At 42.9% G+C, this 285877-nt stretch overlaps 10 protein-coding genes and 1 non-coding gene across 22 annotated transcripts; 8 read left to right on the top strand and 3 right to left on the bottom strand.

The window, feature by feature from the left end:
• The first annotated feature begins 9732 nt into the window (after positions 1-9732).
• On the top strand, positions 9733-31513 carry LOC127537883 (Golgi-associated RAB2 interactor protein 1B-like). 2 transcript variants are annotated; one of them, XM_051961214.1, is made up of 8 exons: positions 9733-9800; positions 10271-10528; positions 11422-11606; positions 13526-13784; positions 14423-14547; positions 16752-16807; positions 27517-27686; positions 30538-31513. In XM_051961214.1, exons 2-7 carry the CDS (start codon positions 10277-10279, stop codon positions 27684-27686), a joined length of 1047 nt encoding a protein of 348 aa, XP_051817174.1. In that variant the 5' UTR covers positions 9733-9800; positions 10271-10276; the 3' UTR covers positions 30538-31513. The 2 variants fall into 2 exon arrangements, with proteins under 2 accessions (XP_051817174.1, XP_051817173.1); XM_051961213.1 differs by having other exon boundaries at positions 9744-9800; positions 9998-10528.
• A 6131-nt stretch (positions 31514-37644) lies between these two features.
• Positions 37645-68971, top strand: CALU (calumenin). Of its 3 annotated transcripts, none has more exons than XM_052000173.1 (7): positions 37645-37782; positions 49944-50177; positions 55702-55895; positions 59383-59549; positions 60665-60725; positions 65204-65403; positions 66508-68971. In XM_052000173.1, the coding sequence occupies exons 2-7, from the start codon at positions 49957-49959 to the stop codon at positions 66610-66612; spliced, it is 948 nt and encodes a 315-aa protein (XP_051856133.1). In that variant the 5' UTR covers positions 37645-37782; positions 49944-49956; the 3' UTR covers positions 66613-68971. The 3 variants fall into 3 exon arrangements, with proteins under 3 accessions (XP_051856133.1, XP_051856132.1, XP_051856134.1); XM_052000172.1 differs by lacking the exon at positions 55702-55895 and adding an exon at positions 55441-55634 and having other exon boundaries at positions 37647-37782; XM_052000174.1 differs by lacking the exons at positions 37645-37782; positions 55702-55895 and adding exons at positions 45527-45545; positions 55441-55634.
• A 1584-nt stretch (positions 68972-70555) lies between these two features.
• Positions 70556-75056, bottom strand: OPN1SW (opsin 1, short wave sensitive). Its single transcript, XM_051961488.1, has 5 exons — positions 74711-75056; positions 73972-74140; positions 73250-73415; positions 72632-72871; positions 70556-70675 (listed from the first exon to the last, which is right to left on the bottom strand). The coding sequence occupies exons 1-5, from the start codon at positions 75054-75056 to the stop codon at positions 70556-70558; spliced, it is 1041 nt and encodes a 346-aa protein (XP_051817448.1).
• A 13468-nt stretch (positions 75057-88524) lies between these two features.
• On the top strand, positions 88525-88596 carry TRNAP-AGG (transfer RNA proline (anticodon AGG)). Its single transcript has one exon. It is a non-coding gene; the product is annotated as a tRNA-Pro (tRNA).
• Positions 88597-93341: 4745 nt separating this feature from the next.
• CCDC136 (coiled-coil domain containing 136) lies at positions 93342-122413 on the top strand. Of its 8 annotated transcripts, none has more exons than XM_051961920.1 (21): positions 93342-93411; positions 95345-95449; positions 96553-96822; positions 97010-97084; positions 103322-103645; positions 105692-105836; positions 106448-106640; positions 106946-107095; positions 107434-107616; positions 108148-108318; positions 108592-108762; positions 109044-109214; positions 109570-109743; positions 111516-111710; positions 112517-112726; positions 114669-114950; positions 115134-115364; positions 116456-116728; positions 117538-118017; positions 119233-119293; positions 122078-122413. In XM_051961920.1, the coding sequence occupies exons 1-21, from the start codon at positions 93357-93359 to the stop codon at positions 122182-122184; spliced, it is 4026 nt and encodes a 1341-aa protein (XP_051817880.1). In that variant the 5' UTR covers positions 93342-93356; the 3' UTR covers positions 122185-122413. The 8 variants fall into 8 exon arrangements, with proteins under 8 accessions (XP_051817880.1, XP_051817879.1, XP_051817878.1 ...); XM_051961919.1 differs by lacking the exon at positions 93342-93411 and adding an exon at positions 93634-93750 and having other exon boundaries at positions 114669-114947; XM_051961918.1 differs by lacking the exon at positions 93342-93411 and adding an exon at positions 93634-93750.
• A 4696-nt stretch (positions 122414-127109) lies between these two features.
• Positions 127110-168889, top strand: FLNC (filamin C). Of its 2 annotated transcripts, XM_051961915.1 has the most exons (48): positions 127110-127873; positions 133745-133993; positions 136264-136361; positions 136548-136698; positions 136898-137016; positions 137185-137262; positions 139249-139411; positions 139853-140053; positions 141767-141904; positions 142278-142404; positions 142980-143116; positions 143254-143447; positions 143543-143656; positions 144296-144439; positions 144718-144841; positions 145262-145422; positions 145893-145983; positions 146108-146277; positions 146532-146649; positions 146836-147098; positions 148546-149143; positions 149859-150032; positions 150151-150313; positions 150844-151004; positions 151938-152105; positions 152226-152349; positions 152724-152880; positions 152993-153182; positions 153398-153421; positions 153776-154023; positions 154811-154909; positions 155352-155451; positions 155868-156008; positions 156447-156575; positions 156672-156845; positions 159157-159318; positions 159494-159697; positions 160281-160433; positions 160567-160689; positions 160832-161074; positions 161900-162169; positions 162426-162563; positions 163581-163696; positions 165213-165345; positions 165586-165762; positions 165893-166111; positions 167498-167707; positions 167869-168889. In XM_051961915.1, exons 1-48 carry the CDS (start codon positions 127534-127536, stop codon positions 168054-168056), a joined length of 8166 nt encoding a protein of 2721 aa, XP_051817875.1. In that variant the 5' UTR covers positions 127110-127533; the 3' UTR covers positions 168057-168889. The 2 variants fall into 2 exon arrangements, with proteins under 2 accessions (XP_051817875.1, XP_051817876.1); XM_051961916.1 differs by lacking the exon at positions 154811-154909.
• A 1780-nt stretch (positions 168890-170669) lies between these two features.
• ATP6V1F (ATPase H+ transporting V1 subunit F) lies at positions 170670-172981 on the top strand. The gene is made up of 2 exons (XM_051961926.1): positions 170670-170892; positions 172542-172981. The coding sequence occupies exons 1-2, from the start codon at positions 170735-170737 to the stop codon at positions 172741-172743; spliced, it is 360 nt and encodes a 119-aa protein (XP_051817886.1). The 5' UTR covers positions 170670-170734; the 3' UTR covers positions 172744-172981.
• A 727-nt stretch (positions 172982-173708) lies between these two features.
• Positions 173709-174979, top strand: ATP6V1FNB (ATP6V1F neighbor). The gene is made up of 2 exons (XM_051961091.1): positions 173709-174409; positions 174870-174979. Exons 1-2 carry the CDS (start codon positions 173992-173994, stop codon positions 174977-174979), a joined length of 528 nt encoding a protein of 175 aa, XP_051817051.1. The 5' UTR covers positions 173709-173991.
• A 48-nt stretch (positions 174980-175027) lies between these two features.
• LOC127537816 (uncharacterized) lies at positions 175028-177749 on the bottom strand. The gene is made up of 4 exons (XM_051961089.1): positions 176076-177749; positions 175825-175971; positions 175396-175721; positions 175028-175301 (listed from the first exon to the last, which is right to left on the bottom strand). Exons 1-4 carry the CDS (start codon positions 177210-177212, stop codon positions 175028-175030), a joined length of 1884 nt encoding a protein of 627 aa, XP_051817049.1. The 5' UTR covers positions 177213-177749.
• Positions 177750-184585: 6836 nt separating this feature from the next.
• Positions 184586-212934, bottom strand: KCP (kielin cysteine rich BMP regulator). Its single transcript, XM_051962407.1, has 29 exons — positions 212898-212934; positions 212208-212311; positions 211633-211812; positions 208824-208875; positions 207948-208100; positions 207684-207790; positions 206997-207090; positions 205716-205889; positions 205388-205470; positions 205044-205137; positions 204093-204278; positions 203822-203992; positions 202690-202866; positions 201128-201213; positions 198857-198947; positions 198653-198735; positions 198028-198121; positions 197487-197660; positions 196946-197028; positions 196718-196838; positions 196489-196568; positions 196132-196231; positions 192164-192306; positions 191373-191545; positions 191171-191282; positions 190923-191024; positions 190056-190220; positions 187227-187533; positions 184586-186647 (listed from the first exon to the last, which is right to left on the bottom strand). Exons 1-29 carry the CDS (start codon positions 212932-212934, stop codon positions 186391-186393), a joined length of 3783 nt encoding a protein of 1260 aa, XP_051818367.1. The 3' UTR covers positions 184586-186390.
• Positions 212935-263645: 50711 nt separating this feature from the next.
• Positions 263646-283360, top strand: IRF5 (interferon regulatory factor 5). Its single transcript, XM_051962970.1, is given in 11 exon segments — positions 263646-263773; positions 272844-272928; positions 276315-276518; positions 278882-279071; positions 279948-279985; positions 280887-280920; positions 281092-281364; positions 281870-282259; positions 282415-282533; positions 283028-283232; positions 283235-283360. Coding segments are annotated over 9 exon segments (1479 nt in total). The 5' UTR covers positions 263646-263773; positions 272844-272928; positions 276315-276329; the 3' UTR covers positions 283276-283360.
• The last annotated feature ends 2517 nt before the right edge of the window (positions 283361-285877 follow it).

Genomic DNA, 285877 nt, shown 5'->3' with positions numbered 1-285877 from the left:
TGTGACAGACCAAGCTCATATTGATCTGATCAGCCACAGTTGGACACACTGTACCTTGACCTCAATGTAGTGATGTCATTTTAGTACTCTTTGAGAATGAAGGACAATGACCAGCAGCAGTATTGGAGGAAGAGAACTGTTCCAGCAGGGAGCATCACCAAGTTTTCTCATCCATGTATATTCCCCAACCTTGTATGTTGCATATGTGTGCCTGTCCCTTTTCCAAGACTGTATTCCACCAGTGGTCAATATATATGGGATGATATCTCATCCTTGATTTTGCCATGCTATTGAATTAAATATCTTTTGTTTTGAACTAATATGTCCCTTGGCTAGCTATTTTTTTCAATAGTACTTGATTTTTCTAAATACACACAAAGTTTTCAACATTCACCTGAGCAAAACCTTGCGTTCCAAAATTTTCTCCCTTCTTTCTCCCTACCCCCTCCCTACTTCCATATCCCCCTCTCTATCAGACACCAAGCAATCTAATATAGGTTAAACATGTGCAATTCTTCTAAACATATTTCCACATTTGTCATACTGCTTAAGAAAAATTACATGAAAAGGGAAAGAAAAAAAAAAGAAAACAAACTACAAAAGAAAAGATGAAAATACCATATTTTGATCCATATTCAGTCTCCATAATTCCCTTTCTGGATGCGGATGGCACTTTCCATCCCAAGTGTATTAAAATTCTGGCTAGCAAGTTTTTTTTTTTTTTTTTATTGGCACTTTTTATTTTTGTTTTTTTATTTTTTTTAAATTTAAATTTTATTTTATTTAATAATAACTTTGTATTGACAGAATCCATGCCAGGGTAATTTTTTACAACATTATCCCTTGCACTCGCTTATGTTTCGTTTTTTCCCCTCCCTCCCTTCACTCCCCCCAAAATGGCAAGCAGTCCTATATATGTTAAATATGTTGCAGTATATCCTAGATACAATACATATTTTCAGAACTGAACAGTTCTCCTGTTGCACAGGGAGAATTGGATTCAGAAGGTATAAATAACTCGGGAAAAAAATCAAAAATGCAAATAGTTCACATTCGTTTCCCAGTGTTCCTTCTTTGGGTGTAGCTGTTTCTGTCCATCATTTATCCATTGAAACTCAGGTCTCTTTGTCATAGAAATCCACTTCCATCAGAATACATCCTCATACAATATCGTTGTCGAAGTGTATAATGATCTCCTGGTTCTGCTCATCTCACTTAGCATCAGTCCATGTAGGTCTCTCCAAGCCTCTCTGTATTCATCCTGCTGGTCATTCCTTACAGAGCAATAATATTCCATAACATTCATATACCACAATTTACCCAGCCATTCTCCAATTGATGGGCATCCATTCATTTTCCAGTTTCTAGCCACTACAAACAGGGCTCTAGCAAGTTTTTAAAAATCTGTTGAAGCTTGTGAGCTATGGTTTGAAATGGATGCTGAATGGCAATATGCTTCTATGAGGTTAGAAGCTTTCAAGGGGTCATGATGTGGGCTAGGTCCTGAATGTGAAAGGAGATACACCAGTCTGATGTAGCCCTTTTTAAAGTCTTAGTCTAGAGGAAATGTGTATGGAAGGACTTATTCCCAAGTCAATAATAGACAGTCAAGAAAACTTTCCCCTCTTGTGGGCTTTACCCTCTGTAAGCACTTATATGGACATTCTGACTAAGACTGCCATCAGAGAATGAGGCTCTTTTATGTCTATTACCAAAATTCCGGATTCCAAATTATATCTTGAAATCTTTTCAATGGTTTTTACTTATTTTAGCTCATGCTCAGAATTTCCTCTAAAAACATCAAAACTTTGATCATTCTTCTCTTTGGTCAAGTTATCCTCTTTTGTACATTTGGCTCAGCCCATGGAATTATGGGAAACAAGTTCCTTTGTTGTGATAGCATGCATTCTTGAGCCAAGCTGAATTATTCCATGTTTTTTGGTTGAATTTTTTTCTTTTGTCAACAGTATTTAGTTTTCCAAATACATATAAAAACTCAAAAAAAATTTTTTTGAGTTTAGCCCTGTCAAATCTGCTATGTGATATGGGTTCTTAACCTAGAGTCTGTAAAAAAATTTTTTTTAGTATTTTATTTTTCCAATTATATGTAAAGAAAATTTTAAATATTCATTCAAATTTTTCTACCTCATCTCTTCCCCTTCCCCTCTTTTCAAGATGGCAAGCAATCTGACATAGGTGATACATGTGCAATCATGTAAAACATTTCCATGTTGTGAAAGAAGAAACCAAAAAAAAAAAAAAAAAAGAATAAAAAGAAAAAACAGTGAAAATAGCATGCTATTCAGACTCCATCAGTTCTTTCTGTGAACTTTTTAAAAAAATGTATTCACTTATTTAAAACAAATACAAAGTAGAGGGGAAAAAAACAAAACATTATCATGTAACAATAAATTTTCATTTCAAAAAAGCATTTATAATAAAAGACACTGTATTCACAGCTGCCCATCTTTTCTTTGCTTCCTTGTAAGTTTTCTTTTATTCTCTGCTGTGCACTTCTGATTTTATTCTTTTTTCCCCTTTCTTCTCTCCCCCACCTCCCCTCCAAGTACAGATATATTTATGTATATATACATACACACACACATACACTCACACACATAAATATACACCTCCATACATTCATACATCAGTGTAGTGCATCATTTTCCTGATGGCATGCTTGGCTATATCCTGGACAATGAACAATGCTCTCAAGCTTTCCCAGTCACCAATGGAGTGAAATAAGGCTGTGTGCTTGCTCCCATGTTTATTAGCATGATGTTTTCTTCTTTTTTTTTCTTTTTCGAATGTTGAAAACTATCTTTAATTATAATTGGAAAAAATAAAATATGTTAAGTAAAAAAAAAGGAAATGTAGTGAAGCAAAGAATCAACATATTGGCCACATTAAAAAAAAAAAAAAGAAATAACAAATGGGTCTGTTTATTTTCTTTTTTTTTCCAAATTTTTTTTTAATTAAAGATTTTTAATTTTCAAAAGATATACATGGATAATTTTTCAACATTAAGCCTTGCAAAACCTTGTGTTCCAATTATTCCTACATTCTCCCTCACCCTATCCCCTAAGTAGCAAGTAGTCCAATATATGTTAAACATGATAAAAATATATATTGAATCCAATATATACATACATGTTTATACAATTAACTTACTGCACAAGAAAATTCAAATCAAAAAAGGAAAAAAATGACAAAGAAAATAAAATAGTATGATGTTTTCAGCCATGTTGTCAAATGCCTTTAATGAGGATAAACATGGCATCAAAGTCAGCTACCTCACTGATAGTAAATTATTCAACTTGAAAAGGCTACAAGTCAAAACTAAAATGGAGGAAGTGTTGATACATGATATACATTTTCTCTCTCTCTCTCTCTCTCTCTCTCTATATATATGTGTGTGTGTGTGTGTGTGTGTGTGTGTGTGTGTATGTGTGTGTGTGTGTGTGTGTTTGTCTGTTTTTGCAGATGTTTGTGCACTCAATGTAGGCTCCAAAATTGAGATGTAACAAAAATGGATTGATTCTCTGCTATCTGTACTAATTTTGGCCTAAGGATTCATACCAAGAAAACACAGGTATTTTATCAGCCAGCATCAGGCCATCCATATAGGGAATCGTCAGTTAAAGCAAACAGAGAAGTTTTGAATGCTGTGGGATAAGTGACCTTGGCAGTGTACTTTCCTGGGATGTACACATTGATAATGAGGTTGACACATGCATTGCCAGAACTAGCTCAGTATTTGGAAGGATCTGAAGGAAAGTGTGGAAGAGAAGACCACAAAACTGAAGGTCTACAGAGCCACTGTGCTGCCCCCATCATTGTATGTCTGTGAAACCTGGACAATATACCAGCACCATGCCAGGAAACTGGATTGCTTCCATTTGACTTCTCTTAGGAAGATTCTGAAGATCACCCGGCAGGGGAAGGCATCAGACACTGAGGTCCTTTCTCAAACTCAACTGCCAAGTATTCCAACTCTACTGCAGAGTGTAACTCCATTGGGCTGGCCACATTGTTTCAATGCCAAATGTACTCTGGCCAAAAAAATTTTATGGAGAACTCACTCAAGTGCTCACAAGTTGGTCAGCAAAAGTGATATAAGGACACTCTCAAGGTCTCTCTTTAGGACTTTAGAATCAATTGTATGACAAAGGAGACACTGGCACAGGACCATCCAGCCCAGTGTGCCCTCACCAGAGAAGGTGCTCTGCTCTGTGAACAAAGCAGAATGGAATAAACTCAAAAGAAACACGAGATGTGAAAAATTAGAGAAACCTCCCCAAAGTTCACAAGGCCAACCTGTGGCAGAGCAATCTGAGCTCTTACTGGTCTGATCAGTCACAATTAGACACACTAATTTGACTCTAACAATGATGTCATTTTGGTATTCTTTGAGAACAAAGAACAACTAATATCCATACACACATACGCATACACACAATATCTATATATACAAATACATCTAATACAGTATTAATATGGCTGACATAATGTAGATCTCTCTTGATTGAATCTTTTTAAACTTTGAGTTTGAGATCAATAATTATTACTCCTACTTTTTTTCCTAATAAATTCTATTCCTGATAATTGCTATTATATTTGTGCATATCTTTTGTTTCCTATCCTTACTAACTCTTCTATTTTACTTCTACCAGTTAACTTGGCCTTCCCATCTTGATTAAGGATCACTCTTCTCTACTTCCCTCCCCTCTTTATTTTACTCCTATTAATTTACACACACTTCTGTACCCCATCTTATCCTACCCTACCCTTTCCCTCATTCTTTATCCCTTTCCTCTTAATCTATACACCTTTCCCCTTCCATTAATCTGCACACCTTATCCTACTCCCATTAATCTATATATTCTTCTATAAGCTGCTTTTCTATGAATTTTACTATTTTAAAAAATCTATTTATTTATTTAAAGCTTAAATACAAAATAGAAAAAAGAAAGAAAAAGAAAAAAATCATCATGTGCCCAGCAGAACATCAGAAAGGACTCAAAATATGTAACAATAAATTTCTATTTCAAAAAGCATGTAATAATAGAAGACATGTTCGTAATTGTCCATCTTTTCTTGGCTTCCTTGTAGGTTTTCTTTTGTTCTTTGCTGTGTACTTTTTATTTTATTCTTTTTTTCTGTGAACTTATTTAAAGAAATATTTTGCTAGCTATTTCAACACAATTGATTTTTTTGTAATCCTAGGAATTTTACTTTATGAATTTAAAATATTATTCTGAAAAGGAGTCCATAAACTTCATTAGAATATAAAATGCATCCATGACATAAGAGAAGGTTATTAGCCCCTGACCTATTCTCAGTAACTAGCACAATGTCTTATAGATAATATGAAGTAGTTAGATGGTACAGTGCATAGAGTGCTAGAGTTGGAATCAAGAAGACCTGAGTATGAATCCTGTCTTAGACATTTAGAAGCTGGGTAAGTCACTTAACTTTTGTATGAATTTCCTCATCTTTAAAATGAGAATAATATAAAACCTATCCCCCTGTGCTGTTTTAAGGATCAGATGAGATAGTACATGTATATTTTGACTTTTTTGCAAACCATAAAATTCTATATATAAGCTAAGTACCTATTATTAATAATACTTATAAATGATTAAATACATATAAACAATGATAATATTTATAAATATTTAATAGATTATTAATAGAGTCAGTGAAGGCTTGCCAAAGAACCAGTCCTTGATAACCCTTAGAACTCTAGAGCTTTAGGCTGTTGAGGTCCTTCCTGAGGAACACAGACTTTGAAGCAAAGTCATGAGAACATACTATTTATGAGAGATGGGGATCAAGAAAGGGATTCTTTGAAGCTTCACTTCAGGCTAGAATTTTTTATTGAAATCTACTTGTTTCCTTAGAAACAACTCACTAGAATAGCGCACAAGACAAGCAGAAGTGTTTAAGAAGTTAGGAGCCCTGTCTAGCTTCTTGGATATTTTTAAGACCTCTTGGGGACAAAGGGAAAGGCAAACCTTAGGCTTGGAAATTATTGGGACTATATTGGGGAATGAGATGAAAGCACTTTTATCTCTGGCTGATGCTTTTTAAATGTGTCTTTTTAATGGGGTAGCTAGGTGGGGCTCAGTGTATCAAGCACCAGCCCTGGAGTCAGGATGATCAACTCAAATACATCCTCAGACATTTATTAATTGTTTGATCCTGGGTAAGCCATTTAATTCTGATTTCCTTTTTTTTTTTTAGGTGTTTTTTCTTTTCCTTTCTCACTGGGATAGAGCAGTTATGTCACAAAAAATAAGTACCTGAACATTCAATCTGGAAAAATCTAATGCCGTGATTAATATAGATAAAATGAAAAACAGAATGGATGTTTATGTCTATGGATAATTAAAAGTGATTGGAATTGCTTACTGTCTTGAAGGAATTAAGTGCCATAAAGCAAGGCTTAAACTTTTTTCACTCATGGTCCCTTTTTGCCCAAGAAATTTTTACGTGACACCAAGTATAGAGGATGTAGAATAGATATACAAATCAAATATTTGCTAATAATAAACTGCAACCCACATTTAAGAAACTGGGCCATAGGGAATGTCTTTCTTTCTGGGCTCTCTATCAGTGAGAAGGTTAAATTTAATATTTCTCTTCCATCAGATTGGAATCTTCTACAGACTGAGTCCATTCTGATAGCCTTCTATGTTCTCAAATGGTTAAAAAAAAAAATACTCAAACCCAGTTTTTTCTTCACAGAACTGAAAAGCCAGAAAGAACTTCAGTGGGCCTCTTGTCTAAACCATACATCAAAGAAATCTCCACTCCAACACACCCAAGAAGCAATTGTTCAGTCTCTGCTTAAAGGCCTTCACAGAAAAGGGAACCCTCCACCCCTTGAGGCAAACCATTCTACTTTTGCACATCTCTATTTGTTAGGCAATTTTCCCTAACATCTATTCTAAATTTGCTTCTTTGTAGTTTCCACACCTGGCTCTTAATTCTGCTTTCCAGGACTAAATAGAATAAATCTATTTTATCTTCAATATGGTAGCCCTTTAGAAATTTAAAGACAATTATCAGATGCTCCCTGAGTCTTCTCTTCTCCAAGCTAAAAATAACTCAATTCTTCCAATGGATAATTTATTATGGACTCAAGAATTGTCACCATCCTTATTGTCCTCCTCTGGGCAATCTCCAGTTTATCAATGTCCCTCTTAAACTGTGGTGCCTGGGAATGAACACAATATTCCAGCTAACATTTGGTGAGGGCAAAATCCAGTAGAATTACTCTCTCTCTCCTCCTGGAAGATATGGCCACTCATAAAGTAGTCCAAAAATTGCATTAGCCTTTTTGGCTGCCATATTGATAATATGATTTTGTGGTCCCCTGATTTTGGCTGGGAGGGTGGGGGGGGCTTCTGTTCTGGCAATAAGTCAGTGATTCTAGATTTTCTGCCTCAGGAAACTCCCACGCCCAATATGTCTGATTCTCACCACTCCTTAGTCAAATAGCTTCTGGACTCAGGAAACTTCCACAAATCAAACTCCTGAGACAATAGTGAATAAAACCACTTCTCAATTCATTGCTGACTGATAATCTGGTCAGTAATAATCTGGTCTATGAGAACCAAATTCCTTCCTACCTATGAGTCATAGAATTAGCATATCAATAATAAAAACTAGATAACAGTCTCTTCTTGCTTCTGTTTCTCTGCTAATTCAAGCCCACTTTGTAATGACATTACAACTACTATTGCAATAAAACTTTGCCCCTTGACTAGGAGATGGGTTCAAGCCTACAAATTCTTTTGAGATACCTCATGAAACCAGTCTTTCCCAACCTCAACAATGTCTCATTACTGATTCATATGCTAATTTACATTGAAATTCCACAGATTCTTTTCAAAACAACTGTGGTTCTCTCCATCCCTTGTTGTTCTTATATTGTTATCCCAAGGTCTATTTCTCTCATTTACTACAACATTAATAATCTTGTCAAAAAAATGGAAATGAGCTTGGTTTACCATGACCAGTTTGCCACATTGGCTCTTTGTAAAAGAGCCTCCTTTTCTAGGTATTTATCAATTTAATCCAATTTAATAAGCATTTATTAAGATTCTATACTGTCTCAGCAGTGCTACTGTGCTAAGCTCTAGGGATACAAGTAAGAAAAAAAAAAAAAGGCAGTTTCTGCCTTCTGCACACTAAGGGTGGAAGTCAATACACACAAAAAATGTGGAAAAAAAGGAGAAAAGAGTAGACTGCCAATGGATAGCTGGCATGGGGTTGTTGTGCCACAGTTCTCTTTAATTGTCCTGACGCAATTTCCCTAATTGGTTCTGCCTCAGTTTCCCTAAATTGTTCTGCCTCGGTTTCTTTAACTGTTCTGCCTCAACCCCCTTAGTTGCAAACACTACCGCCCTTCCTCCCCCTCATCTCCCTCCCCCCCCCCCCTCCTACTCCAGTTCATTAAGATTGAGGACGACTTGCTCTAAGGTTATAAATTGTCAATGTGAGACTCAAGATAAGGGGAAGTTCAAACTTCCTGGCTCCTAACTCCTTCTGTCCTCAAGAATTTATGGTCCTACCCCTTATCCTGTCATTGTTCTTCTTTATCCCAATTTATCAGAATGTCTGATGTCTCCCACCACCCTGTCAGAACCAGATTGATAGTCTGTTCCCATTCTCAATGTTCTGACTCTGCCTCTGCCTTGGTTTACCCTTGTAGCTGAGCCATATATGCCACTGAGAACTCACATTCACTACTGGATACTTTGAGACAAGAATCCTGTCCAGTCAATCAATTAAACTCTCCAATAAATAAAATATTAAAAACTCTCTAATCTCTATCTTGCCTCAGTTTCTTGGAGTTCCTTGGAGGAAAAAAAAAACTTTTTTTGTTGTTCTTCTCTGCTTCATCAGAATCCTGATCTGGAATACAAATGACTATATGTGTTTTCTTCAAGGGGCTTTTGTGGGATATGCACACCAACTCTCCTGCTTGCCAAAGGAGCCCAATTAGCTGTCCTTTAGGCAACAAATGGCAACAATGCATTGTTTTTATGTGATTTTACTTAGAGAAAAGCAAATTACAGTTTTTCTCTGGGATTACATAGATTAACATAGATTGATCTGGTCTACCAACAAATTGGTATGGCATAACCTCTCTGATTATTTGCTACCCTGTATTTTCTAATGACATTAGACTTTCATAGTTGGACTTTATCCTCTTGCTGGAATTCCTGATAGTGAACCCAAGCATCATACTGCTCCCACTATCATTCTGTGCTCTTGAATGTTAAAGCTTTTCTTTCTGTTGTGTTCCTAATTTAGGTGACATGCTGGTCATAGATTTCAAAATCTTACCTTCCTTCTGATGTGCCAGTATATGGGTCAATGTTGCCCAAACATCAATATGTATGGTGTTTTCAGGCATGAAGATCTGAGGAATGGGAGAATTTGGATAAAATTATGCCTGTGTGCATATATCATAGAGAGGGGCAAAGACTGGAGGAAAATTATCGGCTTTGTTTCTGTTTTTGTTTTGGTGGATGTTACCTATGATGGCTTGATGGATGTTAATCTAAAATAGTGCTGCTTCTGTAGGCTAGCTGGCATATTGAGGGCCACTTTTCCTGGCTATTGTCAGAGTAGAGATGACCAATAAATTGTGAACTCACTATTCCAGTATAATGATCTATCCCTGCCTCAGTGACTGGTGGATTTTGTCTTGCAGTGTTGCACAGTGGCTCACTACATTGTCCACAATATCCTGTGTAGGAAGATCAATTCTGCTCACATTTAAAGTAAGTCTAAAGTATTTAAAATTCAGATAAGATAAATTAGAAAATAGTATGAAGGGAAGAAAGACCCTCCTTCTTTATCTCTCCTATGAAAGCAACAAGGTTTTTAATTATCACAATAGCTCATAATTATATAGAATGTTAAGATTCACAAAGTATTTTATTCATGACTCTCAGATTGTTATTGTAAATATTTTAAGTCCCATTTTACAGATGATGAAACTGAGGTTCAGAGAGGTTAAATGAATTGACCATGGTCACACTGTCCATCAGCTTCCAGATTTTGACTTGAATACAGGTTTTTTGACTACCAAGTCCATCAATACTCTTTCCCCCTACACTATACTCACTATCTCCGTGATGTCATCCATTGTGAGCTGACAGAATTTCCTGGGCCTTGATGAGCAAACTCTAGACAAGTGGAAGAGGGAGTGTCAGATCAGGAACTTACAATTGGCCCCTTGACTCTACAGAGAAACATGTTACCATCAACTCCTTTAAGTGAAAGACCCCAGTGGATGTCAAAGAAGACACTGGATATCCCAAGATACTATCAAGCTTACCATTCCCCTGATGCAACAATGGTCATTAGGGGCCTCCCACCTGCAGTTAAAGAACCAGATCCTGGAGTGGGACTTGGGGTAGAAGAGGGGCTACTTTGCAAACTGCTTCATTCTCCAGAGTTTAACTTGTTTCCCAACTCAGCTGTCTTTGAAAGCAACTTCATCCAGGTATCCTTATCTAACAATTCAAACAAATTCTTTTCCCCTCTCTCAAATATTATACCTAGGAGCTACCTAAAACACTTATGTGAGGCTTGGAATCCCTGGGAAAAAAGGGACTGAGAACCCCCCAAAACTCAAGGGGTTAGATCCCAAGTTCCCCTTTGTTGGTATATGCAGGATAAGGGTGTCAGCTGCAAGAGTTCCACTATATAAGGCACTGAGTATGAACTTTCAGGTAGAGGTCAGTAGTCACAGCACACTGGGGATTAATTAGACCGGAACTTAACCTCCAGTCCTAGAGCATTAGCACAAAATATGACTGGTATGATAAGACCAAACTAAAGTCATTACCAAAATCACAATCTTGATTTTACAATACTTCATATTGAATATGAAATTTCATAAAAATGATGAGTCCTGCAGTTAAAAGAACCATGCACCTAGCTTTGAATAATCTAAACCAGGTTTCCAAGACTCTTAATCTGGGGTCCATGGCATCCCATTTGGATGGGGGGGGGGAAATATATCTTTATTTTCACACGAGTTTGGTTTCCTTTGTGTAATCCTCTGTATTTCATTTTAAGTATTTAAAAATATGATTCAGAGAAAAAATTCTTAGGCTTCACCAGACTGTTAAAGGGATCCATGACACAAAACCGATGAAGAACTCTTTTTCTTATAGACAAATTAAACAATTATTATAAGAAAGTCAGAAGTAGGTTATATGTTTGAGGAAACACTTTGGGACTGAAATTTTCTTGAGGAGTTAACAATACGAACTATCTACAAGTCAGCTGAAAAATTACTCTCAATTAATTGACTCAACCAACATGATAGAAAGTACCTTCTACCCCTTCTTATTACATGCCTAGATCCATGTCTTTGGGGCTGCTTTTCAGGTCTCAAAGTTCAAGAATTGGAGAAATATCTATGATGCATCTACTACTATGGCTCTTGGTGTGACCTCATCAGTGGCTTGCTTGCCTCTTCCCAACATCCTTCTGATGGCCAAAGTTAAGTGGCCCAAAGGGCAATCTCCAAAATGGATCCGTCCAACAGAAGCACCAACTATCACCCTCAAAAGGTAAGAAAATTAATGAGTGTGAAAGAATGAAAGGGGATACTATTGAGTGCCTAAGAGGAAGTATGCCTTAAAATTGAATTGCAGTCATAGAATGTTATATCTGGGAAAGATATTGAAAATCAAAATTTTCAGTTTATACTTGGGAAAACTCAGGTCTCTGGGAGCGTAAGTGATCCCCTAAGATGTTAATCAGGACTTGGCCACACTAGAATTTGAACCTAAGTCTTATAGCTCTAAGCCTAATGCTTTTTCCACCATGTCAGAAACACAGATAAAGAAAAAATATAGAGGATCCTCAGAAGCTGTACTGATTTCTGGTCCAATAAGTTAGACTTACAATGTCAGAATTTTAAGACAATTTAGAAATCATATAGTCAAATTCCCTCATTTTACAAGGTAAGGGGGTGGGGGGAAAGACTTGGTGAATGATGAAAAGGACCAGGGGTGTGAAGACAGACCACCTGAAGAGAAAGAGAAAATAATATAGGAATTAGAGACTGATTCCAATTATAAGAAAATTTTCCTTCCTTATCATGAGATATAATGAAAATGAAATGGACTTTGAGTAAGTGTCTCTGAGTTTATTTACTCATTGATAAGATGAAGGGGCTAACTTAGACAAATTCTAATCTTTCTTTCCAGTCCTAAAATTTATCTTAAAAAAAATAAAAATAAAATTGTTCATTGTTTTAAATGCTAGGACTATAAAGAAAGGTCAAAGACGGTATCTGTTTTCAAGGAAATCACAGTCTAATGAGGAAGACAGTATACAGTTATGAACAAACAAGTTATATATAGGTTAAATTGGAGTAATTGCAGAAGGAAGATATAATCATTAAGCTAAACCAGGAAAGTCTTCTAGCAGAAAATAAAGGTTTAATGGAGATGTGAAGGAAGCAGGAAATTAGAGGAAAGTGGGTTTAAGTATGGATTGAATGAATTGAATTACTCCCATATTCTACTCCCACATTCATTAGCCCATGCCTCTGCAACTCGTTAGTGAGGAGGAACAATTTGGGATTGAGAGGCAGGAGGAATAACCTTTACTGGATCCCAACTATTTTGTTTGGTAAGAGGGATGTGGAGGAGATAATAATAGTGAAAAAGTCTAATATTACTTTTTCTTCTATTTTTCTCCTTTGTTTTCCTTCCTATAAGATAATCCTAGCATGACTGTCCCTGCTTTTCTGAAGGCCTGGATTCTCCCTCTTCCCCCAGGAAATCTGTAACATTCTGGCTACAATTAAGTTTGTGGCATTGGAGCTCCCAGAAAGCTACATAAAATGTGATAGAAAGTGGAGAGCCTCTAATCTAGCATCAAACTTCACCAACCCTGTGGGCCAGTGTTATCCATATTGACCCTTAAGTTCTAGACTCTGGACCCTGTGGATCTAGCTAAATCTATATAGTTACCCAGATTTGTCTGCCCAAAACTGTATTATCTACAGACTTTCCTGCTTATCTAAATTTGTGGTCCTGAGCCTTCCTAGCCAACCTTGACCCGATACTGCTTATGCCCCAGAATCCTCGTTTTCCTGATTCCTCTCTTTCTCTATTATCTTATCTACCTGTGTCTGTGTATTCATCTATTTCTCCCTCAGATCTTTTTGTTTTTCACTTTTCTTTCCCCTTTTTCTCTTCTCATATGTTCTTCCCTCCCTTTTACCTCCCACATTTTCTTTTTCCCTTTCCCTTCTTCCTTCATTCTCCCCTTTAAAACTATATTTCTCTTCCTTCCCCTTACCCATTTTCGGCCTTTTGTTACCTACAGTTGTCTTTTACAGGATCACTTTATGGGATTTCATGGAGAAATTCCCTATTGTGCTACTGATTCTGCTGACTGGGAGTATGGTCCAAACAAAAAGGATAAGTTCTACTGTGGAACAATTTTCATTTTGCCTCTTTTCTTGTATCCCCAGAATTCTCCCACTGAAGTTTGTGGAACTCCAAGTTTATGACTGGTCCCAGAGAATCCTCAGGGTCCGGACAGTTGCTGAAAAAATTTACTACCTAAAACTCCACTTGGACCACCCTGAGGTTGTGTTCCAGTTCTGGGTCCGCCTGCTGTATATTCTGGAAAGGGGACTGTCCATTACTACTAAAGACCCGAGAATTCATGTGACCCACTGCCTGGTGCCTAAGGCTCCAGGCAAACTTGCTGGGAATGCCCCAGAAACAGTAAGTGGGATCTCTAGGGTCCTAATCTTCAAACTAGCAAGAATCAAATCATAGAATCAAGGAAATAGAGGCTGCAAGGAGTTCAGAGGTCATTCATTCTAACCCTCTAGAGAGAGACCATTGCAGAGGAGAACTGTTTAGATTGCTCAGTCTGCACATAGCCTTTCCCAGTTTTTGTTGTGGTTTGTTTTTGATGGTTACAAATGTGAAGATCTAATGTAGGTCGTCTATCAAGAGTCACTATACAACTGAAGAAATCTCTTTGTACAACTGAGATTCATCTAAATATGGAGTTGGTTTTTTTACCCTTAGAGAAATAGAAATCATTCTACTCACATGAACAGAAAGGATAGAATTTTATCTAATACAATAAAAAGAATTGAGTGGAAACAATACATTTAATGGATAGGAATCCAGACCTGAAATGTGAGAAATAAATAGGGTCTCCAAATTCCAAGTGAACCACTAGCACAACCACTTCATGGAGCATATTTTGGGTTCCATAGTAATTAACTAGGGAAATAGTATTTCCTCATGACTGGGAGCTCCATAATATGGCAAAGAGGCAACAGAGGTCCCTTTCAAACCAAAGAGAGTATAAGCCTAGCAAATTTACTATATAATCTCTTTCTTTCCAGGTTGAAATTAACAGACCACTACCTGCTGGACCAAGTGAGAGCCTGGTTCTCCTTATGGCCCAGGGAGTATCTGAAGCCTCTTCAAAGCATACAGCAAACTTAAGGAAGCACAAGAAAGCAGCAAAGTAAGTGCATCACACCTGCCATTCTTTTCTGACATTAAGGCAGACAGTAGCACTACAGGACTACTAAGGTCAATTCCAACTCCTCCCCATGACCTTGTTTTCTGTGAATCACCTTTTTCTGGTCTTGCAATGGGTAATTCAACTTAAAACTCCAGATACTTGGGTCAGTTTAATAGTGGGGAGGAAGGAGAGAATTTGGAACTCAAAAGTTTTCAAAATAAATGTTAAACATTATTTTACATGTAACTGGGAAAAATATTAAACTAAATTAAAATTTGTTTTTTAAATTGTTTCCTCAAGGACTCTTTCAAAAAATTTTATCATACAGTTTTTTTTTTTTAAATTTTGAGCTTCAAATTCTCTTCTTCCCTTCTCTCCCCTCTGAGAAGGTAATCATTGACCTTGATTAAACTTGTGTAATCTTGTAAAATATATCTGTACATTAGTCATGTGAAAGAAATTTAAAAGACCTCTGTTTTTTCTTTATCTGTTATTCTGGAATAGTGGAAAAAGCATTAAGCTTAGAACTAAAAGACTTAGGTTTGATCTGTTACGATGTACAATGTTCTCCTAGTTCTGTTGATTTTACTTTGCACATCAGTTCATGTAAGTCTTTCCAGGTCTTTCTGAAATCATCCTGCTCATCATTTCTTATAGCACAATAACAGCATCATAATCATATACCACAACTTGTTTAGCCATTCCCTAACTGATGAGCATTCCCTTAATTTCCAATTCTTTTGATACCACTAAAAGAACTAGTATAATATTTTGGTATAAATAGGCTAGTAGAGCTTTTTTCTTTAACTTAAAATTTTATTTAAATTCTTAATTGACATTTTTTGGTAGTTATGTCACAATGGTTTTTAAATCCTAACTCTATCCCTTCTATTACCCAATTTAGTCATCCCTTATAAAAAGAAATTTTAAAAAGAAAAGAGGAGAAAGCATTCTAACCAAAAAAAAAAAAAAAAGATCCAAAGCATATATAACATTCCATGTCCATGGTCTCCCATCTTTGAAATTTTAATTGGTTTTTAAAAAATAAATAGATAACTCTGAATTTTAATAAACGTATTTATTTAAAACTAAATATGAAATAAGAAAAAAACAAAATAGAAAAACCGAAAGAAGAGAAAAAAATTGTCACATGTCCAGCAGAACATCAGGGAGGATTCAAAATATATAACAATAAATTTCCATTTCAAGAAAGCATATATAATGATAGAATAGATTATATTCATGTGTCCATCTTTGCTTCTTTTTATTTTGTTCTCTGCTGTATACTTTTTACTTTATTCTTTTTTTTTCCTCTTTCATTCTTCCCCTCACCCCCCACCATCCCCACACCTTCCCCAAGCAGGCTACAGTTAAGCACAGGTACATTTATATATATACATACATACATACCCACCCACACAAACTCACACTACATATATCTATATACACACATATACCTACAGTTACACATATGTAGATATGCATCTAAAACAATATTAATGTGGCTACATAATATCGCTTAAGTAGTCTTAAAAATTAATATAATGAATGATTTCAGTCCCAGAGAAAAAACAAGGAAATGAATTTTCTTCTTTTTCCTGGAAAGGTGAGAACTCTGGGTGCAGAACCTTGCATACTCTATATTGCTATATTGATTAGTTTTGCTTCACTATTCACTTTCTCTTAAAGACAGACTTATGAAATGAGTAAGAAGGGAAGTAAATATTTCTAGAAATGATGTGATTCAAGAAGCATCAACAAAATATGAATAAAAATTTGTATTTAAAAAATTTAACTTCACTGAAATCCTGTGTTGTTGTTTTCTTTCCATGGAGAGGTAGGTACTAACTTGATGGCAATCAAGACTCTTTTTATATTTGGGATATATGCAATTTACAACAGATAAAATGAATACATTCTTCCACTTCCATGGAATGTGAACAGATGGAGAAGTACCCACTCCCTTCTCAGCAAAGACAGAACCTAGCTTTTTTCTGTCCCTCTCCCCTAGCTTTCTCACTTTTCTTGTCATTTTTAAAGTAGGTCATATTCACCAATATAGCTATTTCCATTTATATCTGTGTCTAAGACATTTGCACTTGGAAGAACACTATTGGAAGCCAGGCTTGAAATAAGATTTCAATGCTTTTTCCTTTTCCTTTTGTCTTTTTTCTTGATCCTGCCAATATTTTCTGGATCATCAGAACCAATGACATCAGCATCACAGAAGTCATCAGAAATGTTCAGACAAGCAACTCAGGTAAAGCAGAATGCATGACACACCCCTCTCTCTGTGTCTCTTGATTCTCTGTCTCTCTCCTTTTCTCTCTTCTTCTCTTCCTCTCCCTTTCTTCCTCTCTCTCTCTGTCTTTCCCTTCCTTTCTCCCTTTCCCTTTTCCTCTCTCTGTCCCTCTCCCTTCCCCCCCCCCCCACCCGCCTCCCTTCCCTCTTACTGTTTTGAGAATCTACCAACTAGTTTCCCTTCCTGACTTTTAAGATTTTTGTCAAGGATTCAATGATTCTCCTTTTAATCTTTCAGGTTTAAGGATTTGGACTATTCTTTAACCCCTAACTCTCCTTTGTATTCCCCTGATTTCAATAAGTCATTAAAGATAAAGAATAAAGCCCTGTAATCATCAGCTAGAAACCAAAAAGATAATTTAATTCTCTGACAACCTTGATTTATGGGTTGGCTTTACTTAAGTCCCAAATATGGTATTTTAGGGATTGAGGTCCACCTAATAATTGCCAACAATTTAGATCTTGCCCTTCTGTTGTGTCTGGAATGCCTCTAGACCTTGTCCCCACCTAGATTTAATCACTGGAGACAAGCCTAGAATAAGCATATGATAGTACAAAGATAAAAAAAAAAATGCCAACATAGTATCTTCTCAACTCACTATGCATCCACCCATCTCTGCCCCCCAGATCAGTTTTTTCTTAGCTTATAAAAGAGAAAACTGAGGCTCCAAAACATTAAGTGAATTGTCCAAGATCATACATCAAATAAGAGATAAGCCTAAGATTTGAACATCAGTCCTCTGATTCTATATCCAAGATTTTGGGCTCTATCAAGTCAAAAGACCTTAGCACAAAGATTACTTTATTTGCTATGTGTAGAGGAAATCCTTTGTATATAGATGACATTCATGGACACAGTGAACAAGTATTCAGTATTTATAACGTACACTGTGCTAAATATTGGAAATAGAAAGAAAGGAAAAAAGTTCTCTAAGGAACTCATATTCTGATAGGAAGACAGCATATAAAGTGAAATGAGCAGAACCAGGAGATCATTATATACTTCAACAATGAGACTGTTTGAGGATGTATTCTGATGGAAGTGGATCTCTTTGATAAAGAGAACTAATTCAGTTTCAATTGATCAAGGATGGACAGCCGCAGCTACACCCAAAGAAAGAACACTGGGAAATGAATATAAACTGCTTGCATTTTTGTTTTTCTTCTCAGGTTATTTATACCTTCTGAATCCAATTCTCCCTGTGCAACAAGAAAACTGTTTGGTTCTGCACATATATTTTGTATCTAGGATAATACTGTAACCTTATTAACATGTAAAGGACTGCTTGCCATCTGGGGCAGGGGATAAAAGGGAGGGAGGGGAAAAATCGGAACAGAAGTGAGTGCAAGGGAAAATGCTGTAAAAAATTACCCTGGCATGGGTTCTATCAATAAAAAGTTGTTAAAAAAAAAAAGACAGCATATAGACATCTAAGTATATACTAGATATGTACACTGAAAGGTGTAATCTCATGAGAAGAGGCACTATTATTTAGGAATACAAGAAAGGGAAGAAAAAAATAAATTGAGAAGGGGGGTGAGACAGAAAGTAGGAGAAGTAATAAGGTCTCCTTTGAAATACTGAGTTTGAGATCCTTATAGTACATCCAACTCAAAATCCAAAAGAGGGCGTTGTTAATGCAGGACTATAGAATGGAGATTTAGTCTGGATTTATAGAGCTGGAAATCATCTGTATAGAGATGATAATTTAACCTATAGGAGAGGACTAGAACAATATAGAAGAGGGTCCATGATTGAAGCTTGAAGGAGAAACAAAGACACATCAAATAGGGAATTATAATTCTCCACTGGGATATGGCACTAGAGGAGCAGCTAGTTACTTCCAGGGATATTGGGGTGTCATTGGAATAATGAACACTACCAGTTCCATGCAAACTGCAAGTGCTCAGAATGTACCTCCTTCTTTTATATATTTACATATTTACATATATATACTCTTTTTATATATTTACTAGTTACCATTTAAAATCTAGGGGAATGGATTAGCTCCACATAAGATTTTTTAAAATTGCCTTTAAAAGTAATCCTGTCTTACCCACCGAGAAGGCAAGAAAAATTAAAAAAAAAAGAAAAAATGACAAATATGTATAGTATTATTCAAAACAAATTCCTGCATTAGCCATATCCATAAAAAAGAAATGAAAGAAAAAACAGTATGCTTCTATCTTAGTCTAAGTCTGTCACTTTTCTATCTAAATGTAGGTAGCATGCTTCATTATGAGTCCTTTAGAATTATGATCTGTCGTTGTATTGAAAATTCCACAGTTTTTCAGATATGATTATTTTTACAATATTGTTGTTATTATATAAATTGCTCTTTTGGTTCTGTTCATTTCAGTTCATATAAGTCTTTCCAAGATTTTCTGAAACTATGCCACTCATAATTTCTTAGAGCACAAAATTATTCCATCATATTTATATTTATTTATTTATATTATATATATTATATACTTATATTATCAGAACTCAATTAAAGTATAAGTACTTTTTAAATATATTAATCCTTTCCCTCTTAAAATCTGTTTGGGATATAGTAAAACTTTTATTTTTATTCTGAGCTTAAGCACTAAATAAAATTAATATTTACATATACACATAGAACATAAAAATATAATTATACATGAACCTACAGATCTCTATTATGTACAATTTATTTTACTTTTCTTTTTTTTTAAAGTTCAACCTTGGGCTTTCAAAGGTATCCTGCAGGTCTCTTCTTTTTTTGCCTTCCTTATATTTTCTTCTCTTCATTTTATTTTATTTTTTTGGTAGTGTTTGCTGATTTTCTTTCTTTTTTTTTAATTTTATTTTATATAATTCTTCTCTTCATTAAAAAAAAATCCTAAATGATTGCTTTCTTTTCTCCTCTTTTCTTTCTTCCTCTTCTTCCTCCTTCCTTTTCCCCCCTTCTTCCCCAGCACTATCCTCTCATTGGCCAAGGGGAAGAAACAGAAAGAAGAAAAGAAAAACAATAGCATGCCAAATAATTAATCAAAACAAATTTCCACATTAACTATATTCAAAAATGTGTATCTTTTCCCCTCCCTTCCCCTTTCCTTCCCTCCTACATCTCTAGGTAACGTGCTTCATCATCAGTGCTCTGGAATAATGTAGTTAGACATTGCATTGATTAGAGTTCTCAAATCTCTCAAAGTTATTTTTTCTTCATAATGTTATATCAGTTGTTATCTTGGTATTCTGCTTGCTTTACTTTATTACTTTACTAGTTCATACAGATCTTAGTTTTCTCGGAAGTATCCATGTCATCATTTCTCACAGTGTAATTATATTACATTACATTCCTATATCATCACTTGTTTAGCCATTTCTCAATAGATATGTATCACTTAGTTTTCAGTTCTTTGATACCTCAAAAAGAGATACTAAAAATACATATTTTATATGTGGAGGTCGTCTTCCTCCTTTTAAAATAACTTATCACAATGACTCTAGTACTTACTCAGTTGGATACTGAAATTATGATTCCTTTCCACCTCAAAGAATTGACTAATCTAAACCAGTGATTCTCAAGTATGGTCCATAGAATCCTGGGGGTTTCTGAAACCCTTTGAGTTTTTATTTCTAATATGATAAATATTTATAACCTACATAAACACGACCTCTTTGGAAAGATCCTTAAAGATTAGATATATAGAGAATATATATATAATATATAATATAGAGAACAAAAATTTGAGAACCATTAATCTAGATTAAGAAATTTATTCAAGTGAAACTAAAAGTAAACTATAACCTCATTAACATCTGAAGTTGCTAAGAAAAAGCCATAACCATTTCTGGTAAAATAAATCTTTTCAATCTTTTCCCCTCTCTCTGGTCCCTCATACAGGGACAGATATACTCAAATGCCTTTTGCAGCTGAGCGCAATCAAATGTACCTAGTCTTCAAAACAGAGTGGCAAGGTGGGAATGGAGGTAGAGAAAAAGGAAGTCACAATTTACCACAATCTACCTGTACTTTCACAAAACTCACTCAAAGCTGCAATTCAAATACTTGGCTGCCTGTCAGGCAAATCTGATGGTTCATCTCAGTACTTCATCGAGTCCTGGCCTCTTTATTGTCCTGGGGGATGTTAGAAACCTAGCAAGGAGGGAGGAGATGGAAGCTTGGGGAGGGGCAGGAGATACTTGTCTGTATGATGCCAGACAACCCCATACTAGTTCTAGGTATAATGAAAGATCACAATTCCACTATGAATTGGTATATTGTCTTGGAAACTTGGTGTGGCTCTCCTACCCACACCCACACCCACACTCCCAAAAATCCATTTTTCCAAGGGCAACCTAGTATGGAATATCTCCAAACATAGTTAGCCCAAATGCCAGAAGAGAACAGGGATGTTAGAAAGTGAGGACAAGTAAAGCAGTACAGTTTTAAAAGGAAACTGCACAATAATTTTTAAACAAAAAGTGACATGAAATATCACTTTCATGGACAATCCTCTTTTTGTATTCCCCTATGTGTATGGAAATGCTTTTTCTTTTTTTGATATTTAAGTTTAGAATTGAAAAAAAAATACAAATTTAACTAGGTACATGATCTGTTTTCTGGCCCCTAATCAAACTTTTCAAGTTGATAAAGCTTTGTATTCTTTTGGCATACCTTTCAGAGGCCAACATTACTTCCATTCCAAAAATATATAGATTTCTGTGTATATATTTAACTGTGTCTACTTAGTCCTCAGCCCTTTGCAATCTGGCTTTCATCCCACATTCCTCTCACATGACACTTTTCTAAAGCTAAGAGTAATTTCTGAATCATCAAACCCAATGGCCTTTGCTCGTTTCCATCTTTCTTCTCTGACTTTTCCACAGCATATGATATCATTTGATCAGTTCTTTTCTAGACTTTTGTGACATTGGTTTTCAGACTCCCTTCCCACCTTTTTGGCTTCTTCCTCTTTTGTTTCCCTTCTCCCACCACTTATATGTAGGCATCCCCAAGTTTCTGAGTCACTTATCTCACCTTCTTAATATACATTCTCTCCCTCATTCTTTCTCCTCATTCTTTCAACTCAGCTTTATGATTTCCAATTCTCTAAATTCAGTGAAGACATCAGCTCTGGGCCTGAAAGGCTAGAATATATTCCAAGTTTCCCAATATCTCAAGTCCAAGTTTAAAACAGAGTCCACCATTTGTATCTTGAAACTTGTTTCTTTCCCTAACTTCTCTAGTTTCCTGTTTTCACTGACTGGAAACTATATAGTCAATATCATCTCTTCCTTTTTTGTTGTCTTCTCCAATCAGTTGTCAAGCCCTGCCCATTCTACCTTTGCAGGTTCACTCACATTGATCACAGAATCACAGGTGTAGAGCTACAAGAGACCTGAGAGGCCATCTCGACCAACACTCTCATTTTTTTTTTTTTTAACCGAGGCAATTGGGATTAAGTGACTTGCCACACAGCTAGTAAGTGTTGTTTCTGAAGTTGAATTTGAACTCATCTTCCTAATTCCAGGCCTGACTCCATTGCACCATCTAGCTGCCCCTCAAGTCTCATTTTACAGATGAAGAAACTAAGTTCTCAATTTCTATAGCCCACTGCCAGTGATGCCATTTCCCAAGTTTGATTCCTTATTATTCCCTGCTAAGAATGCTACATAAGTTTCTTACTCACAGAGAGCTATCTTATATAGCACTGCCAGGGGAATAATACTTAATGTGCACCTCTGATTATGATTGCCCTGCTCAAAATTCTTTTTAAAATAAAATTTATTTAATATTTTCCCCAGTTATATTCAAAACAATTTTTTTTTACATTTGCTTTTAAGATTTTTGAATTCTAGGTTTTTTCCCTATCCCTACCCACAACTAAGAAACCACATGTGATGTTATGCAAAACATTTCCATAAAAGTCAAATTGTAAAAGAAAACATGGGTCTTTTACTCTCATGAAAATAAAAACCCTCAAGAAAAAAATAAGTTAAAAGGTGTGAGAGAGAAATAGAGAATGCTCCCATCTCTATTCAGATAACAATCAGTTCTTTCTCTGTGTATGTATAGGATTTTTCATCATATGTCCTTCAGAGTAGTCGTGGATGAATGCCCTAAGAATAGTAAAGACATTTATAGTTAATCATCTTAGAACATTGCTTTTACTTTGTATGTGGTATATTTCACTTTTTTTGAGTTCATGGAGGATTTTCCAGGGTTTTTTTTTTTTTTTAAAGAGCATCCTGCTCATTATTTCCCATAGAACAATAATATTCTATTACAAACACATACCACAATTTATTGAGCCATTCCTCAATTGATGAGCATCCCCTCAATTTCTGATTTTTTTTTGTGCTAAGAACTGTTATGACTTTTTTTGGGGGGTATGCATAGTTCATTTTCCTTTTTTTTAAGTTGCTGTTTTTTGTTTGTTTGTTTTCCAAATCTCTTTTGGCATTCATGCCTGATAGTAGTATTGTTAGGTCAAAGGATATGCATATGGATGAATTTGCAGCCCTTTGGGCATAAATCATATCTTTTGATTATTTATCAATTGGGGCATGGCTCTTATTTTTTATAAATTTGATTTCTCTCTATGTTTGAGAAATGAGGTCTTATCAGGGAAACTTGCTTTGAAATTCTTTTTCCAATTACTATTGCTAATTGTATTTCCCCTCATTTATTCTCTCTTCTTTCACTCTGTCCCTCCTCAAAAGTATTTTGCTAATAATGAGGTATTCCTTCCCCCAATATGCCCTCTCTTTTATTACTCCCTCTCCATATCCCATTCTTCTATGTTCCTGCAGGATAAATTACTAAGTATTTGTTATTTCCTATTTGAGCCAATTCTTATGAGAGTAAGGTTCCCCCTCTTCCCCTTCACTGTAAAAGCTTTTTCTTACTTTTTTTTTTTAATGGCAGATAATTTGCACCATTCTATTTCTTCCTTTTCCTTTCTCCCAGCACATTCCCATCAGTCCTTATTTTTATAATTTTTAAAAAAGATATTATCCCTTCATATTCAACTTATATCCTTGCTATCTATATATATTCCTTCTAACTGCCATAATAATGAGAAAGTTTTAATGTTATAAGTATCCTCCCATGTAGGAATATAAATAGATAAATCTTATTAAGTCTCTTATGATATTACTTTCCTGATTACCTCCTTATGCTTCTCTTGAGTCCTATATTTGAAAATCAAAATTTCTAGTCAGCTCTGGGCTTTTCATCATGAGTGCTTGAAAATCCTTTGTTTTGTTGAAAGGCTACCTTTTCCTCTGAAGGATTATATTCAGTTTTGCTGATCAGGTGATTCTTGGTTGCAATCCTTGCTCCATTACTCTCTGGAATATCATATTCCAAACCCCTCCAGTGTTTTAATATAAAAGCTGCTAAATCTTATGTTATCTTGACTGTGACTCAATTATACTTGGATTGTTTTTTTTTTTTCCCTGAATGCTTGCAATATTTTCCCCTTAACCTGGGAGTTATGAAATTTGACTATATTCCTGGAAGTTTTTTCATTTTGGAGTCTCTTTCAGGAGATAATCGGTAGATTCTTTTAATTTCTATTTTCCCCACTAGTTCTAGAATATCAGGACAATTTTCTTTGATAATTTCTTGAAAGATAATATCCAGGCTCTTTTTTGATCATGACTTGATTACAATTTTTAAATGATCTCTCCTGGATCTATTTTCCAGGTTAGTTGTTTTTTTTTTCCAATGAGATATTTCATGTTTTTTTCTATTTTTTTTGGTTTTGCTTTATTGAATCTTGATTTCTCATGAAATCATGAGCTTCCATTTGCTCAATTCTATTTTTTAAGGAATTATTTTCCTCAGTAAGCTTTTGTAACTTACTTCTCAATTTGTCAATTTTGCTTTTTAAGGCATTTTTCTCATCGCTTTTTACATTTCTTGTGCACCTCTTTCAGTTCTTTCCCTAATTTTTCCTTTATATCTCTTATATGATTATCAGAGTCCCTTTTGAGCTCTTCCATGGCCTGAGCCCAATCTTAATTTTTCTTTATTTTTCTTTTTCTTTTTTTAATTATAGCTTTTTATTGACAGAACATATGTGCAAGGGTAATTTTTACAACATTGTCCCTTGCACTCACTTCTGTTCCAACTTTTCCCTTCCCTCCCTCCACCCTCTCCCCTAGGTGGCAAGCAGTCTCACACATGTTAAACATGTTAAAGTATATTTTAGATACAATATATGTGTGCAGATCTGTACAGTTCTTTTGTTGAACAAGAAAACCAATTTTTATTTTTCTTGGAGGCTTTGCATATAGAAATTTTGACTTTGTTATCATAAATTTCAATTGTCAAAAACTTTTTTTTTTGTTGTCTGCTCATTTTCCTACCCTATTCCTCTGCTTATAACTCTGTTAAAGTAGGGTTCTGTTTCCAGGGTAGAGAATGCACTGTACCAAACTTCAGGGCTTTTGTGCAGCTGTTTTCAGAGATCCTTCTAGGAATCTTACCACAAGTACTTTTTTCTTCTTTGGAATGGTTAGGTGTGACCCCATCCCATTGTGCTGTAAGGTCTAGCTTTCTGGGGCTCCACTCCCAGGGCTGAACTATGACCACATACCAGACTCCCACCCTTTTACCACAATCCCTCTCCACTGACCTTCTGAATCCTCCCTGGTATCCCCAGGCTGAGAGGTCCAGAAGCCTGCTGCTGATTCAGAGGTCTCACCTTGCTGATGCTGGGGTCCCAACAGGAGCTGGGGCCAGAGCTGGGCCTGCACACTGGAGTCTTACTCTGGTTGCCCAGACCTTTTCTGCTGACCTTCCTTTATTTAAAGGAATTTGGAGTTCAGGGGAGAGGTTGGGCAAGTTCCTGCCTTTACTCTGCCATCTTAGCTCTCCTCAAAATTCTTAAAGAATATTTAAAGAACTTCATAATCTGGTTCTATCCTACTTTTCCAGCCTTATCTCATCATACTGCCCTCTAGACTTGGCTATTTCTGTTCTTTCCTATGGTTGGAATTCAATCACAGGATATATTCCTACTTGAAATCATCCTTGTCCTTAAAAACAAAATGTAGGGGTCACTTTTCTCATAAAATATTCCTAAAAATTGCATTAGCCAGAAGTAATCTCTCATCCTTTGCATCTCTAGTAGTACTTTGTATTATAGCTACTTGTATAGATATGTTATCTCTCCTATTGCTAGATTATAAATTCCCTCAACTTGAGGTTTATACATTTTTGCATTCCTCTAACTCCTAGAACAGTTGCTAATCTATATTGGTTGAACTATATACAAACATCCTCTCTACATCAACAAGCATACAGGCCCTTTTCCAGATTTTGTTCTGAATATATTGAGAATGTCATATTATGGCAAATTTAAATATTTAGAGGTAACTACAGAGTAAGAGGTCTGGAAATGTTTCTTTAACATCCATTTATTTACAAGCTATATAGAGCTGAGATTGTCAGATTTTTATTTTTTTTATCTTCATAAAGGACTTCTCTATGTAAAGGCATCATGTCATAGGTAGTGATAACTGAGGAGTTGGACTTGAGTTCAGGTTCTGCCTCTGATATATACTAGTTGTATGACCATGGGCAAGTCATTTAAACTCCAGTCCCTCAAACAACTCTCTATGTCATATAAAGTGTCAATCTGCATTGGGGAAGGGAGTTTTCATAGGGAAATTTCTCTATATGAATGGAATTAATCACAAATCTGTATGAAAAAAATCATCATGATATTTTGAGAAGTTTATATGGCTTTTAGGATCATCAGATAAGCCAGGATCACTGGAATCATAACCATCAGTTATGGTTGACTGATGTCCATCAAACCATCTTAAAATATCATTGGCTCTTCTGTTTTCCAACTGACCTCTTTATTTTTCATTCTTATTCAGTGTCCCACACATACAGCTCCATATGTAATAGGAATAAGGTGGCTGGATGTGATTTTTCAGGTGTCCCTCAGGTCCTATGATCCTACTATTTATTTGGGTCATAGACTTTGCTCTTGGAAAACCAAACTGCAAGAGTCACAAACTTGAGTGCTCAGCTAGCTCTTTGTGTTTTGTTTTGTTTTTTAATAACTTTTTATTGACAGAACCCATGCCAGGGTAATTGAAACTGAGTTAGATCTCTTTGTCAAAGAAATACACTTCCAATATCGTTGTTGAGGTATATAATGATCTCCTGGTTCTGCTCATTTCACTTAGCATCAGTTCATGTAAGTCTCGCCAAACTTCTCTGTATTCATCCTGTTGATCATTTCTTACAGAACAATAATATTCTATAATATTCATATACTACAATTTACTCAACCATTCTCCAATTGATGGGCATCCATTCATTTTCCATCAGCTAGCTTTTTGTAACGAGGAATAAGAATCTCCATAGAAAATAGCAAAGAGTTTCAAAGTAAATTTAGTTAATTAAATTAATAATTATAGAATTATTATAGAGAATATATATATAACAGCACTTTAACCTGTCTTTCAGGCTTGACTTCTTCATTTTTTAAAATAATTTTTATATAGAATAAATAATTTTTTAAAAAGGAAATGGGAGAGTTTTGCCAGCCAATGAGAGTTAGACATAACTGTATACCTAGACATAAGTATACAGATTTAGACATAACCTGTATAATTGAATGATCTAACCAAAAAATAAAATTCATTGAATTTTGTTTTTTAATATCTAGAACAAGAATTTTCCTCCCAAGAAAGCAATAGAAGAAATGAAGGAGATGTATGCTTGAGAGACTCCTTCTCTCACAGTATGTGGGAAAGAGAAAATCCCTCTGGGCCACAGCCATTGTCTCTCCTTAGCACCCTAGCAGCCTCTACTTGTTGCTTTGGCCCAAAGCCTTAGGTAAGATATCTAAACTAAAATTGTTCTGCTATAGTGAAAACTGGGGGGGGGGGCGCTTAGCTTTAAATATTTTTTTCCTAATTATATGTAAAAACAATTGTTAACTTTTTTTAAAATTTTGAGTTCCAAATTTTCTACCTTCCCTCCTCCACTTCTCTTTCATCGAAAAGGCAAGCAATTTGATATAAGTGAAACATATACAGTCGTGCAAAACATACTTCTATATTAGTTGTGTTGTCAAAGAAAATGCAGACCGCAAAAAACACATACAAAAGCAAAATATGGTAAGCTTCAATCTGCATTTAAATGCTTATCAGTTCTTTCTCTGGAGGTGGATAGTATTCTTCATCACAAGTTCTTGGGAATTGTCTTGAATCCTTGTATTGCTGAGAAAATAGGTAAGTCATTCACAACCCATCATCATACTATATGTTGTTACTGTGTACAATGTTTTCTGGTTCTGCTCATTTTACTTTGTGTCAGTTCATATAAGAATTCTTAGGTTTTTCTGAAAACATCCTGCTTCTCATTTCTTCTAGGAGAATAGTATTCCATCACAATTGTGTACCATAACTTGTTCAGACAGTCCTCAATTATGGACATCTCTTCAATTTCCAATTGTTGGCTATCACAAAAAGAGCTGCTATAAATATTTTTGTACATATAAGTTCCTTTTTAAAAAATCTCTTTGGGATACAAAGTTAATAGTGGTATTGCTGGGTCAAAGGGTTTTTATTGCTCTTTGGGCATTTATAGTGAGATTTGGATTTGTGGTTTGTTTTTTTTTCCTATAGTGAAATTTTTAAAGGCCTATATGATACCTTGGGTTTCTCCTCTAATATCTGGTCATAGGAAGCAAGTGCTGAGGTCTTAGAACCCATAACAAGTATTCCTAATCTTCCTTGCTAAATATTTCACTTGGTGTGTCATTGCTGAGAACCTGGAGTCCTCTGGGATTCCTAGAGAGATACCTTGAGTTTTTTTTTTTAATTTAAATTTTATTTTATTTAATAATAACTTTGTATTGACAGAATCCATGCCGATACCTTGAGTTTTCACAGAAGTAGTTTCCCAGGTGTTCCACAGGAGGGATGGGGTCAGAATCTATTGTCTCATTTCCTTCATTGGGTACTCTTAATTTCCCTATGGGAAACATGTTTAGGCATTGACAGACACAGATGAGTTGTTGATCAGCACAAGTAGAGGGAGTTTCCCCACATCAGTGGAATCACAGAGGTGGATGAAAAAACAATAATGATAGTGATACATGGAGAGTCATATCAAGGTTTGAGGTTAGGTTGGATGGGAATTGGAGAAAAGAATAGCTTATTTGAGCTGATTGGGGGGGAGGAGAGAGAGGCAGGATGCTTATGGCTTCAGCCCCTCTTCTGTCTCCTCTTCTTACTAAATAATATCTTCTTCTTTATTTCATTTATTGGACAAGGATTTATTGAGTAGTTATATAATAAATGTTTGTTGAATTATCTGTTGTTTGAGTCTGAGAAGTATAGAGAGTTCCTGGGTAAAACATAGGGTCTTCTTGGTTCAGACTAGCTCTCAATGATCCTTTTTGAAACCTAGTCATTTCCATTTAAGGCCATGGCTCTTAATGATTCAAAATAAGAAGAGACTATGATTCAATAGAAAGAATGCTGGTTTTGGAGTCAGAGGGTCTGGATCAGATCTTTCTGGAGTTTACTATCTCTCTGACTCTAGACAAGTCACTTATCCTTTCTGGGTGTCTTGGTTTCTCCATCTGTAAAATGGAAGATTGAACCCAATATAGCTTTGAGGCCTTTTTCAGATCTACATCTGGGATCCTTTGACCCTAATTTGAATTCTGATTCTGCTCTTATCTAAGTTACTTTGGCCAAATCACTTGAGCCCTGTGAGCTTTAGTTTCATTATTTGACAAATGGGAGGAGGATGGACTTCATGATCTCTAAGTACCTCCTTCTGGCTCTATATCTATGCTTCTGTGAGAATGTGCTACCAATGGTAGAGCCAGATACTTAGCATAAATGGATGGCTTTTTTAAAAAAGTAATTCAATATCCTATAAAAAAAGAAAGTATTCTCATGTCTCAGACTTCCGAATCACATTTTTTTTTACTGATGTATCAATATTATATCTTGGGCTGCCCTTAAAATGTGGTAAATGATGCAGCACTAGGAGAATGCTTATTTCCTACTACAAATCACAGTCATCTAGAACAGAGGTGGTGGAGAACTTTTTTTTTTCTGCCAAGGGTCATTTGGACATTTATAACATCATTTGCTGGCCGTAAAAAGTTATTCACTTCTAGAACTTGAGTTGTTGTAACTAGTTTTTTTTTTCTCATTACCTGTGGTTTTTGACTCATTATCACCTGTGGTTGCCTGAGCAACTGATTTCAAGGGCCTTATATGTTCCTCATCTCTGATCTAGAACATTAAGGTTTATAAAGCACTTTCCTCACAGTAAACTTATAAAGTATAGGTTTATATTATAATTTATAATATAATAAAGTATATTATCCTTTAAAAAAAAAAAACCATGAAGACATCAAACCTGAAAGACAGGTTAAAGTGCTATTAGTAAAATCAAAGTCAAGACTCAAACCCAGAACTCTTTTCCTTACATCACTCTATAATAATAAAATGTTCATGGTAAGAAAGACTAAACATAGGGTTTTTTAGTTGTAACAAGAACAGATCATCATACTTGGGTCCTATTTTATATCCATTCAAAGGATTATCTCCTTTCTTATTTATATACTGCAGTTTCCAGAACAAGAATTCAATTGCTAAAGTTACTATATTTATTTGCATATTATGCACACTTTATTCTATGTTTTTTGGTCCTAAATTAGGGGGTGCAGCCATGATCATACAATGGATTTTGCAGCAGAAGGTATTCAACAGTAACAGAAAAAGAGATGGTTGGCAGAACAATCAGATGGCTGACAAGAGGAAAGGCAGTCTGAAACTGTCCAAAAAGGTGGCTGATGGCCATGGAGGGATTCAGGGTTACCCAACAGGGATGTCTAAGAACCGCAGAAGCTAATAATAACAGAAAACTGCAATTGTCAGTCAGCAACGACAGCAACTGGTAACCAGAAGGCAGAAAAGACAGGTGACAGCAGAAGCAATAACTAAACATGGACTCTAGATGCTCAAAAGAAAATGACAACAATGGAAATGAACTCAACAGCAATGAAAAAGATGAATTTCAAAGCTGCCCCAAAGGAGTACAAAACTAAGAATATCAACGTAGACTCTTAAAAATTATCATGGAAATCGAACGAGTGATACTAAAATGGCCAAGCTACACAACTACTCTGATGCTTTGTCTTTAATGAGAAAACTAAGGAAAAGCAATCTGGGCAATTAAGAAGTCATAAAGGCCTTCTTAATATGGGTGTTGTGATAGGAAAACAAACAAAGCAGATATAGCTTGTCATATTTGGAATGCAGTCCCTCTCACTTTCAACTTCTAGAATCCTTAATTTCCTGCAAACCACACTTCAGGTGCTACATATAAGCCTATCTCTATTCGGTCCCCATTAGTGCAGTTCATGCACTTTCTCTCTGTCTGTCTGTCTCTCCTCACTCTCACTCTTTCTCAATTATTATACATATGATATTTATCTGTGTACATGTTATGTACCTTTGGTAGAATGTGAGCTCGCATAGGGCAGGGGCTTTTTTATTTTTGTCTTGGATGTATCCCAGTGCCTAACATAGTGTCTTGCATATAATAGGCACTTAATAAATATTTGTTGAATTGAATTGAACCCAGAAAAGTTAAACATGTGGAAAGGAATAATAAATGGTTTATAAAATCCCCATACTGGGAGAGATCTAACCTCTGCTCTAACCTCCCACCTAATGCAGGGATCCTGCCTCCTGATAGCAGCATATTCCAGTCAATACAGACCATCTAATTTCTGCCAGCTATCTTGGGGGAAAAAAAAAAAAAAGGAAGATAGGTAAATTTTTGTTTTACATATATTGTTATGTGAGCACTACAACATACCCATGAAGCAGGTACAGCAAATGTCTTTATGGCCCTTTTCTTTAAGATGATGAAATGGACTGAAAAAGCTCAAGTATGTCGATCTGCATTAGGGCTGCCTGACTCCAAGTCAATAATCTTTCTATTACATCTCTTTGCCTCTTGAATTAGCTAATAAACTGCAGGACTTAACTGCAATTGTCTCAGGAAAAGCACAGGAAATGGGGGAGGAGAGAGGGAATTGTTCCAAAGCCTAAAAAGGGACCAAGCTGTCCAACTCAGAGTTGCACAGTTCAAAATTTAAATGAAAAGTTAAAAGTTATATTAAAATCACCTAAGGTATATCTATGGAAACACCAAACATAAAACAATTTTGACACTAAAAAAACAGTAAATTTGGGAAAATCAGGAAACTTAGGGCTTGATTCACTTCTCTTTGACCTTAGACTATTCATTTTTAAGTGAATATGAATTAAACACAAAACGGAATAATTCATTCAAGTTCTCCCCCTCATTCTACCTATCACTTCAAATATACAATTCTTAGTATTTTGTTCTCTACATGAAATTGCATTATGGATAGTGAGGGGAAATGACAAAGAATTAGAACTTTCTACCAGTACAATCAACTTCCAGGTCCTAGCTGTAAGACTGAAAGATGAAAATCAGAATTAGGTGGTTATCCTGTAATTGGAGTCTGTTCTGGGCCCCTAGTAATTTTCTCTTGTTTTCATCCTTTCCCTAGTTAGAATTCATAGGAAGATAGAGGTCTGAAGATCAAGGGAAAAAAAGAGATAGAAGAAAGGGTAGGAGAAAGGGGAAGGAAAAAGACAAATTTATTTTGTAAATAATTACATTTTAAATGGTTTTAATTTTAATCATCATAGCAATTACTGAATAATTTTCTTTAAATCTCTACCATGATTCTTCATCCATTTTTGGGTAGATTCTATTTTTATTCTCAAGTTAACATAAAATAAGATGAGCATTTCTGTACACATAATAGAACAGAAAAAAAGGCCATACACAAAACTACAGATATCTATTATGAACAACTTACTTTTCCTTTTAAATATATAATAAATTTAAACAATAGATTTCAAAGCTGTCATGTCTTTCTGTGGTTGCTTCTGATGATCTTCCTTTTTTTTCCATTTCTTTTTTTTAAAAAATGCTTTGATGACTTTCTTTTCTTTCTTTCTTTCTTTTTTTTTTTTTTTTTTTGTTATTTTATGCTTTTATCTTCCCAGGTATTATCTCCTCCACTATTGCAAAAAAGAAAAACCCTAGAAAACCCCTAAAAACAAATATTCTTAGTTTTGTTTAAAACAAATGAGGATTCAAAACAAGAGGCAGGAAATTGAGAAGTATAGACAGAGAATAGGAGAATTTAAGAGGGCAATAGCTGAGAAAGAGGTAAAGAGGGAGGGAGGATACAGAAATAAAAGTGAAAGGCAAATTGCCAAAATTCTTTTGTGAAGGGAACTACCACCATGTTTTTAATTTCCCAGGTTTGTAACACTGACATTATCTTGATTTCACTCACTCTCACTTCACATATCCAGTCACAGTTGCCAGATCTTTTCTACCTCTACACCTGTTCTCTAATCCAATTTTTTTTTCACTTTAGTTCAGACTTTTATTGCCTCTCACTTAGATTATTTGAATGGCTTCCTCTTTGGTCACTCTGCCTCAAGTCTCTACCCACTTTAGTCTGCCTTCTATAATGCTGCCAAAGTAATTTTTCTTAAGCACAGATACCATCACATCATCCAACTCCAGCTGCTTCCTATCATGTATCAAATAGAAATTCCTATGTTTAGCTTTGCAAGCACTTTACAATTTGGCTCCAAATCTTATTGTATTGTTCCCCCTCCCAAACTGGCCTTTTCTTCATTCCCATAGAGGACAAACCAAATTCTGTCTCTGAGTCTTTGTACTCAAACCTGGGATGCACAGCTACTGATATCCATCTTACAGAATCCCTCTCTTCCACTAAAAGGCAGCACAAGCACAACCTTATTAGAAAAATCTATTATGTTCTCCTCCACTGTTAGAGCCTTCCCTCTTCACATAACTGCTTTGTAATTTTTCTCTTTATATTTACATTGCATATATTTCTTTTTCCTTATTTTCTCCTTCAGCAGGTTGGGAGTTGTCCTAGTAAGATGGAATTGTTTTATTTATCCCTAGCCTAAAACCTAACAATATAGTAGGTGCTTAATAAATACTTGTTGATTTACTAAAATCACTTTGCTAGAAAAACTGTAGTCATAATCATAGACTTAGAGCTGAAAAAGTCTTTAGAGAATTTCCTTATTTTAAAAGATGAGGCTCTAGAAAGATGACACAGCTGAGATTTGAACCAGCTTCTGATTTTTAAACCAGTACTCATTTTAAGACACTGCATTCCATCAATACAAACAAATATAGTATCACTGAACTCTTTCCCAACCCTTAGCCCAGCTGTTCTGGATCAGTAATGATGAGCACAATTGTGAGATGATTGTCATCAAGATGTGATAAAGGACAAGAAAAGGGCCATCATGTTTGGGGTTCAAACTTAGCTCCCCAGAGGGCACTCAATTTTTGAGGTAATGGTAAAAGTTGAAGCATATTATAACAGGCTATCACTGAATCTACATGAGGTCTAAGAAGGTAATTAATCCTATAGAAGACCTCCAATCCAGAGTTATGAAAGAGCACCTTAATGATTTTGCCCACTTGCATCAAGATAAAAATCTGGAGTTGGTGTAAACAGGTTCTACTGGTCCAAGGTGGATGTAAGAAGTACTGCATACTGAGTAAAATTCTGATTTATTTGGCGATCATTTAATGTCCTCCACATTCTTGTACCAACTTCCCTTTTCAGCTTTTATTTCATGCTATTCCCTTCTACATATTCTGTGCTCCAATATACCTGGACTATTTGTCCATCCCTTGTAAACATCCTATACTTTATTTAAAAAAAAAAAAACAGATTTTTATCTTTTTTTTTACATCCCTAAAGTTTTTCCTAGTGTTCTTTCTTTCCCTTAGAGAGTCATTCCATCTAACAATTAACATAATTATTTTATATAATGTTTTTAAAGGAAAAAAAAATAAAGCAAGCATTCTAACTTTTGAAATTTCATGTTGTTCTTCATGCTTTTCCTTATTCTTGAAATGGTGTCTTATCCCCAAACTCAATTCAAATGCCAACTTCCTCAGGAAGCCTACCCTGATTCTTCCAGTTGAAAATTCCTACCATGGATTTTGCATACTAATTTGCTTACACATCTCTTCTATACAAATAGTATCATATAATTTGTGTATGTATCATACACATACAAACTTACCTGATTGTTAGCTCCTTTAGGGAAGCAACTCCCATCCTTTACCTAAATGAAGTATCTTTCCTAGAATCAGCATTCTTATCACAGTGGATATTCGATAGATATTTGTGGAAATAAATTGTTCTTAAATTTCTTCAAGGTCCTATTCAAGAACTCCCTTCTTTGATGACAAAAAATCATTGTAATTTTCTTTTTATGAATTCCTGGATTTGCTGCATGTCTCTCTCACCTTTGTGTTGGAGTCGGGCGCTTTAGAGGAATAGAGGATTGTCTTGTCAAGGTTGAACATCTGGAAATACTTTAAAAATACGGTGTGGATTCCCAATTTTTAAAAGAAGATATATTCAAGTCCTGGGGCACAGAGCCTGTCTGTTTTCTCTTAGTTTTTACTTGTTCCTTCTTTCTCCATCCAAAGTTCATCTTAATTAGGTCTCATTTGGAAGGGCAAGAAGCTGCCTAATCTTAAATTTTCTATGGTATTTATTGCTATCACAGGCAAAAAGAGATAACAAGTAGAGATAAACAAAAAGGAAAAGTTACATCAAATTTCCAACTTTGATCCCACCTTGGAATCTGGGGAAAGGGGATGCCAGAGAGGGGAAGGAAGTGGTTTTTGTTTTGTTTTGTTTTGTGGTTTGTTTTACTTTAATTTTTATTACTGCTAACTCCAGGGATAAACTAACAACAAAGGAAAGTTACAAAGATTTAACAATCAGAGTACATACTCCTTATATTCAGTAAGGAGGCAACAGGAGCTAAACAATGATCCAGCTATTTCTTTTGTTTCTGTCCCACTTCTATAGAGTCAAAACTGTGAATATGGTATTCATAAGTTTCCCCCTTGACTGACATGAGTTCATAGGGCCAAAAACAAAACAAAACAAAAAATCAAACCAAACCATAACATTGCATTGATGAACTCTGAACTTAGCTAGCCTAGTCTTTTGTTCCCAGGCCTGAGCAAAACTTCCTAAACTTGCATTCTGCTGACTTAGCCTTTGAGATCCCAGTCAGCTTCATTCCCATAGCCTCAAATGATGGGTCAGAAAGCTTAATGCACTAAGGAACCTTTTTCACTTTGTCTAAAATAAATTTTAAGTTCCTATGGGGTAGGAACCTGAATGTACATCAAATAGTCGACAGGCTTTTATTTCCTAGAATTTTAAAATCTCAAAATTATAATTATTCCAATCTACACTTGAACAGGAATGTCCTTCATAATATTGGGGTGGGATGCTCATCCAGCCCGCAAAAAAACCCTCCAGTAATAAAAAGGGTTGAGTTCAAGCTTCTACTAATTCTTAGTTTCCCTCCTTCTTCCCCTCCTCTCCCCCATTTTTTCTTGCTGGACCAATTATTCAATAAACTTTCCTAAACTTAGCAGAACCAAATTAAAATGAATTTGTTTCATGAACTTTTCAGGTCATGGATTTGCAAGGAGGTGATTTTGTGCTGAGCCAAATATTCTTTTTTTTTTTTAATTTTTATTTAATAATTACTTTATATTGACAGAATCCATGCCAGGGTAATTTTTTTTACAACATTATCTCTTGCACTCGTTTCTGTTCCGATTTTTCCCCTCCCTCCCTCCACCCCCTCCCCTAGATGGCAAGCAGTCCTATATATGTTAGATATGTTTGAGCCAAATATTCAATAAACATTTGAGCTGAATTATTTGAATACTTTAAAAAAAAAGTATTCAACAAACATTTCTTGAACTTAATGGTATCAAATTAAAATGAACATGTTTCATGTACCTTTCAGGTCATGGATTTGCAACGAAATGATTTTGTGAATCAATAAACACTTGTTGAACTGAATACTTTTTGAAAGTATGCAATAAATTCTTCCTGAACTTAATGGAATAAATTAAAAGGTCTTGGATGTGCAATGAGGTGAAAATTCGAAGCAAAGCAAGGGTGCTAGATTTGGGGTGGAAGGTTCGAATTGCAGTCTCACTAAGCCTCAGTTTTTTCATCTGTAAAATGAGAGGGTATGAAGCAGCTGGGTGGGAGAGTAAATATAGAGAGCTGGCTCTCGAGCCCGGAGGTCCTGAGTTCAAATGCAAACTCCGACACTTAGGAGAGGTATGATCCTAAGCCCCTCACTAGAACTCCTTTGCCTCAGTTTCCTCATTTGTAAAATGAGTTGGAGAAGGAAATAGCTAACAACTCTGGTGTCTTTGCCAAGAAAATCCTAAATGGGATCACTGCAAACGACTGAACAATAATTAATTGGGAGAGCGGGCTGCATCGGATTGGCAAAGAACTATCAACAGCTACTTGTTGCTGCGATTTATCATCTCTTAAAGCGCATCCAGGGTGGGAGAGGGGGAGAATGAGGATGTCTACGCAAAGATCCCAGTGTCCTGCCTCGTGAAGGGAGCGAACGGAGGGGCAACGGGTGGCCTGTGGCGAAGACCGGGTTCCAGAGAAGGCGGTTGGGCGGGAATCCAGTCCACGCCACTCCGCGGGCTCGTGGGGACGTGGCGCTTTTCAGCCAATAGGAGCTACGTGCCCATCGGGCCAATGGCCGCCCGAGGAGGCCGGGCGTCGGAGGCGGGCTCTCCGAGGATTGGTCCTGAGGGAGCCGGCAGCGCGGACGAGGGCGGTGCGTGTGGCCACTTCCGGTTGGGTGGTGCGTGCGCGCGTGAGGCGAACCGGTCCGAGTGAGGCGGCGGCTGCGGTGGCTTTGGCTGTCCCGGTAACGGACAGTCTCTCTGAGACTCTTCTCTTCCCGCAGCCTTGTTCGCCCTTGTCGGCGTGGTAAGTGTGCCCCGATCCCCCTCCAACCCTGGAGCGCTCGCCGAGCCTCGGGGCCCTGGGCCCAGGAGTTCCGAAGCCGCCTTGGCTTCCTGGGACCCCCTCAGCTCGGTGGGCCGCCTCCTTCCCGAGGCCGGCTCGGAGAGGACGGCTAGTGCCAGGAAGCATTAGCTTGGGTCATTTATGGCGGAGTTGGGGGAAAAGAAGGGACCAGGGCACTTCTGCTGGTTGGCAAAGCTGTCCGGCACCCGGTTAGCCGGAGACCCGATTCCCCGCCACCGTCCGAGTGGGGACGGGAGGCACAAGTCAGTGACCGTAAAGCCGGCCCAGGAACGGAGTATTCCTTGGTTGTTGGGGATGTCCTGGTCTGACTCGGCTCTCGGGCTCAGCCATGCACCGCAAGGACCCGGCGAGCCTTGCAAGGAGCGGCCGGCCACTGATGCTGGCCTGTAGCTGTGCCTTATTTCCATGGATCCTGAATCGTCAGTCCACAGGTGGGAGAGACCTTGGAGAGCAGGCCAGGCCATCCCGGCTCCTTTTTAAAACAAAAAGTTCAGCAGGAGAACTGGAACACTATTTTAAAAATTAAAAGATTTAAAGTTTAAGGCGTGCGTGGTATTTTGGAAAACTCTCTGGAGTTGGGAGTCAGGAAAGACCTGACCTTGAAACTAGCTTCTGATGATTATTGCAAACTGCGGGACTGAGTTAGGATCCCAAGATCATAGAACTGTAGGGCTGAAAGAACCGAAGGGATTCCCTCCCCCTTCCCTTTCTCAGAAAAGTAAATGGAATTCCCTTAAGGAGGGGCGACTTGTCCAAGGTAACTACGTAATCCTAAGTATAATTTCGTCATTTGTAAAATTGGAATGTATAAGTATACATAAGTGTGTATATGTATCTGTGTAAGTATATAAATCTCAATTGGGATATGTAAATATGTAACGTGATAAATTGGCATATATAAATATATGTGCTAAAATAAATTCATTTGTTTACCTAAGTATATGAGAGTGACATATAAGTATATAAAACATAAGTAAAATAAATTGAGATATATAAGTAATACATGGATTACTATCTGTATAACCTACTCCACCGGGTTGGTTTGGGACTCAAATAAGATGAGGTATGTAAAAGGATCCCTCCCTCCCCCAATTTTATTGACTTAAGAAAACTTTGCCCCACCCCAGGAATCTTTCCCTCTTATGTACTGTAACTGCTTTTCAGTCTATATCCATAGAGAATTACCTAGAATTGAGTAATTTGCTGAGTAAGGGAATCAGTATCTAAAGCTGGACTTGAACCCATTTTTTATAGTTTGTTTCTTTCTCTGGAGTCCCCCCCCCCAAAAAAAAAAAAAAAAAGTTAAAACAGTGAAATCAACATTCTGCCCAAAATCTTTTGTTGAATACCAGTGACCTTCATTAGGATTTTTCTAAGGCTCTTAAATAGTGATAATGATACAGTAAAGAAACTAAAAACACATTTGCATCAAATTTCTCAAGTGTTTTTGCATGTTATTTGAGAATGCGTACATATTCTACTAAAACAGATTTCTTAAGCAATTTTGAATAATAATCCTGATGGTTCTTTATTCATCCATTAATAATTGTTTATTGAGAGCGTAATATACAGAATGTTGTAAATGATAACTTGCTGCTGACCAGTTTGCAGTGAATTTTCCGTACAACAATCCAATGAAGTAGGTAGTCCAAATATTACTCCTGTTTGGTGGGGACACTCCATGAATGGAGGTATACACCTTTTAAGTTTTTTTTAGCCTGAGAAAGTTGCCTGGGGTCACAGAAAATCTAGTCCCTAAACATAATCTTTTTACTGTTTCACCACCTCTTGTGGTAAGAATTGGTAGAGATAGAGCCAGGGGGAAAGGGAGGGGAATAGGAGTCAATGAAAATGTTTTCCAGGCTTTTAACTTCGGAGATTATTCTTGCACCTAGCTTAGTGCTGTATGTTCATGTGAACACATAAAAATAAAAAGTAGTAATGGCTGGGAAACATATGTTCTTCACTGCACAGCTGAAATAACATATTGACCTGTTTGTTATTGGACCCTAGCCAAGTCAAAGGAAGGTACTGTAAGGATATACAGGAGTAAATGACATGTAGTTCTTGGTCATTGTATGCAATCTATTATAGGAGATAAGATATGTATATATAAACATAACCACACTCCTCATTAGTAGGTAATTTTAAAAAGTGGTATCTACAGTTATAGATTCTATAAGAGTTTAGAGACTAGTTTTAGTTTTGAATTAAAATGATCACAGCGAGCTTCATAATCAGCTTACCAGTCAGGTTCTTAAAATTTTGTTGACAAATATTTGTCATTTGGAATTATAGAATGGAGAATTAAATGTCAGTTTCCAGGGTCACAAGAATTTTTTGAACCCAAGTTATTATTTCTACCTCTTGCTAATTAATATTTTTGTTTAGCTATTCCTATAATGTAAAGTTACACGTATTTAGCTGATGGAGAAAAAATTTTTTTCTAGAATTTTTTTTGATGTAAATTTTTATATTGTCACTTATTTCAAAGCATAATACTAATGATTTCAGAGTCATGGATTCAGTCACTGTCTGGTCTGTTTTATTAACTTTTTACTATTTTGTTAATATGTTTTATACTCTTAAATCCACTTTGCTATTTACGGATGTCCTTGATCAGAAAGAGTGAAAGTGGCTAATGGGTTATTAACTTTTTTTGTGTTACATGGAACGTTTTGACAGTGATAAAGCCTATGATTCACTTCTTAGAATGTTTAAAAATGCATATATAGATTATAAAGGAAGCTGATTATATTGAAATAGTCAACAAAATATTTAAACAAACTTAAGGATCCTAGATTTTAGAATCCCTGAAGTAGATGAGTAATACTACTGTTGGATCAGAGGCATCTCTCTCTCTTTTTTTTTTTTTTTTTGTCCATGAAAAAGTATTTATTAAGCACTTAGTATGTGTAGAACACAGTGTTAAAAACTGGGAATGCAAATAGAAAAACAGTCTCTACTCTCAAGGGATTAATTCTAATAGAAGATAACACATAGAGGAAGTTTCAGCTGTAGGGCAGATGAAAAGTCATAGTGTTCCTTAGAGTGCAATGGCAAGGCAGATGGCAATGTGTCTTCTTTAGTGTCATTTCCATTAATTATATCAAATCTGTATCTGCTGTATTCAGGACCCTTGGGTTTACAGATGGTGACAGAAATAGGAGGTTTCTTCACCTGGATAAGGGTTGCTTGGTTAGGCTGGGAGTATGGCCACTATTGGCTCTTAACATCAACACTGAGGTGATAAGATGAAATGAGACCCTTGGAAGTCATTAAATGTAGAACACAAATTTGTTTTGACACACACACAGCAAAGATATGCAACAAAAGTATTCTTGTACTTCCCCACTCTATGTTGACTGGAGGAAGGTTAGGAAGAAAAGAAAAGAAATTTTAAGTATCAATTAAGTGCCTACCTTGTTTCAGACTCTATGATAAGCACGTTACAAATATCACATCATTTAATCCTCAACACCCTTGCAAAGTAAGTGCTATTTATCCCCATATTAAAGTTGAGGAAACTGAGACAAACAGGTTAAATGATTTGCCAAGGGTCACACAGCAAGTGTGTGAGGCTGGATTTGAACCTAGGACTTAGTGACTCCAGTCCCAGTGCTCTCTATCTGTTGCCCCACAAAAGCTGCTTCTGAAATGAAGGGGAAAGGAAGCTGTAGTTCCAGAAGGAATAAATCACATGGGCCAATTGAGATCTGGAGGCATTTATATCCTTTAAGTAAAATATCCTCATGTTTTGGGTGAAAAGAAAAAAATCTGTCAGGGAAATGCTGGACCTTACAAAGTGCCGTCATTGCTACCTAGATATGAGAAGTAGTTGTTATTAAGTTGGTTAGCAGTGGTTTGACTTAAAATTAGCATCTTGTTGCTTTGGCTAAGATAACTTACCTGCTCTGGCAGAAAGTATTTGATTGTTGGTTGGTGGTTGCTCCCTTAGATGATGACTGAAAGGGCTAACCTTGTTAAGGGGGGGGATGATGGATTATCATAAAAGTGCCTTTTAAATGAAGGTCTTGTATTTTAGATAATGGGATGAATTTGACTTATATCATTTATCTTGGGCTTATTTTAGTTTGGAAAAATTACTGGAATCCACTTATTCATTTATTTGGCTTGAAGAGACTACTTTTATGCAAAAAGGCCCTTTTACTAATTATGGAAATCTTTCCCTTCCCAATCTAGCTCAGGAAGGAGGTGCTTTGTCACTACATCCACTTCCATGATTTATCGCTGAACATTAGAATCAGAATAATTGTTTGCTCATCAAAGTGTTTTCTAAGGAAGAACTCATATATACATAAAAATATAGCAGCTCTTTTTGAGGTGAAAAAGAATTGGAAACAAGAGGAGGTACCCATCAATTAGGGCAGTAGCCAAACAAGCTGTGGTATGTGAGTGTGAGAGAATCCCATTATGCTAAGAGAAATGATGGGTTTCCAAGAATCAAGGAAGACTTTTATGAATAGTTGCAAAGTAAAGTGAGCAGAACATTTAATACAGTAACAATGATATTGTAAAAAACAAACATCCTTGAAAGATACAATGACTAATCGTAATTCCAGAGGATGCATGATGAAACATATTGCCCACTTCAGATAGAGAAGTATCAGTCTCAGGGTGCAGAAGGCTTTTTTTGGAAGGGGGAAGAGGGAGAGAAATTGGATGTTGAAAATAAAATTGAATTTAAAAATAAAATTTTAGTAGTAATTAGAATGTATTATTGAGGTTTGGTTTTTTTTTGGTAGGTTGATTGTATTTGACTTGTTACCCCATGAACCATAGCACTCCAAGTCCTTCAGTTCTCCACTATCTCTTGAAGTTTGTCCAAGTTCATGTTGTTTCCATGACACTGTATCTTTACAGCATTATACTCCTTTTGTCACCACAGTTGAACTTCCTTTAGCCTTTGGCCCAGATGCTTCATTAGTACTGGAGCTACTTGTAGTTGTCCTTCATTCTTCCTCTGTTGAGTATTGGACATCTTCTGAGGGGGAGGGAGGGGTTTCTGATTCAGTTCATCCTTCTGTGTCATCTCTTGTTTCATATTAATATTGTTCATGGGGTTTTCTTGGCAAATAACTAGAGTGGTTTACTATTTTTCTCTTCACTTACTGGGGTTTGGTCAAATTATCTTCTGACTGACTATGCTTCTAAACAGTTGGTCTCATTCTGTCAACAAATAACCTTTTGACCAAAATGACCAGATTAAGTGGGAGTGAAGAGGATAATTTAATTTTTTTTTAAAGGAAAGTGAATTCCTAGAATTTGTTATAAATAGAACTTCATGTCACAATTCATTAATCTTCTCCACTTAACAGCTTTGAATCAGTTTGTAGAAATCAAAAAATTAGGCTATTATTAATATATACTAAAGGAGGCATAGCCTGGGATTGGGAAGAGTTATTTTCCTGAGTTCAAAATCTGGTCTCAGACACTTCAGTGGTATGACCCAGGGCAAATCATTTAAGCCTGTTAGTCTCAGTTTCCTCATCTGTAAAATGATCTTGAAAAGGAAATGACAAAGCATTCCCAGTATCTTTGCCAAGAAAATCCCAGATGGTGCCACGACGAATTGTACAGGACTGAAAAACTACTGCATAACAACTGAATATGATAGAGAAGTATGGCTTTTAGAGAGAGCGGTTTAATGAAAATGACTATACATTATCAGCAGAAATCTTGTGTTCACAATCTAGCTTTAAAACTTTATTAGCTTGGACAAGAATGAAGATAATCCTCTATTTACCTTATATGTGGTATTGTGAGGTAAGTGTTTGATAAATATCGCTTACTATATAAATATGAATTATTATTGTTTGAATTTTCCCACATTTTCTATGTCCTCTTTTATATTTAATATGTTCCTCAGAGCAGGGATACTTTATAGTCTAAGAACTACTGATTCATGGGGTTTTCCTAGTTTCTGGTTTGTGGATTGGTATTATTTTTCAAGTGTGACAAATTTGCCATACTTTTTAGTATACTTCTTAGCATACTTTAAGAAAAGAATTACTTTTTGATATTGTTTTCATTGATAGAGTTTCAGGATAATGAGAGGTGATGGGTTAGGGTATGTTTTTTTTACCCTGGTGAAGTGATCCATGAATAGGAGAGTTTAAAAGAATTTAGATGGGAGTAAAATACTCACATCAGTAAATTTGTAGGAAAATGTCATAATGTGTTAGATACATAAAGGAGATAGGGAGAGTCTTTTTAAGTAAGAATCATAAGTCTTTTGAACAGAGCTGAAAGGAATCTTAAAGGTCATCTAGACTACTCACTCTATATCACTTATTTTACAGATGAAGAAACCAACCAAAGCCAATAAATGTCAGGTGATTTGCCTCAGCTTACATGACAAATTATTGTAAAGACTTGAATTTGAAACCACATTCTCTGACCCCAAGATTTAGTGCTTTTACCACTATACCATGTTTCAAGACAGGGTTCAACAAGTTCTGAGTTCTAAAACTCCATGTTCTATTCTAGAGATGTCAGGCAGTCAGTGATCTGAATCAGATTAAAATGTAATTGGAAAATATTTAACAAAATAATAAAAATACAGCTGAGAACAATGGTTTTCTAAGTCATATGATCCACTCCAGTGATTCAAACTCAAGTTTACAGTGAAGCACTAGTTCTAAATTGCAATGAAATGGCATGACTAAAAAGGATTAAAAGGCTACAATTCCTAAAATCAGAAGGTTATTAATTCCCTTGGTTCAATGGGTATTCTGCTAAAACCTCAGACCTCAACTCCTTATAGATCAGACCTTTTATGTCTCTGAGCAAGCAAGCCAAACCTGGGTAACACTTCTTAGTGCTCCTCCCCACTCTCTTAAAGGCAAACTAACTCAGCCTACATAAAACTGAGACCACTTCCAGTTCTTAATCTTAACCTAAGGATCAGATTCCCAAAGGTTCTGTGGATAGAATGAGGGTTGGGGTCTAAAACTGGATGGGGGGGGGGGGATAACATCTTTATTTTTACTAACCTCTAACTGAAAATTAATATTTCATTTACTTTAAAACATTCCAAGAAGGGATCCATAGGCTTCAGACTACCACAAAGTGGGTACTCTTGATCTTAAGTTCAGCTCTCTGATTTTACAGATGAATAAACCTCAAAAAGTTAAGTATTTTGCTCTTGATTACATGGGTGATTGTAGAGTAAGGATTTTTTTTTTCCTTTAAATTATGGAGAACTCCAGCTATGGGAGTAAAGAAAGGTTTTGCAACCTAGCAATATGTGACACTTTACTTTGAAAACAAATGTCTTCTACATAAACGTCCAGAACCAATCACAGCAGTTGCTCAAATCAAGAAACATTTATTAGAGAAACTGCAATCTGTGATACTTCTAGGAGCAGATACACAATAATATCCTTCTAATTAGACTTCATAAAGAAAGCTGTGGGAAGTCAAGAGGAGCAAATGTGACCACCTTAGAGGATCCATGAGTATTGTGGAATGAAGAGCAGGGTCTCAGTCAGGCACTTTTTATTATTATGTCATAAGCAGGAAGCTTGGGTGTTGGCCAGGGAGATAATACTTTCTCTCTTCCAGGTTTAGAGCATAAAGGTTTCCATTCTAACAAAGAAAATTAGGGAAGAGAGCAAGATTTGAGGAAGAGGTGTTCTTAGAACAGAGGCATTCTGTCACAAGTAAATCCCATTTGGGCTGTTAGTATCTAACAATTTCATATTGTTGCCTAGTCTGTGGATGGTAATCTTTTTTTTTTTTTTTTTTTCCTGAGGGAGTGGGGATTAAGTGATTTACCCAGGGTCACGCAGCTAGGAAGTGTTAAGTGTCTGAGACCAGATTTGAACTCCTCACTTCAAGGCTAGTGTTCTATCCACTGCGCCACCTAGCTGCCCGGATAGCAATCTTAATTAAAACTACAAAAGAGCATTTCTTTTTTCCTGTTCCTATGATTTTGTGTTTTAACTATTATTATAACTTCAAAAGAAATCTTTAATACTAGATCTTCTTAGTGTCTGTTTTAACATGCTTCCTGCATCCAATGTATGGGTGGTGATGATGATGTAAAGGTGGTGAAGAAGGTGTAAAGGTGACGCTTACAAATGCTTCATACTCCCTACTAAATTTTGGCCAAGAACTATCCTAGCCTAATATGTTTAGCTCCTTTTCCTTCTGGCCTTAAAGAATTCTTTAGATTCTCATTGAGTCACCCCTTTACTACTTCCTATTTAACACTTCAAGGGTGGGAGGGACAAGCCACTTAACCTCTCTTTGTTTTAGTTTCCTCAATTGTAAAATGGTTACAGTTTATAAAGTGCTTAGCAAGGGTGTCTGGCATTATATATGTATATATTCTTATCTCCCCTTCCTAATCCCTCCAAACTAGGATTATAAGGAAAAAACACTTTCTAAACTTTAAAGTGAAATACAAAATATAACAATTATGACTTACCTTGGGCAGCTATGATGTATATAAAAAATAAAGAGGTCCCAAACTTTGCATATGACTAGAACTGCTTTTAAATGTGGCAGGAGGGGGCATAAATAGTGGAATCTCTTCCTAAATCATTGATCTCTAGACTATTAGCATACATAAAGAAAATTCAGAATGACAGAAAGCTATTATGAACTGAGCAACTTAAAAATCCATATTTTCATAATCAAAACAATTTATACATTTTAGAATTCTGGGGACTTGAAGTTATTATTCCCCATTTTATCCATTAGGAAACTGGGACATAGGGATTAATAAACTTGCCAGAAATCAAGTGAGAATTAAGACTGGGATTTGAACTCCTATCCTTTGGTTTAAAGCTTATGCTTGTCCACTGTACTTCACCTCTTAGGCCAGTTTTATTTGGTGGTTTCAGTAAATTAGTTTACTAGATAAGATACTGATGTATAGAAATGTAGAAAACTGGCTTTATCCATATTTCTGTCTTAGCTAAGAAACATTTTAACAGAGGAACTGCTGGGTTACCTAAATAAAATTACAGTAACTTAGCCACATGTTCACATATGAACTCAAAGCAGTTAGAAGCCAGTTTTATAAATACATTTTATGTGTCTTGATGTAGAAAACTGGCTTTATCCATATTTCTGTCTTAGCTAAGAAACATTTTAACAGAGGAACTGCTGGGTTACCTAAATAAAATTACAGTAACTTAGCCACATGTTCACATGTGAACTCAAAGCAGTTAGAAGCCAGTTTTATAAATACATTTTATGTGTCTTGAACAATCAAGTATAAACTACTTATTTGGGGGAGCTTTAGATTATTTTCATTCCACAGTTCCCAAAATATAAAATCTTTAGAATTCATAGCATCAGTTTATATCTTCCTTGTCAGTTTCTCATTTTTAAAAATAGAATAGTAATATTCAGGTACCACAATTTATCCACAGTCTATGGACACCTACTTTGTTACCAGTTCTTTGTACCACAAAAAGCATTTCTGACTCAATACTATTTTAAGAGCTAGAAGAGGTCTTTTATATGATGGAGGGAGGAATCATCTAATCCAAACCTCCTTCACTTTATCAGTAAAGAAATAGGCCTGAAGAGATTGTGACTTGTTTAGGGTCACATAATTAGTGACAGAGTTGAGGGACATCTTTCTTGCTTTCCTGTTTGGTATGCTTTTCTGTAAATTCACGCCTTTCCTCGTTGCATTTAGTTTCCATAGAACTTAACATTTTTATAATGTGCATGTGAACTTTTTGACTCCCAGATATTGTAAATTTACTAAAAGTCACATTTTACAGCAATTTTAAGGTTGACAGAGCTTTATATAACCATATTCTTAAGTATATAATGGAAATTAGTATCCTCAGTTTATAGATGAAACAAGTACAGAAAAGGTTATTTTCAATCTAATTATACTGCTAGTAATTGTCAGAACTAGGACTTGAACTCAAGTCTTTTGACTCCTAGTACAGGTTTTACCACATCAGGCTGCTATTCTAGAAAGTAAGATAATAATTTATAAATGGGAAAGCTGAAGCAAATATTTATGATCATCTTAGAAAAACATAGTCAGTGGCAGAGTTAGAGCACTGAAACCTTAAGTTAACTGACTCTTAAATCCGTTTCTTATTCTGATATATTATGCTATCTCTGAGTCAAAATGACAAACCTCAAATAATGTGTTTTCTCCTCTAAAGATAATACAATATGTGAAATGTATTTTGACTAAATGTTAATTCTTAAAAGCTTCCTGCTAGGCTATGTCTAATTATTAAATGTGCCTTAAACATTTATTCCTTTTATAGTAAGAGTTACTAGTATACAATGTTCAATTTCTCATGGACATGTAGTTTAAACATTTAAAAGCTTTGATGAAATTGAAATCCTTTGCATAAGTAGAATGAGCCCCAACTCTGATCCTAACCCTTAAACCTGCACTTCTGTTGACTTCTGGTTTTCTTTCCTTGTATCATCCACCTTGGGATAGAACCTTGTTCTCTGGCTATCAGTGGATTTTTATTTTATTTTTGTATGATCTTGACACTTTCCCTGGGAATTTTCTTTAGTGCTTAATGTAACATTATCCTTCATTCTCAGTCTATTCTAAACATATGATTTGGACAAAAGATAAAAGCATAGATGTGTTGATTGTCAAGGGACTTTAATTTTCTCTTAATTATTTGCATCTTCATGTGATTTCTTGTGTAACTAGTTATGTTATTTTAAAAGTGCCAGTCCTGTCAGCTAATTCAGGGTGAATCTCTTCCATCTTTGTCTTGAGCATCCATTCTCCAAAGTTTTTTCACATTGTGTTCTCTTTTGATAGTCTAGATATCTTTAATGAATTAGAGTTGGTTATATCTTAGTTCATTCCAACTTCTTAGATTATCTTAACCTGTAAGTTTTACTTCTAGTTTTTCTTCTCCCTTCCTATGATTTTAAATAACATACTTGCCATTTATCCTTTGAACTACTTTAGAGAAATAGTTTTTTTTTTTTTCTGGTTAAAAAAATACTTTGAGAAAAGGTAGTGCAGTAGAAGTTTATATATTTAATTTAGAAAACTGAAAGTATTCTCAATGTATTCCTACGGCAATTCTTAATTTTCTATAAAAGAAATCAAAGAATAGATGCTTTATTTTGCTGAGGTAATAATGAACAATATTTAAGGGGTAGAAGATGATGCAGTAATTACTGGAATATAAACTTTTTGAGTGAATGAACTGTCCTCTTTAAAATCTTTAAGGTTTATATCTAGCAAGTATTGTATGGGTATAGTAGGTACTTAAATTTTAGTTGAATGGATAATTCTAGTAGTTGCAATAGAAGTTGATCTGTCCCTTCAAATGAAGCTGTATTTTGGCCCATATACTTTGTGTTTTTTTTTTTTTTTTTTTTGAGTTTTAGAAATTTTTTTTTTATTGTACTTTACTGACTCACTTTTTTTGGTAATAACAATAAACACAGCAGGATCATGTATTCCCCATACCTTTCAATCAATTATGTGACTGCAAAGATGTGGTCTGTTGTAGAAAATTGTCTACAAGAGCCCATGTCTTCCCTTCTTATATTTTCATCAAGGACACTCTACATATGTACATAAGTTAATCTCAACAATTTTACAGAGATGAACACATAACTATATAGGTCAGTTGTTGCTAATGTCCTCTCAGTCACCATTTTTTGGGTAATGATATTCTTAACACATTATCAATGAAGAATTCCACAGGAGAAGTAGCATGAAGACTGTTATCAGAGAGGTATATTAACAGAAAAAGATGGCCCATATACTTTGATGGTTCTTTTTTGTTTTTTGCAGTTCCAAATTCTCTCTCTTCCACCATCCCTTTCCATAAAGCCATGTGCCTAAAAGGGAAGATGAATAGAACAAAACATAAATTATTTTCAATCAGCAGACAGATAAAGGTTAGGGTTAACAGATAAAGGAAACTGTGACAACAGATCCCTGTAGTACATAGTATGTTAAGTGCTCCTATCCAAATTTTAAAAAATTAGGATATAAAATGGCAAGACTAAAGCAATTTACTCAAGTTCATATGATAAAAACAAATTAGCACTATAGTTAGGAAACCATATGCCATATGAATTCTCTGTTTCCTTCTTTCTTTAAGATCTGATCAAATCATGGACCTGCGACAGTTTCTCATGTGCCTATCCCTATGTACAGTCTGTGCCTTGAGCAAGCCCACAGAGAAGAAGGAAAGAGTACACCATGAACCTCAGCTCAGTGACAAACCTCATGATGATGCCCAGAATTTTGACTATGACCATGATGCATTCCTGGGTGCAGAAGAGGCAAAGACCTTTGATCAACTAACGCCAGAGGAGAGCAAGGAGCGGCTTGGGTAAGGGGTTAGCCTTGAGAGGGATATATAAATCATTCTTTTTTTCTTTTTTCCTTTAGCTTTCTTCTCCTTTGGATCTGTCTTAACTATAACCTTTGAAACCTGACCATAGAATCAGTGCTATTATAGGTTGAGAGCTGCTTCCTTAAATATTCTTATGAAATAATTCACATCAGAACATATTGGTAAAACTGAGTCATCTTTACATAAAAATGAAGAACAACTAAAGGCTTCTTTTACTATACTATTTTGGTACGGTGCTTTTTCTTTAGATTAGTTTTAATCTCAGCATGTCGTCACACAACCTGTGGCAGAGGTCACATTTTTGTGAGTTGTAAACTACCCTTTGGATTCTTTGCCTTCTGTTAACTCCTGACCTCTAGATATTCCAGTTGTTGCTAAACAGCTCTCAACAGTTATAGATTTGTGCCAGTTATAGCTTTTAGTACCAGAACATAAAGATTAACACAATAAGAGCAGGACCAGGATAATTTTGGAAGCCCTTCCATTTGTCATTGTGGCTTTTTAGGACTTGAACTTTTTCAGTTCTTTATCCCTTTAGTTTAGGAGCTATTGAAAGTTCAGATTCCATAACCCTTGGGAGCATATCCTCTCCTGTGAAACATCAAGTTTCAAACTTTTGAATGATCCATGCTTTCACTAGCAAATGGGTATTTCTTACTGATAAATTTCATGTGTTTTCCAGAGTTGCAAACTTTGTCTCCTATTACTTTTGAGTAAAAAACTTTTCATCTTAGTTGAACTGGTCTTAGATAAGAGTTTATTGCTGATTTTTTCTGCCAGGTAAGATGTATCAGAGTTAGTACTTTAGTAGAGAGGAAATTACTTTAAAAATCTTGCTTCCTTTTATGCCTGAAAAGGGTTCTCCTGACTAAATGTTCAGTGTACAAAATCATCCTGTTTCTATTTAAGTGTGATAATTGTTTCATTTTAATTAAACCACATTTATTTCAAATATCTTTTCCCCTATTCTAAGATTTTTTTGGAGGGCGGTGCGTGAGGGAGGGAGGGAGAAGGAGGTTGTCCCTGAAGGAGGGAACAGTTATTCTCTTCATCTCAAAATATATATCCTCTAGGTGTAGGTCAGTGAGGTAGGAAAAATTTTCTTTGCATTGAATATAAAGAATACATATTTTAAACTGAACCATGACTTCTCATATAAATTGCTTTTTCTAAGATTTAAACTCCTGGGGCAGCTAGATGGTGCAATGGGTAGAGCACCAGCCCTGAAGTCAGGGGGACCTGAGTTCAAATCTGGTCTCAGACACTTAACACTTCCTGATTGTGTAATCCTGGGCAAGTGACTTAACCCCAATTGCCTCAGCAAAAAAAAAAAAAACAAAACAAAAAAGATTTGAACTCCTGTTTTCCTGGTAACCTTCAAAACAATACTGATTCCAGTGGTTTGTTGTAGGATTTCTTATGAGAACTGTGTCAAGATTAATTTCTATCAGGTATTGAAGCCTTCCTCATAAACTTATTCACAAAAAGAGAGAAATATATTTCTACATGATGAGAAAAAACAATCAAATGTTTTTATTTTATAATGCAAGGGTTCTTAATTCTATGAACTTGGATAAGAGGAAAAAAACCTACATATTTTTACTGACCTTACATAGCTTTTCAAAATTTAGCATTTCAATTATTATAAAACCTTATTCTGAGAAGGGATCCATAAATTTCACCAGACTGCCAACAGAGTCCATGGCACAAAATAAGCTTTAGTTTGAACAAGTGCTATACACACAAAAAAGCTGTTAAATAGAATGCTTATTATTCAAAGAAAAAGTTTCGTGTTCAATTGCATGCTTACTTTGTATCATTAACTTGGAAAGATGGTGAGTGTTCTTTTGGTACTTGAAGCATCTGTCTACCTACCTGTCCATAGTTTTCCATTTTCTTTTTGTACCCTGTTCAGTTCACTTTTTCTTAATATATAACTCACTTACCAGAATTACTCTTTGAAAACTGTTGAATGCCATGAGATTTGGGTTCTGTTCCCTTGAGAATAACTCTGCCTGCAGCTTTGATTACAAAACTCATATGTTGATTTGAAGATCACCAAATTGGGAGAACCCTGTTGAGAATATAGTAGCCTAGAATTCTGGCTCAGAAGTTAGAAGGAACTAAAGAGGCTATGTAGTCCAGCCTCCTCACTTTTCAGGTGTGGAAACTGAAGTCCAAAGAAGACATGTGATAATAATGGAAAACAAAGTACTGTGAGGCTAGTGTTTAAATGTAGTCAGTTTAAGCATAAATGTAATACCTCAAGTAGCCACTAGGTGATGGTGTTACTCTATAGAAAGTCCCCTCTTTTTTTGGGAGGAGGGGTGTTCTCTAACAATAGCTATTAAAGAGGATTTTGGTTTTTGTGTTTTGTTTTGTTTTTCAAACCACTTTCCTGATTTCAACCCTGTAAGTATTGTCTTCTTTCCTTGACCTTTCTCCGTTTTCTCTTCTTTCCATTTTCCAGTTTTTTCTTAAGTGATCCATAATGGATAATCTAAGTATATATAGTCTTAAATGTGAATACAATAATTATTTTTTTTTCTCTTGTTCTCGTTAAGTTTTTAAAATTTTTGGCAGAGAGAAAGTTTACTTTTTTGTTTCTTTGTGGGTCATTATTTTTTAATAGAAAAAGGTCTCTACCCCCATAGAACTTATAAAGAGTAACACTTTGGATTTGCTTGTTGCAATGCAAAGCTACCAGTAACTTAAGAAGAATAGTGTAATCTTAATTGTATCTAAATATTTGTATGAGAGCTTATAACTACATAAGTAATTTTTCCGTGTCTTGAAGGTACTCTGTTATTTTAACATTATTATTAACTTTATGAATTTGTAAAAAATAATAAGTTAAAATCAGAGTTAAAAGCCTTTTCTTTAAATAGAACTTCCCCATCTTCTATTCCAAATTTTGAAAAATTTTAAGTTTTAATTTTGTCTTGTTTCTACATATGTTATGGGAGCAATCTGCCAGTGGCTGCTAGAGATCTAATTCTGAGCAGCAGCATAGATTCCTTCATGTGAGAGGATGATAATGATACAAGGAGACTGAGAGGCAATTGCATTTTCTGTCCTCTCTTCTCTTCCCTCTCGCCTCCAGTTTATTTTATTTACCAATTCACAAGCAACATCTGCATTAGTAAAGGCTGCTTTTCAATTCCTTCAAGTGTGTTATAATTCACAGCTGTGGGGACTTTTGGAGAATTGACCTGCCTCTTCACACTTAGGTATGGTCCTTAACATGCACATATCACACATCCACTCTTGTAACAAAGAAAACTAGTCCTCTTTAATGAAGAAGCCAGTTAGTGTGCTCCCGTTAGTAATATAAATAAAGTTAAGTCACAAGAAACAAATACCAGCTCTGAAATTCTGGTTCCCTTATTTCAAGGGAATCTTCTTCTGTTATTGTACATAACCTTTTTATTTAGTTTGGCAGTACTTGTTCTAGATTTATGAAAATCTGATTTTTTATTAATTGTACTCTGATTTATGTTGCTAGCTAATATCAGTCTAAGTTTCAGCACTCAGTCCTCAAAGCTTAATTATAGGAAGGATAGAGCTGTAGTTAAGGTTTTGCTAATATTTTCATAATACTTTGTCTTAATCAAAATAACAAGTTACTGTTGTAAAAGTATTTGCCGAAAGTGAGGAGATTATGCTGAAAGAACTGACCTCCCATTCAGAAAGAGCAGTTTCAAGTCCTGCCCCTTTATGTGTGGGGAGACCCTGAGTTTTTTAACTGCTTAGCACCTACATTGCTAGAAAGAATTTCCTCAACCAGAAGTACCATGTACCATTTAAATCACAAATCCAGTCCTATTTTACTCACTTCTGTTCCAATTTGCATAGAATGATATAGTTAATTTGATTGCTTCCACTGCTTAGATTGTGTGGATATCCCTATTTTACAGGAAGAGATTGCCTTTGAAGTTTTGAATTTCTCAATTTCACAGCTTAATGAGTGGTAGACGTCAGGCTAGACCCTTTGACTCCCCACAAATAGCTCCTCAGAATTTCTTTAGGAAGAAGCAGAGCAGTAAGTACACTTTGCTGAAGACTGATTTATGTTTGTTGACCCTCTTGGAGAAAGGCTCAGCCAGCATGGGAAGAAGCATTACCTCTTGCGTGTCACTGTTCTTCCCCAGTGTTTTTGTAAGATGAATCCTAGATAAATAGGAAAGGTAGCTAATGTCACCAAGGAGAATGTCTCTCAAAACTGCCAGTCACTAAGCTATGCTACATGGCATAACCTGCTGATGGCCGTGTATAATTGTTAAAGTGATGGAGATTATATAGATTATCTCCTGGAAATTAGAGATAAATTGATATACACAGGTATCTCCATATGACTAGTTTAACTTGGAAGGAAAGAAAGACTAATGAAAAGGGGAACGCTGTTTCACAGGCCACTTTAGCTTCCATACCTTGTTTAGCATCTTGGTCACTCAGTATGCTCACAGGGTGGGTGTCCTTCCTAAGTAGACTATATACCTTTAGGGCACATTTTTATTGGAAATTATCTTTAGCTATAGCTACACATAAAAGTCAAATTTAACTTTTTATTCTGAGTCAACCTCACTTTATATAGTAAGTACCTAACTATAGCAATAATGAATTTTTTCTTAGTTTTGTGTATGTGTGTGTGTGTGTTTGTGTGTATGTGTGTACTTGAACTTTGTGGGTGTATACATTATCCCAGAACAGTCTTTTTGGGGATAGGGAGGTACTAGTTTTTGGTCTATTTCTCCTCCTCTTCCTCCCCCTCCCCCCCAACTGTGAAATCTACTTTAAATCTAAGAAATATGTCAGTGGTTGTACTTTATCAAGGACTGGGAATTTTTTTCTCGAATAAGTAAATAAGTACTATATAATATTATATACAAAGTCTGTAGAACTTGGAAGAAACTATATTTTTACTCTTGTAAAGAGCTATTTTTATTCATAGTCTGATCATAGCCTATAGTCTATCACTTAACTAGACCTTCCATGTGGATGCAGCTAGAAGAAGCTGACCATAACTTTTCTTGATGAATCCCTATAAAAGCAATAAAGGGCTATTTAACTTCCCACAGCATTGGGCTGTTTTGCCCATGTTGTTCTGCTTTGGAGACAATTCTTTTACTTCTCTTGCTGTAGTGTAGGACAGCCCATTTGGTCACATCATGCAGCACTGCCAAATGTAGAACTTTGTAACCTTTTAACCTCTTGCTGGATTTTTCTACATTTTCTACAGAAAGATTGTAAGTAAAATAGATGGCGACAAGGACGGGTTTGTCACTGTGGATGAGCTCAAAGACTGGATTAAATTTGCACAAAAGCGCTGGATTTACGAGGATGTAGAGCGGCAGTGGAAGGGGCATGACCTCAATGAGGACGGCCTCGTTTCTTGGGAGGAATATAAAAATGCCACCTACGGCTACATATTAGGTAGGTCTTGTCTGGCTGAAAGTTTTGTGGAGCCGGCACCTTGAAACGTAACTGTTTTGTCTTGTAGAGTGATTGTAGATAAAATAGACGTGGATAAAGATGGGTTTGTGACCGAGGGGGAGCTGAAATCCTGGCTTAAGCACACCCAGAAGAAATACATGTCTGACAATGTTGAACGCCAATGGCAGGAGTTTGACATGAACCAAGACGGCTTAATCTCCTGGGATGAGTACAGAAACGTGACCTATGGCACTTACCTGGGTAAGGGGCAAGATGTCAGCCTAACAAGACGCTGTGACATGGGCTTGAATCAAAGAAATAAAAGGGCCACAAAATAAGGGAAAGGGTACAAAATTGTGCTGTGCCTTTAACAACTTCAGTTAAAAAATTGAGCTGGTTTTTACCTATCTCTTAATCATTTGAAGCATGTGTGATTTTTGTTTTGCTATTGCTCCAGGTTCAACATTTCTTTTACAAGTAATATTTTTCCCTGCCTTTTTTCTTTTATGTCCTTCACGTAGGTCTGTTTGTAGTAAACCTTACATAAACAGCTGTGCAAAATAAAATGTACAACTCTTAATGCAGTTTAATTGATGATATTGCACTCCAAATTTGCATCACTATCTTTCTGCTAATTAGTGAGAATAAAAGAAAAAAGTATTTTCATAATTGCCTTTTTATATACAAAGTACTGTGCTAGGACCAAAGGAAATAATGATTAATAAATTCAGAATGAGTGGGATAGGGTCATTTTATTTCCCTGATAAAATTTATTTACTGTAGAATGTTTTTTCCCCCAAATCATTCTGAAAGTTGATTCTTCCTCCTGCATTCTCAGGCTCATGAATTTACTTGATTGGTTTGCGAGTGAACTCACAAAATTATGGTACTTTTGATTTTTTTTTTTTAGCTTGAGTAGATAACTTTAACATTGTTATATGATTAACCACCTATTAGCAATTTACAATTTTTCGATTGCTTACTGATAAACACTAGGTGGCTGTCTTAAGAATTTTATTCATAAAGGGTTATGACTGATGAGAATGTCCCCTTGCTTTGGTCACATTAACTGCAGATGTGATACAAATAGTCATTCTTTCCTATATCTTTAGCCTATAAGTTAGGCAAGCTTCTTTCTTTAAAGTGGTCTGATATATAAACACATACATATAACAGCTGATGTGTAATGCTCTTTTGCTGCTAGAGAACCAACTGTTTGTGTTAATTGTAGGATTGGATGAATTTCTTATAAGGAGGCTTTCATCTCTGTGACTAGCTTGTTCTCATTCCTAAGTCTAAAGTGGAAATCTCTCAAATGCTTGGCATATAGCCAAGAACTGTAGAGATTCCCTTCACCTAATTTAAGAACATGTGTATTCAAAAGTCAGGGCAGATGGTGAGAAATCAAGTATGGCTTGCCTGGCTAGATAACTAGCATGCAGACGTCATCCTCATTTATCTGGTATTATGAACAAATAATAACCAATGACTAGGCTTTTGGTGATCTAAGCAAAATGGCATGATAATAAATTATGGTTCAGTCTAAGGGGCGCATTCACCTTTTTCACGGAATATATGTGTTATGTACCCTTTGAGAGCTCTATTGCCTCACAGAGATGATGATTCAACATAGAGGGTATTTGTATTTCTGTGGACAGACTACACAGTTCTGAAGCACTGGCTGGGAATAGCAATGTCTTTATAAGGCATCCCTCCCTGGAATGTGGAAGGTATGGCTCTCAAGGGATGAGGATTTTTTTTTTTTTTTTGGCCTTGTATAAATTTAATTGTCATTCTTAAAGTTATTAGTTTGGTTCAGAAATACACAAGAATGTCTTTTAATTGAAGTTTGTCTTGATGAAACAAACTTCATCAAAGAAAAGAAAGAGAGCTTTGTCTCTTTTTACAAGCAAAATAAATCATTAGCATTGAAATCTACCCTAAGTAGAGCAAGAGATTTAGATCCTGCCTGAGGTGTTGTATAGATCAGCTAGGCAAATCTCAGCTAGGTAAGATAAGGAGTAATAATGGACATCTAAATTTATGCTTCCTCCTTTCTATCTTTTTGCAAATCAAAGTTCAGCAATAATTTAGATTTTGTTTCAGTCTTTTTACTTCATAGAAAAAATAGAAGATTATTTACTAAGAATTCAGTATTCTGTATCTTCCATATATTTTTCATAGTTACTACTATATTTTTTTTTTAGGAGTGAAATAATGACTTGCTATCTGAACAAGTAGTTAGTAAAATGGTCTTCATTGAAAGTGTAGATTATTGTGACAATATGGTATAGAGTTTTAAAGTGCTGTACTTGGGAAGAATTTGGTTCATATACCACTTAATACCTATTAACTTTGTCACTATAAACAAATCACTTAATTTTTCTGTGCCTCATATATCAGATAAGATTCCTTCCAGCTCTAAATCAGAAATCTTATGATCTTAATGGAATTTTTTGACACTAAAGAGTGAAGCTTTAAGTTCTATTCTTAAAATAGAGCAGTAATATTTTTACAGCTGAATTCCAAGTGTATAGAAAAGCTTGTCTTAGAATTTCTTTAGTAGGTCGCCAGTGCAATGTTACTGCTGAAGACACCCTACAGTTCTTTTTATAAAGCTTATGTGTCATCTGATTGAATTTGTTTGTTTTAATATCTTAGACTTTTGTTCTGTCTTTTATTTTTAAACAATTTTCTGATAATACAGGATTATTGAAAAGACTTTAAAACCCATCTTTAAAATCCTTCATTTTACAGACCTTATTAGGTAGTAGAGAGGTAATATTTGAATTTGTTTTCCTCTTCCTGATTCCAATTCCAGTGTTCTATCTGCCATCTTATTTTATCCTCACAATAATTCTGTGAGGTAGATGCATAATAAACTTTTATTCTTTTTAAAATTGGTTCCTTCATAGTTTCTCAGGTTAGAGAGATCCACTATTATCTATAGAGAATAAATTGTTGTTTAATTCAGCTGTGGTTTTTTTTTTTTTTTTTTTAAGTTGAGTAGGGCCAAATATCAGGGTAGGTTAAAGTCATCATGAATTTATTTCAAAGGTAGTTCCATAAGTACTTGAACATTCTGTTTGGGAATAAGACCAAAGATACTAAGTATAGTATTTTCAAATGTAGAGGAGCCAATCTTAAATCTCTTTACCTTTTCAATACAAGGGATTCTATTACATGGACTCACGAAAGAGTTAAAGACTTAACTGGGTTAGGATTAAAGCCAAAGGACCTTTGGAATCTAGCCTTTTAACTAGGATAGAATATAGAGCTGGAAGGAATTGGAACCTTAGAAGCCATCCATTCCGAGCTCCATGTTTTACAGATGAGAAAGCTGAGGTCCAGATCATTTAAATGATTTGCTTTAAGTCATGCAAATAATAATAAAGCAATGATCTAGGTCCCCTGACTCCAAAGTCAAAAATGTTTTTGCTCCTTCCTTCTGCTTCACGCACATACATGCATTTACATATGGCCTCTATAAAGCCAGTTCTTCGATGGTCAGAATGTTTATATTAGATTGAAGCCTTTAGTGTTAGACTAGAAACTAGGCCTCCAGTTGGCCAACAGTTACTAACCCAAAGCTAGGGCTGGTATCCTTTTTATCCTATTGCTTCATTCTAAAATATGTCTTGGTGTTTCTATTTAGACTGGTGAGGTTTGTATTTACCTTTATGTGTTCCCAGTTTCAGCACTTTTTGTACTGGGATTTTAATGGATATGGCATAATGTTATTGTCTAGATGATCCAGACCCTGATGATGGATTTAACTATAAACAGATGATGATGAGAGATGAGCGGAGGTTCAAAATGGCTGACAAAGATGGAGATCTCATTGCCACAAAGGAAGAGTTCACAGCTTTTCTTCACCCCGAGGAGTATGACTACATGAAAGATATAGTTGTTCAGGTGGGTGTCAGGCCAGATGATACCAAGATTATAAACTACACTTCTTTCCATGTGCTGGTGCTATGAGTTTTTTTTCTCTGTCCTTTTTCTGTTGGATTTGGCTGAATAGTTTTCTGTGTAGAATAGCTATTGGTCTTTCCTTTCAGTGCTTTGATATTTCCCTCTGACCCCAAGGAAGTAATTTCTTTTTAGTGTATGTCAGTTTCACCATAGATGATACTTTTTACCAGGTTATTGGTACCAGGTTATCTGCTATATACCAGACCTATGTAAAAGGACAAGGTCTAATTTTTCATCAACCTTTGTTGATGTGTGAATCTATGACTATCAGACAGATACCGTAAAAATAAGAACTCACTAATGGTTGGATAGGCTTCTAATTTCCAAGAAATTAGGAGCTCCATGTTTTTGTTTAAAATTAAAAGAGAATTGACTTTACCTATATTGAGATAAGGAGTAGCACATCAAATAAAGTCAATAAGACTTCCTGAGGTCAAATCTGGTCTTAGACACTTAATAGGTATGTGATCTTGGACAAGTTACTTAACCCTGTTGGCCTCAGTTTCCTCATCTGTAAAATAAGCTGGAGAAAGAGATGACAAACCACTGCCCTATCTTTGCCAAGAAAATCCCAAAAGGGCCACAGAGTCAGACATGACTGAAAAAACAACTCAGTTGATCATACTGAGCTATAAACATGTCTGGTGGTCTTAGAAGCTACTTAACACTCTCTGATGTGAGAAACACAGATTAAGAGAAAGGGGATAAAGATGACTTTGGAGATGTAGAATCCTTTCAAGTTTCATTTTTTTTTTTTTAATTTTAATATCTCTATAGTGGAAGAAACTCTGTCCTTGAAATCTAGAGACCTGGATTTATACCCCAGCTTCCATACTTACTGGATGTATGACCATAGGCAAAATGTTTAACTCTGTGCTCAATTTTCATCCATAAAATGGGATAATAATACTTGTACTATATAACTCAAAAGGGTTGTTATAAGGAAAGTACTGTGTGTGGGGGGAGGGTAGTTTGCTGTGTTATAAGTCAAAATCAGATTATGCTCCCTGTCTCACAAGTTTCCCAAGTACAAACTAATATCCTTTTTTCATTAGGAAACTATGGAGGACATAGATAAGAATGCTGATGGTTTCATTGATCTAGAAGAATACATTGGTGAGTTTGTCTTTTGAGAATTTTTTCCTTAAAGAAACTAAGAAACTTTGGAAGTTCTATATACCTAGAAAAATAGTTTTAGTCTTTAGGCTAGTCTTAGTTATGGTCTTTTTTTTTTTTTTTTCCCTGAGACTATTGGGGTCAAGTGACTTGCCCAGGGTCACACAGCTAGGAAGGAATACTTCCTAGCTTCACAACACTTCACTGTGTGTGAAGTCAGATTTGAACTCAGGTCCTCCTGACTTCAGGATTAGTGCTCTATCCACTGCTCCACCTTGCTGCCCTGTCCATGGTTAATTTTTTTAAAAAGATCGGTAAAGAGCTGGTGTGAGCAGTAACAGATGTGCATTGATATTTAATACTTGTTATCCCATTATCTTAAAGAACAGGGGGAAAAATACAAAAAAAACCCAGTTTGCACTTTTAGAGACCCAAGAATGAGATAAGGAATAGAGGAGAGCAACAAGAATCATGTGTCAGTGGCATCAGTTAAACCAGGGGTCCTCAAACTTTTTAAATAGGGGGCCAGTTCACTGTCAGACTGTTGGAGGGCTGGACTATAGTAAAAACAAAAAACTTTGTTTTGTGGGCCTTTAAATATAGAAACTTCATAGCCCTGGGTGAGGGGGATAATTGTCCTCAGCTGCCGCATCTGTGGGCCGTAGTTTGAGGACCCTTGCGTTAAACAGTTTTAACCATAGAACTGACTCGGGTTCTTTGTATAGGTTGTTTAAGAGACAGCATCTATTTGTTCCACACTTTGTAGAATTTTGTTTTCCTTTGTTAACAATTAGCACTCCCTTATTCTCTTGCTTGTTAGGTTATGTCCAGCCTCATATATTAATGAAGCAGTTTCACAGGCCACTCTTGGAATCCTGATGTTTTGCCTGGAATTCTTCCCTTTAAACTAAAATTCATTTCTGAAAGGGAGACTTTAACTTGACTAAACATACCAATAGTTTTCTCAAATTGCGCTGGGCAAACTTATCTTGAACTTTAGATAATTTCTTTAGATTTTTCCAGTGGAATGGGTGATCCAATTCCTTTAGGTGTATAATTCTGACATTTTGTCATTTTCTTCCTCCTCCATAAAAGACTTTGAACCACTTAGGAATAGGAAAGAGAGAGAAAGCAGCTTTTTAGGGTAGTTACATGAGACACAATGAAAGTAAGTGCCATATTTATGAAGAAAAGTGAAAGGGAAATTGTGGATTTTCTTTTTATATATTAGTGCCTTGTTTTTTTAGGTACTGAGCTTTTACTGTTTGCTAAACCCTGATAGAGACTGATCTTCCTTGTTGTAGGACCTGACCCTATAGGGAATTGCATAATTGAATGTGGGGGTCAGGGAATTATTTTATTATTAGTAAGTATTTGATTCTACATATCTGTATACCTGGGGTCATGTAAAAAATTTTCAGGTGGAAGGAGTTTGCTAATAAAAAAAGTTTTAAGAAGCCTATCAATATATGTTGGCAACTTTTCTGCAACTTAAGAGTCTCAGAGAGTTGCTCCAGAGTACTGAGAGGTTAGATAATTAGTCTGTGTTCACATAGTCAATATGTGTGTGGCTAGCAGGATTTGAACCCAGATTATCCTGATTCCAAGACCAGTTCTGTACTAATTGACCCTAAACCTGAATAACAATGGTTTTCTGCTTCTTTTTTTTTTTTTTTTTAAAGTGGGGGGGTCTTCTAAATCAAAAAATTTCAGGACTTTACGCCCTTGATTCCGTGTATTCCTAGTTTCCAGAAGAAAAACTTAAGGTTTAGGATTTCAACTGATTAGTAGGCAGACGGGTTGCTTTTGGAACTGATGGAGGGGATCTGATGAATTAATTTCCACTTGAGATAAATAGATTAGGGATTTATGCATCAAGATCATCAGTTTAAACACTGTTAAAGAGACTTGGACTACATTTTTGCACATGGAAAGTCTTCAATAAAGCAGCTATTAGTTTCTGTCCTATTTAAAAGAGATCTTGGAAGAAGGCTTTTGCCACTTGTAATGAAGCTAGGAAAGTTGATCACCTTTGTTTTTAACCCCTTGAATTGAAACAACACAAAAGTGATACTGAATATTCTACTTCAGTTAAATTTTTTTTCCGAATTAGGTCCTTCAAGTCCTGCTAATTGCTATTTAACTGTTCTTCAGAGAAGCAAGAGTTCTGTTGGAAAATTACCATTGCTTGACCTCCTACTTACTGGGTCCTGGGAAGTTAGATGATGCAACGGATAGAGGTCTGGGTCTGGAGTCAGGAAAACTCCTTTTAATTAGTTTGATGGCCTCAGACATGTACTAGCTGTGTGACCCTGGGCAAGTCACTTAGTCTTATTTTTCTTTATTTCCTGATCTGTAAAATGAGCTGGAGAAGGAAATGACCAACCACTCTGTATCTTTGCCAAGCTGAACAATAGCAACATTTTGTATTTGTTAGAGAGAGTTTGGAGAAGTTATTAGCCCTATTTATCTTACCTTCATAGTGAAATTTAAAATACAAGTTCCTCCTGCATATATTTTGTGTTTTTTACCAAAAAGCATTTGATTAAGTAGAAGAAAGTGTACACTTTAAAAATGAGGAGTCTTTGTTGCATGTGTTAAAATTACATGAGATTTCTTGAAAAATTAACCACAGTGTGTATCGTTTATTCCAGTAATCATTATTAAGATCAAGACATAAGACAGATGTATGTACTTTAGTGTTTACCATTGTTGTGACAGTGTTTTGTACAATGTCTCAAATGGAAGAGGGATTCCACAGAGCTTTCTAGGCCTTTCTTTTGATAGATGATAATTATTTTTAACCATAATAGAAAATAGTATTAAAATAATGTTTAAAATCTTTTAATGAAAATCATGAATAGTTAAGAAAAATTGGTTTAATGTATTGGTCTACCTGCCATCTGGGACAGGGGGTGGGGGGAAGGAGGGGAAAAATTGGAACAATTTTGCAATTGTTAATGCTGAAAAATTACCCATGCATATATCTTGTAAATAAAAAGCTATAATAAAAAAAAAGAGAGAAATTTATTTAGCATACTATACAGGAAAAACTAAATGGATGAAGAAATACTGTTCTACAGACCATGACATGCTGTTGTTGGATGTCTGGCTCATTGAGCTACTGAGCCATACATAGCTTTTTGTGGGGTGTGCGCATGCATGCATATATGTGTATACATATATGTGTGAATGTTAGGTACTGCAAAAGTGAGGTAGACCCAAATTTAAATTAAGAGCAAGAGGATTGATTAGTCTGCATTTGGGAGGTTGTGCAGAGGTTTTTAAAAATCTCCAACTAATTTCTCCTTTTAAGATATTTTTCTGATGGTGCTTCAAGATTATAAATCTTAAAATATCAAAGATTCCAAGGAATCAAAATTGCATGTGACTCAAGCAATAGAAAGACTCCTATTGGGCTTAATTAGGCATAATTTATTTATGGAACGACATGCAGATGATAAAAGGGAATTTTGTTTGTTCTGACTTGAAATTTCATTGTCATTAACTTGGTGATTAATGCAGAAGAGTAGTTTGTTTCTAACTTAATTTATCTGGGCCACTAGAAGGTTAAGGGTCTTGTATCCATTAGACAGCTTTACTCATTTCACGCCTGGCCCATCATTTATTTTAAGCACATGTATGCTGAAGTGAGTTGTATGGTGAAAGATAGCAAAAGGATTTATGGTTCCCACAAAAAAGTAACAGACCAAAAATAAAAGCCTCCCAGGAAAAAATATGACTTGAGTTGCAGCCTGTACTAATGGAAGGAGTATTGATGAGATCACACATGTTATCTTTATATTGTCACAACTGGAATTGGAAGTTTCACGGTGCTTAAGAGCTGTCCATAGTAATTAATTGGATATAATAGAATGCTCACATAGAGTTATCAGAAAAGGTGTGCAAAAGACCCATAATTTGCCTGATTAAATGCAGATTTCCAAATGCAGATTTTACAAATCTTTTCGATTTAAAAGAAATGTTCCACAGTGGTGTTGTGATACTCTTTTGTATTTTGGGAATCCTTTATAAGCCCCTTCTTTTTAGTTTTTTTGAGCGTTCTCCCATTATTTTTAAGCTATAAGGTTATTCTACTTATCCCTCACAAATTCTTATTATTTTTTAATAGTAACTTTTTATTTTCAAAATACATGTAAAAGTAGTTTTCAACATTCACCTTTGCAAAACCTTGTGTTCCATATTTTTCTTCCTCCCTTCCTTAGACAGGAAGTAATCTAATATAGGTTAAACACGTGCAATTATTCTATACAAATTTCACAATAAATTCTTCTTTAGTAGCAAAATCAGTATTGAAATTTGAAGGCTGTCTGCAGCTTCCCTGGCCAGGAAAGCTAGTTTTTGTTGCTTATGTGCCAGGATATAGCTTAGTGGGGAGGAGAAGGAGCGGAATCTGATTGGAACTGAGACAGCCTTTATTGTAAATACAGTTTAACATGTATCTGTGGGGCACACAGGTGACATGTATAGTCATGATGGAAATGCTGATGAGCCAGAATGGGTGAAGACTGAGCGTGAACAATTTGTGGAATTCCGAGATAAAAACCGTGATGGGAAGATGGATAAAGAGGAAACCAAAGACTGGATCCTGCCTTCTGACTATGATCATGCAGAAGCTGAGGCCAGGCATCTGGTTTATGAGTCAGACCAGAACAAGGTAAGTATAACCAGGCAACTTGGAAGTTATCCAAGTCTATTTATGATCCATTTCCTGAATAATTTCCATAAATTCACAAAGAATAACTGAAGCCTTAGCTGAGTTTGTTAAGAATTTTAATTTAAAAACACTTGAGGGCAGTACCTACCTTCTTGCTCATACCTGATAAGACTCCACTTAACCCAGTGCTAGTGAACATTTGCTTTGTTGCCATAGGCTACTCATTCTTAAAAATGACTTTCTTGGCATCTTCAGAATATAAGTGATTACTATCTTATCTGTGGTCATCCATATTTTTAGGGAAAAGGGTAGAATATTTTTGTTTATATTTTATGTATTGGTCAATGAAAATTTGTCCTTTTCCATTCCTAGTCGGATATGCTTTTTATTGACAATGGAAAAGAGTCAAGATCCTGTGTGTGTTGGAGTGTTAATTGGAATTTCTCCACTTTCTTTTATTGTCCCTGGACACTTAGGATATCTTAGGTTAGCATATAGAACAGTGAAGAAATTTCCCAACCATGATAAAAATCAAACTTTTCAGTATTTTTCATTTAGACTAGGCTGACTTGAGATCTTCACAGAAATCCAAAAATTTGCATCCTGTTATCGGCCAAACCAGAGCCTCATGGACAGAATTTTCTAGCTTGGAATCTTTCTTAGAGAAGGCGGGCCTTCAGTCCTTGACTCTGCCATTTGGAGATTCTGGTGTTTGAAATCTGTCATTTGGCTCTTGTTTACTTCTGAGATAAGGAATAGTAGTTCTTTGCAGAGGTTTTAATAAGTAAATTTCCTTTGACAGTAGTCAAACAGTACAATGAGTTGAATCACTTTTGAAGTATTTGCCTCTAATCTCTTGGAGAGATCTCTCCTAGGAGCAGCAAATTATCACTAAGTTAAATAAATCATCTCTAACTGACCTACATACTTCCTTCTGTCACAGTTTTATTTTCCATATGTATAGTATATGTGTATTACTGATTACTTCCTTTCTGGTGATGGGGATGACAAGTTATAGTGGGAAGAAAATTGGCATGGGCTCTGTACTATGGTAATGCTTCTGAAAAAAAGTCTACCTTACTCACATGTAATCTTTTATTTCAGGACGGCAAACTTACTAAGGAGGAGATCGTTGACAAGTATGATTTGTTTGTGGGCAGCCAAGCCACAGATTTCGGCGAGGCCTTAGTGCGACATGATGAATTCTAAATTGTTGACAGACAAAATCCATTTTTCTTCAAAAGTAATTTATTTTTTACAGCTTCTGGTTTCACATGAAAATCGTTTTCGCTACTGAGACTGTTATTACAAACTTTAAAGCAGTGAAAAAAACACAACAGCAAAACATATCCCGTCCCCTTTCCTCCTCCCAAAGGGACTGGAGGGACATTCTGTGCTTCTGATGAAAAACTGTAATTATGACACTTGTGTTTTTTAGATTTACACTTTGTTTAATGTATAACAAGTTGTGTTTATTTTTGTATTTGTTTTCTGGTTGGGAGTATGACATGAAGGATACCCATCCTCACCTCACACTAGTTCATTACCATCCCCAACCCTTTCTATAATTTTTTTGTACTTTTTACTTAGTTAACTAATTTTGTAAAGCCTAAGATCAACAAGGAAAAGTCTAGGGGAGGAAAAATGTAAAACATGCCCTGTATTTCATATCAAAGAGATAACATCCTGGCACTGTCTGCCTAAAAGTATGACATTTCCCAATTGTTTATTGTGACCAGTTAGCTCTCCAGCTCCTCATCCTACTCATCATGTCCCAGGCAAGGAAGGATTCTTATTTATAAACCTGGGCCAGGCTTTCCCTGATGCAGTTTTTCTGCTAAGGAAAAAAAAAAAATAACATTTACTCAATCTGACAAACACAGCTGGCCGAAAAAGGGTTAGGACTAGTGACTTGAAAATCAATCATGTAGTGGGTGTGAGCTATCCTTTCACAAAGCTATCTCCAGGGACAGCTGGAGAAATAAAGGAAAAGTAGACTAGTTTCTTTATTCTGTCTCAGGTCTATGTGAATTTGCTCGTTGAAATACCCAAGGCAGGCTTGTATAACAGCTGTTGAAATCATCTTTACTATTGCTGAGTTGCTTGCCAGCAGGCAGGCTGATGGCCCCCTTGCCCTATGCTCTCTAGGCCAGCCTGATGACACTGGGCAAATGGCTCCCACTTCAAAGAGTTACGATTTACTCCTTTTCGATCATGTCGGTGAAGTGCCTTTACCAGCCAAGAGAAATGATCAGTGAAGGCATTTCCTTTTATGGAACCCCAAGGTGGAAAATGTGCTGAAATGGAAACTGGTTTGGAGCAGAGAAACTCCAGTAAACTTGCCATATGAAAGCTGCTGAGCTTGGAAACGCCCCGAGGGTAGGATAGGTTATTCTTATTTCCCTCTTACAGTATTAGTAAAAATCTCAAATGCAGTGTTCTTTATATCCTTGTGGGCTGGTTTCCTAAAACCACATGCTGCCGAATTTACCAGGGATCCTCATACCTCAAAACGCAAACCACTTATTCCCACTTTCTCCTAGATAAAAATTGCCTAGGCCTCAGTCAGTGTCAGCTATGGAACTCCATGATTTGGGTCTAGAGAAGATGGGAATACCCCAATAGATGACTTTACTGGCAGGGACCCTATGGTTTTGAGTGCCATTGCCCATACCCACCCACCCCCACCCCAAAATAAAACTACATGGCTAAGCAGGCTGCCAACCTTTCTTAAAGAAAGGGGGAATTTGGAAAAGGCTTTGTTTTCCAGTTAAATATAGTCAAGGAAATGGCTTTTTCCAATTCCATAGACTCCCTCCCTGCTTCAATACAACACTAACTATATTTTTTGAGGGACCTTAATTGTAAGTAGACCTCTCCTGAAAAAACATTTTGTATTCCAAGTGAGCAATTTTGAGGTCACTAAGATGTGTATATATATCCTTTATTACTTCATGTATCTCTTTTTATAGATAACACGTCTTTGATATAACTTGATAGCGTCGGGTGGAACTGGGTGAATACACTAAACAAGATCTTCTAATGGCCATGTTGAGAAAGACCTGGTTATTGTGGGTGACTCTTATCCGTTAGGTTCAGCCCCTGATTTGAGGTTCTATGCTCTACTAGACCCCCAGTTTCTGTGCCAAATTGGCTGAAGATGCTAGTGGTCCATACCCTGGCCTCCACTTAATGCAGTTCAGTCATGAGTTACATGGGGAGGGTTCATACAGCAGAAACCTGCATATAGCCCAGCTCTAGTTTTTAAATCACCCACCCAAAGAGTGAATCTTAGTATATTACAGCAGCAGCAATTTCTGCATGCTGGGTGCTCAGCAGCGTGCATTTTACTTCAATCCCTCATGGAGTCCCTGGGTTATTTTTGGTTTCTAGAAAGCATGAAGCTGATGAGCAAACAGGCCACACACTCCCAGCGTGTGTCCTGTGAATGCTGATTCTCTTCTTGATTTGGGTGTTTTGGTTTTTTGGAGTGTAAACCAAGTTTTATATTCTGTAATGCAAACAGGTTACTATCTGTTTCTCAATAAAACTGTTTACATTCATTGTATCTGTGTGTGTGTACATATTCTCTTAAGGCTATGGGTCTTGGTACAAAAATCACCCAAAAGAAGGGGTAAAGGAGATGGGATTGATAGGAAATAATCCAAATTAATGTCTGTTCAGATGCTGTCATCTACCAGTTTGACAGTATCCTTCCTAAAATTTCTTAAGCAGGTTTCTCTCCCATTGCAGCTGTAACTAATCTTGCTGATTTTCTGTTTCCCCTGCTAGAATGAAGTTCAGCTGCATACTGTTGTAATGAGATTTTTTTTTAAACTGTTTACTGATGCCAAAAACCAAGCCAGTCCTGGAGGCACATAATACATTTATACACTTGGATAATTTCATAATGGTGCCTAGATTTTTTTTTTGGAGCTATAGAGACATTCCTGTTGGTCAGATTTAGTAAAATCTATAACTAGACTGCCATTTTTATTCAAGGAGTGGTAGTTTCTTGAATAAAATGCAAAGTGTATATATAAAACATTGAAGTCTCAGCAAAAGAACGGAGGTGATATTTGAAGCAGCTCTTGTTGGCTCAGGGGCTTATGGTAATCAAAAGTTAAGTACAGGCCAGCTTGGAGGCTGTATGGAAGAGTAAATGATTGCAGGGTACTGACGTGTTTGATATGTTATTTCTGATCTGATTTATTTAAATAGCTTTTTATTTTCAAAATATATACAAAGATAGTTTTCAACATCCATCCCTGCAAAAAACCTTGTGTTCTAAATTTCTCCACAAACTTTTCTCTTCCAAAGTTTCTTTGCAAAATTTTCTTCCAAACTTCCCCCTTAGCAAGCAATCCAATATATGTTAACTATGTGAATTTCTTCTCTATATAGTAACACATTTAACATGCTGAAAGAAAAAACGCAAGCAAACAACAAAAAAGGTGAAAATACTATACTGTGATCCACACAGTCCCCTTTTTAGATACAGATCATTTTCTTCATCACAAGTCTTAGAATTGGCCTGAAATCACCTCATTGTTGAAAAGCGCCTTGTCCATCAGTATTAATCATTGTATAATCTTGTTGCTGTGTACGATGTTCTCTTTGTTCTACTCACTTCACTGGGCATCAGTTCATCTAAGTCTAGGCTTTTCTGAAATCATCTTGCAGATCATTTCTTATAGAAAATACTATTCCATAACATTCATAAAACCATAACTTATTCAGCCATTCCCCAACTGATGGGTATTCACTCAGTTTTTGTCATTACAAAAAGGGCTGCCACAAACATTTTTTGCACATGTGGATCTGACCTAATTTTTCAAGGTAGAGGAGGAAAAATTATTTCAGGATACAATGAATAACCTACATGAAAATAATTCTTTCAGAGTCCATGTGAAAATTGTTTCAGAACAGAAGCTACATCAATACAGTCTGAGATAACCACTAGTTTAGGGAGGCAACAAGTCAGAAGAGCTATTAACATTTCATTAAGATGAGGGCAGAAAGGATTTGGAGAAAAATGATACTGAATACCTACTGCAGACTTGCCCACATATGGCCATCATCTTCTAAGAGTTGAACAGAAGACAGACCCAGGCAGGTTGCTCTGGTTGGCGAAGGGGCTCTATGAGGTCCCTTAACTAGGCCCAACTTGGCTGGAGGAAACAGTGGAGACTTCGGTTTTCTGAGAGCTGGTTGTTTCAGAATCATCTGTCATTGGCTTTTTACATATCATCTCCATGATGCAGGCATGGAACTACAAGGATAAGACAGTGGGAAATCACTCTACTGAGTAGGAAATGAGAATTCCAAATTCCAGTTAGTGCCCTAATGTGGAAAAAGAAACTTGCATCTCTCCAAGTTCCTGGCTTCATTTCATTTGGGGTTAATTTAGACTTTAAAGGTCCTTAACCTTTTATATGTATCATAGATCCCTTCTCAGAATGTGGTTTTTAAAAATTTTTTATCTTTTTCCCAGTTGTATATTAAGACAATTGAATGTGAAAATTTTTCTCTCCCTCCCTGAAACACTAAGCAATTTGTTATAGGTTGATACATAAATGGTCAGTCATGCAAAAACATTACCCTATTAATCATGTAAAAGAAGAGAGATCCCCTCCAAAAAGCAGAAATTAAAATTATGCGTCAAATAGAACAAGCATAAAATACATAGGGTTATAAGGGAAACTGATGTATTAAAATGTTATCAAAATATTAAACTAGTATATCAAACTGTGCATACCCTTTGATCCAGCAGTGTTACTTCTGGGCTTATACCCCAAAGAAATACTAAAGAAGGGAAAAGGACCTGTAATGTGCCAAAATGTTTGTGGCAGTCCTGTTTGTAGTGGCTAGAAGCTGGAAAATGAATGGACCCCCATCAATTGGAGAATGGCTGGGTAAATTGTGGTATATGAATGTTATGGAATATTATTGTTCTGTAAGGAATGACCAGCAGGATGAATACAGAGAGGCTTGGAGAGACTTACATGAACTGATGCTAAGTGAAATGAGCAGAACCAGGAGATCATTATATACTTTGACAACGATATTGTATGAGGATGTATTCTGATGGAAGAGGATGTATTCTGATGGAAGCGGATCTCTTCGATAAAGAGAAGATCTAACTCAGTTTCAATTGATAAATGATGGACAGAAGCAGCTACACCCAAAGAAAGAACACTGGGAAATGAATGTGAACTATTTGCATTTTTATTTTTCTTCCCGGGTTATTTTTACCTTCTGATTCTAATTCTCCTTGTGCAACAAGAGAACTATTGGGTTCTGCAAACATATATTGTATTTAGGATATACTGCAACATACCTAACATATATAGGACTGCTTGCCATCTAGGGGAGGGGATGGAGAGAGGGAGGGGAAAACTCGGAACAGAAGTGAGTGCAAGGAATAATGTAAAAAAATTACCCTGGCATGGATTCTGTCACTATAAAGTTATTGTTAAAATATATATATATTAAACTAGTAGACCTCAAAGTAAGAAACTTTGGCCTAGTCTCATTCTAGAGTGAGATTCCAGAGCCAAATCAGAAGTCCAAAAGAATAGGCAAACTAGTCCTAAATGGTAGCGGCTCCCAGGGCATGCTCTGGAAATGGCTTTTAGTTGGGTAAAACTTCTACTTCTTAGTACAATGTAGATCCCCATTCAACCTTCTCTAGTAATGAAATTGAATCATCTTTTGGAAGAAAGAGCAAAATGGTATCCAGCAAAGCGTTTGGCCTGGCGAGAGTTTTCCTCCCACCACTCTAGCACAGGGCTGTTCAGACTCTAGTCTAAGCAAATAAGTAATTTGGGGCCAAGCAGGACTGAAGGCTTTATTAGTACTTAGAGATTTTTAGATAGCCTCAGAGAGAACTGGCATTACACACTGTGGGGTGGCGGGTTGGGAGGATTGGAAGGATTGGGGAAGAGACAGTATGGAGCACAGTTTGGCAGAACACCCAGTTTTTTAGAGCCTTTTAAACACTTCGTTGGCAAAAAAAACTTGGATCTTTCCTTTTAAGGTCTTGGAGAACGTGTCCATTTTCTCGTGAGTAATCTTGTATTATCCCTTGGACATCCTCTCCAAGTTCAGCTGTACTGATCTCTACCCTTTAGCTAGTAATTGTTTCCTAAACCACTAGGAGTTTCTGTGGCTGAGTTTTTCAGGCACACGGTGTATCAGAGCTCCATTGTTGCTAAGGAAGCCTCACCTGCTTGTTCATGAAGCAGTAGATGATGGGGTTGTAGACGCAAGCACTCTTAGAGAAGAAGGCAGGGATGGTGACAAGCCGTAGGTCCAGCCCGTGGTTCCTATTGTTGACCATGTACATGGCCAGGGCGGCGTAGGGCACGTAGCAGAGGCAGAAGGAGCCCACCATCACCACTACCATGCGACTCACCTCCCGCTCTGCCTTCTGCGTGGTGGCTGACTCTTGTTGCTGGGCTGCAACCTGGGGGAAGAGGGCAGAGCTGAACCCTGGCCTTGGGAACTTGGGACCTGGTCACACAGACTTTCACCCCAGATTCCAGCTCGACTTCCCTGTGCCCATGCCCTTTGGCCTTGGTTCCAAGAAGGAGTTTCCGCTGGTGATCTCTGCCATCTTCCCCATCAGGGTATCAACTGGGAACTTCAGATCATCCTCACATCTGCCCTATAATCTTCCCTGGGCTAATAGCTCCTGCCTTGATACACATACTTCATGTGAAGCACTCTGGGACTCCTCTCTGCTGCAAGATGCCCAGCACAGTTGTGTCCCTCTGGCCAACCCCTCCTCCCAGCATCCCAGACACCCCTACCCTCCTTGATCTTCAGGTAAGCGAGTACTCACGGCTCGGAGGGCTCCCAGCAGCTGGGAGTAGGAGAAGCAGATGAGGGAGAGAGGCACAATGAAACAGAAAATGAAGAGGAACCAAGTATAGTATTCGCTGCGGTATTTTGTGCCCACTGTGTACCAGTCAGGGCCACAGGAGCACTGCAGGCCTTCGGGAATATACCTGCAGTGGACAAGGAGAAGCCGTCATAGGGGTGGGGAGGCAGTTCCAGAAAGGCTCATCATGGCTAACACCAGGATTTGTTTCACGTATTTGCTATACATACTTGTAGTGGCTTTTATTTTTCTTAGCTGTCTCAATGGGTGGGAAAGGAGAAGGAGGAAGAGAATTTGGAACCAAAAATAAAATAGAATTTTAAAAAGTTAAGCCCAAAATTTTGGGGTGTTTTTTTTGGGGGGAATCCAGATATCTGGATCTTGTTGGATCTATGACCTGACTGCAGAAACTTGAGGCAAAGAGTTTTCATTATCTGATAGCAGTATCAGTCATAATATAGACTAGTTTTACAAAGAGAGATACTCAGTACTCATTTCTCTTATCCAGACCTCCTCATCCTCTATCTAGGGCCTTCACTCTTGAACTTTTTGCTGAATACAACTTTAAGTTTTTAGGGATGAAAATCCTGGTGGTAACAGATCATATTTTAGTTCTTTTCTTGGGCCCCTTTCCCCCAGCATTAGGCTCCCAGGCTCAATTCTACCCCCCACTTTATTCTCACCGGCTCCAGCCAAAGAAGGGTGGGATGGAAACCCCAATGCCGATGACCCAGGTAGCCAGGACCACCATTGTTGCGTGCTTGGAATTGAAGCGGAAGTTGCCAAAAGGTTTACAGATGACAATGAAGCGCTCAAAGGCAAGGAAGGCCAATGACCAGCCCGTCACCAAACCTGAGGTTGGACAGGAGGGCAAACTGAGTAAAGAACTTTACTGGGAGAGCCAATGGGAAAACAGTAGCAGCTAAGCCTTTCCTTGGCGTATTGCAGGTTCCTTTAGCAGTCTGATGAAGCCTATGGGGACCTCAGAACAATGTTTTTAAATGCACAAAATAAAAAATACGATTACAAAAGAAACCTGTTGTATTGAAATAAAAATGTGACTCTCCCATACAGGTTCATGGATCCCCTTGAAGAGTACATGGGCTTCAGGTAAAGAAGAATTGGTCTAGGGAAAGTTAAATATAGGGACATTTAAGTTCAGAACATGGAGGAGCGTATTCCGGGAAAAGCACAGGTGGAATGAGAAAAGAATAGGTCTAAGGGGTAGGACCGACGGTCCACTGGGTAAGAACCAGCCTAGACTCCTGCCCTCCTTCCCTGCCCTGTGTTTCATTAGCTCCCAAACTTAAACTATCCCCAGCACTCTCCTTCCCAAGAAGCTGCTTTGGTTGCGCCCCAAGTCCGACAGCCTGGTCTGGGAGGGCCCAACACTGGGGTCCCGCTTTCTGCCTTCCTTTGTACCTGCCACAGAGCCCAGGAAGCCCTCCATCGCACAGACATGGCGGCCGAAGACGAAGTAGCCTTGGGAGCTAGACACGAAGACTGTGAAGACGGAGAAGACGCAGAAGATGAAACCGGCCAAAGAGATGTTGACCAGGATGTAGTTGAGCGGCTGGCGCAGCTTCTTGTAGCGAAGTGTGGCGATGAGCACCACGCCGTTGAGGGGCGTCCCTACGAAGAAGACAAAGCCCATGAAAGCTGTCTGCAAGCGGAAGGCCCAGGCCGGAGCAATGTGGTACTGGGGACCATCCCACGGGCCCACTGGCGAGATGTTCTTAAACAGGTAGAACTCCTCATCCCCTGACATCTTGCTCTTGGATTGTCTATCAATATGCCCACTTGCTTCCTCTTATAGATTATGTTTCCCCACCCCTACCACAAACCACCTTGAAAAGTCCCTCAAAGCCACTTATGGGTCCCCTGGAAGATCAGGGAGGAAATTAAATCCTAAATACAAAGTTTGGGATTAGGGATTCTTGAGCTCCCTAATCCCCCTGTTATTTTGTTCCCTGACCCGGGAGCTGTTGGTATACTGTCAGGGAGTTTGAGGCTGGGCTTAGGGCATGAGGAGAGAGGCCTGGGAAGACCAGGACACAGGAAATGGGCACACAAACTGGACTCTTTTCACCACCTCCTTTGTCAGCCTGTAAGAGCTCCAGAGGCCACCTCCTGTTACTCCACACTGGTGCCCCGGGGGTCCTGCTCCACAGCAAGGCTCCCTACTCTCAGCCGTTCCCCACCTTAGCTGGGGGAGGGAATCTACTGTCCTGCCGCTGCCCTCTCCCCGGACCTCCCTCCCCTCAGCCCCCAAATTATCTCCTCCTTCCAGGACGAGAAGCCAGAACGGATTGGGGGGTGGGACAGGACCATAGCATCAGTGCCGTCCGGCTGTGAGCCAGCTCGGGAGAGGATGTCCAGAGTCAGTCAGGTCAGCCCCAAGAACACGGCGGCAGTGACATGTTAATGCCCAGGGCTCTAAAGCAAACTGTTTTCCTCATAACTTGAACAGGGCCAGAGGCAAGAGGGGTCATGTCCCCGTATTATATGGACAGAGCAGGCAGCAAGGAGCCAGGACAGAGTCAGAATCGATATTTGGGAGAAATAGAAGTAGGACGGGTCACAGGGAGACTCCACTATCATAAGAACTGATAGAAAGGGACATACAGATCTTTCTTGGCTCTGACTCCTAAGCAAAGCAAGGGCAGGAGAAGGTCTCTGATTCACCCCTGCATTTTTATGTTTAGTAAATGATGCTGACCACCAGCTGAGGGCAGGAACCAGCCTCAAGAATAAATGTAAATCCTCAGTCACAACCCCTCAATCCCAGCTTCCTCAACTTCTCTCTGTTCCCCAGAGAGCAATCAGAGTGCCGTCTTTCTTTTCTCCATCTCTCAGTATTTTTCATGGCTCTCATTAGCACTATAAATCACAGCTTCTTAGGAAAGGCAAGAAATGTCCTCTTTCAAAGACAAAACCTTCCGAGTACTCTTCCTTTCTCTAAGGACCAATGTTCCCTTCTTGGACTTTTTTTTTGGTTCCTTTTCAATATTTTGATTATTCTGCACTCTTTCTTCCTGAGTGGGACCGGTTACATCTGCCCCTTACAGTTCCAGGGTACATTTGGGGGACTAGGGATGTATCTAACACTGCTAGCTCCATCTCCCATTGCAGTGTTTTTATACTGTTAACTGCCAGCAATTAGTGCCCTGGTTCTATTTAACTAAGCAACATCAATAAACTTTTTCAAAAGGATATTTACTGGGAAGGCATAACAAAAAAATTATAAATTCTTTTCCCCCCAACACCTGAGGGACATCCCATTCTTTGTATTGCATTAGTCCCTGGGGAGAGTGGGCTCAGGCTTAACAAGATTTTGACATAGCATTCACACCACCAGATTCACTTCCCAAATGAGATATGGCTGATGGGTAGATGACTCTGTGTCTCTGTTATTGCTGGGATGGCTCAAGCCAATCACTGGACGTTCTTCACCATCTAGTCCAGCTGGACTCCTAGTGGTCCTCTCTTCTGATCTCGTGAAGCTCCCAGCTTCGTAGCCCTCTCCAACATCCTTCACTTAAAACAGGAAAGAGTAGATACGGTGAGGCACACAGCCCTGGTAAGGAGATGGAAGCCTGAAGGCATCTTCACTGTGTTTTCCTCTCCTTACTCCAGGTAGGAATGAGCACTTCCTGGCTGTTGATGTTTTTTGAATGCACCTTAGGCCATCCAGTCGACAGTCTATCTGTCTCATGTGGTTAGCAGAACAGAATTAATTAAGGAACATCCGCATATGCTCCAAATTAGGAATGGGAGAAAGGCATATTGTATTAAACTCTGTAAATATCTCACTGGAGCTTCACAGCAACCCTGGAAGGATGATTATATTATAATTATATTATGAATCAGTTCAGGAAACTGAGGCAAATATTCAGATGACTTGCTCAGGCTCATAGATCATAAGTATCCAAGGCTGGATTTGAACCCCAGTCCAGCCTCTATCCATTGTACCATCTAGCTGCTTCAAAGGAACTTCTTTTATACATCAGGTTCATCCAGAACAGACCTTCCCAAAACAAAGACTCATATATACAGAAATACATATAACAGATGTTTTTGTAGTGGCAAAGAACCATAAACTGCAAATCTATTGGGGAATTACTGAACGATTATGGTATGTGAATAAATACAAGGAAAGAGATGAGTTCAGACTTAAAGGAAATGATTTCGAATATGAAGAACCAGCATAAAATATTTTACAATAACAACAGTGTAAAGACAAACATCTTTGAAAGACTTAATGATTCCGATCATTGTAATGACCAAGATTCCAGAGGATCAGTGATAATGTGTATCACCCACCTCCTGACAGAAAGGTGGACTCGAACTGCAAAATGAGGTGCACATTATAGGAAATTGTTTTGCTTGAGTTTACGTATTTATTATAAAAGGTTTTTTTTTCCCCCTTTCTTTTCAATAGAGAACTGGTGTAGGTAGGGAGATAAAAAGAGAGGTGGGTAGAAGTGGAGTTCCCCTCCTTCTAAAATTAAGAAAGAACAAAAAGAAAGCCAGAAGAGATTCCAGACAAACAGAATAGTCTTGAAAGTTACATGTTGAATTTATTACATGCTTAAAAGCAAGTTGTTTATGTTAGAAATTTGCAATTCAATGTATAATTTCCTTTTCTACATTATATATGGAAACGCTCATTTTGTTTGTTTTGTTATGTTCAGAATAAAAAATGAGTAAAATTTAAAAATAAAAGACCTCCAGTGAAGATCCATCCATGACTTCCCCAGTCAATATGTGTATGGCATCAAGGAAAGTTGGTGGAATCTTTGGGGTAGCCAGTTGGCCATCTTGGAATTAAGAAGACCTGAGTTCAAATCCACCCTCAGACATTTACTAATCATGTGATTCTAGACAAGCCACCCAACCACTCTGTGCCTCAGTTTCCTCATCTGCAAAATGAGGATAATAATAGCACCCACCTCCTAGGATAATAATGAGAATCAACTGAGATCATATTTATAAAGCTCTTTGCAAACCTTAAAGCACCATACAAATGTTAGCTCTTATCAGAGTACATTAAAAGAAGTGTCCAGGGCTAGGAGATAAGGGGTCCCATTGTATTTATCTCCAGGTACTACATTTTAAAAAAGATTTTGATAATCCAGGATTTCCATAGGGGGCAAGCAGGATGGTGAAAGGGTTAGAGTCATTGTAGTGGGACAATGACTGAAGGCACTGAGAATGTTATGTCTGGAGGAGGGATGCCTTGGAAGGTGGGAAAGGGCACTACAGCTGTCCCATGGAGGAGTAATGAGATCTGTTCTGCTTGAGAATTAGAAGCAATTGTTAGAATTGAACATAGAGATGAATTTACCCTTGAAGGAAGGAAGGCCTTCTTAACAATTAGAACTAACCAGGAGTGAGATGCTGCAGAGCTGAGTGAATTTACTGTCTTTGCTTGTCAGCATTAATTTGCATCTACTTCCTATATGCTTATGTAAGGGGACCGATGTGGGGGGGGGGAGAGAGATGTGTCCAGATCTCCCAACATGGACCCCCTCCCCCGCATCCTGGCTGCTCTTACCACATGGGTAGGAATGGCCTCCTTTGATTGGCTGTGTGGCCAAACCAGGCCAGACTGAGCTAGTCCCTCAGCTCTCTTGCTGCATCCAGAGGACGAAGATCGCAGCTCAGCCACAGTGTGGATGCTACGAGCTGGACCGGGAGAAGTGGACCTGATGGTGTCTGTTTCTGTTCTGTTATTTGTCCCCAACTTTAGCATTCCCCCTGGACCGGGGAATTCCAGCCACGCCAACCTTGGAGTCAGGGTTGCGGACAGGTTGCTAGACTGGCAGGGTGCTGGCACTTGAGACCAAAGGCACTGTGGACTTGGAACTTGGGACTGTGCTATATAGGAACTGAATCCCCTCTCCAGAAACTGAGGTGGTGGAAGGGGAAAGGGAGATTAAGTATCACATGTTGGGCAGTAAGTTTGTATATTTATCATTATACCTTTTGATGTAAATATTCTTTTATAAATGCTATTCCAATGGCTCCTGTGCTAGAAGAAACTGGAGGGTGGGACTGGAGCCCTTTGTGAAGAGCCAACCTCCAGACCCCCTTAAGAGCAATGGAGAAGCCTGGGCATGGGTGAAATGTAACACATCTGGCCTTCCTGGCAGGATGGGCCCAGGGAAGCCAGTGTTACCTTGACACATATACATGTTGTTTCCCCAGATAGAATGAAATCACCTCACAGGGGACGTTGCTACCCAATCACCTGGGAGGTGCTGAATGATGCTTGTTGATTGATAGATTCTTGTTCAGGTTTGGGTTGGGCTTCTGAGGCCCCATCCAGCTCTCAGATTCTATAGTCCGTGATTTTCCTCATCACTCAAATGGCAGAGGGAGCGAAAAAGAGAAGGGAAGAGTCTAGTTCTACTACACCAAGGGATCAGCAAGGGTCACAAAGAGAAGTCCAAAGAATTTTTTTTGTTCCAAGTTCTCTCTTACCCTCCCTCTAGCTTCTTCCTTACCCAATGAGAAGGCAAGCAAGATGATATCAATTATACATGTGAAGTTATGCAAAACCTATTTCCATATTGCCAAAAAAGCAAGAAAAATGAAATGAAAAAACATGCTTCAATTTGCAATCAGTTCTCTTTCTTTCTCTGGAAGGGAACAGCATTCATTTTTCATCATGAGTCCTTTGGAACTGTCTTGGACAGTTTTATCCAAGTAGATGTCTTTCCCAGTTGTTCATTTTTACAATATTACTATTACTATTACCGTGTCTTCTCACTTTGCTTTGTATCACTTCATATAGGTCTTCTCAGGTTTTTGTGAACCTCGCTCCCTTCTCATTTGTCATAGCACAATAATACTCCATTATACAACTTGTTCAATGATTCTACAATGGATGAACATCTCGCCAATTACCAGTTCTTGCCACCACAAAGCAGTTATAAATATAGATGCTTTCCCTTTTACTTTGATCTTTCTGAAATATAGACCTGGTAATGATATTCCTGGGTCAGAGGGAATACATAGATTTATAGCCCTTTGGACATAGTTCCCAATAGTTCTCCAACATGGTTGGACCAGTTCAAATGCTAGTTTTAATAGAAAAAAGAAGCTAAGATTTCAGCTAAGAGAAGAATCAGAGTTGGTTATTCAATCTGCCTCACCTATTGGTCTAGGCATAAAGGCAAATTAAAGCAGAGAATAGAACTATGCAAACCAGAAAACCAGTAGAGTCAGATGGAGCCCAGAGAGAATATGAGATAGGATTTCAGAATGGGTAAGGTTGTGCTTCCTTCAGACACTGCCAGTCAATATAATTCTAAATATAACCCATGGCATATCGCTTGAAGTTCTTTCTGGGCTCTGAGGACAAGGTTTAACCTTGAAGGGCTCTTGATAATAACTCTAGAAGTTTATTTTCCTTTCCACCCAGCAGTCTCCTTGGGAGTATCAGAATTTGTGTCTATTAAGGACCTAGACTATTGAAAGCTACTAAGGATGGCAAAACATTGACATAATATATAGGTTTATTCAAAGGCATATAAAGAACAAAGAAGGGGAAGGGGCATTTATACAGTGTTTACTAAATGCCAAGCACTTTACAAACATGATCTCTTTTGCTTCTAGCAACAACCCTACAAGGTTGTTACTGTTAATAGCCCCATTTTACAGCTGAGCAAAGGGGCAAAAAGATGACTTGTAAAGTATCACACAACTGGTACATGTCAGAGGTCAGATTTGAACTCAGATCTTCCTGACTCCAGACGCAGTGCTGTATTCATTGCCTACCCTGCAATGCCCCTAAGCAGTGACCTGTTTCCAGGTTAAGTAGTGTTCCTACTTCCAGAGTCAATCACAGTTCTTCAAAATAAATTCACAAAACCAGTAGATGAAGTCCCAACTGTGTGACTGGAGGGGATAATTTCCCTGGGGACCTCCCCATTACCTCTTTTCCTCTGGACTCTCAGCTTACCTCCCAATTCAGACATCCTTACATAAGAGTTTGCATTGTGTTTCTCAGTTCTTAGCTCTGCCCAGGTCAATGAAACTACCATTGGTCCCACTGTGGCTCACCATTCCATGCTCACCTAGGAAGGAGCCACTCCCTTTGTAATGGCACCATATTTTCCTCTTGCCCATAATGCAAAAATTCTATTTTTCTTTATAGAACATTCTCTCAGATTTTAAAAAATTAGATGTTTCATTAAAAATAATATTAAACATCAAGAATGTTTGATTAGAAACTTTATACTTAAATTTCAACACATAAAGTATCACAATATGTTTTCATTTTTTCTCTTCAAATTTTCGTTATGATTCTTGGTCCATTCATTTCCATGTCCTTTTTCTCATATTCATAAGCATGAGTCTGGCATGTTTCATTCATTCTGCACATAGGAGGTACAAAACTACTCATGTTCTATCAAATAAAATCCTTTCTGTAGTCTGTTACATATATTTTTGTGTTATTGCATTTAAAAAATATTTAAAAAATACTTTCTACTTAGTTGCTTTTTGAAAAATCTCAACTTTGTCACAGTTGGACAAAGGGGAAGAAGGGTTTTGTTCATGCTAAAACTAAGAGATTATAAGGAAACTGAGTATTTCAGAGGCCAAGCAAAGAATTATGGCAGTAGGAGAGCATGGGGCTCCCCTTCCTCAATCCAAACCTGGGGGATGGATTGATTAAAGAAAAAAAAGTTTTAGATCTCAGAGAACCACAGGAGGTCAAAGAAGGATGGAATGTCAGACATTGTGTTGTCCAGCTTGAGCCTGATCAAAAATCCCCAGCACGACTTTTCCAGTTATTAAGCATCCATCTAGTCTTGGACTGAAAACTTCTACCGAGAGAGGAACTGACAAGGCCATCCATTTCATTTTGGGATAATTCTCACTGTTTAGGATATTTTTCCTTACATCAAGTTAAATTCTGTTCTGTTGTCCCCACAGTGTCATTCCACATTCTCCCTGAGTTATTTTCCCACAGATGCCTCTAGTTTCAAGCCACTAAGAAGTTGTTTGGGGTGATTAATATCACCCAGTGTTCTCTATGGGGCTAAATTAGGACACATCCAAGGAACAGGCTAAAGAAGCATGAAAGAGATTGGATGGAGTGACACTCTCTGCAACAAAAGCAAGGGCTTTCTAGAATTTCAGTCAGGATCCTTTTTCTTGAACCTAAACAAAATCTAAAACTCTTGAACTTATCTCCTTGGGGGATGGATGCATGAAATAAATCAGCTCCTTATAAGATTATAATTTCATTTTTGTGCTTATATCCCCAGCACTCAGCACAGTATCTTGCATGTAGTAGGTACTTACAAAATGCTTGATTTCTTGTCCACTGTTCCTTTTAGTCCTGTCAGATTCTTCATGATGCCATGTAGAGTTTTTGTGGCAAAGATACTGAAGTGGTTTGCCATTTCCTCTTCCAGCTCATTTTTCCCTCAATATTATTCTATTTTTCCAAATACATGTAAAGATAGTTTTTAATATTCATTTTTGTAAGATTTTAAGTTCCAAATTTTTTCTCCCTTCCTCCCTTCCCTTCCCCTTCCCCAAGATAGCAAGCAATCTGAAATAGTTTGTACATGTACAATCATTTTAAACATACTTTTATATTTTTCAGGTTGTGCAAGAAAAATCAGACCAAAAGGGAATGAGAAAGAAAAAGCAAAAAGAAAAATAGAAGTGAAAATACTATGCTTTGATCTACATCCAGTCTCCATACTTCTTTCTCTGGATGCAGATAGTATTTTCCATCCTAAATCTATTCTCCAGCTCATATTACAGATGAGGAAACTGAGGCAAAGTGAGTTAAGTGACTTGCCCAAGGTCACACAGCCAGTAAAATGTGTGAAGCTAGATTTGAATTCAAGACCAAGGAATCTTCTTAACTCCAGCCCAGTGCTTTATTCACTGTACTACATGGCTACCCCATTGACCAATAGATGCATGCAAGGACATCCTGACAAGCATTTATTCACCTAGGATTTAGTATCTGAGGAGTAACAAATGGCTGCTTCTTAACTTTATAACTGTATTCATGGGATTTCCTAGAGTGTATCTATGGAATGGTTTCTAGAGCAGTTGACACTTTCATACATCTAGAAAATAATGGCAAAATGTAATCTTTAAAAAGAAGTCTAATCTTTCAGTTTTTATGTTACACTCACTTTTTCCTTTTCTTTTTCAGGTTATACATGGGTATTCATTTTTTATATCTTTTCATACAAGTCATGTTGGGAGAGAAATAATTAGAACACGAGAGGAAAAAAACAAAAGAAAAAAAAGGTGAAAATAGTATGCATTGATACACATTCAATCTCCATAATTCTCTCTCTGGATGAGAATGGTGTTTTCTACCCAAAGTTTATTGGGATTGCTTTGGATCACTGAATTGTTGAGAAGATCCAAGTCTATCATAGTTGATCATCACTGCTTACTGTTACTATGTGCAATGTTTTCTTGGTTCTGCTTGCTTCACTCAGCATCAGTTCATATAAATCTTTCTAGGCTTTTCGTTCTTTCTTTATTTATTTTATTTATTTATTTATTTATTTTTTTTTTTTTTGTGAAACAATAATGTTCCTTGCCTTTGTGTACCTTTTCAGTCATTCTCCAATTGATGATATCCACTCATTTTCCAATTCTTTGCCACCACAAAAAGAGTTTTACAAACATTTTTGCACATGTGCTTTCCCCTATCTTATGATTATTTTGGGTGCAAACCCAATACACACTCACTTTTAATTATATTTCTATACAACCCCCTGCCTGGTGAATTATTTTTTGTAATAAAAAACAAAAATGAGAGTTGTTCAGTCAACCAAGACTGATGGCATATTCAATGCATTATGGGGACATAGTCCCTTAACTCCTCAAGGAAAGGAGAGAAGGAGATGGATTTTTTCATTTCTTCTCTAAGGTCAAACTCGATCATTATAATTATATAGGCAGTGTTCCACTCCAGACCACACACAAGTATATATGTGGGCGTGTTCATTTCATGGGTTGCTGTGGCCAGAAAATCAAATCTTTTGATGATGAGGTGAACCTATCCACACTTAACCAGGCTGGTTTTGAACAACAGACTATTGCAAGTTCCTACTCAAAACCTTTCCAAAGTAATTTTATTAGTTTAAGGACACAGCAATGTATTATATAAATATATATTATATATAATATTATAAAATATATTTTAAAAAGCATAATGTTGATTATATTTTGAAATAGAAAGTTTTAGAAAATTTCAGAGAAGAAAACAACAAAAGGTTTTTCAGGGAATAAAAGGCAGAAAGAAGTCTTTGGGGAAGAAAAACAAAGGCCTCCAGGCCTTTATATTTCTCCTTCAAATTGAGCAGAGTCTGAGCTAGTCTACGCTAGCTGTGGCTGTTATTGCTCTGTGGAAGACCTTCTCAGAGATTGCCTTGGTCTTCAGAGGTGGGCCTCTGGCCAGACTCCAGGCCCCATGCTGCTTCCTCATACACCAGGGAGGTCCATGAATTGGACCACAGCCACACTTGTGGCTTGGGAAATACAGCCTTCAGGACGCTCAGATTTCCCAGAACTTAGGCACTCTCCCAGGCCTGCCTTTTCCCACCTTATTAACACTGGTCTCCCCTCACTCTGGCTCTTGCTCTCCTTATTCAAACAGCAAAAGACAAAAGTCTCCAAACTGATTCAGGGTAGCACAATGTTTGGGTAACAGGGATGGCAGGAAGACAAGAGAGGGCTGTAAAGGGGTGTGAAGGTAAAATGTGTCACAGAGGCTGCGGGTTCCAAAATCAAATAAATGTTTTTGGAGGTGGAGGCTTGTGGCAATATTTCATGATGAACTTTAACCTCAAAAGAAGATTGTGGGAAGGACTTATGCTGATAATGGATCCATGCTCCAGATGGTAAGTAGTCCCTGCACGTGGAGCAGCAATCTGGAATGTCTACAAGATGCAGCTGGTTAAAGTCCTCCATGATGGCTCCAGCCTACCTGTGCAGGATCATTAGCCATCACTGCCCTGCACACATGCCATGATTCTGCCAATTGTTTTTCTTCCTGTTCTGTACACCAAGAAATTGCAGCATACCTCCCATCTCTGTGTTCTTGCAGAGGCCACTCCACTCCTAGAGCGCCCTCCTTGCTACTTTTGCCTTGAAGAATCCCTAATTGCCTTCAAAACTCAGCAGAAGCACCATCTACTACTTGAGGTCTGTTTAACCTCTCCAGGTGCTATCCCCCCAAACTATACTATTTTAAATGTTTTATTCTAAATTTAACAAACACCAAATAAAATGGGCAACCTTGGAGAGGAGAGAGACAGAGAGACAGAAAGAGAGAGAGAGACAAAGACAGAGACAGAGAGGGGGAAAGAGACAGAGAGACAGAAAAAGAGAGACAGAGAAGGAAAGAGGGAAGACAGAGACAGACAGAAAGAAAGATACAGAGACAGGGAAAGAGAGAGAGAGAGGATATATATATAGATATAGATATAGATATAGATATAGATATAGATATAGATATAGATAGATATATACAAAGAGAGAGAAGAAACAGCAGAGAAAGAGAGAGAGAGACAGAGACAGAAAAACAGAGAGAGGCAGAGACAGAGACAGAGAGACAGAGAAGAGAGAGAGAGAGAGAGAGACAGAGAGAAAGAGAGAGAGAAATAGCAGGAGCAGGACTTCAGACTGGGTATATTCTCTGGACCTGGCTAAAATATGTGTGTGACCCAGAAACCCCTGATTTGTTTCTTGGTCTCCAGATGACTTGAAGACGACTGTCCACTGAGTCATAGGAAGTCCCCACTCAGCAAACTGTAAGAAAAGACAATTGAGGCTGTGCCCTCTTTTGTGCACTGCACGTTGGAGCCCTTCCTGCTCCTACCCCGAGTACTCGCAGCAAGGGGAAGAGGGGGCTCCCTTTTCCCTCACCATTCTCAGCGGCAATAGCGGCAGGAGCACAGGACAAAGAGACAGGAGGCAGCCAGGGGCCTCTTCCCTAAGCACAGACCTACAGGATCTGGAGGAATGTTCTCAGCTTGGTGGCCACTTCATGCATTCCCGAGCCAGTGCTGGCTGCCAGCAAGAGCTGCTTCCTGTGACGACTCTTCTGAGAGGAAAAGGACAACCACAGGATCATTCTGAATCTGAAAGAAATCAGAAACCGTCCTTGCTGTTCTTGGAGTCACTTGGTGCAAGCCTAAGATGAAATCAAGATGTTTGTTCAGCAGCCCCACAAAACGGAGAGCTCGATGGAGGACCGTGGGGGAAGCCATTATTTTTAATAATTGGCTCTTAGGAGATTTCAGTATTTCTTTTGTGATGGAGGAAATGCATAGCTGACCTACAGCTTCTATCCATTTTGTACACTGAACATTTTCAAGAGTTTGGGAATTTGTGTGTGTGTGTATTTAAGCTATAAATCTGTTCTAAGCTTTTTTTTTTTTCCCCCTGAGGCAACTGGGATTAAGTGACTTGCCCAGGGTCACATAGCTAGGAAGTGTTAAGTGTCTGAGACCACATTTGAACTCGGGTCCTCCTGACTTCAGAGCTGGTGCTCTAACCACTGCCCCCTAGACTTTATCTTAAAGAGATTCCCTCCCTCACCCCAAGGGACATTCCAAGATCGGAAGCATAAAGAGCCACAGAGGTTATTTTCCCTCCAGGATCACACTCTGTTTGGCTTCTGAAGCTCCTTCTACTCTGAGAACTCCTTCCCTCACTCCTCTCCACCCCCATGCTCTCTGCAATCTAATGTCATGGACCTCCTTCCTGTTCCTCACATACAAGACTTTATCTCCAGATTCTATGCATTTTCTTCTGGCTATGCCCATTTCTGGAGTGCCCTTTCATGTCATCTCCATCTCTTGGCTTACTTTTAAGTCTCTGCTAAAATGCCACAGTCTATAAGTATTTCAGAGCCCTTCTTCGTCAAAGTGCCCTCCCTCAGATATTACCTCCAATTTATCCTGTGTAATAATTTGCATGCCGTCCAAGTCCAATAGACTGCGAGGGCCTTAAGAGCAGGGACAACTTTGCCTTTCTTACTACTATACCTGGCACATAACACGTACTTAATAAATGCTATGTGACTGAACACAAAGAAGCCAGCCCCTAATGGATGCTCCTATTTGGGATCAGGTTTACCTTACGACTCCAGAGCAGGAGTCTCAACTTCTGCTTTTTGAAGTTTTCCCTGATCTTAGTGATTTCCCTCTGAGACCACTCCCAAATTATCCTATATGCTTTGTTTCCGCATATTTTTTTTGCCTGTTCTCTCTCCCGTGAGATGGTAAGCTCTTTGGGACTGGAGACTAATTTTTGCCCTTTTTGGTATTCCCAAACACTGAGCACAGTGCTCAGAACACATCAGATGCTTAATAAACTGTAGTAAACTGATTGCTTGTTGGTTGACTTGTTGGTTAGCTGATGTCCAGGGTTAGGGAGAGTCAAAAATAGCAGGAAGCAAACTACAGATCTAAGTAGAAATCTTCCAGGATTGCCTTATGGTTTACAAGAACATTTTCATACACATTATTTTGTTTTGATCCTCACCACAATTCACTGTAATGCAGAAAGAATAGGTATTGCCAATGAGATATGGGAAGCTTAAGGCAGATGAAATGATCTAGAATCCAGAGCATCTACCCAGTCCTGCAGTCAGCATTCATTCCAATAGACCGAATTCTTCCTTCTCCTTGTACTTTCATATTTCTTAATCCTGCTTCTCACTTATAAACACTATTGCCTACTTCCCTTTTTCATATCTTGGGTTAAAGGACTTCACTTAGTGGGCTTGGGATTTGTTTGTTTTGTGGACATAGTGGGAGGTGGAGATTTAAGTATAGAAGATTGCAATGAAGCTCATTTCCTAGAGTTTTGAAGAAAAAAGAATAGTAGGAATAGTTGCTGGATGTTACGAATTCATTCTGTCCCTATCCATGTTTTAGAAGTGAATGCATTTGCTGTCTGGTCCTTCCTCCTCCCCCTCAAGCTCCACCCCCATCCCAAAGCCACAACTCAGTATATACACAAAGACCAGCATCCAGAGCAAAGACTCTCCCGACTATAGCACTGAAGCTGGGAAGGGGAGGAGAGAAAGTTCAAAGAGTGAGGCGGAGTGCAGCCAAGGCCTGGGCTGAGAGCCAGGTAGGCTGGAAGGGGAGAGAACAACCGCCAGTTACCAGAAGACTTGGATGCTGACGATGTGGCAAAACCACATCTGGACAGCTGTTTCTGACACGGGCTCGTTGGTCTAGGGGTATGATTCTCGCTTAGGGTGCGAGAGGTCCCGGGTTCAAATCCCGGACGAGCCCCATTTTATTTATTTACTTTTTTTTTTTTTATTATTTCACATTTTGGGTGAAGAGGCAGCTTAGTTCCTCCATCTTTAAAATGTGAAGGTTGGTCTACATGGCCCCTGAGGTCCTTTCCAGCACTTGTTCTAGGTTAATGACCATTTTAGAGCCCAAAACTGCCACTGAATTTCCCCGTATGCATCTTGTGCTTTCACCATACTAAACGTTTCAGGCTTTCACAAAAGCCAGATAGGCACAGGATAGTTAAGATGCAACTGGGGAACTTTGGGCAAAACAGTTTTCCTTATGAGTCAGTGTCCTTAATTGTAAAAGGGCGTTAGCCTAGATGGTCCTTGAGATCCCTTCTAGCTCTGACATTCTTTGAGGATGAGAAGGCTCAGAGTTGATGGTCAGACCTCTAGCTTTCCTGGCTTAGTCTCCCTCCTAGTGATTCACAATAATCTTTTTTTCTAAGAGACTCTGACAGAAGTTCAGTGAACCGAAAGAAGATTCCAAGAGGACAAACCGTAGGCAGAAGCTAAGGACTGGAGTAAAAAAGTCCAGTTGCTGGAGTAAAACCCAGAAGGCTGCAGGAAGCAAATGAGGGGCAGGAGTGAGAAACCAAGACAGTCAAGCGAATGATTTTCATAAATCTATAGGAAGGATGAGCTGCTCAGATGGGATTAGGAAGGATGAGCCCCTGAATACAAGGAAGGGGTTTATTAGAACCAACTCTTCTCTGAGCTGATTACTAAGATGACAGGTTTAGGTCATCCACTACCGGTGTCCCACAGGGAAGCAGTGTGTTTTGGTGGTTAGGGCATTACAGTAGGTAGCAGAAGAGTTGGGTTCTAATACCAGCTTTACCTCCAAAATAGCCGTGGGATTGAACAATTTGCCCAAACGTCCCTGCCTTAGTTTTCTGCCTTGTAAAAGAAGGGGATAGAGGAAGGCTAGACTAGATGACCCAGATCTAAAATTGTCTGTCTTTAATAGAACTGGATTTGAGTTCCAGCCATAGTAATGAACCCAGTCCCTCAAAGACGGATCAAATGCAGGAAACTACAAAGGAGTTGTTCCTGAATCTTGCTTCATTTCTGAATCAGACCCCCTTGAGGCTAATCTGATTGGCCTTGACATTCTGTAACAGACCAAGTTGAAACCCCATCACTAAGGATGGTTCTGGGGGTCCTGAGGAATTCAAAAAGCTCAAGGGGAAAGAGGTAGCCTCAACCCTAGACAGAGGATACAGAATAAATTCAAGATAAAACTGGAATCAAACTAAGACTAGTCTGGGTTAAGACATAACCTGGGTTATGGATACACTCCAGTCTCAAGACTAAAGTAAAGAGAATATAGACGAGTTAGAAAACTGGGAGTTAGGACTATTGGGTATAATATATGTCTCTCTCTATGGGAAAAATTTCTGAGAAATGTGGTATTTATATGTTTGAAATTAACCCAGTAAAGGTTTAGGGATTGGAATTAGGGATGTGGGGGGAGTGGGGGAGGAGAGGACTGAACTTGCCCAAATGTCCTGCCTTAGTTTTTTGACTTGTAAAAGAAGGGGACAGATGAAGGCCGGACTAGATGACCCAGATCTAAAAGTGTCTGTCTTTAATAGAACTGGAAAAATTTATTTTTTAAGGTAGGCCTAGTTTTTCCTAGTCCAATAAGCTGTGTAGATCCTAGCCATAGAAGCAATTAGGTGATAATGATTAGAATCCTGGGCCCAATGTCAGGAAGAGCTGATCAAATATGGCCTCAGACATATACTAGCTGTGTGACCCTGGGCAAATCATTTAATTTCTGCCTTAGTTTTCTAAATTGTAAAATGGAGATAATTGCATTTACCTCCTAGGGTTGTTATAAGGATCAAATAGGATATCTGTAAAGTGCTTAGCACAATGCTTTTTTTTCCCTTTTCTTTTCTTTCTCCCATACCACCTCCCTATATCTTCCTCCTTCTTCCAGCCCTTTTTCTGTAGTCCCAGTTGATTGGTACCTTCCTGCTTATGACCTCAGGGTGGAAAACTAATTAGACTCAGTTTAAATAGGACCCTCTCCTATAAAATACCTGCACTATCCTGACCAGGGAGTTCCCTGAGCAACATGAAGATGGAATGCTGGATCAAATTCTAAGAACAGCTTCTTACAAACCATCCTAGATTCCCTTCGTGGCCATAGCTAAGATTCCCTTGCAATACTTTGGTTGATCATTTCTTTGCCCTCCCCAATCCTACTTTTGGGGGAGTGGATCTTCCCCAGCTGATGTTAGGATTGGTGGGCTTCCCTAGTTTGGAGGTGTCAATCCTGGCACTGGTGAGGGGGAGAGGCTGTAAACTGCTCCAGTGTCCTTGCTTTGTTGCCTGTGGCCTCCCCACCTTGGGCTTCCTTGAGCATCAAAAATTGAGTCCCATAGCCCTCTCTTAAGCAGATCAAATAAAAAGGCCTGTGGCTTTCAAGCACTGACCGGGCCATTTAATTTTTTTATAAAGTCTCTTTAACCGTAGCAACAACTGATAACCGTGTGTACTTGGCAGACTGTGTCAAAGTGTATGGCATACAAACCTGAAGGATTAGGCAAAGAGCACATCAGAGTCATACTGAGGTATTTCTGAACCTGGACAGAAGTGGGTTGGGGCTGGCTAGCAGTAGAGATAGCAGGAGAGAGAAGGTCCTGTGGCCCCAGGGGGTGCCCCCAAGTTTCTAAGCTTCTGAAAAAGGACCAAGAGAGCCTTACACACAAGCAATCTGGAAGAGCTCAGGAGAAATCACTTAGCCTATGGGCCTCTGTGAGTAGATACAAAAGATTTTGTGTATATCAATGTGCTTGTGAGTCCATTTGTGTATTGCTATCACTTTCTGGTTGTGTTACCAATTCCTTCCTATAGGAAGGCAATGGAGTCCTGAAGGCAGCAGCACTCAGAACATAACTGAAACTTAGTAAACTGGAAGGTTTGGCTTTCAACTGGAGCCTGCCATTTAACCAGCTGGGTGAGCTGGGGTCTCATTACCTGTCAAATGAGTAACAGAGCACCCGCCTTACCTACTTAACAGGGCTATTGGAGAATGAAATAGGATATGTGAAAACATCCTGTAGCACAAGCATGGCACACGTGTGCATGTGTGTGGCTGGTGCAGTGAAAAAGCAGTATTGGAGAGAGGACTGGCCACAAAGACAGGACCATATGCACCCACGTCCAGCCTCGGACACATCCTGATTGGGGGATCCTGAGCAAATCACGTAACCTCTGGGCCCCAGGCACCTCTCCAAGTCTACCAGGCAGACCGGTTGGCATTGACGGACAGGGATCCCTACTAATAAAACCACAGATCCAAGCCAAAACAAAAGACAACCCAATGCTGTGTGTGTACAATTCTCTGGATATATAATGGCAATTGCATATCTACAGTATCTACAGAGTTGACCTGGCTGAAGGCCAAGTACCTCAAACGTGCTTCCCCTGATTCTATAACCAGCTTGGACTCCACCAATCTCTGCCTTGGCTATCAGAAAAGATTAAGACTTGGCCATCTGCCCAGCTGCTGAGTGCATCGCCACCAACTCTCTCAGCTTGCAACCACTTCCTCTGGAGTTGATAATCAAATCAACTCTTATCTTTATTACACTGGCACTTCTATACCCGTGACTCTGACTTGTAGCCTGCTGAGGCTATAGGGCCACTCCTTGTATCTCATACAAATGAAGTCCCTGCGCAGTCCCTAAGCCCCTCTTCCTCCTTTTCCACCATGCTCTCTGAACCCCTTTTCTACTGCTCGCAGAGTAGGGACGTATGGCTTTATCTCCAGAAGTTTACTTTGAATATATTTCCTATTTGTTGTTCAGCATGTCCAATTTGCAATGAACCCATTTGGGGTTTTCTTGGCAAAGATACTGGAGTGGCTTTGCCATTTTCTCCACCAGCTAATTTTACAGTTGCCCAAACTGAGGCAAACAGGGTTAGGCGACTTGTACAGGATCTCATAGCTATTGTCTGAGGCACTCATCCATTATGCCGTCTAGTTGCCCCATATTTCATGTTTACTTCCAAATATACAATGTTTTCTTCTCATAGACCATAAAATCCTTGGGGACTGCTTGCTTTGGTCTATATTCCCAGCACTTAAAGTTACTGTTATGAGGAAAGACACTTAATAATGGCTTGTGGAATTCTATTGTATTAGGGAAAGAAGAATGTAGAAGTTCAGCATTTATAAATAAGGAAATCAAATCCCACTTAACAAAGGGCCGTGTGGGACCAGTGAATATATAATAAAGCCTAAGGACTTGACTCTAAAGGCGGAGGAGAGGGGCATCTGAACCCACCGGCATTTCCTCCGGCCCCCATGTCACTCGGGAGCACCACTGAGATCTGGGTTGGAAATATCCTCCCTGTCTGGCCGGGGATGCTTCTCGGAAACAAGACAAAGCCCAGGGCTGGCAGTTAGCTGGCCGAGGTTCTTTGGACTTGGAGTGTGCTGTGCTTGCGGATGATCATTCATTCCATCGTGGGAAACGCCATATTAGAAGGGTGCTCCAGCTTTCCCCAACAGTCTAGAGGCGCCGGAGTTCTGCCTCTCAGTCTCCGATGCTCCTCTGGGCAGACCCTCTACCTTGCTTCTCACTGACTCCCGGTGTGTATGTGAGGGGACAGTGCTGAACCCTCTCCTACCGCAATTCTAGCATAGAAGCAGTTACTGAACTCAGAAGTCCAGACCAGCTCCCAGACTGCTGACCAGTGAACCTGTACTGGCCTTCTTTCTGGGGTCCAAGGATGTGGCGCGCAAGGAGCCCCGAATTTATGCATCCCTTTCCTAGGAGCAAGGCAGGTTGGCAGCACCGAATAGATTGGGGGTGGGGAGGGGCTGGGCTCTTTCGGACCCTGGGCAAAGAGAGAGGCTATTCCCTCCCTCCCCCATCCCCGCCAGTGGTTGCGTCAGGTAGGCTGGGGAGGGGGGAAATGATGGAGAGAAGAGGGGAGCTGGTGGGGTTGGGCTAGGTCCCCGCCTTCTGCACGCCCTCCCAAGCAGCTCCTCCTCTTCTCCTCCCGCCCTTGCTCCCCAAGGCTCTGCGGCTTCATCCCTCAGCAGAGCGGGCCGCGGCTGCGGCCATGGACACGGAAGCTGGGGATGGACCGGGAGCCATGAGCTGGAACAGCCAGTGCTCAGGTCAGGGCTGCAGTTCACCTGGCTTCTCCCATCCTCGGCTCCCCTCATCCTTCTCCATTTCTCCTCCTCCCCCGCTGCCCTTCCTCTCCTCGTCTGTCCCCTCCCTTCAGCGCTTCTTCTAGGTCCGCAGTTCTGCCTTCCTCTCCCTCCCGAGGCCGAGATCTCCATCTTCCCCTCCCTTTCCCCCTCCCCGCATGGCCAGACCCTCGGCTGCAGCCCCCCCCCCCCCAGGGGCTCTTCTGTCATCCCGGTCCTAGCTGCCGTTCTAGAAAGCCGCTTCACCTCCCTTACCTCCCGGGCTGCCCGGGGTTCCTGGGGGTGCACACAATATTCACAGCCCCCTCTTCCCCTAAGCATAGTGAAGAGTGAATAACTGGAGGGGGAGCGCGAGAGGTGGGGAGCGGGGAGAATTAGGTAGCAAAGTGATGGGATTTTACTCACAGTTCAAATAACAGAAGCCCCCTTCCCATTGCCCCTTCCCTAATCCCCAAGCTTTTTTCTCTTCACCTCTTCTCCCCCTTCCATTTTCTCTACCTTCCTCCTGCTCCCTTTCTCATCTTCTCTCGTAAATATTCACCCTCTGGGCTTAAGGGGAGGGTGACAGACGAACAGATACAGAGACAGACACACGGAGAGAGCTGGGTTTTGATCAATCTTGACTCTTCAATCAGTCAACAGTAGAACTGGAAATATGGGGGACAAAAAGCAGCCGATGTGGGAATCGAAGCTAAAATTGGCAAGAGAAGGGGAGGAGGATGATTTATAGGGTCAGGGGTAGCAGCAAAGGTGGATGTGGAGGGGAACTGTGGTAGGCTAGAGATTCACAGAGGCAGAGTTAATTGCAGAGCTGGGGGTGGGGCTGATAGGTGGGAACCTGTATTAGGTGTGTGTGTGTGTTGGGGGACGGGGAGGGAGGTGTTCAGTCAGAAGCAGAGCTCGGGGTGGGGAGTGAGGCAGAGAGAGGCAGAGGTCTGTTGTGGAGGGGATTCACATTCAGGGTACACGGCAGAGCTGGGAATGGAGCAGGACAGGCAGAAGCAGTGGCTCTAGGGACCCGTGTTAAAATGGAGAGTTGCCACAGATTCCAAGCCAGCAGCAGAGCTGGATGTGGAGGGTAGGGGAGAAAGCAGCAGCAGAAGTGGCCAGGACAGTAAGATGAGGGGGGTCACAGTCAGGATCAGAAGTAGACCTAGGGTGGGGGTTAGAGCAGATGGAAGCAGTTGAGGTTGGGGGAAGTCAGTCAGGATTAGCAGCAGAGCGCCCGCAGTAGCAGAGATGAACATTTGTTTTTTGGGGGGAGGATCAGTGACAGAGGCAGGTGCAGGGATGGTAATGGGGGTGGGGTTAGGGCCGAAAGCAGCAGCAGAGGTAGGGAGCTGGGAAGGATGGGCAGGGTGGTAGGGCCAGGGTCAGCAGCAGAGCTGGGGGTGGGTGACAGGCTAGAGCAGCTGGAACCAGCAGAAGTAGCATAGTTGGAACATCAGAGCAAGGAATGGGAGGTGCTTGGATTTATATCAGACATCCTTGATTAAGAAGCCTAAGGTGGGTACGCTCCCCAGTCTTTCCGATGCCTGTCCCACTTCTCCTTCCACAGGATTTCCAGTACCCCCTGCAGGGTCCTGTGAGGGATCTGAGAGCTGTGAGAGGAAAAAAGGCCAATGTTGGGGGTCCCTGGAGCGCTGGGGTCAGACCATGGATGGTATGTTTTCTTGCCCTAAATGGCTTTCTTTTCTTTCTCCCTTCCTACTTTTTAATTCCTTTCCTCTCTCCCTCCCTTGACCCCTCATTTCCCCTAATTTTTCCCAGAATCCTTCTCACCTCAAACTAAGGCCCAATTGTCACTTTAAGGATTCGGGCAAAAGCCTATCCTCACTGTTTCCTGAACAGGCCTAACCTAACTAGGGTCTATCTTGTGGGATAGGAGGAAGTCACATCACAGCAAAAGATTTCCCGATGAGTTCTTTCATCTGAACCACTGGTCTTCACTCCATCCCCACAAAGTTACCTATTCCCACCCCCAAGGTTGTAGTTTGCCTTTCAAGCCAGACTCCCTTCTCCCCACAGTTAGACCTCCCAGGTTGGAAGGAAGACATCATGGTAGAAAAGTCCCAGTCTTAGTCACAGGGCTGCAATCTGCTGGTGCTACCATTCAACCAACATTCTATTGCTCTGCTAATCATGCACTCCTCCCTGCACATTGTTTAAAGAACATATTATCATGTGGGTCACAATCCCACATTTGCCTTTCTGGAACTTGAGAGCTGCCTCTTTTGTCCCAGATAGCTTCAAAGGCTCCTACACAGTCTGATTTTCCTAGACTAGTGGTCAAGCCCTGGAAATTGATTTTAGAATTGGATGAGAGCTTGGAATCAATAACTTCTAAATTTCTTTCCAACTCTCTGATTCCCTATTCACTTGCCCCCAGACTCCAGGAGTCAGAAGTGGAAGCCAGGTGTCCATAGGAGAGCTTTCCTTCATAGTTCTGTCTCATGCCTTGAAGCCCCACCAAAAAACCCTGTCATTGTGAGAGTTCCCATCCAAATGAAACTTGGTCAGCAAACTCTAGGAAGATTCAGGGAGATGAAAATATCCTGAACCCAAATTCTACAGGTATTGATTTAGGAGGGGATGACCTACATCTTAGCTGAACGTAACCAGTCACAAATTTGAGAAATCTCAGCTAAAAAACGGTGATCTTGATGCTGATGTGCGTGTGTGTGTGTGTGTGTGTGTGTGTGTGTGTGTGTCTGTGTCTGTGTCTGTGTTTGTATCTATCTGCCTGCCTGGTTGTCTGTCTCACAGGAGAAGTATTGCTCCCGGCTCTGTATGAGGAGGAAGAGGAAGATGAAGAAGAAGAGGAAGAGAAAGAGGAGGACAAAGAGGAGGAGAAAGAGAAAAAGGAGCCACAGGACAGTGATGTGAAGTCTCTACAGGGAGGCAAGCCCCGAGGGCTGAGCCTCACTGAGACAGAGCTGGAAGAGCTGAGAGCCCAGGTGCTGCAACTAGTGGCTGAGCTGGAAGAGACAAGGGAGCTGGCTGGACAGCACGAGGATGATTCACTTGAGCTCCAAGGTGAGTGGAATCTAGGGTCACAAGCTCTTCACTTCTCAATGTCCTCAAGCGTGGTCTTCTCCACATCTGGCAAAGCTCTTGAAAACTAAGAAGGGGGAAGCTGGCAGGAAGAGGTGGAAGCCTTACCAAAACCAGGATCTTCTCAGGACTTGGGACTTCTCCTCAGCCTACTCCTGCTTTGTTTCAGGACTCCTGGAGGATGAGCGGTTGGCCAGTGCCCAGCAGGCAGAGACCTTCACCAAGGAGATCCAGAAACTCCAGGGTAATGCTAGTATTTGATGTAGAAAGCAAGGGATAGGGGGAGGGGGAGGTGGGCTTCATTTTACCATTTTTCAAGAGACTAATCCCATTTCTCTTAGCACTTTTTTAGTCATCCAAGATGATCTTTTCAAAATTAGAGAAGCTAGCCCAAATGTTCATGGGGACTATTTGTGCCCGACCTGGAGTAGAGCATCCCGAGCTCATGTGGGTCTGATCAGCCACAGTCAGACACACTAACTTGACTAATGTCAAATACGAAGGACAGCAACCAACCAACCTTTTCTTTACTGTCCTGTCATTTCCTCTGGATTTCACCTTCCACTTTTCAAACCATCTTCAAGTTCCCATCCCATTCTTAGCTCTTTTCCCCTGGCCCTTCTCTCTTTATTCACTCATTTTCTATTGAAATTCCTCTCTCACTCTTCTGCTTCTTTTCTTCCTGTCTTTTTCGCCTCTAATCTTCTCCTTTTAACTTACACATCCATTTTCCTTTGATGTCCAGGTCAGTGCCAGGGGTAGGTAAACCAGCTGGATGTTGGGATAGGTGGATTAGGAGTAGGGGCAGGGTCACTCCAGTTCTGAAAAAACTTCAGCATGGGGAGTACTGCATTCATCTTGGCTTGGCCACATTCCTTGTCCCCATTCTCTTGCTTTCAGAAGGAATCAGGATTAGGGCAATTGAGTCAACCAGAATCAATAATACTCACAAGCTGCAAAGTTGTGTAATAAGGGCTTGTATTCAAGGAAGGGCTCTCTTTAGCTACCAGGAACCCAACAGATGACCTAGAAATCTCTTCCCTTGTGCAGCTATCTCTGAGGAGCAGCTGGGTAGGTGTTCCAGATCCCACAGCAACATCAAGGCAGCTTTAGTCGACTCCTTCCAGCTTCCAGTTTCTGGGAGATGTCCTAGAAAACAGCTTCAGAGCAGGCCCTCCCCAGGGAGGCAGTCCAGTGTGGGACAAAAGGAGGAGGAAATGGGGAAAACAAAGAACAGAAAGAACAAAGAGATGAGCAGGAATAGAAGCAGCCAGCTGGGGCAAAGGGAGGAACAAAGAAAAGAGAAAAGGAAATGACAGAAGGCAGAGAGGGAGGAAAAAGGTAACAGTGAGGTAATCATGGTATAGAATGGCCAGAGTCCTGGATTTCAACTCAGTGGCCCTGGGTTCAAATTCTGACTGGGCTTCTTCCCAGTACCAGTTCAGAGAAGCTGATTCATGTCCCTTGGCTTCTATTCCTTATCTCTAGGGACTGCACTTCTTGTGACATTAATAACTGTGCATACAGTGTCCCACACATGCTAGGACCCTCAAAGATGCTCATTGAGCGGTTGCTCAGTTGTCCCTTGCAACTTTAAGTCGGCAGGAGCCCCATCCATCGTTTCCATAAGATCCATGCAGTTGATTCTCTTGCTCCCAGGCGCTGAAGCCCAGGGCCAGATCCCTGAGTATATTTATAGCTGCTGACTATGGGTGGTGACCCCATAGCCTTGCCGGCTTCAGGCGGGGATCCAGTGCCCCTACGGCCCCGGGCACCCGCCACAGCAGTATGTCCACTGGACCCAGGGGTCTAAGTATAAAAATATCTCTGGATTTCACACACACACGTGCAAACACATAGAGTCTGAAGCTGAGGAAGTCGCAGAGGAAAAAAAATTGTGCAGTCAAAAGAACAGGATTTCTTTCTCAGCTCTGACACCAGTTCTATGACCTTGAGCGAGCTGCTCAGCTCTCTCCGAGGCTCTTACTTTCCTTATTTGTAAATAAGAACAAAACCAGCTCCGCCAGCCGCCGAGGGCTGTGGGAAGGGACGAGGGAGAGGGCCGGAGGCAGCGCCGAGCCTTGCCCCGGAGAGCCCTGTCCTGCCGGTGCCCGCGGCCCGAGGCTTGGGGACCCCGCCGCTACTTAGAGAGAGCGAGCTCTGGGCTAGTGCCGGTCAGCGGGCGGAACCGGGACGCTGCTCTCGGGACCCGCGCGGTCACTGCCGCTCACGCCCTTGTGCGCTTTCGGGCTAAGTCATTTCCCTGGACCTCACTTTCCCTGTCTGTTTAAAAAGGGGGGGAGGGGATGAAGAGTAGAGAGGGGATGGGACTAGGGTACTTTGCGATCCCTTCCAGCGCTCGCCTCATGATTCCATGGTTCTTCCCAGCTTATAAAGCTTTATGCCCAGGGCACACGCGCTGACACCTCCCCATGCGCACACATGCACGCTCACACACGTGCGGCCCAAGGCAGCCGGGTCAGACACCAGCACCACCTTCCCGCAGGGGGCGGCAGAGCGTTTTTCTCTCTTCTCTCTCTCTCCCTCCTCCCCCTTCCAGTCTTTGCAGCTCTGCGCCCGTGCACTGCCCGTTTCCGCCAGCAGGGGGCGCGCGCCCCCGGGGGGGGTAGGCCGGGCCCCTGGCCGGCAGGAAGCGGCTACTATAGCCCCACGGGGCCGGGAGGGCCACGCGCAGAGGGGGTTCACCCAGAGAAACTACTAAGCGAGCCGGCGCAATGGAGTCCCTGACCAGTGAGTGAGAACCGACTCTCCGACCCGGACCCAGACCCCAAAACCCAAACTCGGCGCAGAAACCCCGCCCTACCGCCAATCAGCACAGACCACCTCGGAGACCCGCCTCGTCCCCTCCTGCCCCTTTTAAGGCCCGCCCTATTCCTGCCAACTCCCGGAGAAGCCCCGCCCCCTTCAACTCCCAAACAAGCTCCACCCCCGGCGCCCAAGCCCCGCCCCAAGCCCCGCCCACGCCCGCCAATTCTCCGCCTCAGCCCGGCTCCCGTGCCCCGGCCCCTTCCCGCCTCACCCCGGACGCTGCCTCCAGCTCCGAGGTGGGGAACGCCCCGGCCGAAGTTAGAAGGCCGTAGGATTTAGAGATGGAGGGACCACCGCCTTAGACTCTACCTAGGACCTTAGCCACTCCCTAGGCCCTCTCTCTCCTTTTACACTATCATCCATCCGTCAGTCAGTCAATCAACAAGCATTACACCTGCCACGCGCTCCGACGGCTGATGTAGTGGCTGGGCTTCTTACAAAGACCAAAAAAAGGGGAGAGAGAGAGAGGGGGAGAGAATCAGGCCCTTCTCTCCAGGAGAGAGGGAGAGGGCTCACAACGCGTACATGTATCAGTAGCTATCAGATTTGTGCAAGTAAGTAAGGGGAGCGCAGCGCTGTCCGTCCTTCCGCTGTCGGCGGGGAGCGGGCAGGCCGCAGCCCAGAGGAAGTTGGCTAGTGTTGGTGATGTGGCCCTGCCGTGGGGTAGGGCAGAGGGCACCTGACATGGACGCCAGCCCGAAGCTCCCGGGGTGCTGGAGTGCGCAACCTCTGTCCACGAAGTCAGACGGAATGAGAGCCGGTCTTGGAGTCAGGAAGCCCTGAATTCAAGTCCTGCCTCGCCTAGCAAGTCTGTGTGCCTCCATTTCTAAAGTGAAGAAAGACTCCGGGCCCTTGAAGGTCCCTTTTGGATCTCAACGTAGGTGGTGTGTGAGAAATGGCCTCTATTGTCCCTTCTAGCTCTAAGGATTCCAAGGAAATTGTGGGTGTAGAAGAAAGGGACAGAGGGAGTTGCTACCCACATCAAAGCTGCATAACAGAGCCTCCAGCGGGGTAGGAACAAGTAAATGGAGTCATTTTGGAAGAGTAAGGACAGAGAAAGGGTAAAAGTCTGAGGCTGCCTTGCCGAACCCCAAGGAAGAGGAGTGAAAAAGAATTGTCCCAAATACTGTTATCCATTCTAGATACCGCTGTTTAAGGACATTGATGAGCTGAAGAGCAGACAATGCCCAGAGCAGAGCAGCCAGGATGTCAAAAGGCCTTGAGTCTGAGTCATGAGGATAGGCCCTCTGGGGGGGGGGGGAGGGAAGGGGGAAAATCGTCCTTATGAAAGAGGAAACTCAATGATTAGACTTGGCCCCCAAACGAGACACAAGGAACAATGGAAACCCGCTGCTCGGAAGCAAATTTGGGCTGGATATCAGGAAGAATGTGAGATGTCTAAAAGTGGAGGTGGTTGTTTGGGGAGGTGGTGGGCTCCCCCTCTTTGGAGGACTCTGAATGATCCCTTGTCCGTGGTGTCACCACGAGGGGGGGATCATGTATGGGCTGGAGTTCACAGTCACAGGTCTTTTTCAGCTCTGAAATTCCGGTGATTCTGTGAAATGGCTTTTTGCCGGCAGAAGTACTTTTCAGGCCCTCTTTTTCAGCCATTCATTGGAGAAACTCCATCAAGTCTCTCAAGTGACGCTACCACCTTTCCAAGCTCATCTCATTCAGCCTGGCTCCACACCAATCTCGTGGCTCCCTGCGTGTATCATGCCATTTTCTACCTTAAGATTTAGAGCTGGAAGGGACCTTCAAGGTCATTCAGCCCAAGCCCTTCATTTTACAGCGAAGGGGACTGAGGCCCAGTCTTTTTTTCCTTACTCTCTTCCAGACTCACTTCTTAACCTCCTTTCTCTTAGGAGCCTTCTCTGGATGACCCCCTTCTGCAGTGATCGCTCCCCTCTGACCCATCCCTTCAGGAATGATCTGTGCAGACTAACTGACCTCTTATGTGTATGCATTTTGCTGCTTTGTGACTGTGCTCCAGTTATCTCACTTGTCTGTGTTTTGTATTCCAAACTAGACAATAAGCTCCTCAGAACCAATACTATCCATTCTAGCACTGAGTTCTAGAACTGAGGCAAGCATCGAAAACATGCCTGGGTCAAGCACCAGGAAAGGTCCCTCCAATTCACTTTTACAGAAAATGTTTGGGGGGAGGGGGCGTGGAAGGGGACTTTGGACCCAGGGACCCTATTTGGTGGTGGGAAGACAGAGGTCAGGCTTCTTCCACCAAAGCCTGTCCCTGGGAGGCTGGTACTGGTGGTGAGAGCAGGGAGCGGGGGGATCAGGCTGGGAGGAGCTCTCCTGCTTGGGGCAGGGGGAGAGGGCAGCTGGGGAGGACTTTCAATCAATTATTCTGGGTAATAGTCAGTAGAGGATTGGCCTTGTAGTCTGGGACCCTGGGTAATCTCTCCATGCCCTTGTAGAAAAGCTGTAGAGAAGGTGCTGGCTTGCATTAAGAGAGGATAGTTCCTCTACTGAGAGTTTCCTATACTATTGAAATCCCAAGTCCAATCTCTATCCCTAGACTTACCACAAATATTGTTGGTACCTTCCAAATTTGGGTACACTGGCAAAGCCCCGGTTGCCCAGTCCTAGTTATAGCTCTGAAGTTTCCTGCTGTTAAGGATTGTCTTTTACTACTTTTGTTCTCTTTCAGGAGCTCATTCTGTGCCCAGAGTAGTTAAGTAAATATTTGTCAAAGGAATGACTCCCAGCCACCCAGCTTTACCTACATTGCTCCTATAGTGTCCTCACTTCTGAGTTTTGTCCCTGCTAGTGCCCCTTACTTTCCTTATTTTCCCAATATTAGATTTCTTTTAAGATAGGTATGACAATATAGAAGTCCTTAGAACAGAGGTATCCAAATTTTTCAGTAGTGTACCATATATTCAAAAATCTATGATGTGTGTGCAGCTCGCATTAACTTAAATGTATAATTGCATTCAACCATTCCAAGCCTGCCAGCATGACCCCTGATGTCATTCACAAAGGCAGCTGGTATTGGCTATCTAGCTTATATGTGCTAACTAATTAGGTTTAATAAAACTGGGAGATTAAAAAGATCTCATGTACAATCCATCTTGGGCTCGGACTGGTTGCATCTAGCCTATGAGCCACAAAGACACACCAGTCTTTAGCTACTGCACAAATACAGATCCTTTTGAATCACTATGTTTCTTTGGGTAGGTTTAGCATATTAAATTCCCATTGTCCCCTAGAGCCACCACAACATGTAAATAGAGGCAAGTAACCAGTTATGAACACCCAAACTAACTCCAGGGGAGCATACATCATTGGTTTACTTGGACGCCTGGAAAGAACATAGGGAGAGTAGGAAAAAAGATGAGGTGTTTGTAAAAAATGAAAGACTTGGTTATGTTCTTTAATCATCCTCCACTCCTGGTCCAAGCTCCCATGGCCTGACTAATGAAGCAGGGCTCCCTTCTATTCTTCACTCTTAGTTTCTCGGCTGGTAACCACTAAATACCTTTCTCCTACTGTGGGCAGAGCTACTCCTCTCCAACAGGGCAGAGCTTGGGGCCCCTAGAGTACCCATAAGGGAAAAGAGTTAGTTGTTCTTTGGGGATCCGATACATCTGTGCGCTGATGGTCTGACAGCCCCAATTTCCATCTCTCCTAGGTGAACTAAGGTCCCTGAGAGAAGAGATCTCCATTCTTGAGCAAGAGAAAGAGACTGAACTGAAGGACATAGAACAGGAGCTGCAGATGGCCCAAGACGAGATCCATACGCTGCGACAGGCAGCAGAGGATGCTGCAGTGGAGCATGAGGGTGACATAGCCTCTCTGCAGGAGGACCTGTGCCGCATGCGCTCCCAGCTTTCAGGCATGGAGCGCATGCAGGAGGAGTACGAGTTGGAGATCAATTCTTTGCGGTCTGAGATCCAGTTGAAGGATTCCGATCACTCTGAGAGCATGGTCCTCTCAGATGTTAGCTTGCTGCAAGGTACCAGGGCAATTTTTTGGTTCCCTAAGCCAGGGAGGTAGGGGACAAGCTAAGCAGAGCAAGGCAGTGGGGGCCTCCATTGATGGCTGGGTACAGTACCTTGGGGAAAGTCTTTTGAATTTGGAGCATTGGACTTTGGCTTCTCGGGATAGTTGTTATTTTTGGATAAAATATGAATGATAATGGCAGAATGGAGTAGAAAGATGGGAGATCCAAGGTTTTCTCTGGTCAAGAAATGTTGACAAGATCTACCAGAATAAGACCATGAAGAACAGTAGTTTCTGTCTGGTCATCAGTTGAATCTGACTCTAGATGACCCCATAGACTTTGTCCATGATGTTTTCTTGGCAAAGATATTGGAGAAGTTTGCCATTTCCTTCTCCAGTCTAGTCCCATTTTACAGATGAGAAATTGAGAAAAATAGGAGTAAAGTGGCTTGGCTAGGGTTACACACTAAATGTCTAAGGCCAGATTTAAAGTCAATTCTTCCTGACTCTAGACCCAGCACTCTATCCATTGTATCACCTAGCTGCACCTAAAAACAGTGGTAGAAAGGACAAAAGACTGTGCAATGTGAGCACCATGACACAACTTTGGGAAATTGAAAAATAGAGAAATCTTGCCTGATAGCCAGTCAGCAGTGATGCTAGGCGTGCAGGGCAAAAATCCCAGCCAGGATTACAAACAAGGGCTTGCCTTGCTGAGAAATCATTCCCTGGAGTTATTGTGGCCTTTTGCCTGGCAATTTCTAAACCAAATCCTGGCTTTCGGTCTAGTGCTCCATCTCGTTAGCCTCAACAACTCTTACTACAGAAGAGAGAGGCTTCAAGTACATCTGAAATTAGATGGGAGGACAAAGAGCTTGACCTAGTAGCTTCAGAGATGTCCCCAAATTCAGGGATTCCCTTCCTCCCCAATTCAATAAGTCTCAGTTCTTGTACTGTCTCCAACTGCCTACTGGGACGAAGAGCTTAAGAGACCTTACTTTGTCCTGGGCACAGATTTATTATTGGGACTTTAGGAAGCCACTGTACTATACCCTGTATGCAATGTGGGCTAAAAGACAGGTGGGCAAGCCTTCCTAAGCAGGGAAAAGTCATTACCATCTCTAGACTGGGGAATTATTTTGGGAGAATTTGGACCCAAGGTAAAGGAGAAGTAAACACTGGTGCATTATCATGATTGAATAATCAAGAATGAGGTCAAGTCAAGGTATAAGCAAAGAGTAATATTACAATATTACAAGTAATACTATACTGTCAAAATTGTTAATTGACTAGAAACACAATGAGCATAGTTGTGTATCTATGGTTATAGTCAACAAGAATAACAATAAGACATCTTCAGAAGCTACTATATTGGCTAGTTCCTGAGATTCTATGACCTTGTAGAGGGTTAATCAAAAGTTAGCAGATTCTTTCAAAGGTTTCTGAGAGTCTTATTTCACTTGGGGGACCCTTTTTAATACTTAAGAGTTTCCAAGGGAGCCAACAAATAAACCACAGAGGGGAATCCCATGATCCACACACATCGGGCTAATGGCTGTTGTCTTGATCAGTCTGTTCATGTACAGGTAGATATAAGGTGACAGAGAGATCAAGGGACGGCAGCTCAGCTTCCGTTCAATCTTTGTCACTTTTACAATTTCCCTCTAGCCTTTTCCCATTTGTTATCCCAGAGAACTGTCAAAAGGAAGAGAAGATCTGTTTTCAACATAGACTTATAATAGTAAGATGTTAGAAGAAAGCTTTGAGAGAATCCGCTAACATTGGATTAATCCTCTTGAAGCCATAGAATCTCCAGAACTAGTCAGTATGATGGTTTCTGAAGACGTGTTAGAAGGATGACCAGGGAACAATGGCAGCACTGCCTTCCTTGGGGCTTGTCTTCCAAGGAACTCTGAGCTCTGACTTTGAACCTTCCTTATGGCCCTGGGCATGAGTGAAGCTGGTGAGCTTCTACTAGTCTTTTTTAGAGGAAGGAAAACAGAAGCCAGAGCTCAGTGCTGCTTTTCTTAGAATTCTTTATTATGTTTGCTCTCCACAGAGGAACTGCAACAGTTGCGGGACCGTTGCAACCTCTTGACTGAGGAATACAATGCCCTGCAAATGAGTAACAGCAGCCTGTGTGAACAGCTTGAGGAGATGGAGTCCCAGAGGTATTGCAGTGAGGATCCATTGGAGAAATGCAGGTAGCCTGGCCTCTCTGTAACTCTCTGTGCAGCTGCCCCAGTCTTGTCTTCTAGGGAATGCTAGAAAAAGATGGTAGGTGGTATTATAACTGAGGAAAGTGGGGAATATCTCCCCTCCTTCTAGAGGGTGGGCCAGTTCAGCAGTTCCCTGACAGAATCAGGGAGACAGACATAGGTAGGCCTGAGTCCCTAGCCCCATCCAGGTCGGATCATCCAACGTCCAAAGAGTTCCTACCACCAGGACTGATCTGCAGGATCCAAAGCCCATTCAGGCTCTCCCCAAAGTCTGATTGGATCTGGCTCTGAGGTGTATCCAAAAGTAGCTCAGATGCAGTCTCCATTTTTGTAGGTAGTATAGCGGTGACTTATTCTGTCACCTGAGGTCTTCCAGATATGGCTATAAACCGGTCCCGAGCTAAGCCCCAGGCTTGTCTTAGATCCATCCCAGAACCCACTAGCCTTGGAAGACTGTGGTAGGTGCAGCTCTCTAGGAATCTAGCTTAGTGCTTAGTTGAGGATTTCATCCAAGTAGAGTCTCTTGTTGTCCGGCCTTGGATGGTATTGGCAGACATAACACTGTCCCATTGTGGCTTTGGGGATGTGGGTTACAGAGAAATGAGGATGGCAGAAAGATGGTCAAAGAAGATGATGTCAACGGCTGCATGTCAGACTTCAGGAATGGATATGTTTGTGGATATCCTATACCCCTGTGAGGAGGAAGAAGAAGAGGAGGAGGAAGAATCTGAAAACCTTCGGCAACAGCTTCACGGTGCTGAGGGGCACGTGCAGGAGATGCAAAAAAAGGTGGGCACCATCAAGGAAGCATACTTTCTGCCTCTTCACTTTTCCCCTGTGGTGGCCTAGGGATAAACAGCTCTATTCTGTTCTGTGAACTTTTTCAAAAGCACCCACTCTGTGAAAGGCCAGGGACACAAGGATGAGAAACCACTCAGTCCCTGCTGGGAAAGCACTTAGGGTCTAATTGAATGGGTATGCTATCTACACAGACAACATGGGGGTGTTTGTAACTGAAATCCTTCTCTGCCGCCTTACCTTCCCCAAGCTCTGCTCCCTGTGTTCATAAGCTTTCCCTGCCATCCTCCTTCCAGTGTAAGGACCTGCACATTGAACTACAAGAGTTACAGAAGGTGCATCGGGCCAGTGAGGAAGAGCAGAAGCGCCTGCAGAGGGAGCTGATGAATTGCAAGGATGACATTCATCGGCTGAGAAGTTCCCAGGATGCCCTTATCAAAAGCCAGGTAACTCCTTCTCAGGGGAAGGAAGGAGAGAAGGGTAAAGGAGGTACCTGCTAGAAGTTGCCTCGCCAGGTGAGGGAAGGAGACCTGATGCCAGGCTAGACTTAACTAATCTTTGATCTTAATTCAGAGGTTTAGCCTATGGGGACCAATTTTGGGATCCATGCAATGCTGCATTCTGGAAGCACTAATGATTTCTGAATGCATCAGAGGAGAGAATAAATTGAGACATAAAGGAAGTTCCTCAAGGTATCTGTATCTAAGGAGGAACCAAACAACAGTATGGAAGGCCTTGCCATATCTGGTGGTAACCATACTTGCTCACGTCTTCTTCATCACAGACGGATGAGCTGATGAAAAAACTGGCTGAGCTGCAGAGGAAGTACCAAGAGAGCCAGTCAGAGCAGGCAAGTCTCATAAAGGCACGGAACCAACTTCAGGGAGAGCTTCTTGCAAGTAAAGAAGAGCAACGTAAGCTCATGGTTAAGAGGGGATCCCTTGCAGAAAGCAACAAAAATGAGAAGGTAATGGCAGCAGTGAGAAATGAAGGAAGAGGTTGATATATGCTGTGTTGAGGCTTTGGGGGAGACAGAAAATAGAAGAAGAGTTAGGATCAGTGAGAGGGCTTTTGCATGACCTGTGGGTAAAGGACAGGTAGGACATTTCCCCAGAAGGAGGGCAGGATCTATGTAGTACTGCCTGGATCACTGAAGACCTACAGCTTCATCTAGGTAGCTGCATCAGAGAAGATGTGGAGCCAATTAAGTAAAGGGGAAAGAAAGGAAAGAAAGAAAAGAAAAGGAGAGGAAAGGGTAAGAAAAAAAAAGGACAAGAAGAGAGGAGAAAGGAGGATGAGGAAAAGAGGAAAGGGGAGAGGAGAGGACTTCAGAGGGGAGGAAAGGACAGAGGAAAGAGGAAAAGAAGAGGAGAAGAGAGAGGAGGTGAGGAGAGGAAAGGTCTCCAGGCTGTCAGTATCTGAATGAGCTAGGCAAAGAGGTGAACAGATAAGGCTCTCCAAAGCTAACTGCACTGCCCAAAGTTCTTTTCCACCATAGGAGCTGAAGGCCAAGCTTGAAGATTTGCAGAATCGGTACTGCAAAAGCCAGGAGGAAAACTGCCGGCTTTTGGATGCCCAGGAAAAGTTACAGGAGGACCTGGAATTTTGTGGAATGGAGGTAGAACGCCTCAAAAGTGTGGATGCCGCCAACCAGGAGGCTTTTAAGAAGGTAAAAGCAATCTGAGGTGAGGGAGAGCATGGCAAGAGAGAGTCTTCTCTTTGGGGGTTTGTGGGAGATGGGAGGAGCAAGAGCCCCTTGCAGTAATGAGCAAAAGGAGGAGAGATTGGGAGAGATTGGTGATTTAGGGCTGTTTGCAACCTCATGCTTCCCTCAACTTTGCATCTGAGCAACTTTTCAGTGCCCAAGTGAGCTAGGCAGAGAGGTAAACAGGTAAGGTTCTCTAAGGCTAGCTGCATTGCCCAAAGTCCTTCTCCACTACAGGAACTGAAGTGTAAAGCTGAAGAATTTCAGAATCGATACTGCAAAAGCCAGGAGGAAAACTGTCGACTCTTGGATGCACAAGAGAAATTACAGGAGGATCTGGAATTTTGTGGAATGGAGGTAGAACGCCTCAAAGCTGCAGAGGCCGCCAACCAGGAGGCTTTTAAGAAGGTAAAAGCAATCTGAGGTGAGGGAGAGCATGGCAAGAGAGAGTCTTCTCTTTGGGGTTCTGTGGGAGATGGGGGGAGCAAGAGCCCCTTGGAATAATGAGCAAAAGGAGAAGAAATTAGGAGAGATTGGAGATTCAGGGCTGTTTGCAGCCCCAGACTTCCCTCAACTTTGCATCTAAGCAACTTGCACACTTTTTAGTGTCCAAATGAACTAGGCAGAGAGGTAAACAGGTAAGGCTCTCCAAGGCTAACTGCACTGCCCAAAGTCCTCCTCCACTATAGGAGCTGAAATGTAAGGTTGACGAATTGCAGAATCGGTACTGCAAAAGCCAGGAGGAAAACTGTCGACTCTTGGATGCACAAGAGAAATTACAGGAGGATCTGGAGTTTTGTGGAATGGAGGTAGAACGCCTCAAAGCTGCAGAGGCCGCCAATCGGGAGGTTCTTAAAAAGGTAAAGGCAATCTTAGGTGAGAGAGAGCATGGCAAGAGAGAATCTTTGGAGTTCTGTGGGAGATGAGGGGAGCAAGAGCCCCTTGGAATAATGAACAAAAGGAGAAGAGATTGGGAGAGATTGGAGATTCAGGGCTGTTTGAAGCCCCATGCTTCCTTCAACTTTGCATCTAAGCAGCTTGCAGACTTTTCATGCATTAGGGCATGTTGGGAATTGATCTACTCTTGGTAGCCCCATAGAACAAAAGATGAGGCTGAACAGGTCCGGGAATCTCCTTTTGATCATAGAGGAAAAAGGCTGAGAATATGGTGAAAGGATGCTAGGATGATTTCAGTGATTGCCTCCTATATCATAGAACAAAGACTTGGAGGCCAGGATTCAAGACCTGGAGATTCTGTATCAGGACAGTAAGGAGAAGCAGGCCCACCATCTCCAAGTGCAGCAGGAGCTGCAGGAAGCTCTTGACTTCTGCCATCAGGATTTGGAGATGCTCCGGAATGCGCAGAACCAGGATAACAAGCCAAACAAGGTAAATGTCCACAAAAGAAGTAGGGAGGTTCTCTCAGGGGATGCAAAGCTCAGGGCATCCCCTCCTGTGGAATGAGAAGCTGCCCAGAGATACACAGCTAGGAAGAGAAGCCTGAGAGCCTGCTGAAACTGCCCTGCCTGGCGGGGGACTAGCCTAGGTCCCCCAGTCTAAAATCTGGAAAATGTGGACAACCATAAGGAAAATAATATGCTCTTTATCTAGCACCTTTTACATAGGTCATTTCATTTATCCTCACAACAACCAAAGAGAGGTGCTCTTAGCCTTCTTTAAAGATAAGGAAAATCAGGCAGGCAAACATTAGGGGACTTGACCAGGATCACACAGCTAGTAAGTATCAGAGGCTTCTGAACTCGTCTTCCTATCTCCAAGTTATCCCTCAGTCCACTAGCTGCTGAAGCAGAAATTTAGAAAGGCCTTGATGGTAGTTAGCCTATCTGGTGCTTTATGGGTTGCAAGGCACAACCCTGGAAGGTAGTTGCTATCATTATTCTCACTTTTCAGATGTGAAAACTGAGGCAGAGGTGAAAGGACTTGCCCGGGGTCATGGCTAGTAGGTGTCTGAGGCAGGATTAGAATTCAGATCTTCCTGACTCTATTTGCTGTGCTCTCTTGTTGCTGGGGTTCTCACAAAACAATAGATGGTGGAATTATTGCCACCATCTTTTAATCCAAGGAGAAGCACAGACACAGATCTTCTGTGCACACCTCATTATCACAGTAGACAGGTGCATACTGTGGAGAGAAAAGGAGGTAGGTTCCTTCCAAGGCCCTGTATCTGGTGACTAAAGCACTAGCAGGGGAGCGGAACATCTGGGTTCTATTCCTGGGCCTTGCAGAAACTTTGGATACCTCTGGGCTTGCTCGCCTCCTTCTCTGCCCTTCTCTTTGGCCCCCTTCAGACTGAGCCTCTCACCTCACCTCTTTGCAGGGATGGAAGCAGAATCAATGGCTTTTGCTTTTTCCTCCTCATTATTAAGGTACCCAGACATTGGTAATTATCTTAATGGGGGCTGATATAGATGGAGAGATCTGAAAGCCTGGGGGAGAAAGAGGTAAGATGCTCATGAAGGAGGGCTGCTGGCTGCTCCCATGTGAGGGCACACTGGTGCCCCTGGCTGTTCTCTGGGTGTCTGTTCTCTCCCGATGTCTGCCTGAGGGAGCCCCTGTCTGCAGCCCCAGCCCCACCTCAGCCCTCTCCCTGCTCTAGGATCAGGGTTACTCAGGTATTTAGAGGATGGCCAGGCCAGAAGTCCTCCGGAATCAGAGGGTTCGTGTACCAGGGGAAAGGGACAAAAAAAGAAGGATCACTTTACCTCTCCTCCTCCTCCAGCCACATAGAAAATAGACCTTGTTCAGAGCAGCTTGTTGGTGGGACGGGTGGAGCGCTTTGGGGGCCAAGTACAAATATAACCTTCAGATACCTACTATTTGTGTGACCCTGGCCAGGTCTGTCTGCCTCAGTTTCCTCGTCTGTAAAAGTGGGATTGTAGCTTCACTGACCCTCACATGGTGTGGGGATTATAGGAGTTGATATGTAGAAAGCACTATGTGTTAGCTGCTATTACTATGACCTGATCATGAAAACAATTTTTAGAAGATGCTGTATCCCAAAATCTAATGGCTGAGTGGAGGTCAGATTCAAAAGGAAGAAGGGGCACAAGAGGGAGGGTGTGCTGAGCTCAGGGCAGGGAGAAGAGTAGTGGGCTTTCCCAAGATGACCAGATACAGATTCCACCTTCCCTCCTCCACAGTGCGAGGACCTGGTGGCTAAGCTGAAAGAATTGCAGGAACTGTACAACTCCAGCCAGAAAGAACTGGCCCAACTGCAGTTTGAGCAAGCCGAGCTCCTGGAGAATCAGAGGAGGCTGCAGGAGGAGCAGGGCCAGCTGCAGGAGGAGCTACACAGGCTCACCTTCCCTGTGCCCAAGCCCAACCTCCTCCAGAAGGTAATGGTATTAGAGGGAGGAGGGAGAAAAGAGCAGAGGGGCTTATGGGGAGGAGGAGAGCAGAGGGGGCTCATAGAGGGAAGACTAGAGGGAGGTTCATGGGGGAGGAAAGGGGGAGGAGAGCAGAGAGGGGCTCATAGAGAGGGGAAAAGCAGAGGGGGCTAATGGGGAGAGGAGAGCAGAGGGGGATCATGCTTTCATCAAGTTCCTTCCAAGGCCCTGTTTCTGGTGACTAAAGCACTGGCAGGGGATCGGAACATTGGGTTCTATTCCTGGGCCTTGCTTCTACCTCTGGGCTTGCTCTTTCCCTCTGCTTTTCCCTCTTGGGAAAGCAGAAGGGGTATGGAGGGAAACAGGTGGTTCACAGGGAGGAGAGCAGAAAGGGCTTATAGAGGGAAGGATAGAGGGGGGATTCATGGGAGGAGTAGAAGGGGCTTATGGGGAGGGGGAGAATAGAGGGGGCTCATGACTTTAGATACGCTCTGACTTTTCTTGTACCTGAAAGGAGAAATTGAAAGGGTGGCAGCTGGATTTCTTTCTTGTCCACCCTTCCCTCAAGTGGTTATTAAGAACAAGATTTGAGCTACTTAATGGACAAAATGCTAACTACAGCCTTTTTTAATGTGGCCCCTGACTGGTGTAGTTCAATCTCTTTGTCATCTATCTTGAGTAGCAGATCACCAAATAGATCACCCTTCCATTAGGCCAGGCCAGTCAGGGAAGGCCCTTGGGAGGGAGGGATCAGGCAAAGGAGTGGGCAAGGCACAACACTCCTTGGTAACCACCCTTCCACCTCATCCCCATAGAGTCAAGAGTTGTTGGACAAGTTGGGTGAATTGGAAGAACTACAGACCAGCTATCAAACCCGGCAAGAAGAGCAAAAAAAACTGGTGGAGAGTCAGGAACAGCTGTTAAAGGAGCAAGTCGAGGTGCAGGAAGAGCTTCGACATTTAAGGGAGAGCCAGACAGGGTTTCCCATCCAAGAAAAGTCATCATCTGGAGATAAAAGTAGCAAAGTAAGTGCAGCCAGGGCTGCTTGGGGACAGGACCACTGGGGCCTTCCTAAAGGGAAGCAGAGACCACTACTGCTGGAGGCAGAAGGATGGCATCACCCCAAGTCTGCCATCCAGCTGTAGGTGCTGCTCTGGAGGCTTGGATGAAGAAGGGCCTAGAAGCCCAGCCCAGGGCCAGTGCAAGCAACAAATGGGCACCCAGCACAGTGCCACACTGCCAGCCTCTCTCCTTCCAACCACTTTTTTACCCCTATTTCCTCATTTGTAAAACAAGGTTTTGTGGTTATTTGGTTCTTTGGGGTATGTTCAATTCTGTGGGATCCCACTTGGGGTTTTCTGGTACAGATACTGGAGAGGTTTGATAGATGAGAAAACCAAGGCAGACAGGGTTAAGTTACTGTTGACTCTACAACTCCATGATTTTAGCATTTAAAATGTGGCATTTAGTTGCCATTTGAGTTCCTTTTCACCAAAGTTAATAGAGCCACTTATTTTTAGTTGACAGTCCAATTTTCTATAGATCCCATTTAAAAAAAAATCCACAACATTTCAATGACCACAACAAACTGTTCATTAACAAATTACATTTAGGGAACACATCCCAGTGTGTCAAGTTCTTAGAACTCATACTGTTGGTGCTGGGATTTGGATGGGCTAGGAACCATTCCGGATGGACCCGGGAGAGCTAACACTGGGTGTCCAGAAAGAGCAAAGGGTTAGTGGGTCTTGAGTTCAGCAACAGGTGAGGACCAGGAGGTCAGCCATTAGAGAAGAAGCATGGGAATCCTGGAGGTTTCTCTGGGAAACCCAAATTTGGGGTCTTAGCAGAGTTGGGGAGGATTTTATAGAGACAGGACATTTCTTTTTTTTTTAATTTTATTTTATTTAATAATAACTTTGTATTGACAGAATCCATGCCACGATAATTTTTTTTTACAACTTTATCCCTTGTACTCGCTTATGTTTCGTTTTTTCCCCTCCCTCCCTCCACCCCCCCCAAGATGGCAAGCAGTCCTATATATGTTAAATATGTTGCAGTATATCCTAGATACAATACATATTTGCAGAACCGAACAGTTCTCCCGCTGCACAGGGAGAATTGGATTCAGAAGGTAAAAATAACTCGGGAAGAAAATAAAAAATGCAAATAGTTCACATTTATTTCCCAGTGTTCCTTCTTTGGCTGTAGCTGTTTCTATCCATCATTTATCCATTGAAACTCAGTTAGGTCTCTTTGTCATAGAAATCCACTTCCATCAGAATACATCCTCATACGATATCGTTGTCGAAGTGTATAATGATCTCCTGGTTCTGTTCATCTCACTTAGCATCAGTCCATGTAGGTCTCTCCAAGCCTCTCTGTATTCATCCTGCTGGTCATTCCTTACAGAGCAATAATATTCCATAACGTTCATATACCACAATTTACCCAGCCATTCTCCAATTGATGGGCATCCATTCATTTTCCAGTTTCTAGCCACTACAAACAGGGCTGCCACAAACATTTTGGCACATACAGGTCCCTTTGAGACAGGACATTTCTAAGAAAAGAGGCAGAGTATGAAAAGCTCAGAGGCTGGCGCAGTTAAGTAGAAGCATTGGTCTCGGTAGACAGGATGGAGCAGAATCAAGGAGATCCTACAGAAACTACTGGAAATGCAGGCCAGGAGCTAGAGAATGGGAGTGCAGGGCCCCATGCACCCCGGAACCCTGTTCGGGGAACAGATCTCACACTTAGCAAAGCTGAGTGACTCCAAGCCCTGTCTGAGGAACAGTCCCTAAATCCATTAGGTGAGCAGGAAAGAGCTAAAGCCAGGCCTAGAGCCCTGGTGACCCTCCTGCCACTGCCGATGCATGACCCTGCACCCCTGCAGAGCGGCCTATGAGACCAATGGGGGGGCTGCATTTCCTAAGGCCATGGCACCCTCTGCCTCTCCCTCTGCAGCCAAGTGAACTATCCATCAAGATCCAGGAGCTGCACGTGCTGTACCAGACCAGCAACGTGGAACAGGAGCAGCTGCAGCAGGAGCAAGGCAGGCTGCTGGAGGAGCGCAAGAGGCTGCAGCACGACCTGCAGCTCTGCCAGGAGGAGATGCAGCTGCTGCAATCTCTGACTCCACGGCTGAGCTTCGACAACAGGACCGGTTTTGGAAGGAGTTATATCAGCAGCAGCAGCAGCAGCTATAGCAGCGAGGACTACTGCAATGACAGCGAGGACTCGGAGGTAGTGGTTGGGGAGCCGGGGTGCTTGGGGTCCCTGGGAGGGTACATAACTGTGTCTGAGAAGTTCTCCTCCCACCCAGCCCACCAGCCTGGGTGCCGGGGCCCCCGCCCAACCCCGCTGCCCCCGCCAGCAGGTATCTGCCCCTGGCAGTGCCCAGAAGTTCATGACAATTCTGTCCCTCAACAGGTCCAGGAGGTAGTTGCTTGTGTGATGAACAGGCTGCAGGCAGTAAAGTCCATGTACTTGATCAGCCAAGGTGAGCACAGCCAATTGCAGCTAGATATGATGCAGTTACTGAGGAGGCTAAGCTGTCTCCAGGAGGAGCTCGAACTCTGCCAGGAGGAGCTCAGGGAGTGCGAAGAGAGCAAGAAAATGGAAGAGCCCCCTCCCGTCGTCCTGCCCCAGAACAGTCCGGAGGTAAGTGCAGTGGGGCCTTGTGAGGGTCGCTGCCTCCGGAGGAGGCTCTTGGGGACGCTGCCCGGGGGCCGCAGGGGCCCAGCTGGCCTGCTCCTGGTCCTCGCTCTCCCTTTAGAGCCATTGGTCACAATCTGATCAGGCACTCACAAGACAAGGAGAGTGCAGACTGATCGACATGAGTCCCTGCAAAAGGAGGGAGGAATCCTGGGGAAGACAAGGCAGAGGCTGAAGTGCAGAACAGAAGCTCTCTGCTATCTTCCTCTACCTGTCTCCCCATACTGTGTCCTGTGGGATCTTCCTTCAGGTCTCAGGAGCCAGAAGTGGACAATACAATTGTTCCTCAGGAGATTTTCAATTAACAAAAAATGTGATTAGCCTGCAATGGTTAGAGGGTTAGACTGGGAGTCAGGAAGAAGACCTGAGTTCCAATCCTGACTCAGACATTTAACCTCTCTTGGCCTTTATTTCCTCACCTGACAAATAGGGATGATAATAATAGAACCAATTTCACAGGGATTTTGTGAGGCCCAGAGGAGATGCCATGTAAAGTGCTTTTCAAATAAAAGTGCTATATAAGAGCTAGCTAGTGTTTTGTTGTTGTTTAGTCCCATCTGATTCTAAATAATTCCATTTGGGGTTTTCTTGGCCAAGGTCCTAGAGTGCTTTGCCATTTCCTTCTTCAGCTCATTTTACAGGTGAGGAAACTGAGGCAAATTGAGGCAAGCAGGGTTAAGGAACTTACCCACACCATATGGTTAGTGAGACCAGATTTGAATTCAGCTTTTCCTGACCCAGGCCCAATGCTGTATCTACTGCACCACCACCCAGCTCTCCCTAGCTACTACTATATAATTAAAAACAATAATTTTTAAAAATGGCTCACTGAATCTATATCATTGAGTCAATAGCTATTTTAAGGCCAAGCAAGAGACATCTTTTCTGTTCCTTCTACCATTTTCTCTCTCATGTGTCCTTCTTTGAGACACACATATTGCAGTGTGGTCTCTCCTGTGGTGGTGTCAGGCTGGGGGCAGTGCCCAGAGGCCAGGTTCCTTTTTGTCTGACTGACCCCACTTCCCCTAAATCTACAGTACAAAGAGCTCCAGGCCAAGCTCCGAGAGCTGCAGCTGCAGTACCAAGCTAGCATTGATGAGCAGAGCCGGCTTCTGGCCGTGCAAGAACAACTGGAATGTCAGCTGCAATACTGCCAGGAGGAGCTTTGGCAGCTCAAGGCTGAGAAGGTGTGCCCCCCGGCGCCGAAGGAGACCGTGGACTGGTGTGACAGCAGCGCCAGTGATATCAGCAAAGTGATGGAGAGGACGGGCCTCAAAAGCGGCAAGGCGTTCTGCGTGACTGGCAGCCAGGTGAGCACCAAAGGAGCAGCCAGGTAAGTGGCTCCTGCCAGGGAGCTCCCGAGGCTTGGGGGGCTTAGGGCAGCGCCTTCGGTCTAACTTCATGGTTGGGCTTCTTCACCTTGGGGCACTCATGGACCTTTCTCAGAATTTCAGCATTTTAAAAATAAAGCATGAAATAAAATGCACAGAATTTTAAACTTAATCAAATAGATTCAAGTCTAGTTATCAAAATATCATTCTTAAAAAGAAGTTCACAGACCTCAGATAAAGAATCCCTGCTTCCTGGCCAACGATGGACAGATTGGCAGGAGAGAGCTGTGTAAAAGCCCTTCCAGCTTCTGTCTGGAGGGGCTACGGATGCTACACTCTATGGTTTGGTCTCCAAGGGCCCAGCCACACGTTCTGGAACCTGGGGTATCTACTCTTGAGGAAACAAATATAGCGATATGAAGAGTCAGGGAAGCTTTTCTTTCAAATGATTGAACCAACTGAGGAGAGAGGGTTGGCTGAAATGGAAATTCAATTGGAAGAAATGGGGTTTTGTTAGGGGAAGTGTTAAAAGGGAGACTGGGGTGCCTCGTGGCTGGTAGCTGCTGGGGAAGAAGGGCGGGAGGGCAGACGATGTCAATCCTAACTAGCTGTGTTTAGAAGCTTTTGACTTTTTTCAATAAGTAGACTCCACGAAGGCTGACCATGAACGTTATCCTGCAGTGCTTTGTCAGTGGACACGTGGTCCAGTACTCTCACAAAACATGGTTTTCTTGAGAAGCCCTCCCAGCAACCCTGTGCTCACTCACCTTCCTCCTCTCTCTCCACAGAGTCAGGAGCTAGAGGTGGTTCTGTACTATAAGGCCAGCTCGTGTGAACTGGGAAAGGAGGAGGAGCCTGAGGAGCTGTGTGAGACCCTGGAGGATGAAGAGCTGCTCTTCCAGGAGATGACGGAGGAAGATGAGCCAGAGGAAGGGCCAGAGGAAGAGCCAGATCCTGAGCCTGAGCCCGAGCCCGAGCCCGAGCCCGAGCCTGAGCCCGAGCCCGAGCCCGAGTCCGAGTCTGAGTCTGAGTCCGAGTCCGAGTCTGAGACAGAACCCGTGGCCAACTGTATAATAGTGCCCGTGGTAAAGCACGTAGAATTCCAAGACCGACTGGACGATGGGCCAGATGACCTGTGGGGACAGGTAGGCTGCTTTGAGGATGAATCACTAGAGCAGATGAATGTGCAGGACGCCAGACAGGAGGAAGAAGTCACCAAGTCAGAGCCCAAGGACCCCACCACCATCAAGATCCCTGAGAGCAAAAAGGTAACTGCAGCCTGGGCTGGGGGCAGAGGACCCGGGGCAGGGCACCTCAGCACACAGTGGGGAACCCGGCACAGGGGTGTGGGCAAGAAGAAATGGCGCAAGGAGCTGTCCGTAAGCCTGAGAGAAGGCTGGGCAGGCACGTGGGAGAGAAGCGGACTTGCCCTCCAGCCGGGCAGAGCCTTAGTAAACTTCCTAAGGAGCAATCCCCAAAGCGCCACTGACCCTGGGAAACCAAAGCCAGGGCCTGTGGCGCCATCCCGCCTTCCCTCGGGGCCCACAGGTGAGCAGTGACACCGCCTCCTCCTGAGCAGTAAGGAGACAGGGAGGCCCGCAGCTTCCTGGCCTCCCCCGTCGGGGCCAAGCCAGACCTCAGCCAGCCTCTCGGGAGGACCCAGAACTAACCCCTCGTGGCCCCTCTGGGGTGACTGCGGGCCTTCTAGACTAGAATTATTCTTGACCCAATCCAGGGCCTCAGGAACTCTTGGTTTTTCCCTCTCCTCCCTCCTGCTTCTTTTCTCCTCTAGCAGTATCTGTTTTTAAACTGGGGCTAGGGGAGGGGAGGACTGGTAGAAGAAAACTCTTATCCTGTAAAGCCTTCTGGAAAAAAAAATGTGGGCATCCCTTAGAGGGATGAGCCATTGTCCTTGAGCTAGGCCGGAGAGCTGGAGTGGCGCAGGCGTGTGGCTCCGGGGTCTGGCAAGGGCAGGGTTCCGGCTCTGCAGCCAGAGGGAAGGGAAGAAGGGGAGCCTTGGAGAGAGGCCGGGCAGGGGGCGGTGGGCAGGTGGGGGGGCGCCCTGGCAGGCGAGGCCTCTCCAGGCCCCTTCCCCTCCAAGGGGTGCCAAGAGCTCAGCCGGGCCGTTGGCCTGGAAAACAAAGCAGGGCCACGTGCCGAGCCCCGACGGCGCCTCCTCTCCTGGCTGGGGGCTGGGGCCTCGGCTCAGCCTCTGTAGCTTCGCTCCTGCTTCCAGCCACAGGCGGGGAGAGCCAAGGGCCCCCCGACAGAAGTGCTGCTCACCTGCTCTTTAACCTAGTGATTTCTTTCCCTCCTCTCTCCCCTCTGTTCTGCCATCTTCACTCTCTGTTGGCTTCATGTGTTTGCGTGTCTCTTGCCTTCCTCTCACCCCCTTCATATGTCCCCTGTGCTTCTGTTGTCACCTGACATGTTGCAGCCACCCCCTGACCCCGACCCCCCCCTCTTTTCCCTGCCTCGCGTAGGCCTGGTGGTCATATCGGCTCTGCTCTGGTGCTGGTGGGCTGAGACCTCATCCTAACACAGGTACTCGTATTGCTTCCTCAGCATCTGGGTGCCAGAGGGGAGGTGCAGGCGGTCCTGATGGCTCCCTCCTCCTCCTCCTCCTCCTGCTCCCTCCTCCTCCTCCTCCTGCTCCTGCTCCTGCTCCTCCTCCCTCCCTCTCAGCTTTTTCTGCCTGCTCCACATTACCCCTTCCTTCCGCGTGGTGCCTAAGACAGAGCGTTAACACCGGGGCTCTAGTCCTGGCTGCTCCTTGAACTGCCGGCAAAGATTCTGTCCGTCTTCGAGCCTCCTTCTCTAAAACCCCAAGAGGAATGGATGCGTACTCTCAACAGAGAGCTTGTGGTCCTCCCGTGGAAAAGCTTCTGCTAAGCCCAATACGGTTGCTGCTTTTGTTTAACCATCTTTTCCTAGCACCATTGAACCCAGAGCTGCCCACTGAGTTCTCTCTGAAGCTGCGCCTGGGTCTGCAAGAATAACCTGGACCCTGGTCAGTCCTGTAGCAGACTCCCCACCACTGCCACTGCCGCCACAGAGACTAAGTATGCACAGGCCTCTCAGCTCCTCCACAGGGGGCTCACAAGCTGGCGCCCCGGTCGCCCCGCCCCCCGCCCCACTCACCGGCCAGAGCCGACGTCTCCCTAGGGATCCAGGCCAGGCAGAAATGTGCTGGGCTCCTCCCACCTGGACCTGGCCCTCGTAACAGGGACTCTCAGCAGGATGCACACCTGGGGGAAGGTGGCCACGGAGAGAAGCCAGTGTCTCCCGAGACAACTGGTCCTCAGGACCTCGAATCCATCTTTCTCCTGGCCACTTTTCACCTCTGTAAAATAATGAGGAAAGCCTCTCTTTCTATTTTTACATCTCACAAAATCAAGGTCAGGCAAGGGACCGAGCAGAACCTAAAGCAACTGGCAACATTCTTCACCATATGTGAACGTTTTCTTCTCCATCCTTATTCTGACTCTCTTCCTTTCCTCTTGTCTCCCACCCTCACCCTACCTTTTTTGCTTCCTCCCCGTCTTTGCTTTAGGTCTGCCAGTGACAACTAAAGGCATTGCTTACCTCCATTAGTGCCATTCAGAACTTGAGTTTGCTGACTCTGTTCTAAAGTTTCCTCTTTTTCCCGGTCTTCTCCTGGATCCTGACCTAGATTTTTAAAGCCCCAAGAAGGGAACCCAAGATTTTTAGCTCCCATCCATTTAAACTATTTAGCAGCCTCAGACTCATTTGATCTAGAATTTGAGAAGGAATCGGTGACTGCTGGGCTAGCTGAGGCTGAATAGAAGCAGGGGAAGGGGGAGAAGTATTAGACTACTGAAGAGAAAATCTGAATTCTAATCCTGGTGAGGCCATTTATTAGTGTGTGACCTTGGGCAGATCATTTAGCACTTAGAGTCATCATCTATAAGGGAAGGATAATAATATGCCTTATCTACTTCAGGATCAAATAAGGTAATGTATGTGAGTGCCTTGTCAACTGGAAAGCACCATGCAATGTTCTCTAGTATTAGGAAAGGATAAAATTCAGCTCCTATCTCCCATGGCTACCTTGGATCACCTTTGGAGAGCAGCTCTTTGGCTGCTCCTCAAATTTTCAGGGGATCACTACAGTCATCATAATATTAATGACTTTGATAGGTCCAGGATCTCATCAATCTGGGGACTCGATTCAGCAATTCAGATCGAACTCATCCATCTCATCTCCGAGATCCTTACCCATGATCTCCCATTAATCTTGCACGGGGTGTCCAATTAGCTCATTGGGGGCCCTCCTGCAGATCACAGGCTCTAGTGGGGCTCATGGGCCATCCAGCTAACCCTTGGGCAGGCTCTTTGGTGAGCATGCCTTCCTCCTGGATCAGATGCCCCTGAGGGCATCCGCTGTGCTACTGATGCAGAAGCCATCCATGGTTTTGATTTTTAAGAGAGACTGGCATTCCACAGCTCCAAGCCACACCTGATCCCCAAAGAGAACTGATCTTAATGATGATCAGACTGAAGAGTCTGGAAGAACTGGGGTCAGGGGTGGCCTGCCTCTCATACATGCCATCTGAGTGATCCTGGACCAACCACTCAGGCCCCCTCGGCTTCAGACATGTAACACTTCCTAGCTGTGTGATCCTGGGCAAGTCACTTCCAATTGCCTCAGAAAAAAAAATTGATACTTAGTAATCTACTTTATGGGGTTTCCAAAATGATTTACATACATTATCTCATTTGATTCTCATGAAGAACCAAGGAAGTAGATACCCTGGAGGGTGGTATTCAAATTTTACAGATGAGACAGTCGAGGCTTAGCCAGGTCATAACATGTCTGTGGTCATGCAGCTAGCAAACAGATGGGATTCAAAGCTGAGCTGTCATTGCACCAGCCTACTGCTTTGGGGACGCACAGGAAAGATGTAGCTTCTTCTAGGTGTCCTCTTTTGTCCTGCTCCCCCCCATCCATCGCCATGACAACTGAGAGTCACGTGCGGACTTGCCCGTCCAAACCTTCACGGTGACTTTACATTATCTTCTTCATTGGACTGAGGGGAAAAGTGAAAAAAGGGAAGTGAATAAAGAGAAATGGGTCGGAGGCAGATGTGGACATGGAGCCTGTTGGTGTCCAGGCTAGGTGACCACTTATTCAGTGAGGAGCTAGAAGGCAGGAACAGCTGATCCCCAGTTATGGCGAGGTCCCTCTCTAGCTCTAGTAGGGTCTGTCTGCAGCAAGGGTGGCAAGCTATTAAGAAAGGATTTGTCTGGCCTGGCAAGGAAAGGGTCCTGGAGGCTAGTGCTCATTGTTGTTTTTGGTCCCAACAGAACTTGTTTGGAATGTGGAAACCGTTGGTGTTCCTAGCCATTGCAGCGGTGGCTCTCTACGTGTTACCAAACATGCGCCAGCAAGAAACAGAGTTCTGCCTCACTGAGTAAGAGGTCAAAGCCATCTGGTATGGCGGACCTATAGTTCCCATCATCCCCCAGCAGGACAGACCGGCCAGAACGACATTCCCATCCATCGACCCCATCTCCTGTTGGTCCCATACTTGCAGTCTTAGTCTCCCCAGCTCAGAAAGGCCTATGGGGAGTTCCTGTCACCATTCTTCTGCTTCCCACAAGAACCTGGGCTCCTTGTAACTAAATATCAGCTCAATGACATGAGTTTGTGATTCTTTATTTGTTTACTCTACCTCACAGACAGCCAAGCCAGTTCACCTTTGATTTCCTATCTCACGGAAGTCTGGGACCCCAGCTTGCATTATTTCTTCAGGCCCATCTTCTATTTCTCCTCTGACCACTTCATTTTTTCTAGCTATATTGGGAACAAATAACAGCAGAAAAGCATTTCTGTTCATTCAGCAGATACCAGTCTCTAGTATCACTTTATTTTATTTTTCCCCATGGAAGGAGAGAAAATAAAGGGACTTAGCAAGAACATTTGGAGATAGATTTTTCTAGTATATTATGTAGCTTAGAATAGTACTAAGACTAGATGATGGCCACATTACAATAATCATAAGGGCAGTGCGGAGATTATCAATTTGGAAACTTCCACTACTGTTAAAGCTGTACAGAGTAGAGCAGGTGCTCCATCTCCTGATCTGCCTTCCCTTTGAGACAGTTTTGGGGGTAACAGTAAACTGGCTTCCATTTGCAATGGAATTGCCCACAGCCTACCTGATGCCAATTTCTTCCATTTCAGTGGAGGAGAATCCCCCTTATTAATTTACCTAACTCTAGCTGCCAATTGACTAGAGAACCTCATACATAATGAAAATCCCAGGAAGGTACATGTACCCTGGGTAATACCGGAACCTGCAGCAAAACTGATGTAAATGCTGAACTAGAACCCAAGGTTAAGGCTATTCCTAGGTGAAGGATGTGACTAGCAATCACATGGTTTGGGCACCAATGGATTTTCAGCTTCCCTGCAATGGACTGGCCTTTTCTTGAACCAGAGGCTGTTTCCTCAGATCATACCCATCTTGGGAATCTAAGGTTCTTTGAGAGCATCTTCCCTAGACAATATAAAATCCTCTCCTGTACCTTAGAATCCAACTTCCTCTCTTGGGGATTGTAGAGCAAACCCAGTGTTCGTGAAGCTTTTAAAATTCTTTGTAATTGATGGACTTCTAAGTTACCCAGTTTACTATGGCACACCTCTAGGGAAAGGGTAATGAAGGGAAAAGGAATACTTCAGTGACTTGGTTTGACTGCTTGGCAAGGGATGACAAGTAGTATGAAGGTAAAATTGAGAAAAGCCACAAATTACATCTAAGGAAAACCCCTTGGTTTCAGATTTAGGTAAGTGGAGGTTGGACCACAGATTGTCAGGAAAGTAAAGAGATGGCCAGCAGACAGATTATGTCGGCCCCTTAAGGAGAGAATTGGAGCCCAAGCTTGGGTGTGAGGAAAATACGCTTGCCACCATAATCTGGTTGGGTCTAAGACTTTTTGAGTTAAGATGAATAGGGCCAGAGCCTCACCCTGCCCTAAGAACCATTAATGGTTCCAGACATGTGCCTAATTTGCCTAAAATGATTGTAGTTCTTAGAAAATAGGGTCCTTGGTATATGGGACTCCAATTCTGCTCAACTGGAAAAGTGTGATTAATGAAGGTGACTGACAGGCTACTCTGTAGGAGAAGTGGGATCAGGAGCTAGATTAGGCAGCTTGGGTCTATAGGGACAGGTCAGCAGGTGGTGAGTCAGGGGGTTATAAGCAGCCTGTAGCCCCAAATACTCGGCTGATGAAACCCCCTTGCAAACCTCCTGGGGGACCCCACATGGCCCAGGGGAAGAGGATAGACTAAGCCCTCTGCCAGGAGACAGGGAGGTGGGAGGGGGGAGGGAGGGAGTTTTGGCAAGACAAGATGAGCATTGTGCACGGTCTGTTCCAGCCCCATGTTGCTGCCCATCCCAGGGCCACAGCTCATGGACTATATTGAGGGCTGAGTCACCGTCCCTGCTGGGTCAAACTGACTAGTGGGCCCTGAGTCAGGACCCAATTTATCCTGGAGAGCAGCAGGCTCAGATTGCAATGGGGGAGGGGCCGGGCAGTGGAGGGGTGACGGGAAACATCTACTGGCAACGTTCCCTCCTCTGCCCCATTCACTCCCCTGTATACTAAGCGGTTGGGGCTGAGGGAAGGCTATCTCTTTGTGGACCCTATGCCCTTCTCTAGGCACTGTTTTTGTATTCACAGGAATTTCCCTTCATTACCCTTGATTGATTGGTATTTTCCCCCAAGGGGAGCCAGGAATCACCATACTGTCCTATTGGTGCTAAAGGATCAACATAGGGATGGCTTAATTTCTCTAGTCCTAATGGCACAAAATCCCTCACTGTAAACTTCAATTAACTCATCAGATTCAAAAATCATAAAGTCATCAACTTATAGCTGGAAAAGACCCAAGAAGCTTATAGTTCAGCCTTCTCACTTTATATTATAGATGAAGGAAGTGACACTCATGTTGATCAAGTGACTTGTCCAGGCTCATAGAGTCAGAATCAGAAATGGGATCTGAGTGTTCAAACTCAGATTCTCTCACTCGAAGCTGCATTCTTTCCACCCTACCAAGCTATTCTAGTGGCTTGGGAATCTATAAGCAGGATTGTTCTTTCCTAGGACCCCACTCCAATTTCAGTTTTATGGGATGGGGCCTCATGGATGCAATGGAGTCAAAGATCATGTTTTCCTTTTTTTTTTTTTTAAGGTTTTAAGAATACTACTTCAGCTTCTTTCCTTCCTGACCCTTTTGGCCCAAGGATACAAATCCATATGTGCCCAGGACCTGGGGAACTCTTTCCTCAAGCTCAAATAATGGACAGTAGTGATTGCCATGATTTCATGACTTTGTTGGTGGAATGTTAATAGCTTGGTGGAAAGGGAGATTGAGGGAGTGGGGGGCAGGGTGAGGGAGGTGAGCTGCAACCAGGACAGTGGAATTCCTTAGTATCGCGTCATAGCCAGCAGACAGAACATGAGCCTTGGAGCAGAGGGCTATTTATATTCCAGCTTGTCACTATCAGGGCCCCCAGAGCTCTCCCCCCCCCCCCCCACCATGGTCACTAGCCAAGACTACCACTACCTGCTCTATTCCTGATGCTTTGTGATCCTTTTCCTACTCAAATTCTCAGAACAGTCTCTTGGGGAGTAGGGGAAGCATATATTACTGCTATAAGTCCTCCCCAAAAAATAACAGCACTTCCCTATAAATGACTCTAATGAGGACAGCCTGGGGAAAGAGTCTGCTAAGTTCCCCACAGACCCACTCCTCACAAAATTCAGTGAGTCACTCACTCACTACAAGGGCCCCAAGAACATTCCAAAAGTCTCAGCTCCACCATTCTGGAAAATGGCAACTCTGGCTGAGTCAGGTTGCTGCCTGGTCTGAGGCCTTCCCACCTTTCTCTCAGGGAGACCTTGGAGGACAGCTAATTCCTTCCAGACCCCCTACTCTCACTTCTGAAACTGCTTGCAGAACTGTTAAAGATGGGCTAGCAAGGATACAACTGAGCCTAGACTGAGTCCTGTGTTTCTGGGACCCAAGGCAGATCTGTTCCTCAGTTTCCCTAAAATTTATCAATCTTTTGGGCCACCGTCCGTTCCTGGAAGAGCCAGGGATTTCCTTAGTATTAGTCCCCTCCCTCTCTTCACAGTTCCACTGGGGAGGTTCAGTCCCACTGCTCTCCTCTCTCCAGGGTTCCCTCTGATTACTTCCATCCTATCTCTACCAGACTTCCCACAACCTCAGCTCACATTCCCCCCTTGGCTGATGCCAAGAGGGATCTCCCTGGCTGGCTGGCCAGACGGTCCTCCTTTCTGGCCAAGGATGGACACAATGAATGGGGGGTGGGGGTTCCCTGTCACCGAGGAGGAGGTCTATCCTCACTGTTGTCCCTGGAAATATTGTCTGAGTCAATTTCTGGGGTCTGAGAGGATGGGGAGTGGAGAGAAGTGACTCATAGTCCAGAATCTGAACGTTCTCCTCACCCAGTTCTGAGAGGGTGAGCTTAAGTGGGTTGATGACACTAAATAGAGAGTGGGGTGGGGTGCAGGGCAACTACTGTATCTCCAGTCACCAAGGGGAAACCCATTCTAGCCCATAGGGAGACTTCAATCCCAGAGTAAGAGAAAGGGAGTCCTTAAGAAAGCCTTTTCTTCAGTCCCATTGCCTTTATTTCCATGTTATTACCTGTTTCCCTCTCCCTGCCCAAATGCACTTCTCCTACCCCAAAGAGCTCTGACTCTGACATGGATGATTAATAATTGGACTTTCAAGCTCAGTCATTGCCATATTAGATCTCTGCTGTCAGTTCTAACTTCTCCACTATTCCTCAGTTTCCCAAATCTATGTCTTCTCTAAGTCTTAGTCATCTCTGTTTCTCTTCCTCTCATCTTCAAAGACTTCATCCCCACCTGTGACTCAGCTCAGATACGGGGAGGGAGGGGAGAAGAAGGAGGGGACCAGAAGGGGGAGGAGAAGGCCGTTATGATCCTCCCCATTTTCCTTATTCATCCCCATCTCTGAACTTGGCAGAGAGGCAGATTTGGGGAGCAACGTCCTAATAATAGACCTTTGTTCCTCTGGCTGAGGAGGGGGTCAAATTAGTATAAGAGTACGAGGAGGGACTTGGAGAAGACCCCCTGTCGGGTTCCCCTTACTTTCAGATTCTCTAGGCTATTGAAGGGTAGGCGGGGCCTTCCCTGATCCCCCTCCCCGCCCCCGCCCCCACCCCCCGCAGGCCAGCCCCGCCGGCCGGCATTCCTGGGAGGCCGGCGCTCTGACGTGAGCCTGAGGAGGGGGAGGCCCCCCCGCGACCCAGGGGCTTCTTAAACCCCCCGCCCCCGGTCCGGCCCTGCATTTCCCCAGAACCGCTCCGCCCCCCCAGAGGGAGAGACAGAGACCCAGGTTCAGCAAGAGGCAGGCGTGGAGAAGGAGGAGAGAAGATCCCGAGTCCGATCCCCGAGCCTGAAGACTAGAGACCGACCGAGTAAGCTCCCGAGAGAGCCCAAAGTTTGAGAAGTGAAGAGGAGGCAGGAGCTCCCAGGACCGCTATCCAGAGCCAGCAGCGGACACTGCCCCTCTAGGCCAGCCCCAGGCTCCGGCCACCCCACCCCACCGCTCCACCGAGTCGGCTCCGGACCCCCTCCACGGGCATCTTCAGGCGCTGCACGCCGCTCCCCCCCGCCCCCTCCCATCTAGTCCTCGGGACTCCCGCCAGCTTGGCTTAGCCCCTTCCCCGGACTTAACCCGACCCCCTGAAGCGATCACGATGAACAACAGCAACTACCCAGAGGGCCTGGGAGAGGAGATGGACGAGATGCCGTCCACTGAGAAGGACCTGGCCGAGGACGCGCCATGGAAGAAGATCCAGCAGAACACCTTCACCCGCTGGTGTAACGAGCATTTAAAATGCGTGGGCAAGCGCCTGGGGGACCTCCAGAGGGACCTGAGCGACGGCCTGCGTCTCATCGCCCTGCTTGAGGTGCTGAGCCAGAAGCGCATGTACCGCAAGTTCCACCCGCGGCCCAACTTTCGCCAAATGAAACTCGAAAACGTGTCCGTGGCGCTCGAATTCTTGGAGCGCGAGCACATCAAGCTCGTGTCTATCGGTCAGTGCCTGGGGAGGGACGGGATGGGGCGGGGTGGGGTGAGGTAGGGAGAGAAAGGGCCCGGGCAACCCGTACCCACGCGGGGGCGGGACGGCTCCCCCCACTTCTCCGGGGCCGTGCCGCTGGAGTGGTGTCCACGCGCGGAAAGCCAGAAAGGATACTTTGGGGCTTTTTCCATTGGCCAGTAGAAGGAACTTGGGGGAGGAGCCTTCTATGGTAGAACCTACTGGGCTTGAACCCACTAGCTATTGGGAGAGCCCCTGGAGGTTTGGGTAGGGCGGAATAGTCGGGGAACCCTCCTGGGGAGTGGAGAGGAAGGAGGGTTCAGTTACTGGGACAGAAAAGTTCACTGGCACCGATGTCTCACACACCCAAACACACTGCTACCCACGCCAACCCCAAAGCAGAGCACTTTCTCCTGCAGTCACTGACATACACACACACCCCTTAGCTAGACAAGGAAGGGATACATGTATCATCATGGGACTCACCTCTTTCTCTGCCTTTCTCCCTTCCATTCCTCACCCACCCCAGCTTGGCACCTGCACCACCTTCTCTCTTCAAAGCCCTTTGCCTTCCATACCAGACCCTTGCCAACAAGTGCAAGTCCTGGGATCCCCTCAGTTTCTTCTTCTGGAAACTAACAGATAACCTTAAAAGCACCCGTCCTTCTCTTCAGTTTTTTTGTGGTCACTAGAACAGCAAGTTTAAATATGGGTTTAGGGGAGACCAGGAGGCGGGATATTAGCCACTAACCAAGTTGGCCTGCCATTGTGAGAAGTGGCTCTGTGACAGAATGGTGAGGTTCCTCCAAAGAGTTCCTTCTAAATGAGGTGAAAGTGTTGGGGGCTGGGGTAGCTGAGTGGTACTGAAGGCAGCAGTGACATCTTCTCCCTCCTCTTGTCCCTCAGGCTAGGCATGTGCCTGGCAGCTGGGCCCAGCCCCTGGGGGCCTTTCCAGGGAGGGGGGGAAAGGGAGTAGGACCCAGCCTTTGAAACCTAAAAAGGCACTGAGTGAGCATAGGAAACATTAACCCCTGCCTGTCCTTACCCATTTCCATCTACCTATGAAGGGTCTTCATATACAATCCATTCCTCTTCCCACCTCCAGGCCAAGGGCAGGGAACAAGGGAGGGGTCCCCCTAGATAGAGAAGGGGGAGTGGAAATGTTGAGTGTAACCAAAGCCTGAAGTCGTGTGTGAGGAGGGTTGAGGCAAAAGAATCACAGCTGGAAGTGTGTGGGGGGGGGGGTAGCAGGGAGAGGGGAAGAACCAGTAACATCTGTCTGGAACTTAGAAGAGCTCTGAGAAAGTAGAATTCCCTTCTCCTGGTTTCTATCAGGAGAGAACTATGTGGGGGCAGGGAAAGGGGAGGGAGAGAGGAAGGAAAGGGCAGTGGCAGCGCCAGGGAGTTGTGGATGTGATTTGAGCAAGAATAGGGTTATGGAGAACTTAGGATCAGTTATTTAAAAGGAATACAAGTCTCCGTCAGCCAAAAAAAGAAGCCCTCTCATAAGGGTGCCCTCCACAGTTCCTTGGAGCTCAGAAAGTGAAGGTACATGGAGAGCCATAATGTGGGTTGGGATTCCCACACCGAAATAGGGGGTAGCTGGCATATTGCATACACATGATGTGGGGGCAGGGGAGGATCCTTCCCAGTGGGAGGTAAGGAGAGACATTCCCTGTTAATTCTGCTATCTGTTGGGCCCCGTATCCTCCCCTGAGCCACTACTAGCTGTGGGCCTGCCTGAATTAGCAGCTGAGGTCAGCATGGGGCCCCTTCTCCTGTCCAGTCCCCTCCCTCAACTTCACAAGCTCCTTCCCCAATGACAGACGTCCCCCTACCCCACCCCCACCGCCTGCCCTAGACTGGAAATAGCATGGCCTGGTTGTGACACAGCAGATGTCTCTGAGCTTTCCAGAAGGACAGACCATGTTGGAGCAGGGATGAGAGTGGGGGTGGAGGTGGAAGAGGGGATGCCCACTGAGGCAGGGGGATCTGGGGAACTGGCAGTTTATAGATGGTTGGGAAAGGCTGAGAAGATCAGCAGAGTCTGGAACAAGTTACAGAGGAAATAAGGAACAAGTTAGGGGGTTACAGAGGATAAAAGGGATCCCCTCAGAAATACCTGACCTTGCTGAATCTGAGGAGTGGGATCAGTTGAAGAGAAAAGGATGACATCTCAGTGACTAGGCTGAAAGCAGATGATGGGGTCAGAAACTAGTACAATTGCTGAGCAGAGTTTATTAGCAAAAGGGGTCCTGTTCTTCAGGAACTGCTCTTGCATCTGCTTGGAGAGAGAAATCACTGGTGAAACTGTCAGCCTCATACACCACTTCCAACTCCCATTCGGGGGCCTCATCCTCCCTGGCCCTTATTCATCTCTCCACTTCTTCACAAAAAGTTTTCAGCCCAACCACCCTCACACCCAACACTGCTGGAGGGAGCTCATGGGAGACCGGGAAAGGGCTGAGGTGCTGTTAGAGGGAAAAGGAGGGGTGGATTTGGGCAGTGGGGAGGAAAGAAGGATCAAGACAGAACTCTTGCTTCCTGTGGGGAAGAAGGAGAGCCGTTCACTGTCTGGGCCAAGTGGCTCTCACACATCTATGAGATAAGCTGTCAGCAATGCAGCTCCAGGGGTTAGGAAGGAGGGAGGGGAGAGAACTATTGACAATGGAGGGGTCTGCCCAGCTGTGAACAGATGTGAAGAGTTGACTTTTCTGCTCTCTGGTGATATTCTGCCAACTGTAGCCAACTCTTTTTCCCTGCCCATTTGAGTGTGAGGGGGGAGACCCTAACACCGGGGGAGAAGCCTGACTCAGCTCTTTCCTGCTGGTACTGTTGACCCAAGATATCTCTGCCTGGGTATCTGAAAATAAGAATTTTCTGGGTTTTCCCTTATCCCACATCTTTGAGGGAGCTACGGCTCCCAAAGTTTCTCTCTTTCCCCCTTAGATCTCTTATCCAGGCACTGACTTATTTGTGAAGAAGGGAGATTTGGAACCAGACCTAGGATAGGAATAGAGAAGAAAAAAGGCTCCCTTGGGAGAGAGGGGAGGAAGGGTAGATTCTAGATTGCTCGAGATATCCCTCTCCACCTAGCTCCTGCCCTTAGATCTCCAGTAAATACCTCCACTCCTCTTAAAGTCAGAAAACCACCATCAACAAGTGGCCCCCTTCTTTTCCTGCCTCAGTCTTCTTTGAGACTCAGCAAGGGGGGGCGGGATTTCAAGCTAGGTTAAAGGTGAGATTGCCCCTTCCTGACTTCACCTCCCCTCCCCATCCCATCCCCCAGGACCTGTGAACAAAGAGCCCAATGAGCCAACCTTGTCTCTCAGCTGTTCCCCAGTTGCTATTCCTTCTCTCAGAGCCAACAGCTGGGGGGTGGGGGTGGGAAGAGGGAGCAGAGAGGGGGAACATGAGGGAGTGGCAGCTGTCCCACTACCTCCCTCAGCTCATCCTTTTCCCTGTTCTCTTGCTGAGTCTCAAAGGAGACTGAGACAGGAAAAGAAGGGGGCCACTTGTTGATGGTGGTTTTCTGACTTTAAGGGGAGTGGAGGTATTTGCTGGAGGTCTGTGGTCAGGAGCCAGGTAGAGAGGGGGATCTCGAGCAATCTAGAAGTCTCTTGCCTCATAGTTAACGGTCTGCCTGTTCCCTGCCCCCACCCCTCTTCCTGGCCCATGGCTAACTTCAATGCTTGGACTGGTGCCGGTTGCTGGGGGAGACAAGTTTTCCTTCCCAGCAACCAGGATCCATCTCTGCCCCTACCCACAACTCTAACATCTCCTTCCCCCTGGGGACTTCCCCCTCCCCTTCTCATTCCATCTTCATGTGGGCAAACACTGGTGCTGGAAGGGAAGTGTGGGCTTGTTTGTATGAGGTTCTAAGTGGTCCCCCCCCCAATTAGGGTGTCAGAAGTGTGAGTTTCTGCCACACTCGTACGTGTGTTTGTGTCTGTTGTATGAGAGAGAGGAGAGAGTGAGAACAGGCTGGGGGAGTGAGTGTGTCATGGAATCCAAGAGCTGCCAAACTATTGTGCTGCGGAGTCCAGGGGCCAGGGGAAAAGGGTGGGGGGAGGAGAACTGATGGGGAAGGAAGGATGAATCAGTGAAAGGAGTATGTGAAGGGGTGGGGGAAGGTGAGGAGATGAGATCAGAGACATTCAGCCAAAGATAGTTAGAACTTTCTCTGGGCCTCTCTTTCAGAGCATCAGGGGGCATCCCCAGGTCTCCTATGATGTTTTTTTTCCCAAAGCCAGGGAAGGAAGGGGCGGTGTCTGACCAGCTCATTTGCACCCCAGTCTTCCTTATTCCACACAATTGATTCCTATTCAGGAAAAGAAAGGAGTTAGAAAGTTGGGGATTATTTAGAAGAAAGCCTCAGTGTTATTTCCTATCATGGCTCCTCTGCCCTGAATAATTACTGTAAACATCTTAGCTACCCCTTCCCCACCCAAGCACAATTTCTCCTCCCAAATATTCTCCAAAAAGCTGACAGGTTTCTGGCCTGTGCCTACCTTTATCAACAAGGGAATGGTGTCCAGTTGCTGCTGGTGCTGGGATATCCTTGGATAGGATTGGGAGTGGGGGAAGAGAAGTCAGTATTTGCTTTTTAGAACAAGCTTTGGCTTCTCTAATCCATGAAAGGAAGTCATAATTATTATTATCTAGAAAACTAGGTGGAGTTGCTTTTGGGTGAAGGGGACGTTCTGAAGCTAAGATGCCTCCAAATCATAAGTTTATATACTCTTCTTGGCAAGTGCATAAGAAATTCAACCATCTTAAATACTGGCCCCCACTTCAAACCTTAGACATGAGAAAATTCAGTTCTTTCTTATTCATTTCTAGTTCCAAAGACTTTTTTTTTTATTTGTTCAGGGTATGTTTTGGTCACAGCTCAACTAAGTTTCAACCTTTCTCCTCTCACAAACTTTGGGAAACAAGGCAAGGACCAGCCCAGTCCAACCAGCTCTTTCAGACCTTCTGCCTCAATGACACCACTGCTCACAAATTTGGGCTCTGGCTCAAGTATTTGTCCCTCTCCTTGAAGCATCTCTAGGAACAGCTGGTACTGTCCCTGGGCCCCTTTTTTGGGGCCGGGGGAACAAGGGGAATTAAAGACAGTGACAGAGCCAACAATTCGACCAAACTGACATTTTAGTTCCTCATATAGTCCATTTTCCATCTTTGTGCTTTTGCATGGGCCACCGCCGAAGTCTAGAATTTACTTCCTCCTCACTTCCACAATCTCTCAGTCAATTCAAGCATCATCTTCTACACAAAGCTCTCTTAATATTCATAATGTTCCCAACTGCCAGAGCCCTCCTTCCCCAACTACTTTGTATTTATTTTGTATCACTCCTCTGTGTATGCACATATACAAATATATATGTGTGTGTATAAACATACACACATACATGTGTAGATAGTATCCTAGGGGATAGAGAGCTGGCTTTGAAGCCAAAAAGGGCTCAGGTCCTATCATTGATACAATTGTCTGGGTGACCCCAAGCTATGCTCTTAGCCAACACTAAAATTATAAGTTTTAGAGAAACTGTTGATTTACATGAGTAATCTCTATCTACAATCATATGTGTTCATATTTGTGTATAGACATAATCGGTGTATATGTGTATACATATGCACACGTATGAACACATATGTATAGTTACATTTATGTTCATGTTATCTCCTCTAATGTTATGTAAGCTCTTTGAAAACAGGGAGTGTTCCATGTTTTACCTTTGAATCTCTAGTGCCTACCATATTGCCTGGCTCATAGTAGGTGTCTAATAAATATGGGTTGATTTATTGATTGATGAAATGAAAGCTGCAGAAGGAGTGACTTCTTTCATGACACTTCTGCCCACAGATAGCAAGGCCATTGTGGATGGGAACTTGAAGTTGATCCTGGGTCTTATCTGGACCCTGATCCTGCATTACTCCATCTCCATGCCCATGTGGGAGGATGAGGATGATGAAGATGCTCGCAAACAGACCCCCAAGCAGCGGTTACTTGGCTGGATCCAGAATAAAGTGCCCCAGCTGCCCATCACCAACTTCAACAAAGACTGGCAGGATGGCAAGGCCCTGGGAGCCCTTGTGGACAACTGTGCCCCTGGTAAGAGATTTATATGATTCTGAGGAAGGATTGAGAAAGCCATAATTCTATGATAACATAGAACCTGGATGTCTTGGGGGGGAAGGGTTGGGAAGTATAAGAATCCTTGATCATTGAATGAGAACTGATCGATTGGTCTCCAAAATCAGAAGTCACATAGTTCTCTGTATATAGCACTTTATTTTCCTTACTACTCTGTAAAATGGCTGTGATTATTCCCATTTTACAGAAGAAAAACTGAGCTTTGAAGATGTTGTCATTTTCCTCTTTCCCATTTCCCATGAAACCCATGGCTCATAAATGGCAGAGTTGAGAGACTTGGTTTAAACTCCATGTCTATCTAATCCAAGATCAGTGTTCTTTCTACTTTCCATCTACATTAGGCAGAAGGCAGAAGGAAGCAGGACAGGGACCATAGCAAGAGGGCTGCAAGTTAAACCCAAGGAAATGTTTTCTTTCTAAGAGCCAGGTTGATGAAACATTGACGCTATTAAGGAAAGGAGGTTTGGGGATCTCTAGCCCAGAAGGCTTCCCACAGTGGGGTGGCTAATCTTAGATCACTGATATAGAACCAGAAGGGACCTTAAAGTCCAAATCTTTCATTGTGCAAATGAGGAAACTGTAGACAAAGGAAGAGTGAGTTTAAGTGATGTGGCCAAGTTATTACAAAAAAAAAATCTAGAGCTATACTTTCATCAGTATAGGGAATTCTCAGTGTGGAGCCTTTTTCACCAGTGTAGATTTTCAGCTTATCTGTACTTGAGTCTTAGGGAGTGGTCCAGGAGAGGGAAAAGTAGTGGAAGCTGAGTTTCAATGACCTGTCCCCTCGCGGATGGCAGAGGCAGGACTTGAATCTAAGTCTCCCCGACTCCATGACTTAATTTTGTCCACTTTGCCGTGTTGCCTTTTGCTCACAAACACACAAAAAAAGTAAATATTAGACTCGGGTTCAAACTCAAGCAGCCTGTCAGGGTATAAGTTTATTCTCTCCACTGGGGGAAAACATGACAGGGAAAACAGCGCTGGAGTGGAACCCCTCTGCCCCCTTCCTGTCCCTGCCTACCACCGTACTCCCAGGAGGCCTTTGAGCAGAGTACTGGAGTTAGGGAAAATCAGAGCCACGCAGGAGCTAGGGAAATGCCCGGTACTGCTGGCAAGCTAAGGATTTATTTTCCAGTTCTCCCCAGTTTCCAGTCGGAAAGGTTTATCTCCCACCCAGCCAATCAACCAAGGAAGGTTATTTATCTGCTGACCCCCAGTGGTCAGTCTGGGTGCTGCAGCCCCCAAAGGCTCTTGTGAGCCTTTGTAAAATCCTAGGACCTGGAGTGTGTGTGTGTGTGAGTGTGTGTGAGTGTGAGAGTGTGTGTGTGAGTATGAGTGTGTATGACTGTGAGTGTGTGTGTGAGTGTGAGAGTGTGTGTGTGTGAGTGTATGTGTATGAGTGTGAGTGTGTGTGCAGGGGAATGAGTGGACGGCAGTCCCGCAGCCTCGGGAAGCATTCCCAGCTGTTGATCCGCTGCCTGAGGCTGCTCCTGCCAACAGTGAGCTCAGCCCTTGTGCTTGTCATGGACTGCATGTTTTTGGCCGGCCCCCTCCCCTGTCCACTCTCAACAAACCATTTCTCTTCCTTTTCTTTGCCGGCCAGCCTGGGCCGAAGGCCTTCCTTCACGTCCCCCCTTCCTTTCTGCTCCCCGTCTTGTAGGACCGACTTTGGGAAATGCCTCAGGGTCCCGCAGAGGGAGATTCCTAAGACTTCCTAGTGACTTTCATAGAGGATCCCTCACCTCCCCCCCACCCTGTTATCCCTTTGAATATCCTGGGTTCCTGGAATATTTGGGAGGAGATGGGGAAATGTTCTTGCCAAGGACTTAGAGATCCCAGGCGACAAGCTGAGGTGGTGGGAAGCTCCGGCTGCCTTCACTCGCCTTCCCTGAGGGCAGCTTGAGAGTGTGTAGGTTCCTAAGGATGGAGGTTTCCTTTCTCAGAGGCTGTCATGGGGCCTGGACAGGCAGGAGGCTGGCCCAAGAGGAGCACTGGTACCAGGCAGAGCCAGCCTCGGGCAGAAAGACTCATTGTTGGCCTAGTCAGAGCTGTCCGTAGTGGCCCCGACCTTGGCTCTATCTTGGGGGGCACCTCAGAGTCTCTGTAGGAGTCTGTTTGGGTGGAAGTGTCTTGGGGAAGGGTGAGCGGCGGTGCAGCTGGCTTTATGGCAGAGCCAGATTGTCTCAAGCACCCGCCAATCCTAATTCACCATTCCTTCTCCTCCTCAGGCCTGTGTCCCAACTGGGAGGCGTGGGATCCCAACCAGCCAGTGGAGAATGCCCGAGAGGCAATGCAACAGGCTGATGACTGGCTGGGTGTGCCACAGGTACGGGCGTAGGGGAGCAGAAACAGGGCATGGGGGAGAGGCGGTCAGGAGGTGAGCATAAGTGGGGAGTGGACTGACCCTCGGGAAAGAGGGGCAGGGTCAGAAGGAAAGTTCTCTCTTGGGAGAGAGTGACCAGGAGCAGAGGAGGAGGAGTTGGGGGCTGACTTCTGGCCTTCCCCATTGCAGGTGATTGCCCCTGAGGAGATCGTGGACCCCAATGTGGATGAGCACTCCGTCATGACCTACCTGTCCCAGTTCCCAAAGGCCAAGCTCAAACCTGGAGCCCCCGTCCGATCCAAACAGTTGAATCCCAAGAAGGCCACAGCCTATGGGCCTGGTATGTAGCCCTAATCCTGGAAGGTAACCCTGCCCCAGCCCATCCCAGGCCTGTATGGAGGAGCATATCCCCAGTCCTGAGAGACATCCAGGGGGGCTGTCTTCTTTTTGCACAAGCTAGGGGCGGCAGGAAAGCCGCTTCACTGTTCCTGTCTATGTTTTCTCCTCTTATTGGTCCCTTCCAATTCCCTTTTCCACAGGCATTGAGCCTCATGGGAACACAGTGCTTCAGCCAGCTCATTTTACTGTACAGACAGTAGATGCAGGACTGGGGGAGGTGCTCGTGTACATCGAGGACCCCGAGGGCCACACCGAGGAGGTACGGCAAAGGAAGACTTTGGGATGGGTCGGGGACTGCTGAGCTTAGCCCCCATCTTTGGTAAACTATAGGAAACTGTTTCCATGTAATCCTATGTGGGCTATAGAAGAGTTAGGAAAGAGTGATAGTTAGTATCTGAATCATTAACAATTCCCATTCCCTCAACAGGCCAAAGTGGTTCCCAATAACGACAAGGACCGGACCTACGCTGTTTCCTATGTACCCAAGGTGGCAGGGCTACACAAGGTATCGTCATTAAAAAAAAACAAACCCTCCCACTCTTCTAGACTTCCTCAGTTCTATAAATGATCATGTTTTAATGCTCATCTGTCAAACTCCACATTCATCCAGTGCAGAAGTGGGAGATGATCAGATTCAAAGTCTGACTAATTAATGAGTCTGTGATGACTTACAGGGAAGTCCCTCATATTCCAAGAACCTCTTCTCAGCCCTGTGCTGTTTAACTTTTTCAATAAGTTATATGAAGGAATAGATTACATACTCGTCAGATTTGCAGATGATATTAAATTGGGAATACTTCTTAGTAATGATCACAAATATTACTAACAGGCCATACAGTTAATAAGTTATAACCAGGATTCAGAAGTGATCCTGAAAGGCTAGAACAATGGGCTAAGCCCAATTAGATTACATTTAATAGAGATAAATGTAAAATCCTAGACTTGAGTTCAAATAATTAACTTCCTCTACTATAGGTTGGGGGAATTGTAGCTAGTATAGATAAATGTAGAGAAAGTATAGAAAAGAGTATAGCTATAAGTATAGAAATAGAATAGATAAGTACAAAAAAGATCTGAGGTTATTAGTGAAATGCAAGCTTAAGATTGCATCAACAGGATGAAATAATAATAATAATGCTATTTTAAGCTATACTAAAGGATATAGCAGCCAAGATTAGGAAGGTGATAGTGCTTCTGGATGTACCTTGCCCTAACTGGATAATATCTTGGCATATTATATTTAGATCTGGACACCATATTTATTTATTTATTTTCAGGATTTTAAAAAAGTAATAATATCATTTTATTTTTCAAAATACATGCAAAGATAGTTTTCACCATTCACCCTTGCAAACCCTTGTGCTCCAAATTTTTCTTCCTTTCTCCCTCCTTCCTCCTTCCCAGGATAGCAAATAATTAAATATAGGTTAAACATGTGCAATTCTTGTAAACATATTTCCACATTTATCATGTTGCACAAGAAAAATCAGATCAAAAGGGAAAAAGTGAGAAAGAAAAAACCAAGCAAGCAAACAGCAACAAAAAGCTGAAAATACAATGTTGTGATCCATATTCAGTCCTCTCTCCATCACAAGTCTATTGGAATTGCCTTGAATCATCTCATTGTTGAAAAGAGCCAAATCCATCACAGTTGATCATCACATAATCTTGTTGTTGGGGACACCATATTTTAAGGGTACCAAGAAAGTGGGAAATATGCAGAGGAAGATAAAGTTGGTGATGGGACTAAAGATGAGGTCCTCGGGGATTAACTGAAGGAATTAAGAATGTTTAGCCTTGAGAAGAGAGGACTTAGAAGACTGTCTTCCAATATTTAAAGTGCTTTAGCCTATAGAAGATGAACTAGCCGTGTTCTGTTTGATTCCAAGAGAAAGAACTCAGAACAGTGTGAGTGAGAGATATAAAATAGGCAGGTTAAGACTAGATGTAAGGAAAAACTTCCTAAAGGTTTGTTGTTGTTTAGTCATGTCTAACTCTTTGTGTCTCCATTTGGGGTTTTCTTGTCAAAGATACTGGAATAGTTTGCCATTTCCTTCTCTATCTCATTTTATAAATCTCATAGTTATAAATAAATAATTAAAATTTATAAATTTTATAAGGGAGGCAAATAGGATTAAATGACAGTTAATAAATGTCTGAACTCAGGTCTTCCTAACTCCCGGGCTGTGCTCTATCCACGGCACCATGTCACTATTCTTCCCAAGGGTCAGACCTATCCACAGGAATGGGCTGCCTCTGGAAGAGTAGTGGAGTTCCCCTGTCTAGAGGTCTTCATATGGAGGCTAGATACTCCCTAAGAGTTAGACACAGTTTCTTTATCAGGTTTAGGTTGAGATTGGACTAGCTGCTTCCAGAGGTCCTTTTGTTTTGTACCTCCCCCTCATTTGTTGAAGTGTCCCCTGGGATGTCTCTGACATGCTCTCCTGCTCCTTACTACCCAACCTTGAGTCTTTGACCTCTGACTTTCCAGGTGACAGTGCTCTTTGCTGGCCAAAATATCGAGCGTAGCCCCTTTGAGGTGAACGTGGGCATGGCCCTGGGTGATGCTAACAAGGTATCAGCTCGAGGACCTGGCCTGGAGCCAGTGGGCAACGTGGCCAACAAACCCACCTACTTTGACATCTACACTGCAGGTAGGAGATAGTGGAGGGTTGAGGTGGGAGTACCACTGGCTGGTAGGGATTCTACATTGCTGTGAGGAAAAGGAGAAGGGGAAGAAAAAGGGGGAGAAGGAGGGAGGGGGGAGGAAAGGAAGAGGGATGTAAAGATGCTTGAAGGATCCCTTGCAAGAGAGTTGAGGAAAGATGTAGAAAGGTGCCCAGTTGCATGTCCTGTCAGACTTAGTTTTACCAGGAACAATCAGAGAAGGGGTGAATGAGGGGAGGGAAGGAGCGGAGCTGGGGGGAGAAGAAGAGACAGAGGAGAGATAGAGGGAGAGAGCAGAAGGAAGGGAGAGAAAGGGAAAAAGAGAGAGGAGAAAGAGGGGTGAGAGGGAGAGAGGATTTGTAGGTATTAGGAAGAGGCAGGGTAGACCATCTAAAACCAGAAATTGATACTTATGTCTTCACCAACAGGGGCAGGAAATGGCGATGTTTCCGTGGTGATTGTTGACCCTCAGGGTCGGCGGGACACAGTAGAAGTGGCCCTGGAGGATAAAGGGGACAGCACCTTCCGCTGTACCTACCGGCCCGTGCTTGAGGGGCCCCACACAGTACACGTGGCCTTTGCCGGGTCCCCCATCAGTCGAAGTCCTTTCCCTGTTCATGTGGCTGAAGGTGAGGACTGTCCCCTTCCCCCCTCTCCTGACCATCCCTGTTGGACCAGGGCACAATCTGTAGTCGCCTATAAGCAACAAGGCTGGATAGATGCTGTGTGTGAGAAGAGTTTTTAAACTTAAGGATGCTTGTTGAACACCTGAAATGAGTAGAAGAAAATCCCAGGTAGGGGGACCTATGTCAGAGACTCTGTCCTGCCCAGACCCAAAAGACTTGGGTTAGTGGAGAGCCACATTTCAGAGCTGCTGAGCTGTGGCGCAAAGGGTAGCAATGAAGGACCGATGAGTGGCCCCTACCTTAGAGGTATTAAAAGAAGAAGTAGATGCAGGGATTGGGGCAAATCAGGGTTGCCTAACATCCAAGGACACCCCCCCCCGACTGGTGACAACTCCCCACCCCCGACTGGTGACATCCTATACTCATTCTTTCCCTGTCCTCAGACCTCCTGATGCCAGTTACCCCCTTCATACCCATCACCCACCAGCCAAGAAAGTACCACCACGTTAATACTATCCAGCTAGCTCAGAGGTGGGACTTACCTGGTCACCCCATGGCATGCCATGGCTGTCTGGCACTGCCTCTATTCCTTGGCATGGCCCAAACCCTGACATTCTCTTCTTACCTGGTATCCCATAGCAAGATCTGAATTCTGTGGCATTGCCTGGTTTCTATGCCATCCTGTATATTCTCTGGGAAGACCAGGTTCCTTGCCAGTGCCTGTGATCTATGGCAAGACCAGGTTCCTTGCCAGTGCCTGTGATCTGTGGCAGTACCAGGTTCCTTGCCAGTGCCTGTGATCTGTGGCAGTACCAGGTTCCTTGCCAGTACCTGTGATCTGTGGCAAGACCAGGTTCCTTGCCAGTGCCTGTGATCTGTGGCAGTACCAGGTTCCTTGCCAGTGCCTGTGATCTGTGGCAAGACCAGGTTCCTTGCCAGTGCCTGTGATCTGTGGCTGTACCAGGTTCCTTGCCAGTGCCTGTGATCTGTGGCAGTACCAGGTTCCTTGCCAGTACCTGTGATCTGTGGCAAAACCAGGTTCCTTGCCAGTGTCTGTTTCGTGGCAGGACCAGGCTCTTGCCAGTGCCTGTGATCTGTGGCAAGACCAGGTTCCTTGCCAGTGTCTGTTCCGTGGCAGGACCAGGTTCCTTGCCAGTGTCTGTTCCGTGGCAGGACCAGGTTCCTTGCCAAAGCCTGTTCTGTGATGTCTTTGTTTCATGGCACAGTTAGCTTTTTAGGGCCTAGGGCTGGTCCTGAGGGGTGCAAAAGTCTCTGAGGAGGAATTCTTTGAAAGGGAAAAGTTCTCTGCCCTGTGGTTCTCTTTGTCTCACTGATCCCACTGGTTCTAAGTCTTGGTACCATTGAAGAATGTCCCTCAGGGCCCAGCAGAGCCTCTGCTGCTTGTTACAGGGACGCTGCCTTCTGCTTGGGGCTCCAGCCACTGTGTGGGCAAACATGCTGGCCCAGGGGGCTGGCAGGTGGAGGTGGGTCCTGAGGGACAAGGAGGACTGCATGTCAGGATAAAAGGTGCATGAATGGACAGCAAGGATCCTAATGATCTGCTTGAGGATAGGAAGTCCTGCTGCCACAGAAAGGAAGGAAGGCCCGACCAGATTGCATGCCCACTAGGGCTGAGAAGCAGGGATCATGTTGCCCAAGTGAGAAGTCTCCTGACATGTCCCTCCTAAACTGCCACTCTGCCCCCTCCCTCTACAGCTTGCAACCCGAACGCTTGCCGGGCAGCGGGCCGTGGCCTCCAGCCCAAGGGTGTCCGCGTGAAGGAGGTCGCAGATTTCAAGGTGTTCACCAAGGGAGCGGGCAGTGGAGAGCTCAAAGTCACCGTGAAAGGGCCAAGTAAGTGGGCCAAGTTGGGGAGGACAAGGAAACAGAGAAGTCTAGCCAGCAGCCCTTCTGAGGGAGCAGATTGGGCAGTGCTGCCCCTTCTCTTGGAGTCTGCCAGTAAAACTCAACCACCTCTACCAGTTCTCAGAGTTCTTGTGAAGACACAATGAGCAGATATGTGTGAAATAGTAATAATAGTGCTCAAAAATATAAATCAGCATCATTGTCACTAATTAACTTTCTATAAGAACATGTCCTTTGATATGTCCTGGCGAGACCCATGGGTTTTCGCTTTCTGTGAAAAGTCCCTAGAATCCTATTCCTCCATGGGGAAATGTGGGGACGAGGGAGGTCGACCCTCACAGCGCTGTCTGCCTCCCCACAGAGGGTACAGAGGAACCAGTGAAGATTCGGGAGGCAGGTGACGGCGTGTTTGAATGTGAATACTATCCTGTGGTACCTGGAAAATATGTGGTCACCATCACATGGGGCGGTTATGCCATCCCACGCAGGTGAGTCTCCAGGCTCTTTCCTTTCCCAAGCCAGGCCCCAGCAGCACTGGATAGTGGTAGGGCAGGGATCTCCTTGTCTGTGCAGTGTTAGGATCACAAGATCCCAGGCTGGAAGCTGAGACTGCTGGGTCCTAAACACAGGGTTGGCTTTTTTGACACTTTCTAAACTTGGTCTGTTCTGTGCCTTAACAGAGGGAAGGAGAGGGAATCCCTTACCTTTTGACATCGGAATTCCCTCTATTTGTGAGAATGAGGCAATCCCAGATTGGGGCTTTGAAATTGATCTTTTCCCTTTCTAGGATCTGCCCATAAAATAGATTAACTTTCTTATCCTGTTTATTAGGGAATATAAGAAAGTCAGGTGTGTCTGGGGCGAAAGAAAAGGGGAAACTGGGAGAGCAATTCTTTCCTATCTTGACTGAATCTCCTTCCCTCCCTCCCTCCTTTTCATCCTTCCTCTCTACCTTCATTCTTTCCTTCCCCTCTTCATTCTTTCCTTTCCCCCTTCCTTCATTCCCCTCTTCCTTTACTCTCTACTTCTTTCCTTCCTTCTTCTCTTTGTCTCTTTCTCCCAGCCCCTTTGAGGTACAGGTGAGTCCTGAGGCTGGAGTCCAGAAAGTGCGGGCCTGGGGCCCTGGCCTGGAGACGGGCCAAGTGGGCAAGTCAGCTGACTTTGTGGTGGAGGCCATCGGCACAGAGGTGGGAACACTGGGTAAGTGACCAGGAGAAAGAGGCTGAGGCTGTCCAGTGAGTGACAGGGAAGCGAGGAGATGGGAATGTTGGCTGTCATCCGGCCAGCGCCAGGAATGTCACACCTTTTGTCTGTCTCTCTCCCTCTCTGCTATTCAGGCTTCTCCATCGAGGGACCATCCCAGGCTAAGATCGAATGTGATGACAAGGGAGATGGCTCGTGTGATGTGCGTTATTGGCCTACAGAGCCAGGGGAGTATGCTGTCCATGTCATCTGTGATGATGAAGATATCCGTGACTCTCCCTTCATCGCCCACATTCAGCCAGCCCCTCCAGACTGCTTCCCAGACAAGGTACTGCTTCTGCAGATCTCTGCTCAGTCCTCTGTGAATGAGGCTAGAGCCTTCCAAGCCAACACCCTAACTCTCGTCCCCCCCCTTCCCTGTAGGTGAAGGCCTTTGGACCAGGGTTGGAGCCTACAGGGTGCATCGTGGACAAACCAGCAGAGTTCACCATCGATGCTCGTGCAGCTGGCAAGGGTGACCTCAAGCTCTATGCCCAGGTAAAGACATTGTCCTGGATCCCTTGGCTTGTAGAAAGGCTTGAAAGGAGAAAAAAAAACCTCTAGCTCAAAAGCAAACAGTTCCCCAGTCCCTAAATTATTAGATAGTCAGAAGACACAGATTGAAATCCTCCACCAGACAACTTGCTAGTTTGGCAAGTCAGTTCACTTCAGTTAACTGTCTCAGTTTCTTATCTGGAAAATGACAATAATAATAATAATGTGTGTGTGGGGGGGTGATAATAGTGACGAACCTAGCCCACAAGACTGTTTTGAGGAAGAAATGAGGTAACATGGGCTTTGCAAATCTTACGATGCTCTCTGAATGCTCACTGTTATTATGAATGTTAAAATAGTAGAACTGGCAGGGATAGTTAAGGTGAAATTACTTACCCAGAGTCCTACAGCCAGTTAGTGTCAAAGCTAGGAGTAAAATCCATGGCTCTTCCCTCTGCCCCTGCTGTTCTTTACCTATGACCACATGTGGTACTAAGAACTGGTGGCTCTGCTGTGACTGAGATAAAGTGGGGCATGACGGCAGAAGATATTTCAGGGGCTCGTTTGATGCTGGCAAGAGATCAGTGGCTGAAGTCAGAGGTTCTTCCTGAATTTAGCCTGTGTATCTGCTTATTTTCACAGGATGCTGAAGGCTGCCCTATTGATATCAAGGTGGTTCCTAACGGAGATGGAACTTTCCGATGCTCCTATGTGCCCACCAAACCCATCAAACACACCATCATTGTCACTTGGGGAGGAGTTAATGTTCCCAAGAGCCCCTTCCGGGTATGTCTTCCTCATTCCCACCCAGAATTCATGTGACGATGACTTCTTCCAATAGTGACCTATACCCTACACACATAATCTCTAAATGCTGGTGAAAGAGCAGATCCTAGGAACTTCCTAGACATGCTGCTTCTCCCCTATCCTCAGGACTTTTGAGGAAAGATTTGACTTTATCTGAGAGTCAAGGGAGGGGAGATGGGGACTTGCAGGGGCTCCCGAGTTCTTTGGGAAAGGAATGGCTGTCTTAGCGCTTCATGCTGGGCATTGGCATTTTGCAGGTAAATGTGGGAGAGGGAAGTCATCCTGAGAAGGTGAGGGTGTATGGTCCAGGAGTAGAGAAGACTGGCCTGAAGGCTAATGAACCAACCTACTTTACCGTGGACTGCAGTGAAGCTGGGCAAGGTATGCAGGTGGAAATTGGGCTGAGAAGTGGTGGGGCCAAGGATGGGTAGGGGGGTAAGATGTAGGAAAGAAAATATAGACACAGAGACAATTAGAAGTAGAAGAGACATTAGAATTTTTGGTTTGCTCTCTCTCTATTTTATAGAAGAGGAGAATGAGATCCTGCTAAAGGCCACATAGCATAAACATGGCTGAAAAGCAAGCTGTACCTAATAGAGATCCACAGTTTCATGCACAATACTTTTTTTTATCTTCTTCTATGTATATGGAAATGAAAAAAAACCTGTTCTTAAAAATCCCTGGCTGTGACTACCTGCATGGAGTGTGGGAGAAGGGTGGTCAGGAGGAGGCAGTTAGAGTGGGTGGGCTTTGCTGGTTTCCCCTTCATCCATGGGAGTAACCAGGCTCTTCATCCCTCAGGGGATGTGAGCATTGGCATTAAGTGTGCCCCAGGCGTGGTGGGTCCTGCTGAAGCCGACATTGATTTTGATATCATCAAGAATGACAATGATACCTTCACTGTCAAGTATACGCCCCCTGGGGCTGGCCACTACACTATCATGGTGCTGTTTGCTAACCAGGTACCCCCCCCCCTTTCCCTTCCTAGTCAGAACGGCTCCTTTTCTCTTCTTCATCTGTCCCATGAGCTCTAACCTTGGAAAAGCGAGCAATACCCTCTTAAAGATGCTGTGTTTTCCAAGCATATTTCCTTAAGAGATGCAGAACTTAGAGAAGAGGGGAAGATCAATAGGGCCCCAGGTTCTGAGGTGGACAAGCTCTGGGCTTAAGGATTCCCAGGTTTCCTTAATACGTCCCCCTCCGCTGTCTTGTTTCTATCCTCTGGCTGTTTTGTCAGATAATCTCTCCTTCCCTTTACCATTCTGCCTTCCATTTGCCTGGAAGGGGCCATCTGGGCTGGGACATCCGTGGCCAGTCCTCTCCCGTGGCCACCACTGACCGTTTGGGAGCCCATTTCCTGGGGAATCGGGGTGTTTGGCTGGGGGGGGGACTGGAGAGTTCCAACCTGTCCCTTTACCCTTCCCTCTCCCAGGAAATCCCAGCCAGCCCCTTCCACATCAAAGTGGACCCATCCCACGATGCCAGCAAGGTCAGAGCCGAGGGTCCGGGGCTCAGCCGCACGGGTGAGTGTCTGCCGCAAGTTCCTCCTGCCCGGGCCGTCCTGGGAGGGAAACTGGGCCCACGGCCTCTTCAGTCCCAGAACTTCCCTTACTTTTTCTTCTCCCCTGTCTCCTCTTGGATTCCCAGGCGTGGAAGTCGGGAAGCCCACACACTTTACGGTGCTGACCAAAGGTGCCGGCAAGGCCAAGCTGGATGTTCACTTTGCTGGGGCAGCAAAGGGAGAGGCTGTTCGAGACTTCGAGATCATCGACAACCATGACTATTCCTACACTGTCAAGTATACAGCTGTCCAGCAGGCAAGTGCCCCTTTTCCTGTCCCTCCCCCACCGCCCCACCTTGACCATAACATCTCCAGGGCCCTAGGTCTTGCCCCCTCTTCTCAAGACCATTCTGTCCCACCTTAACTCTTCCCCTCCCCATCATCTTTCCCTAGTAACTGTGACTTTGGTTTAGTTTGTTTCCTCCTCTTTAAAAGATGGTGACAGTGGTGGGGTGGGGAGAGAGAGCTCCTGGTGACACTGCCAGCTGTAACTTCCCGTGTATTCAACAGGGAAACATGGCAGTTACTGTGACTTACGGCGGGGATCCTGTTCCTAAGAGTCCCTTTGTGGTGAACGTGGCACCCCCTCTGGACCTCAGCAAGGTCAAAGTTCAAGGCCTTAATAGCAGTAAGTGTATATGTGTTTGGGAGAAGCAATATTGTGCACTACATGTGTGAGGGTCGGTGAAAGGAGAAAAGGGGGCTGGTGAGAAGAAGGAAGGGAGAGACTTGGAAGGAGCTGGACTCTGCGATTTCTCTCATGCTCATCACTGCCCCTTCCCCTCTGTCTCCTCCTCTACCTGCCGTGGCACAGAGGTAGCAGTGGGACAGGAACAGGCGTTCTCAGTGAGCACCCGGGGCGCAGGCGGCCAGGGACAGTTAGATGTACGGATGACTTCGCCCTCACGCCGACCCATCCCCTGCAAGCTGGAGCCAGGAGGTGGAGCAGACACTCAGGCTGTCCGCTACATGCCTCCTGAGGAGGGGCCTTACAAGGTGGACGTCACCTACGATGGACACCCAGTGCCTGGCAGCCCCTTTGCTGTTGAAGGTGTCCTTCCTCCTGACCCCTCCAAGGTAAGCTGGGCATGACCAAGATGGAACTGAGAGGAGCTGGCAAAACTAGGACTGGACTCAAAGTGGAGGGTGTGAGCCTCAGAGGCAAGAAAGGCTGATGTATCTGGAAAGTGATCAGTGTAGTGCATGTGTGTGTGTGTGTGTGTGTGTGTGTGTGAGAGAGAGAGAGAGAGAGAGAGAGAGAGAGAGAGAGAGAGAGAGACAGAGACAGAGAGAGAGACAGATAGAGACAGACAGAGAGACATAAAGAGAGACAGACACAAAAACAGAGATAGAAACAGAGACAGAGAGAGGCAGAGAGACAAAGAAAAAGAACAGAGAGAGACACACACGCACACAGAGACAGAGACAGAGAAACAGACACAGAGACAGACAGACAGAGAAACAGACAGACACAGAGACAGAGACAGAAAGAGAGGCAGAGGGACAGAGAGAAAGATAGAACAGAGTGAGACAGAAAGACAGAGAGACAGAGAGAAACAGACAGAGACAAATAGACAGACAGAGACAGTGAGATAGGAATGGGAGTAAGGAAGTCTCTAACTATAACTAACTACATGCGTTTGGACAAATCATTTAATCTCCCAGTCTCAGTTACCTCATCTATAAAAATGGGAAAGTAACAGCACTTCCTCCCCAGTGTTTCTGTGAGGATAAATGAGATAAGTTACTTTCAGACAAGGTTCTTTGCAAACCTTAGGGAACTCTCTGAAGGCTAAATGCTTACTAGGCCTTTGCTACAGAATAGACATGGAGGTGGGTGCAATAAGGACACAGGAAAGACACATCCTCTGTCTCCAAAGAATTCATGATCCTGTGGGCAAGATAAGACCATGCACACGAAACAAGGAATACTGTAAAATAGTGAGAGGCAGCATAGCATAGTGGATAGAGAGTTGGCCATATGGATTCAAAACTCACCTCAGGGCGGTCACTCAACCTTCTAATGCTTAAGATGGAAGGTCTTCACCTGGATTTCAGAAGCCTATGAACGCTGGATGGAATCTTCGTTTTCACTAATCTCTTAGGGAAACATAAGTAATTCTTTTGATTCTTTGAAAACATTATTCTGAGGCATTCATGTATTTTATCAATTTGTTTTTAAAAAAACAATTAAGAAGTTCTGTCTGCTTGTAACAATACAGTTGCTTCAGGAGTTCCGAGAAGGGAGTTTATTATGCTTTGAAGTAGTCGGGAAAATCTTGGTGAAGGAGGTAGGATTTAAGCTAAAGGGAAGAAGTAGCATCCCCACCCAGGATAAGCGGGGCTTATCTCCTTCTCCAAGGGCAAGGCGCCCAGGCCCTCTCAGGCCAGGACCTCTGAAAGACAGGATGACCCTGAGGAGATGATAGATGTTTGAGGGTTTAAAGAGAGCAAATTGGCCTGCTCGGAGAGGTCTGAGAAGAAGCTGTCCTCATTATCTCTTCTCTCCCCTATTTTTCCCCAGGTGTGCGCTTATGGTCCTGGACTCAAGGGCGGCTTGGTGGGCACACCAGCGCCATTTTCCATCGACACAAAGGGGGCAGGAACAGGGGGCCTGGGGCTGACAGTGGAAGGTCCGTGCGAGGCTAAGATTGAGTGCCAGGATAACGGCGATGGCTCATGCGCAGTGAGCTACCTGCCCACGGAGCCAGGAGAATACACCATCAACATCCTCTTCGCCGAGGCTCACATTCCCGGCTCACCCTTCAAGGCCGACATCCGCCCTGTCTTTGATCCTAGCAAGGTTCGGGCTAGTGGGCCCGGGCTGGAGCGAGGCAAGGCTGGGGAAGCGGCCACCTTCACCGTGGACTGCTCGGAGGCGGGGGAGGCCGAGCTGACCATTGAGATCCTGTCGGATGCCGGAGTGAAAGCCGAGGTGCTGATCCAGAACAATGCTGACGGCACCTACCACATCACCTACAGCCCTGCTTTCCCCGGCACCTACACCATTACCATCAAATATGGAGGACATCCCGTACCCAAATTCCCTTCCCGCGTTCACGTCCAGCCGGCGGTTGATACTAGTGGCGTCAAGGTCTCTGGACCTGGTGTGGAGCCCCATGGTGAGTGAAAAATGGGGAACAAGGGCAAGGGGGAGCAGTTGAGTGGATCAGGCTGGAAAAAGGGACTGGGAAGAGAGATGTAAAAAATAAATGGGGAAAAGGAGATTAGGGAGGTTGGAATGGGGAAAAGTAAAGAGGTGGAGGAGATTGAGTAATTGAAAGGGAATAGTATAGAAGAGCTGAAGCACCAAGACATGGAGATGGATGGTGGAAATTAGAGTGAGAAAGAAGGGAACGGTTGGAGACAAGGTGAAGGGTTTGAGTCTTGGAGGCCTGAATGAAGGAAAAGATTATAGGGTACATCAGAAGGTTCTGGGGGATAGATGGCCCCAGTGGAGATGTCAGGGGGAAAACAATAGCTGAGGTATTGAGACGAAAGGAGTTGTTCTAGGAGCCCAAGGTGGAGAGGTGACCATAGGAGATTGGGGCTGCCTGCCACTGAGGTTTGGAGAAAAAAAAGCCCCGAGGAAAGGCTTACACAGGGGTACAAATGGGAGATTGCTAGGGCTTGGTTCAGAAATCAGAAACAAGAAAGGTGAGGGGCTGCAGCTATGGGGATAACAGTGGAAATGTGGCAGGAAGGGCAAAGGATGGGACTCGAGTCTGCTGGCAGGGGACAAAGGGCCCGCACTTATCTTTGAGAGACTTCTGAGGTGGATTGGGGCGGCTTGTGCAGGCCGACCTTCTCATCCTGCCGCTATGCTCTGGCTCCCAGGTGTTCTCCGAGAGGTGACCACAGAGTTCACAGTAGATGCTCGATCCCTGACTGCTACCGGCGGGAACCACGTCACAGCCCGGGTCCTGAATCCTTCAGGAGCTAAGACTGACACCTATGTGACAGACAATGGGGATGGCACCTACCGAGTGCAGTACACGGCCTATGAAGAAGGTAGGGGAGGCAGGGATGTTGGGGTACAGGCACCCACTCACCCAGCAGTGGGAGGAGGCGAGGGTGACATGGCTTCACCCCTCCGCCAAACCCACACACCTTACATTGCCATCCTCAGGAGTCCACTTGGTAGAGGTGTTATATGATGACGTGGCAGTGCCCAAGAGCCCATTCCGTGTCGGTGTGACCGAAGGCTGCGACCCTTCCCGCGTTCGGGCCTATGGGCCTGGCCTAGAAGGAGGGCTGGTCAACAAAGCCAACCGCTTCACCGTAGAGACCAGGTACATGCCATCCACTGTTCCCACTCTCCTTCACACATCTTCCCTCTCTCCTGGATTAGCACGTCTAGCCATGGTCAAGAGTCAGAGGATCTGGTTTCAAATCCCACCTCTAACTGTACCCTTGTGACATCGGGCAAGCCATTTTATTTCCCATGGCCTCAGGTTCCCCATTTAGGTGGGTGGGAGGGTGGAAGGGGACTGGAACCTTTGTGCTTCCTTCCAGTTTTAGAGCTGTGAACTTGTGAATAAGGGTGGAAGCTGGCAGGCTTTATCTCTAGATCCCTAGATCCTTGTACCGGAAAAATTTCCCAAACAATTTCTCATCCCCACTCCTGGTTTGTATACACTAAATACTAGGAGAAAACCCAGCCATTCCAAGCCAGCATATCCCAGCTAATCCTGAGGATTTGTACCTCCGGTCTTCCACTTAGTCTCCAAAAAAGCCTTGTCTCTCCCCTTCCTTCCCTTTCCACGGCTCTCCCTCCCCTTCCCTGATCTCTTGCCATGAACTAACGGAGGCTGTTCTGCAGGGGAGCTGGCACTGGGGGCCTGGGCCTGGCTATTGAAGGTCCCTCAGAGGCAAAGATGTCCTGCAAGGACAACAAGGATGGCAGCTGCAGTGTGGAGTATATCCCCTTTACCCCCGGAGACTATGATGTCAACATCACTTTTGGAGGGCGTCCTATTCCAGGCATGGTCACTGAGACAGGGGAAAGACTGAAAGGGTGTGGGTAGGGGTGGCACATTGTACAGGAGAGTGGTGGAAAAAGAGGGGAAGAAATGGATAGCTCCTAGAGGAAGAACATTACTAGAGGCACTGGTAAAGGTTGGGAGAGAAGATATAAATAGACACATACATATATACATACATACATATATGCATATAAATATATGAGGCCAGAATCAAACTCTGTGTCTCCAGGCTCAACACTTAATCCACTGTACCACTTAGTTTATAATAGCTCTAGGTCACAGAAGCAATGATATTTATACTTCCTTAAATTATTTTTATCAATGTGGGTTTCTTCCAATTCAAATAAGACACCTTCTTCCATCCCCTTGTCTCTTTGCCCTGGAATATTAAGGGTTTGCCATGTAGTTCTCAACATCTAAGTTGGTTGGCACTTGTTTGTGTTCTGATGTATTTTATGAGATGGCTAGATTGTAGAGTAGAAAAGATGCTGGACTTGAGTCAGAAAGATCTGAATTCAAATCCTGCTTCAGACTCTTCTTAGTTGTATGACCCTGGGAAAGTCAATTAACTTCTCTCTGCCTCAGTTTCTCCATTTGTAAGATAAAGATGACAGCACCTTCATTTTGAGCATCAAGTTGGATACATACAGTATGTCCTCCATACATACACTCCGTACTCCATAAAGCATTATGTAAATGCTAGCAATTATTACAAAAGTGCTCTGATGCATTGTCCTACAATCCTGTCTCTGCTCTGGGACTGTGGACTTCTGGATGGTGGAGCCTGTGACTCTTCTCTCCTCCCTGTCCTCTCTCAGGATCTAGTATATACAGCATATTAGTGGTGGTGATGAAGGGTGGAGAGGAAAGAGGGCTTAGAATGTTAGTCTATCCCTGGGAAGCTAACCCTTTAATTTTCTTCTCCTTCCAGGGAGCCCATTCCGAGTGCCAGTGAAGGATGTGGTGGATCCTGGAAAGGTGAAGTGTTCAGGCCCCGGTCTGGGAGCTGGCGTCCGAGCCAGGGTCCCTCAGACCTTCACTGTAGATTGCAGTCAAGCTGGACGAGCCCCTCTGCAAGTGGCAGTGGTGGGACCCACAGGTATGGAGAGAGTGGGGAGCCCCACGAAAGTAAGATGGAGTGGAGGGGAATAATGAGAATTTTTTAAGAGGCTTATGAGACAACCTGAATAAATTTTTTTGAACTCTCCTCCCTCCCCAGGAGTGGCTGAACCAGTGGAAGTGCGAGATAAGGGAGATGGTACTCACACTGTGAACTATACGCCAGCCACTGATGGGCCATACACTGTGGCTGTCAAATATGCTGACCAGGAGGTGCCACGCAGGTGAGCCACAAAGAGAGACGTCTGGGGGTGGGGGAACAGGCAACCATGGCAAAGCCAAAAATGATATGGGAAATCCTCAGAGTCAGCTTCTCTAGAAAGCACTTATGCTCAGGTTTCGGGGGCTCATCCTTTGTTCTACACTATTGATCTTAATTAAGTGGCAGAGAGAAGCTTGGGGTGACTGTCCCCCTCCTGCTTTCCACTAAGTCCTGGCCCTTTGCTCCCAGTAATCTCTATCTCAGCACAGTTCCAGAATCTGGCATGCTTGTGAGAGTAATGCCTGTGAGAGTAATCCTATGGGCTTGGGATGAGAAGCAGGGGCGGAGTGATTCCCCTGCACTCACCATCTGAACCTCCTCTCTTTTACCTCCAAGCCCCTTCAAAATCAAAGTGCTGCCAGCTCACGATGCCAGCAAAGTCCGAGCAAGTGGTCCTGGACTCAATGCCTCAGGCATCCCAGCCAGCCTTCCTGTAGAGTTCACCATCGATGCCAGAGACGCTGGAGAGGGACTGCTTACTGTCCAGATCCTGGTGAGAGCTTTCTCCCATTGAGGGCTTAAGGGGCAAGTCCCAGGTTTGGAGCAGGGAGCACCTGGTGTAAGTGCCAAACTCACTCCTGGAATCTCCTCCTCACCCACCCCAGGACCCCGAGGGCAAACCCAAGAAGGCAAATATCCGAGACAACGGAGACGGCACATACACCGTCTCCTACCTGCCAGACATGAGCGGCCGATACACCATCACCATCAAGTATGGGGGTGATGAGATCCCCTACTCTCCCTTCCGAATCCATGCCTTGCCCACTGGGGATGCCAGCAAGTGCCTTGTCACTGGTGAGCACCCCGTTCTGGTCCTTCCCCTCAGTTTTGCTGCTGTCCCTCATAATCCTTCCTACACCCAGCACACAGAGACATCCATACTTGTACTTGCCACATCAGGGGGTTTGGAGTTGGGGGGAGGGTAGAGCTTTTCTTCTCTGCTTGCCCCACTCTTCCGGATGTTGTCCACGCTCTGTCTACGCTGGTCTCACATTCTTCTCTCTTTCCAGTGTCCATCGGCGGACATGGCCTGGGTGAGTTGCATCCATACTTTCTGTGGGAGGGTTTGGACCACAAGGGATCAGGGGAAGGGATGGGATCTAGCCCCAAGTCTCCATGCACTTCTCTGGCTCTCATGTGTATAACATCATGAAGGGGGTTGGATTGGAGGGTCTCAAAGGGCCTTCCCAGGATGAAAGCCATCTGTGACTGGGTACTTTGTCCTATGACTGAGCCGGGACTTGAGGATACCTCACATCTTTCTTGATGATCTCCCTCCCTCTGAAAAGGCCCCGATCACAGTTCTCTCCTTTGCTATCATCACATGCCCTCTCCTATTCTTCCCATACAACCACACAGCCCCTGACTGTGTCTTCTCACCCCCACAGGCGCGTGTCTGGGCCCCCGCATCCAGATTGGGGAGGAGACAGTCATCACAGTGGACGCCAAGGCGGCAGGAAAGGGCAAGGTGACGTGCACGGTGTCGACCCCAGATGGGGCAGAGCTGGATGTGGACGTTGTGGAAAACCACGATGGCACCTTCGACATCTACTACACCGCCCCTGAGCCGGGCAAGTACGTCATCACCATCCGGTTCGGAGGAGAGCACATCCCTAACAGCCCCTTCCACGTGCTGGTAAGTACCTGAGGGCAGAAAGGAGGGGGACCAAGGGTTGGGTCTGAGAATTAGGCCCTGCTAGAGGCATATATAACATATAATTATATATATATATAAAATATATAATGTATAATACATACCACATAATGCAATTATATTATAGATTGTATTTTATTACATATAACATCTACAATATATAATGTTTAATATATGATCATTTGATACATGATATATACTGTTGTATGATGAAATTGTTTTAAAATACTTTCTTATACTTCAGATTGTGTGTATGTGGTCCTATTCAGAGCAGACACAGTCTCATATACTTAGTAGGTCTTTGTTATATTCACTTTTGATTTCAGCACTATTCCTGTTCTCAGGTACCAGTTCTGAACTATACTTTCATGTAGGCACAGGGAGAGAGCAGTAATCACTCCCCTCCATCCTCTTTGAGAAATTAGCCATTCCCATGAAGTTGTCAGCTTTCACCTAGTAGCTGAGATACACCTGCTTCTCCCTTCTCAGTGTGGGCAGGACAGTGGTGACTCATGGTCTGAATCCCCAGACCTTTGTGTATGGGCACTTGAGCTCATCAACATGACAAAGGCCCGGTCACTCTTGTTAGCCTGTTCTTGTGTCAGCTTTTGAGACTATATTGACCAATATTGTTTTTGATTCTACCAAAATAATGCATATTGGCCTGTATTGGACCATTTATTAAGATTCCTCTGTGGACTAAGCGCTGTGCTGTCACCCTGTGTTGATCCTCTGTAACTCCATGTTATTCCGTGTCTTGCTTCCTCAGGCGTGTGACCCCATTCCCCATGTGGAGGAGCCATGTGACACCCTACAGCTGCGCCAGCCCTTCCCTACACACCAGCCCAGTAGCTACCCCACCCACTGGGTACCTGCTTTAAAAAAGGGGTCTCTATCTTCCCTTTCCACTCCCTTCTTACTCTCAGCTTTCAGGATAATGTTAGGTTAAAAGCCTCTCTTCAGAGCTGGGGTCCTCCTCCAAAAAAAGGTCTGCTCAGGTTATGCAAATGAAGGGCCCAGCTCTGGGAGGGTGCACTGACCATGGTGGGTCTGAGCCAGAAGCCTCAGGTCAGGGAAGGGGAAGCCTTCCTCAGTGTGACAAGCGCAGTCTCTCATCCTATTTTCCTCCACCTTTTCTCTTGCAGCTCCTGCCTTCTCTTTTGCTGCTGAGCTACTTCCTGCCATTAACTTAACTTTTCTTTCCCTCTTTTTGCCATCTGACTTTCATTTGGGGTATGGAGTGGGACTTCCACTTTCCTTGACCTGTTGTTACTAATCATCCCTTTCTTCTTCCCTTCTCCTTGTTCAAGGCCACAGATGAGCCAGTGGTCCCAGCAGAACCCATGGAGTCTATGTTGAGACCCTTCAATTTGGTTATCCCATTCACAGTCCAGAAGGGGGAGATCACAGGTACTGTCTCTCCAGGATCATAGTACCAGAGAAGTTCAGAATTAGATTATTTAGCGATTACCTTAGTCCAGCTTCCTTACCTTACAGAAGTAATATGGCAGAGTTAAAACAACAACCCATGCCTTCTTATCACTGTATGAGTTTCTTTCTTCTTCATATACTATAATTGCTTCCTGATCTAAAGCAGGCCCCCTGGCCCAGTGGAAAAAAATGGCCAAGTCCTCTTCCCTACCCAAGGAAGAGGCTAGGACAAAAGTAGACAGAGGCTGAGATAGCTTTCTCCTAAATGCTGGAATGGGGAAAGATTTTGAAAAATATATGGGACAGGGCAGGGAGATAGAGATCAGGTAGATCTGTGAGGTCAAAGGGGCAGATGCTGTACCCTTGTTGATACTGACTGTGCTCTGGCATACCAGGTGAGGTACGGATGCCCTCTGGGAAAACTGCAAGACCCAATATCACAGATAATAAGGACGGCACCATCACAGTGAGATACGCTCCCAGTGAGAAGGGACTTCATGAAATGGGGATCAAATACGATGGCAATCACATTCCTGGTAAGTTGATAGGAAAGAGATGCTAAGATCTGGATGACTAGACAGATATCAATTGAAGGACCATTATATACAGTTACAATTGATTTAGCAGTTTGGGGAATAGAGAGGTTGGGAATAAGGAGCCATTTGGAAAGGGAAGTGGGGGAAGTCCTGGAGCTGGAAGATGAGGTTGGGGTGAGTTTATTTAGAGGCAGAAGAGGCTACAGGAAACTTCAAATAGATGGGCATCAGGGCAGCTAGGTAGAGACAGGAGGACCTGGTTCAAATCCAGCTTCCAACACTTACTAGATTTATGGCCAATCACTTAACCCTGATTGCCTCGAATAAATAAATATATAGGTGTCAGAAATTTGAGAAATTGGAAAGATTGATGGAAGGAGTTAGAGTAGCTCCAGAATTTGTGTGACTTAATCCTTTGGTCTCTTCTCCTTCCCTCAGGAAGCCCCCTGCAGTTCTATGTTGATGCCATAAATAGCCGCCATGTGAGTGCCTATGGGCCAGGCTTGAGTCATGGCATGGTCAATAAACCAGCCACCTTCACAATTGTCACCAAGGATGCTGGCGAAGGTAAGAGGATGGAGGCGATGAAATTTGGAGGTGGGGTGGGTTGTGAGACCGCGTGCAGCCTGAATCTCTAACTCAGTTCCTCCCACACTCGCCTAGGGGGCCTGTCTCTTGCTGTGGAAGGGCCATCTAAGGCAGAGATCACCTGTAAGGACAACAAAGATGGCACCTGTACGGTATCCTACCTCCCTACTGCTCCTGGGGACTACAGCATCATAGTCCGTTTTGATGATAAACACATCCCAGGGAGCCCCTTCACTGCCAAAATCACAGGTACCATTTGTTCTTCTGTCTCCCCAATGAACAACCATTCAGTAGTGCTTATTAAAAGCCCACCTACTAAAACTAAACACTGTCCTTATTGTGGACAAGCATGTGAAGAATAATGGGCTTAGGTTACTGACCTTAGGGATCTTATGGCTCCTCTTGAGGAGACCTCTCATGCACATGTGGAATGGCCAAAGAACATTGAACAGAACAGGAAAACCTAAGGGACATCCTCTTGAAGTTTGGGAAAAGAGATAGCTTTAGGATGAATGAAAGTAGGTGATAAATTTCCTGGAGATTCCATTTGGATGTCTCCCTTCTCTGCTCCCCTCTCACTGCCACCACCCTAGGTCAAGCCTTTATTTCCTCTTTTTCTCAGATCATTATAATAGTCCGAATTAATCTCCTTATCTCCAGGCTCTTCATAACTTAATACATCCTCCATGCAGTTGCTAAAATAATCTTCCTACTGTGTAGATGTAGCCATGACACTTTCCTGGTCAGGGAAGAACCTTTCATGATTCCCTTTTGCCAATAAGATAAAGCATAAACTCCTTCATTCATTCAAAACTCAATATGTTCTGATTGAAATTTACTTTCCCATATTCTCTCACATATTTTTGCTCCTGATACAAGATTATAACTCGGGTCACCTCAATATAGGAACTTTAGGTGGTGAACTGAAACTGTAACAATGCATAACAAAATTTCATAATAATGTTACATTAATTGTGTTACATTATATTCTACTACTCCAGTATTCCATAACAAAACTTGATTGTAATATCAATCGATCATTTGACTAATTAATACTGACAGACTACTGATAATTTAGAACATTGTTTCTTTGAACGAATTAGATTTTATGATATTGTTTCATCTGATTACCTTTGTAAGAAGGGACTGTAGAAGTTATGTCATCCAACTTCTCCCTCACTATAGGAAATGCCTCTATAACATTCCCATCTGATAATTCACTTTATCTTGGCACTTCCATTGATAGGGAGCTCATTATAATACAGAGTAGCCTATTCCATTGGCATGTAGTTAAATCAATAATAAGTTCTTTTATATTGAGCTCCAAATCTTTCACCTATTTTGGCCCTTGGTCTTTTGGAATTCCCCCCAAAAGTCTACTTCCTACATAATGGCATTTTAAATGATTGAAGATAGCCTTAAATCACCTTTTCTATCAGTTATATATACACAGTTCAACCATTTACAATATGACATTGCTCCTAGGAACCATCACTAGCTAGATCACTTTCCTGTACACGTTCCCTAGTTTATCAGTGTCTTTCTTAAAGCATGGTATCTTGAATGAAAGAGCTTCAGTAAGAGAATGGGAAATAAATCTTTAACTCACTGATCTCAACAATATGAGGTTGAAGAACACAATTGTCCATGTCTGCTTTTCCTCTTTCCTCCTTTTCTTTCCCTCCCTCCTTTCCCTGCTTCCTTCCTTCTCCTATAATACCCTAGTTCATATGTTCTCATAAATCCCTAGAAAGGTGGCCTTCCTCTAGGCTTCTTCATCTGGGGAGTCCCACACTCCTAATGCAGTTTTAAACAATCAAAGCTTAGAAAAGTCCTTATGCTACATTCAGGCTGAGTATCTGTTATCCCTCAGAATCACTACGTATTGGTCGGCCTTCTTTTCCAGACTTATAGCACTCTGATTAGATTTTTTATGCTATTTCTGGTGTAGTTACCATTGTTATTATGCTAGTCTCATTCATGTCCACATGAAAATTTATGAATGATAATGCCCCAATTAAGGGGAGGCAGAAACTGATCAATCTATAAGCATCTATTAAGTCCCCATTGTTTGCCCCGTACTATGTGTACTTATGAGCTGAGTATTAGAGATACAAAGAGAAAACATACCAGGCCCTGACTTTGGGTATCTTATATTCTATCATATTTAGGGTTACATCCCTAATATCCAGTTATAGATGTCATGGATTAGGGGCTTTGCCACAATTTACTCATCTGTCCTCCCCTCAGAGGCAGAATTTTGAGTGAACTTGATCCAACATGGGATTTTGCTCCTTTTGTGTCATAGAACAACCTGAGTTCATAAGTATCTTGCACATAGTAGTTGCTTGTTTGATATGTTTGATGTGTTTGATATGTTGAGATGAATTTAATAAGATGCAAAATGTGAAAAGGTGATCAAGATCAGATGAGAGTTAATCGAGGAAGGCTTCTCGAAGCAAGTGGGTTCTAAGAATTGATTTTGGAAGCCAAAGATCTGGGTTTGGAAGAGAGGAAAGAAGATATGGCCAGGATCTAAGTTCTCACTCCCTATGCCCAGGTGATGACTCAATGAGGACTTCACAGTTGAATGTGGGCACATCTACGGACGTGTCACTGAAGATCACAGAGAGTGACCTGAGTCTGCTGACTGCCAGCATCCGAGCTCCCTCAGGCAATGAGGAGCCCTGTCTGCTCAAGAGGCTGCCTAACCGGCACATTGGTGAGCTGGTCCCAGGAGGTCCCTAGAGAACTTTCACCTTTCTCTTCCTGGGCTTGGGAACACATTTCAGGACTCCCTATCCTTCCATGTCAGGGACGTGGAGTGGGTGGGAAGGGATGCTAAGCAGTGCCAAGGGGTATGGTTCCTGATGCCCAAGCCTCTGTGCCCATTACAGGTATCTCGTTTACACCCAAAGAAGTGGGTGAGCATGTAGTGAGTGTTCGGAAGAGTGGGAAGCATGTCACCAACAGCCCCTTCAAGATTCTTGTGGGGCCTTCGGAGATTGGTGACGCTAGCAAGGTTCGAGTCTGGGGCAAAGGTCTGTCAGAAGGCCACACTTTCCAGGTAGCAGAATTCATTGTGGACACAAGAAATGCAGGTATGTATCTCTTTGGTACCAACATCTCTTCTCTAGAACCTCTGAGCCTCAGAGTATCACATTCTTCCAAATGATTTTCCATGTCCCAGTTCAGTCCTAGTCTGAATCCTTAATATGTAAACCCCTTATTTTCATATATTATTTATTAGATAGGTAACCTTTGGCAGGTCACATAAGCTGAGTTTCAGTTTCCTCATCTGAAAAATGGGAATAATATTTGTATTTGTACTATTATAGGATTTGTCCTATATTATAGAATTGACATGAACAAAGTGCTTAATAAGCCTTTAAAAAAAACCCCATAGAAATGTGTGGAGGTATCATTACTGGCCACACATAACTTCTCAAGGAGATTTTAGGCTTGAAGTGGAAAGATGTCCTTTCTAGGAGTTTAAGATTGTCCTTTACCCCTGCCCAGGCCCAATAATCACTACTCAGTCAATTAGAAAATACTTCTAGGACATAATGTGCCAAGATTTGCCCCCTCCTCCCCACACCCGGCAGGCCTAGTGCTGAAGCCCCTGAGGAAGAGGAGGGTGGTGGGATTGCCACTGAGGCCACTGTGGCACTTGCTTTCCCATAGGGTATGGTGGTTTGGGGCTGAGCATTGAGGGCCCCAGCAAGGTGGACATCAACTGTGAGGACATGGAGGATGGTACTTGCAAAGTGACCTATTGCCCCACTGAGCCTGGCAACTACACCATCAATATCAAATTTGCTGACAAGCATGTGCCTGGTGAGCTGAGAGGCTGCGGGTTGCCAGGGTGGGAGTACTCCTAGGAGCCTGGGGGAAGCTGGAGGGAAGCTCTCTGAGGAGCAGGAGGGGAGGGACTCACAAGAGGTCTGAGTGCTCTCTTCTTTTTCTTTAGGGAGCCCATTCACTGTGAAGGTGACTGGTGAGGGGCGGATGAAAGAGAGCATTACGCGGCGCAGGCAAGCAGCTTCCATCGCCTCTGTGGGGAGCACCTGTGACCTCAACCTGAAGATTCCAGGTTAGGGTCTGAGGCGGGAGTGGAAGGGAGTTGGGGGGGGGGGTTCTTGTTTTATTGATGCCTTCCCTCATCCTCTCCTTCATTCCCTTTCTTCCTCTCTGGACTCCACTCCCTGCTCATCTTTTCCCCTTCTCTCGCTCAGGAAACTGGTTCCAGATGGTCTCTGCCCAGGAGCGCCTGACCAGAACATTCACAAGGAGTAGTCATACATATACACGGACAGAGAGGACAGAGATCAGCAAAACGCGGGGTGGGGAAACTAAGCGAGAGGTCAGGGTGGAGGAGTCCACTCAAGTCGGGGGAGACCCCTTCCCTGCCGTCTTTGGAGATTTCCTGGGTCGTGAGCGCCTCGGCTCTTTTGGCAGTATTAGCAGACAACAGGAAGGTAAGTGGAGATGGGCATAGGGGGGCACCTCCCATCTTATACCAGGCAAATCCCTGACAATACAGGCGGTCAGTGCGGTGCAGAAGGGACCATGGCCTCAGTGCAGATCTTGGCGACCCTTAATGAGTCACTTAACCTTTCTAAAGGCAGTACCAGTGCTTACCTTCCAGAGTTGCATAAGGATTGACAGGGCTAACATAATAAATGCTGGCTATTATGCAGAAAATCGGGCCGATTTTTGCCTACACCCCCTTTTGTGGGGAATCTGAGTGGGTGTAGCTGCCCAGCTCCTGGCCTCATCCTGTGACCGTCCCCTAGAATTCCCCATGGCCAGAATTGGTCCTGGATTTGGCAGGTCACTGGAGGGTTGGTCTGAGCCCTTGGGCTGGGTTGGCAAGGGCAAGGTTAGAGTCTGTTTGGTAGTTCAGTATTAGGGACTGGTCATTTCTGATCCCCTGGTGTTCATTTCGGCATCTTTGCACAGACTTTTCTTGCCCTCAAACTTTTGTTCTGGAGTGCCCATCCCTTATCCCCCCCTTCCCTTGCACTTAGTAAAAGCCAGACATTCACTAGATCCTGGCCCGGTGTTCTCTCTCAGAACCATCATTGCTATGAGGCTGTTTTGGGCTGTTCTGTGAGCTTGGACTAGATCAGAGAAAAGAGCTTTGCAGAGCATGTGCTCTTTGGCTCTAGGGATGATTTCATTCTTTGCATCTGCATCCCCAGGGTCTTGTCCAAGCCTGCCATATGTATGGCAGATGGGTAACAAACACTTGTCACTTGATGAACCACTATCTTCCTGCACATCCCTGTTTTGTCTCCCAGGTGAGACAGGCTCTCAGGACATGACGGCCCAGGTGACCAGCCCCTCTGGGAAGACTGAAGAAGCAGAGATCCTGGAAGGAGAGAACAGTGCCTACAGTGTGCGTTTTGTGCCCAAAGAGATGGGGCCTCACACTGTCACTGTCAAGTATCGGGGTCAGCACGTTCCCGGCAGCCCCTTCCAGTTCACCGTGGGGCCCCTTGGTGAAGGGGGTGCCCACAAGGTGCGAGCTGGGGGCACAGGACTTGAGCGTGGAGTTGCTGGAGTGCCAGGTAAATGAAGCCAGGATGAGAAGGGATTGGAAGCTAGTTAAGGCAGATCACAGGGTCAGGGACGAATAATGAAGACTTCAGGTGGGCGAGTCTTCGCTGGGTGCCCATCGACTGGGCACTGGGTCTGGGACAACAAAACTGGCAGATCTCTGGCTAGTCAGCCCAGACTGGATTGGGGAGGGGCAGAATGGCTGGTTTGGAGGTTAAGATTTTGGGGACTGGTACCAAACCCATTCTCTCCTTCTCTGCCCCTCAGCTGAATTCAGCATCTGGACCCGGGAAGCAGGGGCTGGAGGTCTATCTATTGCTGTGGAGGGGCCCAGCAAAGCTGAGATCGCATTTGAAGACCGCAAGGATGGTTCCTGTGGTGTCTCCTATGTTGTCCAGGAGCCAGGTAGCTAGCTGGGGGAAAGGCCAAGAGGTCCTGTGGGGAGAATCTCAGGATAACTGGGTCCCTCTCACATTTGGACTCCTGCTGAATAATCTGGGATAATTACTTCAATTTTTTCTCATTCTGAATTATCAGAGGCCCAGCATGGTACAGGAGAGAGAGCTGGCCTCAGAACCTCAAAGACCTGAGTTCAAGCCCTGCCTCTCACACCTACTCCATGTATGACCCTGGGCATCTCACTGAAAGTGCCCTGGGTGACTGAGAATGTAAGATGCAGAGGTGCCCAACCCGCATGCTATAGGGAGTTTCCTTACCTGGGAATCCCTAAATCAGTGAAATCTCAGGTCTAGTCCCTATTCCTATGAACTAAACAATCACCATCAAACAAAACATTTCAATATGCAAAGGAGAACAAGAAAGAGAATTAAATCAGAAACCATGAACTTTTATCATATACAATTTGATTTAAGCATATATTAAATTTAACAAGGTAGTAATAGATAATTATAACTCATCTAGGGTAAAGTTTCTTAAAACTGTGGTCATGACACCATATGGGGTCACATAGCTGAATGTGGAGGTTGTGAAGTGATTATTATCAGCAAATGTTTCATTTGCATACCTATTTTATATGTTTACAAATTCAGGGTGATGTAAAAATTTCTTGGGCGAAAAGGGGTGATGAATAGAAAAAGTTTAAGAAGCCCTGTTCTGGAGTATTGTTCCCTCTATTCTTCCCTGTGACCCTAAGCCTTCTCCCTTTCCTTCCTCCCTTCCCCCAAGATTCTTCTCTCTTGGGATTTCTGTTGGGATAGGGATTGCATTGGAGGACCTCGGAGGCTCCTTCTGACTCAGAGAGCTTCTGATCCTTGCCTTTCTCCATGTCTTTGGACAACGGCTTGTTCACCTTAGATACACTGCCCTTGGGGCTGTGCCATGGTCCTAGTGGTCTGCTATGGGAGGAAACATAGGCTGGCCCTCATCTGTGGACCAGTATTGAGACAGGCTTTGTTCTTCCAGGTGACTATGAGGTCTCCATCAAGTTCAATGATGAGCACATACCTGACAGCCCCTTCGTGGTACCTGTGGCCTCCCTCTCTGATGATGCTCGACGCCTCACTGTTACTAGCCTCCAGGTGTGAATGCTCCCCAGATTGTGGAGTGGGGTACATTGGGGACTCTCCGAAAGGGAAAGGGAGCTACCCTTAGAAACAGATGCATCTAGTGTCTCCAAATTTCTATCCATGCGGTACAGAAATGTATGAAGTGTAGAAAAGGCTGCAACTTTTGGCCACATTTACTGAGCCCTCACTGTGGGCTCATCACTGACTTAGAAACAACTATTGATATTTGAAACGTCAGTTATTTTTAACCATTTTTGACAGAATCTTCTAGAAGATAGCACTTCCAAAACAGAGCATTTTGAATTTAACTTAACTTTTCCTGGAAACTTGGGTTTTTATGATAGTGAATGTCACTTTTTGGACTGCTATAATACATGAGTAATGCTGACTGAGGTCTTTCTGGGCTATCTGCCTTTCTCCTAATGGGCCCAGATTGACGTCATGGCTGGGGCTTGCTGCTGCTCATTTTTTACAATAGTTCATGCCCTTTTTCAGTATCAGTTATTAAGCTGTCACTTTGTGTTTCTGAGTCTCATTATGCCTACATACCCCAACTCTAATTTGCATTTTCTAATCTGCTGGGGTAGAGTACTTAAGGAGAAGATTCTTAAACGTAGGTTGTCATCTTTTTTTTGTTGTTGTTGTTATTTTAAACTTGACAAATGAACTTGGGTTTTCTGACTTCATGTCCAGTGCTCTTTCTATCACACCAATGCTTTATAAATATATTGCTTGCCAACATGAGCTTTTGAGGACAGAAAAGCAATATGGTAGAGTATTTTTATCATTTAAAAAAACCAAACCTTTATTATTTTTCTCACTTAGCAAGCATTTTTCCCTCTCCGCAACCCCTCCCCAACTGAAAAAAAAAAAAAACAAAAACCTTTGTACAGTAATAATAATGCATAGTTGAGCAAAAAAGAGAAAAAAAAACAAAAAATATGTAGAACTAAAAGTACTGAACTTGAAGAGAAGACATGGATCTAAGTTTCCTGATATTATAACTTTGGCCAAGTCATATAACCTCTTTGAGCCTCAGTTTCCTCATCTGTAAAATGGGGGTAAGAATGCCTGCACTACTAACCTCAATAAGCTGTGAGTAAAGAGGTTTATTAGTCTCAAATTACTACATAAATGTGAGAATATCACTGAAGATGATGGTAGGCACCCAATTATATGATGGCTTGGTTACTACCATCATCCTGAAGCCCTTCTTGAGTACCCAATGTACAAAACATAGCAGTGACATATACAAAGAGAATTACCCAGACCTGTTTCTGGAAGGGTAGTTCCCCATTAAATCTGGGTTCTTTTTGAACTCTGTGTTGAAGGAATAGTGTCATAGAGAAGGCACTAGAGACTGGGTAGCTAAAGGAAACAGGGAGGGTGCATCCAGCGATTGTTTGGGGTTGGGACCTTGACCAGGCTCTGGAAAATCCTGGGGGCCAGGGGTTCAGTGAATGTTGAGATGTAGGGGTTTTGCCTTATTTTCCTTACTGGCTTATATTTTTATGTGGCTTCATTGCAGGAGACTGGGCTGAAGGTGAACCAACCAGCTTCCTTTGCAGTACAGCTGAATGGTGCCCGTGGTGTGATTGACGCCAGAGTGCACACCCCCTCAGGAGCTGTAGAGGAGTGCTATGTCTCTGAACTAGACAGTGGTGAGGATCCTGTTCTCCAGCCAGTCCCACTACCTCATGCCCCAAGTCCCCAGGCCCTATCCATGCAAATTCAGAGTTGATCTTACTACAGGTTGTTCTTGAGATATAAATTCTAGGGGACTTTCTTTCATGTCTCAAAATGAAAACAGCTAGGTTTCACAACCCTAGGAGGCTCTAACTAGCTCTCTAGGCAGGCAGGAATCAAGGAGGTCTCATCTGATGAACTCTTTTTCTCTACAGACAAGCACACCATCCGCTTCATCCCCCATGAGAATGGCGTCCATTCTATCGACGTCAAGTTCAATGGATCTCACATCCCTGGAAGCCCCTTCAAGATTCGAGTTGGAGAGCAAAGCCAAGCTGGAGACCCAGGGCTGGTTTCAGCCTATGGTCCTGGGCTTGAGGGAGGAACTACTGGTAAGCAATGGACTTTGGGTTTGGGCTAGTCAGCTGAGCACTTGAAGGGAAGTGGCAGAGCTAGAAATGATGGAGAAGTCAAAGAGGACTGAGAACTCCTTCCCTATATAGCTACTCTTTCCTTCCACAGGTGTATCCTCTGAATTCATTGTGAACACCTTGAATGCGGGCTCAGGGGCCTTATCTGTCACCATTGATGGCCCCTCTAAAGTGCAGCTGGACTGTCGGGAATGCCCAGAAGGCCATGTGGTCACCTACACTCCTATGGCCCCAGGCAACTACCTCATTGCTATCAAGTATGGTGGCCCCCAGCACATTGTGGGCAGCCCCTTCAAGGCTAAGGTTACAGGTGAGAGATTTTTTCACTCTAGAATCCTAATCACTCTGCTAGTCCAGGATGGTTCTAGGGAGGTGTTCTCTGGATTCATATTATTTCCCCTCCCAACTGTGATAGAATTCAACCAATTTGGCAGATGTATCTGTCTGCATTTAATCTGTTAACTTTCAGCTTGCACGTATACCTTACTTTATAGAGCAAACATGTTCTTGAATACTAGCTTGTAAATCATTGGTATTACTTGTTTTGCCCACCATTTTCTGATTTACTTTAGAGAACCATGGGAAGATAGGGTTATGAATTTAGATTTAGAAGGGATCTCTGAGGTCTTCTAGTCAGATCCCCTCATATCAGAGACAAAGGAACAGAAACCAGCAGAGGTGAAGCCTGAATACAAGTCCTGCTTATTGGGTTCCCACCTCAGACTCTTTTCACAGTCCAATTTCTTCCTACCCACGATCTTCACTTAGTAGTGCCTTAGTTTACCTTGCAGTTTTCCTTTCTCATCTTTTTCTCCCAAGTGTGGAGATGCATAAGCAAAACATGTCCAACAAGCAGAACTTGTAGTTCCAGAGACCATTTGAGTGCATCATTTTTATAAAACAAGAGTCTTTCTGCAAGATAATGCTGCCTTGAGTGTTGAAGAAGAAATGAACTGGATTTTATTTACATTGTTCTGTTAGAAGCTACAATATGCAAATGTATAGAAAACAAGATCAAATTTCGCTGCAGCCAAGAGTCCTGCTCTACAGAAACTGGAGTGCTATTCTTCCTGGGTCAGATGGTATAGGTAGCATGGTACAAAAGCATCTCCATTACTAGAGATATAATCTTAAGTACTTACCATAAGAAAGTGGGTCAATCAGTTGTAGGTCTGGGAGGAGAATAGAGTATTTTCTCCTATACTTTTCTTCACTAGTAAAATGAAGGAATTAGACCTATTGGGATTTCAGAAGACTTAAGCATAAAGTACACCTCCCGCCCTTCTGTGGTGGACTATAACTATAAATATGGCCAGTTTGTTCATTTCGAGAGAGTTCTGTTGGATGACAATCACTGGGAAGTGATAGTAACATTTTTAAAAAGTATTCAATAAAACATTCTTAATGAAATTAATAGTTAGAGTTTTTAAAAAATCAAACATTTAAAGAGATTGCTTGAGATGAGCACTAAGGTCCTTTTCAACTCCAAATCCTGTGAATGTTCTCCAGCTTGTGCCTATCGCTGGGAACTTTCACAAGGAGAGGCAAGTTTTACTAGGAGCACTAGTCTAGTGCCCGTTGGTTCTGTGACATTGGCCTTTGGGGGAGAAAACTCTTTTGCCCTTCTGTGCCTTCTTCTCCTAAGGGTGCCAAGTCCATCTCCTACTCACAGTCTCTTTCCCAATCTCATCCTCAGGGCCGCGGCTGTCAGGAGGCCACAGCCTTCATGAGACCTCCACAGTGCTGGTGGAGACAATGACCAAGTCGTCCTCCAGCCGTGGCTCCAGTTACAGCTCCATCCCCAAGTTCTCCTCAGATGCCAGTAAGGTGGTGACCAGGGGTCCCGGGCTGACCAAGGCCTTCATAGGCCAGAAGAACTCCTTCACAGTGGACTGTAGCAAAGCAGGTAAGACTGAAAAGGAAGACCTGGGGGCTATGTGAGATGCTGGGAGAACAGGAGCAGTGAAGAAAAGAGGGGTCAGAAGGGATAAGGGACTACAGAGCTGCGTAAGAAATGGAGAATCAGTGTTCTTGGTGTAAAGTCCTTCCTTTTCTCTTATTGTCTAGGCACCAACATGATGATGGTGGGTGTACATGGGCCCAAGACTCCTTGTGAGGAAGTATACGTGAAACACATGGGAAACCGAGTGTACAACGTCACCTACACTGTCAAGGAAAAGGGGGACTACATCCTCATTGTCAAGTGGGGAGATGAAAGTGTCCCAGGCAGTCCCTTCAAGGTCAATGTGCCCTGAGCCCCCAAAATGCCTCCCCCAGACCCTCAACCTCCCTGGCTGAAAACATACACACACACACACACACACACACACACACACACACACACACCAAACACACACAGATTTCCAATACAGACATTTGCAGATACACAGACATATCCATATACATGGAACACCTGCTTTGGGGAAAACCCTGTACTTGGACGGGGGGAGCTGAATGATCAGATTCTTCCACTGACCCCTCTGGGAAAAGATGGGGAGCTTTGTCGGTTAATTGAAGACATTGTCTATCCCCTAGAATGTGATCTTGGTAGGATGAGTTGAGATCCCCTTCTCCTCATCCCCAACCAAGGCCAGAGGGATAGTGGGAAGGGACATATATTAACTGGGGGAATTCAGGGGGGTGCATGTGTGTGATTGTGTGTGATTGCCCCAAAGTGCACTGATAACTAAGACCCTGGGACAGCTCCTCCTGCCTCCCCTCTCCAAACTTTTCTAAGACTTTCCCTCCTACCTCCTCCCCTCCCTCCCCAAAGACTGTGCCTTGCCCCTCTGGTGGCCAGTAATCTGTGGTGCTAAGGACTCTAAGAAGCTAAAGAAGAAAATCCATGTGGAGAAAAGAATCCAGATGGAGCAATAACAGCACCTTGGCTGGCCCTGGACTCCGAGGGTTTGGTACACTTCGCCCAGTCCAGCTTTCTGGGGGCCTGTTTTTGTTTTTTTTCCTATTGTCATTTTTAATTGTTGCACAGCTCTGCCCCAATGGGGGCCTTTTGTACACATTGCGCAGCCCAGCATGGAGCTACTTGAGTAAAAAACACCAAACAAGCCCAAATAAAGGATGGCCTGTTGCAGAGGCTCTGACTCTTCCTTCCATGGGATCTCTAGTTCCCCTGTCCTTTTTCACCTACTGAGCCATAATGCATGGCTTCCAACCTTTTCTCACTAGGGCCCACAGGCCCAATTGAAGAATACATGAATTTCATATAGAAATGTCCTTTTGTTCTCTGTCTCATTCCTCTCTATTTTATTTTAGTATGTATATATGTATATATAATATACATACATATATAGTTACATACAAATATATACATACTTATATAAATATATACACAAATATATATCACTTTCTATGTCCAATGCACTGAAGACATAAAGGCAAAATAAAAAACAGTCCATGCCCTCCAAAACTTACCTTCTAGTCTATTGAGATTTCTGGATTTTGACTCTCTGATCCAGTGAGTTTTGTGTTACCTGCAGATTTGATCAGCATGCTATATACAGCTTTATTCAAGTCAGTGATAAAAATGTTAAAAAGCACAGGGCCAAGCACATATCCCTGGGGTGCTCCACTGGGCAATGCTATCAAGTTAACATTGGCCCACAAGTATGACATTCTGAATCTGACTTTGTTATTCTCTTGTCCAACTTTCTCCATATTTGTCACAAAATTAGGAGTACTTTACTTTGCTAAAATCTAGGTAACTTAGGGACGTTTTCGTAGATGACAATGAAGGTTAGATGACGTGTTTATCAACTTTGCAGATGATATAAAACTGGGAGGGAGAGCTGATGGCAATCAATATCCAAAAGTTTCATAAGATGAAATTTGACAGAGACATGTGAATTCTTACACTTGGGTTTTAAAAAATCAATTTCACAAATACAAGGTGAGATATTAAGTAGCAGCTTGCTGGAAAGACCTGGAGAATTTAAGGAGTCAACAACGTGATTTACAAGTTCCAAAAGATAATGAGCACCACAAAACCATCTAAAGTAGACGTGGCAAAATTACAAAGATCAAACATCATCCCTTTGCACAGACGGAAGGTCCACTGCGTGTTACATCCCACGTATTTTAATGTGTGCGTGCGGCGGGAATTGTGTTTTTCTTGCTTTCTCAGGGGGGAAGGGGAGAAAAAGAAGGCGAGTCAGATCTTTTGGCAATAACTTCTGATAAGTTAGGTTAGAGGGAATGGCTATTCCCCGAGACAGAGGAGGAGAAGGGGAGGGGGATGCGGGACGCAAAAATACAAAGGATATCAATCAAGTTTGCTTAAAAAGTTTGGAAGGCCGTTCACTGTCTGCGCCATCCCCGACGCTTCCTGGCATTTGGAGGTTCTCCCTTCCTCGGTGTCTCCTCAGGGGTGGGTACCCTCCCACCTCCAATCTCCCAGGGTTCGGTAGAGAAACGAGCCCAGGCTCCGAAGTCGGAGGCACCCTCCCAGCCGCCTCGAAGTGAAAGGGCTCAGGCTAGGATGCCTCGGTGCGCCCCCCACCTCTCCCTCGGCGATCCTCCGCTCCAGCCAATGGCTCGGTCGCATTCTCCTGTCATCCCCGAAGGCGGGGTAGGGTACTGTTTTGCCCTTACCTAGCCCGGGGTTTTATGGAGTCGCAAGGAACTATGGGATCGAGCCGCACGGAGCTCCGGGAATGGTAGTTTTAAGGTCGGAAACTACTCGGTTTGGCGCAGGCGCAGCGGAGTTTCGAGAGCTGGACTAATCACAGGCCTGCTCAGAGCCGGGGCGGAGGGAGGAGGCCGTGAAGAACAGCCAACCACAAGCAACGCGCATGTCTCGAGAAGAAAGGTTGCCGCCCCCTCAACATTGTGGCGAACTAAGGGGGCGGGCGGTGGGAGGAGCCAGCGTAAGAGGGGCTTCTACCTTTCCGCCTCTCCCCTCCCGGCAGCGTTCGCCATGGCCGCGCGAGGGAAGCTGATCGCGGTGATCGGAGACGAGGACACTGTTACCGGTTTCCTGCTGGGTGGCATCGGGGAGCTCAACAAGCACCGCCACCCGAACTTTCTGGTGGTGGAGAAGGACACGACCATCAATGAAATCGAGGACACCTTCCGGTACGGTGGCCCTCAGGGTTCCTCCTGTGTCCTACCCCCGCGGGAGCGCGAGGTGGGAACGGGGCTGCTGGGGACGAGGGAGAGGAGGGCCGGGGGAGGCCTTGCCCCGGGGCGTTCGTCGGCTATCGAAGCCCAGAGAGGCCTCTCCTTCCCTGTCCGACGTGGTTTCCTCCCCTCCTCCAGCACCGCCGGGCCGGGCGCAGCCTCCCTCCCTTCCCCGAGCCCCGGGCGGAGACAGTCAGCCCATCATATGACTGTACATCAGAGCAGAAAGGGGACGGCGTCATTCTGGGGTGACCGATAGTTCCGCCCGTGGGACTCCCCCTCTAGGCTAATGCGGGACCCTCCCCGTCACCGAAGCTTGGTGGAGCCCTCGGGCTCTCGGAGGACAGGGACAGGGCTCCGCTCACAGCCACCGCTGGCGTCCAGTGAGAAGGAGCCCCCGAGCTCGTCCAGCCCCCGGCTTCTTACGCTGGGTCCTGGCCCCACGTGGGGGTCCCTACTATTTTGCGGCCCCAAAATTTCGATCTGTCTTCAGTAAATGCTTCCTTCGTGTACCTGTTGTGTATACCTGTGTAACGCCTCGGGCCAAAAGGGATCTCGAGTGGAAAAAGCTTACCCAGCCCTGTCTAGTCCAGCCCCTCTCTTTTTACCGAGAAGGTAACTCGAGTCCTAAAAAGATTCGTTTTTATGCTACAGGTGACCCAGGTACTGGGTGGCTCTTATCTGCATCCTCTTATCTCCCCTCCTTTCCCTTTGTTTTTCAAAGGAGGAATCTGATTGAGATTGTTCCCCAGCTGGGGGCAGCGGCTATCTTTTGCTGCTTTTTTGGTTATCTCTTAGTGCTGTGGGCTTAATAAATGTTTAATAATGGATTTGGGGCCTTGTGTGGTGGTTGGGCCGAGGACACCTGGGCTTGGGAATGGCAGACCCTGAATTCTTCTTGCATAATAAGGGCCAAATTCCCACCGAGAAGCCAAATAGTCTTGGACTACTCCTGTGTTCTGTAAGGGGAGTACTTGGTGGTATTGTGTGACCTATGTTGCTTTCTTCAGATCCCGTGTCTCTGTTTTACCCCAAACAGTCAGCTCCCAGTGTTTCAGGCTCTGGCTGGTTCCTGCTGCTTAGGGCCGGCTAAACTCAATTCTCCCGCACAGCACTGGCTCTCAGGTGGGGTTCTTGTGCTGGGAGAAAGAAGGTGAAATCCTTAAGGCAAAGCCACCATGAGAACAATCCCCTTTTAAAAACTAGATCCCTTTTAATACCCATTATTTATTTAGTGGGTCCTAAACTCCTGGAGTTCCAGATTTGGTTTGGTTTTATTTCTGGGGCACAGGGGGGCAAAAGGGAGCAAGAGGAGTTTCTTAGCTTCTTTAGCAAGGAAAAATGAAGGATCTAGAGAGTTTTTAGTTGGTTCACTTTTTTTCCCCAGTGGAACTAGAACTGAGTCAATATATGTAGGCCACATCCATTTTCTAGAAGAGCTTCCTCTTCTCTGAGGTCCCTTATCATAGCACTTATCTATAGGTTTCATATACACTTCCAGGATCCTCCCCCACACACCTCACAACTTGAGGAGTGAAGATTAGTCTATATCAATTCTCTGGCCTTGACTATCTTCCTTTCTCTTTGCCAATCCTCCTCCACAGGCAATTTCTGAATCGGGATGACATCGGTATCATCCTTATCAATCAGTATATTGCTGAAATGGTGCGACATGCACTGGATGCCCACACACGTTCAATACCTGCTGTTTTGGAGATCCCTTCCAAGGAACATCCCTACGATGCAGCCAAGGACTCCATCCTACGTCGTGCCCGAGGCATGTTCACTGCTGAAGATCTTCGCTAAGGGACAACCCATATTACCCTTCCTATAATATTCCACTACTGAAATGAAAAGGGGGAGGGCTCATGGTACTTGCCATTTGTTGGGCCCTGAAGTAAATCTAAGACAGAATGAAGACTGGAAAACATAAAGCCCAGCTCCTTAAATGTTTCCCTCTTTTGTTCCCTCTTCCTTCTTCTGGTTGATTTTGTGCTGTCTTTATCTTATGTCAATGCTAAATTAAAGTTCATTTCCCCAGGAATCTTTTTTTTGGGGGGGGTTGGGGACTTGTAAAGGGTGTGTCTGCTTCAGAAATGGAAGCCAAAATTGGGCTTGATTTCTCCCTACCCTGCTATCTCCTTGGGCTGGAAAGAGACTGCAGGGTTCAGAAACATGGGAGCAAGCTGAAAGTAGCTAGAGAAGGCTATGACCCTTGTGGTTCTGGAATGAGGATCTTAAGCTCCTTATTCTAGGCCTGGACCTTAGAAGTCATCTGGTTCCCAACTTCATAAACTAGCTCGAAACCCCATGTAGGATTTTGCAGCTGAAGGTGGGGGTTATGAAATTATGATTGATTATCAGTAAATGTTTTGATTTGTATACCTGTTTTATATGCCTACATACCCAGAATTATGTAAAAATTTCTCAGACAAAAAGGAGTCTTGAGTGGATAAAGTTTAAGAAGCCCTGACATCTCACATATTTCACAGGTGAGAAAACAGGGCCAGAGAGATGAAATGACCCATTTCCCAAAGTCACACAAATCACAGATCATTAGATTCCACATGAGGTTCTATAGCATGGTCTGCTTAGAGGAGGAGAATCCCAGTATGATGTTAAGAATAAAGCCTTGCTTCCAGGGCTAAGGACATCACTTACATTAGGGTCAGGGATGCTTCCTAAAGTGTGTTCCTCCATCCCAGGGGCTTGTAGGAAAGAAAAGGAATGGGAGCCCTGTCTAGGCAGAGGGAAGGCAGCATATGGAATCCCTGGGACTGTATGAGGTGAGGCCAGGTTGCCAAGGCAACTGCTGTCCCTGAGGCCGTTGTTGCCTTAACCTCTCCGGAGGCAGTTTGCCTCTTGGGTTGCCTTAGCCCAGGTAGCCCTTCATCCCTGAGGCTGTTGTTGCCTTAACCTCTCAGAAGGTCTGTTCACCCCTTGTTGCCTTAGCCCAGGTAGCCCTCCGTCGCTGAGGCTGTTGCCTTAACCTCCCAGGAGGCCCTTTGCCCCTTCAGTTGCCTTAGCCCGGGTAGCCCTTCTCCCTGGGCCACCATGGCGCGGCACCTCAATATGGACACACAGCGACTAAACTTCTGGAAAGAAGAACACCTAAAGGAGATGATGTTGCGTTGTGATTGGCACCGAAAGTACGCGGCGAAGGTGAAAGCCAAGCAGATGGCAAGGGATGCCACAAGAAAGGGCTTCAAACTGCCTACCTTGGGCCCCAAGGCCCCACCTTCTCCTCCTCCTCCACCAAAAGAGCCTCCCAAAGCCCCTCCTCCCGTTGTGGAGACTCCGGTAGAGTCAGAAATGTTCCCAGTGCCACCTGAAATACGGGAACTCCTTTACCAGGGAATCTCTCATGATTTCCAGGGTCGCTTCAACTATTTGCAAAAACGCAGAATTACCAAGCCAGAAGATCGCTACCTCTTCCCCGTCACTACCAACTTCACTTACGGCTGGCAGTTGGGTAAGACCACGTCCCTAGAAAAAACCAGACCCCCTTCCCCCAATCTCTTAAACCACTTTGTGGCTCCTCACCTTCCCGTTTTCACGTTATGCCTTGTGTTGCTACTGCTGGGGTTTAGGTGAGGGCAGAAAGGTGAAAAAGGAAGCTAATCCACCGCTTCTTCCATCTTGTTCATTGTCCCCACCCTCACCACTGAATGGAGCTAAGGCTACCACTAGTTGTAAGGCCCATTTGTGAACTGGGAAAAGGTGTGAAGGCCTCTGATCTGCCTCCACTTAAATACTTTTATCATTGTCCCCTCCCATACATCAGCCATTCAGAACCCCTCATTTTATTTATTCACTAATACCAATGAAATGGGAGCCACAATCACTTGCGCCTCACAAAGCAAGATTCCCCCATTCCCCTCCCCTTCTTACTCCAGGAGCGCAGCCCCAGCTTTTGCCCTCTCTTCTCCCAGGCACCCCAGTGGAACGAAAGATGGTCTCCTGTAAGATGTGCCGAATAGAAACCTTCTTCCGCAAGAATGGGGCCTTTGCGCTACTGGACCCTAAGGACTTAGCCCTCTGACCTTGGGCTTGGGGGGAGGGTGGGCAGGGAAATGGAGATTACATGCCCTCAGGTGGGGCAAAGCTGGCTCCCTCTGTGGTGGGTGTATATGTCTGGGTTTCCTGGGCACTTGGGGTTGGTTAAATCCCTGGCCTTTCTGTAGTTCTGGCCAGTGCCGCTGCCATCTGGTTTCAGGCCATCAGGGAGCATTCCACTGCCTTTCTCCTCATCCCCTTGGCTACTAACCCTCCTCAGGCCCCAAGAGAGCTGGCCCAGAGCTGGGAGGAGTCGGTTCTCCCCAGTCCTTTGGGGTCGCAGTAGCTCCTGGAAATTTCTAGTGTTCCTGGGGGAGACAGCCACCATCAGGTCATGCACCAAACTGTGCATCCCTTGCCCTTGCCCAGGAGAACCCCCCCTTCCCCCAGATGATCTCTCACCGCTCCCGTTGGGCCCGCAGCATCCCCGTCCTTTCCTTGTGTCGTTGTTCCAGCTGCTCCCGCAGGGCGCACCTCTGCCGGGCTATGTCGCCCTGGTGGGTCGGAGACCAAGTAAGCCCATGGTTCTCTGCAGAGCCAGGACACCCAGCAACAGGCGGCAGTGCCAGATGCTCCCCCATCAGCCTGAGACCAGGGCCTTTCTCCTCCTTCCCTTCCCCCCTCTCCCAGGGACTTGCCTGCATTCGGGGCTGGGGGGGAGTGATCGGGGACCTCAGGAGGTCCTCCCCTGAGCGGCGATTCCTGGCGATGCACAGGCGCTCCTGGACCTGAAGGCGGACGAGGACATTGTCCCAAGAGCCGAGGTCCTAGGGCCTGGCCTCCGAGACCAGTCATCTAGAGAGTGTCTCCCCTTCCTCTGGCCCCTCTTACCCTGAGCCTTTGCTGTTCTCGGTCCCTCTGGTGCCTTCTTCCAGCCTCCCCCTGTAGCTCCAGAAGCCTTTTCAGGGTCTTCTCTTGCTGGCTCGGAGTGAGACCCAGGAAAACCAACTCCTTGCTAGGGGGATTGCGGAGACGTTGCTGAAGTGGAAAAGAAAACGGGAAACTTCTGTCCATCCCTGCCAGCCATCAGTGCGACAGAAGCAGTCTGCCATCCTCAGGTAGCTTCATCCTTATTCATCTACCTTGAGCTCCACAGCCCTGGGATTTGGCAGCAGGGATGGTGGCTGAAACCGGCCATCTTCCATGTCCTTCAGTCTGTTCTCCACTAGCTCTGGTCCCTTTTTCCCACTGGCTCCTAAGGCTTGCTGGCTCTGCCCACAGAGTGTCCCCAGCCTGACTTCATCTTGTTCCCCAGGTCTGTGCAGTGCTGGGGTCTTCAATTGTTTGGTTTCCTGACTTGGCAGCCACTGCCCTTCTGATACAGCCCCCAGCTTCACTTGACCCCGGAGCTGTGGGGTGACCTTTTCCAGGGACCCTGAGATTTCTATTCCCCAGGTGGATGCAATTGCCTCTCCTTGACCCTGTAGGATCTTGTTTCTCTGAGGTTGCAAGATTGCCTTTTCCTGGGACTGTGAGTCCTCTTCTGGGGGAAACGGAGGGGTATCCTCTTTGGGAGGCTGCTTGGTCTCCTTTCTTTGAAGCATAATGGGACTCTCTCCCTGAGATCCTCCCTGTGGATTCTCCTTTCCCCATAATTTTAGAATATCCCCTTTCTGGAACTGTGAGACCTCTTCTTCATGGAATTGCAACTTGCCCCCTTCCAGGGAATGTAAGAACTGACTTCCTTGGCATTGAAAAATCTGTCTATAGACCTGTTTTTCCCTTTTCTGAACTGGTGGGATTTCCTCATGCCAGACCTGGGAGGTTTCTCCTCTCTGAGGTTCAGCAGTTTCTTTCATTAGGATTTGGGGAATTTTCCCTTTGTGGGCCTTTGGGGTTTCCTCCCTCTGAGCTTGGGAAATTTCTCTTTGTATTTCTGGAGTCTCCACTTGGGTCCAGAGAATCTCACCCCTCTGGACTTCTGGAGTTTCCTCCCTTTGAACCTGGGTCCACAGGGTCTCCTCTCCCTGAGCCCTTGGGGTTTCTTCCCTCTGGGTATTTTGGGTCTGAATCTGGGACCTCTCCTCTTTTTGAGTTCTTGGGAATTTCTCTCTCTGAACCTTTGAGGTCTCCTCCCTCCAGCTCTGGGAACTTTCCCCTTCGTGGTCCCTGGGGGTCTCTGTACCCACTAATGCCTGAGTTCCTGCCCTCTCCTGCTCAGGTTTGGCCTCCTTCTGTAAGACCTCCAGTTCCCGGAGGGGCCATAGCTCCCCTAGCATGAGAGTTTCTGGAGAATACAGAATCCGTGACGGTGGCTGGTAGGACCTCTGGGCCCTGAATTCTGGAAGGTTTCTCCCTATTCCTTGGCCTGAGTCCTAGAAAAAAGAGATAAATATATATATATATATATACTGGAACCTGACTTGTTTACAGCAAATCCCACTGAGACTCTGGGCCCTTAAGCCAGGGGTCAATGTCCCCAAAGACCTGAAGGAAGGTTAGATGTGTACTGAGTTCTATGAGGCAAATCTCTACTTCCACACCAGCTATTCTGCTCTCTCCTGGATTTTTGTCTTAATCCTAAAAAGGATTTCCATTTTATAAAGTATAATAGGGAACTTCTGTTTTGAGACATTCCATGTCTCCCCCACTTCCTCACTGATCACCCTCCTGGTAGAACACAGGCCCAGCCAACATCCCACCACATTCCCAATGATTCCTCCCCTCCCATGAGAAATAGGTGATGCTGAGACCCCTGACCCTCCCCCTCCCCCATCTCTAGCATGAATAAGAACCCCTGCAATGTTCCCCCCTTTAGTCTTTTTTGTCTGCCTAGGCTTCCCTTGTCCCTGGAGATGCTCTCAGCTGTGACATCAGGTTCTAGTGTAAATCCTGAAGGAAGAAAGGGAAGAGAGGATTATTAGAAGGCTTTCCATTTATGTCCGCTCCTTTTTCTCAAGCACCAGTTCCTCCTCTACGGAAGACTAGGACATCTGGGGACACTGAATCACAGGGAATCATAGGGAAGTTTTATGGCCCATAACGATGGGGAAGGGGGAAAGCATCCCAGCTTAGAACTTGGGTATGGCCATGGAGAGGAAAGAGACTTTAGTCCAGATTATCTCCAAACGTGGTAGCCTTACCCCTTTCCCCACAGGGCCTTGGACTTGGACCTCCCTAGCTTGGGTCCGGAGGGAGATCTGTATGTCTGTATGAGCAGAATGTGCTGAAGGGAGAATGTGTGAAGGACTATTTGCTGGGGCACGTGCCATGTATCTTTGCTGCTGGCTCTGAATTCAGGGTCCCCACTTTGATTATGTCTGCTGGCTTCCACCTCCCTTTTACTTTATTCTCCTAGAAGCAAGAGAAGGGGAAGGTTCTTGGGTTCTGAAGCTGGGGGTCTTACTCGGCTCCTCCCCAGGCTGTTCTCGCTGGCTTTTCTTGAGCATACCTTCCAGCTCCCAGGTATCATCCCCAACCTCAGACTCTGGACCTTTGAGGAAAGAGGAAGTAATTGTCCCCCAGCCCAGAGAACGCAGACCCATCCCTCCCTGCCAGATGTGATCGCTTACCCAGGGCTGCCCATGCCGGCGTTCCGGGGCTCTCCCCGCTCTGCTCCGGCTCTGTGCCTCCTTCGGCACTGGCTGTGCTCTGCATTGCTGCACAGCCTTGGGCCCCACACCTGTGGTCCAACCAGAGCAGTCAGTCACCCGACAGGAGGCTTGGCAAAGCAGGAACGAGCCGGGACCACGGGATGACCAAAACCAGCCTCTCCCCCTCCAGGGTTTGCCATCTACGATTATTTGTCTCTTGAACGGCACCTCCAGGATAGACCCATCCATGCTCCTCTTCTGCAGCTCTGAAGCTGCTCTCAGTGCAGGACCTGGGCCCTGGGCCAAGAAGGCCTCCCCCTGTAACCCCGACCCATCTCCCAGGGAACGCCCCTTGTTCCCTCTCAGCTTGTCTCAGGAACAGAAGCCTGGGAGGAGGAGAAGCCAGCACTGACTGAATTAAAAGAGAGCGAAGGGGAAGTCTGAACTGAGGCTTTCGCCTTTAGTCCAACCCTCAACTAAGGCCTAGGAAAATGTAACAACTTGCCCACTTAGGACACTCTAGGTGTCCTGAGTCCAAGTGAGTTTCCTTTCCACGGCATTGCATCACCTCCCAGAAACGACCCCTTTACTTGTGATTTGCACCTGGGTCCCCCTGCTCTGGAGAGGGCATCTGGTGGGTGACAGGAAGGGACCCTGAATACAGGATAAGGCTTAATTAAGAGATGGTGCTGGGAGCAAAAGGAAGAGGGAAAGCATTCATTAGGCACTCTGCTCTTGGGGTGGGGGAGCACAGGAAACCATTAAAGAGGACTCACTTTTCCAAAAGCTGTTGATTTCGCTTCCGGATATCCCTCTCCTGGGCCAGCCTCCAGTGCCGGGGATGCTGGGGAGGAGATGCTGAAGGGGGCTCGAGGCCTCAAGCCACCTTAGGGATCTGACTTCTACCCTATCCTCATTCTCTTGCCTCCTTTCAGCTGCAGATCTTTCCCCAAAACAGCCTAAGGGGGAGGCAGGAGGCTCTGATCTTCCCCTAAGCTTTTGCAGCCATCCCTGGGGAAGGTGACAAAACTATAGGATCCCAGAATTTAAGATAAAAATGGTCACAGAGCTCCTAAGTCCCTGGCCCAGGTCTCCTGACTTCCACTTCAGACTCTATCCCACCCAGACCCTTGGCCACTCCTTCTGAGGGAGTCTGTCCCCCAAATAAGACACTTGGACCAGCCACTCCACTGGGATTCCTCCATCATTCCACAATGTCACACTGCCCCAGCAAGTGGTCAATCACCCACTGAGCCACTGATCCTGGAGGGAAGACCGGGAGGAAGGCTGGTGCAGGACAGGGCCTGCTGACTCATGGTCCTGGTGAGACCCAGAGAAATGGGGCTTTAAAGAGACTTGCCTTCCTTTTCCCACTTAGGTCTTGTTCCACTAAGCCACCCTGCCTCTCTTCTCCTGTGGCCAACACCACCTCCTCCCTGGCTTGTCTCTCCCCTTCTCACCCCCAACTCACCAGCTCCTCTTCCCCCCAGGCCCAGATGTGGGGCTCCTGGGTATGATTGCCTGAGTTCCTGACCTCATCCCAAGGGCTTCTGAACTGTCCCCCTCTTGGCCAGAAAAGACTAAGTCCAGCCCCAGTCAGCAGTTCCAGGTCCCACAGAACCTGAGGGAAGGTGAAAATGGAGGGGTGTAAGGGAAGGGTGACTATGAGGGGGTGGGAATGGGCCCGTCCTTGGTGCCCTGTACCTGTTCCTGCTCCTGCCGTCTCCTCTCCATCTCCAGCAACACCAAAGGTAGTTCAAGTTCCTGAGGGCTGTTGGCCCCACGTACCTGGGAGTTCCCGACAATGGGGTCAGGCCCCAACCCTGGCATTTGGCTGCCACTTTATTCTCCCTTCCCCACCTCTGCCTACCTGCTGCACCGCCACCAGGAGCTCCTCAAACCTGGCAGGAGCTTGGAAGAGCTGCTGGTAAAGAGTTAGTATTTGCCCCGAGGGGAAGGGGAGCTGAGGATCCTGGACCGCCGCATCCGACTCCATGGGGTGAGTGCAGCCCCTTGCCTGTTGTCCCATGAAACCTGAAGACACAGACATAGCTAATCCCCACCTCCCATCAGCTCTCCAAGGGCACCCCTGAAACCCCCCTCCCTTGTATTCATCTGAAGCTGGAAGAGACAGGACCCCTTTTTAAAAGGAGAGTCTTGCCTCCAGAGGCTCCTCAATGACCCTTAGGAAGTATGGAAATAATAGTGAAGAGGAAAATAAATGGAAGAAAGGAAGGGACAATTCTATCCCCTCAATAATGCAGAAGTCTCTTGACACCTGAGCTGACCCACCGAAGAGGCACCTGTTGGGAGCAGGGAGAGACTGAGCCAGTTCAGTGTAATGTTCCATGGCCCCATTTATGGAAATTTTATAGTTACACTGGGGGAAGCAAAGTTTCTTGATGACTTTGCCAGTGTTTGGTCAGGGAACCAAAAAATCACTGGAGAATTCAGAATTCAGGGAAAAAAATGTATTTATGTGGGAATTGGAAAATTTGCCCAATATTACATAGCTAACAAATTGCAAGAGTGGGATTTGAGCCCCAGGCAAAGCAGAAGAAATGGGTAGAAGTTGAAAAGAGGCCGGCTTAGGATTGATAAGAATTTCTTAAAAGCTAGAGCAATCCAAAAAGTGGTATGTGCTGCTGCTGCAGGTCCTGTCTCAAATAATTGTATTAAGTCTGCAGGGGGGAGGGGAGGGAAAGGAGGAAGGGGACAGGATTTTGCTCCAGGGCCCTAGAAATCAGATGAGGTTGACAGCAGCTGTACTCTGGCAGGTAGTAACAACTGAATCTACCAATTACCAAGAAAATAGTTAAAACAGAAAGCTACCAGATTGTTTGTTTCTTCAGGCTGGCGTCCTTACTCTAAGTAAGGTCTTTCCCAGCCCTGCCCGGCCCTGCCCTTCTCCCTCCCTTGAGATCAGTCTCCCCACCAGTAGCCTCTATAGACAGAGCTGCTGAGACCTCCACCCTGGCCCCTTTGGCCAGTTGAGCTTTGTGTCTCAAGGCTTAAGGTCCCTTGCTGAAGTCCACCACCTCTCCCTTTGAATTTGTCTCATTAAGGTGATTTGAGAACTTCTTTCATGTGGCTCGTTCAAGATACCAGAATTTCTAGTTATGGCCCTACATCTCATTGAAGGTTTTTAAAGGACTCCTTGTTAGGAATGATACAGGGACTTCTTGCAGCAGCCCTGGAGGGTCCTCTTGAGTCTCCATTGTTCCAAATGTAGTGCTTCCACTAATTTTCTCTCCTCCCACTAATTTTCTCTCCTCCCCTTCTTCTACTCCTCTATTTTCTTTGTGGCCTTTACAAATATAGTGTTTCAGAGACTAGAAATGATTGAGAATAGTGAAAGAGGCCATCAAGGAGTTAGGAATACAGGATGGTGGGGTTTTTTGAACCTCTGTACCCTCATCTTTCCCCAATGTTGTAGGAATTGGATTTATTGGCTGTTCATCCTCACCAAAAGGTAACTCTGGAAAGATGGTAATGTAGGAACTCACCTGAACTCTCCCAAATTCACCTCCAAACAATTACAAAATAAGGGCTCGAAATAAAAGGTAGCTCAGAATGAGCCAAGCCTCTTGTCTCTCACTCATCTCTCACCAGTAGTCAAGCAATAACTTTCCATTCAGGGAGAAGAGTAAATATGTGTCTATGGTAATCTTATGCTGGGATTGGAAATATGGGAGATAGACCATTGGGAAGAAAAACCTGTTGGAAACTATAGGATTGACAGGTATATGGGCTTGAATTGTTCTTATTTTGAGGTAGTAGAAATGTTCTAGCTATCTGTAATTCTTTCTCTGTCCCTCAATGGAGGAAAGCAAAGTTAGTGTACCTTTACATAGTTAAGTGATTACAGGACAGGACAGACATTACATGACAGAACCTTGTGGGTGAACCTGCCATAAGCTAGATATGCCTCTGCAAGCTTTCTGATATACTGTGAGTGAACCTGAGCCTAGTCCAGAGAATCCATATGGATGAATCCCAAATTCTGCTGAGATGGGCTGTAGAGAAGATGATGGGCAGCCCCATTTATGGCTGGCTCAGGGGCAATCAGGAACAGCCAGGCAAAGTCTAGACGAAATTTTAGAATAACTCAGGAAGTGTAGGGCCTAGTCTGGGACTGGATAGGTTCATCTTATGTAGAACCTAGTTACCTTATCTTGAAGTATATTTACAGAATTTGTATTTCTTTTTCCCTTAAAAATAAATCCTAGAAAAACATCTTTTTGACACTGACTCACACCTAACACCATATACCAAGTAAGGTTGAAATGGGTTTATGATATTATAAGCAAATTAGAAGAACAAAGGATAGTTTACCTCTCAGATCTGTGGAGAATAAAGGAATTTGTGACTAAAGAAGAAATGGAATTCATTATTGAACAAGAAAAAGATAATTTTGATTACATTAAGTTAAGTTTTGTATAAACAAAACTAATGCAGACAAATTTAGAAGGGAAGCAATAACTGGGAAAACATTTTTATATTCAAAGGTTCAGACAAAGGCCTCCTTTCTAAGATACATAGAGAATTGACTCCAATTTATAAGAATTCAAGCCATTGATAAGTGGTCAAAGGATATGAACAGACAATTTTCAGATAAAGAAATTAAAACCATTTCTAGTCATATGAAAAGGTGCTCCAAATCACTATTGATCAAAGAAATGCAAATTAAGACAACTTTGAGGTACCACTACATACTTCTCAGATTGGCTAAAATGACAGGAAAAGATAATGACAATCATTGGAGGAGATGTGGGAAAATTGGGATATTAATACATTGTTGATGGAGTTGTGAAATGATCCAACCATTCTGGAGAGCAATTTGGAATTATGTCCAAAGGGATATCAAATTGTGCATACCCCCTTTGATCTAGCAGTGTCTCTGCTAGATCTGTATCCCAAAGAGATTATAAAGGAGGGAAAAGGGAGCCACATGTGCAAAAATGTTTGTGGCAGCCCTTTTTGTAATGGCAAGAAATTGGAAACTGAGTGGATGCCCATCAGTTGGAGAATGGCTGAATAAGTTATGGTATATGAATATTATGGACTATTATTTTTCTAAAAGAAATGATCAGCAGGATGATTTCAGAGAGGCCTGAAGAGACTTTTATGAATTGATGCTAAGTGAAATGAGCAGAACCAAGAGATCACTGTACATGGCAACAAGAAGAGTATACTAAGATCAATTCTTATGAACATGACTCTTCAACACACTGAGATGATTCAGGTGGGTTCCAATCATCTTGTGATGAAGAGAGCTATCTGTATCCAGAGAGAAGACTATGGGAACTGAGTGTGGATCATAACATAGCATTTTCACTTTTTGTTGTTTGCTTGCATTTTATTTTCTCATTTTTTTTGATTTGATTTTTCTCTTGCAGCAAGATAATTGTATAAATATGTATGCAAAAAATATGTATGCATATATTGGATTTAACATATATTTTACCTTGTTTAACATATATTGGATTACTTGCCATCTGGGAACGGGGTTGGGGGAAGGGGGGAGGATCAGAACACAAGGTTTTGCAAGAGTTAATGTTGAAAAATTGTCCATGCACATGTTTTGAAAATTAAAAAGCATTAATAAAAAATAATAAAATTTAAAAAAGAAATAGGGAGAAAAAAACATCTTTTTGTGATCTGAGGAGTAGATAGAGAAAAAGAGGGAATTAAATGCCAGGAAGGCCCATCTAAAGATGTTGGGAGCAGCAGAAGTCAAACACTAGTTTAGGAGCTAGAAAGGCCCAGAAAGCCCTCTACTTTGAATTAGGGAAATTTCATATAGAATTCATGAAGGCTGGACCAGTTTCAATGATATTGTGATGATGAGAACCATCTACATCCAGAGAGAGAACTGTGGGAACTGAAAGTAGATCACAACATAGCATTGTCACTCTTTTTGTTGTTTGCATTTTTTTTCCTTTTTGATTTTTCTTGTGCAGCAAGATTATGGTATAAATATGTCTACATACATATTTGGATTTAACATATATTTTAATATATTTAACATATATTGGATTATTTGCCATCTAGGGAGTAGGTGGGGGGAAGGAGGGGAAAAGTTGGAACAGGAGGTTTTCAAGGGTCAATGTTGAAAAATTACCCATGCATATGTTTTGTAAATAAAAAGCTTTAATAAAAAATAAAAAGGAATTCATGAAGGCTGAAGGCAGAGTTCCTTGGTCTACCTCTGAAAGGAGGACCTAGAGTTGTAGGTCAAGGCCTCAACAATAGAGAAAACAGACAAGGGCTTCAAAAGTATCATGAAAGCTGTAGCTGTCACTAGTCTGGTGATAGAGGAGCACTACCACTTACTTGGCCCTTGAGTGTGTGAGGTTGTATCCAATATCTCAGGCAGCCCATAGCACAATCCCCACAATGATACTCTCTCCAAGGCACTCAGAGTGAATCCCTGGTGATGTAGGGATTCAGAGGGAGCCAGAGTCATCAGGCTCCATAGAGCTGTACTTCTCAGCCACAGTAAGGTTCCACCGAGTCTCCTGTTCTCTCTCCCTCCTGTAGATTCAATTCTACAATCATAGCATGAGGTCTACTTAGGGAGGACGTAAACCCAAAGATGTTGGCTGTTCCTCTCAGCAGAGATACAGGCAGGAGTAGAGAAGGCAGATGCCTTTGTTAGGGCGGTGGTGATTAAGCTGTTGAGTTGTCTATGCATATGTTTTGAAAATTAAAAAGAATTAATTAAAAAAAGACATTTAAAAAAGAAACAGGGGGAAAACATCTCAGGAGTAGAGAAAAAGAGGGAATTGAATGTTAGGAAGGCCCACCTAGAGATGTTGGGAGCAGCAGAAGCACTAGGAGCTAGGAAGGCCCAGAACTCCCTCTACTTTGAATTAGGGAAGTTTTATATAGAATTCATAAAGGCTGGACCAGTTTCAATGATGACGAGAACCATCTACATCCAGAGAGAGAACTGTGGGAACTGAAAGTAGATCACAACATAGCATTTTCACTCTTTTTGTTATTTGCATTTTGTTTTCTTTTTTCCTTTTTGATTTGATTTTTCTTGTGCAGCATGATTATGGTATAAATATGTATACATATATTGGATTTAACATATATTTTAACATATTTAACATATATTGGATTATTTGCCAGGTTTTTAAGGGACCATGGATATATAGGTATATAAAATATTTACTGATAATCATAATTTCACAATCTCTACATTCAATTATGAGACCCCATATGAGGTTGTGAATCATAGTTTAGGAAACTGGGGATTAGACCAGAATGTTCTTCATAGGAAAAGAACTAAGGAATGAGCAAAGAGCTAAGGCTGTTCCCGCGTAATAGCCTTTTCCGGCTTTCAGTATTTCTAGAAACTTGGCTGCATCCCTTCAGAAAAATATGTCTTCTTTGTGTAGTTTGGGAATAGTTCTGGATGGACCCCCCCAAACTGAGACCGTGGCTTGGGGCCTTTGTAGAGAGAGAAGAATAGAAGCTGCAAAGAGGGGCCCAGGAAGCATTTAATGTTTCAAACACAATTACAGTGAGGAGCCTCGCTTTGGGCTCTGGTCACATATTCCTTGAACCCCAGGTAGGGCATAATGTTCCCCAGCTGCTCCTTTTTATTTCCCTAGGCCAAGATGGGATAGTTGCAAGTTCTCCAACAACTCATGGGAGTGACCCCACCCCTTGGGCCACTTTAAGAAGGAAGATGGATGGTGAACCTAGTTGGAGTTGGTGTGGAAGGTGATAGGCTGTCTGACCATGAGAGGCTGGTTTCCAGAGGGAAAGTGTCAAGATGGGAAGTAACTGAGACTCTCCCCCCCCCCCCCATCTTTAATGAGTCCTAGTCCTGGGGGCTCCCAGACAGCACTCAAGTTTGACTCGGGATGTGTCGGTTAGGGGTGGGCTTTGGCTCCATGGTAAGCAAGACAGGGGGGCAGGACTCAGGAGAGATGCAGTGAGCTTCATGCTCCACCAGCCCCGCTGGGCACCGGCAGCCAGGTACACAGGGCCGGATACAGTGGGCTGCTAGCTCACCCAGAGGTACATGTCGGTTGTAGCAGGTCTGGGGGCAGGGAGGGCCACACTCATCAAAGATGAAGCCTCGATCCAGGGGGCAGCCCACCACTGGAGGAAAAGCAGACGTTCTCAGTGCCAGGGATCAACATCTTACCTGTTCCTCTCCCTCCTCCCCATCCAGTCCAGACCTGTGAGCACATCCTAGAATTATAGAAAGTCAGTGGGGGAAAGGATCCCAAAACAGCCCAGAAGACTCAACACTCCCGATTGCCAAGCCAATTAAAATGCAATTGGGGAACAATAATACAATGAAACAATAAAAAATATTAGCACATGCTTTTCTAAGTCAATATGTAGCTAGGGGGAAACTTCTGGACATTTTAGTGGCTGTTTCTATTGGAGTTTGACAGCGATGATCTAGTTGAACCCAGCCTTTTTATTGAAGACTAATTGGGGGGACACAACCAGAGGTGACCCATGCCAATCTGGGACACCTCTACTTAGACTTTTTTCTTACACAGAACCTAAAGTACTTCTGCAACCAATACCCATTAATTCTGCCCTCTGGGTCAGCTGAATTCACCTGAGCCTTTTTTTTTTTTTTTAACATGATAGCCCTTCAGTAGGTGAAGGCAGCTCTTCTCTCCCATGACCCCCAATGCTAAACATCCCCCCCATTTGCCTTACCACAGAGGGTCGGACCCCTCCAGGTGGGGGTGATGCCCGCCTGGCGACAGCGGGCGGCGTAGGCCTCTAGGGCATCACAAAGGCAGGCGTCAGCAGAGGCCCCGGTCCCACAGGCACATAGATCATAGACACAAGCAGCAAAGAAGGGCTCGGGGGGCACAGCCTGATGGCAGCGCTGGAAAGCTGAGGACTTCAGCATGGCACAGCGGGCATTGGCCTCCCGCCGGGCTCGGTAGCCCGCCTCCCGGCAGGGATCAACTTCCCGGCCCGGGGTGCATGGCTGGCTGAGCCCAGGCCCTTCTGGGATCTAGAAGAAGGAAATAGCCGGGCCGTGAGGCCCCTGGCAAATGACTGTATCCAGCGAAAGAGAAACTCCTTGGTCTTGGGGAATGTTTTTGTATCCTTAGTGTCTAGCACAGGAGGGATACTGTAGCACATAGTAGATTGTTAATGTTGAGCTGAGCATCAACAAGATCATGCTCTCTGTGATAGTGACATACTTTTATTTCAAAGTTCTTTTGTATTTTGTTTTTCTAACATTGCTTTGTGACATTGTATACTTATCCCCATTTTACACATAGGGAAACTGAGACTTGGGCCAAGTGACTCATTCTCCAGTTCGCTGTCTTCCAACTACCAATGTTGGGTGTCCCTCTGTGCTATGTCCTCAGCCCTATTTTCTTTCCAATCACTAATCTCATCTATTCACACCTGTCCTTGCTGCAGATCCTATATATCCAATCACTAAATCTTCCTCGAGTTCCAGTGTCATGTCCACACCTGCCTGCTCAATATCTTCCCATGGATATCCTAAGGACATCTCAATGCAACATTTCCAAAACTAACCTCATCGTACCCCCCCTTAACCGTACCTCTCCTTATTTTTGTATGAGGTGGTACCATCCAGTCACCCAGGCTTGGAACCTCACCCAATCTCCACTCACACCCCACCACCATCACTATAGTTTGACAATTCTTTCACAATCCCTCTCATATCTGCTGCTTCTCCATATACAGTGGCCATTACCTCATAGCCTTTTAACGGATCTCCTTGCCTCCAGACCCCATGGTCCAAATTAGACTGATACACTGGACTGTATTTGCCTTGTCATTCTCCTGTTCAAAAACCTGCCTTAGATCCCTATTGTCAATGGTATAAAATACAAACCATCCAGCCTGTCATTTAAAGTGCTGGACAGTCTTACTCCAACCTACTTTTCCAGCCTTATTTCATATTCTCTTTTTACATTCTTTAAGTTCTAGCTGAACTGGACTTCTGGCTTATTCCCTTATCTGCCCCACCTCTGGCCACCAGGGTATCACAAAGCAACTCCCTTTCCCTGGAATGCTTTTCCTTCTCATTTCTGCCTATTGAAATTCCCTTTCTAGGCCATCAAGGTTCAATTCAGGTACCACTTTCATTGTGAAGCCCCTTCCTTCCTACCCCAGATCTCTTCAGTTGAACATGATCTTTGCCCCCTCAAATTTTCCTACAACATTGATCTGGACCTCACTTTAACCCCATCATAGTTTACCACATATCACAATTTATTTGTGTGCACATTGTAGCTAGCCTACTAGATGATAAACTCCTTGAGGGCAGTGCTGAGTTCATTTTTGTGTCCTCAGTGTTTAATAGTCTTTATTTCCCCTTGGATTTGTATTTTTGATATTTAGGACAGCATTTATATAGCCCTTTAAGTAGTGCAAAATTCTTGACAAACATCCTATTTTATTGTCACAACAATCCTGGGAAGTAAGTGATATTTTCATTTTACAGAGAAGGAAATTGAGGCAAAAGATTAAATGACTTTCCCAGATTCATACAGGTGGTAAATAACACCACATTTGAGATCAGGTTTTCCTGACTGTGTCCAAATGCAAAGAGTAAAGTTCCAGAGATATTATACCAAAGAAAAAGGGTCAATGGCTTACCCATTGATGCTGCTAGATCTGAGACACATATCAATTTACCCTTTCTTCTTTCTCTCCTTTATCCTCCTGGTGATTTTATCTGGCTTTGTCTCCATCCTGGATAACCACTCATTTCTACAGCATTTTAATGTTTAAAGTTTTTTCCTCACTACAACCCTGTTCAAGGACAATTAGCCCCATTTTATAAATGAAGTTTAAGGGGTTTGCCCATGGCCACTGCTAGTAAGTGTTGAAGATTTGAGCTTAAATCTGACAAGGTCATTGCTCTTTAAAATATATGTGTGTGTATACATATTTATATGTACATACATATTGTATAAATATGTATAAAATACACATGTATAAGATCTATGTGTATGTATAAATATATTTTTCACATATATATGTATATACACATTTTAAAGTTCATTAGCATAATGTAATGGATAGAGAAAGTCTGAAATCAGGAAGATTATATTCAAGGTTTACCTCTGATCTATATGGTTCGTATGAGCTTAATCTCTTAGTACCCCCAGATATCTAAGACTAGTTGCTGAGAATAAATCATCAATCCTTTGAAACAAGCTTCTCACAGAGCTCCCTACACTGATAGTCACATGTCAGTTCCACTTCTCCCCAGTAGTTATTGATACATATAGTTTGGACACTACAAATGCTTCCCAAATATTCCAATAAAGACCAATCCCTGAAAGAGTGATGCTTTATCTCGTCAGTAGGAGGGATAAGTCCTTCCACTTTGCCAGTACAGAACTAACATTGCCCGTATTTGGATGGAGATTTGTTGCTTCTTACTCTACCCACTGGTCTTTTCATTAGTATCTGTTGCTTCCGTAGGGGGCTTGCCCTAGCTGCTCCTTCCCCTGCAGTCAGGCTCCCGGGGGCTCAGCCACTCACCTGCCAGCTGTTGCCAAAGGCAGCCTCCGAGGGCAGGAGTAGCCCGGAGGGGCCCTGCAGCTCATCCTGGGTGAAGCCGTTGTAGTTCCCACAAAGCCCACAGGTCCGGCCTCGGTAAGAGCCTGGTAAGGTGACTTCCACCCGGGACTGCCCGTTCCACTGCACCTGTGGAGAGAGGCCTGCGTGCAGAGCGGAAGAAGGCGGGGGAGGGGGAGGGAGAAATAGGAGGGAGAGGGAGAGGGTTCTACAACCACGTTGAGATGCGGTCAGTAGGGGGAGCCCTGGACTTGGAGAGGAAGCACTCTGGGGGTTCCTTATGAACCACGTCCAATAATAATCTTACTGACGTTAGGATGCAAGACCATCAACCATAGAGAGGAACAACATGGAAATTCATATGCCAAGTTTACGTTTGTAATTTAAGCTTTTATTCCAAAGAAGAAATATGTCTCAGTCCAATCAGCTAAAATAGTCCCTGAATCTGGGTCCTAGCTGTGAGATGCAAACACATTTGTAGAAATTCAAACACATTTTCCACATTTTTTTCTAGAAATTTAAACATGTTTTCAGCTACTCTGTTACTTAGGAAAGAATTTTATAGATCCAGAGCTGGAAGAAACCTCAGAGACTTTCTTGTCCCACCCTTTCATTTCGCAGATGAGGAAACTGAGGCGCAGAGAGGCAGGTGCATAACTTAGGAATGTATGTTGATATATATGTTGGTGGGTGCTGGTGAAAGGGAGAAATCTTAGAACTAAACCTCCCCTTCTCCGAGGCTACCACGCCCCGCTCCCCACCCCCGGACCTAAGCAATAGCTCCCCTCCGGGTTCCTTTTCTCCAGGATCTAACGTCTCCCTTCTTCCAACCTGAAGGCCCAGCTGGGCATGCAGGAACACGGTGCCTCCTCTCAGCTCCACGTAGAGGAAGGGCTCCTTCAGGAAGGGCAGGGAGACAGTGTGTCCATCCACCTGGGGGCAGTGGGGATAATAGGTACCTGGGAAAGTTCACCTCCCTCCCTCCTCTGCTCTTTGTCCCCCCCACCCCACCCCACCCCGGGTCCACGTTGGGATAGACCTCAGGACTCTCTGTCCCGTGACCAAGCCCCGCCCCTCACCGTGACCACTTGGTCCTGCAGAAGCCGAATGACCGCATCTCCCAAAAGCACGGTCACCTCCTTGGTCCAGGCCACACCCCTCCGGCCCCGGTCATCGTTGGTCACGTGGATGCTGTGGGTACAAGGGGTTCCAAGGTGGCCGGGGGGTTGAATCTGGGTCCGTGGAAAGAGGAGGGAGTAGGAAGTAACCTGGGGGGCTCACCTGAAGTCTCCCCCGTGGCAGTCTTTGGTGAGTACGTAACTGCAGGAGCCCTGGAAGTGCAGCAGGCGGCCATCGAAGGTGCGATAATGCGGGTCCCCGAAGGCCAGGCAGGAAGCCGGGCGAGGGAGGCAGCGGGGACAGCAGCTCCCGGGATCCAGGACGGGGGCTTCCTCCTAGCTCAATCCACAGAGATCGTGCATCTGAAACCTTAGCACTCGAGAGCTAGAAGGGACCATAGATAGCGTCTAGTCCCACCCCACCCTCCTCACTGATCTCAGTCAGGGAAACTGGGATTCGAACCAGAGATCTGCCCCTGCACCCAGACCCTTTCTCTAGCACAGGGCTGGTAGATTTATTCCAGGTGTTTCCCAGTATCTTAAGACTCCCGACTGCCAGGCTGTTATTTGTCTAGCTAGGGAGGGGTGGTCTTCGTAGTCTCTGTGGATACTGTGAACTTTACATCCCAGGTATCTTCAAAGACCAGATACCTGAGACAGTTTGTTGTTTGTGCTTGGTTATCCAAGAGGGCCATGACATCTGGGAAGTGATGCCATGGCATGCAAGTGAATTGGATTTAAGTGAGGAAAGGCTGGGCAAGGTCTCCTGCCTTGATTTCCCTTCCAGAGCCAGGCCTATGGGGACTCCTTCTCTTCTTAGTCAGATTCATATCTATTCAATGGCAAAATTTTCAGTGCCCTAGGACTCTTCCCATAGAAATCCTCCTGCGAGGATTGTGTTCATCTGGGCAAGTACATTTGCTCTCCTTAGCCTGGAAATTGCTGGGTACTCACAAGGTCACAGGTAATCAGAGAACAGTGCTGACTCCGGCATTGCACTGTGCCTGCCACACAGGAGCAGCTGGTGCATTCATCCACCACCCAATGCTCACCTGAGGGCACCACATGGCCCTTATAGGAGCAGGAAGGACTGGGGGCTGCGGAAACATAAAAGCAAGGAAGGAAATGATTAGAAATAGAAATTTTCCTCTGATTACTGCTTTTGCTCTAAACCCTAAGTTTTGTTATGTTGTCTCATTATTGTCATTCTCTTTAATGAAATTATTAATTTCTTCTATGTATGATGTGTTCTTGAAACCCATCCATTCTTTAAGATTAGGTTGTTTAATCTCCAATTAGTTTTTTAATCTGTTTTCATGATCCCTTATTAAATATAATTTTTATTGCATTATGTTCTGAAAAGAATACTTGTTTTAAATTAATAGCTTTTTATTTTCAAAATACATGCAAAAATAGTTTTCAACATTCATCTTTGTAAAACCTGGTGTCCCAAATTTTTCTCCTCCTCTTCCTCCACCCCCTCCTCTAGACAGCAAGTAATCTGATATATGTGAAACATGTACAATTCTACTATGCATATTTCTACATTTATCATGCTGCACAAAAAAAAAATCATATCAAAAAGGGAAAATTGAGAAAGAGGGGGAAAAAAGCAAGCAAACAACACAAATGATGAAAATAGTATGTTGTGATCCATACTCAGTCTCCATAGGCCTCTCTCTGAATGTAGATGGCTCTCTCCATCACAAGTCTATTGGAATTGGCCTGAATTACCTCATTGTTAAAAAGAGCTACATTTATCAGAGTTGATCATCACATAATCTTGTTCCTGTGTGCAATGGTCTCTTGGTTCTGCTCACTTCACTTAGTATGAACTGTCATGTAAGTCTCCTGAAGGAGACTTTTAAAGACTATCTAGCTCATGCCTTGAAAAGAATACTTTTAATATTTCTACCCCAAACTATAATTTTTTTCTGACCTAATATACAATCAGTCTTTGCAAAGGTACCATGAACCTAACAAATTTCTTAATAGTTATTCAGTTAGCTAAGCAATCAACTAAAGATTTTACTTCCAGAGAGTATTTTTAAAAAATCAATTATTAGTTGCCTTGGGGGGAAATCCTAAATCAGGGGTTCTCAAACTACTGCTCTGGGGCCAGATGCAGCAGCTGAGGACGTTTATCCCCCTCACCCAGGGCTATGAAGTTTCTTTATTTAAAGGCCCACAAAACAAGGTTTTTGTTTTTTCTATAGTCCAGCCCTCCAACAGTCTGAGGAACAGTGAACTGGCCCCCTATTTAAAAAGTTTGAGGACCCTGCCCTAAATGTATGTAGTCAAATCCAGTATGTTTGAAATTTAAAAAGGTTTTTGTGGAATACAAACATCTCATTAATTGAATGGACCTTTGTTAGATTAACTAGAGGTTATTTGGAAACATAAGGATTAAAATATAAAGTATATTGAGGATCATCAATATACTTTACATTTTAATCCTTATGTTTCCTGGGGAAAGATTTGAAAAGTCTTTTTTTTTTTTTAACTATCAAGTAAAATGTATTTTTCCTTTGTCAACATTTGTTACTTTTCCTTCCTAATGTGCTACATTTTTATATTTATAAATGAGTATGCCTAAATATGTCATTCACATACATACTAAATTTCAATGGATGGGGGGGAAGGGAACACAGATGTTTATCTTATGTGATCTTGCAACTAACTATCATTAGTTTTATCAACAATGTTAATTTAAGAGAAAGTGCCTCATTACCTAAAAACTTCATTTCAGTCTTTTAGATTTATTGCACAGACTTTGAGTAAGAAGGGGGGGGGGAGAGAAGTAGCATAAACCACTGAGAAAAAGGTATATTCCTTTTTATTCCCATTCAATTCTCTCCAGATATTTATCATATTAATAAACATTTATGAAGTACCTATTATGTACCAAAAGTACTTTAGTTTACAAACATTATCTAAGTCTTTACAACCCTAGGAGGTAAGTACTATTATTCTCATTTTACAGTTGAGAAAACCAAGGAAAACAGTAATTTAGTGACTGTCAGAGTCATCTGTTACATAGTGTCTAAGGCCAGATTTCAACTCGGATTTTCCTGACTCCAAGCCTTAACACTCTATCCATTGCACTGCCTAGCTATCTCTGCAGAAATTAGGGGGAGAAGAGTATTCCATACCCTCACAATACAGGTATCTCTAGTCCTGACGACCAGTCTGGTTGCATCCTGCACACAGGACTATACTACAGGTGAGACACATGTGTACCCTTCTCAGTGACACAACTTGATATTGGTCACAGCAATTGCCCATATTGAGTTCCTATGTCCAGCCACCCAGACAGACCAGAACTGGTCATTTCCTCCATGTGACACTATATGGCCCCAGCCTGGGACAGATAGTAAGTTTTTAAATTAATAAGAATGTTAGGGAATTAGTCCCAATCTCCACATTTAACAGAGAAATAAAGTGATTTGGCTAATGTCACACAACTCTTAAAGAGTAGAGCCAGTTTTTGAACCCAGCTGCTCTGGATACAAATTCAATGCTCTTTCCACTGTGCCATGATGTCTCCTATGAAGTTGAAGGTGGGCTCCCACCCTAGGGAAAATGGTCAAGATAAATCACTTTTTGCTGCTCTTTATTTTCTCTACTTGCTCCAAACCACCAAGGGGCCAAAAGAAGCCTGCCCTTCTGCCACTATCTGGCCTTTCTGTGATTACCTATATGGCCTCTTCTCTCCCTATCCCCTTAAGGTTCCCACCAGGGCTGTTCTTCCAGTCTCTTCTTTTGTGGCCCATGACAGATATATGAAATAGAAGCATTGCTGCTGTTCCTCCAACTTTCTCCATCTGTCACTTGAAGACTTTCTGCCTCAATCACACTCTATGAACCAAAAAATGGGCATCTAGGTGGCTAGAGCAGTGAACTTGGGATCAGGAAGACTTATCTTCATTTGTTCAAATCAGACCTCAGACAAAGATCTTTTAAAGCTCTTTTAAGACAACTCTGATCCTGATCCCCCCAGTTCTGCAGCCTCCACCTCACTTATAGCCCTCTCCTCATGGCCAGCATAGTGTAGTGGGAAGTTTACTGGGCTTGGAGTCAAAAAGATCTGGAAAGCCTGGAAAGCCTAGCTCTCCCACTCGTTGTTTTTGTGAACTTGGGTAAATCACTTTACCACAGAGTTTCAGTTTCTTTATCTGTAAAATGGAGATAATGCTGCAAGCCATATCTACTTAACTAATAAATAGCTAACATTTATTTTTACAGGCAAAACACTTTTTATAGTTGAAAGCACTATAAAAATACTCATTATTATCGTTAGCCCAGAGATTCTGATCATCAAGCCTGAGGCCAGATTCACTTAGAAGGTTTGTTTTGTGGGATCTGGAATCATATAGTCTTTACTTTAGAGCTGGAAGGATCTAAGATCAACCCTCTTATTTGACAGATAAAGATCATGAGACCCAGAAGCAACTACAGGATTTATCCAAAAGCATAAAAGTTTTTGGTTTTGGTTTTTTGGGTTTTTTTTTTTTAGCACTTAGCATAGTGCTTGGTATATAACAGATGCTTATTAAATATTTATTGGCTGACTACGCGGATAAGCTGGGCTTCAGACTAAGGATTTCTGACTTTAAATCTAGTACTCTTCTACCATATACAGTTCTTTAGCCAGGCAAGGGTAGAACTTCCCTCCAGGGAGGGACGGAAAACCCCATTAAGCTTGGGAGAGTTCTGAGTACCAAGCTTCAACAGATACAACTTAAAACACCCAACCTCAGACCAGGCTCCTGAAGCTCTGACCAAATGTCAGGTGAGATTTCCCTCACTGTTCTCTCCACTCTATAAAGAAGGAGGAAGCCTCAACTTCACTTCCTGCCCACTCATCTATCTTGCCAAGGGGCTGGCAGCTGGGCAGGTAGAGATGGGAGCTGGTTACTCACCTCGGCAAATAGGGCAGCAGGTCCCGGGGATGGTGTGCTGCTTGGCAGGAGGACAGCTGAGCTGGGGGCAGGTGTGGTGAATACAGAGCCAAGTCAGGTCCTGGGAACCGTAGCAATGGAGAGCAGAAGTGGAGATTGGGGACGAAGGGTAATAGAGAAAGGAACCAAGTTAGAAGGGGCCTGTCAGTCAGTCAATAAATATTTGTTGAGCACCTATTATATGTCAAGGTTTGTGCAAAGTGCTTAGGGATACAACAAGGTAATAGAGGAGGAGGGGAGGTCTGCTCTGTGAGCTGCTGGGCCAGAGAAGGGTCCGTTCACTCTCAGGCTCTGAGATGGATGGAGTTTGGGTCTCACCTGACATTGACAGGTGTAACAGGGGTCTGGTGGGGTCAGCTCCCTCCCCAGCAGGCCAGCAGTGCAATTACTCAGGGCTTCTGTGGAGACAGACCCAAGGAGGCTAGAGTTGTGGACCTGGGAACCTGTACCCCTAATCCTGAAACAGCAGCTCCCTAAATGTCATGGCCCACAGTCCCCGCTTCACCCTTCCATCTTGGCCTCTCCCTTCCCAGCTTGGAGAACTCACGGGCACATGTAGGGCAGCAGTTCTGGGGACCAGGAGGCAGGAGCTGATTAGGAGGGCAGCCCACCAAGCTGGGGCAGTGTCTCCGGTAACACCGTAGGCGTGGAGTGCCCCCTGGTGACAACTACAAGGAAATGGGGTGGTGTGGGGACATTTACACGTGCATCAGTGTTCTGGGGTATTGAACTACACATATTTAGCCCCACATGGTCCACCCAGGTGCTTCGGTACCTCGCAGCTGCAGACTTCACAGGGATCTTTGCCTGGCTGGAAACTCTCTCCTGGTTCATACTTCTGGCCTTCATGTACACAGTCTGTGATGAAGGAAGGATTAACAGATTCTGCCTCTCTTGGGGCACTACCTGAGAAGGACCCCTTTCTTTATTCTTTCCCCAATGCAGCTGAGAAGCTTGAAAAGGGGAAACTGAGGCACAGAATCAGAGACAAGCTGCTACCTAGTAGAAATTCTGTAAAGGTCCTGGTTATAAGCAAGGCAGGAGTCCTGCATTGCTGATCCCTTCAGTCCAAGGAGAGTGATATCTTGACTTTTGAGTGAATTGGATTTAAGTGAAGCAGAACTGTACAAAGTCATCAGCCTCAGTCACTGCACCGGAGATACCAGAGCCCAGTGACTAGACATAGGGCAGGAGGACTGGGGCCAGTCCCAGGACCTCCGGATCTAAGCCCTTGAAGTCCCAAACCTCAGCAGTCTTGCCAATCCAGGCTCCTTTCTGCTGCCACCCTCACCAAACTTCATTTTCTCCCCAGGTACCTTTGCAGAGTGGGCAGCAGTCTGTGGACGCCTGTTGGGGATAGGCACAGGAGCTGACACAGCGAACACGGGCACAGGTAATGACACCCTCGTGGCACATGCAGGAGGAGCAGGGGGCATCCAGAGGGGTCCAGCTGCTGCCCTCAGGGTGTTCCCCATTTGGGGACAGGCATCCTGCAGGAAAATGTGAGTGGACAGACCTGACCTCAATTTGGCTCCCAATTGGCATAGAGGTGGAAGGAAGGAAGGGGAGATGAAGTGGAGATCTTCTGGATAGGCAGACAGCTATGAGGGAACATGCTTCAAGGTAAAGTAACCCAGGAAGGGTTTTAAAGTTGAAAAAACTGCCCAGACTAAGGGAGGCCCTGGAGGAAGCCTAAAGGCTTCTGCTTGAAGACTTCTTGAGAGAGGAGCCACTTTTAGACCAATCTAATTGTAAGCGAGTTTGGGCAACTGGAAAATCAAGGGGTTTAGGAGGAGGAAGCAAGGAGAAACTGAGATATGGGGAAATAGGGAAAACCCATTGGGTGGGGACTGGTACCTCTACAGCGGGGGCAGCAAGTCCCAGCCTCTGTCACTTGGAGGACACAGGATAGTGAAGGGCATAGCACGCTCTTACAGTACACATTCCCAGCCTAGGGAGGATGAAAAATCAGTCTTTCTCCCCATCTCTCCCCTCCATGAGGAATGAGAGCATAGTGATTGTTGAGGGACCTCCTAACCGCCTCATCAAACAGAGCCATATCAGTTCCTTATGAGAGCTATGATTAAGATGGGGCAGCCAAGGCTTTCCCAGACACCAGACATGATGAGGGGCCACTTCTTCCCCTTGCAGTGATCCAAAGACCATTATTCCCATACTTGAGTGCTCCCAGAAGGATTGGAAAAGAAGATGGAATCTGAGAGGAGAGGAGAAAGTAGGCTCATGAGCCATCAGAATATGGGGAAGGAGAGGGGAGGTCTCTTCTCCCATGGCTATATCCATAGTTGGACTTTCCCTCTTGGGGATTGACTGCTTTCCCATCCCAGATCCTTTGGGAGCTATCTCCCTCCATCCTACCCCTTCTACACTCAACTGAATTTGTCCCAGATGTTGGGATTCCTAAATTATAGCTTGGCTCCTCCCTCCCCAAACCAGTTTGGGGGCTGCTCAAAGCTCAGAGTACCTGACAGTAACACTGCTCACAACTGCCCCTTGGACCTTCAAACTCTTCTCCATCCTGGTATTCATGCCCCTCAAAGCTGCAGCCTGTGGGACAGAAATAAGATAGGTTGAAAGCTGGCCCAGCCTTCAACCTTGCCCTCTTACCTCTGTCTCCAGCAGGAAAGGGAGTGAGTATGTGGCTGGAGGGCGGAGGAAGAGAGCTCACTTTGGCACGTGGGGCAGGAACAGGGCCCTGGGGTAGGGTGAGAGCAGAGAGCTGGTGGGCATGGCTTCTTTAGGCACTGCACAGAGCCTGCCTGGGGGAGAAAGAATAGAGCCCAGTTCTTTAATATCAAGCCCATCCACTCACTACCTTCTCAAGTTCCCACTTCAGTGAAATCCTTTTCCTTCATATTTTTATACAAGCCCCATATTTTTATCTGAAACTTTCTATTCTCCCTCACTTCAGTCAATAGATCTAAGTTCTAATCAATTAGGCAATAAACAAGCATTTATTAGATGCTTATTGTAGACGAGGCACTAGGCTAAGTGCTAGGGATCATTATATGCAGCTAGGTAGCACAGTGTTAGAATCAGGAAAACTCATCTTCCCGAGTTCAAATCCAGCCTCAGACACTAATTACTTGTGTGACTCTGGGCAATCACTTAATCCTGTTTATCTGAGTTTCCTTACCTATAAAATGATCTGGAGGAGTAAATGACAAACCACTCTAGTATCTTTGCAAAGAAAATCCCAAATGGGGTCACAAAAAATTGGACATAACTAAAACCACTGAACAACAGCAAAGGGATTCTGAAACAGACAAAAACATTCCCTGTCCCTATGGAGTTTCCTATCTAATGAATTAGACAGTATATAAATTCTGCTTCTTTCTCACTGATTATCCTCAGGCAGGACTTCCCCTCTGAGATTTTCAAGCCAGGAGATCTGGTTGAAACTACTATTCAGAAAAGTCTTCTGGCCAGTACCATATGTTTTCTTTTCTTTTCTTTTTTTTTTCAGTACCATATGTTTTCAATGATTACTGCTTTATAATAGAGATTTAGGTCTAGTACTGCTAGACCATCATCCTTTATATTTTTTTTCATCAATTCCCTTGATATTCTTGAGCTTTTGTTCTTCCAGATGAATTTTGTTGTTATTTTTTCTAGCTCTATAAAATAATTTTTGGCAATTTGATTGATATAGTACTGAACAAGTAGACCAATTTAGATAGAATTGTCATTTTTGTTATATTAGCTTGGCCTACACATGAGCAATTGATATTTTAGATGATTATTTAGATCCAACTTTATTTGTGTGAAAAGTATTTTGTAATTTGTGTTCACATAGTTTCTGGGTTTGTCTTAGCAAGAAGAAACACAAATACTATTTTTGTCTACAGTTATTTTAAAAGAAATTTCTCTTTCTATCTCTTACTGCTGGGTTTCATTAGTAACACATAGAAATGCTGATGATTTGTATAGCTTTATTTTATATCCTGCAACTTTGCTAGTTATTGTTTCTAGTGTTTTTTTAGTGGATTCTCAGATTCTTAAGTCTACAAAGACTGATAGTTTTATCTCTTCATTGCCTATTCTAATTCCTTTAATTTCTTTTTCATTTCTTATTACTAAAGCCAACATTTCTAGTACAATATTGAATAATAGTGGTGATAATGGGCATCCTTGTTTCACCCCTGATCTTATTGGGAATAATTGTAGCTTCTCCCCACTACAAATAATGGTTGCAGATGATTTCAGAGAGATGCTGCTTACCATTTTAAGAAAAACTCCCTTTATTCCTATGCTCTCTAGTGTTTTAAATAGGAATGGCTGCTGTATTTTGTTAAAAATCTTTTCTGCATCTATTGAGATTATCAAATGATTTCTATTAGTTTTGTTATTGATATAGTCAATTTAGGCAATAGTTTTCCTGATATTGAACCAGGATAAATTTTTAGTATAAATCTCACTTGTTTATAATGTATTATCTCATTGATAAATTTTTGTAATCTCTTTGCTAATGTTTTATTTAAAATTTTTGCATCAATATTCAGTAGGGAGATTACTCTGTAATTTTCTTTCTCTGTTTTGGCTCTTCCTGGTTTAGGTATTAGTATCATATTTGTGTCATAGAAAGAATTTAGCAAGACCCTTCTTTACCTATTTTTCCAAATAATTCACATAGTATTAGAGTTAATTGTTCTTTAAATGTTTGGTAGAATTCACTTGTAAATCCATCTGGCCCTGGAGATTTTTTCTTAGGGATTTCATTGATGGTTTGTTCAATTATTTTTTCTAAAATGGGACTGCTTAAGTAATTTATTTCCTCTTTTGTTAATCTGGGCAATTTATATTTTTTGTAAACATTCATCCCTTTTAGTTAGATTGCCAGATTTGTTAGCATTCAATTGGGCAAAATAATTCCTAATTATTGCTTTAATTTCTTCTTGGGCCAAGGAAAAAGTATCTTTTTAGTCCCAATGGTACTTACTTGGCAGGTACAGTAGGAGCAAGCAGAGTCAATGGGGTCAGGAAAGGTTTCTCCTTGAGCAGTAGTGATCCCATTGAATAAGCAACCTAGAGGATTAGGACCGAAAAACAGTGAGAGAAGAACCAAAGACAATGAATCAACTGGTATTCATGTAGTCCCATTATGTGCTCATGTCAGCAGAAATTTAAGATAAGATCTTGCATGAAGCAAATTTATCATCTAGTTGAAGGAGTCGAAATATATATGAAAATTCAGACTTAAGTGCTAAAATGCAGTTGTAGATGGAAAGGGAGAGAGCAGTGTGGGTTGAAATAATGAGAGAAGACTTACTGAAAAGGGTGAAATGTGTGGGTCTTAAAGGATGGAAGGAAGAATCACCTAGGCAAGAGAAATTCCCCAGGGGGAACTATAGGAAGCTGAAGTCAGTGGAAATAGAATTACAGAATGATAGGGAAATAATAATAGGAGATTAATGCACTCCACACTCCCATTCTTCAGTCATTCAATTCAATATGACAAATATTTATGAAGCACCTATTAAGTAGTGAGGGATAGTAGGCGACAAAATAATTAAAGCACTGGTCTAGATATTAAGAAATTCAAATCCTAACTTTAAATCTGGTCTCAGACACTAGTTGTCAGACCTGGATAAATCACTTAACCCTGTTTGCCATTTCCTTATCTGTAAAATGAGCTGGAGAAGGAAATGGCAAACTACTCTAGTATCTCTGCCAAGAAAATCCCAAATAGAGGTCACAAAGAGTTGGAGGAACTGAAAAATGACTCAATAACAACAAATTAAATGATGGGGTTATAAACAAAAATGGAACAGTCTCTCCCCTTAAAGACATTACATTCTACTTGGAAGACAACTCTTACCTAGAAAAGTAAACAGAAAAGGGAAAAACATTTTGACAGGAATTTCTATATGTAGTAAGGACTAACTGGGAAAATTAAAAAAAAAATCTCAAATGCAAGAAACCTTTTCCTTGGTCCCCTTTAGTGCTGGTGCCTTTCCTCTGTGATCATCTCTAATATATCTAGTAGATAGCAGGAGGTCCTTGTTTGACTTTATTTGCCTTCCTAACACTTAGCACAATGCGTAGCACATAATAACCAACTAATAAATATTTGTTGGTGTAACTTGTTGACCAGGAGGGAGTTAAGTATTTAAATTCTGAAAGAAATATGGTAAATATAGGAGTAGGTAAAGAATGTCCTGACAAAAGAAAGTTCTTTCTGAGTAAGTTGGGAAGATGAAATTGGGGTACATAATGGAGTCTCTTAAAAAGCTGTTTCCCATGTTTACCCTACAAACACTTAGGTGGCTAAGGGGATAGAGTGCTGAATCTGGAGTCCTTAAGAATCATCTGCCTGAGTTCAAATCTGGCCTCAGACACTTAGTAGTTGTGACCCTGGGCACTTAAGATACTTAATCCTGTCTGCCTCAGTTTTCTCATTTGTAAAATGAGCTGGAGAAGAGAATAGCAACCATCCCATTATCTTTGCCAAATGGGGTCACAAAGAATCATACATCACTGAAACAAATGAACAACATTTACCCTCACAGGTGGGGCAACAGTGCCCAGGCAAAGTGAGTGGGTGGCTGCAGCTTGGCTGGTCACAGGGTCTACGATCACAGGAGACAAAACCCCCAATGCAGGTACAGTAATTACATGGATTTTCTGGTTCTGGGAACTCCTGACCACTCAGGTAACGCTGCCCCAGGTATTCACAACCTAGGGAGAATCGATGGTGAAAGGACAAAAAGGAAAAGACATGGAGAAGAGAGACCTTGGGCTTGCCCTATACCCTGTACCCTCCTCCAGAGAAGTCTCGAGTAAATGGCTTCACTGCCCAGGCAGAGAACTAAAATGAGAATAGGAGAGAGAGAATTCAAGAGGTTCAATGCCAGACCTAAATTAACACTACTTCTACCAGTTCCCCTTTGCCTTCCACATTCTAAATCCTGAGCAGGAGCTGGGGGCATGCTTTTAAAAGCATTGTTAAATACCTGGACAAGACACTGTGCTAATTAGGCCCTGGAGATTTTAGGACAAAATATAATGGATTCTGCTCTCCTGGAGTTCACATCCTACTACAATTATAACTTCATTGAGTAAATCTTTCACAACATAGAGCTGGAACTGAGAATTTACTTAGTCCATCTCTTTCCTATATGGAGAAATTGAGAGCCAGAGAAGTCTCTAAGGTCACAAAAGTAATAACTCTGTCCTTTTTGTTACTTTCATGAAAACACCTCCATTTCTTTCTGTCTCTTTCATTCTCTTTCTCTGTCACTTTGTCACTCTCTCTCTCTCTCTTTCTTTCATATGTATCTTTTTGTTGATATATTGTTCCCCCCCATTAGCATGGACATTTCTAAAGGTCAAGGACTAGGTTTTTGCCTTTCCTTGTGACCCTAGTTCACTGTGACCCTAGACCCACTGTGCTAACACAGTGCTTGCAAGGCACATAGTAATCACTTAACAAATGCTTACTAACCAACAAAGCTGAAACTACCTCAAACTACGTGTTTCTCAACTTGATGTGACTTCCTTTACATGCCATGATTAAGACACTTGATACTCTATTATGATTTTAAAAAAAAATAAGGATAATCCAATTTCCAACAGCCTCCCCTCAAGCCTATTCCTTAGCCAATCCCCTACTTGATACCCCCAGGGCACTCACCATCACAGACTGGGCAGCAGGACTTTTGGGTAGGGAAGGGGCACTGGGAAGGGGCACAGGATTTTGGCTCACAGGTGACACTACCCTCCCAGCAGAGGCATATTTGACATGGGGACGTTTGGGAGGTGAAGCGTTGCCCATTGGAGAGCTCCTTTCCATTATATAAGCAGCCTGGGGAGACAGGAAGAAGATAGTTCCCTATAAGACTTTTCAGCTCCTTGTTCCTCCCAGACCTTCTTCCTACCTCTCCCCCCACACAGAGAGATATTACCATCACAGGAGGGGCAGCAGTCCCCCTGCAGGGGGTGGGTGCAGAATGTTTGAGGACAGGGAAGTCTCTGGCAAGAAATGGAACCATTGAGGCAGAGGCAGCGGCGACATGGATCCCCAGGTGGGGAGAAGTATTGCTGGTGATGGGCAGAGGGCATCCCAGGAACCAAGCAGTCAGCTGGGGGCACTAAGAGAATGAAAAATGGCACGGGGACATGTGCAGAGTCGTAGTATTGGATTTGACACCAGGGAATTTCAGTTTGACTTCTGGTCTCTCCCTGCTGCCTATGTGATCTTGAGTAAATCACTTTAATCAGTGTGCCTGGGTGCTAGTATGTTTTTAAATTCAACTTGATTTTATTTCTCTGGCCCTCAGTTCCTTTTTGGGATATAAACTAAAGGGGTTAAACAAGATAATGCATAAAGGCTTTTCCAGCTCTAAACTTATCTATCTATATTTGAAACCAGAGGACTTGAATTCAAATTCTGACTGCTGCTTATTAACTGTATAACCTGGAATAAGCCTTTTCATCTCTTTGGACCTGTTTCCTCACAGATCCTTTCCACTCTCAATCTACAATCCATGATCCACTTGGGGCGGCTGGGTGACACAGTGGAGAGAGCCCCATGCCTGGAATCTGAGTTCAAATCCAGCCGTAGATGCTTACTAGCTGTGTGTCTCTGGATAAGTCACTTAACCCTGCTGGTATCAGCTTCTTCCTTTGTAAAATTATCTAGAGAAAAGCAAATAGCAAACCATTCCAGTACCTTTGCCAAAAAACAAACTTTAAATGGAGGCACGAAGAGTCAGAAATAGAAATTGGGCGTCCAATGGAGTTAACCCTGCCAATCCCTACCCACCTGCCATGCTCAACCCTCCTCTTGGGCAGAAAAGAAGAGGATGGAACATGATCAAAAGGAGAAAGAGTAGTGGCGGGAATTGGTTCTGTACCTGGGCATTGTGGACAACACTCTCCCGGCGATAGAAAAGGCTCTGGGCAAGGCAGCGGGGGGCACCGTTGAGTCAAGCACTGTACATTCCCATTCTGTGAACAGAGATATGACAGTTGGACAGGTAGACATCCTCAGCTTGGGACAGCATTTCCAACTGATTCTAGAATCAGGCCCTCCCTTCTTTTAAGTATCCTTAGCTTCAAATAGGGCCAATTCAAAAGAGCAGGAGACAGAGAGGGGGCTACCTGAGATCTGCCCCCAGTTACTTTCTTTCCTACCTCCCTACCTCTGTGCTAATCAAGACCCCCATTCCTTCCCGATATCTCCAGGGCCCAAACTTACAATGCAGTGGCAGACCCTGCACCGATCTGTAGGATGGGGGAAGTCAACTCCATTGGGATACTCTTTCCCACCAAAGTCACAACCTGAGAGCATCAAAGAATTAAATGTAGAGTTCCCATCCCTCCCTCCCTAATCTTCCATGGCTCTGTCCACCAGCTCCTGATTATTTTCAGATAACCCTTCAGAAAACTTCTCCATTTCTCCCAAACCTCCCCATCCACCTAGGCAGGCACCAAAGAGCCCTGTCAGATCCTGAGAGATCCCTCTCCTCCCCTTCTAGGATTCTGATCTGGCTCCCTTTCCCAAACCACCCCGCCTCATACCTCACCATTGCACTTGCTCTTGCAGCAGGAGCCAGGTAGTGGATGGGCACAGGGGGGTCCTGGGCAAGCTCGAGGCTGACAGTGGACCCAGCCTCCCTGGCACTGGCATTCTTGGCAGGGATCCCGGGAATGAGAGAAACTTTCACCATCCACAAATATCTGATTCTCCAATACACAGTCTATTCCACAGGTCCAGGTGAAGGGTGGGGAGGGAATATGGGAGAAATAAATGGAGATACTGAGAAAGTCAAGGAGAAAACATGACCTTTTTTTAACAGTCAATCATCAAGCTTTTATTTGCTATGTTCCAGACAATGTGGCAAGTGCCAGGTATACAAAGAAAAGCAAAAACCAAGGAGCTCACATTCTGATAAGGGAGATAACATACCAGCAACTCTGAACATAGAAAATATATACAGAGTAAACAGATAATCACAGAGGGAAGGGCCTAGCAGGAGAGCTTTGAGACTCTGAGATATAGGAGGAAGATACCCCCACATCTGGGATGTCCATATTACCATTTACCAACTCAATCAAACCCAATCCAATCCCACAAACAGTTGTTTAGGTCCTCCCTAGTGAAGGGCACTCACTGTACCAGTTCGGGGCAGGGATAATATGGTGTGATAACCATGGAAAAAAGTTAGGTTCATGTTCCTAGAGATGTAAATATAAGTGTGTCCATCAGAGCCAAAATAAGACTTTTTTTTTCCTCCTGGGGGCAGCAACAGTTTAATGTAGCAGAAGGAAATCCTTGGGAATGAAGGGAAAGATCAAACCTGGGAGAGAGGCACAAAAGTGATGGCACCCTGAAAGTAGGTATACCCCAATGTAACAGACTGAGGGAGGAGTTTCCCTCCCCCAACGCAGTGCCCTGAAGGCAAATTGCTATTTACCCCAAGGTATTTTTTAGTCCTAGTGTACATAAAAATATTGGTGTGGGAGACTGATGAATGGCAGTATGGATGAGCAGATGGATGCAGCAATGGATGGTGAGATGCTGAGAATATGGGAAAACACAAAAGTGGGGGGGCTGTCCCCACCCCCTCCTCTATCTTTTAAAACCTGGGAAATTCACAGGACTGAAAAGCTTTGGAAAGCCCTGAGCTACCAAGAGCAGGGAACATGGAAGCTGAAAAAGGTTTACAAAGGGATGAGTAGGATGCTTTCAGAGAATATTGGGAAAGGAAGGGTAGGGGAAGAGGGAGGAAGCAATGCAGCTGGGCCAGCCTGAATTTAGGGGGAAGTAGGTGGTTGGGGAGGACTGATCATCACTAAGTACATACCTGGACACCTAGGGCAGCACTGGTCTGGTTCTTTCTGAGGCCTGACACAGGTTGTGGGTGGGCAGTCAATTGGAGAACACAGGACTGTCCCATCCTGGGAATAAGGAGAATGCAGTAAGTATTGGGAGAGGGAAAGTTTCCATTCTTACAAATATATTTTTAATGGTACTGTTTTTTGAATAACAAAGAATTCTTATCATATTTTATGTACAAAGATGCAGGGGAAAAAAAGCATACGTTGCTAGACATTGCTGATGGTTTTTTAAAAACTTTTAACTTTGTGTTAAAAGAAATGGTTCTATTTGAGGGGGATGTAAAGGAGGACTGGGGGAAAGAGTAGGGAACAAGCATTTGTTAAGTACCTACTAGATGTCAGGAAGTATGCTAAATTATTAAATATTGGCTCATTTGATCCTCATGACAATATTGGGATGTAAGTGTTATTACCCTCATTTTACAGATGAGGAAACTGAGGCAGACATTAGCTAAATTACTTGCCCCAGGTCACATAGCTAGTAAGTGTCTGAAGTCTTATTTGAAGATGGAGAAATAAAGAAAAATTCAGCAACAGTAAGACTTAAAAAAAAAAGGCAGCGGGGGGAAATCCCTTGATAAGGTGGTTATGTTTCAGTCTCACACAGAAATGAAGAGGCTATTTCAGGAGGCAGAAGCATTAGTGGGAAGTACCTTGCAGTGGCAGGTGTGACACAGCTGGCTGGGGTCGGTGAAGTTCTGCCCGTTGGCATAGATGTGCCCCTGGTAGGTACAGCTCTCACACCTAGGGCAGCAGGTACCTGGAAAGAGCTGGGGGGTGAGCAAGGCAAGAAAAGGGGGGCTTTTCTCTGAGAAGCTGGTCACCTGGGGTTACTTGGGCAGTGGATCAGCAGTCCCAGCTTGAACAGAGGCTATTATTGCACTGCAAGGGAGAGATTCAGGGAGCAGGGAACTTACCTGGGGACTGAGTGGGATGCTGGCAGGGAGGTGGGGTGCAGGGCACAGCCCTGCACACAGGAACACCCTGGAGGCAAGAACAGGTAGTACAGGGCTGCCCTTCAGGCTCCCACTGGGCCCCCTCAGCAAACTCCTGTCCGTTGAGCACACATACTGCATGGAGACACAGAGAAGGGTGTGTACATCACCATGACAATGAGGAGATGTTGCACACTTGCACTCAGACACATAAACACACACACACCCACACACACACACTCCATCACCACAATGAAAAAACTTTCTTACTTTAGATGGATATTGTCTAACTGACTGTGCTTGTGAGTGAGGGACTTATGGTGTTATCAACTATAAAATCACACAGTTGGAAGACTGTGTGATGATCGACTATGATAGACTTAGCTCTTCTCTGCAATATACAGCGATCCAAGACAATTCCAGAAAACTTGAGATGGAAAATGCCATCCTCATCCAGAGAGAACTACGGAGACTGAAGGCAGTAGAAGCATACTGTTTTCACCTTTTTTATTTGTTTGCTTTTTCTTTCTCGTTTCCCCCTTTGTTCTGATTTTTCTTTCATAATATGACTAATATAGAAATATGTTAAAATGATTATACATGTATAACCTATATCAGATTGTTTGCTGTCTTGAAGGAAAGGGAAGTAAGAGCAGGAGGGAAAAAATTTGGAACTCAAAATCTTAGAAAAGTGAATATTGAAAACTCTCTTTACTATGGAGAAAAAAAGAAGTCAACAAGCATTTTAAAAAAAGAAAGAAATCATTCAGCTGGAAGACATTTTGAAGAGGATCTAATCCAATCTTCTCTTGTAAAGCCAGTCTCTTTATGAGTCCAGTCCCCTTTCCATTGAAATACCCCGCTTCCAATTACAACCTCGGATTCTAGAAGACCTCTGTCCTAGGGATGCCTGAGAAAGGGTCATTCGTGAGGAGGTGAAGTGAAAATGTGTGACCAGTTCATTGGGTTAGTGGGAGTTCACCATCTCAGGGAAGGCATTGAAGGAGAGGAGAAGAAAGGAAAGATCTCCTCCAACTCTTACCTACCCCTGGATTAGGAAACAAGGGAGTGAGAAACTTGAAAGAAGACACTAGTTTCAAAATGAGAAAGCCAGCTCTGGCTTTGGACTCTGGCAGTGAGCAGACATGCTTGGGTCAGGCCCAAAGCATCCACTATTGCTAAGACAAGAAAGGCACTATGATCCAGTGGGGAAATTCTGGATTTGGAGCTGGGTTCAAATTCATTTACTATCTTGAGCAGGTTATAGCCCCTCTCTCAGTCTCCCTCAAATGAGGGAGTTGGAATAGATGATCTCTAAGGTTCCTATCAGACTTGATTCCAAAGATCCCACTAGTTTAAGAGGTTAAATAGAACTAGAAGTGAAAAGCTTAGTTTGTCTTGAAGGTAGAACCAGTGCCAATAATGAGAATAATTGCTAATATTTATTGTAACCTGGAGGGGTGGCTAAATGGTGCATTGGATAGAGTTCTGGACCTGGAATCAGGAAAATTCATCTCTCCAAGTTTAGATTTGGTCTCAGATATTTGCTTGCTGTATGACCCTGGGAAGTCACTTAACCCTATTTGCCTCTATTTCCCCATTTATAAAATTAACTAGAATGACAAACCATTCCAGTATCTTGCCAAGAAAACTCCTAGTGGGGTCACAGAGAGTCAGATACTAATGAAAATGACTGATTAGTAGCATTATAACCCAGACTTGTGGGCGTGTCTGAGTTTAACATAGAGAAGGCATTGAAAGGACTTTTTGAGCAAAGTTGGTTTGCCCATCGTGGAACCTCTGGATCCTCTCCTGAGTGAGGACAGCCCCCCCGCCCCAAACTGCCAGGACCGAACCACTGGCTCTCTTTTCCATCATTTTTGGGTGATCTCCTTGTGGCAACTCCTCTCTGCTATACCCAGCATGGATGTTATCAACTGAACCCATGAGAATGGAAGGGAAATGCTTCCCCTGCTCCCTCTCTTTAATCCTAGCTTTGAGAAATGGGTCCATAAAGGATTTTCAAGGTTTGCAAAGCAATTTACACATATCTCCTCATTTCATTCTCACAACCCGTGAGTTGGTGCTACCATTATCCCCACACTGAGGCTCAGAAACACTCACACCACTAGTTAATGGCTATGACTGGATTTGAACTTAGGTTCATCCTGACTTCAGGACCAGAGTAAATCTACTATAGCACGAGCCAACCCACTCCAACAAAGCAGCTCATGTGTAAGAGACCCTCCACAAGAAATGAGAAAAAGGAGCTTCCTTAGAATCAGGAAAACTTGGGGTAAATCCCATCTCAAACTCTGTATGACCATGCTCAAGTCACTTAGACACTCAGTTTCCTCATCTGTAAAATGGCAGAATTAGGCTCAGTGGATTCTCAGGTCTCTTCCACACTAGATCTAGGATTCTATGGTCTATAGGTACCTGAAAAAGTATATATATATAGAGAGAGATAATAAAGACAGAGATAGATATATGGATATAGAAGTTTATATATAAATAACTAAATATATGTACATATGCATATATACAAGTAAAAGGTACCTGAAAAGGTACATATAGATATAGTAGAGATAGATATACTGATATAGAAATTTTACATATAAATAATTATATATGTATATATGCATATGTAAAAATAAAAGATCTGAAAAGTATATAGATAATAGATAAATATACTGATAAAGAAATTTTACATATAAATAATAATATATGTGTACATATGGATATATAAAAGTAAAAAATATCTGGAAAGGTATATAAAGACATAGTAGAAATAGAGATAGATATGTTGATACAGAAATTTTATAAATAAATAATCATATATGTATATTTGCATATATAAAAATAAACGGTACCTGGAAAAGTATATGTAGATAGTAAAAATAGAGCTAGATATATGGGTATAGAAAATTTTAATATAAATAATTATATGTATATGTACATGTGCATATATAAAAGTAAAAGGTACCTGAAAAGGTATATATAGACATAGTAGAAATAGAGATAGATATATGGATATAGAAATTTTATATGTAATTACATATATACACATGCATATATAAAAGGTACCTGAAGAGGTGTATATAGATATAAATATTAGAGATAGACATATGGATAAAGAAATTATATGTATACATTTTGTATATGTACATATGCATATATAAAAGTAAAAGGTATCTGAAAAGCCAAAACGGGAAGCCATGAGAGGAATTTGAGAACCCTGAAAACCAGGGGCAGGCCCATCCCCAGCCAGGGCTGAGCTAATAAAGAGTGGTGGGAGGCAGGGTGCTCCCAGGCCATACTAATCTGTTGGTAAGGAGACTGGCTTAGAAAGCGATTTCTGCTTTCTATAAATGAGCTCATCAATTCTATTATTCTTTTGTGCTTTCTTTGATTTTAGTATTTCCTTAGTACTGTGTCTAGTATCTGACACATAGTAGGAAGGAAACAATTCACTAAAGCAACTACTATGTGCCAGGTGCCATATTATTTTATTATCACAACATCCCTGGGAGTAGGTGCTATCATTATGCTCCTTGAATAAATGAGGAAACTGAGGCAGACAACAGTTAAATGACTTGCCCAGGATCCCACTGAGTATCTAAGGCTGGATTTGACTCCAGGACAGATCTTCCATCCACTGCTACACAGACCGGCTGGAGGCTCCATGTGGAAGAAGAATGTCTCCATCCACGGAGAGGGCCCAGGTCTGGCTGAGAGGACGGAGACTCTCACCTGGGCAGCTTGGGCAGCAGTGTCCAAGTCTTGAGACCGGGTTGGGACAGGGGCTAGGCGGGCATTGCATGGGCACACAGCGAACCAGGCTCCTCTGTAACACATGAAGAAGTGAGACACACACGGGGATGGATCCCAGGACCAGAGAGTCAGAGCTGGAAGAGATCTGGGAGGCCTTTGAGTCTGCCCCGCTGGTTTTACAGATGGAGAAACTGAGGCCCAGAGAGGTTAAGTGACTTGGAAAGACAGGCCAGAGATGGTTGGGGGAGAAGTGGGCTGGGGCAGAAGCTGACCAAAGCAGGGAGGCACAGAGTCGACCTCCTAACTCCAGATCCTTCCTGGAGGGAAAGAATGGGGCCGAGAACAAGGACTCTAGGGAATGTGGTAAACTCTCAAAAATGAAAAGGACACAATCTTCCCACCCTCTTGCTCAGGAGCAGAGCTGGAGGTGGGAGAGGGGGCTGAGGGTGGGAGGAAGCCCTCACTCACCAGACAGGTGCAGTTAAGGCAAGGGTTGGAACTGGATGGGAAGACTGCCCCCTCCTCATGATGCTGACCCTCATACTCACAGCCTGGGGAAAAGGGAAGGCCAGCTCACAGGGGGAACTGATTCCCTTTCCAGAGGCTACTTCCAGCAAGGGAAGAAAGGAAAGGAAATGGGGGAGAGGAAAGTAGTGGGAAACATGATGGGGAAGATATTGGTGGGAAGGGAGGTTCTGGGCAGGAGGACATGTGTATGGCGTGGGGAGGCGGGGGGAACACCACGAATGGGGCACAGGCCTCGGGGACTGGAGGAGGAGTGGGAAAAGCAGGGCTCCCCCAATCAGGAATTGGAATAAATGCAGGAAGCCTGAGCCTCGTGACTTGGGGAAGATGGGGGCTTTGGGCGACCTAAGGGGCAGTGGGGACGCCCCTCTCTGGAAGCAGGTAGCCCTCGGGGAGGGAGAGGGGCAAGGAGGTCACCTGGCCGACAGACTGGACAACACTGCCCCGGGGGAGTGTAGCTCTCCAGGCAGTGGAGCTCCGGACATGAGGCCTCCATGCACTGAACAGTCCCATCCTGTGGGAGAGAAGTCCTATTCTCTGGTCTCCTCAACAGCCCTCTTTCCCCCATCAGCATCCAGAAAGCCAAGGACCCTCCCCTGCAGACCCTCATTCCCCTTGGCTGGGATCTTTTACCTGACAAGTGCAGCTGATACAGGGCTCTGGATGCCATGTTTCTCTATCCTTTCTGTCTCCCGGACAGATGACGCGGCCTTGGGGCTCTTGGGCCAAAGATACAGAGAATGGGAGGAGAATGGAGGCTTGTTTCCTTGCACTTAACATGTGTTTGTTTCTCTCCTCACAAGTAGGAAGGGCTCACAAGATGCTAGACAGCCATTCATTTGTTGATTCTTTCATTCTCTTCCTTGGCCATCTCGTCCACTCCTGTGGCTTCCATCTCTCCATTCAAATGTACCTTTCTCTCCAACCCTCCCACTGTTCTCAGCTTCAGAGCTGGGTTCCCAACTGCCTGCAAGAGCGCCTGCAATTCAACCTGTCTTAAACAGCCCCTGGTCATTAAGACTACACTTTCGTGTCAGAACTCAGGCCATGGGAAGATGGTAAAATATACTTTAAAAAAAATAAATTTCATGTAACAGAAAGATTCCAGCTCCCTATAGAATCCACTCTTGTTCTTTCTATATTGAGATATTTGTGTTAGTGACCATCAAAACTATATTACTCTATTATAATATATTATATATAGTAACTATATTATAACCGTTTTTGAAAAGGTAGTCGGACAAGGTGCCTTGGTTGAGTGCCCCTCATACCCTGGGTGTCCTGGGTGAGTTACCAGAACTAGGTCTAGGACTTGGAGAAGAGGGATGAGGCAAGTGACTGACCTGGCTCACAGCTCGGGCAGCATGTCCTAGGGTCCAGGCAGGGCTGCCATGAACATAGTGACTGGCTACATGTCACCTTTCCTTCCTGTGAGGGGGAAGGAAATAGACACTGGGCAACTGCCCTCAGACCCAAAGCAATAACCCTTCCCCACGTCCCTACTCTGTGGGAACGGGAGCCAGAGGAAGAGGAACCAGTTCAGCTCTAGTCTGGCAGTCCCAAGAGCAGAGGGAAGCTTGGGCTCATCTACACTAATCTCAGCCTCTGGCATTTTGGCTCCTCAGGGTTCCCTAACCGCCCCCCACCTTGGACCCCCACTTTGGATACCCAGATCAAAGACAACCCCTGAGAAGGGAGGAATAAGGAAGTGCAGTGTGAGAAAGATGATGAAGATGGACAGCTGTGTGTGTGTAAAGGTAAGGTAACAGAAAACTCCAAGGCTTACCAGACAGTAACAGGTGGTGCAAGCATCTGGGGAGAAGGTCTCTCCACTGCTATAAGCCTGGCCTCCATGGCTACATCCTGACCCCAAACACAGAACGGTCACTGTGGGTGACCCCCAGTCCTGCAGACCCCAGCCCCACCCCTTCAGATGGCTGTAGAACTCACCAAGACAGTGGGTCACATCCCTGACGGCAGAACACTGAGCCCTTCCCTGCAGGCAGACACAGGAGGTGCAGCCATCTGGCTCCCAGTGGGCTCCCTCTGGCCACTCCTGGCCCTGCCAGGTGCAAGGGGGTCTACGACATTCACAGGACTCTAGATATTTTACTCTGGTCTGCAGGTCCATGTTCTGTAAGATGAATGATAATGCACATGCTCATCTAGAGCATGTCTACTCCCCTTCTCCCCTCCTCACCGCCACAGAGCCACTGTTATACCTCAAGGGGAAGAAAGAGTGCACATTTTTTTAGGGCAAAGCTAAGTAGTAAATCATTCGGTCATAGAACTTAGAACTGGAAAGGGCTGCCTGATGGCCACAACCAACCACAAATCCAGGACCCTGATGCTGAAACAGGCTACCCTTCCCCTCAGAGAGGTCATGGACTCAATACAGAATGGGGCACACTTCTAGACAAGACCAGTGCAAAAATTTGTTTTGTGTAACTCCGAATATTTGTAATAAGTGTTCTGTGTTTCTTTTTTTTTTTTTTTTTCAAAGAGGGAGAAGTAGGTTGTTTATAATCCAAAGACCTAATGTCCAGCCTGAGGTCACTGAATCATGGAAAGAACACTGGATTTGGTGGGAAGACCTTGATTTGAATCCCAGTTTGCTGCTTATTTTCTGTGTAACCTGGGCAAGAACTTCTTTGCCCAGAAAAGTTTCTTTTTCTGTAAAAAGAGGGGGGTAATATGAGATGACCTCCAAGGTCCCTTCCGTCTCTAAAGATATACTCATTGTCCTTGGGCCCAGTTCCCTTCTTTTTGCCCTCACTGCCCCATTCCTACCTGTCCCCTGAGTTCTGCCACCAGGACTCCCAGCTCCTGTAGCTGCTCCTTCACCTTTTGTAGCTGTTCTTGCAAAGGCGCACAGAGAGTGGGTGGGTGACCAGCTGCCTGCTGCTGGTAGTGACTGATGTCATCGAGCCTGGCTGAGTGGCCTGGGTCCAGGTTTGCCATGTCTGTGGGAGCAGGACGAATAGGGACAAGGGAGAGCAAGAGAGCTGGGTAGAACCCACTAGGGACCCTCAGTTCTGCATTCTCACTCCAAAGTCAGAGTAGGAAAGTATATTCCCCTTCCTTTGGGTCCCCTCACTGCCAGAAGGCTGGTGAGGATACTTCCCAGAGAGAACTGCACTGAATCTGGAGTCAGTAGGTTTAGAGCTGAATCCTCAGTCTTCAAATGACTTTGGGCAAATCTTCCCCATTTCCCCAACTCCCGAGTTGTTAAAAGTAGAGAGGGAAGAAGATTAACCAGGAACTGGGAGGCAATTTCTTGGGTGTGGAGGCAAGGATACATCCAGCTACAACTTGGACACCTCTGACTGAGACCCAAAGGCCATGGGTTATTGTTCTGGCCTTAGGGGTCTGGCAAGCAAGGGACAACAGAACCTAGCCAATGACTTCTAACTTTCCAAGGCTACTAGAAGAAAGGAAATGGAAGAAAGGAAATGACAGCTTGTTCCCAGCAGCCCATGGAGTGACCATTTGTGCCAAGCTGCTCAACCTCAGCCAAATACCCTTTTGCCTCTGTGCCCCCGATGTGGAGAAATCTTAGAAAGTCTAGTCCAGGGATAGGGCTAGAGGATAGGAGGAGGAACCTAGAATTGCAGCTTCCAGTAGGAAAATTGATTCAAGCTCCAGTATTTGACTCCCCTGGCATTCCTCGGCTAAGAAGTGACATTCAAAGCCTCCCATTTACCCAGAACTAGAAAGCTGGCTGAACAGGGAGAGATTTAGCCCTAAGGGAAGCTCTGATTTCTCATTTGTATCCCCCTTCCCCTATCCTCAAGCTCCTTCTCTCATCTACAACTCCCTTTCCCTCATCCTCAGGCTCCTTCTCTTTTAGGGGTCCAGTTGATGAAAATGATAATAAATCAATTAATCAACAATCATTTATTAAATATCAACTATGTGTACTGAGGATATAGAGCTGGGGATGAAATCATGCTTTTCCTCAAGGAGCATATATTCTTTTGGGGCAACAGGTCAAAGTAAAATAAATACAAGGTAAATTATGGGGAAGCCCTGGTAAGTGGGGATCGGGAAAGGCTTCATGTCAATGTCATGTCAAAAGAAACTAGAAGATATATATAGAAGAATTGCACATCTTTAACATATATTGGATTGCTTGCCATCTAGGGGAGGGGAGGGGAAGAAGGGAGGAAAAAATTTGGAACACAAGGTTTTTTGCAAGGGTGAATGTTGAAAATTATCCATGCATATGTTTTGAAAATAAAAAGACTTTAATTAAAAAAAAAAACAATAAGAAGCTAGAAGATTCTAAGAGGTAATTCTAAGAGGAGGGAATTCGTTCCACAGGGGAAAATGTGGCCAGAGATGGAAAGTGGGGTGAGAGACAGCTAGAAGACCGGTTTGATGGGAAAAGGAAAAGGGTCTTGGCATTGGGTGCCAGTGACCATTCTCTACTCTTCTCCCAGAGCCTTTGTTAACCTCAATGATGAGACTCTACTTCCAACCAAGTATTCCTGCTCCTTCAGGATTCCACCTTCAACCCCTCCTTCTGAGGCACCCCCTCCCCAGCTCCTGGAGTCTCTTTGGCTCAGAGTCATAGAGATACAATACATTTGGGGGGATATCAGGGGAGTCTGAGAGGTCACACTGACACGATAGAGTGAAACTTGAATATCCCTGACTTGGGGGAATCCTACAGAGATGAAGCCTCTCCCAAAGTGCCTTGATCTCTTCTCTCTTTAATTCTTCACTTCTCCCTGCCCTTGTCTTCATCAAATCTCCATCTGTCTCTCCTTCTTTGTCTGGGTCTCTCTGTCTCTCTCTCTCTGGGTCTCTGTATCTCCTCTCCTCCTTCCCCTCCCCCTTCTCTCACATTCTCAGCCCCCGCTCCCCTTCTCACCCCCACCAGGGAAGGAGCAGGCACCCAGAACACAAAGGCATTAGATTACTCCTATTACTGCTTCTTCCTCCCTTTCCTGCCCACCCCCCCCAGACTCGGAATAATTAATTTCAGATCCATGGTAGATTCCAAGGCAGTTTCCTCTTTCCTGCTGCTCTCTGACTTCCTATCAGGACCTGACTAGATGTCCCCTTTCTCTTCCCCCTCTCTCTCAAACTCCGTCCCTTCTCTGCTCTGAATGCCCCCATCCCTAGTCTCCCCAAAGAGGCTGGGAAACGGACAGTGGGAGGAATAGACCCAGAGCAGAGTCCAGGACAAGGCAGAAGCCAGTGTAAGGAGTCCCAGCCCCGATTAGGAACCGCAGCCTCCCGCCTCCAGCCTAGAAGCCCAACTGGGATTTACCATTCTCTTCTGCAGTGGTCAGTGCGGGCTCCTGCTTGGGTAGTGCCAGGGCCAGGAGGAAGAAGAAAAGAGCTGCTGGGAACAGCCTCCAGGGGCCTCCCGGAAGGGCCATGCTCCTCTCCCAGGCGCTTCTCTGAGCTAGAAGATCAAGGGAGGGAGCCAGGGGGTGGGTGGTGGGGAGGCTGGGGCCGGACAGGGGGTGGGTGGGGAAAGAAACTTTAAGGCTGCCTCTCTGGCTTTTGTTCAGACAGCCTGGTGTCCCTCCTCCCCTTGTCCAGCTGAGAGGATCAGGACAGTGGAAAAGTACAAGGTGGCCCTAAAAGACAAGGATGGGGGTCAAAGGCTTCCTCTGACAGTGGCTACCTCTGTGTCCCCGAGCCTCAGTCTATTCATATGTAAAATTTGGGGCTGGGCAAGATAGCCTCTGAGGTCCCTTCCAGTTCTAAATCTATTATCCGTCTCCCTCATTTCTGGCTATCTAGCAGCTCCTTTTCAGAACTCTCCTGTCTCCAACCTCTAGAATCTCAATCAGAAAAAGAACAGTCCCCAGACTACTGATATTCCTGGAAAATCAATTTTAAAAAATAACCTTAGACCTGATACGTTTATCAAGTGAGCATATATCTCTATTATTTATTAGGTGTGAGCAGGTACTGGACACTTCTCGAGGTTCCACAGGAAATCTGTTCATATTGTCTGAGGGACTTGGTCTGATTCTTTGAGCTCTATATAAAACTAGCAGAGATAGAAGAATTCCATTAGTCTTCAAGCCAGGAGACCCTGAGAAGTGATGAGATAGGGGAGGAGGAAAGCAGAGTCTGAGTTTTGGCCTCAACTTCCTTTCTCTTCTCCCTCCTCCCCCTCTAATCCCCTTCCAATGCCTGTACCCCCCCCCCACACACTCCAGCCAGTGGGGGGCCTTGGGAACCTTGAGTAATTTGGACTTCCTGTGTTATTTGCATTCTAGTAACATGCCTGGAAGGAGAGGAAAGCCTGAACAAGATAAGGAAAGCAGATTAGCTACACAAAAAGCCCAGCAGAAAAGTTGGGAAAGGAAAACCTAAATTCCCATAGGGAACTAAATGAATTCTCATCAAGGAATGAAAAGGACTTCCAGCCACCAAGCCCAGTTGCAAGTTACTCCTTTGCCATAAAAGTTAAGCAAGTTTGAACTTCTTTCCTTTATAATCTGTATCTATTGGTAGAAAAGGGTGTTACAGACTAGGGGAAGAATTAATCAATAATCAATAAACAATTAGTAAGTATCTACTATGTGCCAGGCACTGTGCTAAGCATCGGGAGTATAAAAAGAAGCAAAAGGCAGTCTCTGCCCTGAAGGAGCTTGAAAGCTAATGGAGGAAACAATATACAAATATATAAGATATATAAAAATATAAGATATAATATCACATAACATAAAATTGTTATGTACTTTATTAATATATTATTTGTTTACATGTTGCATAAAATATATATATATGCATACATACATATCAAACCACATACAGGATAAATAGTAAATAAGAAAGAGAAGGCATGGAATTAAGAGGAGTTGGGGAAGGCTTCCTCTAGGAGATGGGATTTTAGCTGGGACTTATTAACTGCTCTTAGTATGCTAAGGGTATAAATACACCATAGAAACTTGTGGGGGGTTGTGAACTGTAGCATTAGGCAAACAACCTTCTTCTTCAGGATTAACCTCAGAATCCAAGGGTCAGACTGATGTGATCTTGGTATCACCATTTTGGTGACCTGACTCATTAGTACAAGCTGGAATAGTAACTCAATAATCTATATGGGACAAATAAATAACTAAGAATAAGAGGGGACTTTATGGCACTGGAGCCATGAGCAAGCAAGTATTTTCAGCATTCTATCAGCTTCTCCCACTTCACTCCATGTGCCCTATTCTCCCTTCCTAGGATAATGTGGCCTTTCTCCTCACCCTTCTTCCTTCTTCTGGTATCCCACCAAAAAGCTATAGTCTCTTGTTTCTTTTCTCTCCTTCTTGCCCCCCAAAACTGCCACTCTTGGTCTTCCTACTAAAATGTCCCCCTGGACTCTTCTATAGCCAAAATATGGTAGGAGTATAAGTCCCCAGTCCCATTGCCTCCTCTTTCCCTACTGCTCCTAACAATGGCTCCCCAGCTACTATGTTCTGAATTCTAGGCTAAACTCAGGGAATTTAGGAGTTGGCCAAAGCTGGGATGAGGAAAGGGCTATGTCAAGGTGAGGCTAAAGGAGAGGAGAAGAGAAAGGGAAAAGAGAGACAGACAATTAAAGACATCCGAAGAGAGCCAGAGACTGACAGAAAAAAAGGCACAGAAAGAAAGAGCTGTTGTGAAGGTTGGGGGGAAGTGGAAAATGGGACTGCAATAAAAGAACTCATGAAGTCTGTGCCCAGAAGGCCAGTGGACTCCTGCTAGCTAGCAGTGCTGAGTAGCTATTCATCCTTCTCTCCTGATCACCATCTGGACTTCCAATGGCACCATTCCAGCTTCAGAGGTTCCTATAATAAAACAGGAAGAAAAGATGTTCCTATTTCTTAAACAGGAGTTTTTAATCTGGGGCCCATGCCACCATTCACCATTGAGAGATTTCAGAGGTCTATAATCCTGGGTGGGGAAAAACTTTATATTATTATTTTTAGTCATCTCTACTTTTTCTTTAATGATAAATTTTAAAATAAAACAGTATTTTGAGGATGGGTCCATTGTCTTCACCAGATTGCCAAAGGGGTCAGTTCAGGAATGTACTGACACCATCTGTACTAACCTGTCAGATTGGCTAAGATGACAGGAAAAGATTATAATAACGAATATTGGAGGGGATATGGGAAAACTGGGACACTGATACATTGTTGGTGGAACTATGAATGAATCCAGCTATCCTGGAGAGCAATTTGGAATTATTCTCAAAAAGTTATCAAACTGTGCATAGCCTTTGATCCATTTCTACTGGGCTTATACCCCAAAGAGATTTTAAAGAAGGGAAAGGGACTTTTATGTGCATGAATGTTTGTGGCAGCCTTCTTTGTAGTGGCCAGAAACTGGAAACTGAGTGGATGCCCATCAATTAGAGAATGGCTGAATAAGTTACAGTATATGAATGCTATGGAATATTATTGTTCTGTAAGAAACGACCAGCAGGATGATTTCAGAGAAATCTGGAGAGACTTGCATGAACTGATGCTCAGTGAAATTAACAGAACTAGGAGATCATTGTGCAAAACAACAACAATATTATATAAGGATCAATTCTGATGGAAATGGTTCTCTTCAACAATGCGATAATTGAGGCCAGTTCCAATGATCTTGTGATGAAGAGAGCCATCTAGGCCCAGAGAGAGAACTTCAGGAACTAAGTGTGGATCACAACATAACATTCTCATTCTTTTTGTTGTTGTTTGTTTGTATTTTGTTTTCTTACTCATTTTCTTTCCTTTTTGATCTGATCTTTCTTGTGCAGCAAGATAATTGTAGAAATATATTATACATATTGGATTTAACATATATTTCAACATATATAACATATATTGGATTATTTTCCATCAGGGAAGGGGGTGGAGGGAAGGAGGAGAAAATTTGGAACACAAGGCTGTGCAAGAGTCAATAAAAATTATCCGTGCTTATGTTTTGAAAATAAAAAGCTTTAATAATAACAAAAAAGGCTTATGTATTAAAAATTAATATAAATGTATAACCGAAAAAAGGAAAGCAATAAAAAGGGAGAGGAGAAAAAAAAAGACCCAGTTGAAATCCCATCTTCTAAAGGAACTCTTTCCTCTTTATTCTTCTAGTGCCATTTTTTCTTTTAATTATTTCCTATTTATCCTCTATACAGCCAGTTTGTATATATTGATTGTCTGTCCCTTCAGCTTATGACCTTCCTGAAGCTCGGTACTGTCTTTTACTGGGGACCAAAATAGTCTTCATTACTTAGCTTAGTGCCTGCCACATAGTAGGCATTTAGTCTGTTTTTAGATTAATTTATAAGCACACCCTGGGTCCATGACACAGATAAGGCTAAGAACCACTTGTCTTTTTTTAAAATTTTTTTTAAAACTTTTCATTTTTAAAACATAATTTGACAACATTGATCCTTGCACAGCCTTATGTTTCAGATTTTCTCCTTCCCCTCATCCTCTCCCCTAGATGGCAAACAATCCAATATATGTTATACATGTTAAAATATATGTTAAATCCAATATGTATATGTAAAATATTTATACAATCTCTTGCTTCACAAGAAAAATCAGATTAAAAGGGAAAGAAAATGAGTAAGAAAACAACAGCAAAAAGAGTGTTATATTGTGATCCAAATTCAGTTTCCCTATCCTCTCTCTGGGTGCAGATAACTCTCTTCATCACAAAATCATTGGAACTGGTCTGAATCATTTCATTGTTGGAAAGAGTCACATTCATCAGAATTGATTTTCGTATAATGTTGTTGTTGCTGTGTACAATGATCTCCTGGAAGAACCACTTCTCAAAGAACCAGTGGAACATTGTATATAGTAATAGCAACATTGTATTATGAAACACTATGATAGACTTAGTTCTTCTCAGCAATGCAATGATCAAGACAATTCCAAAAGACTCATGAGAGAAAATACTATTCACATCCAGAGAAAGAACTATGGAGTCTCAAGTTAGATTGAAGCATAGTATTTTCACTTTTTTTGCTTTTTGTTTTTTCTTTCTTGTGGTTTTTCCCTTTTGTTCTGAGTCTTCTTTCACAGCATGACGAATGTGGAAATAATGTGTGACATGATTGTACATGTACAACCTATATCAGATTGCTTGTCATCTGATAAGTTGACAGAGGGGAAAGAGTTTGGAACACAAAATCGAACAAAAATGAATGTTGAAAACTATCTTTACATATAATTGGGAAAAATAAAATTCTCTTAAGTGGGGAGGAAAGAAGACAAAGATAAGAATCTAAATAGAAAAAAATTCATGCTCTAAGAGAGGGTCATATGAGGAAGGACCCTCCAAGTCCCTCAGACTCTCCAAAGAGGCAGGCAAGTAGAGCTATTAAGCCACAGAGATAATATGAGCTCCTATAATTAGATTCAAAGCAACCCACTTCATCAGTACAAGATGAGGGGCCTATGGTTATATTCATTTGATCACCTCCCTCCTAATTCTTACAGAGAAAAAAAAATAGGGATTTTAGTGACCTGAAAGCTTATCTTAGGCTATATTTAAAAAGGTGTAACGTTTAGCATATGGGAAACGATCATCCTGCTTGTACTTTGCCTGGGTCAGATGACAACCAGAATATTCCTCTGGGTACCCCATTTCAGGAAGAATATCGAAAACAGTAGGGAATCCAGAGGAGGACATTAAGAGTAAAACTAAGTAAAGAAATATAATTGTTTGATTGTTGTCCTTTGTTTTTGAAGAGGACCAAAATGACATCACTATGTCAGAGTCCAGTTACAGTGTGTCTGACTGTGGCTGATCAGATCAATATGAGCTTGCAATGTTCTGCCACGCATTGGACACAGATAATCCCTATGAACATTTGAAGTGAATTCTCTAACTTTGTACATATCATGTTTCTTCTTATCTAATTCAATTATGCTTTGTTCATGAAGCACAGCACCTTCTCTGATGAGAGCACATCATGCTAGGTGGTCCTGTGCCAGTGTTTCCCATGTTATACAATCAATTCTAAAGTTCTTAAGAAAGACTGAGAGTATCCTTGTATTACTTTTTCTGAGCACCTTATGAGTGCTTGCCCTGTGTGAGTTCTCCATAAAATAATCTTTTTAGGCACTGGAACAATGTGACCAGCACAAACAGAGTTGTGCTCTCTGCAGTACAGTTGGAATACTTGTTAGTTTAGTTCAAGAAGGGATTTCAGTATCTAGTATTATCCTTGCTGGTGATCTTCAGAATCTTCCTAAGACAATTCAAATGGAAGCAGTTCAGTAAAGAGATAAATTGCAAGGGCACTTAGGTGGCATAGTAGATAGAGCACCAACCCTGAAGTCAGAATGACCTGAGTTCAAATCTGACCTCAGACACTTAACACTTTCTAGCTGTGTGACCCTGGGCAAGTCACTTAACCCCAATTGCCTCAGAGAAAAAAAAAAAGAAAAGAAAAAATATATTGCAAATGCCTAAATGCAACAGACCTAAAACTATATTATAAAGCAGTGGTCATTAAAACCATTTGGCAATGACTAAGAAATAGAGTAGTTGACCAGTGGCATAGGTTAGGTTCACAAGACACAATAGTCAATGACTATAGTAATCTAATGTTTGATGAACCCAAAGATCCCAGTTTTGGGGATAAGAAATCAATTTTTTGACAAAAACTTCTGGGAAAATTGGAAAATAGTATGGCAGAAACTAGGCATTGACCAACACCTTACACCCTATACTAATATAAGGTCGAAATTGGTTCATGATTTAAACATAGTGTTATTCTAAGCAAATCAGGAGAACAAAAGATAGTCTATTTCTTAGATCTGTGAAGAAGGAAGAAATTCATGGCCAAAGAAGAACTAGAGTACATTGTAAAATGCAAAATGGATAATTTGGATTGTACTAAATAAAAAGGTTTTGTACAAACAAAACCAATGCAGATAAGATTAGAAGGAGAGCAGAAAATGGGGGAAATTTTTATATCCAAGGGTTCTGATAAAGGCCTCATTTCTAAAATACATAGAAAATTGACTCAAATTTATAATACAAGCCATTCCCTAAATGAAAAATCAAATGATATGAACAGACAATTTTCAGATGAAAAAATCAAAATAATTTCTAATCATATGGAAAAATGCTCTAAATTACCATTGATCAGAGAAATGAAAATTAAAACAACTATGAGGCACCACTACACATCTTGCAGATTGGGGATGACAGGAAAAGATAATGATAAATATTGGAAGGGCTTTGGGAAAATTGGAATACCAATACATTGTTGGTGAAATTGTGAAGTGATCCAACCATTCTGAAGAGCAATTCAGAATTATGCCCAAAGAATTATCAAACTGTGCATATCCTTTGATCCAGCTAGTGGGTTTATATCCCAAAGAGATCATTAAAATGGGGAAAGAATTCTCATGTACAAAAATGTTTAAAGCAGCATTTTTTGTAATGGCCAGGAATTGGGAAATGGGCAGATGTCCATCAGTTGGAGAATGGCTGAATAAGTTATGGTGTATGAATGTTATGGAATGTTATTGTCCTGTAAGAAATGATCAGCAGGATGATTTCAGAGAGACCTGGAGAGACTTACATGAACTGATGCTGAGTGAAATGAGCAGGACCAGGAGATCATTGTACACAGCAACAAGATTATACAATGATCAATTCTGATAGACTTGGCACTTTTCAACAATGAAGTGATTTGGGCCAATTCGAATGGATTTGTGATGTAAATAATCATCTACATCCAAAAAGTGGATTGTGAGGACTGAATGTGGATCACAATATAGTATTTTCACTTTTTTTTGTTGTTTTCTTTCTCATTTTTTTTCCTTTTTGATCTGATTTTTCTTGTTCAGCATAATTGTAGAAATATGTATGGAAGAATTACCCATATTTAACATATATTGGATAACTTGCTATCTAGGGGAGGGAGTCTGGGGAAGGAAGGGAGAAACAATGTGGAATACAAGGTTTTGCAAGGGTGAATGTTGAAAACTATCTTTGCATATATTCTAAAAATAAAAAGCTATTATTTAAATATATATTACAGTCCTAACAATGAGAACTCTGTAAAAGAAAAATGAACAGCTTCACAAGGTACATTTTTGTGGGGGGTGGGTAGAAAAAGAGCATTCCTCTTAATCTGAGACCTTCATGCAAACTCTGATGATGACTTGTTGGAATTGTTGCCCAGAGGACGTCTGTCCTAGTATAGTTGGACTAGATGAATTCTGAGATCTCTTCCAAACCTGATATAAAATCTGTGGGTAGGTGGGAGAGGGAAGGAGGTGGTGATGATGGTATTCCTCTTCCTACCAAAAGGTTCCAGGCCTGGGTTATGAAGACTAGATTAAGTCCCAGAGGAAGCCTGACCTCAAAGAAGGAAATTAGACTCTCCTCATTCTCTGGCTCAGGATACTTGCATCCTAAAACCTCAGGGAAAATCCCTTTAAGAAAAACTTAGGAGACAAAACTATTTAGCCACAGCTAATGTAATAGCAAAGAATTAGAAACAAAGTAGATTCTGGTCAATTGTGTGTGTGGGATGGGGTATAAACAAATTATGGTACATGATATAAATTGTTTTTTGTGTGGTGGTGGTTGTGGTTGTTTTTTAATTAAAGCTTTTATTTCCAAAATATATACATGAATAATTTTCAACATTCAACAAAATCTTGTGTTCTAAATTTTTTCTATTTCCCCCATTCCCTCCCCTAGATGACTACTAATCTAATATGTTAAACATGTGCAGTTCTTCTACACATATTTCCCCAATTACATGATACAAATTGTTAAACAAAATGTGATATGATTGTAATGAAATGGTGTTTGTCTGGGACATTGATGCATTGTTGGTGGAGTTGTGAATGAATCCAACCATTCTGGAGAGCAATCCAGAATTATGCCCCAAAAGTTATCAAACTGTGCATACCCCTTGATCCAGCAGTGTTACTTCTGGGCTTATACCCTAAAGAGATACTAAAGAAGGGAAAGGGACCTGTATGTGCCAAAATGTTTGTGGTAGCCCCATTTATAGTGGCTAGAAACTGGAAAATGAATGGATGCCCATCAATTGGAGAATGGTTGGGTAAATTGTGGTATATGAATGTTATGGAATATTATTGTTCTGTAAGAAATGACCAGCAGGATGAATACAGAGAGGACTGGCGAGACTTACATGAACTGATGCTAAGTGAAATGGGCAGAATCAGGAGATCATTATATACTTCAACAATTATACTGTATGAGGATGTATTCCGATGGACGTGGATTTCTTTGACAAAGAGAAGATCTGAGTTTCAATTGATAAATGATGGACAGAAGCAGCTACACCCAAAGAAAGAACACTGGGAAATGAGTGTAAACTGTTGGCATTTTTGTTTTTCTTCCCGGATTATTTTTACCTTCTGAATCCAATTCTCCCTGTGCAACAAAAGAACTGTTCGGTTCTGCAAACATATATTGTATCTAGGATATACTGCAACATATTTAACATGTATAGGACTGCTTGTCATCTGGGGGAGGGTGTGGAGGGAGGGAGAGGAAGAATCAGAACAGAAGTGAGTGCAAGGGATAATGTAAAAAATTACTCAGGCACGGGTTCTGTCAATAAAAAGTTATAATAATAATAATAAAAAAAGAAATGGTGTTTGTGATAAGTATAGAGAAGTATGGGCAGATCTTTATGAAATGATACAGAGTAAAGTAAGCAGAGTAAAAAATACATATCATGTATACATAGATACACAAAGTAACTAGAATAACATAATTGGAAAATATGATTCACCAAAGAAATAAAAAAAAATCAATGTATTAAAAGTATAAGGATCAAGAGGATCAAGTGAAGCTAGATGAGAAGACACCCCCAAATCACTTCTTCATAGAAGTAAGAGGTCCACAGGATCATAAATCCCATATGTTTTTGGACTCTTTTCAATATATTGATATGTTTTGTGGGTATTTATCTTTTAAAAATATTATTATTTGCTATTTGTGTTGGCTCTCTGGCAGAGGGATGGGAAAATACTGGGGATAACTATAATATAAGAAACAGAAAATTTCAATAAAAATTTTTTCTTTGCTAAAGCAATTAGGGTTAAGTGACTTGCCCAGGGTCACACAGCTAGGAAGTGAAAACTTATTTTTTAATGAAAAGTTTGAGAATTGGTGCCCCCCAAAAAGATTGAATATCCAGAAAAGTGTTAGCTAGGTGGCACAACAGATAAAGTCAGGAAGACTCATCTTCCTGAGTTCAAATTTGGCCTCAGACACTTACTAGTTGTATGAGACTGAGCAAATCACTGTTTGCCTCAGTTTCCTCATCTGTAAAATGAGCTGAAGAAGGAAATGGCAAACCACTGCAGAATCTTTGCCAAGATAACCCCAATGGAAACACAGAGAGTCAGACATTACTGAAAGATGACTGAATAACGACTGAATTTTTAAAAAGTGCTCAATATACAAGTGGAACACATATAAGTGTTACTCATTTCTTTTGCCACAAAACACTCATAAGCAGTCATTGATAAATATTTAAAACCTGTAACGATGCTTTCCCTGAAAGACTGATGCTTAAAACACTGAACAATTTGTGGAACTGTTGAACTTATATTTCACTTCCATTGTTATATCTGCACTATGTGAACAACTCAGGTCCATCACTTGTGGCCATTAATGGGCTTATCGAATCCTGTCGGTGGTCATCCCCTTTTAAAAGATGTTACAAAGACCACCTCTTCAGGAGGGCAGGTAGGTGGTGCAATGGATAGATCACTAGTCCTGAAGTCAGGAGGACCTGAGTTCAAATCTGATTTCAGACACTTAACACTTCCTAGCTGTGTAACCCTGGGTAATTTCACAAACTCCTGATCACATGCCTGGAAATATAGTAGTACAATATAAATGCTATTATCCTTATTGTCTCATCATTGTGAGTGGCAATCAAGGCTAGGAATATCCATCTCAGGATTACTGTTTGATTGCCTACGAGAGAAACACAAAGCCAAAGAGGCAGCTTAAGGACTTGAAATAGAGTCAAACTCACCTTGACAAGCAGCAAATATTCTTTTGCTTAAAGCCATTATTGTTTCTGGGAGGGGAGGGGAGTGAGATCCTCTTTTCTTCTCCTATTCTCCAAAGTCTGAGTCAGGGTTAGAAATTTCTCAAAACATTCCAAAGAGAAGAAGAGGAAATAAAGGGCAGAGTTATTCCTCTGTCTAGTTGTTTTTCATTTGTGTCCTACTCTCTGTGAGCCCTTTGGGTGTTTTCTTGGCAAAGATAGTGAAATAGGTTGCCATTTCCTTCTCTGGTTCATTTGACAGATGAGGAAACTGAGGCAAGCAGGATTAAATTACTTGCCCAAGGTCAGATAGCTAGGAGGTATTTGAGGTCACATTTGTACTCAGATCCTCCTTACTCCAAGGGTAGTGCTGTATCCACTGAGCCCCAAATCTCTAGAATAGCAGCTTATTCAAATTCAATTGATAATCATATTCCTTGCTCCTTGGGAGCTGAGTCAAGTATCCTCAAGTATGCTCTTTGGGATGGCCCCTGGCTTATTTCCCTCCACATATACTTAGCTCCATGGGAAGTCAAGTTAATAAGCATTTATTAAATGCCTTTTATATACCAAGTACTATTTAAAGTGCTAGGAATTCAAAAAAAGGTAAAAATAGTTCCTGCCCCCAAGAAGTATCTAGAAGATAAGGGGATGATTCTGCTAATGTCTGATTCCTTTTTTCTATGATACCAGTTACAATTATTCCTTCCACATCACAGGAGTTAAGGGCATGCTACCCATGATATAGAAAATCCACATAACGTTTTTGGCTCTTCCTTCATACCAGAAAAAAATCTGAATTATTATGGTATTAAGAAATAAATTATGTTGATGTTATACAATGCTGCATATATATTTTATTCATTTCTGAGTTTCTAAACTTTTTCTATGTCATGTGTCATTCTGTCATCTTCATGTAACATCTGAGGCTTCTGCAAAACTCCTCCAAAATTCCCATTTAATTTTGGATGCTCACCCATGATGTATTGAAACTTCAATAGAGAAAATTGAGATGTGGAAAGGATAACTCTAGTCTATTCTGGAATTCAAGTTCAGAACTGCTTATGGCCCCTTGCAGCAAATGGAAGGATGGACAATGTACAGAATGAAATGAGATAATCTTATTAGCTGCTATGTGTGGGGGTAGGAGGGTGGGGTGTAAGGAGGGACTGCTCATAAGGGTATTATCAGCTCATTCCCCAGTCCTAAGGGGGTTAACCCAGTATACCAGCTGCCACCATCTTGACCCATATGTCCTTGGCTCTGAGCTGTCTGTATCCAACCAGAGTGGATATTGTCCCATCAGGAATTTTGCACCTGGGAGCCATAAAGGGGCACATACAAGGTGATCCAGACCTCAGAACCATGAATTTCCTGATGCTTCAATTTGGAACCTGATGGAGCAGTGGTCACAAGCACTCAGAAATGAGAAAGGCTGCTTCTCCCTCCAGGTAAGATTTAGTAGGGCTGGCAGGCTTGGCAGAGACATTGGGAGAAGTCGGGCATCTCAGATTCCTGGGTTTTCTTTTGAAAGACCAAGGTTGGGCTAAGGGGAAAATCCTAAAAGATCTAGGGAAACTTAGGTATGGATGAAAGAAAGGTCACATAGGGCTAACCAGTTAACCAGAGACCAGAATATTCCCCACGGGTCTAGCCCATGATGACCAACAAACAGCAAGAATTAGAAAAACAGAAGGGTTTCTGGTGACTGAAAGTCTAGGAGGGAGCACTTGATTTCAGACGACCAAGAAGGAGAAGCTGGGCTTCTGGGAGAGGCAAAGGGGCTCTTTCCCTCAGTCTTGTTCCCCTGTTCGTTGCCTGACTGGTGGAGGTGTCACTCGGCAATGATTGAGCGAGATCCAAGAACACAGTCCCCTCAAGAATTTAAGAACACACAGACTGAGCCCACTTTTAGCGTGTGAATGTCTGAGCTCTGCTTCTGGCCATCCATGGGGCAGGCTACTACTTCAGACCCTTCCCCCTTCTGCTTTTTGCCTTCAGTTTCACTGCTGACTTTGCCAACCCTCCCTGCCTTACTCTGTCCCCTTCACCTTGGCCCAGGACAACGCATGTCCTGGGGGGATCTTGGAGTCACATTAAAAAGCATTGACAACACATTCAGGGAGAAAACGAAGACTGGAGATAGAGCTGGGCAGCCCCATTCCCACAACCATTCGTGGTGAGAGTGCCGTCCTTGCCATCCATCTGTCTCTGTTTCTTTCTCTTTTCTGTTTCTTCCTCTTTAATACAGGGAGAGTCAGTCATCACAGAGAAGTAAGACTGGAGCAAACCCCTTCATCCTCCCTTGGATGTAGCAGGAGTGCTGGGCTTGGGTCCCTTAACCCAACACAGGACACAGAGTATTTCAAGTCTGCCCTCTCTCTCCCCTGTGGTGGAGTGGGAAGATCAATTTGGGATGGGGCTCCTATGTGCTGGAATGGAATTCAGGGGGCTGGTAGATCCAAAGGCCATGTAATCTCAGGGATTTAGTGCCAGGCTCTACTGATGGAAAGAAAATAGAGGTCACCCTCTTTCTCCCATAGTGGACCACAGCAAAGAGCAGACTCTGGAGGCTGGAATGGCCAAGAAGAGGGTGACATGGAACACCTTGCTGCTGACTGTAGTCGTGACCTTTCACCTAAACACAGGTACCAGGCTGAGGCTGGTGGTTCTCTTTCCCATAACCAACTTTGTTCCCAGCAAGGGTAGGAGCTGGTCCTTTAGGGTTATGGTCACCAGGGAAGTTAGTGAGTGTCAGGAAGGGTAGGACAGAGGACAGAGGAGCACGATCAGATCCTAGAACAGGGTTACCTTTAGGTTTGGAGCTACAACCAAGCCCAGGCTCCTGACTCAGATTCCATACTTCCACCGTGGTCCCTGTATTCTTCCCGATTGATTTGCCATCTAATCGATGTCTCAAAAAGCAAATAAAATATATTAGTATTTAGGTGGTAAAAGTAGTAAGGACATTAAAGATCAAACAGAAGATTTTATATTTAGTAATAAAGAGCCACTAAAACTTATTGTATAGGATGAACAATGTGTTCAGACTCATGTTTTAGAAAAACCACATTGATAGGTGAGTGGATGATGGATAGAATGGAGAGGGATTTAAGGAAGGGAAACCAACAGAAGACTGTGGTCATAATCGAGGCATGTAGTGGTGGGATTACTTGTGAGTGGAGAACAGGATGTGTATCTTAGAGATGTTGTAAAGGTATAATGACAAAACTTGGCAACAGACTGGATAGGTGGAAGGTAGTATCAGATTATGGCAGGTTTGGCCCAATGTTCTAGCCTTCCAAGATCTTTTTGTACCTTATTTTGTAATCTAGTATGTTAGGGCTCTGGGGTGTCATAAAGCCTGAGGCAGAGTGTTTCAAAAGGGAAGGGGTAGAGAGCATTGTCAAATATTACAGATTCAAAAGAATGAGTTGATGAGCAAAGGTGATTGATTTGGGGGATTAAGACATCACTGGTGACCTTTAAAAGAGAACTTTCAGTAATTTTGTAGAGGTTCCTATTGAGGCCCTCAAAATCTATGTCTATGTGTCTCCAGCTGGTACAGATCAGTGCATGGGGGGCAGCAACATCTTCACAGAGATCCCAGAAAACAGCCCCAATGGCTCCTTCGTGGCCAACCTGACAGACTTTGGGGACCCATGGACCAGCAGCTTGCAGCTCTACCTAAGTGGCCCCGACTCCCATTGGTTCTTTCTGGAGGGGAAAACAATTCGTCTGAATGTTTCCACAGAGAAGACCCTGGACCGAGAAGTATGGACAAGCCTTTGGGGAAGCTCTAGGTGGGAGGAAGGCTCTGGGGAAGGAGAGGTTCAGCGAACAGGGATGCAAAAGAAGATTGAGTTGGTGTAATCTGATGAAAACAGTGGAGAGCCAGTTTGGTCAACCACATATAGCAAGTCAATTCACTTTCCAACACACTAAGTAATTCTAAGCATATAAGTCTCAGGGAACTGAGGCAGGAATCAATGGAATCACAGTTCCAGAATCAAAACCGAATAAAGCACTGGGCTCAGAGTTTGGAAACCTGGGTTCTAGATCCAAATTTGTTACTATTTGATTACACAAGTGGACAAGTCATACCTCCCCCCTCTCTGGGGTTCAGTTTCTTCATCCGTAAAATGAAAGAGTTTCAATAAATAATCCTTACTGTCCTTTCTGGTCCTAAGAATCCAGGAGATTCATTGTGGTGACACTGAGAAGCAAAACTGTGATGTATCAATTGTAGAAGGATTGCTCTCTTGGCCCTCCACATAGAAAGAACTCAGGCCAGGTGGAGGAAGACAAAAGTCTCCTCTCTTCCCCATCTACACACCTAGATTCACACTCCCTTAGGTGAGCTGTCAGTGCCCCTAGGATCATGGATGGTAGCAATGACCATGGAGAAGAAGCCTAGAGTAAAGTGCACTGTACTAGCGGAAATAATAACAATGACCACCACAATAATGACTGGCATTTATTTAACACTTTAAGGTTTATAAAACTTTAACTATATGCTCTCATTTGAGTCCCACAAAACCCTGTGAGGTTTAATGCTATTGTTATTATTATCATGCCCATTTTACAGATAAGGAAATGGAGGCTGAAAGGTTAATTTGCCCAGATTTATACAGCCAGTTTGTATCTGAGATAGCATTTGAACCCAGGAATTGCCAACTGTAAGTCCTGCTCTCTGGAGTTTACCTGTAGGAGGTGGGTAGGTAACGAGCAGTGAATGAGCAGTGATGACTGGCATTGAGAACAACAGTATATGAAGAACTAGGAGAGCAACAGAAACTATAATTACACTGGGAAGGATGGTCAGAGTCTGTTGTCTCTGGCAGCTGCTGGGGCAGTGCTGCCATTTCTAATCCTTCCAGAGGTGTCTATGGGGATGGACCACATGTGGGTCCCGTTGGCTAAAGCTTTGGAGACGTCCTATATTATTTCAGCTGATCTTCTGAGTCCCCTAGAGGAAGATAAACTTCTCAGCTTCTGTCCATGGGCTAGTCCAGATTCCTTGAACCTCCATGTCGTTGGGAGTACTCTCTGGTCCGAGATCCCCCTCGCTCTCCCCAGAAGCCCCACACTGCCCTCAGAACACCTCTCTGTCCAGAGTACTTTGATTGGCTTAGCCAGAAGGGAAGCTAAGACTAACATCGGCTTCTCTGTCCAATCCTACAGGCTTTGAATCCTCCTGTTCTGGTAGTAACTCTGTTCTGTTCTGAAGACAGCTTCCCCACGGTGAGCCCCTCAACTCCTGTCCCTCTTGTATCCCAGCCCCATCCAAAGCACCCTCTCCTGCTGGGGGGCTTCCTCCGGTATCCCATGACCTTCCCTTCATCTTCCCCACTCCTCAGGTGGAGTATAGGGTCATCATCCAGGTGCTCAATGAGAACGACCACCGGCCCCGCTTCCAAGAAGATCTGCTCCTTCCCCAGAACATCAGTGAGGTAAGACATGGACTGAGAAGATAGAGGCTTGGGAAGACAGTGATGGCAGGAGAGGGTTGGGCAGCTGGAAGGAGAGGAGCTGTGGCAGGAGGAGGCTGTAGCTGGCCGGGAAGGCAAACCCAGCTCCCCTCTCCATCTCTTTCCAGCTGGCAGCCCTCCACTCCGTGGTATTTACAACACCGGCAGAAGACGGTGATGGGGACTCCCTCCTGTATTCCATCGACAGCACGTCTGTGAGTCTCTGCAAAGCAACCAGTGGGAGGCTGAGCTTCGGGGCACAGCCATGATTCTCCAGAGGGACTCCATTGTGATCTTTATGGTCAGCCCTGTCCAAATTCCACTGAGACTTACATGAAGGAATCTCGGGATTCCCCACGGGACCTTTGGGGATCAGGAACAAAAGATCATTGAATGATAGATTTAGAATTGGAAAGTTTCTAGAGGTCATCCGGTCCAACCTCTCATTTTACAGATGGGGAAACTGAGGCTTAGGGAGATTGGAAGATTAGGATTAAGGAGATTGCTCAGGGTCATATAAATAGTAAACATCACACATAGCATTTACACCCAAGTCCTCTGACTCTAGAAATGGTTACTCTCCTTACACAATAGCACACGGCTTGGGAAGTGAGCTATAGCCACCATAGTGGAAAAGTCCCCAAACCCCTGACTTCACTTACCTCTCTGACTTACCATTTCAGCCTGATGCTGTTCACTTCCGCATTGACCTGCCCAACAGCGGGAGGGTGGTCCTGGCACAGCCCTTGGACTTTGAGACCAAACGCAGACTCGAAGTGGTGATCCATGCCATGGTATGAAGTCACAGGACGTGTGATCTGGGGACCTATCATTCTGTGGTCCAGCCGAGCAAAAACCTTGCCTTCCCAGGAGAGAGCTGAGAGGACGGACTGCAGGCAGTCTCAAAACCCTCCCTCCCAGCCACACCCTAGTGTCCATCTCCCTCGGCTGTTGCCCCCATTCCCCTTTTCTAATTTCTCTAAGTGGTTCAGGCCACGGCTCTGATTCCCCTTTATAGGATCAGGACAATGGTCACAGAACAAGCCATACACTTTCACCCCCACCCCCAAGTCTTTGACCCAATGGAAGGATTTGCAGGAGGCAAGGGAGGTCACTGAATTATCACTGGACCTGTGTTGCAATGGCGTGTGTGCTTGTCCCCAACACTCATGTAGGAGAGGGATACTCAGGGCTCTTTTGGCTGTTTCCTGGGTATCATGGAGGATTCTGTCCTTCCAAAAAGACAAATAGAATAATCACCATAATAATAATAATAATAATAATAATAATAATGGATACGAGTTACATCCGTCTGGCATTTTAAGGTTCACAAAGAGCTTTATATATGTTTTCTCATTTTATGCTGTCAACTACCCTATGCGGGAGATAATATTTTTATCACCATTTTACAGATGAGAAAACAGAGGTTTGAGAGATTAAGTAATTTGCCAAGGGCCACCCAGCTGGTAAATGCCTGGGGCAAACTTCCTGACTCCAGGTCCAGTAAGCCTTGTTATTAATGAGAATGGTCTTCTCTTCAGGTTGGGGGTAACATGTTCTGTGTCTTGAGTGAGGGTCCTGCCCCATCTAGGCTGACCCTGATCTCTCCCAAAAGGAGATGAGTACCAGGGAACGATACAAGTGCACCACCACTGTCCACATCAATGTCCTGGACGGAGATGACCAGTACCCAAGCTTCCTGCCCTGCCGCCTCCTGGGACCTCAGGACTCCCATGTCTGCCTAAGCCCCGTTTACACAGTCAACATCACGGAGGGAGAGACCCCGGTGAGTTCTTTGTTGGAATAGGGTTCTGGGAGTCCAAGGAGGTACCAAGCATACCAGTAAACTCAAGGATACCAATTTTTAGTAGAAAGGACAAAGAGGGGAGATAGAGGCGCCAGTTACTGCTCCTTTTCCCAAAAGAATCCTAGGCGAATATCCTTGTTCCTATAACTACCTCTTTTAACTGGGGTCTCTGTTCTTCAATCTGAGAAAAATATATTTAAGCAACTGTTGAGGATACAAAGATATTTTTAAAATAACATAGTTCCTGACCCCTTAGAGCTTACAATCTAGTAGAAATTAATAATAATTAATAATAATACCATCATGTATATACAAATAAAGGTGATACAAGATAGAATGGGAGAAGGGCAAAAGAGGGCTCTGATCAAAGTATAATAAGAAAACTTGAGGACAGAAGCAGTCACTCTTGTTAGGGGTGATTGGAGAAGGCTACCTAAGCTCAGTCTTTTCGGGTTACTATGTAAAGGCTAAAATTGGATGGAGTATTTCAGAACAACAAAAAAGTAAGGAACCTCTGGATATTACAGTGATAATAACATGGAGAACATTTACATAGAGTCTGAAGACTCATCAAGCATTTTATGTCTATTGTTGATCCTCACAGTAGTCCAATGGAGCATTCTAGGGTTCCCAGCCCAGCCCTTCAGATAAAATTCTTGGTTCTTACTTTTCCTTAAGTCCCTGCTGACACCACCCCCATTCTAACTCCTATACCATCCTATTCCAGTCTGGAGTGTGAAGTCAGCCTTAGGGGGTCACCGGGGGTCTTCTCTCTCCAGGAAGGACCTTTACACTTTCAGCCTGGAGATATCTATGCAGAAGATGGAGATCGTGACCTCAAGGCTGCTATTTCCTATTCCATCCTTACAGGTATTGGACATCTTGGGCCCCAGGATGGACTGGGTATCCAACAAAAAGTCAGGCTCCAGTCTTTGGTCCCCAAGCCCCATCCATATCAGCTACCCTCCCTCCTGTTTTCTAACAGGGTACCAGGTCAGAAATCATCAGAATTACTTTCAGAGAGACAGAGACAGAGACAAAGAGAGTGATAGAAAATGTACTTATTCATATGTACCTCCTACCAATAGCTATGCTCACATAAGTATATGATTAACTTTTTTCTTTTTTTCTCCTGAAGCAATTGGGACTAAGTGACTTGCCCAGAGTCACACAGCTAGGAAATGTTAAGTATCTGAGATCAAATTTGAACTCAGGTCCTCCTGACTTCTGGGCTAGTGTTCTATCCATTGCGCCATTTTCTGCCTCTTTTCTTAGTTTTTTTATATGGAATTATCTTTAATACTTATGGAATATGATGTAAAATGCTAGTTTAAGCTTAATCTCTTTCAAATTCCTGTTTGCTCAGCAATTTCTATCTAATATGAAATTAATTCCTAAATAATATATGTAATATACATACATATATATTGAGTTATGATTCTCCCTTATCTAACCTCTTTCAAGTTCTAGTTTGCTCAGCAATTTTTATCTGATATGAAATTAATTCCTAAATAATGTATATATAATAAGTAATTGAGTTTCTCTGTTTATGATTCCCCCTTATCTAATCATTTCCATTAATAGGTCTCTACATTTTTAAAAGCAATACCACATGGTTTTAGTGACTACTAATTTATATTATATTTGGAGATCCAGAAGTGCTATTCAACCTTCATCCCTATCTCTTCATAATTTTCATTCTTTTGTTGTTTTTGTTTTTCAGAATAGTGTTTTTTTTTAAGTTACTTTCAGAAGGTAATAGTAATGGATTGAATGCTAGATTGGGAGTCAGACAATGTGTGAGCAAATCCAGAGTTTGTTCCTCATTATTACCTCTGTAATCTTGGGCAAGTCCCTTTACCTTTTCTCAGTCTCAACATCCTCATCTTACAAAATGAGATGGTTGAACTAGATCAGTGGTCTTTAACCTAAGGTCTGTGGGCTTTTGTTTTGGGGGATTTTATATATTTTGCTATATATCAAATATATTTGATATTTATATATTTTATATATTGGGAGAAATTTATATATTTGAAATATACTATATTTCAGTAACATGGATTTCTTTTGAAATCTTATTATCATATTTTATGCATTTATTCCAAGAAGGGGTTCAGAGGCTTAATCAGTCCCAAAGGGTTCCATGACAACAAAAAGGTTAAGAACTATGGTCCCCTTAATGCAGTGTCCGATACATACTGGAGAGGGAGCTGCCAGATTAATTTTGAAATGCATCCCTGTGGGATGGGTCAGAGAGCAGAGTAGGAAGGGTAGAGAGAGTGAGGGGTCTCAGAGAGGAGCTGGGCCTGGCAGATTACTCTTTAAAGAAAAACTCTGGAATAGTCCCTTATCCTTTTCCCCTTTCAAAGGAAGCTTCATAGGTCTAGATCTCAGGGAAGCTAAAGGGAGGTCATTTAAGGAGTGAAAGACAATGGGGAGAGGAGGCTGGATAAGAAGTCAGATTAAGGCCTCTCAACAGGCCACTTTAATTTGCAGGGGCAGATGGTGACCGTTTTCATATGGAGAACACCACAGGGGCCCTAACCATGCAAAAAGAGGCTCCCAGCAGCCAGCTCACGTCCGCCTTCCACCTCACTGTGATGGTATGGCCCAGTAAGGAGAAACAAAGCCTGCAGCCTTTCCGTTAGCTGGAGGAAACCTGGACAAAGCTCTGGGCTACCCCAGTCCCTGAAAATGTACTTATTTATATGTACCTCCTACCAATAGATATGTGAGATATATGATTTTTTTTCTTATTTTTTTAAATATGGAATTATCTTTAATACTTGTGGAATGTGATGTAAGATGCTAGTTTAAGTCTGTCTTCCAAATTCCAGTTTTCTCAGCAATTTTTATCTAATATGAAATTAATTTCTAAATTAGAGGGTCCATGAGATCTGTGTACCTCCAGAAAACGTGAACAACTGGGCAAGAGGAGCTGCCATCTTCAGGACTAGGAGGAGGAGGGTGGGAATGGTATTGATAAATAGAGAGAGAGCTTTCAGTTCTCATCCTTTCACCCAAGCCACAGTTTTGTGGAGGGGAGTCCTATGCTGCTGCTTGTGGGTAGGAAGATGAGCAGAGATGTGATTCCTGACTGGCAGAGAGAATAATAAGTGAGATGTATAATAACTGGATAATGGATTCACACAAAAAAATTTGAGGCAATCAGGGTTAAGTGACCTACCCAGAGTCACACAGCTAATAAGTGACTGAGGCCAGATTTAAATTCAGCTCTTCCTGATTCCAAGGTCAGTGAGTTTTCTACCCACTGGGCTACTTAGTTGCCCCAGGAATTCTCTTGAGACTGTTGCAAGCCTTGGGGAGAGAGAGACTTCAGAGACACATATAGAGAGATGAGCCCTAGAGAGGCAGTGAAATGAGAAGAACTTTTCGATGGCAGATGGAAATCTTCAAGGTCAAGGGCAGTGTCTATACAGCTCCAAGGGCTCTCCTCCTTTCTCTTGTTCTCCTCTCCAGGGCACTTTTCTCCCCAGATGTCTCCATGATCTCTCTCCCAGTCTCTAAAACAAACCAAAATAAGTCCCTACTCCAGCATCGCACTCTGCATTTTTCCAGCCATCGGTATTACTGCCCCTGCTTAAGCAGCATTCACTAGGACTTTGCCAGGCTACACAAATTTTCAAAAGATTTTTTTCATAATAATCCAGTGAGTGAAACAGCTCAGTTTTTATGATTGTAATTTTACCAATGAAGAGATTAAAAACCAGAAAGGTTAGAAAGGTTTCCTTAGATGTCACACAATTAATTCATAAAATAACTAGAAGCAGCTTTCTGCTCTGCTGTGCTCTTTCTACTCCATCATGAAATAGGGATAGAAAAGTGGGAAGGGACAGGGATGGGGCTACAGAGTGCCATGGGGTACTATGTAGGAGGGAAGGAGGAGAAGGGAATAAGAGTCGGGTTAGGAAAACATGGTGCTAGAGTAGAAAGAAGAGGATGATAGAGTTGGAATCCTGTGACCTCAGCCAAATCACCCAATCTCTACTTTTTACTCAGTTTACTGAGTAAATCTGTAAAATGAAAATTGCACTACATGATTTATAAATTCCTTCTAATTCTAAAATCCTATATCTTGTGGCCTTGGAGAGTCAGAATAGTTGGCTCTCTTGGAAAGATGGTTAGAGAAATGATGGGGTAGGAGTTTTTTGGATGCTGTTTGTTTGGGATTTTTTTTTTTTTTTGCATTTCTAAACCAAATACTCAACTGGTCTGCTTAGAATTAGGAAACAGACCCACATCTTGATTTTGGACTAAGACAATCCCTCTGTGTGCTTTAGTTACCTCTTCTGAGAGGGTTACTTGATAAACAGGATGCACAGGAGTCAATATGGGTTAATCCTATCTATTGAAAAGAAAGAAAGATCTATAGAAGTTCTAAAGACCAGCTGTGCTCCATTCTATAAAGAAATGGCACTTCCATCAATAGGATGGATTTTTTTTGTTCTTTTCTTCTAAATTTTTTAAATGATCAAACTTGTCCCCCCTCCTCTTCCCCTTGTCCCACCACTGGAGAGTGGAGGAACAGACAAAATATAACCAAACAAAAAATATATATTGTCAAACAAAACAAATTCCTTATTAGTCAGTCCAAAAACATGCCTCAAGCTGCATACTGGTCCACCACCTATCTGTCAAGTGAAAGGTAGCATTTTTTATCAATGGTTCTCTATAACTATTGCTGATCAGATTTTAAGACTTTTAGAATTGTTCAATTTTACTATGTTGTTATAGTATAAAATCATTTTGCTTATTTCCCTCTGCATTAATTCATCAATAGTTACTTTCAAAATTTCTATTATTCGTCCTTCTCTTCTTTTTTCTTCTTCCTTCTCCTCTTTTTTCTTCTTCATCTTCTTTCTCTTCCTTCTTTTCTTCTTTTTCTTCCCCAGTGAAATCAAATCATTTTTCTCCATCATGGTAAGAATGGGAAAAGAAATAATAATCTCTCTCTGACTCCTGATGAATTTATCACTCTAACCTGGTACTCATTCCCTTTCTCATGCCCCTACAGGCAGCCCAGGTGAATGACCCCAGAAAGTACGCTGTGTCAGAGGTGCTAGTGAGGATACTGGCTGCCAACCATCATCCACCCCGCTTCTCCTTGCCCCACCATACTGCCTTTGTGTTCAAGAGTCCAGATACTGCCACCCTTCTGGTCACCTATGGTGGGCAGGTCCTTTCTCTCCATGCAGTGGACCCCGACTTCCCCAATGTGAGTTATTACTCCTTCCCCAGAGTTTGGGGTCTTCTGTGGGCATGAGGGATATTTCTCTTTTCAACCCTTGAAGAACTCTATAGAGGGGATATACAGATAGAGAGATGGCATCAATTAATTGACAAGTCTTTATTAAACTCTTTACTTTTTAGGAACAAGAGACCCCATCTCTTGATACCTGACATTCTCTCTGAGTCTCCCTCAAGCCTGAGATTCTCTCTCTCTCCAAATTTCCATCTCTTGGTATTCCTGGCTTCCTTCAAGTCTCAACTAAAACCCCACCTTCTAAGAAAAGTCTTTCCTGATTCCTTTAATTTTAATATCTTCCTCCTATTGATTATTTTTTATTCATTCTGTATATATTTTCTTTTTAACATGTTGTTAGTCTTATTACCTTAACTTATGAATTCCTTGAAAGAAAAACTATCTTTTGCCTTTCTTTTATCTCTAGCATAGTGGGTGCCTAATAAACAGCTATTCTGACTGATTATTACTATGAACTAAGAATTAGCTCATTACTAAGAACTAAGCATTGTTCAAAGTGCTAAAAAGATACAAAGAAAAGCAATAGTGGTCCCTTTCTCCAGCAAATTCACATCCTAATGGCAGAGACAACATGTTAGTAATTAGGTATATACAGTAGAAGATGTATACAGAATAAATGAAAGGTAACCTTGGAAGAAAAGGCACTAAAAGCTGTCAGAACTCCTGCAGAAGAGAGCATTTGACTTAAGTTTTGAAGGAAGCCAAGAATTCTGAGAGAGAAGTGAGAAGAAAGAGCATCTCTCTTCCAAGGATGGGAGATGCTGACAAAAACCTGGTATAACTTGCATCATGAATTGGATCCCCAATGAGGAATGAAAAGAGACCCTTGGGTAAAGCCCCAGTTGGGTATGGAATTATGGGACACATACACACACACACACACACACACACACACACACACACACATATCACCTGCCTCCCTCCTGGATACATCTAATACCTATCCCCAACAGGGAGTTAATCCAAATCTGTGGTACAAGCTGGTGTCTGAAGGCAACCACTCCCAGTTTTTCTCAGTCACAAGAGATGGACTGCTCCTCGCAAGGCCAGATCAGCTCCAGGCACAGGAGACCTACCTGCTACAGGTAAAAGGCCCTCCTCCCACAGCCCAAGTTTTCTTCTCTGCTCCTAGACACTAACTAGCCCCACCCCATTCAGAACTTCCTTCCTTAAGATCTTCTCACTGGTAGTTACAGCTAAACATGACTCCCTTGTCATGAGGAGAGCCTGGGAGCCAGGATGCCTGGATTCACTTCCCAAATTGACCTTGTTGGGCAATCCTGGGTTCTACAACTGAAAAAATATGACTTCTTTTTACTGAGTGTGTGTAGAAGTGGGGTGAATAGGGGGAGGATTTAGGAGAATAAGAGTGAAACATCCTTAGTTAACTCCTCTATGACAGAACCAAATGCTTCCTAATCTCTTTTTCCCTCCCTGATCTCCCTGGTCTGACTCTAGGTGATTGCTCAGGATGCAGAATCCGGGGAGGTGGCCAATACCACTGTTGGTGTGGAGGTGCTGCCCTTGGGCCAAGCAGGTAATAGCAAGGACCTAATGAGGGGGAGGGTGGATGGGCCATGGGAAATGATAGGAGGATGGGAGACATTGATCTCAAGTCTTGTTCAAATAAAATGAGGGGGATCCATGGAAGGGTTGCTGAGCTGGGTATTCCCTTGTTCCATGTTCTCCTTCACAGTTCCTCCAGATCCTTCAGAGTTGTCCTCATCCCCAAATATGGCTGACAGGGTGGTAGTGGTGGGCAGCCTGTCCCTGGCAGGGCTATTTCTGGTGGCCGGATTTAGTCTGGGCATTTGGGCTCTGAGAAGGTGGCGGCAGCACCAGGAGTGCTCCAAGCAGACAGCGCTAGCTGATGAAAAGCATCCCAAAGTGGTGAGTGGGCAAACCCCCTGGCTTTCCCTCCCTGAGAATGGAGGCTGACCTCTTACTTTCCCTTACCTCTCACCCTTTGACTGCCTCTCAACTCAAGAATGTAAGGGTAGAGGATGTAGAACTGGAAGGGATCTTGAGATCTTGTCCGACCCTTTCATTTGACAAGGGAGGAAAACTGAAATCTAGAAAAATGGGGTAATTTGCCCAAGATAAGTCTTGTAGTCAATAAGACACAGGGCCAGAATGTGGCTGTGGTCCCCTGACTCCAAATCTAGCCCTTTCTGCTTCCTCACTTTTAAAGAGACTTGGATCAGTCATTATTACTGACAGATGAATAGAAAGTGCACTTACCTTGGAGTCACACAATCTGAGGTGTCTCTGTGACATTCCCTGTGATGAATGGGACAAATTAAATCTCTTTGGGTCCTAATTCCCTCATCTATATAGTGAATGGTTGGACTGGAGCATCTTTAAGGTGCCTTCCAGCCCTCAAGGTATGAATGCACAGATAAATAGAAGAGGAGTGTTGGAAGGAAAGCAGGATGGGAGCTTTTCTAGTCCAGATCACCAACAGCCTTGGTTCGAAGCACTCCCCAATCACAGATATGCAGAGATGCTTATTGTCTCTCAATCTGGATGGGGAGGGCATGAAACTGATCCCTCCTGAGGCATCCAAGAATAGCAAAAACCTGTGGAAGAGTCTCTCCAAGAGTTGGAAACCTGATGGCCACGGTCCTCTTATGAGGGCGCACAAGCAGAGAAGTGATCCTTCCACAGGGAACCTAAAGACCATTGATAGGATGATGTAATGAATCAGTGATCAAATTCCTACCCTTTCTTCTTTTTCTCCTGGTGTCTCAGAGACTGCAGAACCAGGTGAGTGACTCAGTGGAACTTTTCTTCCTTATATTCTAGGACAACTGAGACCTTGAACTCCCCATCCTAACTATCCCTCTCAACTGGATCATTTCCACTTGACAGAAGCAACACTGGATTGATAGACAGTCAAGGATCCAGGACATCCATGACCTTCTCCTAATCTAGTCCCAATGCTTCTTTAGCTTCCTAGAATAAAGACCACCAAAGTTCCACCCTCGCCCATCTCTGGCACCCTAAAGATCTCATTTTCCAATCTCCTCCCAATCATTCAGAGGCAAGACAAGCTCAGGGACTCATCTAATATTCCCAAAGGGAAAATGATTGCAACACAGAGAAGGGGAAAGGACTGTCAGGTAAACTCCATTGAAGACAAATATCCCACCATCTTTGTTTTCTTCTTCTATCTGCTCTACTCCTTCCAAGCCTTAATTGTTCTCAAGAGGGACCCAAAACATTTTTCCCTGGGAAAGTTTCAGACTTATTTCCTAAGCCTGCTTCTTTTGAAGCTGAGAGATGCTTTCCCAAGCCTCCAAGTGTTTGTAAAGCACCTACTATGTGCAAGGCACTGTGCTAAGTGTTGAGTATACAAAAAAGCAAAAGGCAGTCATTACCCTCAGGGAGCTTACAATCAACTAGGGGAGATGGCAAGCAAATATGTATAAACAAGCCATATACAGGATAAACAGAAAAAAATAAGAAAGAGAAGGCACTATGATTCAGAAGGGTTGGAAAAGGCTTCTTCTGGTAGAAGATGAGATTTTATTTGGAACTTAAAGGAAGCTAGGTGGCAATGAGCAGGACATTCCAGTCATGGAGGACAGTCAGAGAAAACGCTGAAGATCCTAGAGATGGAATGTTTGTGGAATAAAACAGAAGACACCTGCCCTTAAGCACCATGCTTTAGGGAGGAAGACATGCACATAATACACACAAAATAAATGTACCATATTGGGAGTAGGACTAGAAAAGGCCTTTAAAGTCATGGCTCTTGAGAGATGGTGGTGAAGTGGGAGTACATATCCACTGTGGGGAGTAGCCATAACCTCAAAGTGCTAAATAAAAATGAGTAATTGTTATTAATGACAAGCAACAAGAAAGATGGAAAGGAAAGGACCCTCAAATGGGGCTTTGAGACTGGGTTCTAGACCTAGCTTTGCCACTAACTAGCTAAGTGAGTTTGGGCAAGTTATTGCAACCACTCGGTTTCCTCACCTGTAAAAGTGGGAATGCTGATACCTGCTTCACAAAGCTTGTGTGAAGATAATATGCATGTGGAGATGCTATCATAGGGAAAGAATGATTAGCAGCATATGTCAAGTGTTATAAGTGCTTAGCACCATGTACATGGAAGGAGAGCACTCAATAAATTCTTATCAGTTGACTTAAGCTAGAATTGAAAGAGCTGAGTTTTACTTTCTAAAAAAAAAGAACATGCCCATAACTCCATTTGATCCAAAAAAAAATCTTGTTGAGTTTTTTAAAAAAAAAAGATATGGGGGGAAGAGGGAGAGAAGAGAAGAGAGCAGCTAGGTGGCACAGTGGAAAGAGCACCAGCCCTGAAGTCAGGAGGACGGAGTCCAATCCATTTTACAGGTGAGGAAACTGAGGCAGACAGGGTTAAGTAACTTGCCCAGAATCACACAGCTAGTAAGTGTCTGAAGCGACATTTGAACTCGCAGTCTTTCTAACTTCATGTTTGACCCTCTGTTGCCTGTACCAGCTAGCTGCTCTCTGCTTCTTACATGGAAGAACAAAGCTTTGATTTCTCAAGAAGTTAATGGAGCTACTGGGGAAGATATGGGAGTAAATATGCATTAATTATACATCTGAAATGCTCCAGTGAACCAGATCCATGATCTATCTAGCCCACTGTGAAGGGTCTATAAGAGGAATTACAGAATTTTAGTCAGGAGGGACCTCAGTATTTCATCTCATGTGGTACAAAACTGAATGGGACAGCATTTCTAGAAAGTGGCCATCCAGCCTCCACATGAAAACTTCCAACAATTAACTCTCTGTCTCCTAAGATAGCTTTTTGCACTTGACAACAGCTTCAATTGTTAAGAAGCTTTTACTTTTATCTCAACATTTTTTCCCCATCAAGCATAATATTTATGTCTCTGCAACTTGCTGGAGACTAGCTCTGGCTTCTGGGGCCATATCTGATTCTTCCATATGATAGCTTTTCAAATACTTGAAGAGACCAACTTGGTGGTTATACTCCATTAAATTATCCTTAAAAGCTTAGGCCTGTATCCTCAATAATCCCTCATAAAGCAATATCCTGGGGAGGCTGGAGATAGCATCTGACCCTAAACCTCAATATCCTTTCTCATTAATGTTCAGTTCTTATTCTATTATCGCAGCTGGGTCTATCTAGAAAATACAGGTATAGACAGAAACTCTGCTTCCCTTAATTCAGTCAAGATATAGTTAGGGGGCAGCCCTGAAATCAAGAGACCTGAGTTCAAATCTGGCCTCAGACACTTAACACTTCCTAGCTGTGTGACCCTGGGCAAGTCACTTAACCCCATTTGCCACAGCAAAAAAGAAAAAAGAAAAAAGAAAAAAAGATATAGTTAGAATCAAAGAAATGGAACAAAACAAAACCCTTAATTAATAAAGTATTATGGGGGAAAGTAAACAAAATAAGATTGTTACATTTACGAAAGCATCAAGACTGTCTTGAGGTTTTCTTGGGAAGGGGAAGGAGGGAATTAAGCATTTATTTAGTGTTTACTCTGTGCCAGGTACTGTGTTAAGGTCTTTATAAATATTTCATTTGATCTGGAAAGTTTTCTTGGAACTCTTCAATCTTTACATCTGGACTAGTTAGCCCATTGTACAGAAGGAATAGGATTAGGCAACCCCTGATGTTCTTTCAGTTCTGGAGCATTCCAGTGCCACAATAATTCCACCATTCATCATATTCCTTAGCTGCTAGACATGGCCACCTTGTCTCTTAGCGACATTTAGGTGAGACCTAAAACTGGTCCAAGTGGCCTCTAGTGATTGAATTTCTTTAGGTCCCTAAGATGCCACTGAGGCTTCTACTGCATGGGTGAGACTACTGGCTTCCTTTTCTAATTCCCACCGAATGAAACAGATTCTTCCAAGAAATTCTTCCTATTCCTCTTCACTCTGGGCCCACTTTTAGTGCTGGAGCGACTGACACTTTCTGGTTCCAATCAGTGCCTATCTTTCAGGGCCTGGCCATTGATTCTACATGTTCCTGTGGGTTCTCAGGTTAATGACTTATTTGCCCGACTGGGAAGGAGTCAATCAAATAGCTATCTTGAAGTTTTATAATACTAAATATATTTAAAATGTAAAGTGGTAACGTGATTTCCAACAATGCTTTATTTCTTCATACCTCTAATAGCTCTTTTTAAAATCTTTTTTTAATATAATTTTTTATTGACAGAGCCCATGCCTGGGTAATTTTTTACAGCATTATCCCTTGCACTCACTTCTGTTCCGATTTTTCCCCTCCCTCCCTTCACCCCCTCTCCCAGATGGCAAGCAATACTATACATGTTAAATATGTCACAGTATATTCTAGAAACAATATATGTGTACAGAACTGAACAGTTCTCTTGTTGCACAGGAACAATTAGAAGGTAAAAAATAACCTGGAAAGAAAGACAAAAATGCAAGCAGTTTACCTTCATTTCCCAGTGTTCTTTCTTTGGGTGTAGCTGCTTCTGTCCATCCTTGATCAATTGAAACTGAGTTAGGTCTCTTTGTCGAAGAGATCTACTTCCATCAGAATACATCCTCATACAGTATCGTTGAGGTATATAATGATCTCCTGGTTCTGCTCATTTCACTCAGCATCAGTCCATGTAGGTCTCTCCAAGCCTCTCTGTATTCATCCTGCTGGTCATTTCTTACAAAACAATAATTCCTAATAGCTCTTGATGTTCTGTTATATCAGGCTCTCAAAGCTTACGTTTGGATTCTCCCAGTATTCAGTGGGTAGAGATGGGTGGTAGAGTGGGTGTGGTTGTGAGACAAGGGTCTCCATAACATGCCAATCAAGTAAGGGTCTAGAAGCTGATGTTCTGGAGGAAGGCCGAGTAAGAAAATGTTTAGATTTTCTAGTCTAGCACCTTTCTATCACCTTTCAGTGGGTTTGAAGAAGTTAGATCAAAGGTAAGACTTTTTATCTGGGTTAGGGATACAAGAAAGTGTGATTTTTTCCCCCTTTTTATTTCTCCTCTCTAAAAGCTCTCTGTGATCATTATCTTATATATTATAATAATCTGTGTATTTTTCCAATACTAGACTGTAATTTCCATTAGAATGGAGACTATATGTATTTTATATAAATTCAATTTTTTGTGCTCTGTACATAGTAGGTTCTTAATAAATGTTTATTGAATAAATAAAACTGTAGGACTAACTGATGACTTTGGATTCTCCAATTTTTTCTTCCATCTTGGGTACAACAAGGAACAAATGTAACTATGGAATGTTTCCCCAAATAAGCCCCAGCAGTGTGTGGCAAATTGTCCAGATATACCTGTTCTGGAGATCTTGTTTTAAGTGATATGTCACAGGAATCACACTCCTGCACAAACATGATACAGATCACATCCTTTCCAAGCATTCACACTTTTCTGTAAGGGTATGGCTCATTGGCTTTGGTCTGGGTTTGTTTTTCATTATTTCGTCTCTACCAAGAGAAAGGACTAAACTTCCCAAATTCCCTGGCCCAGAGTATGAACACTCATTGAAAGAACAAGGACTATAATTCCTGTGACATTTAGTATAAATAAGAGAATAGAGCTTCAAAATTCCAGATGATGAGGTTGCTGTCACATCCAAAACAATATCTATTATCTGACTGTTTGGATCAAATGACAAAACAATATGTGACTGCTACTGTGTGGTTGAAGTAGGATGGAGAAGGAAATCAGTACCGTTGACAAAGTTGAGAAACTAGGAAGCTGGGTTCTTGTCTTATGAAAATTGAGAAGCACTGTCTTTCACTCTCTTAATCTTTTTTTTTTTTTTTTTTTTTTTTTTTTTTTTTTTTTTTTTTTTTTTGCGGGGGAGATAATTGGGATTAAGTGACTTGTCCAAGTTCACACAGCTAGTGTTAGATACCTGAGGCAGAACTTGAACTCAGGTCCTCCTGATTCTATGTTTACTGCTCTATCTATTGCACCATTTAACTGTCCCCACTGTATTAATCTAAGGAAGACTTTGAAAGATCTGTGTATCTTGTATAATTCATATCAAATTGCCTGCCTTCTCAATAAAAAAAGAAGAGAATTTGGAAATCAGAATTAAAAAAAAACACACAAATATTTAAAATTGGTTTTATATGTATCTAGGAAGGGGGAATAAATATTAAATTTAAAAGATACATATATTAGCAAAGTAACTCCTCCCTTTAAGCCTCTCTCTCCCAATCCTGTCCAATTATTTGCTGTTACTGATTCTACTTTTGCCCTATTTCTACATCTATGCCCTTCTTCCCACTTATATAAGCATTATCCCTAATCCAGGGTCTCATCATCACTCATCCAGATTATTGCAATAGCTTCCTTAAAAATAAAAAAAATTTAAATTAAAAGGTAGAATTTTTATTGATATATATTTTTTGCATTATCTATTATTCCTCTGAAACTTTCCTCTATTCTCTTAGCCAGCCATTCCTTATAAGAAAGAATAGTTTTTTCAAAAAAGGAAAAATTTTCAGCAAAACCAATTAACACATTGAAAAAAGAAATCTAATGTTATATGCCATGTTCCACATCCACAACCCTCTGTTGCAAAAAAATGGTAGGGAGGGGTGTCTTCTCATATCTTTTCTTAAAGGTCAAACCAAGTCTATACTTTTTGCAGCATTCATCTTCTGTTTTTTTGTAATCATAGAGTGAAATCTCAGGTTTATTTTTGATTTGTTTTTCTCTAATTAACTATTTGGAGCATTTCTTCATGAGTATTAATAGTTTGCAATTTATATGGGGAGAAGCTTTTGGTTTTACCTATCTCTGTTAGGTTGCCTATATATTTTAGGTATCAAACTCTTATCAAATTACTTTCCAGAATGATTGCATTGACCTTATCAGATACAGAGAATTTTTCCCCAACCACTTCCTTTCTTATCCTATCAAGCCACTGACTCAGATGATTCCAGCTGAAAAAGTGAAGCAAGTGACCCTGCATAGCCCTCCCTCCTTCAAATCCAATTCACTCCCATGTCATGGCACTACCTCCCTGATGACATGGTTGTCATTTAGACATATTAACTTTATTTAAGCAAAAGCTTTCCAATTTCAAATTTTTCAGTTTAATGCCATTAAAATAATCTTGTTTATCTTTTTACTTTTTCCAATTCCTTATTAAGTTAAAAATTCTTTAGTTAAGAATTCACACCCTGCCAATAACTGGAATATGATTTGTTTCTCTTTCAGTTTTTTATGGCATGATGTTTACAACATATTTAGGTCAAAATCCAAGGAGCACAGTACATTATACATAAAAGGTGCTTAATAAATGTTTCCTGGATTGATTGACAAAAGGAAGAGACGAGATCTGGTGGGCAGGTAGATTTTAGTCCCTAATTACTATAAGGTATCCGTGACAGGACTGTGCCAAAAACTATACAGGTCAAAGGAGAGACTATTAGATTTGTCCATGATCCAATAATGGTTTGAAGTCAAAGCAACGTAAGGGCTGGATGGAGATCAGTTTCCAAGGAGAGGATGGGGGATGGATTTTGTGAAGCAGAAGAAAAGAGAAATAGGAATGTGAATGGAAGGATTAAAAAGAGAAGGGAGAGTCTTAAGTGTGCACAGGGAAAATACTATTAATTAGTATTTTAACAGGGAAAGTTAAAATACAAAACCAAAGCAAAGATCTTAATATACATCCTTTTTACTCCCTAGATCCTTCCCCCTCCAATATTTTTCCCTGAGACTTTAAAAGTCATGTTCCCCCAAAAGCAAGTTGCTCACTCAGAGTCCTATGATGCTGCTGTTTATTTGAACCCATGATCTATTTCATGTAATAAATGGCAAACCTTTGTAACCTATGATGGATGTCTCTGACATAATTTCTTTATGTCATGAATTGAACCATTATATTATTTTTTATAATTTCTTTTACAATTAAGCTCTCCCAAATCTATTACATATTATCACTTTGGTACCTTTATTACCACTTCAATAGCACCTACCTCCCAGGGTTGTTCTAAGTATTAAGTGAGATAATATTTGTAAAGCACTTAGCATGGTGTCTGGAATATAACAGGCATTGTATAAATACTAGTTGTGGTTGTTACCATTATTATTATCTCTATGTATACTCACTCTTCCCATGGATGATGTTTTTGTTTGTGGGAGAATATCTCCTAGGTTTTTGAGGACAATGTTCTACTGCTAAATTTCTTATTATGTTATTTCATTAAATGCCTTTGCTTTGAACTAATTGTGTCCTCTGGCTCAGTGGTGTCAAACTTAATTGATCCATGGACTGCATATTGACTTAGAAAACCACAATCTCTGTTGTGATTGTACTTTTATTTATTTTGTTAAACATTTTCCAGTACTTGGCTGTTTTCAACAATGAAATGATTCAGGCCAATTCCAATAGACTTTTGATGGAGAGAACCATCTGTATTCAGAGAGAGGACTGTAGGTACTGAATGTGGATCCCAGCATAGTACTTTTATCTTTTTTTGTTTATGTTGTTTGCTTGTTTTTTCTCTCATGTTTTTCCTTTTTGATTTGATTTTTCTTGTGTAGCTTGATAAATGTGGAAGTATATTTTAAAATTGCACATGTTTAACTTATTCTGGATTACTTGCTGTCTAGGGGAGAGGGGAGGTGGGGAGGGAGGGAGAAAAATATGGAACTCAAGATTTTGCAAGGGTGGATGTTGGAAACTATCTTTGCATGTATTATGAAAAATAAAAAACTATTATTAAAAAAATTTCTAGTCACATTTTAATTTTGTTCAGGTCATACTTGGAAGTTATTCCAACAGCCAGCTAACTCCTCTTCCAGCTGATTAAAGAAAAAGTAAACACATCAGTGAGGGCTTATAAACTGTGGTTTTGATTGGATGGGGAACTACAAAATGTCTTAAAACTGAAATTTTGGGGTCAGCTAGTTGGTGTAGTGGATAGAGCACCAGCCCTTTAGTCAAGAGGACCTGAGTTCAAATCTGGCCTCAGACACTTAACACTTCCTAACTGTGTGACCCTGGGCAAGTCACTTAACCCCAATTGCTTCAAGGGGAAAAAAACAAAACTGAAGTTGCTGATTCTGGGGCCTCGATTTGGGATGGGAGGGATGCTCCAGATACTGTAGATAGAAGAGAGAGTCTCTGGATAAGATACTCATGATGTAAAATTTGGAAAATGTCTGCCTATGAAGACAAAACTCTAACACAAGTAATCTGCCAAAGAATCTGCCTTTGAGAGAACATCAATATTTGCTCAGTGTCACTTGGACGTAATTACTTGTCTGCCAAAAATAACCCTTTGGAACAAAAAAAAATTTTTTTTTGAGGATCTAAAGACTTTCGACTTTTGAAAAATCATTCATCTTCTAGGATCATCTGAATAAGTCATCATGCAGGAAGTGGAAAAGTGAGAGCCACAGAAAAGTAAATGGAAATTGAATAGTCAATTCAATAGGGGGAAGAAACCAGCCAGCATTTAGGTATTGGAAAGAACTGGTATGTGGACAGGTTCCAGACATCGTGGGATTTAGAGCATTTGATCTAGCTGATGATTTCTACAGTTGAAACTATAGGGCTCATAGAAAAAAATGTATAATAGAGAGTGTTTATATAGAGTTTTAAGATTTAAGAGTTTAAGATTTTAAGATTTGCTTACAAATATGATCTCATTTGATCCTTGAAACAACCCAAGGAAATAGATACTATTAATGTGATTGAGAAAAGTAATTTCCATACCAAATGATGTGTTTAGGGTAGCAATTCCCAGTCTTAAATGTTGGGCACCAAATTATGTTTTGAGGTACAGTGCCAAATGATGAGATTGAGATAGGCACCAAATGCTGGGGTTCAGTCATGTGAAGAATTCACAATGGCCATTCTCTTTGGCAAAAGGTAGGTTTATTTAGGAGACACTAGGAATAGTAAATAATGAAATAGAATTGGGAGAGCATATGATTAGCAAGGAAAGGGGTTTTAACAATTAACGATGGAAAGAACAAGTTCCCTAGTGGAACTCAGAATTAACCAGGAAAAAGGACACATCCCATGAGACTGGAGTATGTCCTTAGCTAGCAGGCTAAATCCATAGAGGAATTTAGAACCCTAAAAGAGTTAATCAGCTATCAGAAGGAGAAAGACACCATGAGGCATGATGAAGGGATGAGAGGAAATACACCACAAAGCAGAGTGATATAACCTCAAAAGGGATTCAGCAAAGATTGTGTGGACTCTAGACAGATTTAAAAAGGAAATTTAAGCTCACGGGTTTTACATAACTCAGATTTCTGACCGGAAATAGCAAGGTAAGGCTATCCACATCCTCCACAAAGGGTGAGACTATAAGATTGAACCTATCCCCATCAGTGCCCTTTCCTGCTTGCCCCAGGGAGTAATTTTATCAGTACTTCAGGCTCTCTCTGCCAATTCTACCTCTTAACTCAGAACCTCATCACTATGATTATCCCATTTTACAGATGAGGAAAATTAGGTTAATTGATTTGCTCAAGGTCACAAAGCTAGCAAGTACCTGAAGCTACATTAAAATCAGGTCTTCTTAAGTCCAGGTCCGATGCTTTCTCTACTTAGCTAGTTTGATGCCAAAGAGTTACCTTGACCCACAAGTGAAGTCAACAATTCTGAAGTACAGCTGTCAGGATGGGAACTGGGGCTGTAGATTCTGTAAACTGTGTCATCCAAGATCTTCTGGAGACCATTTGAATTAAAAAAAAAAAAACCCTCTGCAAGTGCAGGATAGGGGTGAGGTAACTTGCCACAGTTTGTTGGGGAAAAAAATGATGATTAATGCAGCAGCTGAGAGAGCAGCTGAGGTAACTAATTCAGTCTTAAGTTGTGTTATTAGAAACACAGAGTCCAGGGGGAAATGATGTTTCCACTGTACCCAGAGCTATAAGTGGAATTCAAGTACCCCAGATAAATTCAGTTGACTTGTGGGAGGGAGGTGTGGTGTGGGAAGGAAGTGCGGGGGAGATGGGAAAGTGATCATGGTTGGAAGAAGCAATTTTCAACCCCCTACTTGTCCCTGGACTGTCCAACAGCTGTGCTCTTCCTCTTCCCAGGTAGAATCTGCCAAGAAGCTCCTGAAATGCTATCCCTTTTGAGGCAGAATGAGGTTCAAAGATGTACATACCCTTCACAGATGGAAGACGCTAGTATAGTGGAGTTCAATCTGGATTTGGAGTCAAATGACTAGGATTTAAACCTAGGTTTTGCTACTTAATTTCTGTGGTTCCTCTCAGGTTCCTTAAGTATTAAATAAGTGGGCTGGATTAGCTGACCACTACTTTCAACTCTGATCCTCAAAGAGCTCTTCTCCCAAGCAGAAACAAATCTAGGAGGCCCTCTTCCAGAGTCTGTATTGCCCCCTACTTAGTGCTGCTCTTGGTCTAAAAGAGTGGTATCTCTCCACATCTATATTCCTTCCAGCTCCATCTTCCTGGATTGACCTTACTTGGAAATTCACCTGGAGTTTTTCTTCCCAAGAGAAAAAAATCACTTTATATGAGCACTCTGGTGCAAAGCTCTATTTGTCCCATCCTAGTTGCAGTTCCGACCATATCTAAGATGGACTTTTTTATCCAATCCTGGTACTATACATATTAGTAAACTGTGGTACATCCAGAGGAGGGTTAAAAACATTCTGTAAAATGATCATTTGAAGGAACCAGGGATGTTTATCTTGGAGAAAAGAAAACTTAAGGGAAATCTCATAGTTGTCTTAATCTCATAGTTGTATTTGGAGAGCTCTCCTGTAGAAAAGGAGTTTAGATTTCTTTTTGACTCTAGAAGGAAAAATCAGGAGCTGGAGATGTTTAAATTGGAGAAGAGAAGATGCAGGAAGAATTAGAACAAATTAGAACAAATTTTGGTGGAAATCACAAAGAGACAGTTCAGCTGAATGTAAGAAAAATACATTTTTTCCCTAACAATACGAACTACCCCAAAGGGGAATAGGTTGCCTCATAAGGAAGGAGGCTCACCCTTACTAGAAAAGGTGAAGCAAAAGACCACTTTTTTTTTTTTAAGGGAATTGGAATTAAATGACTTGCCCTGGATCATACATCTATTAAGTATTTAAGGTTGAATTTGAACTCAGATAGATTCCTCCTATCTCCTGGTCACTGGCTCTATCCACTTAGCTGTCCCCATGACTATTTCTTAAGTGTATCATAGAGAAATTTTTTTTTCCTGTGTGGGTTGGTCTAGATGGTATCTGAGATCCTTTCAATGCCAAACATTATGTGATTCTGTGATTGATTCAAAATCTCACAGGGTAAATGACAATGCTGGGAATCAAATCCAAGTGTTTTCCTTTCAAATGCAGGGTGTTCTCCCATTATATAGGTAGCAGCTAGTAGCCTACAACTTGGAGTTAGGAAACCTGAGTTTGAATGCTGCCCCAAACACATTTAGTAGCCTCAGTTTTCACATCTGTAAATCAATAGCACCTACTTCATAGGTTGTTGTAAGAGTCTAATCAACTAATATATGGAATATTTAGCAAATCTTAAAAGTGATACATAAAGGACTATTCTTAAAATGAGCAATGGAGGCAGTTGTCATTTAGGGGCATCCTGGCCGGTGTCCTATTGGATGAAGCTGCATATAGTCTTTGACAGCTCTCAATTCTTGCTTCTGACACTGGCGCCTCCAACTTCTTTCCTTTCTGTCTGCTGTCCCTTTCAGTTCCCCTCAGAGTACTTTCTTTCCCCATCAGCTTCCCCCTTGGGGCTGGGGAGCCTAGCTCTTGGGGGTACAGTCAATTCTTCCTATCTCTAACTCATACTCAGAGTTTCCTCAGCTAAGGGAAGTAAGAAGCAGGACTGCCTGGGGAATTTGAGAAGGGAAATCCCAGGGGGTCTAATCTGAGTTGTCTTGGGGTTCATGGAATATTGAATCTTCCTTCTCCAGCCCCAGTCCCAACAAAGAGAGCAAAGGCTTCAATTCTTTCCTCCTTCATTTACCTCCATTCCAAAAGCACTAAACCAATGTGAAAGGAGAGACTGCTCCCCCAAGACCCTTAAAGGGGCAACTTGGTACAGAAGATGGTGCTGGATTTGCTGTTAGGAAGACACGAGTTCAAGTCCCTTGTTAGCCAATGAGCCTTAGTTTTTCTCATCTATAAAATGCAACATACTACTCTCTCTATATTTACCTCAGAGTTGTGAAACTTAAGTGAAATAATTAAAATAATTTGTTTATTTTTTTATTTAAAATTTTTTTTATTTTTGAATTTTACCCCCTCCCCCCAAAAAAAAGGAAAAAAAAAAAGATCATTTCCTTATATACAGCAGAATAGAAGATTAGCGATGAAACCAAGAATCCCATTCCGACTTGTTTTCTTTCCACAATTTAGGAATATCCTGCATAAACTTGAATGCTCAGGGTACATAATGGGTAGCTCCCTGAGAAGGGGAGGAAGAAGGATACAATGGGAGATGTGCATGATATAAAACAAAAGATAGCAATAAACATTTATTATAATAAATGTTTATTGTTTGTTATATATGTCTGTTTGTTATATATGTCTGTACATTTCTACATACATACACTTCTAGAGAGCAGGAACTGTAGTCTGTGTCCACCCTACCTAGCACAGTACCTAAACTGCAGGTGATTTCAGTGCTCAGACAATTGCAACCCTAAGAGGACTAGAATGTTTATCAGATTCCTAATGCAGTTTTCTTTCCAGGTTCCATATCTAGTTAAGTTTCATAGACTCAGATGTTTGGGGTCCTGTAATCTTTATGACTCAATCACCTCCTGCATTATTTGGACTGGAAGAGCAACGGAGGGTTGGCAGAGGGCAGACGGGGCCCCAAAAGTACCATCTTACATTTATAGTTCAAAGTTGTTATGTAGTTGTTTTCAGTCACGTTTGACCTTTGTGACTCCCTTTTTTGGGTTTCCTTGGCAGATGTATTGGAATAGTTTGCTATTTTCTTCTCCAGTTCATTTTACAGATGAGGAAACTGAGACTAATAAGATTAAAGTGACCTGCCCATCATCACACAGTTAGTGTCTGAGGCCAGATGTAAATTCAGGCTTTCTGTTTCCAGGCCGGGTGCTGTACCACTTAGCAGTCCTATGGTTCAAAGTACTTTAAATTTTATTATGTTGACCAGGCAGATATTGTCACCAGTATTCAAATGAGGAAATTAAGGTTATTTTTAGTGATTTCTAAAGATCTTACAACTAATCAGCACAAGCGATTAATTTTGCCCCTATCTGTGGATTTCCAGACCAGTACTGTTGCATTATTAGTAATTTTACAGATGTTCTAGTCGGCCCTTGAATTCTCCATTCCTACGTGGCTCTGGCGTGCATGCCCTGCTCACCAATACCACACAGAATAAGTCCCTATTTCCTTTCAGAATCATCTTTTATATGAAGTTTTTCTTGATTCCCAGACTGTTAAAGCCTTTTCTAACTGCCTTTGTTTTATTTTAAATAAATTTCCTCAATTATCTGTATAATCTTAACTCCCAGAGTTAATACAAAATTGTAAAGCACTTAGCACGGTGCTTGGCACATAATAAGTGCTATACATGTTAGCTTATTTATTATTGTTATTATTAATCTGAGACCGCCACTCCCAGCAAGTTCCTGGCACATACTTCAATAAAAGTATATTCATTTGTACTGGATTGGAGAGGGCTGGGAGAAATGAGGTAAAGATCAGTCCTAAGGACTAACTGAATGTTAGCTTTCCCTGTTCCAGATCCTGAAGGGGTGCTCTCTGGGAAATTTCCAATCACAAGGTTGAAAAATGAAAGAGGCATCGAATCCAATTCCTGGAATTACGTTTAAGGAAACTGAGGCCCACAGAGAGATTAAGAGACTTGCCCACGATCACTCACAGGGCAAGGATGAGCTGAACTCAGCCTCAAATCCAAGTCGCGGTTTCCAAACCTGGACACTTTGTGTCCAGAATCCGGGGCTTACCGGACAGAGAAGGCACGACGCCCAGGTGTGGGTTGGCCCAGGAGGGTACAGGCTCCGGCCGCTCCCCTCTCCCGGGACAGTGGACTCGGCAGCCCGGTGGGTGCCCCAAGGGGAAGGCGGAGGCGGGGGCGGGGGCGGTGCCATACGGAAGTGGCGGGAGGGCGGGAGAGGTGGCCGGCCGGCCGGCGGTCTGGGGAGGAAGGCGGAGGAGGCACTCCAAGTGAAGCTAATTTCGATCGGAGGTCCAGAAGCGCAGGGATTCTGGGCCTGGGGTCGGCGGCGCACGCGCGCGCCTGCCCGCTCACCTGCCCAGGTAAGTGCCGGATCGGAGGAGGGGGCGGGCTCCGAGCACATCACGCATGGTGGAGGGGCGGACAGGTGCCAGCTTCGTAAACGCACCAGGTTGCCTCGCGCCCCCTCTTCCCGAGAATCCCCGGCCCCCCAAGCTCTACTCCCAGCTGCAGGTGTCTTGGCCCCCTGGGGCTTTGAACCATGTCCGGAGACCTACCCGGGTAACTCCGCCCCCAGCAATGTGCCCCGTTCCCGGCCCCCCAATTCCCCTCCCGCCCCCGGCCCGAGCTGGGCGGGGCCCTGTTGACCCTGTGGCCATAAGTAGGGGCTCCAAGGCTGGGCTCTCCGCTCGGCCACTAGAGCCACGGACGGTGCTGCTTTCTGTGACTGGTCTACCCCGTGGGGAACTGAAGAAGGAAATGACGGCCTTCTATCAGGACTCTCATTTTAAAGCTTTTTTTCTTGGGGTGGGGCCGTTTAGAAATGTATCACGGTCCCAGAAAAGGCTATAATAATGATAGCTAACTTTTCTAAAGCGCTTTAAGGTTTGCAAAGTTCTCTACTCTTACTTCGTTTGGATAAAGAACTTCAGATCCTCTTAAATTATCCACTTCCTTCCCCCACTAGAAATACAGAACCCTACTCTATCCAAAAAAAATCGCTCACTTAGCGATAGATCTGTGATCTCATTGACTTGCGAACATACTCCCTTCTGGGATGCAAATCCCTGTCTGTCCAGTCTTTCCGTAAGTTCGACTGGTTGTGAGGGGAAGGGGGGGCGTGGTGCTCGTACCTCGTGCCCGAGGCCTTCCTCGATTTTTTCTGACATCACTGGATACCAGCCAACACTCTGGCCGTCCACCTGTCATCCCTTGCCCACGCCACCGCGCCAGCACATAGTCATTCTCCTTTATTACACATTTCTTTGATGACGTTTTGATTTCTCCTCTTCAAAGTTCCTCATATTAATAATAATAGTTCACATTTATATAGCACTTAGTATGTGCCAGGCCTTTTACAATTATCATCCCTTTTGGCTTTCAAAATTTCAGCCAGCCAGCCTAATTCATTTATTGTTTTAAATTTATTTTTCTCCTTTCTGGCACTTGTATAGCTAAGTTTATGCAAAATGCTTTATGCATTTTAATTCTTTTGAGTCTGACAATAATTTGGGGAGTGAAGTGCTATTATTGTCTCCAATTTTACAGATAACCGAAGGCAGGGTGACAGAGCTACTTTTTGAGGCAGAAGTTAAATCCCATCTTCTTGACTCAGAGCGCTACACTGTATACAGTGCTGCACTTAGATGGTCATTTTGTTTTTTTTTTAATTTTAGAAATTGTCATTCTATCTACTCAAGCATTATTTCTTTTTTTTATTTTTAATTTTTATTTAATGATTACTTTATATTGACAACATTATCCCTTGCACTCGTTTCTTTTCCGATTTTTTTCCCCTCCCTCCCTCCACCCCCTCCCCTAGATGGCAAGCAGTCCTTTATATGTTGGATATGTTGCAGTATATCCTAGATACAATATATGTTTGCAGAACTGAACAGTTCTCTTGTTGCACAGGGAGAATTGGATTCAGAAGGTATAAATAACCCGGGAAGAAAAACAAAAATGCAGATAGTTCACATTCGTTTCCCAGTATTCTTTCTTTGAGTGTAGCTGCTTTTGTCCATCATTGATCAATTGAAACTCAGTTAGGTCTCTGTCAAAGAAATCCACTTCCATCAAAATATGTCCTCATACAATATCGTTGTCGAAGTGTATAATGATCTCCTGGTTCTGCTCATTTCACTTAGCATCAGTTCATGTAAGTCTTGCCAGTCCTCTCTGTATTCATCCTGCTGGTCATTTCTTATAGAACTGTAATATTCCATAACATTCATATACCACAATTTACCCAGCCATTCTCCAATTGATGGGCATCCATTCATTTTCCAGTTTCTAGCCACTACAAATAGGGCTGCTACAAACATTTTGGCACATACAGGTCCCTTTCCCTTCTTTAGTATTGCTGGATCAAAGGGTATGCACAATTTGATAATTTTTTGGGCATAATTCCAGATTGCTCTCCAGAATGGTTGGATTCGTTCACAACTCCACCAACAATGCATTAGTGTCCCAGTTTTCCCCGCATCCCCTCCAACATTCATCATTATTTTTTCCTGTCATCTTAGCCAATCTGACAGGTGTGTAGTGGTATCTCAGAGTTGTCTTAATTTGCATTTCTCTGATCAATAATGATTTGGAACACTCTTTCATATGAGTGGTAATAGTTTCAATTTCATCCTCTGAAAATTGTCTGTTCATATCCTTTGACCATTTATCAATTGGAGAATGGCTTACTCAAGCATTATTTCAAAAAACCTATGAAATACTCTAACTCCTCTCCTTGTTAGTGAGATTGTCTTGTATTTACCCTATATTCTATAAATCTTTACAGAATATAAGCCCCTTGAAGGGAAGAATTTGATTTTTTTTATTGTGTCCTAGTCTTCATGGCCCCATTTTGGAGTTTTCTTGGCAGATACTAGAGTGGTTTGCCATTTCTTTCTCCATCTCATTTTACAAATGAGAAAAACTGAGGCAAAAAGCTAATAAATGTTTGAGGCTGAAATTGAATGCATGACAAGTTTTCAAGATTCTTAGTTCAGTGCTGGATATATCCACTGTGCCACTTAGCTGCCCTAAGCATTTGATGCTTTTTGCTTTTATATGCCCAGAGCCTAGAACAAAACCTTGTGAATAATAGGCATTTGGTGTTTCATGAACTGAAAATGTCTTTTGAAATCCCCATATCTCAAATCCAAACTCAGCATTTAGGACCTCTCCCATAGATGGTGGGAGGGAGGAAGAGGAGTCAGAATGTAAATGGATTAAAATATGAAATCATCTAGTTCGACCCTTCTCTTGACAGGTGAGGGAAACTGAAGCCGAGAGCACTTAAGTGACTGGCACAGCTATTCAGTGATAAGTTTCTCTGATTTCCACTTGCTAGACCTTGCAGCTCAGGACTTGGCCTAATTAGCATCCCAGGCCTGGAGCTGAAATAACCCTCAGCAATCTAGTCCAATTCCATTGTTTTGCAGATGAGGAAACTGAGATTCTAGGAGCTTAAAAAAAATTGCCAAGTGAAGCAGCTAGGCTCCCAATGGTTAGAGCACGGGCCCTGGCGGCAGGAGCAATGGACCTCAAACTGAGTCGTAACCCTAATTTCCTTCCCCCCTCAAAAAAAAAAAATTGCCCGAGGAGAGTCCTGAACATAGGCCCTCTTCTGACTGACTGTAGACCCAGTGTACTGAGTCCTCAGTACCTACCAGCTTCGCATAAAAGACTCCTGTTCCTACTTTGCCCAGATCGTCTCCCGAGGAGGAAGGATCTCACTCTTTGGCCACCAGTCTCCCCCCCACCTCCCCCTTCCCCCGCCCCCATCCTCCCATCCCCCTCGCTCCCCTCGAATACATATTTAGAGATCGTGGTTAAAGGACAGGAAAGAAGACCCAATGAGGCAAGACTGAGAAAACACTAACGGGAGTGTCGGGGGGGTTAGAGAGAGGGTGTGGGCGCGCCATACGTCTCGCGCTACAGAGTAGTTCTCAGGTCTTTACTCCTGAGAAAAAGGACAAGGATCTGGGGGACCCTGGGTAACCAGAAAGACCTGGGAACGTCCCTGGAGCTCCTAGGAACAAGCCTTAGAGCTCAGGAAGCCAGAGACGCTGAAAGCTTAACCCCTTCCTTCAACAACGGCACCCGAAAACTTTGGAAATCTAGTTCCAGAGGTTGTGTTTTGACGGATCTTCTCCCTCTTTAGCTCTGTCCGGTGTATCTTCCATGCCCCGGATGGAGACCTTGCTTACTCTGGAGGTTCTGGAAATCCGAAGTGTATGGAAAGAATATCTAAGCTTGCTAGGGGAGAGAAGAGACAGATAGGGACGACTAAGGGGAGTAACATGGGATGGTTGGGACATTTAAAATTATGGGGAGGGAGAGATAGAGACAGAGAAACGGAGACAGACAAGAGACAGAGAGAGACAGGCAGACAATGGGGAGGGGGAATAGAGACAGTGAGATAAAAGACAGACTCTGAGACAGAGGAGGGGAGCGGGGAGAAGGATGGGGGAGGAGGAGGAGGAAAGGAAACAGAGACAGAGACAGACAGTGAGACAGGGAAAGAACAGACAGTGAGACAGGGAGAGACAGTGACAAAAATAGGGAGGAAGAGAAGGAAAGAGAGGGAAAGGAAGGAGAGACAGAGAGAGACAGACAATGAGACAATCAGAGAGACAGAAAGAGAGGGGGAGAGAGATAGAGACAGACTGAGACAAAGAGAGAAGGGGGGAAGGAAAGGGACAGAGGGAGGGAGATGGAGAGGGAGTAGGACAGAGAGTGGGGGTCAGAGAGAGAGAGAGAAAGACTACTGTCTCAGTTGATGCCTTCCAATAGTACTAAACATTTTCTCTCTCCCTCTTTCCTCCCTCTCCCTGTTCTCATCATTCATTCTCATTTTCAGGGAGCAGTCTGGGTAGTAGAACAGTCACCTATGATCAGTGTCAGCTTTTTATAGCCCCCAGATGCTACTGCCTGGCCCTGAAGCTCTAGAAACAGTCAACAAGCATTTATTAATTTTTTTTTTTTTTACCTTGGTGAATGCCTACTGTGCTAAGCATTAAATATTCAAAGCAAGCAGATTCCTTTATCTCTGTGAGATATTGGGAGCCTTAGAAAGGAAGGGAAGAGGAAGAGAGCACATAGTTAGGAAAATAAAAAATGCCCACTTTTCTTTCCTACAGATCAACTAATCTAGTGCTTATTTATGTCCCTCCTATGTGCCACTGTGCTAAATGCTAGATCTATAATCTTTCAAATGTACCAGTAACTGCATTGATGCAACTACAGCTGAAAAGGATGAGAAAGTGAGGCTGGGATATTGGGTGGAAGGAGAGGAGCAAAAGGACTTTTAATGATTTGGGTCAGTCACATGCCTCAGTTTCTTCATCTGTCAAATAGGAGGGTTGAGCTAAATACTCTCTGAGATCCCTTCTAGCTCTGAACTGTGTCAGAGATAAATAGAGCTGGACTAGATTTCTCTTAGCACTGGGTCCAACAGTAAAAAGCAGAGCTTTTGATTTAAGTTCCTTTCTGTAAACTCTGAGAGCTTTGCATTCAGTCTTTGTGTGGCTCATGTCCATTTCCTTCCAGGGTCATCCTCTCTGCATCCCTCTCCATCTCCAACATACAACAGGGTAGAAGGTCCTGGAATTTTTAATCCAAAGAGAAATTGAGACTAGTGAGAGATGTCCCCTCATTCCTAAATGAACCTAGAGCCAGGCAGGATTCTGGCTATTTTTCTTGGAATTCTGGATAGAAAGGAGTTGGAACATTATAGGAGGATGGTGGGACATCCCACAGGAGTTCACTGAGAAGCAGACCCCAAGTAAGCAAAGCTTCAATGGAAGGGGGAGGTTTAGAAGCCCAGAGAAATCAGGTGGGGGCTGGCTAAGGAGGGAGGAGCCTGCAGGGGAGACAGCTCTTACACCATCCTTTGGGCAACAAAGCAGAAGGAGCCAGAAAAAGCCTATTCTAGCTTCTCACCAGAGAGAGAGGGCCCTTGAGTCAGAAGCTATACCTGACTGCCCAGAACTGCAGCAGCAAGGGTATCTTGGTGCCCTTGAGACCACAGACTATCAAGGGACTACAAGAGCAGGACTCAGTAAGTTCTATGTGCCTGGGGGGAAAAGGGGTGGGAGGGATTGTGTCAGTAGAAAAATCTAGTCTGGGTCCCCTATCTTCTTGCACAGATAGGGAGACAGGACAGGAAAGAAACTATGACCTGGGAGGAGGCTCTCAAGGGAAGTTTCAGTAAGATAGAGTGCTCAGTGCCTACACCCTCCCTGCCTATCCGATGCTGTGCCCTGGGGGCTCTGTGGATGACTGAGTCTGGGTCTCCCCTCCCAGAGGTTCCTGTGGCCCCTTTGGGTGGTTCTACTGCCCCTCAGGGTGTGGATCTAGGGAGGTACTCTGACTATTCCTTTTCTTTGGAGGAAGATTCTGCCTTTGAAACTCCCCACCCAAGGGCGTGTAGTAAGAATAATAATAATGTTTACATAGCGCTTTTTCCTCCTTCGACCCTATGTGGATATATTTTTCCCCGTTTATAGGTGAGGAAATGTATCTTGGCTATGACTTTAGCCCTTGTAGGCAGGGGTGGAGAACCCCACTTTGGTTGCCTGGGTCCCTTTGCTTGCCCCAGATTTCCCTTCTGTGGGGAAAAAAAAAGAGTACCCAATTATCTTGGGCTTCCCCACTAAGACCCTCTTTGGATGGACAAGAATTGGCTGGTTTATTCCCCATCTCTCTGGGGTGGGGAGGGAGGTGCTGGAAAGAGAATTTGCCTTGGTGAAGGGTAAGAAGAGATGAAAGGAGAGTGATCCTGGACTTGTTAATTAGAATCTGAATAAAAAGACTAGAAATGGGGCTGGTAGCCTAGAGGTGCTGTGGGGTCTGCTGCACCCCCAGGAACGTTCTGGGTCCTAGGACTATTGGCTGGCCCTTGGCTGTTTGATGTTCTGGAGCACCCTTCCCTGTAGAACCTTCACTGGAATCCATGTGGCTCCAGAGCTCAGAGGGGAAGTTTTTCAGAATGACTCTTAAGATCCTAAGAAATCCTGAGAGAGAAAGGTATCCTTCTACCTTGATTAGGGCTTTGTCTGACATGTAGTAGTTTTTCCTGCAGTTGGGGATGGCTCCTCCAAGCCATCCACCCCACTTTGGTGACCAGAAGCACATGTTTGTAGAACCCTTTCTGGATCCCTCTTAAGATTATTTCTTGTGTATCTAGTTTATAGCTTCTTTGCAAGTATCTGTTTTCATCTTGTATTCCCTTTGTGATTGTGAGTATCTGGTCTTTTGCTTTTCTCTGAATCCTCAGTACTTAGTATAATATCTGACATACAGTAGGGGTTTCATAAATACTTTAGTTGTTAAATGTATTATTTTACTATATATAATACTTGTGCATGTAAAAATCTATAATAAAAATAAAAGGCAAATTTTAGAATACTTATAAATGTATATGTAGAAATCTTTAATAAAAATAAAAGGCAAATTTTGGAATACTTACCCATGTACATGCAGAAATCAATAATAAAAACAAAAGGCAAATTTTAGAATACTTATAAATGTATATGTAGAAATCTTTAATAAAAATAAAAGGCAAATTTTGGAATACTTACCCATGTACATGTAGAAATCAATAATAAAAACAAAAGGCAAATTTTAGAATACTTACAAATGTATATGTAGAAATCTTTAATAAAAATAAAAGGCAAATTTTGGAATACTTGTACATGTGCATGTAGAAATCAATAATAAAAACAAAAGGCAAATTTTGAGACAAGAGACTATTGCTTTGGACTAGTTTTCTGTTTTATGTGAAGACCAAACTCCTGATCTTGGTGTCCTTAGCACCATGTCAGCCTCTTTAAAGGAAGAAAACAGACCAGTCCAAATTTTTGGCGGGATCCTCACCTAGAGAGGAGGCATTTCACTGACTTCCACCACCCAGTTTCTCTGCTCTAATTAAAACAGACACAAAAAAAAACCTAAACCCTATCCACTTAGAAAAAGAGGAAGAGAAACTGGGGTGAGGATGGGTAGGGCGAGCTGCTCCTCCATTTCCTAGAGGAGCTCCTGGGACTGCACTGACCCCAGATTTAAGGGAGGAAAGACCTGAAGACCCTGAAGAGAGGAAATGAAGCTGGGAGTCCAGGGAAGGATGGGCACCATCAGGTAGCAGAGCAAGTTGTGGTGGTGGGGTGGAGTCAGAATGGGGACCCAGGAGTCCTGGCCCTCCGGCTGCCACGCCCCACGGGAGGGAAGATTCCCCTGTTTAAAGGAAAACACTTCCTGGGGACTGGCTGTAAGGTCAAGGTTTATGTTTTGGGGACTAAGGGCCACGCGGAGGGTACCGGCAAGTATGGACTTGAATTCTCTATCCTGGGGTGAGGAGGGAAGGTGGTTACTCACCGTACTTACTACAGGATGGGGGGAAGGGAGAGCCAATATTTCCCATGACCCTGTTCTAGAATGAAGTGTTTTGCTTCCTCATTTGGGAAAATAAGAGCTACAGCTCGCCTTCCATTCCCTTTCCAATTGCTGACTGGAAGCAACGATTTCTGGACAAAAGCTTTTCATTTGCAAATCTGAGTGTGATGGAAAGAGTGCTGAATTTGGAGACAGGGGACCTAGGTTTGAAGTCCTCAACTGTGAGATTTTGGGCAAATCACTTTCCTTCTTTGCAATGTACTTTCCTCATCTGTAAAGTGAAAGTCTTTAGCTAGATCAGGGCTTCTTTATAACCTTTATTTGTGACATAGACTCCTGACAGAATGGTGCAACTGGGAGATCCCTTTTCAGTGCTTAAATCACATAAGATTGCAAAAGAAACAAATTATGTTGAAATACAGTTCTGAAATATATATGCCCACTGTATAGATAGAGAAAAAAATATGTGCATATGTATATATGCATGCATATTAAAAAGAAAAAGGCTCTTCATTCATTCCCCAGGTCAAGATCCCAGGACTTACTTAGGGGATTCCCTAATGCCTCTAACTCTCAATCCCTTTATCTGCTTAGGCCAGTTTTTTGTTTTTTTTTGAAGTTTCAGGACCCTTTAACACTCTTAAAAATTATTGAATCTCCTCCAAAGAGCTTAATGTTTTTATAGGCTGTATCTAAATACATTTGTTAGATTAGAAAGGAAAACATCATAATAGTATTATAAAATCATTTTGCCTTCCAGGAAAGATTTGAGGTCCCTGAACAACACTTGGACTAGATAGTGATTACAGACCATAATAAGAGGTCAGGGGGCCCACATCTCAAACCCCAGGGTCTCCCTCCTTCTCACTGTCCTTCTAGTTTAGGGAGAGGATATAGAAATGATCACTAAGTTTTTCCTAGCTCCCTTTTCTCCAGCCTAAGATTTAGAACTTTGCACTGTCACCTGCCCCCTCCCCTAGCTCAGGAGGGGGTATTGAGAAGAAGAGGGAGGAAATCATCTCTATTAATTGATACTGCTCTGGGACATGGGCCCTATACTAACTCCCTCTTTTCTTATCCTGGGCAAATAGAAAGGACCCTCTCCCCACCAAAATGTCACTGCCTCTCAGCAGATACACAAATTCCCATTGCTGATAAAACCTTTTAAAACCTACATTTTTGTTGTTTATTTGTGTTGTGATCCCATTTGGGGTTTTCTTGACAAAGATAAGGGAATGGTTTGTCCTTTCCTTTTCCGGCTTATTTTAATGATGGGGATACTGAGGGAAACAGGATTGAGTGACTTGTCCAGTGTACACATCTAGTAAGTGTCTGAGGCCAAATTTTAAATCCGAAAAGTGAGTCTTATTGACACCAAGTCCAAAGTTCTATTAATTGCACCCCCTCACTGCCCCCCCCCCCAATTCTTCATTTAGAGGGCTCAAAGTTCGAGGAGGCAACCGATTAATCTAAATTCATACTAACATGTAAATGATTCAGTTAGTCGGCCGGTCTTTATTAAATGCCTCCTGTATGCCACGAAATATGCCAAAAACTAGGGATGTAAAGAAAATCTAAAGACAGGCTCAGCTACCTAGGATCTCACAGTCCTAAGGGAGGCCTGAGAGTAGCATTGGGGAGGGTGGCCACTGACAATTTTGTCTGATGCTATGGGTAAGGTTTTTGATTGGACCCCTCCTCCCACCCCCATCAGCAGTTCCTACTCCCCACAATGAGTCAGGGTTCAGAGGCACTGGCCAGCCTCTGGTACTTTCGTTTCCCCCTGGGTTGGGTGGGGGAAGGTAAAAATGGGAACTGAGCAGTCAGCCTTGGGGAGGTAATGGGAACATGGGAGTGGGGTTGGGAACCTCCTCCTCCCAGCCCTCTCTATCCCCAGAGCTGGCACTGTGCCCTGTGCCATGAGATGATACACTACGAAGGGTTGACAGAGAATTGAGGAATAAGGCTTAAATTAGGGGAGAAGACGCTGAATGAATCACTGATCTGTGACCTGAGAAAGAAACGAAACAGAAGGAAGTAGCAGAAAAGTTTTGTGCTCATTTATACCCATTTTGCTGACAAAGTTCCCCCATTCTCTCTGTAGAGGGGAATGGAAAAAACCATTCGATCAGGAAGAAGCTGGGGACCAGTTTTGCTAATCAGTAGTCTATAAGCTTGGATCATCACTTAACTTTGATAGGTACTGGGTTCCTTTGCTATTCATTCATTCATTTATCCATTCAGCAAACATTTATTAAGTACCTTTTATATGAGGTTGGCTCATGACTTTGGCTAAACGACTTATTTTTTTTGAGGTTCAATGTTCTCATCTGTAAAATGGAGATTATGTTTGACCCTCCCTCCCTGATTCTTGTGAGGATGAAATGAGATCACGTATGTGAAGAGGCTCAAAATGCCCCATGTGTAAATTTTTGCAGGAGTCCAGACCTGTGATTCTTCCTGGTGAGGAAATTCTCTTCACCAGTACAGGTTTGCAGGGTACAGTGGTGAGATCTTGCAAGGGTCTTCTCTGCTAGGGAAATAGGGTTTGTCTCAATCCCATTGTAACCATCATGGTTAGACCCCCGATGGTGTGGGGTCCCCTTCCGTCTAGATGGCTGGGTACGTTAGTGTGTGTTGGAGATCTCAGTGAATACTTCTGGGATATAACCAGTTATTTGTCAGAGTCCAGACCAAGGTCTTCCTCATTTCCAAATGTGCCTATCTACTTGACTATGTTGCCTCTGTGTTGTATAAATGCTATGATTATCATCATCATCATCATAACCAGGGAAGCTGCCCCTCCCCTTTTAACAAGCACCCCTCAGGCTGCTCTATAAGGACTATTATTCCTTTATAAGGTTGCCCATAAAAATCGTTGGGGTCAGGGGTTGGGGAGCGTTGCACAGCAAGTGAATCATTTTACTAGTCATTGACTTAATTTCCTATGATCTGTTCTCCAGCCAAACTGGACCACTCACTGTTACTCAATCTTATACTTCCCTTTCCCACCTTTCATTCCTCTCGTTCTGTCACTCATGGCTAGAAGTGAAATATTGGAGTTCTTTTAATTTGGGACATATTCTCATGTGGTGGTTTCTTGTTTACCAAGTCTTGCTTTGAAAACTTATATATTCCTTGCACATTTTGGATAGAAGTTTTATCAGGAATATTTGAAGTGAATATTTTTCTATTCTACCATTTTTCTTCCAATTTTGTCTTTGTTGCTACTATTCAGGAAAAAGTTTTGTTTCTTGAGGCAATCAGGATTAAATGACTTGCCCAGGGTCACTCAATTTTTTGAGGATGAATTTGAATTCAGGACCTCCTGACTCTGGGACTGCCTCTTATCTATGGCACCACCTAGCTGCCCCCAAAGTTTTTTTTTAATTTTATATAGTCAGAATTGTCTGTTTGAATGCTGAATGTTGGATTTGGAAGCTTTAAGGTCAAATCTTGGGTCTCTTACTCTTTATGAGACCTTGTGAAAGTAAGACTCTTAATTTCTCTGGACCTCAGTTTCCTTATATATAAAGCAAAATGAGATTGGACTAGATAGTTTCTGAGGTACTTTCCAACCTTCTATCTGATTCTGTAAGCTTTTCCAGTTTCATGTAACCCTTATTTTGTCTAAGGATTCTCCTCCTAGCTATAGTGATAGAAAATGTTTGATCTTTTTTTTTCTTACCTTTTTTTTATTAAAGCTTTTTATTTTCAAAACATATGCAAGGATAATTTTTCACCATTGACTCTTGCAAAATCTTGTGTTCCAATCCTCCCCTCCCCCTTCATCTCACCCTCTCCTCTAGATGGCAAGTAATCCAATATATATTAAACATGATAAAAATATATGTAAATCCAATATAGGTGTACAAATTTTTTACAATTATCTTGCTGCACAAGAAAAATCAGAACAAGAAGGAAGAAAATGAGAAAGAAAATAAAATTCAAGAAAATGCTTGATCTTATTTTCTTTTCATTTTTTTTTGTGGTGTGATCTTTTATATTCAATTTATATTCAATCCAGTTCAATTCAATAAATATCCATTTATTTGGATATGCAATTTATGTATTTAATATACACGTATATACTATATATAATATATAACATAAATATATATTTATATATTTAATAAATATAACTATTATAGTTAATGGTATATGTTTTATTCTAAGCCTAATTTCTATCAAACTGCTTTCCAGTTTTCTCAAATTTTATTTTTAAAAACTTAGATAACATTCATGTTTCTAAATTTTTGAGTTGCAAATTCTTCCCTTACCTTTTGCCCTCTGCCATCCATTAAGAAGGCAAGCAATTTTATATCAATTATACCAATGAAGTTATGAAATGAATAGGTCTTTCCAAAAAGGGAATCTTACTGCTGGTAACTTATGTCTTGGAATTTACCAAACCCTGGACTACTGGTGACACAGTGCTTAAAGTACTGGACATATATACTAAGCACCAGTTACTGTGCTAAGCTCTGAGAATGCAGAAAGAGGTAAAAGATAGCCCCTGCTCTCAAGGCGCTTATTCTATGCATGCACTAGTCTTCGTTTGCCAACATGATTCAAACTTGGAAAGTAAATATCTCTCCAATTATTTGTTTCCCTTTATTTCTATAAAAACAAACATATTTTTAAAAAATTATTTTATTGTCAATTCAGGAGACAAAAAAGCATTCTAGACAAAAAGACAAAACTGCAAATCTATCGCATACAACTTGCTATTCCCTCCAAATATACAGCAAAGTTATCACATAGATTTCTTTTATTTTTTTCTTTTTCCTCCCCTCTCTACCCTAGAGATGCCTATTATTAGATACAAACACAGATAGATAGATATAATTATGTAAAATTATTCTATACATACTTTCTTTCTCTGGATGCAGATACCATCCCTCTTTATATGTCCTTTATTTTTTAACTTGTGGTGGATTTATAATAGTCAAAATGACCAAGTTGCTCAAAGCCATCTTTAAAACAATATTTCTGTTACTGTTTCAATGTTTTCTTGGTTCTGTTCACTTTGTTCTTCATCATTTCCTGCAAGCATTTCCATGCCTTTTTAAGATCTTTGATTTCATCATTTCTCATAGTACGGTTGTATTTCATCACAACCATACACCACAACCTGTTTAATCATTCCTCAATTGATAAGGATCCCTGCATTTTCTAGTTCTTTGCCACCACAAAGAGAGCAGCTATAAGCATCCCATTCATATTGAAAGTTCTAATTACTATTTGTGGATTTCCCTCCATTTTAACTCACTATTTTCTTTCTGTCTTCTTTTAAAACCTTATCTTCTCTCCCTACCTTCCCATTTTACCTACCTTTCTAAGAGTCCTTCCATCCGCTATTCCCCCAATTTCAATCCCTACGTATCTCCAAAATCCCCTGATCTTCTCCCCCCCTCACACTCCTAAATCCCAGTCCATACACACTTTTAAAAGCCTCTCATCCACACTGTCCCCTTGTTTTCTTAATTCCCTGTTCATAAGACTTCTATATCCATCCAAATGTACATGTGTTTCCTCTTCAACATAGGTAAGAGGTCCCAGTATTAATGAGAGAGCCTTCCACTCTCATTTGCTTCCTTGGTATTAGTTCTTCCTTTCACACTCCATTTTTATAATATAATAGCTTCCTCTTACTTTTTCTACCCAATTTTGTTTTTTTAGAATCACCCCATTATATACAACTTAGCCTCAACCTTTTATTTTTTCAAAAAACCTTGGTAATGATGATAGTCTTTAATGTTTTCCTTATATTTCTTTTGGATCTTTTATGTTGAATTTTCCAATGAGTTCTGATTTTTTTGTTACAAATACCTGAAAGTCTTTCAGTTCATCAAATGATCATTTTTAAAAAAAAAATTAAGGATTATACACAATTTTGCAAGTGAAGTTATTCTTGGATACAAGCTCTTTTGCTTTTCAAAATATGATGTTTCAAGACTTTTGGTCTTTTAGAGTGGAAGTTGTTAAGTCTTGTGAAATCTTGGTTTTATTTCCGTAGTATTTAAATCATTTTTTTTTCTTGTTACTTGCAATATTTTCTCTTTAACTTGGGGGTTTTGACGCTAGGCTATCACATTCTTATAAGTTTTTTTCCTGGAAATCTTTCAGTTGGTAAGTGGTAATTTTTTTTTTCCTATTTCCACTTTACACTCTTCTTCTACAGCTTCAACGCTATTTTCCTTAATAATTTCTTGTAATATTGTATCCAGATTCTTTTTTTAAAATCATAACTTTCAGGTAGTCTGACAATTCTTATGTTATTTTTCCTTTATCTGTTCTCCAAATCAGTTGTTTTCCTAAAGGAATGTTTCAGATTTTCTTCCACTTTTTCTAGTTGTATTATCTCTTGATATTATAAACAATTAAATTTTAAGTTTTATTCAGAGACTGTCCCCTCTACATCTAGTACATAGTAGGCATTTAACTTTGTGGGCGATACATGAGGCAAGTTCCTTGCCCCTAAAGTACTTATGATGCAGATCAGAAAATTTGCCAAACTTTCTTTATTCTTGGCGCTGTCAATTTTTATGGCAATCCCCAGGCCAAAAGAAATATCTCATAGTTTTATTTATTATATATTTAGGTGCAAATGACTTAATAAATATTTGTGTCCTTTTAACTTAGTAACTGGTTGGAAAAAAATACATAAGGATTGAAAGAAAAAGTAATATTTGTATTTCATTCTTAAAATAACTACAATTTCTTGTGGTAACTAGGTAATATAATAAAGTGCTGAACTTGGAGTCAAGAAGACCTGAATTCAAGTCCTGCCTCTGCCACTTACTAGCTGTGTGAGTCTGGGTAAGTCACTAACCTCTCTTTGTCTCATCTGAAAAAGAGGGCAATGATAACCCTTCCCTCTCAAGGCTGTTGTAATGATCCAGTGAGATAATACTTGTAGAATACTGCAAATCTTTACATGCTATATAAATACTAGCTGCTCCTGCTGTACTACTGCTACTATTGTTGTTCAGTCATTTTTCAGTCTCGTTCTACTCTCCATGATCCCATTTGGGGTTTTCTTGACAAGGATACTGGAGTGTTTGCCATCTCCTTCTCCAACTCATTTTACCGATGAGGAAACTGAGGCAAACAAGGTTTGGTGACTTGCCCAAGATCACATAGCCAGTAAATGTCTGAGGCAGGATCTAAATTCAGGTCTTCCTGATTCCAAGCCCAGCATTCTACCCATTGGGCCAATCTGTCATAGCTATAATGAATAGGCTGCATGTGTACCTATTGGGCATGATATAACTTCTCAAACCTTAGAATCAGATTGGATGGTATCACCTCTTTTCCTGCTCCACACTGATTTTCTTGTAATACTTACATTTTATCACAGCAACTTCCAAAACTCCAGCTCTGAAAAGATAGTTGCCACAAAGAATATTTTAAAAGTTACTTTGTAGCCAAAGTATTAAACATATGTTTAAACATGTTAAATAAATCCAAAGTAATGTAGTGTGATCTAATGTGAACTACTTTATTCAAGGAGGTTTGGGTACCTGAGACACAGGAATATTGCTGTATTTCTCTTAAAAAGCTAAGATACTGTCAATAAAAAGTTATTTAAAAAAAAGAAGAGTTTCCCCACCCAGATATAAAGGGAAAAAAGGGAGACAATATATAGATAATATATATTGAGGATAAATAGGAAATAATCTCCAAGGGAAGGGGTCTTTTTTTTTTTTTAGTAGGGTTAATTGGGCCAAGCTCCAATAGCTTGGGGGAGCTGATTGTTAAATATCTGTCTGAGCAATCACAACTGAGAAATTGGGAGAAATGTATTAATGTTTTTTAATAGTTGAGCCTTGAAGAAAGTGATAGAGAAAATGTTAATAATGTTGATTAAACTTAAAAGTGTGTCCTGCATACATTTCTTTTTCCTAAACTGGGTTATTAAACATTTACCAACATTAAAAAAAAAAAAAAAGCTAAGATAGCCAATGGCTTCTCTTTGAACTCACATGGTTGAAAGAATTTTGTATTAGAGTCAAAAGAGCTAGACTTAAATTCTGACTGTATCTTACAAAAAGTGTAAATCTAGGCAAGATATTTAACCAATTTTTTTATTAAAGCTTTTTATTTTTCAAAACTTATGCATGGATAATTCTTCAACATAGACCCTTGCAAAACCTTGTGTTCCAATTCCCCTCCCCTTCCCTTCACTCCCTCCCTTAAATGAAGTAGTCCAATATATGTTAAACATGGTAGAAATATAAGTTAAATCCAACATATATGCATATTTATATAATTATCTCCCTACACAAGAAAAAATCAAATCAAGGGAAAAAATGAGAAAGAAAATAAAATGCAGACAGACAACAAAAAAAGTAAAAATACTATGTTGTGATTCACACTCAGTTCCCACAGTCCCCTGTCTGGGTGTAGATAGCTCTCTTCATCACAAGACCATTGGAACTAATCTGAATCATCTCATTATTGAAGAGATCGGAATTGATTATCATATGATCTTGTTGCTGTTTAACCAATTTTTTTATGCTTCAGTTTGTTCATCTATAAAATGGGACTAATATTTGTAGGCCTACACAAAAATCCTACTTCAGCATAATGACCTAGGAGTGAGTCTTGACTCAGAAGCTCTTGCAAGTACTATCTAGTTCTCTGATTATGGACCAATGATAGGATGTTTGTTGGTCACCCAAGGACCAGCTAAGCTGATCTCCTTTAGGAGACTCTTCATTAAAAAGTTAGCTGGAACATAACTTAGGAGTGGGGTCCTAGAAACTCATTAGGACCACCTTCTTTGTGATACAGGAAGATTGTGATCTGTGTCTGTGGAGGAGTTATCCTTGAGATGAACTGTGGATGTCAATCTTTGATCATATGATATTTTGCAGTACTGGGATAAAAAACATTAGTGGAAAGAGCTCTGGGTTTGGATTTGGCTGAGTTCCTGCTCTATCACTTATTTGCTCTGATCTTGGGGAAATGACAACTTTCGAGCCTCAGTTTCTTCATTTGTAAAACAGGAAAAAAGGCCTGTTCTATCTACTTCACAAGGTTGTTGAGAATCCAAATAATGAACATGAAAGTGTTTTGCAACTATAAAAACCACCCGATAAATGGAGCAACTAAGTTTTATCATGTTTTTCCTTCTTAGCATCTCTTAATACTTTTGGCATTGTGCAAGGTGATTCCATCTTTAATTACATACCCCACTCCTTCTTTTTAGCATTCCTTCCTTTTTTCATTATAATGGGAGAGATAATGGGAGAGTTCAATCCCAACTCCTTCCTTGAGTACACTTCTATTGAACACTCATAATTTGCCAGATAATTTCTTTTTTTTCCTTTTTTTTTTTTTATTAAAACCTTTTATTTACAGGCCCCATCTCTGTTTAATCCCTTTGAGCAAACTAAAGCAGATGTTTGGGGAGTGGACATAATTGCTTTTCTGCCTTTCTCTAAAAACAGAGATTTTATAAAATTTTATAAAAACAGGCATTTATAGGATACCAGGAGCCAGCTGGGCTCGGAACCAAATTAGCTGTGTTTAGTCCTTTTTCAGGTTTTCCTTGGTATATGGAGAGAATAAAACATCCTTTGCCACACCTTCCACAACCCAAGCTTGAGGTTTCAATTTGTTGGAAAAGTTCTTAGAAATCATCTTACTCGATCCCCCTTTGTTTTACAGATGAGGAAACCGAGGCACAGTGAGGTTAAGTCATTCCACATTTTGACAGAGTTGGGATTTGAACACACATCTCCCAACTCCAAAAATCAGGGTCTTTCTTTAAAACACCCTGCCAAAAGGTTCAAATTCCTTCTTCACTTGACCTTGGTTGCTTTTTGTTCTTCTCTCCCATTACTTTTCTTCTTTATCCACTTTGAAATATAAAATTAGATTAGGTGATTGAAGTTCATAGCGAAGAGAGAATGGGACTAAATGTCCCTGTTGGGGGAAGAGTGTGGAGAGACAGGTATCCTTGTTGGTGGATGTAGCTCAGGATTTATCCTAGGTGTCTTTCTGCTTAATAACTGAAGACAATGAGAGATGAGAATGGGGAGGAAGGACTATCCTGGAAGTTCCTATGAGAGAAGAGTCAGGTGTCAGAAATTTGGGTCCAGAGGAGAAAGTCCCTTGCTCCTTCTTGGGCTCCCATGCTCCTTCTGCCTCTTCATCAGAGACCAGCTTTCCTACCTCTTCCCCGACTTCTTCCACAGGTCTGCCCGTCTGCCATGACCCTCCCCGTGCCACATCCACCTCGGCGGGTGAGACTCAAGCCCTGGCTGGTGGCCCAAGTGAACAGCTGCCAGTACCCAGGCCTTCAGTGGGTTGATGACAAGCGCAAGTTCTTTTATATCCCATGGCGCCATGCTACCAGGCATGGCCCCGCCCAGGATGAGGATGATAACACCATTTTCAAGGTGAGCAGGGGCAGAAGGGGATTTCACCAAGGATTTAGACCTTGGACCCTCGTGCAATATCCTGGCCTTGCAGAAAACCTGTTGTAATCCCTGCAGGCTCAGCTTCACGGCCAAGTCATCAGTCAGCTCCTACTCCTCATTATCAATTAAGACTTGGGTTTTTACTCAATTCTCCCTCCACGCTGAGAGGACAGGGGGACAGGCACATTATTAATGAGAGCAATGCCTCAGATTTGCCTATGATTCCATTTGACAAAAATAATTCCTATTTAGTGGAAAGTGTTAGATTTGGAAGGACAACTCCTGGTTCAGATTCTGCCTCCGACACTTACTAAGCTGTGTGCCATTGACTCTGAGACTCAGAAATGTCAAATGACTTCCCTGTAGTCACAGAGCTAATAAGGGCCTGAGGGAGAATTTGAACTCAGGGCCCTTCTCTTTCTAAGTCCAATTGCTCTGTTCTACTGCACTGCTTTTCATTTGATCCCCAACAACCATATGGTGGGAAAGGATGGACATTGCTCTTTCCCTTTTAATATATATCAGAAAAATGAGGAATAAAGGTTAAGATTTGTTTAATTATTAGTGGCAGAGCAGAGACTAGAAGCAATAATGCTTTTAGTTGAGAAAAGAGAGGAAAAGGTGTGTTTCTGAATCTTCAGCATAGATGGAAGAAGAGATCTAGAAGTCAGTTTCTCCCTGGGGAAAGATGTGAGGGCAAGGGGAACTAAAAGGGAGAGATGGTAAAGCTTCCTAAAATTTCTGCCAGCCCAGCCTTACTTTTTTTATATTAAAACTTTTTATCTTCAAAAAATGCATGGATAATTTTTCAACATTCACCCTTGCAAAAACCTTCTGCTCCAAATTTCCCTCCCTTCTCCTCACCTCCTCCCCTAGATGGCAAGTAATCCAATATATGTTAAATATGTGCAATTCCTCTATACATATCTCCATAATTATCATCCAGCTTCTTCCAGGTTCTGACTACCTGTTTGTTGGTATGTCTGCCTGGAACCTTCTTCTTTTAAAATTTCAATAGTGTTTTATTTTTTTCCTTCAATTACATGTAAAGATTGTTTCTAACATTCATTTGATTAAGATTTCATGTTTCAATTTTTTTTCTCCCTCCCTCCATTACTTCCCTTCCTCCCCAATACAGCAAGCAATCTGATATAGGTTATATATGAATAATCATTTTAAACATGAGTCACATTGTGAAAGAAAAAAATCAAAACAAAAAAGAAAAACCATGAGAAAAAAAAAAAAAGCAAACAAAAAGGGGGGAAAGTATTTTAGATCCACATTCAGTCTCCATAGTTCTTTCTCTGGAAATGAATGGCATTTTCAATCCCAAGTCTATTGGAATTGTCTTGAATCACCATATTGCTGAGAGGAGAGTTTATCATAATTGATCATTACACAATCTTGCTATTATTGTGTACAATGTTCTCCTGGTTCTGCTCACTTCACTTAGCATCAATTCATGTAAGTCTTTTCCAGACTTTTCTGAAATCAGTCTGATAATCATTTCTTATAGAAAAATAACTCAGTACACTCATATACTATAACTTATTCAGCCATTCCCCAATTGATGTACAATGTATAATATGTACATGTACACATGATGTACACATGTACAAAAATGTTTGTAGTGGCAAGAAACTGGAAATTGCAGAGTTATACAATCCTTTGGGCATAATTCCAAATTGCTCTCCAGAATGGCTGGATCCATTCACAATTCCACCAACAAAGTATTAGTGTCCCAGTTTTCCCACATCCCCTCCAACATTTATCATTATCTTTTCCTGTTATCTTAGCCAATCTGAAAGGTATGAGATGGTTGAGAGTTATTTTAATTTACATTTCTCTAATCAATAAAGCTTTAGAATTTTTTTATATGACTATAAATGGCTTTGATTTCTTCATCTTAAAAATGTTCATTATCCTTTGATCATTTATAAATTGGGGAATAACCTGTATACTTATAAATTTGAATCAATTCTCTAATATTTTAGAAATGAAGCCTTTATCAGAAACATTGGCTGTAAAAACTTTCTTTTTTAAATTTTGGCTTCATCGGTTTGGTTTGTACAAAATATTTTTAATTTAATGTAATAAATATTACCCATTTTGCATTTCATAATGTTCTCTGGTTCTTGTTTGGTCATAAATTCCTCCCTTTTCCGAAGATCTGACAGGTAAACCCTCCCTTGCTCTGGTGCCTTCTCTCTCTCTCCTAATCTACCTTTCGAAGCTTAAAGTACCATTCAGAGACAAGAGTAGGGTGGGATCGGTCTTACCCTTAGGAGTTGGGGGTGCACTGGCCACAGGGGGACCTCTGGACTCTATCTCCTGTCCTCCAGGCCTGGGCCAAGGAGACTGGGAAGTACACAGAAGGCGTGGATGAGGCAGATCCTGCCAAGTGGAAGGCCAACCTGCGCTGTGCCCTCAACAAGAGCCGAGAGTTCCGCCTCTTTTATGATGGGCCCAGAGACATGCCGCCCCAGCCATACAAGATCTACGAGGTTTGCGCCTCCTGCTCTGCTCCCGCAGGTACTTCCCCTGCCCCAAGTAGGCCTGTGAGACCCTTAAGAAGGAAACCTGGGGGGGGGGGTCTCTGGAGGGTGATCCTGGGACCATCACCACTCGTATCTGGGGCCTGGAAACAGCCGTGATCCCTGATTGATTCCCTGCAGCTGGTTGCCTTTCTCCTCAGGGAGTTAATGGGGGAAGATGAAAAATAGAATATGGAATATAGAGGTTAGATCCCACCTTGGTGTACCCATGGACAAATCCCTTAAACTCTCTGAGCATCAGTTTATTCATCTATAGAATGAGGGGGTTGGAGTAGATGACCTTGGAGGTACAGCCCTAGCCATAGGATTGGCCCCACAACCCAGCAGGTAGGTAGGTACAGGAAGAATCATATTTGGCTTCTGGGTTCCGTAGCAGCCCCTTGATTCAGATTAGACCTGTGGGATGCTGGGAGTGGAGGGGGCAAAGGGCCAGAAGAGCAGGAGGTCAATTAGGAACAGATTAGTCTTGGAATTTATAGTGACTGGTCTCCAGAGACAACATTTCCCTCCTGCACGTGGGAATCTAATGGACCAGGAACGAACTCCTACACAGTTCCTTGCTGAGGTGATCCTGCTTGACCTGGGTTGGCCACTGGATTTGTGAATGCATCAGTAAACTGAGGAACCCCCCTGGGGAGAGAGTGGGCTACTCTGAATGAATACACATTGGTCCCGGTCTTAGCATATAGCAATCCATTTGGGTTTTCGCTGTGAGAGTTGGGTCCGGCTGTGTATATCTCTTCTGTGGTCTCAGCAACCTGGGGGTTATCCCAATGGGACCTCTGAGCCCCTGAACATCACTTCCTCCCATGCTGCCCAGCTTCTCTCCCATCTCCTTTTCCCTTTCCTTCAGAGTCCCTTCCTGGTGAAGAAGATGAGGAAGATGACGAGGTGAGTTCTCTCAAGCAGGATCGGGGTAGGGAGTGGGGTGCCTCTAAGCTCCATCTGCTACAGATTTGAGTACTTCTTAGGAAGCAGACCCTCATCCTTTCCTCTAAGATTCTACATGCAACAAATATTAAGCACAAGACATCTCCAGATCTTCATGATAGATTTCAGGGAAATAGAGTGTCCAGGCCCTGTTTTCAAGGTGCTTACAACCTACAAAGAGGAAGAGACAAGTTCATGATGATAGCTGCTGGCATATAAATCTATATTGGTTCAGAATTTGCAAGGCACTTTACATGTTACCTCATTTGTTCCACACAATGACCCCATGAAGTAGCTGCTATTATCACCCCCATTTTGCAGGTGAGTCTGCAAATTCAGAGAAGCCAGAATAAAACAGATCAGGGAAGGTCTTGGACTCTATTAAAGTGTGAAGATAAAGCTAGGAAAAGAGTTTGGGGTCAGATTGTGGAGAACCCCTAGAGGGGGGTTGTAACTTCATTTAGTAGGCAGCAGAGCCTTTTCTTCCATGAGAGATGCTTTCCCCATTTGGGGGGCTGTTCTCCAAACACTCCAAGATCCCTTTTCTTCCAGTGATTCTTCCTACTGACATTTCTGGTTTGTGTAGCCTTTTTCCTTTCCAAAGTTTTTTCATGTACACAATAATCTTGTGAGAGAATTAGAACAGATAAAACTATACTCATTTGACAAATGATGAGGTTGATTATTTTGTCCATGATCACCTAACAGATCTGGCACCCAAACTTGGGTCTCCTGACTACCAGTCCAGGCCCAGCTAAGACAGAAGGCAGGATCAGTTACTTTGTGTTCCATATGCATTATCCCAGTATTTATATCCTGATACCACCTAATAATGTTGTTTTTCCTTCTCTCTCCCCATTAGCTACAAAAGATGTTGCCAACTCTGAGACTCACAGGTAGGGCATGGGGGCTTGGTGTAAGGGAATAAAAAGCCCTCCGGGTGCCAGAGGTACTGTGGTCGGGTGGGTGCCGAGTGTTGGACCTGGTGGTGACGACTGGGGTCAGGGATTTTCTTGGGAGGGCTTCTGGGGCGGGGGGTTAATGACTGTTGTGTTTTTGGGCTACAGAAGTACCACAACCCGCCCCCTCCATGGTCCCCTATTCTTTGCCGAAGGAAGAACAGAAGTGGCCATCTACCAGTCTTCAGCCATCTCTTGGGATGGGCCACTCCCCGCCTGAGCCTCCGGTCTTGGCCCCTCCAGCTGGCCCCCCTGCTAATTATGGGGAAATGCTCCCCGGAGGCCTTCCAGGCTTGCCCCCTGAGCCGCTGGCTGCCAACCTGGCTCCCCCTGCAGAACAACTGCTTCCCGATCTGCTTATAAGTCCCCACATGTTGCCGTGTAAGGACCTTCGAGCTGGTGATGGGGGGTGGGGTGGGGGGAGGTTGAGAGCAGCAGGTGGAACTGAGGCAGGAGCAGAAGTCCGCTGGAACTGGCCCAAGGAGGGTTTACGTGGTTGAGATATGAGTCCTTGTTGACGGAGGCCCCGAGCGGTCAGTGCGCTTCCTGGTGACGGGCACTATATGCGCACTGGGCCCGGGAGCTAACGGCTCCTCTCCCAGCCTGGTGGGGACCCTGTGCCGACCGCTGTGCATCCAAAATGCCGGCAGCTGCAGCCGGTCTCGGAGGGAACTGGGGCCTCGGGCTCAGGGCGGGACCGAGGTGGGAGCCTTGCTCCCACCGCATTATCGGGAACGGGAAAGCCTCAGTGGAAAGGGAGGCGGTGGTGGTGTATGATTGACACAGCCTTGAGGCTGTTTTCTATGTGGAGGGAACTGGGATCGAGGAAGAGCGGGTGCTCACCCGGGCTTGGGGATGGGGTCGGTTGGATTGTCCCCTTCCGCAGTGACTGACCTGGAGATCAAGTTCCAGTACCGAGGCCAGCCACCCTATTCCCTCACCATCAGCAACCCCCAGGGTTGCCGCCTCTTCTACAGCCAGCTGGAGGCGACCCAGGAACAAGTGGAGCTCTTCGGCCCGGTCAGCCTGGAGCAGGTGCGCTTTCCTGGCCCAGAGGGCATCCCCAGTGAGAAGCAACGCTTCTACACCCACCAGTTACTAGACGTGCTCGACCGAGGGCTCATCCTGCAGCTCCAGGGCCAGGATCTCTATGCCATCCGCCTTTGCCAGTGCAAAGTGTTCTGGAGCGGGCCTTGTGCCAGCCCCTCCGCCACACCGAGACCCATCCAGCGAGAGAAGAAGACCAAGCTTTTCAGCCTGGAACAGTTCCTCAACGGTGAGATGGGCTCTCTGCTCCCCTCGCTACCTGGCTGCTTTTCTCTAGGGTTTCTTTTGACCCCCGCGACCATCCCGAAGGTTTGTCCCCCAATCAGTGTTGGAAGATGGGTGCGGGGCTGGGGCCTCCATCTTACTCACTGTGGTCTATCCTAGAGCTGATCCTGTTCCAAAAGGGCCAGACCACGACCCCACCGGCCTTTGAGATTTTCTTTTGCTTTGGGGAAGAGTGGCCAGACAGAAAGCCAAAAGAGAAGAAACTCATTACAGTGCAGGTACGTTTCTTTGCCGTCTGACCCCTTCCCGAGTGCCCATCGCCCCCTCTCTGCCCGCTACATTCCAGCACACTGGCCTCCTGCCGTGAAGCTGCCACCTCGCTGGGCCCTCGCACCTACAACGCGCTCCCTTTAAGACTCCCCTCCTCCAGGCCTTTTGCAACCTCCCCAGCGGCCGATGCCTTCCTGCTAAGGCTATCCTCCCTCTGCTCCCGATTCCTAGGCTGAGTTACCGGTGTTCTTGAAGGAAACGTTTTTGCTTTTAATTTGACTCCACAGCACTTAGTTAGCAGAGGACCTAGCACAGCAGTAAGTGCTTAATATATGCTTGTTGAGACCCCCAGTTTCCTCATCAGCCGGACAGACAGACAAGTTGAATCACACTTCAGGTCCCTAATTAACACCACAGAATTCTGTGGTCTCTCCCGCCTCAGCTTTTGCTTCCAGGACCTTGGGGCGCTCCAAGTGTTCCCCTCTCCTTTCCTCTCCTCCAGGTGGTACCGGTAGCAGCCCGACTTCTACTAGAGATGTTCTCAGGGGAGCTTTCCTGGTCGGCGGACAGCATCCGGCTGCAGATCTCAAACCCAGACCTGAAGGACAGGATGGTGGAGCAGTTTAAGGAGCTCCATCACATCTGGCAACGGCAGCAGCGCCTGCCACCCGCTCCCTCTGCGCCTCCTGGACAGGGCCTTCCCACTGGCACAGCCCCTGGCCCATCCACCAAGTGGGCATGCACCAGTGAAGAGGCAGCTCCTCACCCATCCCTCACTTATACCAGAGCTGACCCCAGTGTGCCCAAGGCCCATGGTCCAGGCCTTGTCCGCTGAAGTGCTCAGAGGGAGAGGGCTGAGCACGGCAAGTCCTGGGCTCTTCCCACCAGCAGGAGCTTGATAGGGAAGGCTTGGAACAGGATTCCTGGGACCTTGGAGAAAAGGGCATTGCCTTCCAGTTAGGTGGAAGGCTTTTTCCATTCTCCCCACTTTCAATGGAAGGAAAAAAGCTGGCAGCCCTCAATATAGGACAATGGCAGCTTCCAGAAACTGAGATCTCAGCATATTGCTCACTCACCACCATCTACAGCTGTTGTCCTCAATCTTCAAAAACAGGACATTTGTTTCCCAAAGGAGCCACAATTAAAGCTGGTAGCTACCGCCGCTTTGGAGGACATAGCAAACAACAAACGGGATTTTGTAATAGACTTTTAAATTGCTGCCAGGGAGGAACTGTAGCTGGATAACATTAAAAAGTTACAAATTTGTCTGAAGTTCTCTTACCTGTTTCTAGACTCACCCTTCCCCCAACTCCTCTCTGATATAAGCCAGGCAGGACAGGATGTCCTGCTTCAATTCTCAGTGCATCTCCAACCAAATGCTGGTGCAACAGAATCCTTTCCTAATTACAAGAATGGCTATCATCTGGGCCACACTCACAGGGATCATCACAACCCTGATCATCCACAAACATCCCATCTCCACAATTCCTGTAAGTGGACATCACCTCCAGTCTTTACCATTTCTCCATCTCCCCCTTTCTGACCCCATTCTCCTTCCTTTGCAATTGCCAAGTCACTTGCACCCCTTCCCCACTTCTAGATTCACCTTCCTCTATGTTTGATGTTTGGATCCCTTGTCTCCCCATTCTTTTGCCATTCCTGTTTGGAGGCTAACAGTCATATGTATTTTTTGGCTCTTGATTGGGTGCTAATGAATGCAACTGGAGCATATGCTGCCTGGGTCCGTCTTAGCCTTGGGATAAAACATATTCATTTAACACTGGCATCATTTTACAATCTGGCTCCACGTTTCTTTCTAGGCTGGTTATACATTCCTCATCACCTATTACATTTCAGTCACACTGGCCCGTTTGCTGTTGCTCATACAAATTCCATCTTCGGCCTCTGAGCTATCCTTCAAACTTTGGATACTCTCCCTTCTCATCCTGCACTCGCATGATCTTTTCAGGCTTAGCTCCCCTCCCCCGGAGAGGCCTTTTTTGATTCACCTCAACCGGGGGGATTCTCCCTCTAGTTTGTTAGTGGATTGCTTGATTTAAGATCACAATGTGGAGAAAGGAGAGCTTGTGATGTTGAGATCTATTTGACAAGCTCTAAAGAGAACTGTGTCTAAGATCTGAAAGCACCTTGCAGCACAACTTAACAGCATAACATTTATTTTCATCTTTGTATGAGCAGCGATGGACACAAATGGTTTCTTGGGATGTGCCCATTTCAATAATAGAAGAATCCTCATAACAAATGATTCTAGTATCCTGTGATTCTGAGGGATTCACTTGTACCAGTCACCTTATTTTTAGTTTGGCTTCTATTGTGTCTAATCCCGTGACCTAATTTGGGGTTCTCTTGGAAAAGATACTGGAGCAGTTTGCCATTTCCTTCTGCAACTCATTTTACAGATAAGGAGACTGCGGCAAACAGGCTTAAGTGACTTGTCCAGGATAATACAGCTAATGTCTGGTCTGCAGCATATTTTCTTTATAATTAATTTTTTTATATTACATATTTTATACTTTTCCATTGCTATTGAGTCCTCTCTACATTGCTGTTATGGATTTGTTTTGTTTTTAACATTTAGGAAAACATCAAATGGTAGTAGGGCAATAGGGTGCTCTGATTAGCAATATGCATTTTTCAAAATTTCTTGATTGCTCCTGCTATGGATGCCCCATCACCCACATTATTTTCTGATATACATTCTGTATTTACTGACTCATGGACATATTGCCCTCCCTAAACAGAACTCAAATTCTAAGAAAAGATAGTATTTTTTTGTGCCCCTAAGTGCCCAGCATAAAATAGGCTCTTAATAAATGACTGAGGCTATAATTTTAATAAAGACAAAGCTGTAACTCACTCCTCAGCTTCATTGCTACAGTAAGACTTGGATGCTGCTTTAGTTCAGTCCCACCTATCACTGGAAAACAAGCAAACAAAGCAACCAAGTTTTCTTCCATTTTACTTGGAACTTACTTCTTCTAGTATTTGCATAAGCAAAGGACATAAAACCCACTATATATCTTAAGTTGGAAAAGATCTTTTTCCTTCTAGGATGTCAAAGCTAGCTTCCACCTTGTAAGAGGTTGTTATTGTGTAAGACTTGAGCACAATTAGGATGTGTTCCCCCTAAATGCTCTTGTGAAGATCCTGCCACAAAACAAGATGAGTATTTTTTAAAGCTATTTTTTTCAGAAGAATAACAAAGTTCAGCACTAAGCGTTGTTCTCATAAATGAAGTCCTTGCTAGTGACCCACAATTATCCCAAAGGGGCAACAATGGCCAGTATACACAGATTCACCCTACCAGTTAATTTCCCTCATTCCCTGTACT

Source organism: Antechinus flavipes, chromosome 5, assembly GCF_016432865.1.
Source record: "Antechinus flavipes isolate AdamAnt ecotype Samford, QLD, Australia chromosome 5, AdamAnt_v2, whole genome shotgun sequence".
NCBI lineage: Eukaryota > Metazoa > Chordata > Mammalia > Dasyuromorphia > Dasyuridae > Antechinus > Antechinus flavipes.
The sequence above is the reverse complement of the archived record's forward strand: the minus strand, read 5'-3'. Positions and strand labels throughout refer to the sequence as shown.

Coding starts and splice junctions, on each gene's coding strand:
- LOC127537816 (XM_051961089.1), bottom strand. CDS start 177,212: ATGCTAGGGGAGCTATGGCCCCTCCGGGAACTGGAGGTCTTACAGAAG. Junction 175,972..176,075: donor CCAGGGCTGTGGAGCTCAAG/GTAGATGAATAA, acceptor TTTCCACTTCAG/CAACGTCTCCGCAATCCCCC. Junction 175,302..175,395: donor CTGCGGGCCCAACGGGAGCG/GTGAGAGATCAT, acceptor TGTCTCCCCCAG/GAACACTAGAAATTTCCAGG.
- KCP (XM_051962407.1), bottom strand. CDS start 212,934: ATGGCATCCAGAGCCCTGTATCAGCTGCACTTGTCAG. Junction 202,867..203,821: donor CTGCTGCCCAGTCTGTGATG/GTGAGTGCCCTG, acceptor GATTCTCCCTAG/GTTGTGAATACCTGGGGCAG. Junction 191,546..192,163: donor CTCTGATTACCTGTGACCTT/GTGAGTACCCAG, acceptor GGATTGAGCTAG/GAGGAAGCCCCCGTCCTGGA.
- ATP6V1F (XM_051961926.1), top strand. CDS start 170,735: ATGGCCGCGCGAGGGAAGCTGATCGCGGTGATCGGAGACGAGGACACT. Junction 170,893..172,541: donor GAAATCGAGGACACCTTCCG/GTACGGTGGCCC, acceptor CCTCCTCCACAG/GCAATTTCTGAATCGGGATG.
- CCDC136 (XM_051961918.1), top strand. CDS start 93,693: ATGGACACGGAAGCTGGGGATGGACCGGGAGCCATGAGCTGGAACAGC. Junction 95,450..96,552: donor CTGGGGTCAGACCATGGATG/GTATGTTTTCTT, acceptor TCTGTCTCACAG/GAGAAGTATTGCTCCCGGCT. Junction 112,727..114,668: donor CTGGAGATAAAAGTAGCAAA/GTAAGTGCAGCC, acceptor CTCCCTCTGCAG/CCAAGTGAACTATCCATCAA.
- LOC127537883 (XM_051961214.1), top strand. CDS start 10,277: ATGTTACCATCAACTCCTTTAAGTGAAAGACCCCAGTGGATGTCAAAG. Junction 13,785..14,422: donor CTGGGAATGCCCCAGAAACA/GTAAGTGGGATC, acceptor CTTTCTTTCCAG/GTTGAAATTAACAGACCACT. Junction 14,548..16,751: donor AAGCACAAGAAAGCAGCAAA/GTAAGTGCATCA, acceptor CTGGATCATCAG/AACCAATGACATCAGCATCA.
- ATP6V1FNB (XM_051961091.1), top strand. CDS start 173,992: ATGGCGCGGCACCTCAATATGGACACACAGCGACTAAACTTCTGGAAA. Junction 174,410..174,869: donor CACTTACGGCTGGCAGTTGG/GTAAGACCACGT, acceptor CTCTTCTCCCAG/GCACCCCAGTGGAACGAAAG.
- CALU (XM_052000173.1), top strand. CDS start 49,957: ATGGACCTGCGACAGTTTCTCATGTGCCTATCCCTATGTACAGTCTGT. Junction 59,550..60,664: donor TGAAAGATATAGTTGTTCAG/GTGGGTGTCAGG, acceptor TTTTTTCATTAG/GAAACTATGGAGGACATAGA. Junction 60,726..65,203: donor TGATCTAGAAGAATACATTG/GTGAGTTTGTCT, acceptor TGGGGCACACAG/GTGACATGTATAGTCATGAT.
- FLNC (XM_051961915.1), top strand. CDS start 127,534: ATGAACAACAGCAACTACCCAGAGGGCCTGGGAGAGGAGATGGACGAG. Junction 159,698..160,280: donor TGTGGACACAAGAAATGCAG/GTATGTATCTCT, acceptor GCTTTCCCATAG/GGTATGGTGGTTTGGGGCTG. Junction 162,564..163,580: donor CTATGTTGTCCAGGAGCCAG/GTAGCTAGCTGG, acceptor TTGTTCTTCCAG/GTGACTATGAGGTCTCCATC.
- OPN1SW (XM_051961488.1), bottom strand. CDS start 75,056: ATGTCAGGGGATGAGGAGTTCTACCTGTTTAAGAACATCTCGCCAGTG. Junction 74,141..74,710: donor CTTCCTGGGCTCTGTGGCAG/GTACAAAGGAAG, acceptor GTCCAACCTCAG/GTTTGGTGACGGGCTGGTCA. Junction 70,676..72,631: donor ACTGCTTCATGAACAAGCAG/GTGAGGCTTCCT, acceptor TTATCCTTGTAG/TTCCATGCCTGCATCATGGA.